This window comes from Felis catus, chromosome B2 (genome assembly GCF_018350175.1).
Source record: "Felis catus isolate Fca126 chromosome B2, F.catus_Fca126_mat1.0, whole genome shotgun sequence".
Classification (NCBI taxonomy): Eukaryota; Metazoa; Chordata; class Mammalia; order Carnivora; family Felidae; genus Felis; species Felis catus.
Window position 1 is genome coordinate 128,273,420 of NC_058372.1, and position 288,358 is coordinate 128,561,777.

The 288,358-nt window shown below is 39.6% G+C and overlaps 1 protein-coding gene and 1 long non-coding RNA gene across 2 annotated transcripts; one reads left to right on the forward strand and one right to left on the reverse strand.

The window, feature by feature from the left end:
- Positions 1 to 9,835: 9,835 nt before the first annotated feature.
- Positions 9,836 to 213,120, reverse strand: HIVEP2 (HIVEP zinc finger 2). The gene is made up of 10 exons (XM_023254458.2): positions 213,019 to 213,120; positions 100,444 to 100,554; positions 42,430 to 42,524; positions 34,869 to 34,913; positions 28,553 to 34,104; positions 27,421 to 27,575; positions 23,445 to 23,620; positions 19,357 to 19,458; positions 17,676 to 18,571; positions 9,836 to 12,323 (listed from the first exon to the last, which is right to left on the reverse strand). Exons 5-10 carry the CDS (start codon positions 33,719 to 33,721, stop codon positions 11,499 to 11,501), a joined length of 7,323 nt encoding a protein of 2,440 aa, XP_023110226.2. The 5' UTR covers positions 33,722 to 34,104; positions 34,869 to 34,913; positions 42,430 to 42,524; positions 100,444 to 100,554; positions 213,019 to 213,120; the 3' UTR covers positions 9,836 to 11,498.
- Positions 151,404 to 156,235, forward strand: LOC123385563. Its single transcript, XR_006598350.1, has 3 exons — positions 151,404 to 151,875; positions 152,419 to 152,791; positions 154,325 to 156,235. It is a non-coding gene; the product is annotated as an uncharacterized LOC123385563 (long non-coding RNA).
- Positions 213,121 to 288,358: the final 75,238 nt, after the last annotated feature.

The window sequence follows — 288,358 nt, forward strand, 5'->3', positions numbered from 1 at the left end:
CACATAGCTAGAAAGTAGCAAAGTGCAGATCTGAACCCTGGTTTTCAAGTCTCTGCTCGCTGACAGTGCACGAAGCTGTCTCTGGAGAAGGAGGGTAAATTTGATTATTAACATCCACCGAAGTGTGGGAAGGGGCTGAGGAGGCTCAGATGCTTCCTATTGCCACCCCCATTCTAAATCTTGTGTTAGAAGGAAATGCACAGAGAGCATTAAGAGTTAATTAAGAGTTTATTAAGCAGTAAGAGTTCTAGAGACAAGCAGTAAGAGTTCTTTTTTGCATAATTGTGCCTTGAAAGCCCACCAGAGGACCAATTTTAATAAAAAGAGATCTCATTCGATAGTGTCAAGGAGAAAAGGCCTGTTACTGTCCCTTCAAGGAGCAGGACTAGTATTTTTCATTTTGTAACTACCCCGAAGTGCCATTTCTTCCACCTCTCCCTACCACCTTCTCGGGTGGGTCCCCAGTTCCAGAAGCCACCCAAATCTGGAAGCATACTGCGTTTCTGCTGGAAGGAGGTAGAATGGAGAGATGTGTAGGCCCAGCTCTGAGATCATCCCGTACTTTCTAAGGTCTACCTCCCTTAGAGATTTTTGACACTTTATTTAAAATGACTAAGAAAACAGACAAAGGATCCGTTTCTGCCACTTTCCAGAAAATAAAGATGAGAGGAGGGAGTTCTGGTATAGATTACTCTGAGCATGTGCACGTCCCGGATATTGGAAGGAGCTGAAACACAGGCAGGTCTTCCTGGGGTAAATTTACAAGGAAACACATCGACATTCGAAATATCACGCCTGCTCTTTCTTGCCATCTTTCCCCACCATGCAGGATTTGTTTACATTGGTGTTTATAGTTACCGGTTGGACTCAAAATAGCTATTTTAATTCTTAGGTCTCACTCATGGAAAAAGAATGTGAAAAGAAGTTTTTTGTGATGATGTTTGCATTTTTTAATTAAGGGTGCAGCTAATTAATCTTCCCTATCCATCTCAGGAAAATGAGGATGATTAAGAGGAACACAGAGGTTGTTAGGAAAGAAAACAGTCAGTAAGTATCCATTCTGGAATTTTCTTTAGGCTTTGTTTTTTCTGGTTTTGGGTTCTGGTTCAGGAAAGTAGAGAGGTTATTTTTATTTACACCGTACCTAATGTTATGAAGACAAACAGATGAAGATCTATGTCAAATAACTTATGCTATTTGTGAATGCTCCATTATCGGCTGGTGTGGCTTGGTTCTTTGATGCCAAATTCTAGGAATACAACAAGGCACAGGAAAAGTTGTCTTACACAATGTAACCAGAACTAGTAGTTGGTTGGTTCATTTTAAAAAGTCAAGGATCATAAAAACTTGATACATACATCTTTAAATATGTTCTTTGAATTTAAAAGTCTAAAACGTCTATATATTTACCATTTTTTAGTGTAGTGTAATGCATTACCTTGCCTTGGAGCACAAGTCTGTGCTTGGAGACCTGGTCAGGTAGCTCAAATACAACCCAATCATAAAGTGTTACCTAAATTCCAACTTCATTTTATTTAAAAAAGAGTGGGAGTTTAAAGACAATCAAGAATCCATCGGAAGGTTAAATCATTATTTGTTCTTTCTGTTATTTTAAGTGTTTTATAATTGTATCACCCACGTGTAATTCAATGACAATTTTTCATGGCTCGTCTTTATCAAGTCCTTTGAAAGCACTTAACTTAGTAGTCATAAGTGTAAGCACTCTCTCTTTTTGCACTGATACTTCACAGCTTTATTGTAGATTTAAATTATGTAACCTTGATAATCCACAAAACTTGCATAAACCGGTTTGGAATTCAGTCCAACTGCATATAATTCAACTGGTGACAGCAAAAATGTGCAGATGTATAGAGAGCAGCTTTGAGCATTCAGCTTGGTTTGCAGAGAGAATGAAGAAATATAGTTAACCTTCTGAGTCCATCAGGTAGTGTTCACTTTGAAAATCTTTGAATGTGTAAAGTGATGTTTTCATGTTTGTAGGTTTTCCAAATGCTCTTTGTTACTACTAAATAAAGGTGGTAATAGGGCCACTGCACCGACTAGAAGAGTATAATAGAAACAGGAGAGATCTTGGTGTCTGGCTTAGATGGATTTGAACTCGAGCATCTTCATAATAGCAGCAAGACGCGGTAGGTAAAAAGCAGTTATTGCCATCATTATTTTTAAATTGATTGAAATAGGGGCGCCTGGGTGGCGCAGTCGGTTAAGCGTCCGACTTCAGCCAGGTCACGATCTCGCGGTCCGTGAGTTCGAGCCCCGCGTCAGGCTCTGGGCTGATGGCTCAGAGCCTGGAGCCTGTTTCCCATTCTGTGTCTCCCTCTCTCTCTGCCCCTCGCCCGTTCATGCTCTCTCTCTGTCCTAAAAATAAATAAACGTTGAAAAAAAAATTAAAAAAAAAATAAATTGATTGAAATAGTGGGAGTCTTCTTAACACACTATCAGTGTACTTATTTGTCAGCAACTGTATTCAGGATAGATTTACAGAAACTGTCAAATGCTCTGAAATATTTTCTCAGACGTAAGACCCAAAATGTTTGATTCTGAGTTATTGTGGGTGAGCTTTTTAGGATAACTAAACACATATCTGTCTGATGGATTTCTATTCCTCTTTATCTGCTTCCTTCCTTCCTTCCTTCAGACCAGTGGTTCTCAACTGGGGCAGTATAACACACACCCTTCCAGGGCATTTGGAAATTTATGGAGGCTTTTGGATCAGTGCTGCCATTGCAGTGTATGACTAGCATTTAGCAGACAGGTTCTGGGATGCCGATGCCCCCGCAATCTAACGTCTCTCCAGACACTCGTGAAAGTGGAACATCTATTTAGGTTTATACGAACATTAAACCTAACTCTGTTTTATTATAAAGACAATTTTTTTTGAGGAAGGAATAGATGTTTAGGAAGTCATTTCTGCCATATGAAGACATGTGCTCTCCTAAAAAGAATTGTGTTATGCAAAATTCTGCAGTAAAAACCACAGGATGTATGAGAAAAGTGGGGTTAGGCACGGTACTCACCAGTGACACGCAAAGAAAAGGCCAAGACCCCAGTAAAAATAGTAGCACAGTTTTACACACATTAAATGGTTAAGAAATATACAAGTACTACAATGAATACAGTACTTTACTTGGAAAAGACCTGAGATTTGCCAGTGGAAGTGAGCAACACAAGAACTGCACTTGGCGTTATCGGGAAGTGCTGTGAGGAGGGGTATCTGAAATCGGACGGTAAGCCGCAACAGCTATGTGCGCATGCGGCTCAGGATGCAGGCGATAAAATGAGACGGCTGGTAGGTATTTCAAGTGTGTTAATGTGTACACGTGTGTAATCCCACAGGGCTCGCCTAGTGTTTCTCACCAAAAAAGTCATGCATAAGCAAATGCATTATGTCCAAATTGCTCCCTAACGTATCAATTCCGCTGGAACAATTTTTAAAACAAGTGTTACAGCAGAACTAACAATCGACTCATTTTTTTCTTTCCAGAAGGGCAATGAGGGTGTAAATCAAGAAAAGATTGTATTTTGTTTTGTTGGGAACTTTGCAAGATTCGTTGACCATTTCGGAAAATCATGCCTTAGAGGCAATGTCACTTGTGGTGCGTGAGTCTCCATGCCATTTGTAATTGGCCAAATTCCTTCATTAGATCTTCTATTATAATCTTGAATTGTAATAGTTTAAGACTATTTATTGAATAAATAAGTAAGATTTTATTATAAATTACTTTGCTGCCTTTTCTCCCTTGTATACAGTTAGGATGTTATATTGAAAATTTTGAAGAAGCCCTATAAAATATGTATCAGGAAAGGAAGGCGGCATGGGTTGACAGGGCTGTGAACCACTGATACAGAGCAATTTTTTTCCAAAAAGAAAAAAAAAAGGCAAAAGGAAAAGCTACCATCATCTCCTGCCTTAATTCTGGAAATGACTTCCTCGCTGAGCTCTCTCCCCCCACCCCACCAGATTTATTATCTCCTCAGCGTCATGCAAAAGTAGGATGTGAGCCACATATATAATTTTCAATTTTCTGTACCAATACTTAGAAAGGGAAACATGGGAAATCAATCGTAATAGCATTTTACTTTACCTACTATATCCAAAATTGAATCATTTCAACATATTATCAATATGAAAAATTATAGATGAGATATTTTGGCATCCTCCTTATGCTATGTCTTCAAAATCTGGCATACAATTTACATTTATAGCACATATCAATTCAAACTAGCCACATTTCAAGTGCAGTTTGAGATAATTTTATGCTTTCCTGTGATAGTCAATACATAACTTCTGGTAAACCAGATTTGACAATGCGATGGGGCTTTCACTGAGTTGGGGAACATTCTACCATCCACCTCTTTACAAACAGGGTTCTGTCAGAATAGTAGGCGTAATGCCCTAGGGCACCCATTGTGTGTAATGAATTAACTTCTATCCTATGCATCAGGATGGTCCTAGTTATGTACTCTACTTGGGAGATTTGAGAAAATAGTTGCTCAAATCATTTCCTGATGAGCTTAATTCTCTCCAGAAAAGGCTGCATGGTCTAATTTTTTCACCTAAGATGCAGTTATTTTATTTAATGTATTTGTTTTGGTTGAATATCACTCGATTTATAATCTCACCGGTTTCAAGAGGATAGATAACATCATAGAATGTGTTTTGGGGGAGAGGGTCCTTGATGATGGTGGGTTTACTCCAAGAGGGGAAAGTTCACAATGTGGTCGTCTGTACATCTGGCTACTTGGAACAACGGGAAATAGTGGAAAGGGAAGCCTTCCCCCTCGCCCTGCCCCATCCCGCCCCAGCCTAGGTTTCTCACTTAGGAGTCAGCGTGGCATCTCAGGGAGAGAAAGGAACACCCTCCATTTCTTCCCTCCCTCTGTTCCCTTCATTTGGGAGTGAAAATGGTAGAGCTGTCCTATGACTTCAAGACAAAACCCCTATGCTGACTCTTTTTTGCCCCCCTCCTGTTTGCTTACATGTAGTAAGCAGAAAAGGAAAGTGGGATTTCCAGGGCCTAGAGGAGGACAGCTCATTCCCCTAGATCTCTACTACTTGTGTGGAAGCTGTGGCTGAGCCAGGACCCTTGTTGGAGCCTGGACACATCTCTCTTGAACCCACTGAAGGGTGGGCCTTTAGGCTAAGGCAGGAGGTGGAAGGCTCCACATCAGTCTGGAGGATATGATGTATCTGTATCCTTGCTTCTAACAGTGATTTCCAGCAGGAAAGAGAGGACTCACCTATAGCGAGCCTGTCTACCCCTTCATAAAATTATGGTTTGGCTATTACCTCTTGGGTGAGTTCCAAGGTCCAAAACTCAATAGAAAGAGGAGGAATTGATAGGACCGCATCACCAAATTCCTTAGCTAGATATTTAATAGTAAGCACTGAACACCGTTCTGTGAAGGCAGATGTCTTGTTTTGTTTTTGTTGTTTGCTGATACATATCCAATACCAAGAACAGAGCTTGGCACATGATGGGAGCTCAATATTTATAAAATGAGTGAACGCAGGTATAAGTGCAGGGTATAGCTTGTGCTGAAGATATGTGGGCAGTCTCCCATTTAGGACCGACTGGTCACACGAAGCTACTAAAGATTAAAATAAGTATAAATAGGTAAAATTTTAAATCCAGTCTCTCAATTACACTCACCACACTTCACGCGCTCAATAGCCACAGGTAGCTGGAGCTAGATGATTGCATTAGAAAGCGCAGGTATAGAACATTTTTGTCATTGCAGAAGGTTCCATGGGACAGTGCTACTCTAGAACCCAACCACTTAGTAGTTGTGTAAACTTAAGAAAATTATTTCTCTCAGTTTGGGGACTTTTAAATGAGGAAATAGATGAAAGCACTTGAAACAGGGCCAGCACATCTTACGAGCATTAACTTAAAACACTTTCGTGTAGGGATGCAGTTCCAATCCCAGGGACTGGGGCCCCAAACCACAAGCAGTTTGTGGGTACAGTTTTTCCTACATTGTACCAAAAGGACTGACTCAAGGCTAACAAGTTAGAGGCTGCAGAGTCTCAAGTCATCACCTACCCTCAATCATGACAAATGTTATTACCAGAATTGATGGTTGCTGTCTTGTAATCAGACGTAGAACTCGAGATAGATTCTCCTTAAGGTTGATGGTGCTCAAGATGAAATGATTTCCATGGTTCTTGCTGTTCCCAGCACTGGGCATATGGCTGCAAATGGGCAATACCTGTGTGGACGAAGATTTCCATCTTCGTGAGCAGATCAGGTGCTCAGAGTGAAGTACCCCAGGCTCCTGCTCCCGTGCTATATGCAAGCAGCACCAGTTATTCGGGTCATCCCACGTTTTGCCCCCATTGGAGAAGCCCTGTTGCACATTCTTCACTTTTCCTCTCTTAATTACCCACAAAACACTTTGAGCTTTTCATTGTGCTTTGGAGACATGAATCAATCACTGATATTATTATATAACTGCTTAAGCATTTCTTAATAGAAAAATTTTTATTTTAGAATATTTTACCCATTCCCTGATTTTTTTGAGAGAGTGAGCAAGGGAGGAACAGAGGGAGAGAGAGAGAGAGAATGAGAATCCCAAACAGGCTCCACGCCCAGCACAGAGCCCAATGGGGGGCTTTTGGTCCCACAACTATGAGATCATGACCTGAGTTGAAATCAACAGTCAGGCACTTAACCGACCAAACCACCCAGACACCCCCATTAACATAATTTTTGAAGAGTTAATAAAAGGTATCATTAATCATGCTACTTTTTTTTTCCTGGAATTTTATTTGCATCAGATCAGAAACTTATATTTCAACAAGATAACAAAGTTTGGAATCTACTTGAAATATAAAACATGCCAGGGACTTATACCTGAATTTGAAATACATTTTAGGTATTTGGTGAATGAAAAGAGAATCTGATGGTTTGATTCATCTTAATGACCAGCATGTATTTCTGAATGTGGTTCTAATTACTGCTAAGCAATAGATATGTACTCATAAAATGATCCATAAAGAGTTCTAGAAAATTGAGAGCTGTACCTTCTGCTTGTTAATCCTTGGCACTTTTTAATGCCAAATGAAAATTTTTCTGTCATTTTCCCTGTCACATGGCCAAACCAGGTTTATTAATGAATATAGAGTAGGGGTGAGCATAGATTTCTCTATACTCAGGAACCAATGGGAATATTTTCATGCTTTAAATGATACCAATGGTCCCTGAGGTGGCGGCGGTGGGGGGGAGGAATTATACTGTGGCAAAGTATATACAACCATATTTAGTAACATATTCCAAACTAATAATAACCTTGGTTATCCAGGGCAGAAATGGATTTGGTGCTGCTTATATTACTCCGAGGTCATCCAACTATAGCATCTTCACAGTCAACGGGTGTGATCGTAATATTGATCTAAGTGAGAGCAACGTAAGTAATCAGAAACTTCATTAAGGAAGTCTGGACAGGCTGCTGGGGATCTTGGTGTTAGCCTTCGTTCCTCAGCAAACAACCTATTTCTCCTTGGAAACTTCACCTCACTTCTTTAAGCACGGGCTTTGGAGAGGCATTTGTAAATGACAGGTTAGTTTAATGACCTCTAATTGATGATTTAATAATAAAGCTGCCATGATGCTGCTAAGGAAATACCATCACGTTATAATGCCACAACTAGAGTTGGCCTCAAAAGCGGCGCTCTTCAGGTTTTGCTTTCTAGAGGTTGTCTTGGAGAATTTATGGAAATCTGACTTTCAAAAATCAGGTTTAGGTAGAGTTCAGCACTTGAGATGTGCTGCCACCTGAGATGCATCTTCGTGGTTCACTCCAGGTTGCCTGTCCTCCCTTTGGAGGTCCTCAGACACCCTCTTCATTCCCTCTGTATGCCCTGAGTGATTTCCTCGATTTGGCACTCTCAGCTATGAATAAGTGACAAGAAGTGACAAACTAGTCTCCAGCTTAGGTCTTTCTTGAGACTGAACTCATTCTAAACTGCTTAGGGAGCTCATTTCATTACCTGCGTCGGGTACAAATCCTCTCTGGCGGCTAAGGACACCACCTTCTTTCCACTGCCCAATGAAGAACTCTGGTCGTCTTCACCTGTTCCATCTCTCTCATCCCAGACACCAAATGAGTCACTAGTTATCATCAGTTATTCATTGAACAAAACTGTCCCTTCTTTCTCCATGACCCCATCGTCTTCTTGGATCGTTGCTGCCGTTGTTTCCAAGGAAATGACACAACTTCATAAATCTCCTAACTGGTCCCCTGCCTCCACTCTTCCTGCCTCAAATCCACCATCTTCATGGCTTCCCCGGTGATTTTTTTTTTTCTAAATAAGAACAGCACTAGCAATGGCAATGCCACTTTCTTGCTTCAATCCTTCCTTGGCTCAGCTCCCCATAGCTTATAAAGCCAGATCTGATGTCCTCAGGCTGGATTAAGAAATTGGACCTCAATGTGTCTTTCTGGCTTAAGCACATGCTACCCGATCACGTACTCAGGGAGCTAGCTCCATCTTGCTTTTTACCTACTCTCTGCGTTACACATCCTTGATCATCTAACATGTCCCTCCCCAGCTTTTATTTAAATGCACCTCTACTAGAATATAAACTCCATGAAGACAAGAACTTAATTTGTTTTGTGCAGTACTGTACAACTTGCACGGAAAACAGTGTCTTAATGTAGGTGATGAGAATTTATCTGTTGAATAAGTCAATCTGTTATTTCAAGGATCTGTTCCAAGGCCACCTCTGTGATGAAGCCTGTCCTGCCCTTCCTTCCATTATTGGCAGGGTAGGTGCTCTCCCCTTTGTGACAACAAAGCACACCAAATATGCCATCTTTTTTTAGCTATAACACCATATTACACATACTCATGTGCACGTCCTGCCTTTTACTGGAGTTCCTTGATGTCAGGAATACTTTCATCCTCCTCCGAGCCCATCATAGTAGCCAGTTCATAGTAGGCACTCAAAAACCGTTTTATGAATGAGTGAATACAAGACATAAATTAGATAAAGGAGGAAACAAAGAGTGATTTCATTTGGCCTGGGTTCACACAAACACACACACACACACACACACACACACACACACACACACGCCCCAGTGAGCAGTAAGGCACACAAATCACCCTACGTAATTCAATATTTCAGGTTTTTTTTTTTTTTTTTCCTCAGTGAGAGACTGATTTTAGGCCGGCTGCTTGTGTTGACCTTTAATTCACTTTTATAAAACGTAATTTTAAAAGACGCTCTGGCTCATAAAACAACACAGGTTAAATTGCAAATCCTCTAATTTGAGATTTTTATACTGGAACTACTGATAGATTTTGACCGTTAATGAGCTTCCACTTTCGTTATTAAAAGGTTCTATTCTTTTGTAGTAAAGAACTGTGATTTGTGGACATCTTATGGTATATTTATTTCAGTTGGTTTTTGCCTTCAGTCATCTCAGCAAAAATGAGGAGAATTCCCCAGTGGAATTTCAGATATGTATGCATACTGAGAGGGAGGCAGAAGAGGAAATTATCATCTGATTTATTCATGACTATTTGCAGATGCAATGTATTCTGTCCATGCCCACACTTAGAATCCGGTGACTGCGTTTCTAGAGCTCACACCGTGGTGACCACTATCTGTCCTAATCGAATGACATATGGAAGCCAATGACTGTCTTCTCACTTGTGAAAAGCAGTCATGCTCAGCATACCTCAGAATGGGCAAAGCCTAGCAATTAAAAGCACAGATGGTATGTTGGTGGCATCCCAAAATTTCTTTAGCAACAAAATTGAGAAATTAAAATGTAAAACAACACATTAAAAACTAGACACCTCAAGCATGTAATTGTATATTTATTTCTCTTTTTAAAGAACACTCCTTAATGTAATTCAATATACAAACTTGGTTTCACAGAATTATAATCCACTATATAGCACAAAGATAACCCAGATTGTGTGTGTGTATGTGTGCATGCACACACATGTGCGTGTATGCACACGTGTTGTTGTACCCCCTCCCTTTCTTCCATTCTTCCGGACCTACAAACAAAGGCTCTGCCCACCTCCACGCTAACCAAAGCCCATACTGAATGGTGTGTACAAAAGACATCATCCTCCCACAAATTCTTTTCCCTGGAAAGCTTCTTGTCCCCATTCCCCCTGAGATAGCCAGGAGCCTGACCCTCTTCCCCTCTTCAAGAGGGTGAAGTGGCTTCCCCTAAAGCTGATGCCAACCCTGTTACCATGTGGACCGGCTGAGAGGAAAGGCTGCCGAGAGGTCTCCATGCCCCTTCCCCGGGTCCACTCCTAACCCTCAAGTCCAAACACATCCCCTCCAGAGCAGCCTTAGTTCTGGTCACCATCTTGTGCAGCAAGAACCAAGGAGATCTGTAAGCCCAGGTCTTTTCCACGGGCAGCGCACAGCACTGCCTGCCAAGCCACCGGGCCGGCCGATAACCAAGCTCTACACAGTCCCATGTGCTTTGTCACTTTAATTTTTAAAGACACCCTAGCATAGGTCTGTGGCAACCTAGTGTCCAACTGAGTTACATAAAATTGTACCAGTGATGCACTTGTACATATTTACATGGGGCGGAATGTTTTCCCATATTTTTAGATGAGTATATAGATCAACATGTTCACATAAGACCAAATACTTTTAATATTATTTATAACTGATTTATAAAGCTTTGAAAAAACTCACAATAGCACATTGTTTACTTTAATGCTTTACGGTACTATAAGTTTAAAATCACAATCAGCGCTTAAGTCATAGTCAATCCGGCAAACAAGAGACAAAAAAAATGTACAAGAGTTAAGAACTGACTGATACATCCTTTATCTTCTTTTTTTAACTAATGCATAAGTGCAGAATAAGATACTCTAGTTTAAATATCTTGTTTACAATATACATTTTTGTTCTAGTTACGCAACAGTAAATCCCATGCTTCACATAGAAAAGCAATCCACAACATTAAGAAAAAAATGTACAATTTATGAAACAAAGTAAATAAATATTAGTATTACAGAATCAGAGCTGTACATAAAAGCTGTTCAGTTTTAATCATATAAAAATATGTTTTAGTGCAACCTCACATATATATTGATGCTGTTTTGCTTTACATCATTTAGATCCAAGTGTCCAAAAAAGGAAAGAAATTACATTTATTACAAAGCAGATACACAAATTCTAAAATATGTACAAATTACTGCTAAAAAATGCTTATAAGAATATAAGCAAAGTAAAGAAAAGGCACAAACATCTGTACAGTTTTAAAAGTACCAGACCCAATAGGTTAATTTCAAATTTTGTTTTGGTCAGGCTCATGGTGACTTGTTAATTTACCTAATTCTTTTGATATAACAAAAGTATATATAATAGCAAACTACTGTAACTTAAGACAGGCATGCTATAAACTTGATTACCTCTATTTCTAGAAAAACAAAACCAAAAACAAAATGGGAAAATGTGGAAATGAAAGTCTCCATGCATCTTAGATCAATGTAGTTGACTCTTCTCTGATGAAGGCTCACTGCCTCCCTCTGTGCTTGAAGGTAGCTCTTTGCTGCTGGGAAAGCCCGGCTGTTTGTCATCCACACGACTCTTGCTGTAAAACGTGGAGTGAGCTAATGCAGTCTGTGATGTACCAAAATTGTCCTTTTCACCATCATGCAAGTCAGGGTGGGTGGCTGAGGTACAGGGCTGACCTGGCTCAGGTCCACTAAAGTGTCTAATGCTAACATGTGCACTTTCCAAGGGTTTCTGGTGGGGTTCCTGCACCCGTGCTGGCTGATCTGCCCCAAGCAGAGCGGCCTCTTCTGTGGCAATCCGGAGAGAGGCAATGGCTTTTGTACAAGTCTGTATATTTTCCTCCTGTTCCCTCTCTGTTGCATTTAGGCTGTCTTCCGAAGTGCTCTGTTTCATCAATAGCCGAGGAGAAGAGGGTGTGCTAGGTGGACCAGATGACTGCAAAACGTGAGGAGATCTTTTCTCGTACTGCTTACAAAGGACATAGGGATCCTTAGGGAAGGATTCCCCGGAAGCTCCTTTCTTCTCCTCAGAGCCCTCCATTGGCAGAGGCAATGTGGGTGGAGGATGTAAACCGGAAAGGGCCGGCGGCATGGAGTGAACCATTTGGATCCCACCAACTGGCACCATGGGGATAGGAGCTCTCACTTGCTGCTGAGAGTGGAGCGGAAGATGACTGAAGACATAGTCATTAGGACCCTCAGGGAAAAGGCTGGAGCCTGGATGTTCATAAGCACCTTCTTGGTCTCCATAGAGACTGAAGTAAGGAACCTGAGGTAACCCTCTTCTTAAATTCTGTGCGAGGAAGCAGAGAGTACGACGTTTAGGACCCAATACTCTTCATGCTTACATCAAGTTGTCTCATTCACACAGTTATTCACTCACTCACTCATTCAGAACATTTTAAAACTCCCTCATCCCTTTATTGATTTTTCACTTTTTATGACACAAGAGACCACTCAGTTGTCTTTTAGAATCCTGGAATGAAGCTGTTGGTCTGTGAAAAGTTATTTTTTTTTTAAGTTTATTTATGTACTTTGACAGAGAGAGAGAGAGAGAGAGAGAGAGAGAGAGAGAGACAGAGTACAAGCAGGGAAGGAACAGAGACAGAGGGAGAGAATCCCAAGCAGGCTCCACACCGTCCGTGCAGAGCCTGATGCGGGACTCGGACACGACCTGAGCAGAAATCAAGAGTGAGATGCTTCACCAATTGAGCCACCCAGGCACCCCAATTTATTTTTGTTTCTAAATATGATAAAACATGCAGTGTGTTTTCCACTAGGTACAGAGACACATTTCAGTTCTGGTTTTTTGTTTGTTTGTTTGTTTTGTTTTTTATAAAAAGAAAATAATGGATAATTACCAGAAAAAGTTTGCTGAGCAAAAAACACTAATAGTAGGTTTTTAAATTCAAAAGGAAGTAAAAAGATTGCCATCTGTTTATATACTGGGAAGATTTTTAATATTTTTTTAAGTGTTGATGAGTATAACTGGAATGACAAGTCTGAAAACTGCCTTTTTTTTTTTTTTTAATTTCCACAGAGCAGATGATAAGATAGTGGTGATAGACAAACTGGTTCCTACAATGTGCAAGACATTGGTTTAAAGGAATAAATTCCTTCTCAAGAGGCACCCTAGCTGGAAGGAAGACCAGCTCCTCTATCAAGTGATAAATCAGGGCCAGTTTCTGTAAGGTAACTATCCATCAAAGTAGTTAATATTAAATGTGTCAAGCATTTACAACTCATATTCGACTACACAGTTGGGAACGAAAGATTATTAGGCGTTAATATCTTCTTTTTATGTGATTATTTTTATTTCAATATCTTCTTGGCAATTAATGAATTAGGACACTGACAACTGGGGGCCAGAATTCCAGATTTCACGGTCCCAGTCCTGAAAGAGAACTTATTTTCTGTAATTGCTTCTGTAGCGAAACACCGTTTGACTACGAGATTATCAGGCTTGCAAGAGCTTATCAGGTTTCAATTTCTGAGATTCACCCTTTCAATGGACTGGCATCTTTAAAAGGTACTCAGTTTATTTTATTTTGGGGGGAACTTAAAATCAGATAAATATAAACCTGTCAAGCATGGTAGAAATCCAGGAGAGAGAGAGAAAAAAAAAAGTTCTAATTCATTTCAAGGATGTTTCTCAAGCTCAAGGTATGCTCTATACCATTAATGATTCATCCAGTTCTATTTAGACTGTGAGACCAGCCTGGGAACTATAAATTATGCATTATCTCTGTCACTCTGTGCCACGCTAGGCCCTTACCCTGTTTGGGGCTACGCCTTATTCAAGCTAGAAACAAATGAATTGTCCTGGAAGTGTAGAGGAAGAAATGAAATCATCAATCCTATAATCACAAGAACCCCACAAGTTAAAGAAGGTGAGAATTTTACAGTATGAGACTTATTTAAATGCTGCTACAACAGCAACAACAACAACAATAAATCCCTCTCACCTTTGCTCTAATCTAGAAAATGGCATATTTCCTACAACAAACACCAATTACGGTGGAAGAACTGGGATACTTAGAATAATAATCTTGGAAGATAATCAAATGAACCTCAATCCCCAAAGACTCAGATCTTTACTGACCAGCAATTAATGATTACAACCACAGAAGTCCGCCTGAAAGTAGAATTTTTACCATGTCACTACTTGCACTGCTCTAAACGTTACCAGGCCTCGCCACACAGCTTCTGTCCCTGCATTCGCCCCTGTTTCACCCTCCAAAGCTCTCAGTAAGACTTCTCCACCTTATTTGCAGCCCTATTTTGTAATCTGAACCTTATCATCGGGATATGGTGAACAAACTCTCATCTTACTTCAATCTTGGTGAGAAACACCTTGATTTGGAAATGGGAATAACGAACCCGTGTGGGTTGTATTATGCGTACGTATATGTATTCCCTGTCCCAGCTCTGTTACCCCTCATCTTTTCAAGAGTGTCAGGAGGTGCTCTGGAAGCAAACGCAAAGAAGGAGGTAGGAGTGCAAGTAGTTCAGCGCGGGGAGGAGGAGGCGGCAGGGGAGCTGACGCACGTGTGAAGGTAGAGAGGAGAGGAAGCAGGTGCTCAGCTGGGACTGATCCAGGCTCCTCACTGGCTGGGGGCTGCAGGGGAGAGTATAGCCTCAGTTTGAAAACTGAGGCCTGTCCTGATGGCAGGAACAGCAGGAGGCCGTCAGTTCACAGCATTCCGCACAGCTGAATGGCAAATTCTTTCAAGGACGGAAATCTGCTTGGCCCGCCTCCCTGCTGCCACAAGCAGATCAAGAAACTGTGGCCGAGAGGTTAAGTGACTCGATCAAGATCACGCAGATAGCAAGGGACAGGACTGAATGTCGACTCTGTGACCAGGCACAGTGTTCTTCTATACTACATACTGGAAACTAGGACACATCTTCCTTTCTCTCCGTTGCTAATTTATCTACTTACACTTTAAAAATGGAATAGGAAATTTTTTGTTTAAAAAAGATGAGGCCAGAAACCATAAAAATTTTTCATCATCATCCTTGAGCCACACGTATTCGACCTTCAAAAATATTTGCTGATGAGAAAGACTCTTACCTTCCCTCCCTTTTCACTGCTTTTCTTTTTTCTTTTCTTTTCTTTTCTTTTCTTTTCTTCCTCCCTTTCTTTCCCACTTCTTTTTTCTTTCCTTCCTCCCTCTCTCCCTTCCTTTTCTTTTCTTTTTTCCTTTCTTTTCGTTTCATTTCTTTTCTTTTCCCCTTCCTTCCTCCTTTCCTTCCTCCATTTCTTCCTTTTCTATCACCTATCTATCTATCTATCTATCTATCATCTATCTATATTAAAATTAAACTGAGAGCATAAGGGCAGAAACAGCAGGGAAGTAGGATTCCAATGAGGGAGTTTCATTGCCTACAAACCTGCTCGCTAGGTACTCCCACTCCAAACTGAACCACAGGATGAGTGTGCCGTGCTGGACTAGAAGATCCTTTCATGCCTCAGTCACTGACCTATTAGTTCTTGGCCAATGTTAAGCAACAAGACAAGGTATTTCTAAGAGAATTTCCATGAAAACCGTTTGTTTTTAGGGCTACTCTAATTTAGTATTTTCAACATTATTCAGACAAGGTGCAGCTCTCGTTCAATAGAGCAACCAGAAGATTGCTACTTCTCATACTATCATCAATTCTGTTTTGCCCTGGCAACAAAAATCTTGTTCACACAGCACTGAAAGATAAACATCTTCCTCTGCCCTTCAAAAATGGTGTGATAAAACATTAAATGGGAAGTGCTTTGGACCAACTGCCCCTTCTTCAGAGAGCATTCCCTGATCTAGTCCCTCATATCACGTGAACAAAGCAGCAGGCCATAAATGCTCTAAAGATAATTGAGCTGAGTAATAGAGGCCTTCATAAATGGTAAAGTTGAATATTTGTACTGAATATCCAGATGAATCAGTATAAAAAAACAACTGGTTGCAAACTCAATGACTAATAAAACCAATCTCCTCCTAACTTTCTGATCATATGTCCAAAATTTAGATGAACTTTCTTAGTCCACTCCCTTCAATTCCTTTGCTCGGGTTGACCGAGTTAGTTGCTATTAGTTTTTAATAACCATGGTGTGTTGACACTAAAGGCTTATATTTTTGGCACTACAGTTGACTAAGCATGCCCCAAATTTTCACAAATACCCTAGTCTCAGTCCACCTGGCCAAGGCCAGTACAGGAGAGTCTCATCGTACATGCTCTGCCAACATCGTTGCTCTATACCAGAGAAAGCATTTTATACCCCATGTGATATCCTGGCATGTGTCAGATTTGTGAATCTATGACTCTTTATGCCACAGTGGCATTGACTTTAGAAGCTCCCTCTTTTCTACTTAACACCCCACCAAGACACAAAAACCTGTGGAAATGCACCTTTTTTTCTTAGCTTGCTAATTCATTATCTTGGTAAATAAATTACGTCTTGATCGCATGTGTGTTTCTGCAGTACTTGCACCACAGAGATTAAGTTGGTATCCAGTTGTGAAAAGAGGGTGTTGGAGGAAGGGGAGTGGACTGCAGCAGGGACCTTTCCTGAAGTTTAAAAATGATAACCTAAGCTCATGACTCAAGGTGGCAAAAAGGCAACGAGAGGGAAGAACCTGGCCACCAGGGCAGTGAGAAGGCAGAGCTGGAAGGGGATAGTGCCTTTGGCTGGCAGGACAGTGCTGAGCCGCACAATAGAAACCCTTGAGCAAAGAGAGAACAGCAAAAAGTAGAGACCAGAAAACAAAAATACATTTAAAGCTTAGAAATCCAAAAGGTATCATTCATCTGTCTATGCTGAGTGTCTGCTTCATTCATTTAAAAAAAAATCCCATACAAACTGAGAAACACCAAGGTCTGCCAGGGCACGGAATGGGGCAGGACAGATGCTTTTTTATGGATTTGCATTAGACCTACTACCTAAATTTAACCCATGATTGTTACTGTTGTTATTTAAACTTATATGAGCGCATACCATAGAACTCTCTGAAACTTTCTCCCTGGGCTCTCTAAACTTTGGGCTCACCATCTCACTGAGCAAGTGCATTTTGTAGCAGAAGGTAGTAGTAATGGCAAGAAAAGCAGATAGGTTCATGCCTTTGACTTACAATACACCAAGGAGGTCACTTTCTCCTCTCCCAGTCACTCACCAGCTTCACATGTCCACTCACTGCGGGCAAGGTGATGAGTTTATTTAAGAAAAAAAAAAAGGTATCGAAAGCCAACGCTAATGGCTGACCCTTGCTCGGCAAAGTTCTATAACTGACACCCAAATGGCCCTGAGAGTATGTGTCTATGTAGCCATGTCATTCCAAAGACTTCACCTTTCCTCCTCGTGTAAAGGTTTCAACTCATGCCCGTAATCAGTTAAGCTTAGAAAGCATTTAGAAAAGCCTCACCTATTCCCAGTTGGAAACACACTACTGCTCTGATGCATTACTACACTTGGGGTAATGTCACAGCCATGTTAGCGACAACAGCATGTGAGAAAATGTCTTCCTGTTGTTTTCAGTAACCAAGTTCACCACTCCCCATGACAGACACCCATGTTATAGCAAATTTCACACTAGTGTATTATCAAGAGGCTCCAATATGCTTTGGCTTTAGACGTGAGAAAGAGAAAGCTAATCATACTTACAGGAGGCCCCAATACAATTGGTTCTGCTTGCAAATACTGCCCCATGGACAATGGTGGGTTATGGTATAAAGCCCTTCTGGGAGATGGCGCTCTTATGGTGGTCATGTATCTTCGTTCTCTTCTGGGAGAGAGGTCTCTTCTTGCCGTGATATCTTTCCCAGGTGACACCGGCCTCCTTGGGGACAGATGCCTTCTTGGTGAAACATCTCTCTGTGACATCTCTCTTCTCAACGCAGCTTCCTTTCTTGGTGAAAGGTGTCTCATGGGTGACAGATCTCTCCTAGGTGATAAATGTCTTCTGGGTGATACATCTCCTTTGGGTATCAGATACCTCTTTGGTGAATTCTCTCGACGGGGTGAAGAGTCATATCCTGGTGAGGAATGGTGGCTTGAGGGTGAGAAGTCCCTCGGAGAGGAGCTGGGCTCCGAAGACAACATGTACTCTTCATCCACACAACTAGGTATGTCTAACCTGTCTTTGTCCGGTTCTGAGTCTGTACTTTTGCTCTGGAATAACCTCTGGTATTCTGTCATCTGAGTATCTTCACATGAGTCACTTGGCGTCATCAGCTGAGTAACCTGAATACTTGGCAAAGTGACCAAATAGCTGATCAATGAAGAATGCCCCAGGGAACTCTCTGAAGGAACTCCATGTGGCACGGCGCCAACATTCACAGGCAAGGATGAGAATCTAGGAGGCTGAGGACTGGTGCTTCTTGATCTTGTTTTTGGTGTCAAATCTCCCTGATCATCGAAGTCATCATCATCTTCATCATCATCGTCATTATCATCTCCATCCTCACCATCCGATTCTTCAGCATCTGAGAACTGATGGTCAGTTGAAATGCTGGACATGCTATGCTTCTCAGCTGCTTTGTGCAAATCTTCCATAGTTTCTGAAACAATTGAACAGATAGTGAAGATCAAGGTTCAAATGTCAAGATTAGGGGTTAATTTGGATCCCATCTCTTTCCAAAAGCTTTCCTTCAACCCTGCAGCCCCAAGAGACGGTTCCATCTCCGAACTCCTTTAATACTCACTGGGGACTCATCTGGGTGGGAGACCTTACACGGGTTCTTGTCTTTTAATAACTAATCCGACTCATCCCCACCCAACAAAAGAACTCTAGAGTGACACCTTATATCTCAGATGTCACACAGCCCATAGAAAACCCTCAACAAATGGGGATGGATAATGCTGCTACTGATGAGGCTGGAAGAAAAAGAAAGTGAAGACCTGTCTCTGTGGATATAAACTTACAAAAAAGTGATATATCTCAGGAATCCTGACTGACCTCAGGTTTTCTATTCAGATTAATGATGGATTTCTTTTCCTCTTGATAGGAATAATAATACATTAAATTGCTTTTCAAGTTTCCCCAAAGTTTCATAAAATCTAAATCCCTGTCACAATGCAAGTATAATTAGATTTGCTTTACGATTCTAGATAGAAGTGTTTTTATAGTGAGGCCTTTTTATCCCTTTCAGTCAGAACTGAAATGGATTTATTTCTTCTTGGTATGTTGTAAGCAATTCAACATGTGAGATTCCTTTCTCTATTTCATATTTAATAAAATGCAATGGGATCAGTTTTTCTTAAATATCAAAACTTGTTTTGCCACCCCAGGCACAAAGCTCCAGTGTGCAGAGTGAAGAGGTCAGTCAACTAAATTTTGAAGTACCTGCTTCTTCGGTTTCTGTATCATCCACTGATGTCATTGAAACTCCCAACTCCAAGCATTTCTTCATGTGTGCTTTAGATTTCATATGCTTCGTTAGGTTTCCTAGAAAACACAGGCAAAAAAGGAGGAATTACTTGATGACAAGAAGGTGATGATTGTTCCCAAATTAGAAATGAACTAATTTGAAATAGCATAGATTTGTGTCTACCCACCACCCTTTGTCCTGAACTTAGGAGGAACAATCTGGTTCCTGAACACATCAACCACTCAGAACTTTGGCCTAATCTCAAGTCTCTCTCATTCCAGAGGACTTGTAGCATAGGGTCATACCTTTTCAAGAGTAGGCTCCCAGCCAAGACTGGGAATCCCAGACTTTCCTGACTGAGAAGAGATCTAATATCTTAGGCTCAAATGGGCCAGCCTCCTAGGCTTCTATACAAACACGGTGACATAAGCCGGGTCACACATCTTAGAGAAAGTTCAGATCAAACATTCTTATCAACACATCCTGGACCCCAGACTTTTGGCAGTGATCAGATTTGGATCAGCCTCCCAGGCTTCTCACTGGTCAGAAGAAAAAATTATGCAACCTTATCTGAAAGCCAACCTTGTAGACATATTCAAAGATCCATACAAATAACTTAGCTAACTACTTATAGGGAACATTATACTCAGTGTTTAGCATCTATCTGTCTGGTATACGTTAGCAAACTTCACGACAGCGGTTTCTAAAGTTCTACAATATTCCCTATTTATCTTGAAACTCCCATTGTTTTAAGGAAAAAGAAAGGTTTTCTGTCAACCTTTGACCTAGGTTCTATGAAATTATATGTGTATCTCTATCTTTATCTTTATATCTATCTATCTATCTACCTATCTCAGTCCATGTCATGTATATAACTTATCCAAAGACATGCAGGAACCAGTTCAATTGTAAGTGCCATATTATTATCTGTGCCCTTTCATGATGCTGTAACAATGTACCAGTAAATGCTTTATTTTTAAGAATAGGCTTACTGAATCTAAGTGGAAACTCTTAGCCTGCGAAAATAGTTTGTTCCCTTGTAGAGTTGTTTAGCCTATCAGTAATGTGATATATGAGCCACAATTCTAGCCAGGACACTGTTGTTTATTATTTTACTTATATTACTTTATTTACTTAGTATTTTACTTATTGCTTATATACCTCTGAATTTTATGCTATTTTGGTAACGCCAAACATAAAAATATTTCCAGGTCCCTACTGCTATTAATTGTCTAAAAATATTTTAAAGATCTCAAACATATTTATATATTTATTTATTTATTTTTGAGAGACAGAGACAGAACGCGAATGGGGGAGGGGCAGAGAGAGAGGGAGACAGATTCTGAAGCAGGCTCCAGGCTCTGAGCTGTCACCACAGAGCCCAACACAGGGCTCAAACCCATGAATGGCGAGATCATGACCTGAGCCAAAATCAGACGCTTAACCGACTGAGCCACCCGGGCACACTGATCGCCAACATTTTTATAGACAGATCATCAAGAATTCCTAAATCTATAAATTAATGAATATATCTGAATATATATAATTTATATATATATAATGAATATATAAATTAATGGAAATCTCCTGTTTCTGCAAGGGTACATGTAATCTGTGTATGTGGCTGGGTGTTAGGCTGTCAAGATCATTTATTTAGATCTTGATATGTGTTTCTCCTCTATTTTTCTCTCTTTTCTCCACTTCAATAGGCAGTCAGGCTTTGGGCTCTCATCTTCAGGGTAGGTTTGGAGTTATATGATGGGAAAAGATAGGATAAAATAGGCAGAGAGGGAAAGATTAGGACCTGAGGTCCTAGGGTGGGGAAAAACACATATTTTGGAACAATGTTGGGAGGGTCTGACCATAGCAAAGCCCCTCAGGCGTAAGGTCCCTCTTAAGAATGTAACAGACACCACCTACTCTCCTTCAGGTTGCCCTCAGGGATTTGACAAAAGTTTTAAGTAGACCATAAAACGATGACCCACAAGGAATGGTATGGCCAGAGACCACCCCTCATACAATGGAAAGGAGCCAATCAGGAATGGACAACCCAGCACCTAGAGTTATCCAGCCAATAACGGTAAAACTTGAGAAGGAACAAGGGGGAAGGGAAGGAGGGCCTGAACAGAACCTTATAAATGAGGACCCTTGCCTATTGTCGCGCGCATTCACTTTTGAATGCCCCCTCTCTGCAAAGAGAGCTTTCATGCTATTACTTTCTGATCACCTATATAAACTTTTGCCTGCTGCTCATTTTATTCTGTGTCTACCTCTTCATTCTTCAAACAGGCGAGACAAAGAACCCTGGATATTGAGGTAAAAAGCATCCTACAACGGTTAGAAATCTGGCTCTGAAACAACTCCACTCTGGCTTTGGTTGACCTAAGTCTTGAGCTTCTGAAGGGATTCTAGCAAGGAGGGGGAAGGGACTGGCTAGGCAGGGCCCTTGAAGGAGTGGGCAGGCATGACTTCCGTAGGTGCTGGTCCTCTGAGAGCACTGAGGGTCTGTGCTCACAGGGCTTGGGGTGGAACAGCAGTTACTTCAACTGAAAATTCGAGGGGTTCCCCAGGATATTTTGCTCATTTTAAGATTCTGAGACATTTACACATTCTTGAAGGGTGACAAGGAAACTCCAATAATGACCAAGAATAAATGATTTCCTGCTAAAACTCCATGGCAATGATGAAGAGCCAAATTTAATTTGATTTTTAAAAACCTAGAAATGTGGTGTTACGTCACCCAGCGTCTCACACAGCCATTCCCGTCACCCAGCGTCTCACACAGCAAACTCCTGTACCCCGTGAAGATAAAGCAGTTGTAATGACTGGCGGATTTGCAGGTTATAGAACCAAAGTTTATATTTTCTTCTGTCCTAGGGAGTCTCTCAGTGAAGTTCTAAATAAAAGGCTAGATTGTACAAAGGAGGATGGTATTTAAAGGACCTTAAGTTTATCTCTTTTGAAATGCAAATGAACACTCCCCACTCCTTTATCTGCCTTCAAAGAAAGCATCCCTGTATTACAGATACCTTTTTCATAAAGAAGAAACAGGTATGTTGGGAGTCTACACATTTATACTTCTGAGAAACCAACGAGACAATTTAGGATTTGGGCTATAGGAGAAAATTGGTACATATTTCCCTACCAAAGATTATTTTATTTGATTATTATTTTTCTTGATGGGGAGTGGAGCAGAGTAACTGGTATGCAAATTTAAAGTTAAAACATAGGAAATCATACGAGCTTAATGAGGGGGCAAAAATCCATGATAGCTAAAGTACTTCTGCAGCAAGCAGTAAGACGTACTTCTCCAAAAGTCAAACCCCCTCTAATTCGCTACTTCTGTAATCTGAGAACACTGGGATCAAGAACGTTTCCTTGATTTTATAAAATGAAGAAACTATAATCAAAACAACCTTCTTGTATATTTCCATATAAACCTACCTGTAAAAAAAAAAAAACAGATTTTTCTTTTAAAAGAAAGAATATCATTTTAAGGGCAAGTCCTGATATTATGAAATTCACAGTTGTGGCCTGAGAGTAAGAAATTGTCTCTGTGCTGATAAATACACGGAACACAAGCTATCAAATTTCTATGCATAATTAATGCAACTGTGGATGGAGGGGCCCACCTGGGAGTCTGTGGGTCTCTACATTATTCATAATCTTGAAACTGACCATGGGCACATGTTTTCTTCCCAGCTGCTGCCTTGCTTTTCTAATGCCACTGCATGGATTGTCTCCCTGTGGTATTTCAATACTGGTGCAAAGATTATCTAGACCGCACAACATTTCTAACATGAAGTAATAGCAATAACAATCCGGGCAATTCTTAGCCACTTCCTTCGGAAACAACTTGCCTGGCACTAAGTCTACAGCTCTTACTCAAGTCATAAAAGAAGCCTTGCTGTTTCATGTGTATCCTTTGATTACTTACATAAGGGAGAAAATACATTTCACTCACAAAACCATCTTACTGTCAATAACAGTTATAAAATGGTATTTAGAAACCAAAGAAACCATAAGAAAAGTATGTCCTCGTCTAAAAAGATGATAATTGTACCTTTCGTTTTGAAAGCAAAGTTACATAACTTGCATACATATGGCCGGACATCAGTGTGAGTGCGGATATGCTTTTTGAGCATGCTTGGCTTCTTACAGCGAATCCCACATTCTTCACAAATGTACTTTCCACGTCCACGTCCTCTGACATATACATAATCTTCATTTGACTTATACCTGTTTAGAAAAAGGGAATGCAGTGTGTTTTCAAATACTTTAGTAGTTTATGTATCAAACCAGAAGCAAATCTTTTGAGAGGCAAATTATTATGAGGGTCTTTTACAAACAATTATTCAACCCTACTTCTATGAAACCTGAGAAGTTTACGCAGTAAATTCCTGAAAGAACCAGATGACACATTTGGCACTGTAAGCAAAATGTAATTTTCTACATGGTGTTCAAAATGGAATGGGTCCCCCTATTAAGATATGTGGACTTGGGATATAGATGTTCAATTCCAATGGACTTCCATAAGCCTCAGAGAGTTTCAGAGTTGTGCCTTACTACTTTTGGATTCTAGTACAGCCTCCACACAAGAAATATCCAAAAAGTTATACCAACATATTCAAATCATCATATATCATCCGTTAACATTACATCGTCTAAGACGTGCAAGCAGAACAGACACACACACACACACATGCCTGTAAATATGCTAAAATAAGTAAAACCGATAATAGAATTCTTCATTGCAAGTTTTTGCTCTATTTTTACAATCCTGGCATGAGAGTGCCTCCCAAATTTCTAGCTTACACGGGCTGAGCTGAGCTCACCAACTGTTGTCTACAGATTTGATCCGCTCTTTCCCAAGGACCATGAATTTGCACTAAAGTGGAGTCCAAATTTCAAGTAGCTTCTGGTAGGTACTGTTATGTTACATAATAAAAACTAGAGATTCTATTTTTTAACCAAATTTGCATTTGTTTGCAGAAGAATTTAATAGAGAGGTTTGAAAGGATGTCTGAGGTCAGCTAGTTTAGTCAAATCAATTAGATGAACAAAATCTTAGGTATTCACTGTGATAATCCATGGAAGAAACCTACCCAGGACTCAACTATCATATTTTGTTCAGACTACAATGAAACAGGATCAATCATAGAGTACAGTAACATTCTACTGAATAATTCAGTGAATATCATTATCTTTTAAATCAAAGCGAGACTAGAATTATGGGTCTAATGTCATTCTTGGAAAGATATTCTTTTCAAGGGGCTCATTTTATAATTCCAAAATGTAAACTGACATATAAAATGCCCTAATTCACTGTGGATTTACTTAAAGGCACTAGATTTATAGGATTTTTTGTTTGTTTGTTTGTTTGTCTGTCTGTTTGTTTTTACATTCTAGAAGTATTGCACACTTCTGTATTTTCAGAAATGAAAATTCAACTTCATTCATCCAATCCAGTGAAGGATTTTTAAGAGAGAAAATCCACCCACATATTTAAATACTAACTCTTTTATGGATGCTATTCAGTGTTAACATTATTTACTTTTTGGTCACTACTAATCCAGGTGGGAATTAAGTAGTATCAAAAATATGAATAGTCAATTCTGTGTGTTTTTTCATTAAATCTTTCCCCTGTCACAAGGAACTTCCCACCTCAACTTGTTCTTCAAAACTTTCTTGAACTTTAAGTTTCATTTTACATTGTCTTCTGTTACAAAGTAGAAAAGATGCAAAAGATCTTTCACCGTTTAATTTCACTATTCTCTGTCCCTAAATAGATAAAATTACCAAAGAAATACAGAATAAAACAAATAAATTTTATAGAAAGCTAGTTTTCTTCACAGAAGGATACCTTAAGCTTAGTGTAGCCCATCATCATGGTTGATGGGAACTGCATTTTATCTTCAAGTAATATAATGTTATTTTATTTTTTTTAAATAAGCTTCACATCCAGTGCAGAGACCAACATGAGGGCCTGAACTCACCACCCTGAGATCAAGACCTGAGCTGAGATCAAGAGTCGGACGCTTAACTGGCTGAGCCACCCAGGGGCCTTTATCATTTTATTTTTAATATCTTAGCTGACCAAACCTGTAAACAGTCAAATTCAGTACAAAATGAAACTATATATTTGAAAAATCTGTAAAAATAAAATATCTACCATGCAACAGGTCTACAGACCTTAGATTCTACTTAATACAAGAATTAACGTATTTTGAAAAAACCCCCAAAAGGTATGTTTAAACCTAGGAATTGGGTAATATAAAGAACATATACACTTAAAAATGTGGTCAGTTATACTTCTTTTTTCAAGTTGTCACTTTGCAATCACCAAACTAAGAGGCAGTAACACACTGCTTGGAATGAACACCTGGTCACCACCAGGGAGAAGTCGGGTCACAGATTAAGAAATGACTGGGATGTAGCCCATACCACAGGGAAATGAAAGGGGGAAGAAATGATATGTGGGCACCGTCCTTGTGGATCATGAAACCACAGCAATAATATGTTCATATACGCTCTTTCACTTGTGTCCTTCATTAGTAGAGGTGGGTTCCCCAAAGCAAAGTATAAAGTATCGCTCATCTAGTGCAAGTGCACTACTAGGAAGACTACTGAGTATGAGGGTGTGGATTCATTCACAAGGACATCTCAGTTTCTGAGGAAAGATAACATCGGTTTTGTTTTCATTTGTGTTAAAAGATGAGGGATGTCAAAAAAATATCAAGACCAACTTTAAGACTCCATACAATTGTGGATTTAGTGGTGAAAATACTTGACATCCAAAGGGGCCGAAACCAAGAGGAAAACAATTTTAATAATTCATCTCCAAACTGGTAAATCTATGTGGAAAATAGATATTTCATATCACTAAACAGTCAACATTTTATAATTAAATAGATAACATTATTCGGTCTTCCAACTATAACTGGAACAAATTTGTGCTCATGGAAACATGTAAATTACAGATCTATTGCAGAGATAAGGCTAGTTACAACATAATCACCCTAATGTGATTAGTATGCTTCAAAGTTTTTAAATTTTAATAGCATAAGTCTGAGATTTTTCTCCCATGTGACCGAGGAGCCTGATACAATACAATTCTAATGAAATCTAAAACTAGACATTACACATATGAGTAATTTTTCTTTACTGTACAGATATCAAAGTCATTGAGCCTTATTACTTGTATTTCTACAACTCAGGATTCAACACTTAAAAAGAAATTCCCAGGGGCACCTGAGTGGCTCAGTCGGTTGAGCATCCCACTCTTGATTTCAGCTAAGGTCATGATCCTGCTATCGTGGGATCAAGCCCTGCATTGCTCCCCGTGCTGAGTGTGGAGGCTGCTTAATATTCTCTCTTCATCTCCTTCTGCCCTTTTCCCCTGTTCTCTCTCTCACACACACACACACTCTCTCTCTAAAATAAAATGAAAAGAAAAGGAAATTCCCAAAGAAAAAGAAACTGCCACAAATCAGAAGAGACAGAGAAAACATGACAACTCAATGCAATGTGGTACCCTGGCTTGGATCCTGGAACAGAAACAGGACACTAATGGAAATGATGAAATCACAATAATATCTGGTAAAAGCAATTAAATGAACAATCAAATTAACTAGTTCCTAGGATTATACATGAGTGTGCAAGATTGCATTTGTGTTAGCACAGAATAAAAATATCCATTAATAATACCAAAATGCCCGCAAGAATAATATTAAAGCATGAACAAACTTGACGACATCATGAGGCCACAAGTATAGTCAATTTCATACTGCATGAGAGGCGTGGAAATTTGAAGCAGAAGTTCAAACCATACATAACAGGGACATTTTCATTGAAAGTAAGCGTTGAAAGCAAGCGCATGAACTCATTAGCTGTTGCCAGCCAGATTTCAGAAATGTGAATAGAGAAGGAATCCGCCTTATACCCAACCAGAGTAGGTACTATTTTTTCCCGTGCATACATTCGTGACCATTTGCTCTGACTTATAACTGAATATTTTACACATGCACATATTTCCTTACCCTCCTTCAAAGATTTTAATTCGGATTGGCTCCGTTTGTTTGGATCCAATATCTTTATCTCCATGAATATCTCCCTTCCCTCTTTCCTTTAAGATATTTCCAACTAGTTTCCTTTCTAGTTTGCTGCCAAATAAAAAGGATGCATCAGGTTTCATCTGTAGGAAAAAAGAGAGAATCATTTCATACGCTTTCTCTAAGACACAGGAGCAGCCCACATACCCGCTCTCCTCTGGCCTCTGAAAATTAACCTAAATTCCATGTTAAAAGGCCATGGCCTGGCTACATAAAACAAGCGACACTAAGGATAAAATCAGAGAAATACAGTTTCTACAGAATTATTCAACATTTTGTTAAAAAAAAAAAAGAATATTCCTCTGTTGGCACTTAATCTATGCAACGCTAATAAAAAACAGAAAACATGTTCTATATTCTGAAGTAACAAAACATTATCAATTAAGGAAATATTTTAAAAAACTGAAGGGAAATGGTAACTGAATTAAGTAAAAACTATTTTTAAATCCTCTATTTGCTTCATTAATAATTTAGGAAAAATTCCAAAGTGCCCCTATTAGTATTTTTGCAATTTGACATATTAATTGTTCATGTAGGAACCAGATAATCACTTGGAAAAAATGAGCTTTGAGGGAAAAATAGAGACAATAAATTTTAGTAAAAAGTACTGTCACTGGAAATAAGCCCTCTGAAGTTTGCAAAGCTCAGTTCTGACACCCATCCGCCTCCTTCCTGATCTTTCCACTCAGCGTCCATTCCTACATTCACAATGTTCTATGTCCTATGTCCACATGTCACAATCCCATGAATCCTTCATATCAAAAGGGAATATGACCGGCTAGGTCACTAACACAGGCCAGAAGAGAGAAGAACCCAAAGGAATCGATTCCAGTGGTAGAATTCCATGGCAGCTGGCCGAAAGAGGGACTCCCCCAAAACATAGTGCATGCCTGGCCACTGGCTTTTTCTCTTACCGAGAAAGGGAGATGAGTGTCACAGAGGGTTCCCTCAGCTCTGACCTTCATTTCCCTTGTATGTTTTAGACCTTCTGTCCTTCACTATGTATTCTGCTCAGCAATCAAATCCACACTACGGTGCTTTTAGAAATGGTATTCATTACCTGAGCAAACTGCTTCCATGCACTTGATGATGTAAGCTTGCCAGTTCCAGGTCTGTGCATAGCAGCCAGAGTATAAATTTCTGCAGTGATTTTTTGCTTGGACCTCAGAAGAGCCAGAGTGGTCTTGGTGTTCAATCCTGATGGGTTTGGGTTACAGGAACTAATGCACCATGAAGCATAAACTGAGGATTTGAAGGTGGCCTGTTGTACGTAATTGGGTTTTGTATAATTCAAGAAGCACCAACTCACAGTAGTTGTTGTCCGCAGACTGGGGAACTGAAGAATCTGCTGGAAATCTGCCACGTCTGTGAAAAGAAGAGTTGAGTTTGCCATCTTCCTGCTTGGGCCAGAGGCCATGTGCACCAGCATGCCGACAGGCAGCTTCTGGCCCCTTCCGTGCTCTTCAAGCTGACCGTCTCCGGGGGGCAATGAGGAACTCTGAGGGCTCATGCTCATATCAGATGCCGTCTCATCAATATCTAATTCATCTGAGGACTCTCTGCTTTCAGAAGGCCCGCTGGACTTCTGGCCTAGAGGAGGTGCCCTGGAGTTGGGCGGGAACGGCTCCCTCATGGACAGGCTGGCAGACGGATGGTCTTGAGATGAGGAAGGGGGCAGTGAAGAGAAGGAAGATGACCCCGACTGCAAGCCATCCTTTGGCTCAGAAGCACAACCTTGTCGAACCAGCTGGGGTTTCTGTGGGCGGGACAGATCCTTCTTGATGTCTGAGCTGGTTAGCTCCACAGCACTGAGCTCCTCAACAATCTGTCCATACATCTTTTCTTCCTTGACCCTTTTCTGCTGCTTCGTTTCCATGAAGAGCTCCAAGCTGCTGGCTGGAGAAAGCATCCGCTTGCTACCCCCCAGGGTGGCCACGCTGTCCGAGGTGGAAGGTAAACATAAGGGGATTGAGGATTCTAAGCCAAGGGGTAAGGTCTGAGGTACTTTCCAAATGGGGTATTTTTCTAAGCCTGCGTGCTGCCCCAACACCTGGGCAATGTTGAATCCGATCCCTTGCATGGCCGCGTTGGTCACCAGTGTTCTTTGGGTAGTATTCTCGTCCACTTTGCATATGACAATTGCAGGACTGTTCTGCCCAAGTATCTGAGAAATGCTCGTGTACATGACACTCCCGTAGGACGGGACATGGGTCTGGATCCTGACAGGAACCACTGTTCCCGGTAAGGACTGTAAAGGCCCAGCGTTTGCGGAGGCAAAATCCTCTTGAAGAACCTGTTCAGAGGGAGTATCAGGTGACTTGGTGCTCTGGTCTGACGGGAACTTCGGAAGAATGTTCTTTGAGTGTAGCCCTGATGTTCCTGAATAACACGGGTAGGTTTGCTCTTTCGGGTGTGTGTGCTCAGCAGATTTCTTTCCAACGTGCTCTGCAACATGCTCTAAGGGACAGCTAGGATGGATTTCTGCCTGGAAAGAAGGCTTGCCGTAGCTCTTCTGAGGGTGTTGCACAAGGGGATGTGGGAAATGTGCCTGCCACCAGGGAGGCTGCTGAGCTGGTAAATGAACCATACAGACGGTAGGATACTGAAACTGAAACAAGGCATTCTGGATTGGAGAAAACGGAATAGTCTCTTGATGTGGAAATAAATGTGGCTGTTCAGACAAGTGCTTGCTTGCAATATAGGATGTCGGTTGTATCAGGGGATTTCTCAGGGATTCCTGACTGTCCATGTGCATGATCTGTTGCTGGGCCAGGTGGAGCGGACCTGAGCTCAGCTGGGCACAAGGACCCACAATCTGCTTCCCAGGGTCCTCTGCCTGGAGGGGAGGCAGCACGGAGGTGGGGGCAGGGTGCCACGCGGCCCTCAGGCCCGCGTGCAGGTGCTCCATGTGCTCCTGCTTTACACCCAGATCTGCACCAGCCTCCCCCTGGGCTATCTCCGGAGAGCCACTGAAGGAAGCCTGCCGCACCAGAAAGCATTTCTTCCTCTCCCGCGACGGGGATAACGTGGCGGCCGATGCCCCTGCCGCCGGAGCGTGGGACAGATTCCCGTAATCAAATGATTTGCTCCGGATTTCCGGAACTTCCGTTGGGTGAGGGCAAGGCATCTGCTCGGAGGAGCAGCGCCGCATCTCTTTTTGGTGGTGGTGGCCCGGGACGGACAAGGAGTACGACCCAGCAGGGACGGTCAGAAACTCTGAATGCTTCCCAAACTCATCTGGCTTAGGAGGTGCGGGGAGCTTAATGGCATCCTCTCTTTCGAAAGACATTGAAAAACTGGAGCTGTGGGACAAGTTGCTTTCCTGACTGGGGCTGCGGGAGAGGCCCGTGCCTGTGGATTCAAAGCTGGATTCCCCTGAAGAGTGCTCCATGTCTGCAAGTCGCAAACGCTTCTTTTTGGGTGGCAACTTCTCAGCTGGGAGCTGGGAAAGGGTCTCACTTCTCTGGGGCCACTGAAATTCCTCCACGGGCTTTTCCGGCTCTTTACTCTGGGCGTCTTTCTCCTTCTCTGGTTTATCAGGCTCCTCCGTCACTCGAATCTCAGGAACCTGAATGTTGTGCTGGCGAACCAGCCTGGGCTGCGCGTGGTAGGGCTGCTGCTGGGCCTGCTGGGAAGGGGACGGCTTCCCCCCGCTGTCAGCACCGTCCGCAGGTGGAGCCCACTCTGGACTCACTGGGGCTTCTGAAACCTCGCTGTCACAGGTCTCGGAAGGTGAAGAGGCCTTGTCCTGTGCGCTAGCCATCAGTTCAGCTGACTCAGACCTTTCAAATGAATTGGGGCGGCTCAGCGAGTTTGTGTGCTGAATAACAGAAATCACATTTCCAGGAGGTTTCCTGCCCGCCAGGTCTGAAATCTTATCTGCATCGGTGGCTGAGGGCGACTCCTCCGACCCAAGAGATGGACTTCCAGATTGGAGTTGGGGTCGACACGGGTCAAAGCGCTCCGAGTGACCATGGGAAGGGTTCTCATGTCCTGCCATGACAAATCCACCTCTGACGCCTTCCTGCATTGGCAGTTTGGGGTCGTAATCCGAAGTCATTATGCCCATGGGCGTGCTCATGATGCTGCTGCAGATCATGGGGGTGTCCTCCTCATCTCCCACGCTCTTCTCTTTCCGGCGTTTTCTATTTTCACAAGTAGTTCCAAACATGGTTGGCACTCCCTGCAATGGCACCGAGGGATCCATGAAATACTCACCCCCGTGTTTTAAGGAGCTTAAGCAGGAAATGTCCCTGTAGCTTGGCTTTGGTGTTTCGGAGTCTTCCCACTTCTTGTAGGGTTTCCGGCAGACATCGTAGTCATACCCCATGCGGTCCCCAGAAATCAATTTCTTTTCCTTCAAGGATAAGCCTGTGACACTCTTGGACATCCTGCCATGGTGTTCTGCCTCCATGTGCCCCTCCTGTACTGAGGGCAGCTCAAATGCAGCCTGTCTCCTTAACATGCGCTGAGGGGGTATCCCCACCGTCCCCGGATAGAACACATCATCGGAGCCGCTCATCCTTTCGTCAAATGAGTGACTTCCTCTCAAAGAAGGAGGAATGCTAAGATTAGTTGCTGAAGAAGTTGGCATCGAGTTGCTTCTAATAAGGGGTGAAGAGTCCACAGGAGCTTCTAAGAGAATTGGGCTGCTGCCTTGGAAATTTGCAGGAAAAAGCTTTCCTTCGTTCCTGACGGATGACGGAATAGTCTGGGATTGTCTGGATTCACTGTTGAATTTCGTGGATTTCAGCATGCTTGCTTGACTGGGGTCGATCTCTCCCTTGCTTGGGATCAGCTGTGATGCAGGATCTTCAAACATCTTGACATCTAACCTGGTGTTTACGTGAGGTAATGATTCCATCATGCCCTTCCTACCCATTGTGGCACGCTCCTGACTTGCGGTCGTAACACTGAGTGTATTTCTGGGACTAAGCCGACAGTATTTTCCAAAGATGATTTCTTCATAAGACTTTGCATTTGTGTTTGGAGGGCTTATTTGCTGCTCCGCACTTTCTGAGCGAGAGAAGTAACCGGAGTCAGTGCTTCCTTTACTGTGCGGGCTCAGAAGGTTGAGAGATGGCTCAGAATCTTGTCCTTTTTTCTCTGACAGTCTTAGTGCAAGTTTCTGTTTAACTGTGTGAGAATCATCAGGCTTAGTATTTAGTGACGGATTCGGTAGCATATCAGAGCCTATATACTGAGAGCTTTCGTTAGGTAAAGGGATCCCACTTTTGGGGATAATCAAAATCGGCACTTTCATCGGACCTCCCAGTGATTCTTCCAGTGACCCATGATAGCCACCTCGGCTGGCAATATCCAACGGGATCGGTGGGCCGGGACTCATTTTCTCAGAAGCCTCAACAAATAAAGAGCTCTCCTCGTCCGTGTCTGTACTCTGCTCACCGTCTGAATGTATTTCTGCTTCTACGTCAATAAAACCAGCCTCTAGGTCCAATTTAGATACAGCTGACTCTGTGAAAGGGACTAATCCTGCCTTAATTGCATGGGCATGTGACTTCCTGTGCTTATACAAATTGCTCTTTGTCTTGAAAGAGAAACCACAAGGTATACATGGATATGGCCGCTCCCCAGTATGGGACCTGATGTGTTTTTTCAGTACGCTTGGTTTGGCACACGCCCTGCTGCAGTAGGGGCAAATGTATTTGCCGGGCTTTTTGGGTTTGTGCTCTTTCTTGTGAGCATCTTCGGACTGTTCGATACTTTTCTGAGAGTATTGGCTATAAGCAGGGTTCAGGCTTGAAATCTTTTTTCTGGGGTAACCACCACTGTGGCCATGTATAGGAAAAGAAAATAAGTCCTCGGAGGCAACGGACGGCAAAGGGCCAGGGAAAAGCCACGGAGGGCCTTCGAGGCTCTGATGTGGCTTGCTGCTGTGCATGACCCCCTGTGGCAATGAGTGCTGAGGGAAAGAGAGTGAATGTTGGCATGAGTAAGGGCTCGGACGAGGCGGTGGGTATTGCTTCTCTGTGACATGCTGTGCCACGTCGCTAGGTGAGGCCAGTTTCCCAGAACCAAAGAGTTGTGCGGACGCTGTGTCTCCGATTTGCTCAGGATCTATTTGTGGTTGCCGCTGTCCTTCTTGACTGCCAAAAGTGCTCATCTTAATAACAGCTGATTGTTCCTGTCTCCATCTACCTGATGCTGTATCAGTTTCTCCAGACCTTGAGGTAGCTTTTTGTCCTAGAGCTGTGTCCCCAGTGTCCATTTTGTTACAAGGTCTTAAGTGCTAGTTCACTTGAAAGCCATGCAGACTCGTGGAGTGTCTTCAAAGCTGTGCTTTTCAAAGCTTGTTAGCTTCCATGGTCCAGGGTGTCTGCAAACTGGCCGAGTGCTCCTTCTCTTTGGAACCTGCCACACCCACCCCGTAGTCTTATGAGCATGAGATGGTAACGGCCTTGGACCAGGGCTATAACACAGTTCTCTCCATTGTAGAAATGTCCATCCAAAAGCTAAGTGCAAATCTGTGAAGATTTCTTATGGCATTTGAAGATTTTCAACTAGCATGAAATTGGGATGAATAGTCTGGGAGCAGTTTTGCCCATCAACTAGAGCAAAGTTCAATTGCCAGTTTCACTAAGATAAAACGATCTGAAAGAAAAAGAAACACAAAGAGATTGTCATAACAGTTATCAAGTTAGAAACCAAAACCAATCCTAAATAGCCAGCCTGACCCTGGATAAATTGAAAATGATTTTTTTATGCTCCAAGGATACTTTTTATAGCTGTTACCTTAGTTCCACAATTAAAGGATATTAATGTCAAACATGGCATTAAGTCATAAGCTAGATTTCTTCAATGCTCTAATTTTGGTCATCCTTTTAAATACTCCTTAATTTTGGTTAGAAAAGTATTTAAAAGAAAGCTTTTGATAGATATTATTTATAAAATCATAAAATTTTTAAAAGCCTTCATTAAAATAAATTTAGAGCTATTTCCGACCAAGTTGTATGACGTGCCTGCTTAAGTGTACTACAGATTTCTCTATATGGACATATTTTATAGACAAATATATATATATATAGGTATAAATATATTTTATATGCAAAATAAAACATACATATAAAACATATGTAAATATTAAATATATTTTAAATATTATATTAAATATATTACATATATATTTAATATTTAAATATAGAATATATTTTACATACATCCATATTTACATTAACATACAATACAGATATATTTTAAAGCAGTGATTAGGAGAGCTAGGCTAAAGCCATAAGAATCAAAGATTGTCCCAGAACTTCGGCAAAGGTGGTAAAGTGAATCCAAATAAACTATTATAAAGCCTTCATGATATAAAAAACAAAACATATTTTTGGACAGTTTAAAAATGTAATGACTACCTGAATGGTTTAGCATTCTCATGGACATGATTGTCTTGATGCTTCCTGGGTAGAAAATAAAGGCAGTTAGGAAAAACTGTTTCATTAAACCACAACACAGCTGTACATAGATGTCAAATTAAAGTTCATATATATAGAGCTCACAATGCTATGTACCCTAAGAAAAGATTAATAAGTGACTGCTTTGTAATGTGTCCAAAAACAGAAAAAATTATAAAAGCTTTAGAGTAATATTTTCTAATATATAAGATTATTATATCAAAACATCATTTTTTTGACACAATTAGCCTGGTTCTGATCCCTTAGATAGTAAAAAGTTGAGAATAGTAGGGTTTTTATTGAACCTATAGGTTTGCACATTTAAATTTACATCACAACACATAAAGGAGTCCTCCGGATGGCTGTGAATAGCGCAGGGAAACTTGACAACTTGGAAACAATTAGATCTTAACTGAATACTCATCTTCCATAAGCAAATGGCCAGAGGATTCTGAGTACTTCAGTGCTCAACTGTGTCACCTATGATGAAAGTTGAGATGTTTCCTTGAGAGGCAACGTGAAGGTGCTTATCAAAGTAAGAAAGCACATACCCTTTGGCCCGGAAATTCCATTGCTGCAAATTTATCGTTACGGATGTACCTGCACAAGTGCACAAAGATATGTGTACAAGGACTGCTTAAGTAAGTTATGACTCCATCATAAAACTCAGCCATTTAAAAAGATAAAGCACAGCAGTACGTGCTGATATAGAAACTCATCCAGAAGATAGTAATATTGGATGTTGAAAAGCAAAAAACAAAAAACAAAACCCTACCACCCCCCGCCAAAAAACAAAAAAAAAAACTCACTGCATTTAATAATCCCATGTGTGTAAAAGAGAAACAGGTGATAAACAGAGCATTTCTGCAGGGATGCCGAACAGCTTTTAACTCCAGTTAAATTAAATTGCAGAAGTAGAATCAGGGAGTCAAAAGAAGGGGCAGGAAAGAAATTTCTACTTTTCACCGTATGACTTTTGGTGATTTTTCTTTCTGTACCGGTCTAACTTCTATGTCCAATTTGCCCCCTAAGACAGACTGCTGCTGTGATGGTAGTGATGGCAGGTGCACTTAGGAAAGGGAAAGAACATGGCAATTCCCACGGGAATGAAAAGACTTTTGGGTGAGAAATCAGCAGCCCCCATATATTTGTAGCAAGACATCAAAAGTTCCTTCTGCTAAGAGCCACAAATTTATAATGCAGTAGCTGAAAAACTAAACAACAAGCATTAACTTCAGTTTGCTGGCAAATTTTACTATTGGATTGGATTTTCCCTGCACAGTGATCTTCCTATGCATCCCTTCATAGGTAATAAGAAAAAAACCGAGGGGCGCCTGAGTGGCTCAGTTGGTTAAGCATCCAACTTCGACTCTGGTCATGATCTCCAGGTTCGTGAGTTAGAGCTTGGTGCTGACAGCTGAGAGCCTGGAACCCGCTTCAGATTCTGTGTCTCGCTCTCTGTCTGCCCCTGCCCTGCTCGCACTCTCTTTCTCTCTCTCAAAGAAAGATAATAAACATTATGAAAAAAATTAAAAAAAAAAAAAAAAGAACAGAGAAAAACTGAGGGGCGCCTGGGTGGCTCAGTTAAGGGTCTGACTCTTAATTTTGGCTCAGGTCATGATCTCATGGTTTGTGAGATGAAACTGCCATGTAGGACTTCCTGCTGTCACCTGAGCCTGTTTGAGATTCTATCTCTCTCCCTCTCTCCCTGCCCCTCCCCCACTCAGGCACGTGCTCACTGTCTCAAAATACATAAATAAACTTAAAAAAAAGACAAAAGCTGAATGAGAAGTGAGGCCCTTATAATAGTGTAATGCAAATTAACTTTGGTCAGTTACAGCAAGCATGCTAACAAGAAGAATGTGCAGTGTCAAACCCAAATTGACTGAATTTTTGTTTAACTAACTAAATATTTAAGGTTCATGTAGACACAACTGCTGTCAGACTTGTAAAGGTGAATAGCACCCTCTAAAATGGGAGTAAAGTGTATTTTCAATTCAAGACAGGAATATTTTGCATCTTTCCTTAACTAGGAGTCAGAGCTTGAACTGAATATTTCTTTTTCTTTTTTTTTAAATCTTTTTTTAAAAGAGAGAGAGAGAGAGAGCGCACGTGCACACAAGTGGGGGGGTGGGCAGAGAGACAGGGAGACAGAATCTGAAGCAGGAACCAGGGTCCAAGCTGTCAGCACAGAGCCTGATGCGGGGCTCAAACCCACAAACCATGAGATCATGACCTGAGCCAAAGTGGACGCTTAACCGACTGAGCCCCCCAGGAGTCCCTGAACTGAATAATTTCTAAGTTGTTTTTCATATTTTGCCACGGTGTTGACCTGTGATTGCAGATCCATTGTTAGGAATAACAATGATAATGTTTGTTGTTTATTGTGTACTTACTATATTGTGCCTAGTACATAGCTTCATATATGTTAACTAATTTGATCTTCATGACTACCCTTTGCAGTATGTATTATACCTGTTTTACAGTAGAGTATGATCCTAAGGGAGGTTGATGGTTCAGAACCAGAATGAAACCCAGCTTTGGCTCACCCCAAGCCTATAAGGTCTCACTTCTCCCATCCACTTCTGTCAGTCAGTTTATCATAACTTAAAATACTGCATCTTCAACAATACTTTCTTCTAAATATTGTCACTTGACTTCAATATTTCCCATGCTTAAAGTTTTCATGGTCCTGGGAGAATATATGAGTTCTGCATGGCTGGAGTATAGAAAGTGGCCTCAAAAATGCCACTTCCTTGGGGTGCCTGGTTGGCTCAGTCAGTTGAGCTTCTGACTTCGGCTCAGGTCATGATCTTGTGGTCTGTGAGTTCAAACCCCGCGTCAGGCTCTGTGCTGACAGCTCAGAGCCTGGAGCCTGCTTCGGATTCTGTGTCCCTCTCTCTCTGCCCATCCCCCACTCATGCTCTGTCTCTCTGTCTCAGAAATAAATAAACATTAAAAAAAAATTCTTTTTAGGGGCGCCTGGGTGGCGCAGTCGGTTAAGCGTCCGACTTCAGCCAGGTCACCATCTCATGGTCCGGGAGTTCGAGCCCCGCGTCGGGCTCTGGGCTGATGGCTCAGAGCCTGGAGCCTGTTTCCGATTCTGTGTCTCCCTCTCTCTCTGCCCCTCCCCCGTTCATGCTCTGTCTCTCTCTGTCCCAAAAATAAATAAACGTTGAAAAAAAAAATTAAAAAAAAATTCTTTTTAAATGCCACTTCCTAGAAATCACACAAATCCATAATTTAAATAAGGTACACAATCTTATATTAAAGTATTAACATAAGTACTTATATTAAAGTATTAAGAACAGTATTGTAAGGACAACTCCTTGTTAGAACATGATAAACTATCATGACAAACAATTGTTTTATTTTGTTCCTTAGAAAGCATTACATTTTAAGAAAGTAAGAACCTGACAAGTGAAAATGAGGCCTATGTTCACTTCCCATTCATTGGTTTACACAGAATGTATAATTTTGCTTAAACCACGAACTTTAAGTTAAATAATTACATAAAATTTTGTGAAAAACAAGACTGGAATAATATATTTAGTAATTAAATAGATTATAATGTATTCATTTAGCAATGAGGTAATATCTTTGTAAATCAGGCAGATTTAATTTCTGCGGTTTATAATAATAAATTATAACCATTACACCCTAAACAACATATGTACAATTCTTATTCACTAAGAACATATCCTTAAAAAAAGAGATGCACCAAACTAGATTCTTACAAAGGCAATAACATTTTGCTGTTAAAGAATGGACCAGAAGAGAGGTGCCTGGGTGGCTCAGTCGGTTAAGCGTCCGACTCCAGCTCAGGTCATGATCTTGTGGTTCATGGGTTCAAGCCCCGCGCCAGTCTCTGTGCTGATAGTTCAGAGCCTGGAGCCTGATTCAGATTCTGTGTCTCCCTCTCTCTCTGCCCCTCCCCCACTCACGCTCTGTCTCTCTCTCTCTGTCTCTCTCTCTCTCTCTCAAAAATGAATAAACATTAAAAAAAAATTGTTTTTAAAAAGAATGGACCAAAAGATGAAAAAAAGTTACATACGTAAGATTTAAAAGCTGATATTTAATGGCCAGAACAAAAATCATCTAGGACATTTAGTTAACTGTGGGATTTAAATTTCAGAAAAAGATGGGGCGCCTGGGTGGCTCAGTCAGTTAAGTGTCTGACTTCGGCTCAGGTCACGATCTCGCGGTATGTGAGTTTGAGCCCCGCGTCGGGCTATGTGCTGACTGCTCAGAGCCTGGAGCCTGTTTCAGATTCTGTGTCTCCCTCTCTTTCTGACCCTCCCCCGTTCATGCTCTGTCTCTTTCTGTCTCAAAAATAAACGTTAAAAAAAAAAATTAAAATATAAAAAAAAATAAAATAAATTTCAGAAAAAGAGCCTAATCAGAAAAAGGCAAATCTACTGTTTTATTTAAAAACTCAATTTTGCTGATATTCACATAGGATCATCTTATATTCTAATAGCATTTATTATCTGGACAATTTTTTAAATTCAAAACATTGATCCCAGTAAAAAAATACATTGACTCAATTATGCAAATAGCTTCTGTCAGGAAAACTTCTTTTTAAACTTCTAAGACAAGCCTACCTAAGCTGTCCTACCATTTTATCATGAAACTGGATGATCGCTTGAGCCACGCTTTCTCCTCCTGGTCATACAGGAAAAGCTCCTCTGTCTGTGTCTGAGCTAGAAGTCCCAGGATCCCAGTACTGCGGATCGATCCCTCTGGTCTCCCTCTGGTCTCCCTTTGGTCTCTGGGCTGGACCTCTGAACTTTTTGCTTCAGTGAAAAGCTTAAGAATATTACGAGGGAATTGGAAATTATTCCTACTTCACGTGAAACTTTTACATCAGATTTTAAACATGTTTGAGAATATAGTATTTCTCTTCAACACCAGCCTTGGAGAGGCTTCAACTAACTGCTATCCATAAAATCACTTTCCTTTTGCAATTTCTGAGGCATATGGAGAAAAACAGAAGAGAGAAAACATGAGTGCTGGGTCTTTTGAGGAATATACTGATCGTATTCTTTAACCATTAAAAAAAAAAATGTGGACATTTCCCGTTAATCTCTTGTCCACACCTGCTTTATCTTGGAAATGGAAAAAAATCCGCAGTGTAAATTGGGTTCACCCTAGATCTTTTACTGGGCATAGCATGTTTGTCTCTTTAAAACCAAACAGGCTTGGGGGGTGTTCAAAAGTCTCTTTACTGCTTTCCTCAGCTTATAATCAGGGAGAAGAAATTCACTTTTAAAATCTCAAGGCTTTCAAAATTGAATCCAAGATGTGACAAAGACACTCGTCTTTTTTTGTTGGGTGATCCTTTTACGGAGCAATCTAAGTCTACCAACAACGGCAAATGCCTAAGCTTGCATTTTATTGTTTAAATGCTAAGTAATAGGGAAATAGTTTCTTTGGGCTATTTTAGTTTCGTAATTTTATTACAACCCATCAAATGCACCCTCATACAAAAATCAGCAGCTTTAGTTGCATTTTCCCAATATAGATCTACTCGGTGCTATAAAATCCACAGTAACGTGGTTAATTATACTACATTACTTCTTTATCACCGCAGAGATACATTTCATTTTTCATATTCCCTAACTATATGTTAAAAGTATAAATTTCCAGTTTTCCCAATCGATTGATATGTTTCAAAATGTAACAGTAGAGCAATCCTCCTATGGAAAACAAAAAACAAAAAAAACAAAAAAACAAACCCAGTCGGTTATTTCATTCTGTGAGATTTCTTTTTATGGTAACCAAACCCACGCAGAGTCATTTTTGGCACCCATTGCCAACAAAGGAGAGATATTCCAAACGCAATTTCACATTCACATTTAAAATTTTCCCAATGTCTTTGAGTGCTGCGAAAGGAGTGAGCTATTTTGTTGGAGGATATGACTCCGGGGTTTCCTGTGGATAGTGCCCCAGCCCGTAGGAGTCTTTGAGGCAGTCAAGACAGGCATTGTCTGGCAGCTTAAGCACATTTTTCAGAGGGGGACAGTGTTGAAAAAGATATTATCCTCCGCGTGGCTATTCCATGGAAAAGCTGCCATTTCTCCAAAAGTGTGCCCTCTCCTTTGGCTACTCTTCACAGTCCCACTCAAATAAATTTGGCACCCAGTTAAATAATTTCCTCAGACAGGCCTTGAAAGCAAAGGCACAGCAACAGCCTCCCGTATAGACCTCAACAGAGGTCTCTTCAGGATAACAGCTGGGTGGGATTGGCAGGAAGGCAAGCTTGCTCTGTAGATGAATAAAGGCTTACAGTATCCACGGTTGTCAATCTGGGATCTTTTGCTTAGGAAAACACTATCTTACAAAAAAGCTTTACCTCAGGAAATTAATCATTACTTGAGTGGTGGCAAAAGTCAAGAGAGCATTAAATAATAACATCCTAAATAATAACGGTATAACACGACTGGTAACAAACACGGCCTCTCTACTTCTAAAATTTTAATAGTAAAACATTTAGAAAAATTAAAGTGGTTATTTGGCCCTTTTTTGAGAATTGGGGGGTATTATGCTTACAAACAAACATATACATCTTCAAATAGTGATTACTGAATTACATTTTAGAGACCATTTCCATCTATTTGCTTTTAAAATGCCAGAGATCAATTACCAAATATTTTAAGAAACACACAAGTGTCTCAGAGCACAGTGATGGTCCCACAAATCGCTACCACATAGGACTGGATAAGGGAAAGAAGGATCTACAAAAAAGCCATGGCCATTGCCAGAGTCCAGCTGAATACAGACTTATTTCCACAGGATGATTAAAAAAAGGCACCATCCTGAGAGCCAAATTCATTATAAATGCTTCTTTTATTAGTAAAAATCCCCATAACAACCTTAGTTCTCCCTAAAATAAGCAAGTTGTCAATATGAGCAGGGTCCTGTATATTATATAAAACCCTGCCAAGCAATCCAGAGAGCTTTTGGAGAAAAGTAAAAATATTTTGATGATCACCCTCTAACTTGACATACATTAAAATCCAATTTGATATTTAAAACCTAATGGAAAACTGAACTAGATTTTTTCCACACTGGCTACACTGAGGGCATGATTGCAGATATTTGCATAGTTTGCATATTTAGTCAAGGTATTTATAACTTATTTTGACTGTAGCCCACTACTTTCAATATTTTGTTCTAAAGTTTTTTTGCAATTTTTTTTCACAGTCGTGATTTTGTTTTCCCCATTACACAGCCAAAGTAATTAGGGTTCCCTAAGTAGAATTTAATATGAAAATAAACTTTGCAAGGAAGAAATGCTCTTAAATGCAGCTATCTCAATTAAGAGAATTGTAATTAAAACTGGTTTGGAAAACAAGACAAAACCTTCACAACACTTTTCTCTCTAAATGGCGTGTATACACTGTTTCCTCCCAGATTTAATGACAAAGTTGGCTTACGTATGGGTACAAAGTAGGCCAAAATTGCCTTTCAAGTTCAACGCAAAAACAATGGAATAAAATAATAAGTTTTAGTTATTAACCTGTTATCCACATATCAAAAAACTGTATCACAACCATCTATGTCTTCCACGGTGCCGACTCTCCTCACAGGAACTCATGCATAACTTCTGGAAACCTAAAAGATGAACAAGAAGATTTTTTAAATGATAACACTTGTAGTCAACTTAATAGGCATGCTTATTCTTCATTCACAGAAACTGCTTTCCTTGAGGAAAGAAAATTTGGAAGTGGATCTCTCAAGAAGACATTTTTTTCCCCGAAGAAAACAATTTCCTTTCTTTTAACATAGTTTAACTCTTTTGAACAAGTACTTGTATTAAAAGAGAATTGCTGGGGTGCCTGGTGGCTCAGTCAGTTGAGCGCGTGACTTCGACTCAGGTCATGATCTCACGGTTCGTGAGTTCAAGCCCCGCGTCGGACTCTGTGTGGACTGAGCCTGGAGCCTGCTTTAGATTCTGTGTCTCCTTCTCTCTGCTCCTCCCCTGCTCATGCTCTGTCTCTCAAAATAACATTAAAAAAAAATTTAAAGAGGCACCTGGGTGGCTCCGTTGGTTAAGCGTCCGACTTTGGCTCAGGTAATGATCTCATGGCTCCTGAGTTCAAGCCCTACATCAAGCTCTGTGCTGACAGCTCACAGCCTGGAACCTGCTTCGGTTTCTGCATCTCCCTCTCTCTCTCTCTCTCTCTCTCTCTCTCTCTCTTCCCCTACCCCACTTGTGCTGTCTGTCTCTCTCTCTCAAAAATGAATAAACATTGAACAAAATTAAAAAAAAAAAGAATTGTCTATACCAACAAAAGTAGAGGCAATCAGGAAAATAATGGTAGAGTTATAACTTAACATATTGGAACTAGAAATTATGCCATGACAGTGCCTGACACAGTTCTGCCTTAAAGCTGAGATTCTCAGGAAACTTCTTTTGGTGCATCAGCTGCTAAACTCCACAGGATGAAGTCTCAGATAACCTCATAGCGAATTCTTCTCTATAGTTTATTTCAGCAATGTTATGTTCTGTGCTAAAATTAATTTCTGAAATAGGAAGCCAAAACCAACCAAAGTAAAATCCTGAGACTTAACAAGAAATAAAGAAAGGGACTTTCTCATACTTAGAATTAATATTTACCCAGCTCTGATCCAAAGAAATGCATGGAAAGTCAGTCAAACTACTTGCTCCAAATAGAGTAATCAATGAACCATCTTAAGAGGGTTTATCTCCCAGTACACAAAACCCACATAAAAATATTGTTACACTATCCTTAGATGGTTATTGTATATTTGTTCATTTTTAAAAATATTGCTTTTTCTTCCAGACAAGTTATTGTCTCATAGGAAGGACTGCAGATTCAAGACACGGCAAAATGTGCCTAAACCCAGTCCCACTTCATGGGAGCATTCAAAGTGCTTAAAGGAAGTAGTTTGCTTTAACTTCCCTGTCCCCCTTTCCACATCACTGCCGTAGCACTTTAGGACACCCTGCGCACTTTGAGACATGAATCATTATAAGCAAGCAGGCCCACTTGGTTCCTCAAAAGACACAAAAGGTACAAAAATAGCTTCTGCAATTGAAGCAAGGACGTCGTCAGCAGCCAGATGAATGTGGGTGGTCAGATAAGATTCTGTTACTGCAAAGGACAAATTATTAAGCACATGCTAGATTTATTTTCATTTTTAAACCATGTTCTTCTTGCCTCAAATCAACCATTTGCTGGTAACTTAAAATGACACCTGACAAGCTCTACTACTCTCAAAATTGAAAGCTTCATCAAAGCCAAAGAGCATGATTGATTAAGCACTGAGAAAAAAAAAAAAAAAGACATATATTCTATAAGACATACAACAAAAGACATAATCTATAAGACATGTAAATTCTATATATTTTTAACAAATCAAATAGCACCTCTGGGGGGAAAAAGTTAAACAAATCAAATAGCTAATAGTTATTAAACAATAGTTAAACAAATCAAAAAAAGTTAAACAAATCAAATAGCACCTCTGGGGGAAAAAATAACACTATACTTTGGCATCATGACCTAAGGTAAAGAAAAGCACGGCATCCCTCAGGGAAAAAAATTAATAAATCACTGAAGTATTTTGTACCCTGAGCAAAATTCACCCACGACATAAATGGGCCAAGAGTCTACAGATATAGCTATTTATAGGGAACAATAACTTGCAGCATTTGGTGACTACCTATGATTGGCAATCTGAGTCACCGAACTAAGAGGTAAGAAGGGAGAAGGAGAAAGTAACCCTCAGAAGGCCAGCACTGACACCCAGCCCTTCCAGCGGAGTTTCAACTATAGACAGGCATCCACCCGCTCCCAATCCCAGAAATCATCGTTCTTGCCAACAGCTTTCACAGGCAAAATGGAACACAAGCATATCTCTCAGACAAGCTGTGATAGGGCAATGACTCTGCTCTTCCAGTGTTACCTTCCAGAACTATGGCTACTGGAAATGGGAAACACTTATCTCATGCCATGTGCATACATCTGGAATTTTAGATTACCGAAGATCCCTCTTTTCATTCAATAAGAAGATTCAAAATTTCTCTTTGTCTCATGACTTAAAATCCATGACCCCTTAAATGTTTGGTTTTCCCTGGGAGAACCAAAAATCAATGGCAATGATATTGCGTTTATATTTTACCTTACAGAAACTTCCAGTTAATTAGTGTGATTCTAAAGCAAAGAGCTGGATGATATTAATGTGAAAGATACGAAACTAACTTCGATGATTTTACACAAATAATGTTGTTGCAAATTAGACGCAGTAATGGGGGCGCCTGGGTGGCTCAGAAGGTTAAGTGTCCAACTTTGGCTCAGGTCATGATCTCGCGGTTTGTGACTTTGAGCCCCGTGTCAGGCTCTGTGCTGACAGCTCGGAGCCGAGAGCCTTCTCAGATTCTGTGTCTTTCTCTCTCTCTGCCCCTCCCCCACTTGTGCTCTGTCTCTCTCTATCAAAAATAAATTTTTACAAATGTAAAAAATAAAATAAAATAAAATTTAGATGCAGTGATGGCCTCCACAAGGGAGGCAGTTACTACTATTAAAATAAAGACACGAAGATAACCATCTCAGGAAATTATTTTTCCATTAATTTTCAGTGAGTTTTTGTGCCTCAGTGTACTTATCAAAATATAAGAAAAATCTTTCCTCAAATAGCTCTTGAGAATGTGGTATGACACCTTATGTTTCTGTTCCCGAGAAATCAAGAGTTCACACAGTATACTCTTAAACAATGGAATAAATGAAGAGAGATTTTCATTTCTTTAACTTTACTTTTAGGTTATTCGACTCACCAGAAATCATCAAGCAGTGAAACCTTAATATTTAATAAAGTTAACAATTTTATTTCAGGAAATAGTGTTAACAGATCTTGTTAAATTTCCTCAAGTCGTTTAAAATATATTCCTAAATATGGGGTGAAAATTATCTTTCACTTTACTAACAAAGTACAGACTGATTTTTCTGACACCTGCTGGCTTATAGGAGAGTTCCTTAAAAATATTTTCCAATTCCCCTATCTCTAATTTGTAACAGACACTTGGAAAATGTGAACATTATCGTTTCTATCCCAGTGGTTTCTCAACCTTTCTACTCTTAAAAAATCACCTTAACATTAGATATTTATTCTTAGATCCCTACAAGCTATTGTCACTAAGCTAAGCAAGGAATACATTGAGTTATGATAATGGACGATAGACAGAAAGATGATAGATGACTAATAGACAGATAATGTTTTAAAATGTCCATTGTTAGATTCTTTATTATTTCAATTTTCTACTCTTCCAAATTATTCTAAGACAATTTATGGCTTAAAGGTTTAATATGACTTGTAGATGAATCTTGCAAAAGGTTTCATTGGCAAACTTCTTGTGCAAACATAAGTACCTTCCATCATTCTTGATTTTTTTCCTGAGGTTAAACAAATGCACAGGAGATCATAATTTTAGTAGATAAGCTGATAAAAGAAACCAGTTTCACTTTCGGTGAGAGTTGTCACAATTAAAAATGATTATTATTCACATCAACTCTATGAAAAAATGGCAAATAGGACTGGAAACAAGATATGATCCTTGTATTATTTCTCATTTAAAAGTAGTGTTTAAATATGACATGTGTAAAAGAATGAACACTGCTCTTCACACACTAGAGAAGAGATACTCATATTTAATAGTAGTAGAGGAAATTCCAAAGTGGTGGGTAAAGATGGGAGAAGGGTACTTAAAGAGAAACGCATGTTCAAGATAATACTTTAATTCCTCCCCAGGTTTTTGAAGAGGGGCATCTTTTCCCCACTACAAAAAAATAAGTCTCTGAATGGACGCCTGGTTCCACTTTGGAGTGCCTGGAGTGGCAAGGTAAGAGGTGTGTCTGGAAGGTGGCAGGGAAGGCAGACACAGATGTGTATTTGTGACAATACCACAAACACACACACACACACACACACACACACACACACACACACACTTTGATCGGTATGATGACTATAAGCTTAGGTCTTTGGAAAGAGTCTGGATATGAAGGTGATGCTTAGAGCTAGGTTTGGAATGTAAACAGGAAGAAAAAGGGTTTAAAGAGATTCAAATAGGAACGGGAAAAGGTAGTCCTGTTTGGAACATGGGGCAATTCATTACTGGGGCGAGGCAGAGGCTCTGAGAAGTCAAAAAGGTGTGTGTGGGAAAGGAGAGTTTCCACAAGAGGAAGTTAGGGCAAACTGAGTCAAATTCGCCGATTTTGTCCTTTCATTTAGGGTTCTGGTTCTAGAAAATGCTTGTAAAAATGAACCCAGAGCTACCTGTGGTCTATTGCTGCTTCTCAGCAGGTAGTTGGCGCTGGAGCAGCGACAAGATACAAGATAAAACATTGTGCAAATTAAAAGGACTAAAAACAACCAAAAAAGTAGGTACACATGAGTAAGTGATTGTAACTTAAGTCTTCTTTTTTTTTTTTTTTAATTTTTTTTTCAACGTTTATTTATTTTTGGGACAGAGAGAGACAGAGCATGAATGGGGGAGGGGCAGAGAGAGAGGGAGACACAGAATCGGAAACAGGCTCCAGGCTCTGAGCCATCAGCCCAGAGCCCGACGCGGGGCTCAAACTCACGGACCGCGAGATCGTGACCCGGACGCTTAACCGACTGCGCCACCCAGGCGCCCCATAACTTAAGTCTTCTTAACTAGGTGTTTTGACCATTTCCTGACACTTTGGGGTATTTATTGATGCTTACTATGTGCCAGAAAATGGGGTAAGTTTACAGAAGACGAAAAGAAAAATGGAAGCTCTCTATTTAAGACTTCAGAGCCTAGCAGGAAGACATTTGTGAACAAATAAGTTCAACAAAATGTTTGGGTGCTTTGTCATAAATATAAACACAGTATAGTGAGACCGTAGAAGAGGGGATTGTCAATCCTATCGAGAGAATTAGGAAAGGTTTAGAGAGGATATGACACTGAGTAGATCTTTAAAGAAAACTATGCATGATAATATACAAAAGCACACAGTTCTCAATGTTAGGTTGGGAGATAAAAACACTTGTCTGAAGAGATAAAAATATAAGCCTCTAGCATTTCAGTTTCTCTCTGGTTGCATATACTTGTAGTGTGGTGAAATGTTAGCTCATGGGGTTGCTTAGGGAGTAAGGTGTCCTAGTTAATACAACCTTATGGTTAGGTAAAGACCACAGAGAAAATAATTTTTGTTTTAACATCTGCTAGTGATTATTTTCCAAAGTACATTAGCCTTCTCCATGAGTTAATTACAGTCTCCTGAACATAATTTAATCTTTCTTTGATGATTCAGTATTGAATAGTGCTCTCTAGTCCGTACTCTGCATCTGGGCTGTGATCATCTGGTATTGGCCATGAAAAATTCTCCCCACATGTGTTCCTAAGCACATGTCACATTTTCCAAGATCACAGTTGCAACAGAGATTTGTTTTCTTGACGACATATTTGACATCAAATGAGACATATCTAACTAACTTGTTTTAGGAGCAAATCTATAACTCTCCACTTCTATGACCATTAAGTTTTGAGTCCATTCTAAATCATACAGGGAGTGTTAAGTACTGTGAAACGTTTTAGAAATCATCTAGTCCATCAGCCAACTAACAGAAGAAAGAGGTGAAAACTAGAGAACTCAAAAGACCTGCTTAATACAGGTCAAAATGATGGCTTTGGGCTATTGTTTAAGTCTTCAAACTTTCAAGTCAATTATTTCCCACTCTCCATACTACTTCCTCTTATTGAATGTTTACTAATCTTGCTTTATTGCAGAAACTGATTGAAAGGAATGAAAATGGAAGAATAAATAATATTGAACTTAGAATGAGTGAAGACATTTATCATCCCTAATTTCAAACTAATCAGCCAAGGAAACATAAATAACAGTAGCTAAAAACCAATGTTCCCATTGAATTATTAATTTTTACAGAAAATAAATTCAATGAAAAAATTTAACTTTTCCAAAATGAGTAAATGGTTGGCAAATTAGTTGTCAAAAGAATCAATTTCTGGGGCGCCTGGGTGGTTCAGTCGGTTAAGTAACCGACTTTGGCTCAGGTCATGATCTCGCGGTCCGTGAGTTCGAGCCCCGCGTGGGGCTCTGTGCTGACAGCTCGGAGCCTGGATCCTGTTTCAGATTCTGTGTCTCCCTCTCTCTGACCCTCCCCCATTCATGTTCTGTCTCTCTCTGTCTCAAAAATAAATATTAAAAAAAAAATTAAAAAAAAAAAGAATCAATTTCTACAAGTAGTCCATCATTTAGTATTTAAAAAAATATATATTTTGAAGTCTCAACTATTTTCCAGCATAAGCTGTTTTCATTATCAAGCTTCTTATGTTCTTATAATAAAAAAACTTTTTAAAGTAAATATTTTAAGTCAAATTATGAGATCATCTTCTCTCAAGCAAGGTTAGCTCTCTCACTGACAGCCAGTGGAGGTAAGTCCTTTGGTTCATCATACCAAAACTTCACCAAGGAGGTCCATGGTGACATGACAACCCTATGTGCACAATTATTACTTCTCTGGCAGAATGGTGTATGCTGTCTTTTTTTTAAAAAAGGGCAGGGCCAATTAGATGTTTTGTTTAATTAAAAATATTCTTTTTGGTGCAACTTTAAATGGGACTCCTTTCTTAATTTCTCTTTCTGCCTCTTATATTAGTGTACAGAAATGCAATGAATTTCTTTTCTTTTTAGAAATGCAATGAATTTCTCTATATTGATTTTGTATCCTGTGACCTTACTGAATTCATTTATCAGTTCTCATAGTTTCTTGGTAGAGTCTTTAGGGTTTTCTATATGCAGTATCATGTCATCTGAAAATTGTGAATTTTACTTCTTTCTTTCCAATTTGGATACCTTTTATTTCTTACCTGGTTTCTTGCACCAAAAAAAAAAAAAATCTTAGGAATAAATTTAACCAAAGAGGTGAAAGACCTGTACTCTGAAAACTACAAAATACGGATGAAAGAAATTGAAGACAATACAACAAATGGAACGATATTCCATGCTATGAACAGGAAGAACAAATATTGTTAAAACATCCTTACTACCCAAGTCAATTACAGATTTGATGCAATACTTATCTAAATACCAACAGCATTTTTCACAGAACAAGAATAAACAATCCTAAAATTTGTATAGTACCCCAAAAGTCCCCAAATACCCAAGGCAATCTTAAAAAAGAAGAACAAAACTGGAGCTATCACAATACCACATTTCAAGATATATTACAAAACTGTAGTAATCAAAACAGTATGGTACTGACACAAAAATAACACATAGATCAAAGGAACAGAACAAAGAGCTCAGAAATAAACCCATGATTATACGGTCAATTAATCTTCGACAAAGGAGGCAAGAATATGCAATGAGCAAAAGACAGTTTCTTCAACAAATGGTGTTGGGAAAGTGGAACAGCTACATGCAAAAGAAAGTGGACCACATTCTCACACCACACACAAAAATAAACTCAAAATGGATTAAAGACCTAAATGCGAGATGTGAAACTATAAAAATCCTAGAAGAGAGCACAGGCAGTAATTTCTCTGACATCAGCCATAGCAAAATTTTCCTAGAAATGTCTCCCAAGGCAAGGGAAACAAAAGCAAAAATAAACTATCGGGACTACATCAAAATAAAAAGCATCTGTATAGCAAAGGAAACTATGAATAAACTAAAAGACAACCTATGGAATGGGAAAAGGTATTTGCAAATGATATACCCGATAAAAAGTTAGTATCCAAAATATACAAAGAACTAATACAACTCAAAACAAAACAAAACAAAACAAAAACCACAAATAATCCAACTAAATAATAGGCAGAAGACATGAACAGATATTTCTCCAAGGAAGACATCCAGATGGCCAACAGACACCAGGAAAGATGCTCAACATCACTAATCATCAGGGAAATACAAATCAAAACCACAATGAGACATCACCTCACATCTGTCAAAATGGCTAAAATCAAAACCACAGGAAACAAGTGTTGATGAAGATGTGGGGGAAAAGGAACCTCTATGCATTGCTGGTGAAAATGCAAACTGGTGCAGCCTCTGTGGAAAACAGTATGGAAGTCTGTCACAAAATTAAAAATAGAACTACCATATGATCCAGTGACTCCACAACTAGGTATTTACCTAAAGAATATGAAAACACTAATTCGAAAAGATATATGCACCCCTATGTTTAGAACAGCATTATTTACAATAGCCATGCTATGGAAGCAACCCACATGTCCATCAATAGATGAATAGATAAAGAAGATGTGATATATATACAAAATGGACTACTACTCAGCCATAAAAAAAGAATGAAACCTTTCCCTTTGCAACCACATGAATGGATCTAGAAGGTATAATGCTACATTAAATAAGTCTGAAAAGGACATAGACCATATAATTTCATTCATATGTGGAATCTAAGAAACCAAACAAATAAACAAAGAAAAAAAGAGACAAACCAAAAAATAGACTCTTAACTATAGAGAACAAACCGATGGCTACCAGAGGGGTGGTGGGTGGGGGGATGGGTGAAATACATGAAGGCAATTAAGAATACACTTATCACAATGAGTATGGAGTAATGTATAGAACTACTGAGTTATTATATTGTATGCATGAAACTAATATAATTTTTATGTTAATTATAATTGAATTCAAAGAAATTTTTTTTATTTTCTCAGTTGTGATAAATTTTTATTTTTATATTCCAATTCTTATGTTTCTTCCCCTTCCTTTCAGTTCCCTCTATTCTATTCCTCAATGTTATTATGGTAGGTTCTTGCCAAGCTATTTTAAATATTTACTCTAACTAAATATTTGGAGAATTAAACCAAAGGAGGACTATTTGGCTACTTTACTCTAATAAGAAATATAACAACGAAGTCAAAATTCCAATGTACTGTTTCCTGAAGTTTTAGCTTTTACAGTGCTTATGTTTATTCTTTGGTTGCTACAGGTGTACATAAATAAGGTAATGATTCCTTCTCAAATTTTCCTTTTACTCAGGATGTGCCAAAATTAGCATAAAGGCCAACGTTAATTTTGGATTATGTAAATAAAAAGAATGGAGAAAATAAATCATAAAATACTTCTTTCATAAGTATGCATAAAACAGGCTAACCTTCCCTGGAGGAAAATCCATCTCTCACAGTAGAACCCCCTACCCCATGTCAATGGAGATAATACCAAAAGTAATGAATGCACAACTAAAAGCTTGAATTGCATTCCATATCTCATGCTACAACTGATTCTCAGGTGTGTGGAGAAAAAACGTCCTCAGTCTCCCTACATGCGGTCTGCATACAGTAGACCTCCCTGAAAAAGAAATTAAGGCAAGGCCTAGTACATAGCGTATAACCTAAATAGATGGGAGCTATCTGCCTCTAATAACTGAGCAGCTGAAATAATCAATTCTATCTCCTCTCTAGAAAATTTTTACAGAGTGAGGAAACTGACCCATGTGTCAATGTAGAGGTGTACAACCTCGGTAAATCCAGAGCACATCTTGACTTAGTACTGTCCCTGGATCAGTGAGGCACATAGACTTTGGAAGTGAACATAATGTTAGCACACAGTAAATATCCTGTATCTCAGTTATTGTCAGAGTTTAAGAAAACATCTGATCAAAAAGGACTTGAACAACCAAGTAAGACTCAACAGAGGTAAGTAGTTCAAATAGAAGCCATGTTTCACCCAAAGGAAGTAACCAGAAAACCTTAAAAATGACCTATGTTATGTAGTTATTCAGGCACTCCCCTGGCACTTTGATAAACTCTGAATGGCATTCATATTTTCAGCCTCATCTTGGAATATATCATTGCCCACGAAGTTTAAGGTTATAAAAATACTCAGGTTTCAAGCAGGTGTTTCTAATATCCTACTGGGCAAATTCTGTCAGACAATTCCAGAATTCCATCTACAGGCCCTTTCGCTCAATCAAGTGACATGTTTTTGAAAGCTTTTATATATTAATGAAATGAAATACAGTATCTTCAGAATGTAAATTTCATATTTATTTGAATTTGAATCCAGACATTACTGTTTTATTTACAGCACACATGTATTATTATATAAAATATGTATTTTATAATATATGAAATTTAAATCCATTTGAATGAAATTTACCAAAAAAAAATTGAATTAAGAATAATGTCCAAGTGTAGAATTCAAAGATAAGTAAGACAAGACTCCTGCCTTCAAAGAGCTTACTGTCAAGTAGGTGAGAAAACCATATAAACAAGCTATAAAAACAACAGAGGCATAAAACGCTATTATGGGAGCACAGAAAAAAAAAGATTGCTTGGGAAAGCTGCATTTAAGAAACATGATCTTAGGCCCTGAAACGCTAGGATTTGGCAAGTAGAGATGAAGAGAAAAGGCATTTAATGTGAACATACTATGCAAGAGAGAAAAGCAAGGGATGTTGAAGAAACAGGGACTGGAATATTCGCCGTATGGAGGCAGTGGGAGTCAGGGCTGAGAAGGAAAGGTGGTGGCAGACGATAAAAGAACTTTATTTGGTAGATAATGAGAGCCAACAGAGGTTGTGAGCAGATTGCCACAATCACAGAGACACTTTAGAAAGTTCACACTATAAGCTCATCTTTTTCCATCTCTTTTTAAGCAAACTTCTGCAAATGTGTAGCCTGAAAAGAATCAAGATTGAGAAGAACTTTGTTTTAAGACAAGGGAGACGAGAAACTAAGGGGGTAAAACACAGGTAATAATTAGTGGAATAAACTCTTGGAAAAGTGGAAAAGAAAAGGAAACTCAAAAGCACAGATTAAGGGATCAGTTTCAGAAGAGTGAAAGGAAACTTTTCTGTTTTAGACTGGAAGGAAGGAAGGAAGAAATAATGAAGAAGATAACTTTTTATATTGAGAGAAAAGAAATGGAGAAATTCCCTTAAGATGTTTTTAACCTGCTCAAAAAAGCAGAAGACTGGTCATCTGATGAGGGTTAGGAGAGGGAGCCAGAGTTGGTAAGGGCTTGATGAGTTTAAACATCCATTTGTCTTGAGTTTTTAAGGCATTTAACAGTCTTAGGAAGAACGCTATTTCTAATTAGGCTATTCAAAAAGAGTATTTTGCAACAGAATACACGCAAAATTTATCTAAGTTGATAATATATCCAAATAATATATTATTATTGTATACCAAAAAGTACAACAAAATGTTACATTTATTGTTTATTATTCAATAAAACTCTGAGGATGATAAACTATAAGCCACTCTTTATGAACAGTAGATTTAAGACAATTTTTAAAAAATTTATATACTGTTTTCTTTTTATTGTTTCTTTGAAAGCACAGCTGCAGATCCCTTTTATATAGTAAACATGAAAACTAACCTATATTGATTTTAGGACTCTCATTGAGTTTTAGAAGGTCAAACTATCAGTTAATATTTGGAATATGAATTCCTTATCTTATTGAAATAACATACATATATTCAACTACATTGGAAATATATTGAAAGTTTAACAGCCATTTGTCCCACGGGGCATTGGACAGTGGATGATGTGGATGACAGAGTAGGAAGTCATTAGATACTTGTCAGTTGTGTGAATGGATGAAAAGGATTATGTGAATAAATACAAACAAATGAATGCATGAACTAATAATTGAATGTGAGCATACCATGTGTGTGTGTGTGTGTGTGTGTGTGTGTGTGTGTCCAGCACAAGGTTTGCTTCATGACTGAAAAAGAGCATCATAAACTCTCAGATAAACAGCATGGAAGGGATCTTGGCAGGTCCCTACCATATCCAACAATGGAGGACACAGAAACCCATCAAAACTGACAGACTGACCTGAGTGGAATTCAAGAAAATTGAGCATCCCAAAACCTCAAAAAGGATTAGTTTTATAATTTCTGGCTCTTTTTCAGTTACCAAACACAAAGGAAAAAAAAAAATGCTGTGCAAGTATGATGTTATGTTAGAAATTTAGGTAGAAAAAAAGTTAACAGAAATGTGTGTTTTTTACCAAATAGGAAGTATAAACATCTCACTGCTTTACCTTTTCTTAAGGATCTCTTCTCAATATAGTAATTAAATTAAGTGATTAAGAGGTAGGCTTAAATGTCTTTACCTCTCTCTAGTTTTTTCAGTCTTATTTTCCTACCTCCTTATTGAATGGAGTGGTCATTTTAATCACCAAAACCTGGGAGATTTGATGCTGATTCTATGTATACATATGCCAAATATGTAAATGTGAAAATCACAGGGAAAGGAAAGATAGCTTCTGGGTTAGAACTTGAAGCCCTGAGGCAACACATTAGCAACAAACTTCTATCTTTTTTGCCCTGAGTGATGGTCAAGACAAAGAAGGCAATAATGACATCAATGGTCCTCAAGCTATAAAAAGTCACCCCTGGGGTTGTTCATGAATATTCCTAAATCTTGAAGAAGCTGATCTAAGTGCTAACTACAAGGGATTCAAATAAATCTTGAACCAAGCATTTACTAGCTCTGTGACCACAAAAATCTTAGTATAAACGTAAGTAATAATATTAAATGTCACCTACCAACCTCATTCAATTGTGAGAATTCAATGAAACATAATGAATTCAATGAACCCAAAGCACTTAGTAGACTGACACATGGCATTGTTCAAGTATTATTATTGTTATTTTTACAAACTTTATATTTTTTTTAACATTTATTTATTTTTGAGAGACAGAGAGAGACAGAGCACAAGTGGGGGAGGAGCAGAGAGAGAGAGAGAAGTCAGACACGCTGCTGTGTGCAGCGCCCCTGTTGTTATTTTTATGGGTTACAATTGTTCTCAGAGACTTAGCCTGGGCCTTGGTCATTCCAATTCCAAATGCAACCAGGGTGCAGAGCCAACCTAGAATGCCAAGTGACTGCACTGGATGACACTGGCTCACTGAAGCCTGCTCTGGTAGTAACCTAAGCCCTTGAGCCTAGACTGAGACCATCATGCAGGCCTCAGGCACAGCAGTGAGGATTTTATCTCCCCCAGCTTCATATGCTGATGCACTACCCCCCATTGGGCTATATTTAGAGATGGGGTTCTAAGGAAGTAATTAAGAGTGTAAGGGTGGGGCCCTGATTCCATAGGATTCGTGTCCTCATAAGAAGAGATATCAGAGACCATTCTCTCATTTTTCTCTGCGTGCACACCAGAAAAGGGTCCTGTGAATACAGTGAGACAATGGCCAACTATAAGACGAGAGAATAGGCCTCAGAATATGACCAACTCTGCCAGCACCTTGATCTTGGAGGTCTAGCCTCTGGAAGAGTGAGAATTAAATTTGGGCTGTGTAAGCCACTCAGTCTAAGGTATTTTGTTGTGGGAGCCTGAGCAGATGAGTGCAATAATTTAACACAGTTTTACAAAAGTACACGAAGTTTTTGAGATGAGGGAGAAAAGATGCAATGAAAAGAATACTGGATTTTGAGTCAGGAAATCATACTCCTGTGCCATTTCTAATACTTGGTAGCTGTGAAATCTTGGACAATTTATTTAGCCTTTTTGATTCTTCTTTCTTCACTCAGAAACCAAAACAAAACTTCTTCCCAATCATGGTTGTTGTAACCAGGATGTCTGTCATAGTAGGTACTCAATAAATTGATTTTTAAAAGGTAATGCGATCAAGGGGGAATTCTATGAGGAAGAGAACATAATAGTTAAAGATACTATATCTCATAATTCTATATTACTACCTAAAGCATAATAGTCTAATAGTCATGCTATGTTTCATTTTATCAACATTTAGAAAATATTATTAGTGGCCTAAATATTCACTTTTTGTGGTATCATTAGTGATTGAGGTGATTTTTCAATGTTTTAATCAGTAACTTATCAAAGAAAATTGATGATAATTCTATGCCACATTTTTTCCCCAATTCAGTGGTTACTAAAATAAGCACCGCTTGCCACTGTGGACAAAGCAAAGTGTCTCTTCTAGCTTATTTAGCAATTAAACAGAAGTGTGATTTGTAATCTTTAATTGTCTACTTAAAGTGAAGACATATGGGAGAATTTTATCTGTTGTCAGTATCAAAAAGAATTTTATTTTTATTAAAAATTGACTTTATAGACTTTACATTTTAAGCCTATTTAGTGTTCTTTTTTAGAATAGCTGCTAGAAAGCTAAGAATAAATTTGGGGCCTTCCTCTAGAAAGAACATAGGCCTTCCTGGCGCATATTTTGACAATAACATCATTTCTAGCTTCAAGTATTATTCCTACCTTTCTTTCCTATTGTCTTGTACTCACAGTTACTAATATGTAAACACACACACATATGCACACCTCAGTAATGGGAATGATTACAAAAGACATAATAAATGTAGCCGGGAACCATTTCCAAAATTAAATCTATTTGTATATTTCAATAGTGTTTGGGCAGCACAACTGTGAAAACTAATTGGTTCCAGGAACATAAAAAGTAATGTGGAAACTCCCCAAATATTTGTCTTTTCCTTCAGCTTTCACCTGTATGGATTCCAAGAAAAGACAGGATTTCATAAATACACCAGCAAAGGTACATGTAACACAACTCAAGAGAAGCATTAATTATTTTTCCTTCTCTAAGGAATTGCATATGAATAATATGGTAATAATATGCTCAAATTATATTATCTTTGAGACAGGGTCAAATTTCCAGCTACTGTCAAGGCTCAGCAGCGAACACGGTAACTGCATCTGACATATTCTTGGACACAGATGACTGACACTGGCAGATCTTACACACGGATCCTGTGCGGCACATTGAAGGGATTGGATGGATATTTTCTATTTGTTGAACATCCATGGGGTATAAAATCAGATTTGGACATGTGTACTTGAACAAGTTTAGAATCCATTTGATCAGAAAGCATTTCAAGTCTCAAATCAATCTCTACTTGTAAGCATTAACTATCCTAAATGTTACAAAAACTTTAAACAATGAATAGGAGTCTAAAAACCATTTTCAATGCCATTTTGATTAACCAATTACATATGATTTTAGCTTGATCTTTGTTTTCAAATAGATCCAAATGCTAGAAAATGTGTGGGATCCACAATTCTGGGTTTGAGTCAACACTGACCAATATCCAATATGCACATACTGACCTACTTTCTATATCCTTCACACCACGTAAATAATTTAAAGAACACAATTTAGGGGTGCCTGGGAGGTGGTTAAGCATCCGACTTTGTCTCAGGTCATGATCTTGTGGTTCATGAGTTTGAGTTCCAAGTCGGGCTCTGTGCTGACAGCTCAGAGCCTGGAGCTTGCTTCGGATTCTGTGTCTCCCTCTCTCTCTGTTCCTCCCCCGCTCACACTCTGTCTCTCTCTCAAAAATAAATAAAGATAAAAAAAAATTAAAGAACACAATTTAAACAATGCAGCCAAAAATAATTCACCTTGAAAAAAATTATAAGAAATCAAAAACGTATAAGCTTTTGTTTCAGCTTTAAGAGCTGTTTGCCAAAATCTGCAGCCTTAAGTCACTGACTCCCTTTTATTAATGTTTGGAATCTCACTTTCATGGTCTCGGATACATCACTGAAAAGTAAAAAAATTTGCTTTAAAAATCTCATTAAGAATTCTTCCTTAGCACAAATTCTCACCAAATAAGCAAAAGTGGAGAAAAACAAGCAAAAACAATTAAGCAAATAAAAACACAGAGAAGACTGCAGAATTAAGCATTTTATCATCTTGTTTAATTTATCAGGCTTGCTCTGATTTCATTAAGGGCTTTAGACAAGGAGCCAGAACTAATTTTATTGCAGCATCTGCTCTCTGGTTTTAACATGGGTGTAAATTATTTGAATAGATGGATTATAATATTTCTTTGAATTGATACACACCAATACAATATAGAAAAGAAAATGTTTTAATAATACCTTGCATATGTGCATTATGTTACATGTCAAAGCTTATCATTTCATTCTCATAAAATGCTCCTGGGGTGCCTGGGTAGCTCAGTCAGTTAAGTATCCAACTCTTGATCTCAGTTCAGGTCATGATCTTGTGGTTCATGAGTTTGAGCCCCGCATCAGGCTCTGTGCTGACAGTGTAGATCTTGCTTGAGATTCTGTATCTTCTTTTCTCTGCCCCTCCCCTGATTGTGCTCTCTCTCTTTCTCAAAATAAATAAATAAACTAAAAAAAATTTTTTTAATGATTAAAAACAATAAAATACTCCTAATGTAGAAGAGCATGAGGAAATTGAGGCTCAGAGGCTAAGCAACTCTCATAACAGTATCTTATAAGATCACACAGTCAGCAGGTAGTTCCCTGGCCTCCTGTCCTCCAACATAAGGCTCCTTTTGTGGACCAAATAGATCCTATTAGCCAGTTTCAAGAGAGCATATGTGGGATTTTCAGGCAGAAGACATAGGATTAAGATCTCCTCTGCTATGGACTGCCCTTGAGTAGTTTCCCTTACTTTCTCTGAACATGAATTTCCTCATATGTAAAATGGGAATAAAGATGCTGGCCCCAATTTTATATAGTGCTATTGGTAAGACGACAATTGAGATGACATAGGAAAGTCGGCTGTCAACTTTAAGTAAGCAAATAGTAGATATTGTTGTTGATACCAGCAAACAAAGCAGCTTTTAGCTGAAGAAGCCAAAACAAAAGGGATCAAAAGGCCCGAGCCCTAATACTTTCTACCTCCCTGAGTGCCCTGGGTAAGTTCTACCAACATAGTAACCAACCTGAAAGCTCTTTATACAACAGACTAATGTGAGTGCTCAATGGTTCATCAATGTCAGCCAAAACCTTCTTCCGTAAATATCTATCAGCAGCAAACTTATACCATTTTATTCATTAATTAGAAACCAGGGCACCTAGGTGGCTCAGTCAGTTAAGCGTCTGACTTCAGCTCAGGTCATGATCTCACAGTTGTGAGTTCAAGCCCCACATCGAGCTCTGTGCTCACAGCTCAGAGCCTGGAGCATACTTCGTATTCTGTGTCTCCTCTCTCTGCCCCTTCCCTGCTCATGCCTCTGTCTCTCTCTCTCTCTCAAAAGTTAATAAACATTAAAAAATGTTTTAAAGAAAGAAGGAAATCACATTAGCATCCACTTAACCATGAGTTTCCATGGATGAGGACCCATAAAAGCTGGGGCAGGCTCTAGACATGAAAGCCCCACAGAGGCACAGTGGAAAGATACAGCAGTGCTGGGGGGATTTACTATTCATCTGGTGCACGCATTGCATCATCTTCAACCCAGAAATTCTTATTTCAGCTGTGCCTGGTGTATTCTACATTAGACATCAATCTTTACTTTAGAAAATGGGAAGGGCCACATGAAACACACATGTGCGTGCACACGCACACACACACACACACACACACACACACGGCAGACACCTGCCCATAACTACTTTTCTTCATTGTAGGGAACCACTTACACTGTTAAAAACCCATATATATTCATATTTGCTTAGTGGTACCTAGTCCATAGAAATGACAAGGCTCTGCCCTTGAACACACATGGCACATTCACTCTAAGATTTTTTAGTATTTTGACCATGCTCCTTTTGACTATTATGATCTTTTCTCTTCAAAGGTGCTAACAGTAAAAGCATTTTTTTTTTCAGAAACTGAAGAGAAGTGAACAGTAGGGCAGTGCCATAAACAAGCTTGTGGGAAACCTTACTTCGTTACCTGCTACCGTGACTTGTTTCATACGATTGATCTTCCTTTCTTTTTTTCTCATAAAGAAAAGGGGACAGAAGGTGAAACTCCTTACTTATGAGAAAAAAAGCAAGAGAAAAAAAACAACACAGAGATAGTACTCAGAACCAAAAAATATAAGCACATCATATGGAAAACATTTATAAATAGTACCTCGTCACCAACGGTTTACTATAAGTGGAGGGTGTTCATATTCTTGTCAGCTTATTTCCTCTGACAAAAACATCCCAGAGAGAATTTCAAATGACTATATTGTTATTTGGTTTAATTTCTATGGAACACAAAATGGAGTATGAAATAGTTACATTTGAAAGGTCTGGAGAGGGAATTTTTATTTTTTATATTTTTAGGCGTGAACTGAACTTGATCTACACAAATGAATCCAAACTGAATTAAAATACTTAGCTCTCAATTGTTTCACAACTTTACCTGGAACAAAGGAAAGAGCTGTTAACTCATCAAAAGTAATGCATTTGAAATGCTTTCTTCAAAAAGACAGTAATTAGGACTTTAAGTTAAAATGGACACAAATCATTAGACAGTGAGTGAAGATGATGTCACTCAACATTGTAAACAAAGGGTTGTTGTGGAATAACAGTTCTCATGTTGTGTACATATGTGCTTGGTGTGCCCAAATAGTATGTACGCATGCCTGGAAAATCCTTCCCTTTGTTTCTAAGGTAGTGATTTTATGGCAATAAAGTATCTGAACTGGGCTTCTCAGTAACAGGAGGCAGTGCCTGTGAAACATGAGAGAAGATTTTCAACCTGAGAAGCCATGAGAAGTTTTCTCTTCCATTGATTTGGTGGTGAAGAGAGGAAGTCAGGAATCTCTTTTGTCATTGCTATTGTCAGGAGAGAGGCCAACCTAATGACAAATCTGACACACAGAGTGTACAGAGTCAAAAGAATCTCAACAAAAGAAACCAAATCCTGAAGGCTTCACAAGTGTCTGGATCAAACTTAGCCTGAACGCACACTTTCCCTGGATGATTCAAGATCATGAGTCAACAATGTCAACATTTTTTGCTGTAGACAGTTTGGGTCAGGTTCTCTGTTCTTTGCTATAAAAGGCATCATACAAATGCTATGATTAAAACATCTTGGTTGGTGTTTCCCATTTCTTTTTTTTTTTTTAATTTTTATTTATTTTTAAGAGACAGAGAGAGAGAGACAGAGAGAGAGAGAGAGAGTACAAGCAGGGGAAGAGCAGAGACAGAGGGAGACACAGAATCTGAAGTAGTCTCCAGGCGCTGAGCCATCAGCACAGAGCCCGACACGGAGCTCGAACTCACAGACTGTAAGATCATGACCTGAGCCAAAGTCGGACACTAAACCAAATGACATCCAGGCGCCCCGGTGTTTCTCACTTCCTGCATGCCCATGAAGAAGATATGACACTGAGAGACAGGAAATTTGTACAGTTTTTCACCTGGGTTGCAACTTTCTGCCTACCTTATTCTCTTAAAATGAGAAGTAATTCTGCTCCTGACTGCTTAAGTGATCAAGAGTGACCCCACAAAGAGAATGTCAGGATGATGAAGTCCCTGAACTCTGGAATTAAGATAGAACTGGGTCTCAATTCTAACACCCCATTCACCAGCAATGAACCTTGGTTAAATTACAATGCTCCTAACATCTGTTTTCTCACTATAAAATGGGGATAATAATGGCTCTTATGCCAGAGGGTTGCTGTGAATATTAAATGAGATACCACATATAAATCATTCAGGACAATACATGGTACTTATAAATGCTCATAAAGGGGTGCCTGGGTAGCTCAGTTGGTTAAGCATCTGACTCTTGATTTCAGTTCAGATCATGATCTCATAGTTCATGAGTTCGAGCCCCATGCTGACTCTGCACTGTGTCAGCATGGAGCCTGCTTGGAATTCTCTCTTCCTCTCTCTCTGCCCCTATCCCACTCATGTTCTCTGTCTCAAAATAAATAAATAAGGTTAAAATATTTTAAAAATAATAAATAAATGCTCATAAAGTATTGGCATTCTTATTTATATATTAGCGGTTAAATTTGCAGCAGCTGTAAATATGGGCAAATATTATATTTACAGAAGTAGGTATTTGACTTTTATTATTTGAGCTATCCTAATAACAAGTGTATCAAATTAGTTTAAAGTGGTTATTTGATTTTGCATGTATGCAAGCATATGTAAATGTGTGTATATGTGTCTGTAGATTTTGTCCCCAGGCATAACTTAAAGAATGAAAACTGTTCATTCTTTAAAGAATGGCAAACTGTTTTTATTGTATTTTATAGAGTAAGAATTATTAACTGGAATATCAATGTTGTAGGAATTTCTGTGTATATATATGAATAATTACTGAAGGATTAGCTATAAAATATAGCTCATTTCTTGGCTTGTCAGCCAGAAAGCCATTCAGCCCCCAGTGAAGCCCGCAAGAAAACACCTAAGTATCCGTAAAAGCACATGGGAATGTGAATCTTGTCAACTTCAGACACAGGCAATCTTCTGTGATGGACTAAAACACTGAGAGAAGGGGAGAGAAGGCATCATGCATTATTTTTTTTTGGAAACACTGGATACTCGGACTGCTATTCATTGTGTCCTCTCATCCTATAGAATAGCAAATAAAAATTAGTGAACTTCTGGTCACTAGTAGTTGGTTTCCAAATGAATGAATTAGTTGGAAAATTCACACTTGCTAAAAGCAATCCCCTCCCTTCCCCCCCCTCCACCCCTCCCCCACCAAATAAATTGCTAAAGTGCCAAACCTCAGAGCTTCTATCATGCAACCTGAAACTGTGGTTAGAGGAGCCAACTGGTGACATCTCTAAGTGGGGAAACCTCTGGGCAAAGATCAGATTCATGGGGGACAACAGTCCCCTTGCAGGCTAGCAAGGAATGATACATCAAGGCCAAGCCCGGCACTCAGCCCCTGACCCAGCGCCACAGTTAGTCTGGAATTTACCTTAGTCGCCACATTTGTACATGAAAACCCACCGGCCACTTAATGCCAATGAATAATGGCTTCTCTTCAAATGCAGGTCAAAGAGCTAAAGTCAATTTCCAACCCCGCCCCCCAGTATGTTAAAAATCTTATTGCCCAAGAACTTTCCCAGAAATCTGATTAAGCAGCAAATATTTTCCCTTTTCTTCAGAGTTAGTGCCTGAGTTGCAACACAACTGGATGGCAGCAAAAAAACTGAAAATGTCTGCATTGACTGGTGAAAAAAAAAAAAAAAAGTCTGAAGCAGTTATTTCCTCACAAATAACTGAGGCACGGAATCTAGGAGAGAGTGTCACCACATTCACCTGCTGAAGCGTGTCCCCATTACTACAACTTTTAGATACTTATCAACCTTCAATGAACATCCATGATATACCAGTCATTATAAGCACTTATTAACTAGCACCTCTACCTCTACTAGGCAAAGTGCAGAATTCAAGTTCAATGAGGCACTCAAACTGCCAGGTGGCAGCTTCATATGATTTACACTTCTCTATGAAACATTTGATTCCTTTCCAAAAGACTCACCTCAAGTCTCTAAGTATTTGGCCTTCATTTTTATATATATACCCAATATGCCAAGACAAGAAATGCATGACCGATCATAATGAGCATATTTATATATGAAAACTTATAGAACAACACATTTTCTTACTACTTAGAGTATCTATTTGATGAGAAAGATTTCAATTTGTTTCTCAATTTTGAATTGTTCATTTTTCCAATTTCAATTAAATTTAAAACCATAAGATGAAATCTTAGAAGTGGCTTCCTTTTAATGTCCTGAAAGATGATAAGCAGAAGAAAAGGGAGAATTGAAGAGATTTAGGAGGAAAAATTCCTAAAAACACATGGAAGGTATTAATAATGTCCATGGAAATAAATTAAAGAACTGGTTCTCAGGGTGCCCGGTGGCTCGGTTGGTTAAGCATCCAACTTCGGCTCAGGTCATGATCTCGGGGCTCCTGAGTTCGAGTTCCACATCAGGCTCTGTGCTATCAGTGCATCCTCTGTCTCCCTCTCTCTCTGCCCCTCCCTTGCTCTCTCTCTCTCAAAAATAAATAAAACACTAAAAACAAAAATGTGAAGAACTGGTTCTCTTTTCCCAACTGGACATGTCCTTCTGTTTTAATATTGAGTACCTCTCCCTGAACTAACTACAGGCAATCCAAATGGCAGAGAATTTGTCATCTATACCAAACAATAGCTTCAGAGGCATCATAATTTTATCTTTTGCTGCTTCATGTTAATGAGTAAAATAATAGCGTTGTTTGACAGAGACTGGTTCCGTAGCGATCATTATGTGGAAGCCTTCACATTTGGAACAGACCGAGGCTGGCCGGAGCATCCTCACTGCACGGTGTGGAGAACACCATGGCACAGAGGTGCCGGCCAGATGGCTCAAACAGCGGCCAGCCCACCCCTCCACCCTGTTCTGATGTCGTCTGCAGATCAGAAGGGAGAGGTTCTTTCCTGAGGCCTCCTCAACTGTGAGATAAAGCAGTGGTCAGTATCAAAAAAAGTGGGAGCAAGGGGGGCAGAGAGGCACAGCTATAGGTAAGAAGTAATATGACGAGAGACAAGGACACTAGATAACAGCAAGTGCCAGTACACTTTAAAATACTTTATTCATAAAATTCTCATAACACTGAAACATAACTGCTTTAGTTGAGAATGTTAGACAAGGCCAAAGGACAGACAGATAGTAAGTGTCAGGAATAGGATTCTAAGCCAATTCGCTTTCACTCTGGAATCCCAGTATTTCCACTGATCCACGGCACCTCTCGTTAGGCACACTAATTCAGCTCTCCTGTTTATGTATCCCTGGACAAAACACTTAAAACTGATTGGCCTTGGTTTCCACATGTATAAAATGGGCATCATAATTCCTGCTCTGCTACCTTCCTTAGTTATTTTACAAATTAAATGAAACTATAAATATGAAAATAATATTAAAATGAAAATCACTAGGTCATGGGAAGATCTGAATGTTATATTCATGGCCTTTTTCAGTCACTCTTTTCTAGATGTCTTTGCCACAGGCCTTCCATGTCATGACTTAAGCTCTACCTTGGGATTTTGGTCTTTCACGGATCTAGGGATATATCTGGTTTATTGTTATTCACCTGTAAGTCTAGGTATATCCCTCTTCCCTGAGGTATCTGACGTCTTCTGTGATGTCTTAGGACAGACAGCGATTAATGATTCATCACAATGTACCATAGTTTTGATGTACTTATCTCTCAGACTAGAATGGGAGGCTCTTGGAGGTAGGAATTCTATCTGTATTTGTTAATGTATTAATAACTTCTGTAACAAACAAAATCAAAATGCATTCTGCTCATTCACAATAGCAGCCTAAAAGGAGTATTCTGATGGATGGATGGCTCCCCTCAAACCAAGAACCCAAGCCCCTTACACCTATGACCCACCATCTGCAACAAAGTTTCCAAGGCCACCATGATTATCCTGTCTCAAGCCGGCAAACAGAGAAAAACATGGAGGCTCATCCATGGGCGAGTTTTTGGAGTCAGCCATTAATGTGGCACACAGCACTTCTACCCACATTCCATTCACTAAAACTCAGCCACATGGCTCACCTGACTGCAGGAGAGACTGGGAAATGCAATATAACTATGAGCCCCAGAAGAACAGGACACAAGTCCGGTGAACAGCCAGATATTCTCTGCCACACTTATACTAGAAACTTCAGAGATACTTCCTGATGTATGAAGGAACCACAGGTACACCCAAGTTTTGGCAACATAGATAAGAAGGGGGAAAAAAGTACTATATGTAAAGCGTAAAGTATTTAGATCTAACTCACTTAAAATTCACTAATTCACTGCTTTCCTTCCACTTCCTAATACATCCAAACCTATTATTAAGGATGAAAAACTACATTATCAAGAGAAGAAAGAAAAGCATCATAAACAAAAGCCTAAGTTTTCAAAAAAAAAAAAAGAATCACCCCGTAATACAGGAATATCACAGAGAAAGGAGAGTCATGAACAGAGACAAAAGGCACGAGCAACACATAAGGAAAAGATAAAGCATGACAGAGTCTACGTGCTGTGCAGCTTATTAGAGAGTTTTACATTTGTATAATATTAAGAGGTAAAGTCCTGTCATGCTCTCCAGCTAAGCTAGACTCTACGTCATTCAAACTCTGATGTTGATGCTTTCATATCTAAGTAGTTTTCATATCAGTTAAGTCTAAAAGCTGATTAAATGTATGGATAAAAAATACACCTAAAATTTTTGTTTTAAGTCAAGTCACTAAGTACACCAAGAACAAATGCATGGTCTTTTAAAGCCACCGTATGAAACGTGTGTAAAAGTATGTAAAATACTTTTAAGAAGTCCGCATTTGACCAACTCAAGATGGCTAGTATTTAATTCTTACCAAAAGAAATCTATCAAGTATAACCTTAAGCTCCAATAGGAAACTAAGCCCGTATGCCAGCATTTCCTCATCACCTGGAAATTTCTGGTGATGAAATGCTATGGTTCATACTCCACCCCACAGAATCTCTTTCCTTTAGTGAAATCTGCTTCACCACACAAGCTCTCAAAATAGGCTTATTTCTGCTCTTTTTCTGACTATATTTTAAAAGACAAATGACATAGGTTTCACAGATATTGGTGAAAAAATAGCAGTTGCACAGTCCGGGCGTATAATTAGTTGAAGAAGAGGGTAAAAAAAGACTTCACCTACACTACATGGGCACAGAGACTGAGGATGGAGTGTGAAGCATCTGCTGTCTGTATCTTGCACAGCTGTGACCAACGCCGAGGCAAAAGCACCAGCTCCACACGTGCACACACAAGCACACATGTAGTTTGGAGCACAAAGAGAAAAAATCCTTCCTAAACTCAAGAGAGTGCAGATGCCTACGCTAAAAAGAAACTCAGTAGTTACCTTCACCCCTTAGGCGGCCAATTATCGGGGGAGCAAACACAGGGGAGAGAACAATGAAAGGATTCTTCCCCTCCAAGCAAGGGGCTGCCCAAGTCACAGAGAAGGAACCTCTCTTCTTCGGCACCCAGTGCATGAAAATGGTGCACCTTTATGCACCCAAGTCCTCAGGGATGGGAGCCTGGAAGTATTGGAAAAGGAACCAAAGTCTCTCATTTTCCTGTCAGCCTTTGTTGAACTCCCAAGGCTGAAAGAGTTCTTCAGTCTGAATACCAAAAGTTATTGTTTTATCTGTTTTTACAATCTCCATTGATTATTTCATGAAGTTAGTGAGCAAGCTTACAGTGAATGCAGCGACCTCCAGTTCAAACTTTAATTGCACACGGAAGCACGATACCAGTTTATTTTTACCCAACGTGTATAAATTCCAATGGCAAGATTTGTTCACAGCTTCAACAACTATGTCTTAGTGGCTGAAGACAAGTCCAAGGACTTGAAAATAATTATAAATGAACACTATAGATGGTGGTGGCCTGGCAACTCACTTAAAAATTGTGTGAGTACTGAGCCAGATTAACTGCCCCACAAAGGCTGAGCTTGGGAAGATAGGTACAACAATAGGTTCACACTCTCCTGATTTAGCTTGATACCAGAAGAAATTTTAGAAGATCAAGGTACACAATTCTAGTCCCTCTGGGGCCGGGCAGATAATAAAAATGTGTGGAGTGGCATGGTGAAGACGTGAACGAGAGTAGTATCCAAGAACCAACTGAAGAATGAACATCTAGCTTTCATGTGATTTTAATGTGATGGGCTATCTGTGACCTCCCTACCCCCCAAAATTCACAAGTTGAAAATCTAAGCCCCAGTGGGATAGTAATGGGAGGTCAAGTCTTTGGGAGGTAATTAGGTTATAAGGATGGAGCCCTTGTGCCAGGATCAATGCCTTGTAAGACACAAGAAAGCTTGCATCCTCCCTCTCATTCTGCCATTTGAGGCTACAATGAGAAGTTGGCCATCTATAAGCCAGGAAGAAGGCCTTCACAAGAACTCAGCCATGCTGGCACTCTGATCTGGGACTTCTAGACTCCAGAACTGCGAGAAGTAAAGTTTTGTTGTCTATACCAAATTATGATACTTCTGTTATAACAGCCCAAGCTGATTAAGATAGATGGTTAATGGGATATGGGCACAGCTGACATTCTTTGAAGAAAGTAGGGCAACCTAATAAGAACATTTGCTTGAATATAAGGCCATTTCACCTCAGCATGGAGAAAGGCTGAAGGAATCACCACAGGAAAAGTGCTAGAAAATTATTTTGAGTAGACTTGAGAAAGATGAATGGGGAATAGCAATCCTTAAAAAAATTTTTTTTACATTTATTTATTTTTGAGAAATGGAGTGAGACAAAGCGTGAGCAGGGGAGGGGCAGAGAGGGAAGGAGACACAGAATCTGAAGTAGGCTCTAGGCTCTGAGCAAGCGGTCAGCACAGAGCCTGACGCGGGGTTCGAACCCACCAACTGTGAGATCATGACCTGAGCCGAAGTCGGACGCTCGACCAAGTGAGCCACCCAGGCGCCCCGCAATCCTTTAAATCTGACTACAAAATGTCAGTCCTTGTCCAAAAAATAAACAAAGAACAAAAACAAGAAACACATTCTCAGCAAAATCCCTTAGCATCACACTAATACGATGTCACTTTGTATGATGCTAGATTCTCAGGTATCTATCCTTCAAGATGAACTATATGCAAAATGTATACCAGGTAACTGAATAGGAAGATGTGCTGTAAACAGAAGAGCAATTACGTGGGTTGGCAAGGGCCAGCAGGCATCCTTAGGGAAATAAGGAGCCAGAGAAGCAAGATAAGCACGGCTCACGACCTTGTGCCACTTCTAGCCAGCCCCAGCATTGTGGGGATAGCCTGTACTCCTCATGCAGGGAAAGAGAAGCAAGTAATGCTAACATTCCTTTTCAAGGAGCCCTCCAACTCCCCTCCATCCTCAGAGATTTCAAGAGGCCTCAGAGAATATAATGGTTAAGAAGCCAGATACCCCTCCACCTAAAACAGGAACGCTTCGCACAGAACTTGCTCTTCCCTTAGTTGGAAGGGAGGAACAGAGAGGCAAAGGCAGGCATTCTGCCTTCATTCGCTCTTCACGTGCTCTCTGATCAAGTAGGGCAAAGTTTTTATGCAAAGAAATCTTCCACTTTCCTTCAAGAGGAGCTCATTCAGTACAAAGACTACACGGGAACAGTTTCCAGAGGTCTGAGAAGGCTAGGTGTCCCCTGACCTAGCTCTATTCTTTCATAAACTTTTTGAGCTCATTTATAGGCACACTAGAGCTCTTCAGACTCTCAGTATATTTTAATATGCCATCTACAAAGGATCCAAGAAGAATCTGGGAGAGATTCATGAAACACAGCTTATGTGGGATGCCAAGATCCTTACTATTCACTCATTTTTGCAACAAGTACGTTATTAAGCACACATCATATTTCAGGTGCTGTGCTTGGTGCTGATCTACTCTGGAGAAGCAAATAGACATGAGCTCTGCCTTAGAGAAATTTTGTCTGGTGGACAGACCTCCTATCATAGGTTAAAATTACTATTCTCTACTTGCATATCACTTAATATATCTACACATTAACTAATGCTTTCATTAAAAAGGCAGCTTTTAAATCATGGCCAATACCTGTAGGACCTTAACAATATAATTAAAAAGTACCATGAACAACAAAAAACTGCAAATATTTCATGAATAGGGTGCCCATAAAATTTATTATCCAAACCATTGCACTTTTCAGAGCAAAAGGCAGGGGTAGGGGCGCTAGTTAATACTGGGACTTCTCCTAGCAAACCAGAGCTTCCGGTCAGTTTTTAAATAAATCCTCTTATGGGAGATGAATTCTGAAACTTAAAAATAAAATGTAGTTCCTTATTCAAAGAAATATTAATGGAATATTTACTATATTTGAAACACTATGATAGGCTCTTTTAGAGGTAGGCTTTGGGGAGAAACTCACAAAGATGAATAAAACACAACGCTTGACCTCAGAACTCATTCCTAGAGAAGACATAAAAATTTCTCACGTGTTCTGAATACATATTATGTGACAGATAACTGAATTTGCTAAGTTTTTTGTAGACGTTATCTCATTAAATCATCAAAATAATCCTAGGAGGTAAGTGGTACGACTTCCATTTTACAGATGGGGTTTATAGTGGTTACATAACTTGTCTAGGGCTCTGCAGATTGTAGGGAGCTGGCATTGTAACCAGGTATGTCCCACTGCAATGCCTCAACTCTTAGTCTACGACAAGTACTGTAAGAATGATCCAAAGGCGGAAAAATTATATTTGTGGTTGGAGTGTTGATGGATGGCTGAATGAAAGACGGTGATATTAGACACGGACTGTGAAGAGTTAGAAGGCTTTTGGAAACAGTTATTAGAGGGGAAAACAACCCAGGGAAATGGAACAATGAGCCAATAGCCTAGAGATAGGAAAGAGTGGGTGAGCAAGAAGGAGTCAACTTGGCTAGTATTTTGCACTTTTGCATAGAGGAATTGAGAACTGGAGGCTAGGAAGGTCAGCTGAGGCCACGTTGCCTTCATGTTTAATTTAAGCAAATATGAAACTCAGTTTGCATGCCCTAGGTACATTCTGTATTTAATTTGCATTGAAGATGACCAGTGCATCCAGATCAAGATATCTTGGAAGCAGAGTGCCTCCTAAGACTGGGCTGAAGGGGGCAGCTAGAAGGAAGACCAGCAGACATGTGTATCATCCAAAGACAGGCAAAGGTGCCAACTTGGTGCTGTATGCAGTCCTGGGAAATCCCTGTAAGTTAAAATGACGGGAATCAAACTTTACTTTTCCAGAGAAACGTTATAATGAGGGTAGCATTTCATATCAGTGTTCTAATAAGAAGCACCCCAGATACCATAACAATAGTCTCATAACTTGCATTTACTAAAGAATAATACTTTCAGTGTGTACATATAATTAGAGAGTGTCACAGTCATAATCTTAATGAACTTAAACCATCCCTAAAGACAAAGCCTCTGCAGGACTGGGAGGAACTGTGGGACTAGAAGCCAAAATAATTCCCAGGAAGAAAGCTAATGCACAAGTCCACAAAGCCCACCAGTTGGAGGAAAACAGCCATGGGCAGAAGGAGTGACCAGTGGCCCCAAACCTGTGGAGTCATCTTGGGCAAACTGCCTGGGGTAATGGAAGGTAATGGAGCTACAGGAGGATCTCGCTATTTTCAGGCTCTTCCTCCACCAACTTAACCCACACACCATGGCTGCCACATGAAGCTTCCTAAAGCAATATCTCTAATCTTATTCTCTTGCTCAAAATCTTTCAGTAACTCCCCATTTCCTACCAAGTTCCAATATTCAGGACTGTCATTTATGACCCTCCAGAATCTTGTTCTTACATGTCTATCCAACCTAATCTACTACATCTATCCCAAATAATCTAGGCTGGAGAAAAGATGGCTTAATCATTATTCCTGAGCATGACCATTTCTTATCTTTATGCCTCTGTTCAAGCCATGAGTTCTGCTTGGCAAGCTTTCCTTATTATTTCCATCAAGATCTTTCAACTTACCTACACAGATGATACAACTCATGTGCCTGCTCTTCCATAAAATCTGATATGTAATAAATGCTCTGTATATATATATATCTGTTGGATGGATGGGTGAATGGTCGGATGGATGGAAGGATGAATCTTTTAGCTTGTCAGTGTGCCATAGTACACTTCTATTCCTTTTATGAAGTTCTCTGTGTGCTTCTTCTTTCATAAACATCTGAATACAGCTTTTCTCTTCCTCATTAAATGGAAGGCCTTTGAAGTTTGAACTATATTCATCTTTGTATCCCACATAACTCTCAGTACAAGGTCTTTTATAAAATACACGTTTCAAGAAATAAGAAACAAAGCAATATGGCTTACTGAGCACTAGGTGGCAAATTTGACAATGGCAAACTTAATCCACGTGAAGGGTAGATACTAACTACAAAGGGGCACTTCAGTCAGTAAATGGGACTGGGTTAGCTTTAACTACAGCAGACAAAGGTTAGGTCTCTAGTCTAAAGTTAACTTTGGCCAGATATAGTCAAGGTCATCACCTTCTACTTCTCCTTCAAGACTCCATCTCCACCTTGACATCTTCTGAGAACATTCTCCCCATCACACTCCCCCAAAGATTCCAAGTACCCCTCTCCATGCTCCCTAGGCACTATGTGCATGCACCCTTCAAAAGCCAGGTTGGCACACTACCGACTACCTGTTGCTCCCCTTGGCTCTCTAAAGTTTCTTAGTAAGTACTTTAGACGTATTTAGTTAACACTCTGGTTTTTTATCTACGACGTACATTCATCACTTTTAACAAACCTAGGATATGTTGTTAAATCTCTAAGGGTAGTAGAATTTAGTCTGACATCATCTCTGCTTCTTACTAGAGGTGGGATCTTGAACAAATCACCCATATCTCTGGGCTCATTTCCTAATGTCTCCTATGAAGATAACAGTATCCACCATGCAGGACTGGTGAGAGCAAGAAGTTATGTAAATAAGGCACCTAACACAGTTTCCAGAAATTGATTAGCGTTTCTTAATGACAGCAATTGCAAGCATTACATTAAGAGGACAGGTAAAAGTAAATAGTGATGTATAATCTTTTCAATAAATATAATATTTTTAAATTTGGGTTTTTAAAAAAAAAATCAAACATAAAAATTTGATTTAGAAACTCATAGCCTACATCTTTGGGGCTATAAATTATTTATCATGGTCCCAGTAAGAATCTCAATCCAACTGGTAAAGAAAATATAATGGAATTATAGGTGCTGTATTGAGCTGATGGAAAAAACATGCAAAACATGGCCCAAGAGGTAAGGTTTAAGGTCTGTCTTCAATCTGACTTTTGTTCCATGGTTTGCCAAGGAGAACTTTTAAAAAAATCAGTGGGGAGGAAAGAAGATGTTTTCTCAACATTAAATATTTAAAGTGGATCGATAAGAGCACTTCATATCAAGAATTCTTCATCAGTCCCCATGACTTCCAAACATTAAATATGTAAGTGGTACATATGTATGCCATATTGAGAAAAAACAATGTGGAAAATGTGTATCTGACACAATTTCCAAAGAAAAGAATCTAGTGTCTAGCTTCCTGTGTAAACAAATGTCATCACATTCAAAGAACAGTACATCAGGAAATTCTCTGGAAGAGTCTGTGTTTTCATGAGGTGTGTGTGTGTGTGTGTGTGTGTGTGTGAGAGAGAGAGAGAGAGAGAGAGAGAGAGAGAGAGATCTGATAGCATTCCACCACAGAATGACCTCAGAAGCACTATAAGACAAATCATTAAAAATGCAACACGAGCAAACTCTCTTCCATTGTAGATGCAGAGAGGTTAGTGAAAGCAAAATGATCACTTAAGATCAATTTAAGAAACCTGGCTTCTTACAAATAGGAGTAAGTAGGTGGATTTGTCCAAACCACGCTATTTACATCTTCTAAACCCTATCATTTTGTGCAATGCCTAAAATTTCATGCGTGTCACAAGTCTTTCCCCTCTTCCCCCACCACACAATGTGGCTGCTTTTAAACATGGTCAGATTGGGAGTAAGAGAATCAAGAGTCATTATTTTGAAATCTCACAAATTCACAACTGAATTTAAATCACACAACTTTTAGTTTAAGTATTTAAAAATGGATGAAAGTTTTCAAAAAAGGAAGAGCCAGCAATACTTTGCATCATGCTATGAAAACACTTCCTAACACATTCTCTCAACAAAGATTTCACAAACCTAGCTCCCTATGTCAGGTATGTACATTAGGTTAAATCCTTTATTTAGCAATTATCTAATAATGCCTTAAATTCTTGAGGCTAGTGAATATTACATAAATGAGTAAATAAATACTAAAATAGGCCTTGACTCAGCCTCAGGACCAACATGGAGTAGGAGGCACCAGAGTTATTCTCCTGCCTGCAAAGCACTATAAAGGTAAACAAGTATGAAACAACAGCTCTCAACATACTGCACCCCCAACAGCAAATGACAGTGATTCCCAAGAGAAGGGAAATCAGTGAGGTGAGCCCTAAATTACCCCAGATTCTGGAGAAAGTTTTCAATATGGTCAGGAAGGGGGAAACTTAAGAAGAAACCAGTAATCTCCTTGAGTTAAGGTAAAGGACACGGGAGTGTTGGAAACCTGAAGTGTTTGGAGATAACAGGGCTCAGCAAGGACAGGACTGCACAGAGAGAACTCCAGAGATCAAGGATGCAGCTTAATCCAGCATATGTATATGAAGAAATCACCCATAGTCAGGAGAAACACCACTAAAAGTATGAGAGGGAACAGTGCACAGTATTCACAAAGGGCCAAGAAAAGTGCCTGTTCCCAAGAGCCAGAGTGGACAGCCTCATTATTTATGAAGCATCAGTTAGAGTATTGAGAAGGGTCTTGGTTTGGGTAGGGGGTTGAGGGTAGGAATCTACCCTAGACTAAATGTTGCCCTAGTCCTACCTAACAAAGCTTTAAAAGCAAGATCTGAAAAGATCAAATTATTTGCCCAAGCTCAAGAATATTTTTTAGAAATTCCAAAATCTCTAGTACCCAACAAGGTTAAATTCCAGCATCCAATAAAAAATTACAAGTATGCAAAAAAAGCGAAAAATCTGACCCATAAAGAGAAAAATTAATGGACCAACACTGACCCAGAAATGACACTGATGACAGAATTAGTAGAAAAGGCCATCAAAAGTCATTTTAACTATATTGCATATACTCAAGAAACTAGAGTTAAGAATAAATATGTTAAGTAGTAGCAACACAGAAGACATAAGAAAGGCCCACCGTGAGGGAAACCTCAAAAACTGAGAGGCAGAATACACGGGATGGCAGATTTGACATTACTGAAGAAGACCACAAAACTCGAAGACATAGCAATAGACATTATCTAAAATGAAGCAGAGAGTCAAAATACTTGGTCCTAGTCAAAGTCCACAGCTCCAAACCTGTGTTTAAAAGTTAAATGAGGCCAATTGCCTGAAGGCTGAGATAAAATTCATATATAGTTGAAGACCCATTTAATACTATGAAAAGAAACACTATATAAGAAAAGTATATGCCTTTATAGACTGGCCTCACTTTATAACCTTTCTATTGAAGATTATACACAGTTTATAAGACCTGTCATTGCTACAGAATCCTAAATGAGAACTAACAAAACTTATAAATAACTTTACAGTTTTAAATGACTAGTTTGACTTTACCAGATAGATAGATAGATATGCATATAATGTATATATATATATATATTGCAATAATAAAACCCATGGGCAGACTATTATTTCTCAATAGTAGACATTTATATTAATGCAATCAAAATTGTTAGGAGGATTTATTTCACTTGAACGATTAATGTTCTTTGTCTACTTTTATCCAGTTTCTAACTGAACCATTATTTGGTTTATCTACACCTCCCAGTTTGTGTTACTGAGTCTTCTGGATTCTGAAAATATTATTCGCACTCAAGATTTTATTACTCTATATACATGGATGACACACATATTTAATTAATTCTCCTTAAATTTGCCCCTTTAGCATAGTAAGAAATAGTATATTGTCAAATCATTTAAATTCAATAATTTACAGACTACAAACCTACAAACCATTTAAATCTGGGGATGCCTGGGTCGCTTAGTCTATTAAGTGTCCAACTCTTGGTTTTGGCTCAGGTCATGATCTCATGGCTCATGAGTTTGAGCCCATGTCGGGGTCCACACTGACTGTGTGGGGCCTGCTTGGGATTCTTGCTCTCCTCTCTTTTTGCCACTTCCCTGCTCATCCTCTCTTTCTGTCTGTCTCTCTCTCTCAAAAATAAACTTTAGGGGTGCCTGCATGGCTCAGTTGGTTAAGCATCCGACTTTGGCTCAGGTCACGATCCCATAGTCCGTGGGTTCGAACCCCACGTCAAGCTCTGTGCTGACAGCTCGGAGCCTGGAGCCTGCTCCAGATTCTGTCTCCCTCTCTCTCTGCCCCTTCCCCACTTGTGTTGTCTCTCATTCTCACTCTCAAAAATAAATAAATATTTAAAAATTAAAAAAAAAACCTTAAAAAAGAAGACATTTAAATCTGGATGCCTCCTCATCAATTCAGATATTTTATAACAGAACATAAATTCAGCATCTCTTCACAATCTTTCCTTTATTACTTCATTGAACACCTAGCAGGCCCATGCTGGTCACTGGAAATAGAATGATGAATAAGACACAATCCTTAAAGTGTTTATGCTCTCGGGTCAGATGGGGGTGGGGGGAATAAATGTACATCATATGTGTGGTCAAGTATGGACAAAGTGCTATGGGAGCAGAAGTGAGAAGGTGACTATGTGCTGGGGTGAAGGATGAGGGAAAGGAGAAGGAAGAAAAACTCCACAATTGAGATGCCTCGAGTTTTCTGAGGAAGTTCTCCTAATAGAGAAATTGGAAACAACATTCAAGGCAGAGGAACTAGCAGCTGTAAATGCACAGAAGTTTAAGGAAAAGAGATACAGTTTAGGAATAAGTAAACTTGTGTATTATTGAAGGATAAGTTATCTGTGGCATAATAGTGAGATGAGAGAAATGATGTAGGAACTAAAAAAATGGGTCAAGATATAAAGCACCTTTTATGTTATGGCAAGAATTTTGAATTTTATCCTAAAGCAGAGAAAGCTTTCTTTCTGAGGAATATAATAGCTTAGGAAGCAGTGTGGAGAACATATTGGAGGTGGTTGAGCTTTAAGGCAAAAACACTAGTCAAGAGCCTCCTGTAATAGTTCAAAGACATATGATGAAGACCTGAATGGGGAAGAGGGCAGGGCCACTGATTAAAGGAGTGTGTAGGAAGAAGAACCAATGGAATTTGAGAAGTGTTTGTGTGTCTGTGTGACATGAAGGTAAGAAGGAGGGTTCTAGCTTGAATAACTTGCAGGGATGGTGGGGCTTTGAATGGGAAATGGGAGGAGGGAACAAGCCTTACAGGGAAAATACAGTTCTGGATGTGTGGAAACTTCTTTGGGCTACTTAAGCAGAGACATCTAGTATATAGTTGAAAGTGTGGAAGTAAGAAACCACAGCTTTCGCTACAGAATAGTAGTCAAAGAAATGAAAGAGAGCACTCAGTCCTTGTAAACATGTACAAAGGCCCTACGACAGAACACTGTCCTTCAATGCCTACTGAGCTGACAGAGGGAGGAACCAATGACAGAGATCTAGAGGAGTAATCGGAGAGGCAATGTGAGAGAGGTGTGAACACCAATGAAGGAGAATATTTCAAGGAGGAGAGAGTTCAAATGTTACAGAGAAGTCATATTAAGCAAGAAATGAAAAATGTCCACTAGAGCTGCCAAAGAAAAGATCACTGGTGACTTTAACGTGGATACTTAAAATGGAGTAGAGGTGTTGAAGCCAGAGTCCCATGAAGATACAAGGTAAAGCACCTGACATCACTAATATAGATTAATCTTTAAGAATTTCGGTGATGGAAGGCCTAGTCAATGGCTTACAAGAATATTAATAATAATGATTTTAAAAAGTAATTACAAACTGAGAACAAACTGAGGGCTGATGGGGGGTGCGAGGGAGGGGAGGGGGGGTTATGGGTATTGAGGAGGGCACCTGTTGGGATGAGCACTGGGTGTTGTATGGAAACCAATTTGACAATAAATTTCATATATTAAAAAAAATAAAATAAAATAAAATAAAAAATAAATAAATAAAAAGTAATTACAGAGTACCTACTATCTGTCTTAGTATACTAAGAATTTTACATGTATAAATTTTCATTCTAGAATACATAGATGTTTCTAAAACATTCTTTTTCTGATGCCAAATTCCCATCAAATTGCTGATCTTGTAAATTGGGCACCTGGTTGGCTCAGTCGGTTGAGCATCCAAATCTTGATTTGGGCTCAGGTCATGATCTCATGGGGTTGGCAGGATCAAGCCCCATGTTGGGCTCTGCACTGACAGCATGGAGCCTGCTTGGGATTCTTTCTCTCCCTCCCTCTCTGCCCTTCCCTTGCTTTATGTCTGTCTGTCTGTCTGTCTGTCTTTCTCTCCCTCAAAATAAATAAACATTAAAAAAAATCTTCAAAGTAAAATATCCAGCTTTGTTATCTGTACTTTAAGAATAAGGACTGTGTGAAGGGGTGCCTGAATGGCTCAGTTGGTTGAGCGTCCAACTTCAGCCCAGGTCACGATCTTGTGGTTCACGAGTTCGAGCCCCACGTCAGGCTCTGTGCTGACAGCTTAGATCCTGGAGACTGCTTCGGATTCTGTGTCTCTTTCTCCCTCTGCCCTTTTCCTGCTCATGCTCTGTCTCTCTCAAAAATAAATAAAAACATTGAAAAAAAAAAGAATAAGGACTGTGTCTTACCCTCTTTTTTGGTCCCATCCAATAAAGCTTATAGGATATAGTAAAAACTTAACATCCTTTAAAACTCAAAAAATATATTGAGTGCTTGTCATTATGCATGACTTCATATTAGGCATTAGAGAATATTTTTATTACACTATCCAATTCAACACAAGTGTGGAGGCTCATTGAAAAGACAAGACATGCAAGTGAAAATTTGAATTACAGCTTTAAACATCAATTAAGTGCCACTAGATTTATAATAGCACGATATGAGCTCAGTAAAGGAGAGACTGCTATGAGCTAGTGTTGTGAAAGAAATATTTATGCAGCTGGTAGAAGTTAAATAAGGGCTTGAAAATTCTGACAGGAAGAGACAAGGCTTTCCAGGAGGTGGAAATGCCTGGGTAAAGGAACAGTTGTGCATCTCATGAGAGCCAAGAATTCACAGCCAATGATTTATTGAGCAAAATCTTCAACAGTACTGCTCTTTGCCCTGAGTTCAGCCCATTTCCAACATGTATGTTTCCCCCTTCTATAGATACCCTACATTCATCTCTTTATCTGTATCTCACAGGCACAAGCCTCTGTTCATCTTGTTTCTACTAGGACAATCCCATCATCACTCAACTCCATGCCATTAGCACCTTGATGGATCCTCAGTGCTACTTCTGAAGTCCCTTTCATCGATCTGGTTTGCAAAACACCTCATCCCGGGGAGGAGGGATTAAAGGGAGTCGAAAAATGACAGTTCTTTGATGATAGGTTGCATATTTTGTCTACCTGGAGTTGAAAAGCATCAGCAAGGGCGTATGAGGACTTAATCCAAAGAAAGGCAAATGGGTATGTCCTTCAAGCTATCGTTAGACCCCAGATTCTAAAAAAATAAAGTATAAACTAAGGTTTTGGGGGACCAAATTTTCTTCTGAGATTCACCTAATGTATAGGCCTATATATTACAGAAATATAATAGCACCTTTTTACCCCCAACCACTTGAGGATCAACCTGACTGAAACTCTAGCCGAAGTACTGTGGCTTTGGTTTAGAATACATTCTGTTTGTAGTCAAAGCTTAGAAAAAACATACTTTCAATTCCAGACTCTGTTCTCCCACTAAATTTCACTTTAGATGTATACTGATCATTTCGCCTCTCTTCTGAGATGACTGGTAGTCCTATCAACACAATCTAGTAATAATCACAAGCCCATATCCAAATTATTTCATTTCTAGTAATCATTAGATTATTACTACTAATGTAATGAATAGGAAGTACCTGTGTGTCTGAATCACTATGCTGGATACAACATGCACAGAAATGGAGAGGACAGTACTAATAAGATACAAGATCATCAAAACTCACACCTGGAGATGTAACCAGGGAAGGGCAACACAATCTTAAAAGTACAGAAATTTACAAATAAGAGAGGATCACTGAGGGGAAACTGGGGGGGGGGGGGGGGCAGGGGGGGAGTGGGCGGGGAATGTGTCTTGAGGAGTAGCAAAAAGATGTGCAAGACAGTGACATTTAAACTAGATCAGGAGTGCCTGGCTGACTCAGTCAGTACAGCTTGGGACTCTTGATCTCAGGGTCGTGAGTTCAGGTTCCACCTTAGGTGTAGAGCTTTTTTAAAAAATTGCATTTAAAATAAATAGGGGCACCTGGGTGGCTCAGTAGGCTAAGTGACCGCTCTTGATTTCAGCTCTGGTCATGATCTCACAGTTTTGTGAGTTCAAGCCTTGCACTGGGCTCTGCACGCTGACCGCAAGAGGAACCTGCTTGGGATTCTCTCTCTCCCTCTCTCTCTGCCCCTCCACTGCTTACACTCTCTCTGTCTCTCTGAAAATAAATTTAAAAACTTAAAAAAAATGAAAAGAAACAAACTAGATCTCAAAATAGGAAGGAAAGAAGAGAAGGGAGCGTGGACTCTCTGCCAGACACAAGTGACTTACGATCACCTTGTTGCCATCATTTTAGAGAAGCTGAAACTGAGGCTGGACGGCTGAAGCCACGTGCTAAAATGCCACACAGCCAGCTTCAGATTCAGCTTTCTATGTTCTGTCTGATGTACAAGCTCCTTTCCAAGGACAAGAAAGGATTTTCACGTGGAAAAAGGAAAGAATTATTACTGCTACAGTTAAAATTTCTTAAGAAGTGCCTCTTGTAATACTTTACTCATAAAGAATTAACATTTTATGGCTGTAGCTCTTTTCTGTCTATAAAATAGAGCTTTAAAAACCCAGTCCTTTGACAAAAATGCCTGGGGCTCAAGGTCACTTAAGGGATTTGTGAAACTTTAAAAATCAGATGCAAAATGCTGGGTATATATACGTTTTTCTGGGGGAAAGAGTCAGGAACTTTCATCAGAGTCCAAAAGAGATCTATGAACACCTCCTTCCAAAACACTAAGAACCACTGAGCTACAGAGAGTTTTGCTAGGCTTTTTAATGGTTTCCAAAAAGGGAAATACATATGTACAATTTAGTTTCACATATAAAGAAATACATTTTATGTGTAATAGGGAAGAATAGTAATATATTCTATTAATAATGTAGCCACTTGATAATGAAACATTGAAGGGACCCTTTCCCATGTTCTAATAACTACTCAGGATGTTAACAGTGAAAGGGTCATTTAGAAGGCTAATTTCCTTTTCATCATGCTTGTTAAGTGTTTACTTTAATTCACATCCTGTGTGACCCTATGGGAAAATTTTTAACTAATACTGGGGAAAATCCCATAGGGTTACACAGGATGTGAACTGCGCCCATACTGAACTACCTTTGGCTCGAAAAATAAAATTAGATAGGTGAGTTTCACTTTCTGTTTGTCATAAGTTCCACTTTCTGGTTCCCAAAGTTTAGATTCATAGCATCTCTATGTTTCTGAATTTGGCAGCTCAATAAAATCCCAAAATTCTCACTCTTTTTAAGGAATGACTTCTCAGCGCTGTATAGCAAACTCCTTCCTGCTGAAAATGCAAATCTGTAGCACAAATCCAGGCGAGCCTGCTGGAGCACTCCCGCAGTGCTCCTCCATAACTGTGCTCACAGTTCAGCTGTCGTTTTCCATTTCCTGTGGAGAACACACATCATACCACTTCCCCTATAGAAAACAGAAAGCAGCCAGCTTAATTGCTGATGGAAACACTGTCATACTTTCCACTGGCCAAGCTTGAAACCATTACTGATCTAACCTTCATTAATTTTTCCACAACAATTTGCAGAAATGTCAGGAAGCAGCTGCACGAAAACTGATTAATTGCGCTTATCACCGCTACTTCACCAGGCTATATATATATATATATTTTTTTTCCAGTTTAAAAATAAAATTTGGGATTTTTCTGTTTTGATTGGTATTGGCGGTGGTATATCTTATTCTGAAAAACCCAGGTCTATTTTTGACCACTTCCAAAGGCCCAACATTTTCAAATCTGGAGTAAACCCCGTGAAGTTTGGGACAGCATCCATGAAGGAAGAGATTGCTTCCTGCTGATTACTCAGTTATATCTGTTTAAACAAACGCTAATGAATTCAAGTCTATAGCAACACTGCATTTATTAGTCAATCATAGAAGCTAAAATTCACTTCCGAAATGTGAATTAGAAAATAAAGTGCCCCTTTTCTATTTTTTTTCCACTTTCTTTCTCCCTCATCATTTTAGTTTGAGCTATACCATCTGTCTCACCCTATCAAATAATGTACTGTGCGTGGCTGGCAGAAACAAGCGGAACAGTTCACCTCATAACCCCAAGTATGCAACCAGTGAGCATCTATAATAGTGGTACCAATGGAATCTGGCCATCTGGGGATAACTGGTTTCAGCAAGCTTCACTTCTCAGCCAGCACTCAGATTTGCAGACCTTTAACTAGTTGGCAAAACATCAACTAGCGTTCAAGAAAAGAAACACTAACAAACTTTATTTTTCAAAACACAAGAATTCAGATATAGATTCTCAAAGGTGTATTTGTCAATGTTGCTGACAAGAAGGCTTCCAAAGCAACGATCAGAGCAATGTCATTATCCTTCACGTGGAGACAAAGTCAACCCAGATCTAGCGTTCTGCAGCACTACCAAACTTTTTGCGTACGAACACGTTTTTCCTTCTCCATATTGCCTGGATACATACACGCAAGGGATTAAAGCTGAACAGACTTTGAACCAAATGACACAGTGCCTTTCAGAGCCAGCTCCAAGAGACTGCAAAGAGTTCCTCCTAGGACTGCAGCAAAATAATCCAAAGGCCGCCTTCACCCCAGGTATGTAGATTCTAACCCCAAACAAAGGAAAACAGAGATTGGACAATAGTAACTGATGTAACTGCTGAGCATGTAGCATAGGAGCCCAGATCATGGACTCTGGAACCAGAATACCTCTTTTAAATCCCACTTCCAGCACTTAGTAGACATAGAAATAACTTCTGGCAAGTTACATAACCCTTCTGTGCCTTAGTCTTCCCATCTGTAATATGTGGGTAATAATAGCATTAGAATTGGTAAGAGAATCATGCAGTGCTTAGAAATGGCACTAACAAGGAAAATCTAAATATTAGTTACTAATTCTAGTATTTTCTGCTGATATTTCAGGCGTGTGTTAGTCGAAAATAAAGAGGAAACAATCTGACAAGATTTCCTAAACTAATTCAAGACAGTCTATTGGGTTGGCTAGTAAATTTCCCCTGCTAGTATGGGGCTACCGATACTGCCTAAAGTACCACCATTAAACCTAGGCCAAGCAACTAGGGTTAAATTTTCTATTCTTTCTGTTGACCCCCTCAGGTATCTTAGGGCAACATGCTTTGGGATGTTGTGGGACCTAGGGGCAAGCACTGCTGGGGATAACTACCTCTCATCACCAGCAGCAGGCCTGGAAAGGAGAGGTGGGAGGAAGGCCACCACAGGCTCGGGAAGTGCAAACAAAGGACACTGACTTGGCCTTCATCACAAAAATCAAAGGGTTTGCTGAATAAAACAAAGGAGCTAATTCCCTGGCACCGAGATCAGGATTGAGGTGCCAGGAGGCCACATGGCGCAGGAAGGATACCTCTTTTAATTCCTGTTGTGCTGTGTGACCTTAAGTAACTCACTATACTCTCCAAGTCTTGACCTTCCATAGAGAAACATGGGCTCTCATGTACATTGAAACTTCTCAACCTCCTTGCTGCCACGAGCCCCTGTGGCATTCTAATGAAGCCTGTGGATCCCTGCCTAGCCTAACGTTTGAACTACATAAAATTAAATAGACAGGATTATAAAGGAAACTAAGTATACTGACATGCAATTATCTACAAAAAAGTTAAATAAATTTGTTGCCAGTAATATATGTGATTCTTTATTAAAAATTAGGAACAGTATACAGGGCAAGATAATATCCACTCTCATGTTGAGCAGTCATAATCATAAAGATACTTTGAGATATTAGCCACAACAGTAATGTGATGTGAAAATACCTGTTATTTCTACTGGACACAAAGGCACAGATACTACTAAAACTACTGTTTTGTCTGTTGCCTACATTAAGAATGGAGGGAGTGCTGAATGAAGTTGAGCTAGAGGTTAGTGAAAATAAAATTATAATTTTTTTCTAAATCAAATTCTCAGATCCTCTGAATTCTATTTGTAGCTAAGATCCCCAATGTGGGTAAATAATAGATCCATTTACGATTTTAATGTCTAGGATCAATGATTGAATTGTGTCCCTAGCTCCCTCCACAGAGAGTATTCACAAAGAACTATCTTATCCTTTCCAAATATGTGGAGAGAAACAGATTTATAGGATAGAAGGATCTGTCCCCAACCCTATCTAAGAGGGACTTAGAAACATTTCCAGGCCCTCTCACCCTATGGGGGGGGGGGGGGCACGGATGAAGTGGCATCAATACCAATTAACCACAGATCCTATTCCAGCCCCACCTGCTCACACAGGACCTTCAGGCCTCTTGAAAAGTCCCAACCAAGTATTTCTAGAATGCCAGCAGGGGAGACTAACAGGAACCCACAGGCAGTCTGACAGCCAGTCAGTCACAACACCATTTGCCATTTCTTCCTTCCTGCACCAGCTCCCCCTAGTGTCCTCAGCATGGAACCCCTCAGACCCTCCGCCCATGGTGCCCCTCATGAGAATGCTAATGCCCACACATTCCCACAGCCAGGCCTGAGGAGCTCCTGCCTTGGGTCCCACACTTTAGAAAGCCCACACACCACAAACACACACTAAAGAAATGCATTGAAAAATACATGTGCACCTCTGTCGCGGGCATCCAAATGTCCTCCAGCCCTGAAAGACCCAGCTCCCGACTATAGCTCTTTAGGCTCCAGGGAAATGTTTTTCCACATCTTGTGAGCAATCTCTTTGCCCCAGTCAAAAAGTGACTGAGTTTGAATGCCCTGAAGGTTTGTGGGTTGTGATATTGCAATGTGGAGTTAGACACCATTTCAAAAGCAGGGGGGAAAAGGTGAGCAACACTCACGCTTAAGTAAAAGAAAAACAGAGTATATAGTCATGGCTCGTAAATGGCATGAAGGCAACAGACTCTTGTATAACAAAGTACCGCGAAGCATGCCTTTTCTTGCTTCTCTTAGTGCTCTGATCAGTAGTTCTGGAATTATCAGTGCATTAGTGCAGTATTTGGAAAAACTACACGTGGTGCCCAAAGAACAGTTTACAAGTAAACAGTTCTTATTCTTAAGTTTGTGATGATGTAAAGCTCATGAAACATGGTATTAATTCTTTACATTAGCAACTAAATGAACATTGGACACTAAACCTGTGTATAGACTACTTCCATTCAAAGAGTTAAAGAAGACAATAACATTTCCAAACAATATGTTAAAAATTTCAGCTTTATTTAAATAATTTTGGATTTAAAATGTTTTATACATTTCACGGTAATACGGATTTGCCTTTTTTATTTTAAAATTATTTTGGGTATTTAATAAAAATAGCTTTTTGAAAATATTTAGCTTGTGAATCTGTACTTACTCTAATTTACATTGCGAATGAAAATATATTGATAGTTTGTATACTTTGAATATGATTAACATTTTATATTTCAATCCTTTAAGTCACTGAGAATGAGTACAATTCAAGGAAAAAAGCAATAGGAAATCTAAAAACAGTCATTCTGCTTAAATTTTTTAAGCTAGAAACAATGAAAGTAAGCAGACTTTTATCAAGCATGACCCACATAAAATTCCCTAACAGGACATGACAAATTCTTTATTTAATGACCATTTAATTACTGTTCAAAACAACAAAAATGAGCCAGAAAATTATTCTCATCAAATCCACAACTTGAGCAGGTCAGATGAAATCCCTGCAACTTCATATTCTTTATAAAGATTTCATCACTGATCAAGTTAAGAAGAATGTCTGTGGGCCTCCAGCTGAACTGTTGCCCTCAAGGCCCCACAAATATTGGCGGCCATCGCCAAATCCCGAGTTGTGTGTTCTTAAGGTCCAAACCAAGCTTGGCTTCTAAACAATTCTCCCTCAAAACCGTCACAAAAGCAATTCCATCAAGTTTTTGGCTCCACTCTTCTTTAGAATCCCACAAAGATTCCTGTGCCTACCTTGTCGCCATATAACCTGATGGCTAAGATCCAGTCCAAGGAGCTAAAGAGGTAATAGTTATCGCCCTTCACTGCCCATGTCAGGTATCTTCTGCCCCATCTCAGCCAGATATAAAACCACGGAGTTAAATATCATGGAGCAATAACAAGTACTAGAAGTGAGAGAGGAGAGGATTCTGCAGTCTGAGTCTGATAAATTCCATGCGTTTATAGACAAAACCATTTACTTGGTGTATCTTCTTTCCTTGGTCTTCTCCTTGCCTCCGAGGCTCTTGGCTGACATGTGCTCCACCATCTCCACACCCCCTGTGCATTTCCCTCCCAGACGACTAAAATTTAGGTCCAGTAGGAGGAAGAATGGCAGTGAAGGCCAAAGTGTATGAAACAGGCCTTTCACATTTTTGCTCATTACCCAGTTCTGAAACTTAAGAGAATAAATCTTGCAGCAAGTGTTTTTTCAACAATTGACATGAGCACAATGAATGTTCTGAATACAGTTGTCCCTTTGTACTTGGAAGTTCAGAGGAAGGATATTTCCTAGACATCTACATTAAGGGACTGACTTCTAAAATAATCCATATCAACTTTTATTTAAAGATCTGTATGAAGTCTTGATTTTCATGTTTTAAACAGAGAAAGAATTTTACAGGTTTTGCAAATGCATAGAGAAATCTCACTTTATATATATACGTATATACGTGTATATATATATATATATGTATTTAAAATATATATGTATATATATACACGTACATATATATACGTATATATACGTATTATATATATTATAAGTACGTATATATATACGTATTTAAAATATACGTGTATATATACGTATCTATATACACACACATATATAGATACGTGTATCTACACACACACACACACACACACACACACACACACACACACAGAATGCATATTGTGTATATGGGATCGGGGAGGATTGAGTTACTTGCCCAAGGTCTATAAGCTATCCTATGAGATCCAGGGCGAGAAACTAGATGATTTCCTGACATTTCAATCAATGACCTTTCCAGTTAATCATCCTTCCTACCCCCACAGTTAATTACTGTGCTTATATATGGCCATGTAATATTGGTATTATTCACTTCAGAAATCACTTATTAAGGTTCTGATAATGTTAGAAAGTAAAACTGAGAAATCATTGAGTTATCAAGAGTTGTCAATCTTATAAATTATTCTACATATTATTATTAAATGTATAAATGTAAGGTCTAATTATAATAGACAATACAGAAATTACACAGAACATTGCCAAACTTAATTCTTTAAGATATCGAAAAGAGGGTTTGAGTGATAATGTTATTATGAGTAAAAAGATTTACAAATGTGTTCTTCAGAAAATGTTAACTAATTGCATCTGTTCCAAAGAATAATTCACAGTGCCAATGTTAAAATGGAATTTATTTTAATTTAAGTTTTTATCAGATTTCCAAAATGCATTGAACATGTACATGTAAAATAGGGTACATTGAAAATAATAAAGGACTATAAATCTAGCAATATTTAAAATAAAGTAATAAGTATCTTCAAATAAATGATGGCATTATCTTCATTCACTGGCTCACTTCTATATTTTAAGAAAAATCCTAAGTGGACTGATATTATACCCCACATGCTGTACAGGCCAATCATGATGCTTCCAAAAAAACAAATAAAAAATACCTGATGTAAAAACTGCTTTTCAATATCTGAAACTAACTCTTTGAAATAAAATGTCTCTTATTATAAAATCCTTACCTGATGAGAAATTTTCATTAGGTATATGTTTAAACAGCTTAAAAATAAGAGCTTATATGAGGAATCTGACTAGCTCTACTTTTACTGTAACTAGTAGAAAAGTTGTAGGTTACTAACCAAAGTATTTCAAGACTTGTTCTGTCAGTTGGCACAGGTTCACATGAAATTAAACATGTTTAATTTCACATGAAATTAAAAAGCACACATATAGTTCTAGATATTTTGAAAAGACTGTATCTCTTTGACTTATGAATAATCAAAAGGAATGTTATAATTATTTCTCAAGATGAAGCTGTTGTATATTTCCTGATCACATAGCAATTTTCCATCCACGTACAATAAACTTACATTTCCATGTTGTTTAGACCCCCCCATTAGTACTATATTTCCAGCAAAAAATAATTCGTTTATCTTGTATTTCTCAGAATCAAAAATACAGTCATTGATCAACTTCTTCCATCCCTATCCTAGATTAATGAATGAATGAATGAATCAGTAAATGAATAAATGATCTATACACATACACATCAGACTAGTTCTTGTCTTCTCCATGGTCACAGATACAAGGTGTATGCAAATATATACGGTTTACAAAATAATACAGGCACAAATTCATACCATTTAAAAATAATACCAAAGTGAAATTAATTTTTTTCTCTCTAGAATTAAAAAAGTCCTGGGGCACCTGGGTGGCTCAGTCAGTTAAGCATCTGACTTCGGCTAAGGGCATTATCTCACGTTTAGTAAGTCTGAGCCCCACATCAGGCTCTCTGCTGTCAGCGAAGAGCCCACTTCCTCTGTCCCCCTCTCTCTTTGTCCTCCCCCTGCTCATGTTTTCTCCTCTCTTTCTCTCTCTTTCAAAAATAAATAAACATTAAAAAAAAAAAAAAAAGTCCAGTGGGGCCTGGGTGGCTCAGTCGGTTAAGCATCTGACTTCGGCTCAGTCAGCTTATAAATTCGGCTCTCACAGCTTATAAATTTGAGCCCTGCATCGGGCTCTGTGCTGACAGCTCAGAGGCTGGAACCTGCTTCAGATTCTGTGTCTCTCCCTCTCTCTATCTGCCCCTTCCCCGCTCACACTCTGTCTCTCTCTCTCAAAAAATAAACATTAAAAAAAAAATTTTTTTTAAGTCCACATAAACATTTTATTTTTGTCAAATAAATACTTCCAAAGTTGGGTTACAGAATTCTTAAAATATACATAATACATTTCCATATTAACATAATTTAATTAAAATGTTTTAGAAAGTCTACAAAATATATCTTAATATGTTCATCAATTCCAAAAACTCAAAATTTATATTTTGACAGAATGAAAATTATTGCCATTTACGCATGTATGTTGCACATATTATTTTTGGCTGCCTTGGAAATAAAAGAACTCAAGATTAAGAGTTCTGTTACGAAGACCCCATAGGTTTCTTAGTTCAACTTGAATTTTTAACTATTTAAAATCGAGGTAAACATGGTGACAAGTTACACCTGACCCAAATATTCATGAATGTGTGTTGCAAAGCTAACAGAGGTAAAAATGGAAGACCTTATCCTCTCATACACTATCACCAAGCTGAAATTAAAATAAAAGAAATCTTGCAACCTATGAGCCACATTACCAGGTGGAAAAAAGAAGTAGAAAACCATAAAAAATACGCAAGGAGACATAAGAAATAAAAAAGAGTGAAGTGAGAAAGTATGAGTTGGCGAGGGACATATCCCTATATTCTCAGATTTACTGTGTCCCACGAGACTAGCCTTAGTCAGTGTGTCTTACTATTCGTCCCAAATGTGAGTCTGATTGCTGGTTGAAAAAATCTTGCTTTCCAAAGGAGAATATGTCCCTACATTCGGAGAACTCCCTAAGGATATTCAGGATATTTACACATATACACAAATAAACATACAGAGCCTACCTATCCCAAGGCTTATGATAAGACAGGGGTAGAAGGAGCCTGATAAAATATCTTGTCAATTCAATTCTTAAGGAAAAATCCCAATGCTGTAATGGGTAACATCTGACAAGAACACATGGCAATTTCAGAAGCTCTGAGGAGTCTCACTACCATTAATCTAGTAACTAGATTACCTTATTCTAGCAGAATGAACACATAAGAAGGATGTATTTTATTTAAAATGTTACTATTCTCTTCTCTACTTAGCTCTATTTCCCAGCCTCCAGCCAGGGATACAACAGGAACTCAGTAAATGTTTATTGCTTGAGTAATCAAGGGAATGATTGAATGAATGAATGAATGAATGATTATAAATGCACTCACACTTATCACGCTTAACAAGTACTATTATGCATTTGTGGGGTTAAGAAGCAATTGCTTCTCCTATTCTACTACTACTCTTAATTTCTCTCCTTCTATCCCTTTTAAATTGCAAGGTATTCTGATACAATTTAAAATTCTCTTTTGTAATAATATGGACACCTCTGTGAAAGTTCTTTTATTGTGCCCAGTTTGCTATAATACTTGGTTTAAAACACACAACAAAACTCAGCCAAATGTAACTATGATATAAATTTCACCTTTTTTTTCCCCCTTTGCATTCCATGGTAAGATGCTATTCATCTTAGCAAAGCAATTTTAAACTTTTCTTTAAGTCCTATTATTATTCCTAAATGTTAATTGTCAATAGTATCCCTCCTCCCTCCATCCCTTCCCTATGATTCCACAGGATGAATACAAAACAATATGCCTGTATATGACTGTATATTTTGTCTGTTAATTGGCACATGAATATCCTTGAGGACAGGGGTGGGGGCGCGCGCGCACACACACACACACACACACACACACACACACACACGCATGCACGCGCAGGGACGCATTTCCCTGGATTGTTCTCGATGGAAATCTCCCACATGGGAAAAGAGCCAAGGAGAGCCCGAGGACTTCCCTGACCCTGAGCCAAGGGTGTGGCAAATGTGCTCACCATAACCAGCTGGGCGCTTAAAGGGTAGGAGTGGGAAGAAGGAAGGGGGAAGCTGGTAATAAATGTTGAAATATTTTATTTGTGAGACAACGATCTAAGAATATAACATTTTTGCAATATTTTAAGCATTATGCAAAGACTTCTCAAAACTAACATCTTCGCAGTTGTGATACCTCTAAGACCAGCCAGAGCACTAAGATCTACCAAGGTATATATAAATTTGACCCATTAAAGGGGAATCATTGAACAAAGTTCAGCTTTTTTTCTCACTGATGTAGTTTCATTACATCTTCGAGATAAGTAATAACCTTTAGAATGTCTCCACCCCTACCCTACTGAAATCTCTTCAAAAGCCAGCCGTGATCCTTAAACTCCAGAAGACAGTAGCCTTTTCCTAGATCATAGCATTAGTGACTCCTTTGTAGCACTTGACCCTGTTAGACACACCTTCCTTAAATATTAAGTTCCCATCTCAAAATCAGACACACAATAGATAATAAGTAAAAGCTCTTCTTTCTGTAAAGTTCCTCCCCTCTTAGCTTCTTTGAAACTTGCCTCTCTTAGTCTCCAGTTACATTTTTGAGGGCTACAATACCTTGGAATCAATCCTCTATTTGATCTTCAGATGAAACTCTTCTACCCCATACACTTCCTCACTTTTCCAGGGTCAAAATTAATAGCTCTCTCCTTTGTGTTCTCATAACCCTTTGCTCTATTCCTGCTATCACACTGATCATGATCTGCTTTGGATTTTAGTCAACAGAGGACATATTTTATAACCACACCTATTTTCAGCTAAGTTGTTGAACTGAATGGAATCTTTAACTCCTTCCTTTTTCCCACCCCTCCAGTGCCAATCACACGCTGAACCTGAAAACAATTTAATTTCATTCGTCCCTTCCTGTGTATTTCTATTACTACCCACCCAGTTTAGAACCTACTAGCCTTTCATAGAGACTACCCCAATAGCTTCTAACTTGTCTCCCTCCATGTTTCCTACCTCTTACCTATAAAGCGAGGTGAGGTAGATTTCAAAAATGTAATCGAATCACGTTACTCCTTGGCTCAAAAATGGGTAAAGGTTCTCTAATGTCTACCATACTGATGTGCTAATTACTCATTCAAGGCCCTCTGCACTCTCTAGGTCTCCAATACCATTCTTTCCTTTTCTTCCATGTCTCCTTTTTAATTAGCAGACATACCATGATACTTTTCATTCCATGAGAACACCCACGCCATCCACCCCTTTCTTTGCCTATGTGGATATAATTCTCCCCACCTGTCAAAACGTTGCCCATCTTTAAAGCCTTCCTCAGGAAACACTTCCTGATCCCTAACCCCTTCCCCCTCACATACCCATAAGAAAGTACATATGATTTCTTCCTCTGAATTTGCAATACATTTCACTTATACATCTCTGAGGATGCTACTTAAGCTTTCTTCTATCCCAGTCAGGTAAGTAGTAGTCTTACCTCTCTCTTAGGTTTATGAGCAACTTAAAGGCTAAAATACAGACTTCCTCATCATTTTATTCTTCCAACCACCAGAACACTAAATTGCATATGGCAGAAATGTCATAAATATTCATTGAATTTAACCTAACTGAAGCTTTTACAAATAGCCAGAAAAGCTCAGGTTCCATATAAGAAGGATGGGGGCTCAAGCCAACTTAGCGCTGGCATCTGTGATGACTGGTGTTCTCAAAATTTCCACTTAAGGCTGATGACAGAATTAAGCTCTGCTACAGTCAATGAATAATTTATTTGTGCACAAAACATTCTGTTAATGGAAATCTTTTTATGGCTCAAGATCTAAAATATATTTACTGCCCTATAGTTATTAAATGTTTGCTTTAATCATTAGTACACAAGGTAATGACAAATGATAATTACAGGATCATTCTATGCTCTTAAACTGATTTAATCAAGAGTATCTCTTCTGAAATTCAAAAAACTCCTCAGTGTATGGGAATGGGGGTGGATTACCCTGGAACTACCCAACTCACTGCCACCATCAAATTTAAGAACCTACAGATTCTGTTGTTAGTAATACCACCAATTGGGAGAACAGCTTTAGGTTCAAATAGCTAATACATTTTTTATTTTAATGCTCAAGGAAAAATCCCCCTGCTTCCCTGAAGTAGACTGCTTCAAATGAATACATCATAGCAAAACAGAAGTGAATGTGTTTGTGTATTCCCTAGATTTCCCAGCCTGCCAAAAAATGTTCCTTTGCTGTGCTATTTCAGCAAGTCGTGAGATGACAATGATTATGCTCCTCAAAAGGAAAAGATAGCTATTTCCCCCCTGTTTTTATTTTTGGAGACCAAAAGGCACACTTCTGGCTGCTGTGAGTACTCTGACGAGTAGACATGTTCCTGAGGAGGAGAATTTGGGGCGAACTGTGGCAGGGGTAAGGTGGAGAAACCTAAAACCATCCTAACCTCTTGGAAAATATTTAAGGAGCCAGAAGGACAGCAGAAAGAGGAAGAAGTCTCAAGTCCTCCAATGAATTCCTGTTTCCACCTCTCAACCCTCATGGAAAAAAGAAAAGTCAAGTAGTAAGAAACATATGCTTTTTACCTACATTTATCTCAAACCCAACTAGTATACATTCAAGTTCATCACCCTGTTACGGAAACCAGTTTCTCTTTACTTCTCTTTTCCTATTAAGAGTAATATTTGAACTCCCAGGCTCAAAGCCTAGTGCCATCATTGACAACTTCCTCCTGTTTCCCTACTCCCAGAGTAGTAGGGGAGTACTGCATGCACACACACGCGCACACACACACACACCTCGTATACCCAATCAGGCAGGCAGTCCTACGTTGGCTTCCTGCATACTCTGGCTTATATTATCTGTGTTCTGTCAATCCTTATTGCTACCACTCCAGGGCAGACCGTGCGCACCTGCCTGAAATCCCAATGCAAAAGATCTGATCAGAAGGTACTCTGGGTCCAACTGGCAAATTTCGAAAGGACAGGTCTAGGCATGGTGTCCTTCGGTATGTAATCCAGGGATAATTACCAGAGGCAGTGACCTGTGGAAGTGAGGAGGGTCTTAAGAAAAACAATTTAAGCTGCAAGTAGGCACAAGGGCACCATAATCATACCTGAGAAGTCAGAAACCAAGGAAGAGATTGGAGAAGGCAGAAAGAACCCCCTGAACCTAGGCTCAAGTGTTCACTAAAGTTTTCTCAAAGTACTTTCATCTGTGGTATGAGGGAGGAGACATAAAGGGCACAACATGAGGTGATAGCTCTTGTACGAATTAATGTAAGTACCTCCTAAGTGGCTTCAATGCTTTCAGAGACTCTTACTGTTATGCACCCCACCCCCCATCTCTACCCACCACACCATCCAGCACAAGCTAGCTGGATTCATCTTCCTCATGTGCAACAACTCTGATTGTGTCTCTCTTCCACTCAAACCTGTTCAGGGCCTTCCCACCACCACAGCAATGGTGCCCCACATTCACACTATGTTTACACCTGTATCTCCCAGGAAGCCTCTATTTTAGAAGCCATGTTTTATGTTATCTCATCAGATTTTTTCAGAGGTCAGTTGTTTTTATTCCCATGGTCAAGACAAATACAATAAAATATCATTGTCAGGGGAATAAAGGGGTTTTTGTTTTATTTTATTTGTAGGAGAGAGTGTTGCCATTAACATAGAGAAGTTTTTTTTTTTTTGTATTCAGAAAGATCACTAAAATACACATAAATTTATTCTTATGGCTCTGCTCTGGATAGTTAATAAGTATCAGACTTGCTGATTCATCTCACTGATATGACTAAAGCCAGTTATAAATTTGCAGTCCCCAAAAGGAATTTGAAAAGAAAACCCACAGCCGAATATTTTATTAAATTAAACAAATATTTATTGAATATCTACTGTTTTTTTCAATCACCATTTTCAAGGCTGAACAGGAAACCAACAAAATAAAGACACAGCCTTTGCCTTCAAGCAGCTGATAGTACGGTGTGTGAGAGAAAAAAACTTCATAGAAATCACTTTAATGTAAAGCACAAAAATACATACAAAAAGTGACATGAGAGAAGTATAAAATATTAAGGGGATTGAGAGGGAAATGAAGTAAAACATGAAGATGAATAATGCTCATACACTAAATAAATAAGACTAAAATAAAAGAATTGGCCAGATTCTGATATCGGTAAAGCGTAATTAACCAATAACCAATAATGCAAGTAAGAGATGAGGCAGAAAACACAAAGTCAATTTGTCTTTGGACAATTCATGGATGAGAAGTCAATGTGATATCAGGTTCAAAACTAAAGATCTCTCAGTGAGTGGTTTTGTTCAATATCCAATTAGCAAATTTTTATGTAAACTATCCAAGAGAATCAGAATTCCAAGGGCCATTCTTGAGGTCTAAGGATGTTGCTTGGAGTTTGTGAGATTCTTAGGGCAGGGGAGTCACTGGGTGAATTTAACAGTTAGTATGATCAAAGAAAGGAAAGGTACACTGCCTCCAAGATTTTCTACAAGACCTGATTCTTCACTAAAACTTCAACATAGCTTCTATTTCTGTATTTGATTCATTCTGAACAGAACACAGTGACTGTATCAGCAAAGCTCCAATATTTGAACACTGGTAGTCAACTAAACTGGTGACCAGGCAGCAAGTGACATGCTATCTAGAGTTGCAGGACCTAGGGTTAAAGTCTGGTCGTATGGCTCACTAGTGCTGTGACTTTGAGCAAATCACTTAGTTGTAACCCCCTGAGCCTCCATTTCCTCAGACACAGAATAAAATGTGAGTAATAGCTACATAGCAGTTATTGTCTAAAGCGAGATAATGTACCATGGAAGCCATTTGTAAACTGTACAGTATTACACAAATGGTAATTCACGTCATGAGAGAAACAAGGAAACTAATTAATTACTAAATCCTATTGTGTAGGTTTTTGTGTGGAGAGTAAAAGATGAGAGATTTACCACCCATAAACATCCTTCACTGTGACCTAAAGTAAGGAGACAAGAAGACGGATAGGCAGGAGAGAATACTATGAAATGATATAGAAGCAACCCTCAGTTTTTGGATGCTTAAAAAATGTTCATGGGGAAAAAAATGTGCTTTGTTCATACTACTGACTTAATTAATGCTTGTTGATTGAACGACGAATAAATGAAGGGGTAAGGTACTGAATGTGGGAATGAGTGAAGGTAGAGCCAAGTGAGATGCCTAAAAAACAAGGGAGGAAAGGGGCACCTGGGTAGCTCAGTCAGTTAAGCGTCAGACTCTTGGTTCGGATCAGTTCATGATCTTTGGGTTTGTGAGTTCAAGCCCCACTTCGGGCTCGGTGCTGACTGTGCGGAGTCACCTTGGGATTCTCTGTCTCCCTCTCTCTCTGCTCCTCCCCCGTGTGCACTGTCTCTCTCCTTCTCAAAATAAATAAATAAACTTAAAAAAAAACAAAAAAACAAAGCAGGCAGCATCAGGCTGTGTAAACAGGGACTGAGTCTAGGCTTCATATCATTTTGGTAATACTCATTCATAAGTACCGATACCTTCTTCAGTTACCTTAAAACATAAAGGACCCAAACGGAAGAGTTGTACGTGTCCGAAAAGCTATAAAAATGACCCTACCTAAAAGGAAACATTTTGAAGGCCACAACACACTAAAGCTCAAGGGTCCACTCTGAATTCTACGTGACAGGAGGAAAAATTATACCAAACCCATAGAGAGCACAGAGTAGATCTAACGTGCAACTTCATCAGATCTTTATAAAATCTGCTAAAATGAGTCCAGAGAGAATGGATTAAAAGTTTTCCTCACTTTTATTTTCCATATTTGTGTAAGTAATGACATATATATTTTTTAAATTTATTTATTTTTATTTTTATTTTTTTAATATCATTTATTGTCAAATTGGCTTACATACAACACCCAGTGCTCATCCCAACAAGCGCCTTCCTCAATGCCCATCACCCATTTTCCCTTTCCCCCACCCCCCTTCAGTTTGTTCTCTGTATTTAAGAATCTCTTGTGGTTTGCCTCCCTCCCTCTCTGTTTCTATCTATATTCCCCTCCCTCCATCCCCCATGGTCTTCTGTTTAGTTTCTCAAGATCCACATATGAGTGAAAACACGATATCCATCCTTCTCTGACTGACTTATTTATTTTATTATTTGTAAATTAAATTTGGATTTCAACAACTTCCGACTCCCAAAATTACTAACTATAATAACTATGTAACTCTCAGCTAAGTAATTACTGCTCTGAAATGCAATTTCCTCAAGTGATTATGGTATTCTTAATTTTCACTTTAAAAAGATTAAGCACCTATAGCACAGAGCCCAACTCATGGAACACATTAATAATTTTCACCTTCCTTCTTACCTTTCCTCAGCTTAAAGAAGACATGTCACTTACATAGTTCTTCAATAATTATATCTAATGCAATGAAAAAATATCAATCTGAGCATATCATTAAAGGACCATAGGTTAGCTAATATTACTTTTAAAATGAATAATTTCAAGACCAGTCAAAAGAACTGGCTTCGCAAAAGAAACTGGCAATGAATGAAGAGCAGTATTATTGATTAAAAGACAAAACCATCTGTTTTTACTATATTTTACAAAAAGTGTCATAAAAGAATGGTCACTCTAATGGTGAGGGTTTCCCTTTCTTGTCTTAGTAACGGTTTTCTATCTACGACCAATTTGGGGTAGCAAATTTTTTAGATGTATCATTTATAAAACATATCCTCACTTGGGCTAATGGACAAGGCCAGGTTCACAGATAAAGTCATGGACAGATTGCTGGTTATATACAACACGGACATCTTAAAAGAACCACACCAATTTCATATGAAGTGTTTCCTTACCAAAGGAAGTATTTGGTTTGAGAAAACGTACTTATTTCTATGCGTTTTGTCCTCAATGACAGCCTAAAGAATCAGTCACATGGTTAATAAGACGTTACGTATTGTTATGTTTAAATAATGATTATAACTACCATTACCACTACTAATCATCATCATAATCACTACTAGTTATTGAGCCCCTATCACCTGCCAGGAGTTTAATCCTCACATAATCTTATAAATTTACTTAACTAAAAAAAAAAAAAATTATTTTAAAACACAGTGATTCCAATGAGCTGACTTTTTTTTTTTTTTTTTTTTTCAACGTTTATTTATTTTTGGGACAGAGAGAGACAGAGCATGAACGGGGGAGGGGCAGAGAGAGAGCGAGACACAGAATCGGAAACAGGCTCCAGGCTCTGAGCCATCAGCCCAGAGCCCGACGCGGGGCTCGAACTCACGGACCACGAGATCGTGACCTGGCTGAAGTCGGACGCTTAACCGACTGCGCCACCCAGGCGCCCCAATGAGCTGACTTTTAAGCAAAGGCTCCCAGAACTCACAGTGTAATAAATAAGGAGAAGGCCAACTATATTCAATGTCCACACCACGTTCATTCTCAGGTAGCACTTACGGAACATAATCGGTACAGTCTCCCTTAGGTTAGGTCCCGCCAACTGAAATTTAACTGTAACGCCATGGGGTACTTTGGGAATAACTGTAAAGGCCAACCTTGTGAGTACATAGAAAATTAAATGTGGCAGACAAAAACATTTAGGTTAGTGGTGCACAATATTAGCTTTCATTTTCTAACCTCTATCACAGCTGTTGAAGAATTAAGGTTTGGCTTTTGAAATTTTTTTAACACTTCTCTTCCTAATGAGTTTTTCATCTAACTGCCTTATGTCCCTTTAATTATCCAAAATACTTTTTCTGAATAGCATCTCACGTGCCCATAACGATGGAAATTATTGGTCGCAAATGAATCTTGGGTCATGAGCCTTACAGGCAAAATTAAAAGATGTCCCAAGGTTTCTGCGCTTGGTATTTCCATACTCGTTGAACACGCAAAAGCCACACTAAACAAATCAAGCTCCAGGGCAGTTGTCTCAAGGGAGATTATTTTAGACAACCCTAAAGCAGTTGTTGGCATCATATAAATTATGCAACAGTATCCCTGAAAAACCACGTGACCTCAGCATGTCTTAAGATGCCCATAGGTGAAGCAGACACTGTTAGTTTGGTTTTGAAGACTGCTCCCCAAATGGCTAGATGCTCTTCTCTCTTATTCATTATCATTCCTCAGGTTTTTACATAGCCTCCATTTATTCAGAGGAAAATTAAATAACAAGCCACACAATTTAGCATAAAATTTAAAATATCAGAACCTCAAATCTCGTGACCTGGACTAGAAATACAAATATTTTTCCAAATGTTCTGTTACTGTGCAAAGGGTTAATTAAAACATGAGTTTGCCTGGATTAAAAAAAATAAAATAAAATAAAATAGCCGAACCTTAAAATCAGTATCATTTAGACTCCTGATGCCAAAAATCTGTTTGACAGAGCAGGTTTTACTATGCTGACATTTTAGCAGTAGCCAAAGTCCTGTTCCCACTAAATTCTGTCTTGGCAACACCAGTAATTTGCTAAGAGCCTAAACTCCTCTTGGTGAGGACTTCTCCACCTCAAGAGTTTTCCACAGATTCACAGTGCGACGAGGACGTTGGTTTGAGTAAGACTTTAAGGTTTCTATTCTTATCACAGAAATCAAACTTTCTGTAAAATGAGAATGGCTTAACATAAGGAGAGATGCTAATTTACTCAAAATGTTCAGCAGGCTTTAGATTGGAATCTGAGGCAATATAATAAAATTATACATAAATACCTCACTAACGGTAAAATCCGATATTCTTATATGACCTCAAGATTCTTAATAAGCAAATAATTATTAAAAGAGTAAATGGGGTGCCCGGGTGGCTCAGTGTCCGACTCTGTGAGGTCATGATCTCACAGTTCATGAGATTGGGCTCTGTGTCAGCACAGAGCCCGCCTGGGATTCCCTCTCTCCCTCTCTCTCACTGCCCTCCCCTTCTCTCTCTCTCTCTCAAAATAAATAAACAAACTTTAAAAACAAAACAAAAATAAGAAAAAAAATAGTAAATAAAAGGATATGGTTCCAAGCTATAAATGACCACATTTTCTAATCTTCTCATCTTTCTAACTAGGATATTTCCAGAAATATTGTAAAAACTTGCAAACATGTTCATTTAGATAGCATCCCAGACATCTTTCACGGGTAGTAAGGGCCTCAAATCATTACTGCCTAAGTTTCACATAAAGCTTAATATTTTGCTTGAAAGATCTTTTCAAAAATTCTGAAATCAAACCATATAAAAAGAACTTGACTCCACTTACCCAGCAGCTGAATGTTACTGAATCGGTAAGAGTGTTCCAACCAAGTCAATTCACTTAATTTTTCAAGTCAATCTGATTACCATTGTCTTTTTAAAAATTCAAAGACTCCACCTAACGAGGAAAGGAGAACAAAAAGAAAAACAAATAATGTTTAAGCCAGAGTAGCATAGGATCAATACATTAAGAACACAGAAATCAGATCAAGATTATTGTTAAATCCTCTCCCAAGTTACTGTACTGCTTAAAAGTATAAAACAACAAAAGCATCTGCCAACTGAAATTTACCAGTTTTGGATAAAATGAATATTCAAGCATAGAGAAAACAATAAAATAACACCATAAATGTGAGAGCAGAGACTTTATTGTCAGTGCTGATTGACACACAGAAACAATGACTATATAACGCAAGTTAGGATATGTAAAATTAGATGGCAACCGATTGCTTTGGGATTTGGCTCATTGATTCTTATTAATTTACTGATGCAATTAAAATGCGTAGGCTGCTATTCCTTAAAACAGTTAAACTCCAGTTACACATAATCTCTATTGAGGAATATAAACTAATACCTAGATAGATCATTTGGAGAGAATGCACTGGCATGCATGAATTTCCAAATCATTCTTCGAAGGTTATACCTTGTCTCCCACAGAGAGTGTTTATTCTCCTAAAGACCCATAAACAGCTTATGGTTTATAAATAATATCATTTAATTCCATTTTCTTTACTGGTAGGCACACCTTTTCTGAAGCCCGAATATTAAACTACTATTTCAGTTCCAAGAGTAAGTTTGAGAGAAAGCAAGCTATATCTCAACTGATGAGAGCCTAAAATAAATGGGATGCTGGAAGGCTGAGCAGAAGAGTGAGATTACAAAATTGGACAGCGTCCAGCTACTCCCGAATCAAGTCTCCCCAAGATAGATTTAATATGTTTTAAAGTCCCAGAACATCAAATCCAACCATATCCACGTGAAAATTCAAAAACCTATTCCAAAGCCATAAGCACATGATTTTTTATTATGCAATGTGGAATTAGCTACATATTGCCACTCCACTAATCCCACCACACCTATTAGTGAAATTAATTTAGCTCATCTCAGTATTTAATAAAGGTTGATACAGATTTGCTATCCACTATTAGAAGATAGATGTTCAAAAATAAACCTAACCCAGAACAAACCAAAAACATTCCTAACAGTGGAGAAGACAAACAGCAATAATTATACATACTAAGTAGAAATCCACAGCAATCACTGGAAATACATTTTCACTTCCAAGACAATCCAATGTCTAGATTCTAGACTTACTGCTGTTCAAGAAATAATTATCTAGAAAATTGAGATGGATATGATCTCAAAAGACTTCTTCATTCACAGAGACAAACAGTCTTGATTATTATGCTAGGGTTCTTGCCATAAATATGACAAGATAAAAGTCAAACGGTTTGGTTATTTTAAATTATCCTGGATCAACAAATGTAAGCACCTAAAGGAGCTGCAAATGGTACAACACACACATTTCTCACACTTGAATATCTAGAGCTGTGAAAATATTTTTGTACTTTCTAGGCCTTTATGGAAGTTGCAAAGGCTGTTTCAAATAATGTTCAGAAGATGGCTTTATAGTGTCACCTCTGAATTCTTGCCATGATGGCTTTGGGCTAAGACACTGTTTAGCAACTTATAGCCTTATGTTAGTCATTTTCCAAGAAAGCGTGAGGGCACTTCCCCTCACGATGCAAAATGACTTGAAGATTCTTAGGAATCCTTTTCTCGCTGATTTGTCAACATGAGTGAAATTGACCTGTACCAAAGTTTAGATCTACCATCACCTTTCCGTGCTTGTTTATTTCTTAGCGTACTGTTTTCTTAACATGTAGTTCTTGCCCCATAAAGGGACTTAAATGACTTGAGCGTGGCCAGTCATTAAGCCAGTATCTCAAAAGGTCTTACATCTATAGTACAGCAAGTATGTTGTCGTTTTAATCTAACTATGCTTATTGGAGTGGTCTGTGATTTCAAATTACTTAGTAATATTTCAGTGTTGATATTACTAATGTATGGTACCTCATATCAAACCTCACAAGCAGTTAAGTACAAAATATATTAGTCATCTGTATGGATGATTCAGATGAATGACTGTTCCTAATTAGCACAGAAGATACAGATCTGTTGCCTGCATAACAGGTGAGCCTCATGTGTACAAACCACAATACAACATTCTTTAGAAATGTTGATTTCCTTAGAAATGAGCAATGACACCTAAGATACCACAATAAGTTCCCTACAATTTCTATACCACACAGTAGTGCAGAGCCTAAAATAATTTTATAATCTGATGAAAGCAGTTGAATCTAAACCTTCTTACCTTCAATTTGTTCTTATTGCCTGCCTCAACACATTAGGAAAAAGGAAAAAAAACAAAACAAAACACCTCAGTCTGTGGTATTTTGGCTTCATCAGAAAATCTAAATGCATCTGAAACTGTGTAGTACAGTCAGTTATGTAGTCTAAACAATTGAGTAATTTGTCATTAGCTAATAGTTGATCATGCTTGTTACCGATTGGTCTATATTTATATATAATAAATCAGATGTGGCCACAATGCTGAACCTAAGTGACTTTCTCTAGCTTAATGATTTATCCCATGTAGTATAGAGGAATCATGCTCTGTGAGTTGACCAGACCACTCCGAGAGTGCTTTCACCATCCATGCTGCTGCAACAATGGACGTAGTAAACGTGTCGTTTTAGTAGCACTTGGCACCCTGGAATAAGGTTGGGAACTTTGATGTCTTTATACCTCTGGACATATCCTTAATCCAGGTCCAGAGGAGGTCATCAAACACCCTCCTTCTATTGATGATGAGACTGAGACTCAGAAGGTCACAGTCATTTGCCCAAGGTCATGCAACTAGAAGGCAGATTTCCTGACTACTATTCCACTATTTTCCCTTTACATCATTGAGCTTCTCTGAGCACCAATGATACTAAAGATGCTTCCCAGTTTAGGATGAGAAGGAAATGCAGAAGGCCACGAGTGCAAAGTGAGTGGGAACAGGTCAGCAAATACCACAGGCTCCACACCACCCTCTGCATCACAGTTAGAAGTAACGTGCTTCTTTGTAAATCTAGTAAAAACCTGGCCATGGAGAATAAAGAAACAGAATAACTGAACTGTTAGAGACCCAAAACCTCTTGGCATATTTTGGCAGAGTTCCAAAATAACATTTGGGAAGCAGTGCCCTAACAGCCAGAGTTAGTACAGCTGCCCTACTTAGTCATTTATATTATTTTTCTTTAGAAATACATAATGACATGGAAGACATTTATAACAACAACAACAACAAAAAACAACAACAACCCTCTTAATCCCATCACCCAAACATAATTATTTTCATTTTTTAAAATTTTAATCTGGTATTTATTTGTCCCTATAAGCATATTTTCACATAGATGTTCTCATAACACACATATAACAACAATGCATTCTAACTTTTTTTCATTTATTATTTGATACACATGTTCTACATTTTCATGTAATTCATATAGTTTTCATTTTTAGTAGCCACATAATATTTCATAGTCAGCACACTTAGTCATTTCCTTAACCATTCCTATATGCAGGAACATTAAAGATGTTCTTGTTTATTTTTAACACTAGAGATACTACTCATCCTTAAAATAGTAACAGAAATAATATTATTAAATCAAAGAGTATGAGTATTTTTATGGACTTCACATTTATAGCCATGTTGATTCCAAGAGACTGAAATCACCTACAAAACTACCAACGATATCTGAACATTGCATTTCCACCAAACCTCATGTTTTTATATGACTAAATTTTCCGGTGGTTTATTTAATGTAAAATGGCACTTTCGGGTTGCCTTTTTATGTTAATGGTGACTGTAATCATTCTCTCATTTAAAAATAATTTCATTGTCTCTCATTTTTAATGTAAAAATTATCTCTATTCATATAATTTGACTACTTTTTGGTCCTATTTTTTCCTGTGAATTTAAATGACCCTTTAATATGATGCATATATTAACTTTTCTACAAACTGTTCTGTAAGTTTATTTATTTTTAGATCTTTAACCATTTAATATATCTGGCATGAATTTGGATCCACAGCAGGAAGTACATACTCAAATATTTTTGACAAACTCCAAGTTATCCACAGTACTATTTACCAAGCTTGCTATGTTATATTTTAACTCTGTATTGTCTCATAATGGATCCATGATGGGCTTCCCATTTTGTTACACTGATCTACATATTTAAATTGGAACCTTTGTTCAGACTGAGTACATATAATGTGAGTGACATTACCTTATGAACTTGCTGTTAATGTGTTGGGCGGTTTTAATTACTGTTGTTGTTTTACAGTCTATTTGAATCTACAGTAGGGCAAGATTTCTATTTTTGCTCTCTTTTTTTCAAATGCTCCTTGATATTTCCTTAAGTGCACACATATACTTGCAAAACTCTTACCCTTTTTTCCCTGATTATATTATTTGATTAAGTGTAATATTTGCCCTCCACATTCAGCCATACCCAAAAAAATCCCATTAAAAGTTTGAATAGAATTGTGTTGAATCATCTATATAGGCATCCTTTCAATATTTTGTTTTGCCATGTCAAAAACAGTGTATTATGGTGCATTTCTATGTTTATTACATTTTTCACATTCAATAATCATTTGCATTCTAAAAGACTCTTGGTTCTGTGTCTTTCCTCATTTCCATTTCACTTGCTTGGAAACACTGAATTCCTCAAGTCCAGCAACTGAATTGTGTCACCAGATCCTCTGAATAATATTCTTTACAAGTAGGCAAACGCTGATTAAACAGAAAAGTGTTGTAAGTTCTAGCTTAAATAAAACATCTTAATTGCCTCAACAAAGATGAGATTACACTGTGTATAAACGACACAACCACCCCAATCATATTCCAATCATATTATTTTCTTGGTATATCCACAAGACGCAGCCCTGAATTCATTTAAAACATAGCTGAAGGGCTGAGATACCTAGTATGTTCCTCTATCTCCGATCCCAATGTCTCTCATTTCTGCTGTGAACTAGGTTCAAAGGTAAAGCAAAACCAACAATGAACTGCACCTAACTTAAATTATATTAATCTTTTAAACTCAAATTTGACTAAGAATACTCTACATATTGTTGAACGTTTAATGATGTCCAAGTGTTATTCATCCTCTTTGATATACCAAACCTGGGGACTCTCAAGGAATCTTGTATTTTATAAAATGTATGAGTACCTGAAGAATTCTAGACACCATAGTGAAAAGGAAGGAAAGACAAATAGAAGAATGGGAGGGGAAACACCAGGAATATCTGTGCGAAGGTAGGCAAATAAGGACAGAAGCTATTTTCCATCCACACTGTGAACGTCATACTATGTGTCAGGTTGACTGAAAGCATGAGTGATGTGCTCCTCCAATTTCCTGAAGAAAGAAACACATAGAAAATGTGGCAAATATTTAATCTAAGCCTTGTTTCCTGAAAGACTGCAAGATGCCCACAAATTTTCTTTCCCAGAGTTCAAAATAGCAAGCTGAGTGGGTGTAAGCACTTCAAGTGTAAAAAGAAAAAAAAAAAAAAGGTAACTAAGGAAAAGGAAATCATATACTTTTTGCTCTTCAGTAGGAGAATTTTGAAAGAAGCCAGGTAAAGGGATTTTAATGATTTGGATCTAAAGTTGTCTTGAATCAGAATATAAATACAGTCTTAATACTCTGGTCACTTTTAAAGGTTGCAGTTTCTATAAAGAATAAATTTCCATCCTCATTGTTATTGTAAGAACAGACAGTTTCACCCTAATACAGCCAGATACTAAATGACCACAATACAACACTGACAAAAGGGAGAGTTGAAGGTTCCTGGGGTCTCTACCCCTCCCAGGAAGAGAAACCTTCCTCTACAATGCTTTTTTTTTTTTAATGTTTTATTATTTATTTTGAAAGAGAGAGAGAGAGAGGGAGAGAGAGAGACAATGAAAGCGGGGGAGGGGCAGAGAGAGAGGGAGACACAGAATCCAAAGCAGGCTTCAGGCCTCTAAGCTGTCAACACAGAGCTGATGTGGGGCTCGAACCCACAAACCCTGAGATCATGACCTGAGCCAAAGTCAGATGCTTAACCGACTCAGCCACCCAGGCGCCCCTCAACAATGCTTTTAAAATTTTAACATGCTTATGAGTCACCAGGGAAGTTTGTTAAAATGTGAATTCTGATTCTATTGGTCTGGATGGGGTCCAACTTTTGGGAGTTCTCTGGTGACGCTCATGTGCTGGTCTGAGGTCCACATTTTCAGAAGAGCGGTTCTAGTCTGTAATAACCGTTTACCAACAGCCACACAAAAGAAATAACAATCAATTAAGAACATTTACAAGGTGGAGTGCCTGGGTGGCTCAGTCGGTAAAGAGACCAACTCCTGGTTTCAGCTCAGGTCATGATCTTAGGGTTCGTGGGATCGAGCCCAACATCAGGCTCCACACTGATAGCATAGAGCCTACCTGAGATTCTCTCTCCCCCTCTCTCTCTGCCTCTCTCCCATGCTTGCTTGCATGCTCTCTCTCTTTCTCTTTCTCAAAATAAATAAACTTTAAAAAAATTAAAACTTAAAAAAAATAAAAGCACATTTGCAAGGTATCTACCATTGTTCTAGCTGTTTAAGAAATAACAAAGTACACAATAACAAAGCCCTGAGTCAACAATGAAAAATTATTTTGAAAAATTAAGTGCTGAATGTTAAAATGTGTGGTAATGATTCCAAGTATAACAGAAGTTGAGAACAGGAAGAGTTCTGTAGGGGTTAGAAGAGTGGCAAATGGCTTCCCAGATCAGGCTGGATTTGATCAAGCCCCAGGTTCAGGGTGGTGGTGACAGGGAGAGAGCAGGGGACCAGAAGAGGCAATGTTGGAAGGGACACTGAGAGTTCCAAAAAGAGAAAACTGCTTTGTAGTGCACCTGCTTTGTAGATGCAGCTATTATCATTTGAAATTTTAACCTGAATTCACTTCTAACTAGGTGAAGGGAACTTCTGACTTTGTTTAAAATTTGTAAGTTTGGGGCGCCTGGGTGGCTCAGTGGGTTGAGTGTCCAACCTTTAATTTCGGCTCAGGTCATTGCATCAGGGTCATGGGATCGAGCCTTGCACCTGGCTCCATGCTGAGTGTGAAGCCTGCTTAAGATTCTCTCTGTCTCTCTTTCTCTCCCTCTGCCCCCTCCCCCACTCACACTGTCTCTCTCTCTCTCTCTCTCTCTCTCTCTCTCTCTCAAAAAAAAAAATTTTTTTTGTAAGTTTGGGAATTAAAATGCTATTCCAGGGAATAAAGAAATGGGTACATGTGCCTTAATCTTATGCAAATTTTCTCCACTGGCAACAGCAACAGTATTATTAATGACATTTTAGGCTTAAGCCTGGTAGCACAAAATTACCATTTTTGTATATATATTTATGCATATGTATGCATATGTATGCTTTTGATTAACATATGTCTCTAATGATTAACAATTTTAAAAGCACTGGAATATAACTTTTCACTACAATAGAATTAAGAGACTTCTGTGATTTGGAGCACTGAATTTTACTTTTATTATAAAAATAAACACTTTTTTTCTTCTATAAAATACTTTTAGATGGCACATACCCACACACACCCTCAGCTCTGGCATTATTCTTCCCTTTCCTCCCACACTGGCTGACAATGGGAGAGAAAACACATCCAGAAACAGAATGAAATTATTAATGAATTATACTTTAGTTGGTTTTTAAATCTCCTTAGAAAGTGTTTTTCCTGTCAACCTACAATATGTTCGATATATTGTCCAGTGGATTTAACAGAAAAGAAAGAAAGAAAGAAAGAAAGAAACCAGAAGATTGCAAAGGTCACTATAAACTTGAAAACTCAATCTCTAAACTTTATTTACTGAAAAAGAAATTATAGGGAGAGGCGGTACCTATAACCTGCAGGAGGGAAGGGAAGTGTTTGAAGGAGAAACGGTACATTCTAGCATTCCCAGGACAGGTCAACAATCTTACTGACCTCCAGTTCCATCTTTGGAACTACCAACGTCACTTTATTGTAAGCAGTGAGAAATGACATATGGAATACTGGCAAATATTGCATTTCCTATTGATGTGAAATGCCATAACTCTGGTTTACCAGCACCCCTCTCCCTTACCGGTTCCTGCCTCCAAAACCTCCCTGTGTTTGCTGGAAGATGTAATTTAGGAATGGATTATGGCAAAAGTCTGCAATTTCAAAGTATCTAGACTTGAATGTTAAAGTGATGTTAAATGCATCACTATAGCTGTGCTAAATAAGGCTCTAGTATCAGGATGAACCAATGGACTTACCTATATGCCCACTCTAATACACACACACATACAAGCACTCTTTACCAACCAGAACAAGATATTACCACGAACACACTAAGTCATTATTCATGAATGCCTTGCAAAACACTAAACAGAATGCCAACACTCATGCCCTAAAAAGACCGTGAAGTTTGTCTTCTACAAACGTCTTCCTCTTTCTACTCTGAACGTTTTCAGGTGTCCTCCCCTAACTAGGTCATGGCATCATGCAGGCTGCATTCCCCAACTCCTGCAAAAAAGAGCTAATAATCGTTTTCATACTTGACTGCCAAAAATGTAATGTGTTCTCATTAGGGAAAACAACAAACCAACCAACCTTGCGACTTTGTAAAACTTCATATAAAGAAAAAAAAAATAAATAACGGTTGGGAAAGAGACGTATTTGGGGAATGGGTTTTACTAGAATAGAAGCAAGAAACCCCTTCTGTGGGAAATGCTGTTACTAACCCTATAAAGATACAGTGCACTAAACTAGAACAAGATATGGTCTGCTTTCAGTTTTCTGAGGCAGTTTCTATTTGAATTGAATTGGCCCTTCAGAAGACAGTTCATCAATGATAAATTCCTTCTCTCTCTCTCTCTCTCTCTCTCTCTCCCACCTGGATCTAGCCTTTTCATTAGTTTTAAGGCATAACGCCATTTTTACTTCTTTGGTATGTATCATTATAGTCTTCTGTGTTTATGTGTACACCTGCTTTTAGAATTAGCAACAGATACTACCAGAAGTCACAGGAGTTAAATTTACAACAGCACAGACCTCTAACTGCAAGCCTGGAACCATGGTGGGAAACAGGTTCAGTTAAGAAAGACTTCCTCAGCCAGAATTTACGTCCTCACTAACCAGGCTGCCAGGCCTAGATCAAATGAAGGTCGATGCAACGTCCCCAGAGGAAGCTGTTCAACTTGCCTGGTCGGTTCCCCTGAGCCCTGCCAAGGAGGCCCTGCAGTCTGACAGCCGACCTGGCAGAGCCGGTGTCTTCCCCAGGCCGAGAGTCCTCCACCCCCACCACCAACCAGGAGCACCAAAGCCAGCAAAGCAAAGCTGAGCAGCTGGAGGCAGCCACTTGTGGATGACACAAAGGCAGGCTCCCTCTGCCCTGGGAGTGACGGTGACTGTGACGGTGACGATGACGAGAGCTGTTGAAGTGTATACTGTGAGACAGGACATCCCTCCTGGCATTCTGGGTGAGTAAAGCCCAGGCCAGGGCAACAACAGCCTGGCCTGAGGACAGTCTGCTCCTCACATCAAAGCTGGAGGCCCCGGGAGGCTGGCCAGCAGCCAAAGACGCAAAGAGCAGCAGGGGAGTGTGTTGCCTTAGGACAATAGCAAACTGGGACGTGGTAGAAGTCTGTGAATTCCAAGCACTGGGGAGGTCTGCTCAGAGATTTCACCCTCTCCTGTCAGGGCTGTGATTTAATTTCCTTGAAAGAAAGAAGGAAGGAAAGAAAGAAAGAAAGAAAGAAAGAAAGAAAGAAAGAAAGAAAGAAAGAAAGGGAAAGAAGATACATTCCCAAACCTTCTGTCTCCAAAAGCAGACACCACAGTGCAAGTTAATGCACTCTGGTCCTTTTCAGCCTGCAGCCACTGTCTAAAACAATACAGCTAAGTGAGATGTGACATTCTCCCGTTCATCTTATTAGGGCATGAAGTCTAAGGGGTAATTAAGATCATTTAAATGCAAACATCACTGCTCCATTGCTAAGATCCTCCCAGATAGTTCCCATCAGTTCTGTTTAATTAGAGTGGAGACCCATGTTAATGATAACCTGACAGTTTTGTTTAGTTGACAGGACAAAGCATTATCGCCTCATTTTGGGCAACAAGAACTGAAGGTGAGAAGCATCAAACTCCCAGTCACAAAGATGACTCAGCTCTTGGACCTGAGAGGCTGTACCTGGAAAAGTTTACCACTTGCTCAACAGAAACGGAATGAATTCAAGGATCATCTTCTATCCTCACTTTGTGGTAGAGCTTTCTGCACCAAAACCTACAGGAAACCAACTTAGGAAAAAAAAAAAATCTGTGAGAGAGTAAAAGAAAAAGCAACCAATCATTCTCCCTTCCATGGTCTTAAAATGAGATTCCTAAAGCCCAGGATAAATGCTATCAATGTCCTGGAGCCCCATCAGGGAAGCAAGCATCAAAGGCAAACATGGCCACTGGAGTGACGGGCACCATCATGAGAATCCTCACTGCATAAATGCTCATTAGAACAGAGAGGACCTTGTGAGTTTTCCTTTCAGAGGAAATGAATATGAGTTGAGATCACTCAACTCTAATCCACCCTGTACCTCAGGGTTATCCTGTCAGCAGCACATGCCCCGATTAGGCAGCAGTTTGTCATGGCCCCACGTGTCATCCACAGTGGCATGCTGGGGGTGGAACAGCTTCCAGCTCCTTGCTAATCCAGTGTGGGGAAGGCCAAGGTACAGAGTTTTACTTGATTGCACAAAATGTAGAGCTAATTTCAGCTTCTGAATCATCATTCTGGCTGTTTCACCATCCTTAAACCATATCACAACCCTTTGAAAGTATCTTTTCTATTCAATTTTCACATATTTTCACATAAGCAAACACTCAAAGTAATCCTGGTAAGTTTCAAAAAGAGGAAACCATGACAAGGAAGAAAAGAAGAGTTTTACAAATATTTGCAATTTAAAATGGTCACCTTTGCCCTAGCGCCGTGGGTCAGGCCCTACATTTTCTCTTGTTATCTTCAAGCCCTTTATAAAAACCCTGGACAATTAACACTTAGCAGGACTTCAGTGCCTGAAGACACAAATCGATTTTGTTTTAGTCACACTTCTAAGAGAAGAGAAACATTAAATAATGGAAATAAAAAAGCTGCTAACTGATATAGGAAGAACCTTAGCTATTTCTGTAATAACTCCACTGGGATTTATGCTGGATATTATAAAAACAGGATGTTTTGTTTGTTGTTCCTGATAAAAGACTACCAAACCAGTATAAGACTACAAAATACATCAAAATTACAAATCTATGTGAAGTTTCTAGTGTTAAAAAAGCCACATGGAATTTTTATTCATGTATTTAAAATTTTTGCTCAATGTGGGATGACCTCTGGAAACATGCTTCTTGTTTTTATGAATGCCAAAAGGGAAACAGTTACATAATTCTGAAATGCTCCAGCATCCTCGTGCAGGGAACTTAACCTTAAATGTAAGACAGTCATAGATCAGTCTTCACTGCTAAGACTTATTTTTAAAGTTAACATGGATTTATACATAGTATCTGAGTGCCTGCTCCATTTAGTTAGAAGCTACTTCCCAACAAAATAAGGATTCCAATAATAAATTTTTTCTAATGTTGGGGCGCCTGGGTGGCTCAGCCGGTTAAGCATCCCGATTTCAGCTCAGGTCATGATCTTGCGGTCTGTGAGTTCGAGCGCCGCGTCAGGATCTGTGCTGACAGCTCGGAGCCAGGAGCCTGCCTCGGATTCTGTGTCTCTCCATCTCTTGGCCCCTCCCCTGCTCATGCTCTGTGTCTCTCTGCCTCTCAGTAATAAATAAATGTCAAAAAAAAAGTTTTGTTTAATTTTTTCTAATGTTCCTTCTGTGCAATGTGATGAAGTTACCAGTACCATTACCAAAGAATGAACTTAATATTAATGGCTTAGAGATCATTGTAAATGGGTATGACTGGCACACCCAGATATACAATCTTATCTGTGTGTAGCGGGGAGGGAGAGAAAGGTGGAGCAGGGGTTATCTCTATAAATGAAGTCATGATTTTTCACTACTTCCTACTTAAGTAAACAGAAGCCACATCATTCCCTTATCTTGACCCACATAGCCCCATTTGGGAATGTAGAATACCTGGGAGGAATGGTATATAGGACATAATTGCACCTAAATATTCTCCCAAGCAGATAGCTGAGTTCTGCTCTGTGCATTTAGATGCTTTTTGAAATAGCTGGGAAAGTCACTGGAAAAACCACTTGCTGTCGCAATTCCATGAATGAGTCTCCATTCAAACAAAGTCCAAGAACCAAGTGAACCATGAGTCTAGGAAGGAAATAGAAGCTACTTTTACCCTCTCAAGTCCCCGGGCCTACACCTAATCAACACAGCTGATGGTTTCACTTTTTATAAAACTATTAAAAATACCTTTTTAATATCTAACCACTTACAAACTTTTCTGCCTGGTGAAATAAAGATTTTGCTTCGTTTCTCAGTTATCTATAATTTACTATTTCTGCCATCTGTTGACATAGTCAACAATCTTTTTTGAAAAAAAGATTTTTATCTTTAAGTGATCTCTACCCCCCAACGTGGGGCTTGAACTTACAATGCCGAGATCAAGAGTTGCATGCTCTACCTACTGGGTCAGCCAGATGCCCCTCAACAATCATTTACTATCAGAAGGTACACATATGTGTTTTCTGACCTCAGTGAATACCTGATTTACACACAGGATGAAAAGTGCTGTAGCTTAAATTACAATAGGGCCCCAGCAAGGGGTGAGTGTCAAGAAAGGGCTGAGGGTGGATATATACTTGAAATGGATCTGGAGTAATCAGCAGAAGCTTGCCAACCTAGACAAGGAGAAAAACAAGTTTGAGAGGAAACAGAGCATATTCAGTTTTAGAACAAACTAGATTTGAGATGCCCTTAGAAACATTTAAGTAGAAATTGTCCAAGCAGACACATAGATATAGAAGCCACAGGATACCTGGGCTGAAAACCCAGTCTGGAAGGCCATTAGAAGTATCAGCATTTAGAGTGATACTTAAAACAACAGGCACACGGTTTGGGAAGCTGCCGAGAGAAGAGGCCCATGGCTGCACTTTGGGAAAAGCCACAAAGACAGGGAATGTGAGAAGGGGCTGGGAACAGGGTAACAGGGTAGGGTAACAGGTCACAGTGTCACAAGGCCAAGCAGAGAAAACATTAAATGATAAACATAGTCAAGTACAAATCAACAATAGATCCAATAAGACTAAAGGTTTCACTGAATTTCAGAATTAAGAGGTCACTGATATTCCTTTCTAAAGCAGGTGGCCAAAACTGTGATGCACTTGAGATAGGCAATGTAGAAGCTAGAAAGCCATTAGGATTATTGGTTCTAGTTTGTTTACTATAAAAATGTAAAATATGTGAGCATGTTTAATTTTCCAAGTTGAGAGACCTTTAATAGCTATGGCCCTGGGGGGGGGAAAGGGTATCCATCCTAACAATATTTGACTGGATTAAATGTTGGCCACAGTGGAGAGACATAATTAAGACTTCACTGAGTTAAAGTAAAATTTCAGGGCTAGTGGCTGGCTCAGTTGGTTAAGCGTCCGACTTCAGCTCAGGTCATGCTCTTAAGGTCGTGAATTCAAGCCCCACATGGGGCTCTGTGCTGACAGCTCAGAGCCTGGAACCTGCTTTGGGTTCTGCGTCTCCCTCTCTCTCTCTCTGCCCCTCTCCCGCTCATGCTCTGTCTCTCTTTCCTTTTTAAAAAAGGAAAATTTCAGGGGCGCCTGGGTGGCGCAGTCGGTTAAGCGACCGACTTCAGCCAGGTCACGATCTCGCGGTCCGGGAGTTCGAGCCCCGCGTCGGGCTCTGGGCTGATGGCTCAGAGCCTGGAGCCTGTTTCCGATTCTGTGTCTCCCTCTCTCTCTACCCCTCCCCCGTTCATGCTCTGTCTCTCTCTGTCCCCAAAATAAATAAACGTTGAAAAAAAAAAAAAAAGGAAAATTTCAGATTCTCAACAATTAACTAACTACTGATGCTGCTTTATTGATTTGGGGAGACAAAGAACAACCAGTAAAACCATACAACACTGGAGAAATCCTAAAACTTCTACAAGGCAAAGGTAGATTTTGATCGTAGAATTTGCCAGCTGAACAAAATTGTATAGATCATCCATTTCAATCTCTTATTTGAAAGCAAATTTTAAAGCAATGCCATAAGAACTTCCAGTGGCAAATATCAAAACCGAATTTAAATTCTGCAAGATTAAAGAAATTGCTCAACACAAAGAAGAGAAACAAACTAGCCTGTTTCAGAAACTTTTAAACGTTTGATTCAGCCATCTTGATAGGAGGCAATTCCTAAGCCTGGTAATTACACGTTATTAGTGAGTGTACTAAGAAAATTCCTGAAGAGGTACCCTAAAGATTCCACTGACCTCTCACACACTTAGCACCTAGTAACTAACTCCTTCTGCTCAGGCTGATATCATGTGCCACAGTGGCTTTCACCCCTTGTCTCCTAATAAGGAAATACCTGTATTGAAAAGAGTAAACAAGAAATTATACCGAGTAAAAAAATGGAGTTTTACAGTGTAATGGTTTGTGTTGTAGGGTTATAACTGAAAACCCAGTTTTATTTTTGTGGTGAAAAATTGAAGGAAAAGTGCTGCTTTAGAACTTAAAAAAAAAAAAAAAGATTTATCAAATTGGTTTCTGGAGAATATAAAAATGAGAGGTTCTTTCGTACTCTTTTTTAAGTTTTCCAACTCCCTTTGTCTTTATGTTTTAAGTAAGGGGGAAAAAAATCACCCAGAGGAAGTATCTTTATCAGGCCTGAAATAAGTAAGGTCTGGTAATAGGATCTGACTCCCGGCCAAGAGCGGGTCCACCTGCCCTCAGTCTGGCAAGACTTAGGATTGTGGCTCTCATATTTAGACACACACATCTACACCAAGCATTATCTCATTTCTTTATGGATGTAGCAGAGAGCTGGCAGCCTAGACTCTGTTTAGACTGCTCTGATTTCCATAAAAAGGAAGCTTAAAAGTTTGAGCTTACTACTGAAAACACGAAGAAAATGAACGACCTAGAAATAGTAATGGAGTCTGAAACAATCATCACACAGAATGATAAAAATAATCAACATTTACTGAATCCTTGTGTTCTGGCAAAGTGCTCCGTGATTTATGTGTATCTTCTCATTAAATCCTTTATGAGGCAGGCACTAACATTACCTCCCTTACAGAGGACTTAAGGCCTCAAGTTTAAGGAACTTATCCATTACCTCACACCAAGGACTGAAAATGCTTTTTTTCAATCCAGTGAGTCTGACTCAACACCAATGCTTTTGAAAACATATACAGAGTAGCAATATAAAAAGATGCTTGCTTTGAAGAAATCCAAGCTACCCAGCAATTATTTGCCCTCAATTTTCAGCTCCACTCATGATTTCAACCTGGCAAATGAACTACCAATGCCAATCCAAAGGAAGTGTAATATATTGAACAATTCCTATTACTCACTATCTATACTGGTATGACTGAGCCACATGGAATAGCTTCAGCTGAGCCAAACAGGTCTGTCTACAGCAATGATAGAGCACTTTCACACTTAGAATGAAGGTCGCGGCTCTAAATTGGGCAACAAAATAAAAGCCTTTCTTCTACAACTCAAAGAGTATTCTTTTACCCAGATCGTTGTCCTAATTTACTTTGGCACTGAGAAGTGTTTATTACTATAAAGTAAGGCCAAAATTTATGGGTTCGGAGGACTTTATATGCCTATGTTCCACTAGATTAATTTTGGAGGGCATGCCATGTTCTCCTTCTCCAGAAAATGCATTTCTTTGTTCTTAAACAAAAGCCGCAAATTTCCAAAAAAGAAACAAAACTTCACTACATGATATTCTTTTAAGTTGTGTTTTCACTTCGTTATTGGGAAATGTCTTTATTTAATTTTTCTATTAAAAAATACGCTTTTCTTATAAAATGTTCACGATGAACTCTTTTTCTTCCCATCATGTATTCAATTATTCATTCAACAAACAATAATTGGGTACTCCCAAAGCTGTGGTTTTTGTCGTCATAGAACTTAGGGGCTAGGGAAGGACAGACATTGAAAACAGACTGCTACTGTGTAGATCCTGTAACAAAAGACAAGCCATGTAATCATGGCATCCATGGAATCGTATTTGAGAAAGGCAACTCTCTTCTAAGCGTACACAATTTCAAATACGGAAGGTAAGCATCCCTCCTGTCATGATCTCAAGCCTCAAATATACAGGTGGTTAAAACAGACACATGTTAAATCCACCACTAACTATACTTTCTCTCAAAACTGGTAAATGTCCCAAAGCATCCAGAATCCAATTTGGAAATTATCAGTACAGGTGATCTAGAAACTTCCCAAAAGAAGTCGCTGGCCACCATTCTCTTATTCTAGCTTACACGGATTTATCACTGAGTCTAACATACCAATCTGTGCGATTTGACAAGTGTAGAGAGAAGGGGGGGGGGGTTGGGGAACTAGATAGGATTTGTCAGAATTGGAAGACTCTTTCAAGTCTTGGAGTAGCAGCCTTTTCCATTGGACCTTTCTAGTCTAAAGTGATAAACATCTCAATCTTTGACAAACTTGAGGTAAGAATTTATTTGATGTAGAAACAAAAAGCAAGGTTTTTCTTCTTGTCTTTTAATTAATCTAAACTTCCCTTAGTTTAATTGCATACTTGTACAACATGTATCTTTTTTTTTTTACTCTTTCTAGAACCTGCTAAGATTCCAGTTGTTTTGTTACGATTTCCTTCAGTTAGTGTCTTAGTTCATAGATTAAGGTGTTTGTCTTTTCCTCTTTTGGCAGACTCTGGCAGACTAAATCCATTTGGCAAAGATTATATACAACAGCATGTCCAAATGGAATCCCAGTAGACTGCCAGATGTCTATTTTTCCCACATCAGAGAAGCAAACCTTGTCTGCCCAGCTTGTATGCCCTACAAGTCTGGGACTTAGGGTGGGAAGTCCCAGTGGAAGGGGGAGTCTAAGCTGCCTCCTTGAGAGTCTCCTTGTGACTTTGGTGAAGAACTCACTTGGAATAGGCACAAGCTGGACAATTAAACTTCATCTTCTAGCCGGCCAAAATGGCTCCTTCTTAAGTCACGTTCCAAAAGTTCACTTTTATGCTTACTGCTTGAAATTTGGAATGCAGCCCTCTAGAACCAGTGTCACAGATAGCAACTGGCATCCAAGGCTAGCCTAAGGCTGGGATGTAATAAGAGTACTACAGAACCTGTATCGCCTTATATATCATGGCTTTTATTAGAAAAAGTCACACTGAGGACTTGAATCAATAAGATATGAAACTACTCCTCACTTTTTCCTACATGGGCCATAAAATTCTAGGTAAAACCCTGAGATGTAAATAATAATATAAGAACAGCAAGACATATTATTCAGGGGCACAGTGATGGGTCAGGGGCATCAGCAGGGAGAATCTCAGTGGCAGTCGGCTTTTGCAAAGGCAGCAATGGTGGTCCAGTTACTGGTAGCAACTGAGGTGAGAGCAGAGCGGAAGATAAGAGATGGCCCTGAGAATAGGTGAGTCAGACACAGGCTGTGTGGTGAAAAGGAAGTGTCCTAAAGCTGAGGGCAAGAGGAACAGAAAGGGAATTCCTGCCACAAGCCAGCAGGGGAAATCCCCTGGTCTGGGCTGTTTTTCACTGTATCAAAATTCGTCATTTGGTGATTTAGGATTAGGAAAATTCGTCATTTGGTGATTTAGCCCTCCCAATCCTTACTTTCCTTCTCTGGCTTCTAAAAGTCAAGCTTTATGTTGTAAATGAGAATGCTCCTCAGATTTACTGCTGGTCTACAGAGGTTCTCAACCAGGGTGATTCTGTCCCCCAAGAGACACTGGCCAATGCCTGCGGCTATTTCTGGTTATCAAATCCGGGGAGGGATGCTATGATCACCTGGTGGGTAGAGACCACCTGATGCTGGTTAATATCCTACGATGCACAGGGCAGCCCCCCACAACAAAGAATCAACCACCCCTAAATCTCAATAGACCAAGTTGAGAAACCCTCTAAGTCTATAACTGTGCTACAGTAAACTTTGTTATTTGTTTTTGTGCTCATGATGTGTCTAAGCACATGATTATAGCCCCCAAATCCCACAGATCACTCTATCACTCAAACTCCATTGTGCAAATCAGGGTCACCTACAAGAAATTCTATAAACGATCAACATCATTCTTCAGAATTAACAGAGGATGACATTTGATTTTTAACTGAAAAAATGAAATCAAGAGAGCCACACGTGGAGAGCCTTGCAGTAAGGGTATGTATGGCATAAACTTGGTATCACCGGGACCGAACTGCAGCTTTCTAGAACAGGGTGCTGTCCAGGCTCCTACTGAATGTAAACCCTGCCATTGATGCCACATCCTGCTTCTTAAGCATTTCCAGAAACAGCCGCTGGATTCCTCACTGAGCATCCAGTCACAACCCAGGAGTGTCAGCTAGCTCCAGAGATGCCTATGACACACACCAGTGTTAAAGCAATCACCTCCCCCAGGAAAGCCTTTACTGGGCTGGATGTGTGACAAAGAGCAAAAGCAGGCTCACTAAACAGGGCGCAAGTAGTTCCATGACCAGGACAAGGGACATAACCTCTCTCTGGTCCTCTCTTTCTTCAACTGAACAGAGAAAGAGTTTGACTTAGTCATCTCCAGCCTCCCTTTCGATCCCCACTGCCATGATCGTTTTCTTCCTAGATGGTAACGAGAAGGGGGCTGCTCCAAAGAAAGTTGGCAAAAGAGTTACCTTGTGAAGCCCTCTACAGTGAGGGCTCCCACCGTGGGGTGTCTGTGAACACAGCAGACCCAGGCAGTGAGCGGTCCCACAAGAGAAGCCTTTTTGAACAAAAGCGAAAATGGTCCCAAGCCTGACAGAGCAAGTCTCCGTTTGGCTCCAGGCTGTATCAGAAGTGATGACTGCAAGAAATCAGGGAACAATCTCCATGCGTGCGCAGCAGGGAAAGGACTAATCATTACACACTGGCCTCGTCAGCCACGACCTCCTGCACAGACAGCCATCACCTCCCGAGCACCGTCTTCTCATTAGGAAGGACAGAGCATGAGTACAGTGTGTTTTTAACTGTGTCTTTGTAATAAAAATCGCAGACAAGAGCAAAATGGGAAGGCAGCAACAACACCAATTTGAGGAGCCTTTACATGTAAGGGACAAATACTTTACGTATTTAGAACCAATGGGTAGAGACCCAAATTAATTCTAGTTCTAGGGAGCTGCTCTGCAGGACTGAATGGTCTGCTGAGACAGGTTTCATTCACTAAGAACGGACACGGTTTTCGTGAGTGTCCTCCCCGCTCCGCCCCCTGAGATTTCTATGCCATGCTTCTGTTCACATGCTTAGTGTGGCTATTTAAAAGTAACAGTGTCAAAGACATACTCAGGCCCTACCAAGTGTGAAAAGTACAAGATGATATTTCTTGTCCTCAAGATTTTAAAAATCTGAATATGAAAATGCATTAAAAATATGCCACTGTGGGGGCCTACGTAAGGAGAAGTAGAACTAAAAAAAAAAAAAAAATCTATTTTTCTGCCATTTCGACCTTATCACAGCTTCCCGGGGCTATGTTTTTCCAGCAGAAACACCAGCATTTTAATATGTGTTTGGAACATGAGGCCTTGTGATAAAGCATGTTTGCTTTCTGGGTTTGTGTTCTGTTTGGTCTTATTTTGTTTCAGTAAGAGCAGGTACTGTTTAGAACACCTGCCATCTGCACTTGAGAGTTCTTGACAACCACCGTCTCACTACTTTTTGCCCCATGCTGTTGAAGGGGGAAATGGCAGGTACTCTCACCCCATTTCACTGAGAAATAGACAGCAAGGGGTTAAAAATAGGAGCCCTTCTCACCTGTTCCCCTCTCTCACCTACTGCTCCCCCCTTAGCTATACCTAGGACTCTCCCCAGGCCACCCTAAGATAAAGGAGGGAAAAGAATGCTCTCAACTCCTGTTACTGCCATTGAAAGACCGAAGACTCTATGTGCAGTACTTTTCTGGTAAAATGAACAGGCAGACAGATGCCAAGAGCTGAGTTCCCTCTCACGGCAGAGAACGCTAACGTGACCAATGTGCTACAAAAATCGATAGCTGTGATGATTGCCTTTTTTGGAGCAGCCTGGGCAGTCAGCTGGACAGGGGGCACTGCTAAGCCCAGGCACACTGCCTGGATCAAGCACTGCAAACAAGCTTCACCATAGAGAAGCGTGAGTAATTACCTTATTAAAGAGATAACTGTAAAGTCTGATACAAACAGACAAGCGTAAATCCTTCAACGCACAGACCAAATGCTTGGCTGGGCGACCATAAAATGCAATAAGCAATGATATCTAGGTTGTATTACTCAACTTCCAAAAGTCTAATGCCCCTTTTTATCCTTCAAAAGATGACATCTCCACATGCACAAAGAAATGGCCTGCAAGGGAGAACTCTGGTTTAGAGGGGCTCCCCAGTTACCCTGAACCCACACAGGAAGTTGAAGGGAAACCTCTGTGAGTAGTCTGTACTAACCTAGTCTTCCGTGCATGAATGCAGGGCAGATAAAGGGAACTACTGTATCTCAACTTGGCTCTGAAGCATTTCACATTATTCAGAAGAACGCCAAAGCTAATCCACAATTGCCCAAACGATCCCTTCCGTGATCATTTCTCCTATGTTGTCCACAAATGCAGTGCGGATGGTGCATTTCTGAGATCCTGAGAATGACAGACAACATCTCTGGGATCTCACATTTACTTTTCAAATTGGCATTTCATTGCCATCAACCAGCAAATATAAGCAAAAAATAAAGAGGTCTAAAACACTGTTAGAAAGTAGAGCTTGAGTAAATGAGCAAATTAGAAAAAAAATATTATGTCACTTGCTCAAGTGTTATCTGTCAACTTAAAATAAAAATCCAAATAAAGAGAGGTTTGAAACAGTCCTTCTACAATAAGCTATTGTATGGTTCATACGTCTGGGTCATTCACAACTCCCGGAAATAGCTGCATGTTCGCCAAATGCTCTTATTCTGTGTGTTCTCACGGGCTTTCAGGACTTGTGCAAATTGTTTTCCAAGCACCATCCGGCCATAATGACCAGGTTACTGCTGATAATTACGCTTGCCTGTCTATAGGTTTGTCAGCTAAAGAAATCCACAGACAGCTGTCATAATGAGCAGAAATCTACTTCTGGCACAGCTGCGCTGACCACAATGCATTAGAAAAACAACCCTCTTTGCAATAACCAGTTCTGGGCATCACTGGTTAAAAAAGACTAGTTTCCTGTTTTTCTCAAAAACTTCAGAGTGTGGGTATTGCTATTTTTTTACCCCACCCACACCTTTTCTCTTTAATTGTTGAAGATTTGGTGCTGTAAACACCTAATCATGGGCATTTTTTTTTTTTTATATTATAACTCAGGGTTTAATTTTAGGTCAGATTTATCCTTTCCAAGCCAACACCTGCCCTGTGCCAAGGTGTGGGTGGGAGAGAGAGCTGGGGGTACTAGGTCGGGGGCTTTGGGAGGAAGGGAGCCCCTCCCTGGAAAGGGGATCTCAGCCCAGGCTTGGGGAACACCCTGCCACTCTATGGCCGGGGCCAGAAATGGCAGCAGGACAATGGCACCTTCAGGTTGGCTGAGCTTGGCTGGAGTGTGGTGGTCTTAATATGGCACACAGCATCAAGTGCCCTGCTTGACATATCACCTCAATTACTCCAAGATATTCCTCTTCCTCGCTTTGAGACGTTAATTCCTTTCTTTCCAGGAGAGATCTAGGCCCATGTATGCAGTGCACATTATTCCAAGGGTGGCAGTTCCTTCTGCCTGACCCCATAAAGTCCCTGCTCCAATGTCACCTTCTCCCAAACTTTCTCCCCGCCTAATTAGTCACATACACATAGAGCATGTGTCCTAGGAAGATGGGCATATATATCCGTTCCCCATACTGGGACAGAAGCTTCTTAGGAGAGGAAATACTGTTTTGTTTACCCCCTTATCGCTGACACCTTAAATAGTGCCTGGAAAATAGCAGGTGACTTATTAATATTTGCTCAGAATGAATGCCACCCCCCGCACACTGTTAATTCATGACCACCTTTAGCTCACCTCCTACCCACCTGCACCCAGTTCTGTGGAAACCCTCACCTACTGTACAATAGTTTGCTTGCTTCCGACTTTCTTAGAAACCCAGAGCTCCTGGAGATGGAAACTGGACTCTGCTCACTGCTCAGGACCCAGCACATAACAGGTGCTCAATAAACATCCACGGAGTATTGTTAAACGAATTACCTATGATTGCCTAGTTTGGGGCTAGGGTCCGTGTAGACATTGTAGAAATATAAAAAGGAGTAAAACACAGATTTCTGTCTCTAATTTTTTCTTTTACCTACACTCTCACTTTTGGTCACTACTAGAAAAGTCTGAGGTATTTCCTCAGCCAACAGCATCAGCTCAAAGGCAAGGCAATAAGAATTGAGCCACATAAACTTGTCAAAACAAGGACCAGAGGGAAAAAAAATGTCAAGGAAGTTGAAAACAAAATGTTTATGGCTATCTTGCTAGGCAAGAAGTTGAGGTAATATCCTCTGAAAGTCACTGACAGGGAAGGATTCTAACCAAAGTCAAATCTTCACTTTGGTTAAACTTCACAGTAGGGAAAATGCAAATATTTTTCCTCACATAAATTCTCCTTATAAAAGAAAGGCAGAAATTCATTTCCTCTATCCCTTCAGACCTTCTAAATTTTTCCTGAACTTTAAAAGGGGTAAGAAAAATGCTAAGCCACAATTATACTTAAATGTACATGTGCTGACTTTACGTGATTCCTACGATGTTAAGAAGAACCAAGAAGATAACAACTTAAATGAGCAGAAATAAATTTATAGTACTTATCATCTGTTCCAAGATTTTTAAAAATTACTTATATGCACCCTTATATTATAAAGTTCCACAAGGTATCCATTACGATACTACTACTAGCCTTGGGAGTAGGCCTTATTCCCAACAAATTTTGCAACTTGGCTAAGTCATAAACAGACTTTTTAAGATAAGGTAAATCCTCTTTGATTCCTATGTGCTTCATTTAACTGTGAAAAAAATAAAAGAGAAACAGAAGTTAAGTCAACCACCATTTCACAGAAGACTTGGATCAATTTTCAAGGAAATTAAAAATCTACTTAGTACATGCACACATCAGATGACTATAAAACACAGCCAGCCACATAACAACAGTGACACATGAAGGCAATAAAACAGCATATTCAAATGCTTAAGTGCATTCACATAGGAAAATGTTGATCAGAAAAACAAAGCCTCTTTGCTTCTGTATGTTTGGAAATAAACATAATCATTGTCATATATTTTGTTACTAGGGAGCAAAGTCTTTCCCTACTCATGGACAGATCAATTACAATGGCCTTCCCCAATATTAATACTCAACACGACTGATCTATAAAAAGCAATATACTAATAATGATGAGCTCAAGCATATACATGTATGATAGGCTTGAGACGAAGAAACCACAGTTTCTATATATGAAAAAAATTAAATGCCATGTGTCCGTAAATCAAAGATCTAATGCAATAACATTTGATGAACTACGAGCAACATCACATGCCAAACAAAATAATTCTGTTTCTTATAGGTGTCCTTGGATAAGACAGAATAGTGTCATACAAATAACACAAATTTATAAGAGACATGTACATTTTGCAGTCAGGCTGATGCAGGAAAATAACATTCTGCAACATAGATCTCTTTTGGCTTTCTTTCCAAGTCATTAATAAACGCCCTTGAAATTATCTCTCTGCCTCTGAACAATGTTAATGTTGTCTTAAGTTCTAAGCTGCCAGCTCCATATTTTCAAATTATAAATAGATAAAATTCAGTGTATGGAACTTGTTTTTAGAAAAGGATTCCGGGGCCCCTGGGTGGCTCAGTCAGTTAAGCGTCCAACTTCAGCTCAGGTCATGACCTCACGGTTCGTGAGTTCAAGCCCCACATTGGGCTCTGTGCTGACAGCTCAGAGCCTGGAGTCTGCTTCAGATTCTGTGTCTCCCTCTCTCTCTGTTCCTTCCCTGCTCATGCTCTGTCTCTCTCCCTCAAAAATAAATATTCAAAAAAAATTAAAAAAAAAAAAGAAAAGAAAAGAAAAGAAAAGAAAAGAAAAGAAAAGAAAAGAAAAGAATTCCATTTCCAAGTGGACTCCTAAGAAAGACGTGGTAAGTAAGTAAATAGACAGTGTGACAGTCTTCCTAGAATTTAGAATTTGGTCCACCTGTAGTAGCAGATGGGGACTCGGGGCAGCTGCAGGCAGATGGGGAAAAGAGCTTGAGAGCTATTGATTTCTGTAATGATTAAAACCACAACCGACAACAATAAAACAGCATTTAGATTTTTATTATGTTACTTGAAAAAACTTTTTCAGGAAATTATAGGTTTATAAAGTTAAGGGGGCACATCAGCTTGGCCATCTCTAAGATTCTGTTATCAATATTTTATATATGAATCTTTTCTCTGCCCTAATTCTCTTTCCCCACTATATAAATCTCCACAGCAGACAAGAAACACTCATAAATGAAACATGGGTTTAGCTAATATAATTACAAGGAAGAATGAAACAAATTTATTATACTAGGTTCCAGATGTGAAAGACAAGTGTCAGTTCTTCCTGAAACAATTTCACTACTTTCAACAGTTAAAATACATATATATTGTGTAATGGGTTTGCTGTTGTAGCAAATGAAATGTATAAAAATGGAAAAAAACAGGTTTGGTTATATATTTCTTATAAATGCTCTGCCCACAGCTCCAAACATAATACACCACAAAATTTAATTTGAAACCTCAAATATCAAAACTATATGCATAAAGGAACTCCTAATTATAGTAGTTTGGAGTTTAATATAAATCCTAAACACAAGCCAAAACTTTTCTCAGCTTTGTCAATGTTCCTGACATTAACATACACACTGTTTTTGTTTTCGAACCTCAAATCTTTTTGGAAATTACGAATTAACTTCTAAAGAAGCAATGGCTATTAATAGTTACTTTGCATAAAATTATTTCTAAAATACTGCTTTCTGAAGAATTAAAAAGCATACCAGATATAATATGACAAAATATTTTTAAAGGCAGTGCATGGCAAATATCAAGTTATGACTCTTTCTACAGATTTAATGGAGTTTTCAGGAAAAAATAAATAAATTTGGAAAGTCCTCCCCCAAAGGGGTCAAATTCAGTGGTAAATGTCATGCCAGATTTAAAGTAAATCAAAAGTATCAAATCAAGATTTTCACAATACTTCACATCTACCTTCTTCTAACCATGCTTTTTACCTAGTACACATTTTCAGGGTCTACTCTTTGTAACTTGGGGGCAGGTGCTAGGATCTTATAAGAAATAAGATGTATTTCCTTCTATGGAAAAGCTCACATTCCACTGAGAACTGATTCAAGGAATATTTATAGTCCACATGTCCCTAAAACACATTTATGAGCCAAACCTGTATTTAAATCTCATCCTTATTCTTTTCTGTAGCTTTTGTTCCAGGTTGGAACAATGTTTATACTGCTGTAAACAAAGATTATATTAAAAGGATATATATGTGTTAGCAGTTTTCAGATTAAACATGTGTGATTTACCTTTGCCTCTTCCATTGGAAAGACCACCCAGTAAGCAGTCAAAACAGAAAGAGGATTGTAGGGGGATCCTTTTCTTTTCTCTCTGCTACCTATGTTGAGGATTTCACTCTTTTGCCGGCCACTCCCCCTTGTTCTGTAGCCTTGAATTAGAACCATCTTCACTGGCTCTCTCCCCGACTCTCCAGCCTACAGGAATGTCAGCAGGAGCCTCCCCAGATCCCTTCAACCAAGAACTCTAGGAGTAGCCAAAACAATCAGGAGTGGGAGAGACACTGCTCCACAATAGCAGAAAGAGTCATGTTCTCCAATATCACAGCTGGTCACTCAGAACGCATTGTTCCAGAGAAACACACCCAGGTATATAACTCCTTACCTATTACTAATACTGCAAGCGCTTTACAGGTCAACTCAGTTTTTGTGACTTAGCACAGAAAAATAAATCTTATCCAATAAAACTGTTTATAAGTTGTGGGTATCCTATATGCACATAGAAGAGTAAAGAAACTGGAATCTTACACGTGAGTGACACCTGTTCATTCAATAATTTTTTGAGCACCCGGTAACTTCTAGGTATACTCATTTCTAGTGCATATCTCAGTTAAATGCTTTTATTCTACTCTCTATTGTAGTTTATTAAAAAAAAAAAAAAGATTGCCTTCTTTGGAATTTTAGTTCAATCCCCCCTCCCCTTCCCAAGGAGGGGAAAATTCACTGTCACTTGCCTGGATGATACTTTGATTATGGCCCTCAGTATTCTCCTTCCCTCAAAGGCCCAAACCCCAAAAGAACAAATTCAGCCCATTCCATTACAAACTGCAATTACCTTCCAAGAGGCTGAAATCTCTACGTTAAGTGATCGATTCTCACCTCCTACAATAAATCAATATATATACATGTGCTGGAGCTTAAAATTAAAAAATACACTCTTCAAAAGTCGTTTCCTCTAGCAAGAGTTTTATTACAGTCTATTTGGTTTTTGTTTTCATTGTTGTAGTTTTTTATTCTCTAATAAGAAAATAAGTATATTGCCAGTCACTATTGCTCTGGGGAAACCAAATCTCCTCTGAACGACACTGGGTGTCTAACACACTGCCATTCTTGTAACGCAAGATAGAGTTTGGACTGCTATACCCATGAATTCAAATTTTTTTTTCTGCTATACTTCTAACTGTTTATTCAGTTGGGATGTGGGGTGGCATGCATTAATGCTGTCACGAACATTATAAGAAAATGCTGAATGAAAGACACAAAAATCATAATTTCATTAATAATTAACCAAAAAGATATTGGGGTTATGCTACTAACTAGTGAGGGTCTCAATTTACTCAACTGAGAAGAGCAGAAATGGGAAAACTTTTAAAGACTAGTGTTACCCTTTAGTTTTCTCTGTCACTGGGTTCAAAATCCTTGCATAATGCGTACAGTAATACTTAATAAATGCACAGGAACCTATCACCTCTCTCCTTTTGTAGTTTAATTAGGTGACTGACTTCAGGCATACTATAAATTATGATGACAATATAATTACTTCTTTAATGCGCACACTTAAAAGATTTATAAACAGGAGTAACAGCCCAGTACATTGAAAAGGGGCACACCAAACGAAATGAAGCACAACCCAGGACGATGACAGAGACAGACGGCTTCTGCAAGACAGATTTGAACCAGAAGGGGTTTCACATGCTTCAGTGAACAACTGAAACTGCTACCTCACAACGAATTGGGAACAACTGATAGACTTCTTTATAACCTCAACTGTCTTTACAGGGAAGGAGCTAGAACTGCCGTATTTTGTTCTTTGTCAGCTTTGCCTCTCTGAGCCTCCCCCAGGAGGCTTCCTCTTGCAGTGAAAAAGCACAGACTTCCGAGAGGGTCAGACCTTAGTTCAAATCCTTCCTCTGCCATTGGTCACCTGTGGCTTTAACTAAGTTGACCTCTCTGAACTTCAATTTCTTCAGTTTAAAAGTGCAGAAAACCTGCCCTTGGCAGGACTGGACTGGAAATCAAATTAGACCGACGGGATGGTGAACTGCTGAAGAGGCATCCTTCTGCCTCTTACTACCTCTAATCAAGCACATTATTTATTTTCCTTGTGCCTCAGTTTCCTCTTCTAGAAAATGGAGATAATAACTGTAACTGCCTCAAACACTTGTTGGAAAGCAAAGTAAGATAACACACATAGAGCATGCCTGTCTGGCACATAATAAGTACTCAGTAAACGTTAGCTATTAATATATCACTGAGCATAACCACTGGAACACCCTTCTTTTTTCCCAACCCCCAGCCACATAGATATTTCTAGTAATAAACAGTTCCTGAAATTTCACCTCTGCAGTAAAGCTTTCTTTTGGAGTTAGGTAACAGCTTGTTGTATGTTTTTGCCCTATGTATATGTATCCATATCAAAGTGCCTATCTTTAATTTTAAGTTTCTAGAACACAAGCATTTTGTCTGGAAGCTTGTTTCTGTGAGGCACTGGCAGTCATGAATTTGGACATGCCATCGGTTAACTTAAAAAACATGTGGGCAATTCCAAAAGCAGTATGTATTTTTATGTTAATGATATTAAGGAGAACTACTGAGAGGACTAATATGTAAAGTTGTACAAAGGACTTTCTTTTTATCTTTAAGGTAAGTTTCTCCTTTAATTGATTGAACTAAATCAGATTTCATTTTACCCCAAGAGGGTTAAAAATGCAAGGAGACTCAGCCCAAATGGCCAATTATCTCTTTCTAATTGCTAAAAATAGATTCTCATTCCTTTGAACCGTCTTTATTTTAAAAAGTGAAAGAGAAGATAAAAATTGAGCTACAATTTTTATGTCTGTTTGTTGATTTTGAGAGAGAGAGAGAGAGCGAGGAGGGACAGAGAGAGAGAAAATCCCAAGCAGACTCTGTGCTGTCAGCACAGAGCCCAATGCAAGGCTCAAACTCACGAACCCATGAGATCATGACCGGAACCAAAACCAAGAGTCGGACACTTGACCAACTGAGGTTCCCAGGTGCCCCTACAATTTTTTGATGGGGATTTTTAGTTCTCTTCCCTGGCCCCACAGTAAACTGGAGACTAGAGGCATATATATGGAAGATGGCAAATGAGGAGATCCAGTGGGTTATGAGAAATCTTAGGGATATACTGATTCCGTATTTCTAACCAGCTCTGGTAAATGTGGTGTTTTTTCCTCTAATAAGCAGCTGGATATATGTTTTGCTGTAAATATTTATTTTAACCAAAATACACTTAATTAGAAAGCATCACTGCCTGCTTACATCAGAAAGAAAACACATTTTACTCTTTTGCTATTATGTATTTTCATCTGTCTTTTTTAAAACTTTGCACGCTGTCATCACGTTTGATGTGTATAACTTTACAGAAAGGCAACAGCCAAAAGTACCCATTAATGAGTATTTATTATACAAGTCAGGCACTTGTACATATTCAACCAATTTTTATTAGCTACCAGTGGTATTTATCACTATGGCATCCAATCTACCGTACATTTGGTCAAAGATAAAACAAATATCTGGCTTGAAGTGCCTTCTACAAGCCAGTTGTTATCGTCACAGATTGACTGCAACAGATACGCTTTGATACACAGAACCTGAATACACCACCCCGATTCTTCCTCCACCCACTTCTGGGACGGCTTTGGTCAGCAACAGCTGCGGCTGATACATTACTCTACTTGTTTAAGAACATGGCACTGGTACAGAGATTAGATGACATAAAGCATTGAATACTGGACATAGCTCTTATAAAGTTTTCCCGAAGTAATCGGGGGGCAAAAAAAGTGTGATGACAGAATGTGTACGTGCCATCAGTTATTTAGAAAACATGTGGACCGGTACCTGCTTCCAATAATTAAAACGTTAACCCTGAAGGGGTAGCATGCAGGAGTTGGAAAGTAGCCTAGTGTGTTTTAGATCATAAAAATTCCAACAGGATCCCATGTGAAATTCTTGAAATGTTGTGCTAGAACAGGTCACTTATTTTTGTATACGTTCTTATTTTTAAAAATAAAAAGAAATTCCCAACGGTCTCAGAGTCACCCATCTGAATAACCCAACTTCAAGCCTTGTATATTATCGTCTTATACTAGCTAATCTGGCACAGATTAGCAACAGAAAGGAAACATATGTCTATAATCTTAAAACTAGAAAGACATCACACCGCGAGACTGCTGTGTCAGAAATTTCCGTTTTTAAGAGTGACACGGCGCTTAAACAATAGTTACCCGACTGAGCTACAGTTCACTTAACCTCACAGTCCAGCTGATGATTGATGAAGGGTCAAGAGGGTAGCAGACTTTGGGTGCACAACACTTCAATCCTTTATCAAAGATGGCAAGAGGCCATGTACTACAATAACAGAACAAATACTTCCTTTTACCATACAGTAAATTCCTTTCTCTGATTGGCTAAAGCTTCGGCCCATGGTTCCCAGGATAAAAGTATCTTCTGTCGTTAGCAAAACACATTTTAGAAAGCAAGTTACTTAATAATTCCTGGGCCAAGTGAAATGTCTGTTTCTCTATGGCAGTTAATAACCCCGTGTATCTCTCTGGCTCCTTACACTAAAGCATCTACTACAAAGACCGTAAAGATACCTCTAAAACCCGACCTCATTGAGGCCGCTCTATAAAGGCAGTTAGGCCTTTCAGTGTGTGCAAGGAACATACAGAATGTTCTCATCAGAGAGAGCGTTTAATACGTGGCAAAGCATACTATTATTTCCACTTATTTGCAGTTTTTAAAAAACACTATCAAGTCATTGTTGAAAATTAATTCAGAGTCAGGGGGATCTATCTGTTTTGAAAGAAGAGAAGACGAAATGTTCAACCAAATGTTTGGAATTCTGGTTAACTGGATCTATTATGGTAACTGCTAATCAGAAAACGTTTCGAGCCATATTGTTGAAAAATCTTATTTTTTCATAATTGATAAGTACAATTTATTTCCTCTATAGTATTTTCTCCTTCTTGACGTGATTCTGAACATCTATTCAAAATTATAGAATAATACAGATTTCAGTCATGTAGAAGATTTGAATATGCACCAAAAATCCTAGATCAGTGGCTCGCAACCCAGGATTATTTTGCTCCCTCAGGGACATTTGGCAACGTCTGGAGACATTTTTGATTGTTAGGACTGGGTACAGGTATTGGCACCTATCGGGTAGCGGCCAGGAACACTACTTAATAAACTACGAGGCACAAAATAGACCCCCCACAACAAAGAACTGTCCAGACCCAAATGTCAACAGTACCAACATTGAGCAACCCTAGCCTAGATGTTGCCTCAAAAAAAAGTCACTGTTACTTCTTCTTCTGAGAAATAAAGTGCACATAGACAAAAATAAATAAATAAATAATGTGTTATGGCTAATCAAAATTTTAATGTGCAAATGTATTTATTTGCCAAAAATATACCAACAATATACAAATTCCTTATTCAGAATAGAAAATGATTTCATAAAAACCATGCCTTCAAACATAATACTAAAATTAATTTATCTTTAGTCATTAATATCATGAAACAATTCTTCCAATTATAAAATTTGTTTTCAATATTTTTAAAATGCTGAAGCACTACACTGAATTTTCTCAGATCATGTGATTTTTAATATGACAAACAGGATAACCAGAATAAGGAAAAAAAATCAAACTTTTTAAGCTGTGCTTAATCTGAGGACCCCCCCCCCAAACAAAACTCACACACAACTATATTACAAGACAACCAGCATTTTAAAATGTACACTGGAATCACAATCAGAAGACTTACTTAAATCAAAGGTTTGGATTACATATGTGAGTAGCTTTACTTAGTAACTTCAAGTTCATCAACACAGTAATCCAAAAAGTCCTGGTTAAAAGCATATTCATACTACTAATCTTGTAGCTTATGTATTCAATCACTGAACAGGTGTTCATTACCTTCCTTCCTAGGAGAAAGGAAAGACTGACGATTTCCCCCATGGAACATTGACCTGAAACAGGCCTTCAGAGAGATGAAACACAATCTTCACTCAGAGGCCAGAAGACGCTTAAAACCTCCCAGCCACGGTGGCAGCCCTGAACAGCAGTTCAGTGCCCTCAGTTCCGCAGAAGGAAGTCCCCGGGTCCCCACAACACCCCTCGGGATATCAGCAACAGCACATGACTCTGCTCCTTCGGGATTCAGCACCAAGGGGACTAGAAATACAAACATTTTTGAGGCGCCTGAGGCAGGCTCAGTTGGTTGAGCATCCGACCTCGGCTCAGGTCATGATCTCACAGTTCGTGAGTTCGAGCCCCGTGTCGGGTTCTGTGCTGACAGCTCGGAGCCTGGAGCCTGCTTCGGATTCTGTGTCTCCCTCTGTCTCTGCCCCCTCCCTGCTCACGTTCTGTCTCTCTCTCAAAAATAAATGAGCATTAAAAAATTAAAAAACAATAAATATGAACATTTTCACGTAGCAGAGAAGGACCAGAGTATTGGAAGAAGGGAAGTTGCCACCTGAGTTCAGGTCTTCTTGTCTGACCTCACTGTACCACTCGCTGGCCGCTTATCGTGAGCCAGTCACTGAGTGTCTCCGAGGCACAATTCCTCTATCTGTACAGTGGGGTTTTGTGAAGATTAAATGAAATAAACGTATATAGAAGAAGTCCGCAAACTGCCCGGCCCCATAAAGCACATGACTTTGCTTCTCTAAAGGATCACCACAGCACAGCACCCTCTTTCTCGCCTCTTCTGCATGCATTCTCCTGCCCTCTCCAACCACCTCCCGCTGCTCCCTTTCTCTTCCCCTCAAGACAAGTATCCTCAGAATCACCCAAATTCCATCACACAGAAACCTAAAACAGTGAAAGATGGTACATTCCATCACTTCAACGTAGAATTTTATTTCCTCTTTGAACCTAGAAGAGTGCTAATGGCTTCAGATCCATTTTTCTTTTAAATTTCACAACAGCCCTGCCACGTAATTAAATTACCCCTATTTTACAATATAGAAAGCAAAACAAAACAAAACTGAAGCATGCAGAGAAAAACGTGCCCAGTTTTCACCCAGCTAGGAGTAAGGGAACCAGAACAAGAAGCATGACAATTCCAGAGCCCACACTCTTAACCATGACCAAGAACCGTCTCTCACTTCAAAAATAAAGTTATCGGGGCGCCTGGGTGGCGCAGTCGGTTAAGCATCCGACTTCAGCCAGGTCACGATCTCGCGGTCCGTGAGTTCGAGCCCCGCGTCAGGCTCTGGGCTGATGGCTCGGAGCCTGGAGCCTGTTTCCGATTCTGTGTCTCCCTCTCTCTCTGCCCCTCCCCCGCTCATGCTCTGTCTCTCTCTCTGTCCCAAAAATAAATTTAAAAAAATTAAAAAAAAAAAAGTTATCTATAAGACGAAATATCAGTTTTTGTAAAGGGTGCCTTACAACGTCCAGATAGCCAAACAACGCACAGTCACTATAAATACATCGCATCTTTTCCCCCATACACCCCCCCATCACCTCCTTTTCCTGACAGCTTCTATCAGGACACAGATGGCAGGACGAGTGAAATCAACTCTCTGCCTAAGACAAGGTCCCACGGGTGGAGCAAATTTTCTTAAACTCAAGAAGAAAGTAGCTTCTCCAATGAGATCATCTCTGCCATTGTAGCAGTGAATTACTGGCAGGTGTGGTGAGATAGTACCAAACAGTCAGCACATGAAAACGAGAGTGACAAGGATAATAATACTGACACACAACACTTTCCAGCGTATTGAGTGCTTCCATATACACTATCTCGTTATATTTGGATCATCCAGCCACGAGGAAAGGACAAGATTTGCGAATACCAGAAGGAAAAAGGCAGGTCAAGTGTCAGAATATCCGAGGAGAGAACGAGTGTCTTAAATTCTCAAATTTAAATTATTGACTCCATGGCCAAAAATGCGGTTTTGGAGCTTCTGAAGGGCCAAAGAAGAACACATCTGTTGTGATTCCAAAATAATTCTGAAATTCTTATTTCTTCTAAGAAAGATAATAAAACAAAACAAAAACTTTATATAGTTCTTTATGCATTTTATATGATAAATACAACCCTAAAAATACGAATTTTACCTTATGGAAACATACTATGTGAATAGATTTGGAAGCTAAAATCATAGAAACATGTAGTTATAAAAGTATGATTGCATACATTTGCATTAACACCCTGTTTGCTCTCCTGAATTTTGATCTCCCATTTCTGCAATTACTACCACCCCTTGAAGGCAGCTACAAATGACTTACCTTTGCCTGTCTCTCCCCAGGCCTAACACAGAACTTGGTACGTAATAGGAACTCAACCATGCCATGGATTGGTTAATTAATGCAAATTAAGCTGGTAGCCCAGTACTATGAAATGCGTGGTTTTAAAATATATATTGTTGGGGCACGTGGGTGGCTCAGTTGTTTAAGCATCCAACTTCGGCTCAGGTCCTGATCTCACGGTTTGTGAGTTCGAGCCCCACGTCGGTCTTTGTGCTGACACCTCAAAGCCTGGAGCCTGCTTCAGATTCTGTGTCTCCCTCTCTCTCTGCCCCTCCCCCACTCATGCTCTGTCTCTCTCCCTCTCTCTCTCTCTCTCTCTCTCAAAATGAATAAAACATTTAAATATATATGTATATATATACACACATATATATGTATATATATACATATATATATATATATATACACATATATATATATAGTTGAAAGCTCACAGACAAGCAACCTTAAACTCAGCTGAAATGCAACTTCGAGCAAAAGTAAGCTGCAGACTTAATAGTACTGCAACAAAAATGCTCCTTTTGAATTTGACAGCTCCCAGTCATTCAGGCCCAGAGTAACACGCAGGGAGCAGTCCTCTAAAACTACTGTGGTATCTTCTGAATCACTGCCATTACCCGAGAAAACCCCAGGAAGTGGTTTGACGGAGTAGCTGGACCAGTGCGTAGGTATCAGCTGATGTCTCTCTCTCTCTCTCTCTCTCTCTCTCTCTCACACACACACACACACACACACACACACACACACACAGAAGTCGGTAACAATGGGGACATTGTGAAACCAGGAATAACCTTCCCCTATCTTCAGTAGTTTGGGAAATCATTTCTAACCCAGTGAGTATATAACTTGGGAACAAGTCAAATGGTTAATTATTCACAGAGAGTTTAGTAATTAATCTGTTTTAGACCAAGTACTGTAGGACCTGAATAACATAAGGATGTCCGATGTCTGGAACAATGAGTCTTTGGGACCACTTCCAAAACGCCGTAATCTTTCCTAAACAGTTATGACCAACCAAAACAAAGCCTAAGTGCAGGCAGCTACCGGCAAAACCTAATCAGAATGGACGGTGATTTCATGAAACCTTTCAAACTCACTTTATTTTAAAATATAAATTGGTGCTGTCTTTTTTCTTTTCAGTAAATGATTAGTGACAATCACAGTACTACTTGGTGAAACACATTTAAATAGCATTCACATCTTTACCTGAAAATGAAAGGAAAAACCCCAAGTCACCCTACGTCACCAAAACTAAGGAAATACTGTGATTTATCAAAACACATAGATTTGGATTAAATGTTTACCCTTTTCCTGCAACTGAAGTGAGCCCTTTTATGGCCAGTTTTGAGGGTTAAAGTAAGATTTCATGCGGGACTGGGGTTCTTATTTCTTCCAAGAAAGATAACAAAACAAAACAAAGGCTTTATAAAAGTAGTTCTATGTGCATTTTTACATGATAAATAAAATCCTAAAAATACAAATTTCACCTTATGGAACATACTACGTGAACAGATTCAGAAGTTCACAAATTTCCCATTTGATGTCTTTCAACGTATTGTTCCTATAGATCCCAGCCTTTTTTGACGGAGGTACCTCTAATCCACTATTTCTCTATATTTCCAGTCTCCCCAACCCTAACCTCTGTAGATACTAATTCTCCACAGGATCTAATAAGGTCACACCAGCAGCTATAGGCACAACTTTTCCACCACCCATATTGGCAATATTCCCCTAACAGAAAGAATTTGTAATGCCAATCCTATAGCATTACACAGCTTCTTTACAGACACCATGCAGCTCAGACCATGGCATGAGGCCACAGCACAGAAACACAGAACCAAGATTCACCTGCCTTCAGTCCTCAGCTGTGTACCCAACACGTGCTCTCCCGGCTCTCCCATGCAAAACTACACCATCCTTTTGGGAAATCCTTTGCATTTATTCACTAGGGAAAAAAAGAAAAAAACAATTTTTTTACCCCAAAAAAGATATTTATAGAAGCAGACTTTTTTCTCATTTCCACTTTTCAAAAAAAAATGGATGTCTTGAAAAAAGCTGTTCATGCAAAACAGCAAATTCTAGGATACACTGAGAATTAAGCCAGTCACTGGCATTCTTTAGAATGGCAACACTCTTTACAAATAATTGATGTACACAATGATTACCATGAGCTGCTATGTGCCTTTAATGTTGTTAAACATAAAAAAAAAAAAAAATACTGTATGTATATTTGATTGAATCATTTGAAAACAGATAATCCATGAATGGAATATACGGTTACTCTTCATTTTGGGCACAGATGTCCCAGCCACTCTGGATTAAGAGGAATTTACCATTTGTGTATACTGAATGAAGCATGATCGTACAGCATGAGGATCACACACTACGTGAAGAAACAAGGCTGTGATTGTCCTCAACACTAGCCCTTCCGATCGAGCCCATGACATTTTAAGAATAGCTTCTAAAAGGATGACAATAAATCAAGAATAGATGGGGTGTTCCCCAGCTCCTGATTTTTTTTAGGGTGACCAGTAATTCTTCCACTTGGGTAAGGAATGAGTAACATCCTTCTAAAACACTGACTTTTCAGGGATCTGACCAACAGCAAAAAAAAGAAAACATATTTGCACCAATCCCTGAGCAGTTAGCATGACTTTTGCTTAGAACAGGAGGACATACTGTACTTAAATTTACCCACTACAAATGGTTCCCCTCCACTCAGCCATTGCTATTAAAAGAACCAAGCTGTTCTGAAGACAAGCAGGAAGAGGATATCCACAAAGTGTAGGTGGGATATTTTCATAGAGCTTCTCTAAATTCCAAGTACCTGAACAAACCGAACCAAATTAAAACCCCAACTCAAGCTTTAACCCCAGTTAATAATAAAAACAATGTCCACCTATTTCTCTTTTCAGTTCTATGAATATATTTTTATAAAAAACTATTTTGGTAAGACTGCTTACAAACGTTTGCAAAAAAACCATGTCATCCTGAGTCTGAATTTCTTTTTCTCTTTTTTTTTCCGATTTTTTCCCCTAAAGTTCAGGCTTCATAAAGACACACCCAGTTGATTGCTTTTTAAAAATCTATTTTGTCCGTGTAAATTAGCAAAACTCTCCAAACATTTTTATTGTTCTGAAAGCAATGTTTTTTAAAGACACCATGCCCTTAGTGAGTTGTAAGGGATATACTGAGCAGGCCATATATGCTTGTACCGTAATAGCTGCCATAGGGATTCAAGACATAACTATAAATCATAGCCTCATGCTTAGGAGCTAACCACCTAGTTTAGGCAAGACGTGTATACATAAAACAAGTACATCCCTCTCTGAGCGGGATAAACAAAAGCAGAAAAACCCTTAAAGAATCTGGCTAGCATGGAAGAGAAGGAAGGACACTCAGGAGAGAATAGAATTAAGCCCTGAAGACCTGAAAAAACGGCCCATTCACAGGACATTAAGGAGGTCAGCTGGACTGATCAGAGGGCTAGAGGCGTGATAAGATATAAAGCTATCTAGGTGGGACAGGTTCAGAGGCCACCTGTCCTAACACCTTTGTTTTACAGATAAGGAAACTGGGCTCAAGGTAGTGAATGTATCAACAAATACTTTGGAGTACAATTTACTCTACCAAGCACTGAGATGCAAGGGTGAGTGACAAAATGTCATTGACCTCAGTGAGTCCATAGTGGGGACGGACAGACAGAAAAAAAATAAAACAAAACAAACAAACAAACAGAAACCCCATAAACAATTACATTGATTATTTCAGATTCTGGTAAGTTCTAGGAGGAAAATAATGTGATAAAAGGTAAACTGGGGATAGAGGGAAGAAACTGCTCAAACGTGGATCACAGCGGCCTGGCTGAGACTTGGACAAGAAGAAGCCATACCCAAGAAGATGTGGGTAAAGAGCATTCTAAACAGGAAAAACAGTAAGAGCAAAGACCAAGACAGGAACAACTTAGCAAGTTTAAGGAACAGCATGAGAGCCAATATGGTTGGAGCCTGACAGGGAAGGGGTGTGTGGAGGGGGTTATGCTGCAGGCCATGGTAAATAGCTTAGATGTTAGTCTAAGGGTAATGAAAATTTTTATCGGAAAATCTTTAGCAGGAGAATATATTATATAATTTATACTCCCTAGGCTACTCTGAGGAGGTGAGGGAAGCTAGTTAAGAGCTTTTGCAGCACATGAGGCCAGATGCTGGTGGCTTGAACTGAGGCTATGACAGAGGAAACATAAGGAGTCCCACTCAGCATTTATTTTGGAGACAGAGCCAAAGGACTTCCTGGGTGTTATGTGTGGCCAGAAGAAAAGAGACGGATTCTGGAACTTTGGCCTGACCAATGGGGAGCATGGTGGTTCTATTTATGGAAATGGGGAAAGCTAGGAGGGAGAGCAGAGTTGTAGTGGAGGGACACGGACAGTTCCCCTTTGACTATCATAACTTTGAGATCTTCATCAAACAGACAAGTGCACATACTGAGGAAGTATTGAAGTTGGCAACTCAGGAAAAAAGAATCCATTCATGGATATAAAACAGAAATTATCAGCATCTGCATGATATTTGAAACCATGTGATTATTGCTATCTTCTAGAAAGACAGTTTAGATAAAGAAGATAAAGGGATTGAGGACAGAGCCCTAGGGGACTATACCACTCAGGGGAATGCCAGCAAAGGAGACTGAAAAGAGGCAGTGAGTGACAGCAAAGCCTTACAACAAGGGTGTGCATGGAAGCTGGGAGAACCAAGCATTTCATTAAGCAAGGTGTGATGGTCAACTATTCCAAATGCTGTTAAGAGTTGAAAATATGAAGACACAGAAAGACCAGAGCCTTTGGCAAGATGTGTGGGAGGTGAGGAACTTGAGACATTAGTAGAGATTAAATGAATTTGAGGAGTGCTGATGAACAGTGATGTTTCCAGGCCAAGCAATCTGAAAGCAGGTCTCTGGATCCTAGTTCCTGTGCTGTGTTTTGACTCTAATCTCATCTGTGGACAGTAAAGACCCCTTGAAGAATTGTGAGCAGGCAGGCGGGCTGCTGAAAGAGAGTTACTATAAATGTAACCTGATAGTGGTGTAGAGATCAATTCAAGGTGGAAGATACATGGTCTACAGCTCCAGGGTGATAAGAGCCTGAATTTACTAGGCCAAGAATGGAGATGAATGGGCCACAGAGCACCTCTAAAGAACACATAGCACCAGAGCAAGTCACGATGACTTTCAACCAAGTGCCACTGGTAGCAGAAGTCATTTAACAAGGTGGGAGAAAATAATGTGGCAAAATACAAAATGGTTAAGTACTTTGGAAAAATGCCATTACGGTTTATGTTGCATGACATCTGCACTTTAAAAGATAGAGTAAAGATAACTACAAAAGTATTGACTTTCCATATTTCTGTTGATCTTTATCATATGAGTAGGCTTCTTTTATTATCGCCAATACTTTGAATAAAATATGTTAGTCTTCCTAACCATCTTTCACCTTATAGTACAGTCCAACATGTGTATTAACAAGCTCATAAAGTACATATATGCCTAATTATTTTTAATCAAGAATGTCACTTGGGTGGGGGATGGGCCAAATGGGTGATGGGCACTAAGGAGGGCACCTGTTGGGATGAACATTGGGTGTTGTATATAAGTGATGAAGCACTAAATTCTCCTGAAACCAATACTATACTATTACTATATGTCAACTAACTTGAATTTAAACAAAATCTTAGAAAAAATACATAAAGTGCCATATACTTAACTTTGTTGGCAAAAAAAAAAAAGAATGTCTCTTTAATTATTCAATTTTTATTAACAGACCACCTAATTGTAACTAGTCCCAGTGAAAAATATAAGTTCACAATATAAATCAGTATTTCCAACAAATACTCTAATAAATAAAAGTAATTAATTATGTAGAAGGTAAATAACACATTAACAGTTCAAAATTAAAATCCCACTTCAGAAGCATTTCCATTTAATGTTATTTACAATTTATATATCTTACTGCCTCCCTAAAATGCTTTACTGCCAATGTCCAAGGTGTATCTCATTCCAATATATTGTATATCATTACACCTTTGGTCCAATTAAAGAAAGTAAAGGGGAAAAATTCCAGAGCTTGGCAGCTGGATCCTTCATACTCCTCTCCCATACCTTTACTGGCCTTTTAATTCCAACACAAAAGGCACTAGAAAAATAAAAAGGTGGACCCCAGCCTAGTGAGGATCTAAGCGATTTTCCCCAGGAGAAACACACCATTACAAGTGGATGGAAAACATTGAGGATTATAAAACACTATTTTTTCTTAAAAAAAAAATTTTAACTGTTCCTCCTTAGCTTTTCTCAGGAAGAAGCACCCCTTAATCACGGAAATCCAATTTAAAGGATGCAGGGTCACAATTTCCAAACAGATGCTGGGATTTTCTGTGTGTGTGCAGGTCAAAGAGCACCCCAAAAGGCAATGCAGCACTCTCGGAATACGTAATTTAACTAACATGCATGCACATATTTCCTTCCTCAATCTTTATAGGAGTAGAGGCAATTCTTGATATCCTAGACAATTGTCAAGCATATTTTTTTATGTCACTTAAACTTCTGATGCAGTAAATTGTCTAAAATCACGCTAACAGACTAATTAATCAGCATTACTAACAAATTTTCCAGATTTTAATATGTAGTTCAAAACACAGCTCCACATCCTTCTATATACAGTATTTTCCAGAACTATTCATTTCTAAATAGTAACAAAGCTATACCTAAATTAATATAACAAGAGAATGCATTTAAAAACTTTTTCTTAAGTTTTATTTATTTATTTGCAGAGAGAGGGAGAGAGCATGAGCAGGGGAGGGACAGAGAGAGGGAGAGAGAGAATCCCAAGCAGGCACTATGCTGTTAGCATGGAACTCGACGCAGGGCTTGAACTCACAAACCGTGAGATCATGCATGACCTGGGCCCAAATCAAGAGTCAGACACTCAGTTGAGTGAGCCACCTCTGCACCCTGAGAATGCATTTGTAAACAAGTTTTCAGACCATGAGTTCCTCCAGGTGAAAATACAAAGAATGCTTCAGAAGCTACACATTATTGGAGAGGACAGTTGAAGGAAGAAGAGATGGTCCTGGCAGTGGTCCAAAGCCATCCCATAATCTAATGCAAGGTCAGTGGCAACCCTCTCCAAGTTCCGTAGGAGATGAGCAGGCACTGAGAATGACATCAGGGAAGTGCGAGAGTGTCGTCTGTACCTCCCCAGATGTCCTAGCGGGAGACAGACTTTTCCCTGTTTAAAGGAAAATCGGTCAGCAAATGTGTCTCAGTTGAGAGCTCTAGATGACAACTTTTGGGCAATGACAGGACAGTGACTATCGGGACACCAAGAGGCCTCTCTGCAATGCTAGAACTAGAGGCACAACACCTCCTCGTTCTAATTACAGAAATTAGAGGGGTAGGATGGACATGAGGTTCCACAGGCAAGGGGAAACCATGGTACGGTACAAAGCACCTTAAAGTTGAACTCAAAAGACCTGGCTTCTATTCCTGGCTGTGCCATTCATAAACTGTGTGGCCCCGGGCACGTCATTTAGTCTGTCTGATCCTTTATTATATGACTTATAAACGTAGGAAGAGAGCCGCATCTGCCCTGTCCACCCTATGGGTTTTGTAAGAATTCAGTGAGACTATGTATTTAGAAGCTCTTGGCAAATCATCAAGTCTCACGAAAATGGAGATTTCTCATTTTAGGCGGGAGCACATCCTTTAAACTGCAGGCGACGGGGAGCCAGGGGAGATTTGAGATCTTCACAGTAACTCATTAAAAATGGTATTTTAGGAAGATGAGGCTTGCAGTGGAATAAGGAATTAATTGATCACTGGTAGAGAAATCTGAGTCAGGAATACTGTCTAAAAGACTGTAGTAGACTAGGGGTGACATAGCAGAACCTTTCCAGGGTGGTTGAAACAGTCAGTAGGGGATTTTTTTTTTTTTTTTTTTTGATAAATGTGGATGTTGAGCATAAGGGATAAATATATCACAGATGAATGTTACATGAGCTACCATTAGAATCAATCCAGGCACTCAGTCCTTCAGCCCTCCACTAACACCCCAAACTTAACCCCATTGCTCTGTTGGACCTTCTCTTGCTCTTCCATCTCAAACTCAGACATCCACTTGCTAATGGCAGACCCCATTCTCAAAATGTTTTTCACTTCCTCACAGCTGCTGAGGAGGCTCTTTGCCCTCATGGTGACTTCTGGTCCCTTAATCTCAGGTCCCTTCCCAAGCCATCTGAACTTCAGCTGTTTTGGCAACCAGGGATCACAGAGTCAGACATTTCAGTAACACCCTCGCCAGCTTTCTACAATCTTTCCTCACAGCATCCCATCTGTCCTTCCCAGGCTCCCCTTCCAAACAGGGCTCACCCCACAGGCTGCTTTCACTGTTTCCCTGGGTTACATGGCAATGCCAGCAAAAAACCCTGAATTCCAATGAATTCTTTCAGGACAAGGACCATGTCTGTTCACTACTGTATCCACAGAAGCTAGCCCAGGGCCTGGCATCTAGAGCATCCTCAATGAGTGAAATTGATAATATTTGGAAATCTTATAATCCATCTGTTCTGTTTCTTCACTTTTCTTGGCTTCCACCTACCTCCTCACTGTTCCTCTTTATCAGGTTCTATTTTTCTTCCTATCCCCCCAAATAAAAGTATTTCTCAAGGTTCTAAACTCAGCTCTCTTACATTCCCCTTTTGTTCACCTTCAACAGAGACCAGTTCCCACCAACAAGCAGTAGAACATTGAGATATTTCAATTATTTTCACGAGGACCCAAATTCAACACTCCTGCTAAGGGTCCCACAACTTGAACTCTGCTCCAGGAGGGAAAGCTTCACCAAAAAAAAAAAAAAAAAAAAAAAAAAAAGACTCCAATGAGAAGGAACAAAGGTCAGAAAGGAATTGGACCCTCCCAGTGGGGACAACTGAGCCTCAAATGGGATTGACAGGCAAGCCTTTGCCACCAGACACAGTCACCAACGTGTCCTACATTAATGACAAAGAAGCCTCTTTTCTCAGGAATCATTACTTTCCTTTAAAAGTCCAGGTTCTCTGAGGCCTGAGAATGACCTTTAAAGTCATTTGGTGCCCTTCTTCTAAGACAGTCTTTCACCTAAAAGAGAAAGTCTGCTTCAGCACTTCATTACAAATGGGGAAAATGGACCCATGCCACTGAGACCCTAGTCCAAACCTGCCCCTTTAGCCTACATAGCTTTAACTCTGACTGGTTGTGCAGACAAAGTTCAGCCTGTAGTTGGGCTCCATATTGATTCCTCCTACCCATCACTGACCCGACACAACTCAAAGCCACATTCGTAACCGCAGGCTCCTCAGAGTCCTATCTGGACAGAGCAGTTACATAAAATCAACTCTGTCTTTTCCCCAATGGTTTTGCCTTTCTTTTCTCTGTTACTGGGACCCTCATTCCTTGAGCCACTGGAGCTCAAATCTCAGTAATCCTTGATGCCTCTAGTGCTCGGTTTGGATCAAGCATGGGACAGCGACCATCTTCACCCCATACTAGACTCAAGTTTCCTGTGTTTTTATCTTATCCTTTATGGTTAAAAAAGGCATAGATACTTTCTCATGGTTGGTAATATATGTTTCTGGTTTTTCTTAAACTTATTCCCTCAGGAGGAAGATAAATTATTTATTGGACTATGCTATGTGGTCTTATGAATACCTCTCAAACTCATATAAAACTAACCCAAATAACAGAAAGAAACCATTTTCAATATGATCTTACCTAGTTCACACAGGAGTCACGTTGTGATTTGACAGAAAATGAGGAACTTGTGGGCAATTAGTTATTTAAATATCTATAAATCTCCATGTCAAGAATTTTTAAATGGCCAGTAAAAAAATCTAAAAGTTTGGTAAGGGGGAATTGTTTATATAAAATTCTGCAGCCAGTGTATTTGGGAAGATGAGTGTAGATAATTCCAGCAACCTGCCTGACACATCACAAGAATTCCCCCACACATGTGCTTGGAAGATATTCCCATCCTTTAATTTTGAGGTGATGAGATAGCATCATGTAACTTTAGTAAGTCAGAAAAATGCCTTTGATGAAAATTCTTGGACTTAAGGTCCATCATTTGTATTTAAAATAAAATGGCCTCTAAGGTTCTGCTTTCAGGATAGTTAGACCCACACGAGGTTCTTTCTTTCATAGAAAATATATCTTCTTCCAGACTACGTGAAAAGAGTAGAATAAATTATTTCCACTACAAATACATTTATCTAAATCTACTGTTGTCTACACAGTGCCTTTCGTCTATCACTGAGCTCCCAGTCTCCTGTTCTATGAAAGCCCTTCCCTTTGCCCTTCCTGCCACTCAACAGGAACTTGTACCCTGCTGACTCGAATGATGACATCTTGTAGAAATCTGAGCACCTCACGGTGGATCCATGCATCAGTCGCTGAGGGACGCTGCCAACCTCTGTCACCGGAAGATTAAGACAACACATTTAAAGCTGCAAACATTGCCCTAACTAATTAGCAGTTTTGTTTCCATTATCGGGGCTGCAGGAGGACTCAGCCTAGCATCACCAAGCACTCTCCTAACATCATACATGTGAGGTTAGAGCCTTCCGGCTCCTCAGCCCCAACAAAGAATCTCCCAATGAGAGGTCTTGCCCTTTAGATGATGTAAAGACAATGTATAGTTTTGAGTATAAAGCTCATTGGTTTATGAGGCCTCAGAATCCTCCTCTGTAGATGATAACAGTAAGATATAAAACTTTTAAAAACTTGAACACTCATTGGGATGAATTCATAAAACTAAGGAATCCTTCAATGCTATTAATATACCAGTTACATAGGTAAGAAGTGGAAGAATCATTTACCAAATGAAATATTTTTACATTCTCCCCAAATGAGCTTTATAAGTGGGTCATTCAATTGTTCTGACACTATCATTTAGGTATTATCCTAATTGTAGGTGATTTTGAGGGTTTCTTTTTTCCTCCTTCTATGTTCCTACTGAAGCAACATACCTACAAGAAGGTAAAATTAAGTGTCATTATCACCTGAGTGTTTTAGATAGATTTGGTGTTTGCATCACCCTTGTAAGGCCTACAACATAATGAGAAACTTAGTTAAAGGATAACATATTAACCAGGAAACTCTATCGGCTGCACTGACCAAAGTCATACACCAATCACTCACACTGCATTGGAACGGTCTGGTTATCCATAAGCAATGAAAGTGTCTCCATAGAAACCAAGTATACAGTGGAATTCACTCGCGGTGAAGGATCTGCTTTCACAAAAAGACTTCAAGCCAAGATTTTGCTCTAAGTCAGGTTTACACATCATCATACACTGATATCATTAGACATTACACCTTTGGAATGTCACAGTCCTGAAGATTACAAAAAGCTCTGCACATGGGGAGGGAGGGGGAAAAAAAAAAAAAAAAGGTTTGGAAGAAAAGATTTGCATATGTAGTTATAAAAATACCGAAGCAGATTCCATGCTAAGCTCTGCCAAAAAGAGAATAATTACCATTGCCCATCAGCATGCAGCCTTGAAATTATATTCTCTTCTCCCGGCAGAAGCAGTCATCAGATTATCAAAATGAGGTTATCCTGACTAAACTCAAACAGTTCTTGTACGGAATAAGCACAATGCAATCAACAGACAAGCAGCGATTTCCCTCCCACATAAACTATAATCTTTTGTGAAATATATTTTTAATGAAGGATGCATAGCCCTCCTACATGTTTGGTTCTGCTCTCACACTCCTCCACATAAAAGCATACATACATTTTAAAGAGAAGGAGAAGAATTTTATAGCTTCTAATAACATCCCCTACAATGTGGGGCAAAAAAGGAACGCTTGCATCTGAACCCCCAAATGTATCTTTCTCATATAATGTTACTCTTACAAAAATAAAGCAAGTTACCAATGGCTCCTAGTATGCTGAAATAAGCACAAACAATGGGTCTCACCGAAATTTTAATGATTTCTTTCTAATTAGATGCATTATGAAGGCTTAATTCATTCAACTACTAATGACTCAAAACCCATGAAATTGAATTTTAAGCTTTCACCGATTTCATATTATAAATTGAGTCATACTGCTTATTCAAAGGGCAAGTTTTTGAAAGGTTTTTTTTTTTTTTTTTTTTTTTAGGTGAGGTTTATAGTTTTCTTTTTCCTTCAATCATCTAAATTTTAAATGTCTAACACTAAAACAATAGGACTGGAGAGTTGGATAGATTTTTACCATTAGGATAGCTAATTGGAAATGAGGCCAGAAAAGTAATTATGTATGCCCACGCCCACTCAATGGAATTGTAAGAGGCAAAAAAGATACAGATAAAAATCTCTCCACTAGAGCTTATTTACCCCACACAGCACCTGTTCCAGGGCACTAGGCTCTGGGATATATTTTTGAATTCCGTTCCTAGGAGCCAAGCCATTAAGAAATTAGTTACAGTGACAAGTAACCTTGATAATCTGTTACATCAAGGGGCTATGCCTTCATTCTGGGAGGGGGGCAGGGGGCGTTGGTTAAAGCCAAATCAATAAATGTTATTTTTCCATAAAGAATAATCTTAAAAGATCAAAAAACCAATTTTGCCTAATGCTTAAATGATGTAATTGCTTTACTCTAATAGGAGTGTTTTAATTTTGTCTAATTGTCATTTAAAAAGCAAAATCATCACTGAAAAGACAATCTGCAAAACACTGGCAAAGCAGAGTTTGTTTGACTCACAGGTGTACCTCGGCCCATCAGCATGGAACCTGGTCTGTTTTAACTTAGCCAGAGGTCAAGAACTACTCAAACAAAGCAACATCAAGGGAAGACGGAGAGGAAGAGGCAAAAAAAGAGAGAGAGAGAGAGAGAGAGAGAGAAAAGAGGAAGAAAAGGAAGAGATGAGAAGACAGGACTTGGAAAAAAAAAGTTTAGGAGATGGATTTGCACATCGGAAGCGAATGGAGCCGATGGGGCTGAAATGCTGGTTACTCAATCTCCATAGCCAGTTCGGGAGCCCCATTCTCACAGGTGTACAAAAGACATGGGGAATGAAAATCCATTTCCACACGTGTCCGCCAATGCCCGGTTCTACTCCGCAAAGCATGTGGATGTGAGGCGCAGGCTAACTTTCAGAATCACCTCCAAACATATCTAGGTGAAAGACAATACGGATTCCTGCCTATCACTACGAATGCCGGCACACCTTTCAATTCAAAGCCCCTGTTGTACACAGGATCATAATAGTCCAGTCTCCCGTGGATAAAACCTGGCTAGCTGATCTGAAAAAACAAAACCCCAACTCATTAATGGGAACTCAGTGCCTTCCCCGGCCAACCCCACAGAGTCCCTGGGTGTCTCCATGGCAAGGTTCTGACTGTCCGCTTTCTCAGGTTCCGGAAATGCACCTTTCCCCACACCCAGCCTCTCAGGGCTAAGGAACCAGCTGAGCCAGAATTGCCGCTGTTCACAAAAGGAATTCCCCCTCCCTTCCCCTCCTTCTCCCTCCCCTTTCTTCCTTGTCCCTCCTCCCATCATCCGCTGGTGAATAATATCACTCTGCTACCTGCCTGGATCAACACCGTGAGCCCCTGTCTTCAAGCATTCAGAGAATTTAACAGCCTGGAAATTCCTGTTGTCCGTTCGCTGAGGTCACAGATAAAACTAAACAACAGCCGTGGTTCCCATCAATCATAAGTCACTCACTGATAGAATGTATGGTAGGAGACCTGATGTAAGCAAGTAACCAGAGAAAATACCCACTGATGACGCATATCCAGGCATAAAAATAGTTACAGGGCCCTCAAAGGGATTATTCAACAGCCTACATTTAGACTTTCTTACAAGAGACCTGAAGTCAACGTGCAGCAGTTAAATGGCTGGGGAGAGCTGAAGCTTTCTTTAAGCTTCCTCAACAGACATAACCACAAATAGCTGGTTGAAATAAGCGCCTGCAATAACAAGCTGTTTAGTAAATTTTAACACAACTTTATAAGCATTAAACCGCACCGCCAACTATCTTATAAAATGCCACGTAATCCTCTCTTTTATTCATGTTCTCCTTCACACAACAATTCCTCTTTTTCAAAGCAAGCTCCCCAGACATTAATACTTAATTGGTCCAAAGAAAGATCATACCCACTGCCTTCCAAATAAACGTGAGAAAAATAACATAAATTGCAGTTCTGCATTTATATCCTTTTAAAACACGCTTTTAAGTAGAGCTAAGCTTAATTATAAGTTTCAGCAACGAAACTGAGGTTTTGCATACCATATTTGCAATTATATTTTTCCTGAATTGATCATTTATAGAAACACCTATTACGGTATCGTACACATAGTAGGCATTATTACTGTCTGCCAAGTAAGTGAATGAATAAATGAATCAATCAATGAAATGTTACGTACAAATATTTTAACTGCGTGACAAGTAAGATGGTAACTAAGACTGAAATCCTGGCTTTTTATTTTATGAGGAGGAAGCTAACTTTTTACATGTGCAACAATTTTAATAGTTTTCAAGTCATCTGTTCTCTTTTTCCTCCCACTCGAACATATGCACAGTTACCCCACATAGAAAGGGCTTTCACATGGCTTTCCTATTAGAAAATACTGGATTTTTACACATTTTAATATCTGAATATATAAAAATGTTCCCTTCCCAATTTCCTTTAAGCAAATGTGCTGACACAAGGAACAATCAAGGCAACTGTCAATGACAGAACCCAAAATGCTGCCTTCGACCTTGCATACCGCACTTGTTAGCCTTAATTACCGCTCCCTTCCTAAGAGTGGACAGATTTGCATTGTTACCCAGTTAACTACTAGCTGCAGAACGTTTCTCTGTGATAGAATTTATCTCAGTGCTTCATGATATTAACTCTCCTGCTCACACAATTGGCAAACACCTATTAGCAACATTGCTATCACTTTTGACAAATGTAAGGGCTTTATTCTAGAGGGTAGTTTTCCGGCAACAGTAACCAGATGACATTTTTCTTCCTATACCGGTAGGTTCTACATCACTTTCCTCAAGTATGATAACACTGCTATAAATACAAGTGAAAATTATTTTTAGTACTAAGATTTCGCAAAGCATTCACGTTTCTCTCCTGTGCATATGTGTCAACAGTATGTGGCCTAGTTTAAGGAATCGGAAATGTTCACTAGTGCCCTCTAGTTGAGCACGGCTAAGGCAATTTTCAAGGAACACATGTGCATCTACATCACCCACTGGCAAAAACTGCAAAGTTCCTAACCAGCAACAGTTCAGCAATTAATTACTCACATAAAATGTGAGATAGTAAAACAAATTCGATCTAGGGTCTATTTTCTTTCATAAGGCTTCATTATTCAACTTTTGAAAGTGAATAAAGAAAAAAATTTAAAACGGGGAAAAAGTCAAAAAGACAAGATAAGGAGGCATATTTGTATTTGCTGAAGAAGAGGGAATGTACTTAACTGATTCAGAGACCAAAAATGTTTCCTGAATTTCACAGAAGCTCATGTTTTTAAATAGCTCAAAAACTAGACAAGGCACCCAGAAATAATCAGGTTTCACCACGCATGATGCATTTGACAGCCTTCCGTCATGGTGATCTATGCTGCTCAAGTCTGAATTGAGGATCCTCAGATAATTTCAAAACAAAGCCAATCTCCAAAGCAGGCACTGTTTCAAATTGCACAGACATAACCTATCGATCCAGAGATCACAGATTGAGTTCCATAAGAAATTATTTCCATCAGCACTCTTGGTTTCAGTAATTCCACACCTATTAAAATTTATTATCAGCAGCACAACTAATATTTTTTAAAGAAAATAGAACTTCCTTACCCTAGAGTAAAAGCTATGCTATTATTATAATTAGTTAAATCTGTGACATTATTTTCTGCTGCAATGAAGAAGTTAAACAAACCACTGCTTAAGATTAAGAAATGGCAGGGGCACCTGGGTGGCTCAATAGGTTAAGTGCCGGACTCTAGATTTTGGCTCAGGTCATGATCTCACGGTTCATGAGTTCAAGCCCCGAATCAGACTCTGCGACCACAGTGTGGAGCCTACTTAGAATTCTCTCTCTCTGCCCCTCCCCAGCTTGCACATGCACACGCTCTCTCTCTCTCTCTCTCTCTCTCTCTCTCTCTCTCTCTCTCTCTCTCAAAGTACATAAACTTATCCCTGCCCCTCCCCAGCTTATGCTTTCTCTCTCTTTCTCCCCCCCTCCTCAAAGTAAATAAATAAAAAAGATTAAGAAATGTCAAAAACTATGTGAAGGAGCACTTCCTAACTTTTATCTTTTTGAAATATCCAACAACACAATCAATCACCCCGTCACTAAATTAAGACCAGATTATTTACTTATCTGGATAGAACTGGGGAAGGGGGTGGATATACTGAGGATAATATAGCAAAAATATCTGCTTTTTCAACACTAGGCTCTCTAGAAGCCATATTTATATCCACCCTCTATGTCACTAATAGAATCCCATAATAATAAATCTTCTTTACATGCTGTGACTCTGTAAAAAATGGGAAAATACATCCCTCGTTCATAGCCTGGGCAGCCTAGGACACACCCAACACATTCAGACTGTAAGGTTAGTTCTCCCTTTTAGTCTCAGCATTAAGGCACGATTCTGTTTTATTTTCAATTTATTTAATCACATACTTAAAATGTCTCAGTGTTTAACAGTGGCCTTTCCCACTTGGCAAATATGATTGCTTTCTGGACATTTTATGGACTCATGGTCAGTTAAGTCATTGTCCCCACCCTTTCCCACATCACAATGCATCTCCATGAGCGCATGTGAGCACACGCACACGCACACACACACAACATTTTCCTCACACTTAATCTCCTTTGATGAGGCCAAACATTCACCAAACATCGAAGGCAAACATGTAAGAGTCATCTTTAACTTCTTGCCCTCAGCTCTAATCATCAAAGCCTGACAATGTTACCAAGTTACCCCCCTCTCCCTTGTCTGCCTTCTAACTTTACCACCATGACTTCAGTCTTAGCCTTCAACATCCCTTCCCCTAGGGAAAATACAATAACTATCCCAGAAAATGCTCTACAGTACCAAGAGTAACTTTTATAAAACATAAATCTGACCGTGGCATTCATCAGATTAAGCCCTTCAATGACTCCTGGTTGCATCAGAGACCACCCTACCCCATCATAATTATTTGTTATGTGTCTGAACTCTATTTGGTTTGGAGCTGCTTGAGATCAGAGGCTGTGCTGTGCTGGCTGTTTCATCTCCAGCTCCCAGCAGAGCGACCGCCCGCACATCTGCCGAACTGAAGTGGACTGAATGGTAGGACAACACATTGACAATTTTAACTGCTGATGTAGTCAACTAGACCACATAGAGAGACAGCATGGCAGACCAGTGGGTTCAACCCAGAGCCAGCTCAGGCAATTACATAATCTCTTTAAACCTTAGGTTCCCAACCTATGAAACAGCCTCAGGACAAAACAGAGTAACATACATTATGTGCCTATGACAACAGCTGGCGCTTATTGAGAAGGTGCTCAATAAATGATACCTATAATTATGTATTAAGTAGAAATGTATAGCAGAATAATTTCATTTCCAATAATCAACTATACATACATACATACATACATCAGACAGCAAAATTATCTGTTTCAGTGCTATTGACTAGATACACATCCATATATCTGTGCTGTGCAGCACCATATGGGTAGCCAGTAACCATATGTGGCTGGTGTGACTGAGGAGCTGATTTTTTAATCTTAATTAATTTAAATGTAAATAGCCCCATGAGATCTGGGGACCACCTTATTGGACAGTGAAGATTTATTTCCACTCTAACATCAGTGTTTCCCCCTTTAGGTGCTGTCTCCTCTGCTTCCACTCAAATCAGTTTTTTTGCAAGGTTCAAGTGTCAGGGTCAATACTTCTCCTCCTGTTAAAAAATCAGACCTAAAATAACTAACTCTATCCAAAAAGATGTAGTCCTGAAGTATGAGAAGATCATATGGCAGAGTTCCACACAGAGTATTCAGTTGAGTGAATGTGTTAATGAAAGAAATGAATGAAGATACGGTCCAGGGAATGGAGCCCCCAACACAACGCAGCAAGGAAGATTACAGTGGCAAGTGCACAGGATCTGGACGCCCAAGACCTTGTTCCAAATCCCAGCTCTGCCATTCATGTTCCATGAGGTCTTGGAAAAAACCTCTGGCCTCCTATCTGTCAAATAAAGGTAATATTCATTGCAATTCACAAATAACTATAATAATCAAATAAGTCAGACATACAAATAGTAGTGCAAATGGTATAACTGAGAAAGCTGTAAAGATAACATTTAAATCTGTACCTTCTGTATTATCACAGTACATACTGTCCTATAAATATAAGGTGCACTATACATATGTCTTGACAATTTGGGTAAATGCCCATAGGGAGAGACTAATAATTTCAAGAATGATTACACTTCCACTTGTACTATAATAAAAGGATTCATTAATTCATTGTAATCATAGCCATAGTATATAGTCGACCGGACACCAAGATCAGACAATATTGAAGTCTGCCTTTGAATATACGACCTGTCTCCTTTATTATACCATACATGCTACATGGGCAGGGTCTGCAGCCTTATTTGGTAATAAGTGTTCACTTCTGCTCTGTACTCTCACCTTCTTAAACTCATCCTCTGGACAGCTCAAGACAGGTCAATAATTCTATTACTCCCACTATTTGGAAAAGCAAAGAAATAATACAGTTAGTAGGTAAAACTCTCAGGTTAGTAACTCTGTCTAGAGTTCTCGCCATCAATCTCCAGGCAATTTCATGGTGTTTCACATTTCCAAAAGAGAATCCATATTTGTGTTCATGTGCTCCTACAGGAAGAATTTTAACTAAATATTAGGTATCACACAAGTACCTATTATTATGTAGTGTAATAATATAGAAGGTAGAGATTTAAATGCTATCTGTATAAGTTTTGCAGTTACATTTGCACTATTACGTGTATATATATAATTTTATATTGGTTAATATTAATATATAATTTAATAGTTTAAAAAAGTGTTTCTACCTGCACTCACTTTGCAGATCCTTATAATCCCTTGCAAAGAAGGTAAGTATCAGGTGGTATGATCCTCATTTCTGGGTAAGGAAAGAAGGGCTTGGAGAGTCCCTGACTCTGGACCATGCCTCTGCAGTATACTGGACAGCAATGACGTGGGTACTTGGGCTGTGGGTCCACATGTATTGCCAACTAGCTGAGTAACTTCAGGTAAGTCACCCAACCTCTCTGGACCTCACAGAATGTGAGTCTGTCACAGATACAACCTCGCTGTTAAAACGCTATCATTCTGCAACTCGGCTCCTTCAGGAACACTGCTGAGACAAGGCTCCAGATAGTCTAAGTCCTTGCTGATTCTCTGTCCCCTCTCATACATCGTACTGCCTCTTCAGATATCTCACTGCTTTTTCACAGTTGAACAAATTGGACCTAATTAAGGAGTTCATTCCATTTGTTTGTTGGTTTATCTTTAGAGAGCATTAGGCCCTGCTTATTCTCTGATTGCCTGGCTTATGTACAGCCAGTAAAAACATTCTTCTACCAAAAAGGCTAGCAAGACAGACGTGTGTAGGTACAAGGGGTCCCGGGAAAGAGTGTGTGTCCTCCTATGACTCCCTCACATCACTGCCACGCTTTCACTTTGGGAATGGAAGATGGGTGCTTCTTTCGCTGGCCTTTAATATCTTTTTCATTTTTGTTTTTCAGAGCAACAGCACTAAACCCAAGGCTGATAGGAAGACAGGTTCCAGCATCCGGGCCCGGGGACAGGGTCACAATTACTTTAAAGCAATTTAAGTGGCCCTGCAAGAAACTTTCTACCATGGGCAGAAGGCAAGTCCAGAAGCCGTAATGGCTGAGGGGGCCTGACTAACAGTGGCTCTCGGGTACCCATGTCCACAGACCCCCTCTGCTGGCACAGATAAAGCTCTTCCTACATCTCTGCTGAGGCAGGTGCCAGAGAAATAAGCAACCTGACCCCCTGAAGAGTCTTTGGAGCCTGGCAGTAACCTGAGCTGCTCTGGGTTATTTTTGCTGAGAGCTAGTGGTTCTTAAAGGGACTGTGTTCTAAGTGCATACGTCCAGACACAGAATGCCAACCAGTGAAAAGACCAATGTGACGAACCTATCTTAATCAAACATTGTTGATCGAAAGGCTGTAACAAATCAGTGAGAAGACATGTGAGCAATATTTTAAAGGGATCAATCGTAATATGCTGTGATACAACATCATTGGTTTAAAAAAATGGTAATGCTGAATAACCCAAAACCGCATTGGTTCCAATTGTAACAAGAAAGCAGGCATTCCCCAAGGCTCTGTCCTCAGTGCTGGACTGCCACTCAAGTCTGGGAACAGAGACTGGAGAGGGAGATGGTTGCCGACACTGTGCCTTGACAGTTACCACCCTGTTTCGATGCTCGCTATGCCCTTGCAAGTATAATAATCGGAGGAAAAAGAAAGTGGAGCTCGGCGAGCCTTCATCACTCACTCAGAAGTTACATAATGGCTGATTGCGGGCCCCTTCCACCTTCTACCTGAAAGGCGAAGATTCCGAAAGCGAACACCCCATTCAAAAACAATTCTCGAGAAACAACTAGTCCTTTCATTCCTTGCCCCACATCCCCAAACTGGCCCAGGAAGAACAAGAATAATCCAGTAACTAGGAAAGTGGGATCTGGAGTCACAAGCACTCAGATTTGTAAACCTAGTCCACCGCAAATTCGCCGGGTGATCTTGGTCAAGTCAGTTACAGTTCCCGAGCCTCAGTGGCAGTAACAGCAACACCGACATCATCAGACTGTTTGGGAGATTAAATAAGATCATCGTGTGTGTATTGTACGTGGAAGGGTGCCTACACATGGAACCCTTCAGGTAAACAGTTGCTATTATTAGTTGTATTAGTATTCCTATTCGGCAAGTGTGTAATTCAAGTTGCCTTGATATTTGGCAATGTCTAATCATAAGAAAAAGAATGTATCAGCTGGTTGTTGGGCAGGTACTTTACAGACATGATCTCCAGTGCTCACAAAGTTTGCCAGGCAAGTAATTCTACTCCCCTTTGCACATGAGGGACATGAGGCTCACAGAGGTAGCGTAACTTGCCCGAGTTACAACGAGTAAGTGACAGAGCAGGGATTTTAACTCGGTTCTGACTTCAAAGCCTGTATTCCTTTCACTCAGTTGAGAAATAGTCAGGGAACAGCATGGAGAGTAGAGGGAAGAACTCTCAGGAATAAGAACCTGTTCCTCAGATCAGTCACATAACCTCTCAACCAGTTTCCCCTTCCTGATATGAATGTTTTTGTTGTTTGGTCTTATCACTGCAGCAAGGGACCCATCCAGCGTCGATCTACAGGTAATTCTACAGAGAATAATAAAGTTTTCTGTAAACCTATTAAAACTATATTAAGTGTTCATTTCTGAGCCACAAATCTTTATAAATTCGTAAGCTCCATATAATATAAATCATGGAAAAAACACACAAATGCTTAACATTTTACAGTTCACGAAGCATTTTCACAAACATTAGCTCATGTAATCAACTTACTCGGCAAGGTGGCTATGTGCCTGGTTCTCAAGTAAAGAAACTGAGGCACAGGTTAAACTAATTGCCTACAGTCATATAGTCAAGAAATAGTAGGGTCAACACGTGAATATCCAGGTTTCCTGATATCATATCTATGTTCCATCCATTATGCTATATCTGTCTCTAGAAAAATACCAGTCTCTTTTCGTGTGTGATCTGTCATGCTTAGAAATATATCAAGGTATGATCTCCTATTAGCATTCCTTTCTGTCCTTCATGCACTATATTCTACTAATGCTCAAAAATACAGTTTCAGTTAACTGCTATGCTATTTCTTAATATAGCATAATATCTACCCAAGAAAACCAACTCCAGGGGAACTTCCCAAAGCTTGAGTGTCTGGGGGACGGGTCATGTCTCACTTGTCGCTATAGAGCCTGGAGCATCTTACTGCATTTAGTAGGAGGTATTCAATGATTTAATTAAATAAGGCTCAAGAGTACTATAACTTTATAAAAGCATATATATGTCCAAATTTTGAATAACGTTTTGTTTTTAATTTGGGAACTTTTAACAGAAAACTTGGCAATACAAGTTATGTTTTGGGATAACAGCAATTATTTTTTAAATATAATTTATTGTCAGATTGGCTTCCATACAATACCCAGTGCTCATCCCAACAAGTGCCCTCCTCAATGCCCATCACCCACTTTCCCCTCTCCCCCACCCCCATAAACCCTCAGTTTGTTCTCTGTATTTACGAGTCTCTTATGGTTTGGCTCCCTCCCTCTCTGTTTGTAACCTTTTTCCCCCCTTTCCCCTCCCCCATGGTCTTCTGTTAAGTTTCTCAAGATCCACATATGAGTGAAAACATATGGTATCTGTCTTTCTCTGCCTGACTTATTTCACTTAGCATAATACCCTCCAGTTCCAGCCACATTGCTGCAAATGGCCAGATTTCATTCTTTCTCATTGCCAAGTAGTATTCCATTAGGGATAACAGTAATTAAATATCTACAATGTGCCTCATACTGTTCCAAGTGCTTAAAATTATTAACTTATCATTTTATTTATTCCTGGCAAATATTCTGTGGGTAAGCACTAGTATTATTTCTCTTTCCCAGATGAGGAAACTGAGTCACATTAACTTTTCCAAGGGTATAGAGCTGTTAGTGGCGTAGCAATAATTTGAACCCAGGCCCTCTGGCATCTAGAGTTGAGACCTCACTTAATCTTACAACACTTAATCTTTACTACTGCTGCTGGAGGCAGCAGTAGTAAATCGTCTTGAAGACTGAAGGTTGTCTTGATAATTCCCCCGCATAATCTGATATTCAGGAGAAAAACAAAATTATCCAACTTAATTGTTTATATTAACGGTCCTGTTCCATAACCAAAACGTATCACAAGTAGTATACCCATCACATCACAATTTAGAAGGTTGTTGGAAAAATGCAACTTATAGCTACATTTTAATTTTAATATGTGTAGTTTGAATGTATAGCCAATTTAGTTCTTCATGGGTTGTTGTGGGTGTTTTTTTTTTGTTTGTTTTTTTTTTGTTTTTTTTTTTTTTTGAGAGAGACAGAGACAGCACGAGTGGGGCGGGCAGAGAGAAAAGAGAGAGAAAGAATCCCAAGCAGGCTCCATGCTGCCACTGCAGAGTCCAATGCTGGGCTCGAACCCATGAAGCCGTGAGATCGTGACCTGAGCCGAAGCCAAGAGTCTGAGCTTAACCGACTGAGCCACCCAGGCGCCCTCTTTGTGGAGTTTTGATATTTTTTGCATACAATCTTACATACTTCACATGGTTTTTCCTTTGTAATCTTAAAATGGCTACGATTCTACCTAGCATCCATTGAAATTTGCCCCTTAAAACAGAGATTCGTAGAGAGATTACTTCAGAACTTAAAGTCTTATCTCTTTTCTTGACTTTACCCATCTTATTTTTTCCTTTTCTTCTTCTTTTCTATTTTCCCTTTTCTTCTTCTTTTCTATTTTCCCTTCCTTTGTGTTTATTTTATTGCTTTGTCACAATGACTGAGGCTGGTGCCCAGCAGTAATCTTCCAACGCTAGAAGTTTCTCAAGTTGAGTCCATAAACAACCCCATACATCACTCGCTCCAGGAATGAGCCCCCAAATCTACTCTCAGCAAGTTGCCCAGGTGAGTTCTATACATTCTGGGATAAATCACAGGATTTTCGATCTGCCGTTTCCCACAAGCCGTTCTTCTACTGGAGGCTTTTCTTTTTAGCAATACCTATGTGCCAGTTTTATGAAGATGTAAAGCTCACCCTCTAGATTCAGCTGAGTGTCACACAATATGCACTTTATGTACTGAATTTAAAGCAAAGATTTTAGCACACTCTATTATTTATTTCAGTGTGTAGCAATGAGGAGACAAGTGACTGTTGGATCAAATGAGGACTCCAAGTGGATCAAATGAGGGCCACAAATATAAGTGCTTGAAGGGAAATGCCCCATCTGTGTCAGCTGAGGTTGCTGATGTAACAGATGTTTATTTTCAGCAGTTTATTTTAGTGTAAAACCTGACCCTTTGGGTCTCTGTATTTATCCTATATTGTCTAAAACCAACCTTACTGAACCATCTAGGAACCAATGGTCGACCCAGAAATAAAAGGTACAGCATAGGAAATAAGAAAAACAAACAAACAGTGGCAGAGAAAAACACTCACATGAAACTTCTTCAGAAGTCTTCATTTCATGGGACATATGTATTAACTAACAACGCAGGAGATAAGCTAAAACTTAAAACGTGACCTCTTTTAAGAGGTGCTTTGCTTAAGTGTTTGATCATTTTCCACAAAACCTCACAAGGAAATCTGATCTATTTGGGTCAATACGACAGGCTGCTCCAGTCAATCTTGTCACATCCCCTAGCCTGTCTCATTCACATTCTATTGTTTTTCAGCCTCACAGAAACACCCAGTTCCTCAACAGAACCACTTCACCTTTTCCTTGCCAGCATCTCAACTCTTTTGTCACCTTGTCCTTCACGATACCCGCCCTAAAATGGATCACACCTTCAAATCACTGCCCCTTCCCCCTCCTCCCCCTGTTCAGAGCGGCTGAGGAGAATCCATCATGGAGACAGAGCTACTCCTGCCGACCCCTCTGAAGGGTAGCGTCTTCACCTCCTAACACTCTAGTCAGTTCGCTCTTCCTCCAGAGACAACTCTGAATGTTCCCCCATTTTCTTCAATATTATCCAAATTTCCTAGAGAAATAACTCTGCCTTCTCACACACAAAAACAAATAATAAAATAACCAGGGTTTCAAGGGAAAATGTCCTCAACATACAGTTTCTACCCATAAACTCAGTAGCACACCTCTGTACCCGACCCTCTTTTTGCCCCAACCAGTCCTTCCTAGAGCTCAGAGCACTTTGACAGTTCCAGGATTCTGCTCAATCAATCATCATCTTGCCTTTATACCGCTACCTTTCCCTCTCCAGTGCCTCTATACTGTCAGCACAGATAAAAAGGTTCACAGCTATATAAAAATGTTCTCTGGGTCCCACATCTGAATCTGTTTATCATCTCACTCCTCTTAAGCACAGCCAAGCCTTTTTTTTTTTTTTTACATTTTATTTATTTTTGATAGAGAGAGACAGAGCACAAGTGGGGGAAGGGCACAGAGGGAGGGAGTCAGGCAGAGAACCCAATAGCCAAAATATATAAAAAGGGACTCAGCTTCATTACTCATCAGAGAAATGAAAATTAAAACTATAAGGCTAAACCACTAAATAACCACCAGGATGGCAAAAGTGAGGAAGATAAGAATACCACAGCAGAGTGGAGCGATTGGGACCTTCAGGCATTGTAGGAGGGAACAGAAATTGGTACATCCACTTAGAAGTGCGTGGCAGTTAAATCTTCACGTCAAATATAGGCAAGCCCTAGGATCCAGCAACCCCACCGCTAGGTATACACTGGACAGATATGTACTAAAGTATTCATAGAAACATTATTTGTCATCGCCAAAAGCAAAACCCAAATCCATCAATGGTAGAATGAATAAATGTGTAGTATATTCATACCATGAAATACCACACAATAACGAGAATGATTGTTACATGCAAGAACGTGAATAAAGCTCACTAACACATCATTCAGTGAAAGAAGTCAGACACAGAAGAGAACATAGCATATGACTCCACACACATAAAGTACAGGAACAGGTGAAACCCATGTGGTGTTAACAGTTATATAGTAGCTATGCTCAGGGTCTATTGTGACTGGGAAAGGGCAGAAGTAGTCTCTTGGAATGCTGATAGTGTTGTGTTTAGTGATTTAGTCTTTCCTTTGTGGAAGTGCATTCAATTGTGTAGGTACTTTTCTGAACATATAGTATATTACACAACTTTTTAAACTGAAATATATTGATTTCCCCTGATCCTTTTCTTATTCGAACATTCTTGACTCCCTTCTCTGTGTAACCTTTATACATTCCAAGATCCTTCAGGCCAGAGACCTTGCATTCTCTAGCTCTTGTACAGAACTTAGAACCCACAGGCTCTCAACCAGTAATTCTGGACAACTGAATGAGCAGCTCCACTGATAAATTCTTTTCTATGCTCTTGAGTTTAAAGTTGGCATTTTCAGTCTCTCTCCTGGGCTCCAGGCCTCGAGATCTGCCTACAGAACACTGCAGTGATAATAATCTGCCATGTTTTGAGAACTGGCTTTGAGTCAGGAGCTTTACACAGATTATCTCTTTTACCGCTCACCAACAGCCTGCAAGCTAATAATTATTACCCCTACTTCACAGACCAAGAAACCAAGAATCCCAGAGGTTAAGTAACTTACTTAAAAATATACAGGTGATTAATTGGAGAAGCAAAGTTGAAATTCAGGTCTTTTGTTTAACCCACTGAGCCACCCAGGTGCCCCTAAGTTTATTTATTTATTTTTGAGACAGAAAGAGAGAAAGAGAGAGAGAGAGAGAGAATGTGGGAGGGGCAGAGACAGAGGGAGAGAGAGAAACCCAAGCAGGTTCTACACTGCCAGCGCAAAGCCCAACAAGGGGCTCAAACTCACAAACTGCAAGATCATGACCTGAGCCGAAATCAAGAGTTGGACACTTAACAGACTGAGCCACCCAGGCATCCCTGTGTTTTATTCTTTTAAAGACTACTGTAACTGCCTGCAAGCCATACCTCCCAATCCAAGCTTGGGTCCCTCTAATTCACTCTCACCATGCTACGTGAGAGTCTTTGTAAAATGCAAATCTGAACATGTCTCTCCTGCTTGCCTAAGTTCCAACATACTAGCATGGCATATGCTCCTTGACCTGGTCCCCGCCAAGTTTTCCAGACCCTTCCCTTGTGACCTCCACTCCTTCTGTCCCCATACCCTGTCATCCAGTCATATGAAGATTTACTGCCCACAAAACACCTTGCCATTTTCACGTCTTTAAGCTTCTGCCTGCCACTGTCTATCTTCCTGGAATGCCTTTCCTTGAGCTGTCTACCAGGCAAACTCCTACTCATCTTGCGAGATGCAACTCAAACATTTATGTCTCAGTCAAGACCCTCAAGCAGAGATGATTGTGTCCCTTTTATGTCACAGCTAAGCTTTGTGCATCCTTCTCTTACAGTCCATTTCACAACATACTGCAATATTTTGCAATCTGCACTTCACTTCTAGGATATTAGCTCTTCAGAGACAGGCACATGCCTGTTCTTTTTTGCATGCTCAGGCCGGCATACAAATAGTAAGTCAAAAATAGTCAAATAAGTTAATTAATAAATGAAATCAGTGGTACAAGCATATGATATTGTGATTTACAAGAAATACATATTTGGTCACTCAGATGATCAAAATATGTTTCTCATAAACATTGGGTCTTAGTCCAGTTCCTTGCTCACAGCCCCCAAAACCCTTGGAACTTCCTAAGTACTGAGAGTGATAAAGGTGTCTTTTGTTATGTTAATGAGGTGATTTATGGAAAGCAGCTAAGGATGGGGGATGGTTGTAAATGGAGCCATTAAATGGTTGGAACTTTCTGTCCCACTCCCTGTCCTCCAGGGAGGGGAGAGGGGCTGGAAATTGAACCAATTACCAAGGGCCAGTGGCTTAGTCAATCATGACTAGGCAATGAAGCGGCTATAAAACCACAAAAGGACTGGGTCTGGTGAGCGTCCAGGTTGGTGAACACGTACAGACTGGAAAGAGTGGCGTGCCCTTTCCCCAGACCTTGCCCTATATGTCTCTTCATCTGGCTGTTGATTTGTATCCTTTATCATAGCCTTTAATAAACAGGTAAATGAGTGCTTCCCTGATTTTGTGAGCCACTCTAGCAAATTACAAGAACCTAAGGAGGAGGTCATTGGAACCGCTGATCTGTAGTCAGTGGGTCAGAAGCACAGGTAACAAGCTGGGCTCATGACTGACATCTGAAGTGGGGGGATGGAAGGTAGTCTTATAGAAATTAAACCCTCACTCTGTGGAATCCGATGCTATCTCCAGGTAAATAGTGTCAGAATTGAGTTGGCTTCCCAGACATCAGTAGGACACCGAGAATTGCTGGGTGTTGAGTGTGAGGGACTCTCTTCCATGTTGGAAGTAACCTCAAAAGAGTGAGTATATATCATCTTAGTTGCAGAGCATTTATTTTCAGAAGTCAAGCCGAACAGACTGTTCCAAGCAGAAACAATGGAGGAAGCAGATCATCTCTGTGTAAAGAAATGATGAGTGTAGCCCAATGTGTAAGCTGAAAACAACATCTAGGTGTTGTATAAGTGTCCCCAGTGACATAAGATTTTCAGGCCACTCGTCAAGTATTTTCCTCCTACCACCACCAGAGCCATCTATGATGCTGGGCAGGGATTATGTGTGGCAGTAAAAGAAAAAGGGTAAAGATCTCTATTGAAGAAGATATTTCTTGGATCTGTAATCCCTGAACCTAGTGCAGATAACCATCCATAGTCAACCTCAAGTTTTAGGTGATACAAAAATGCTCAAAGATTTCTTAGAAATTATCCACAGACCTAACCTGGATAGAGCAGAACATTTGATTTATCCCCTGGATCAGCTAAATTGGAACACAGCCAAAAAAAAAAAAAAAAAAAACATTTTTCAGATTGATCTTTCAAAAATGCAGGACAGGAACACGGATATACAGTGAAGAGTCAAGTGGTGAGGTTATCTCTTCAACGTGAACACGCCAAGCAAAGGACTGTGGGAGTGATGGGGAGAAGCATAGCTGTGAAGTACCGATGAGAGAAGAAACTTGGAAGTTTCCGAGTTTAGCCACGTAATTGTGGGCAGGAATACTTAATTCTCCAATCACTCCACACCACCCCAGGTCCCTAAGTGAAAGGCAGGACACCAGATGACCGACAGAAAGCACTCTTTCCCACAGAGGAGGCAACTGATTACAGCTTTCCTGAGCCCCCACTCTACACGAAGGCTACAATTTTCAGGCTCTCCCTACAAGAAGACTGTGGAAAGAAGCAGCCAACACCCGTAGAGGCACACAGAAAAGCAATAACTATGTTGACATTCCAAAAAGAGAAAGGGGGAAGAGCACTTTCCTCACAGAAGCATTGTTTAATTGCCTTCCCCAGCGTCCTTTCTGGAGAGAAGGGAGGTGGGTGATGGCAGCTAGATCATGCAAAAAAGACCAGAGGGCAGCTGACATGAACTCCTATCTGGCCTCCTTGCACAAAGGCCTTATTATAACACACACATAAAAATGCGTGGGCAAGACTTGGAGGGCTGGTCCCCCGCACTGCCCCCCAAACTCACTCCCAACTCTGCACTTTGAATACACTGGTGTATACACACCCTCTGACAGAATAGGTTCGTCATGTTGCCATGGAGCTGAAACCCCTGTAGTTTAGACCGCAGGATCACACTGCTTTTGTACTTCCAACAGCAGAGGTAAGAATCACTGCGTAGTATTAATTCCACTTGGATTTCAGATTTTCAGTTGCTGGTCTTCATGTTCATGCGAACTCTTTTTTTTTTTTTTTTTTTAACTCACTCGTTGTAAGATGACCACAATGGAAGCTGCTGGCAAACTGATTCTTGTTTTTGTAAAATCAGTATGCAGAAACTCGAGCGCATGTGTGATCTGTGAGCTTCCTCTCCTGGGGCCCCTCCCATCTAACAGAGGCTGTGACCTGATCACATCTTACAGGAGTCTTTGAGAAATGCAAAACATACACTGAGCTATAGTTAGCAAATATTCCATGGAACAAACAACCAGTAGCTATCTTCTCTGCCATGATCAATCTGATATAAATCTTAACATTGTTTATACTCCGATCAGTACTTTTTCAAGTAGGCCTCAACAACCAACATTATATCTATAAGACTTTTGCAAAGATAGAAGTACTTCTGCAACTACCTCTTAGGTTTCATTTCAAAGCTCAGCTATTACCTCATCATTTAAAAATCAAATAAAAGAATCTTAAAAAGGACCTAAACAAGGAACACAACGTGATTTCCTAACACAACCTCAACATTTATTGCCACCCCGCCTTTTGCGATTTTGCTTCTCCTAAGGGAATGACGATCTGACTTAGACAAAATCAAGTGCAAAGGAGCTGAAGAAAAGGACTTTGACTTCCTGCCTGGAAACCCGCTCCCGCTCCCAGTCACACATTCGCATGACCTTGAGTCTCAATTTCTCAGGTAAATTCGCCAATCTGCCGACAAGAAGTTTTATATGACAGCTTCCCCTCCTCCGGCGCATGCGTTAAAATTCGACTATAAAAATGACCTTAAGTGCTAACCAGAGCAGCAAAACTGAATCCTGTGTCTTGAAGGATAAGAGTGTAAACACGCGGAGGACAGCAGAGGCCAAAGAGGTGGGTAAAGCATGCTATCCCCAGGCTAAGCAAAATAAAATGCAGAAACTTGAAAATTTTTATGTTTTTATGAGCAACAAAATAAAAAGTGACGGCACTGGACGGTAACGCAAAGAATAAAATAAATATCCATGCATACATCCATCCATCCATCCATACATACATACATACATTTATGTGTGGGCCGACTTCCAAAGAACAGAACATGGGAAGAGAAAAGTGATAACTTCACAGTGGAAGAACCTGGCAGACTCTCCCTTAACCAAGGGATCAAGCTTAAGACCACCAGTGATCAGTTATGTGGACAGGACATACTTGAAAATATAATGCAGTGGGAGGGGCACCTCACCTCTGCAGTTTTCCTCAGAACCCATACATCTGTCTACAAGATTCCTGGCCTACACCTTTCAAAAAGGTCCATCCCTCCCAGAAAGGGGGGAGTATGTCATGACATGCTATGTTATTACATATCATATTATATTTTGTGTTATATTAAATATTCTAAAAGCGAGTAGCCAATTAATACTAAATTAACTTTGCGGGAAAACCAGATGATTCTTCAAAACTGTTAATCAAACACTCAGGCAGAACTGCCTTTTTAGGTAATAATTTTGCTTACAGAGTAATTTTTTATTTTTTTTTAAATTTTGATGCTTCCAACACACATCAGAATGACATCTCCAAATGCTGTAGACTTTAGTTTTTTTCTTACCACAAATAGTATGCATATTTTCACCCTGACTAGCAACAATGTGCCTGTTACTGATGATTCTGGTAATTATTTAAATAGGCTCACTCTGTATCTATTTCATCGGCACAATGATGACAACAGTTCAATGTTAGCCTGTTACAGGACCTCGTGAGCACCCTAGCCAGACGCCCCATGCTGCTCCTGGATAGGCATTCCCCAGCCTCTTGGCTGAGTGACAGGAACCACAACAGCCCACAAGGCGGGTGGAGAACCGATGAATAAAATGATAAATATTTGTGATGAAACAGGATGTTGGGAGGGGGCGGGGGGGGCAGAATATTTCAACTACCGAACTACTGAAGCTACTTTGGAACATGAACAGGATTCCCTTGTTGTAAAACTGGGATCAGTAAACAGATAGAGCCAGTGTTTTCTCCTTCGTTGTAAATAATTTATAGAAGTACTACTGTACCATAAAGCACCCAGGCACAGAACTTAAGATTTGGGGCCACGGAACCATAAGCACTATAGCCCCCTGTGATCATTCATGGAAGACAAATCAAGAAATGATGGGAAAATATAATTTTTTCAGGTCAGAGAAGACAACACCTTCAACAGATCTGCCTTTGCTGCTGATTGAATGTATAATTTAAATGACTCTTTGCTGAGTTGAACCTCTTCCTTACGCCACTTCCTAACAATGACAATAATAATTTACAGGCTTAGGAGTTTTCTTGTCAAGAGTAAATTCAAGAAATTGTGAAATAAAACACAGTACTTGACTTATACACAGTATCAAGACTCAGAGACTCCTATGCAGTCTCAATACTCCAATGGCTCTCATTTATTCACATCATGATTCTGATATCTGATATCAAGTAAGGGAACAAAACAGAAGGTGAAACCACCACTATGGCGGTTCCTTTAGGATCCGTTTCTAAAGAAAGTGTTACCACCAACAATGTTTTCTTAGAATCTACAATACCTCTCTCTCCCATGTCACTTCTCCCTTGCCTTCTTGTGGATTATTATACCAAAACAAAGTAAAAGCCAAAAGTAAAGCACATCTCAGTACCATTTCCCACTTTAAACAAACCTCTGAAGATCTCTTCCACTGCAAGTGTCGTAACCCTGATCAATCCTTTAGCTACATTAAAGATGGAATGAATGGCGCGTGATGTTGGGGAACGGGGAGGAAGGCAAGAACTGAGCACGATGTAGCAAGCTCGCTCACTTTAGTGTAAATATAAATATAAAAGCTTATATCAATATGAAACTTGAACTTCTAGTAGTTTGAGACTTTCAGGCTTAATTCTCCCTGCCTAAATTTCTATTAGTAGAGTTGACAACTCCCTCCAAATGAAGGAGTAGAAAATTATATAGATGAATTTGAAGACATTTCTGCTTTTGTTTTCCGTCTGTTATGCAAATTACTCCCAAATATGATTAGAAATCCCTTTTATGCACTCTTCTTTAAAATCATTTCTTGGAACACTCAGTAATTAACATTTTGAAAGCCATGCTGGGTGTAAAGTTCACAGCATCACCGTTACTTCCCTTCCATAAAATATTAGATATGTTTCTGTAAATCTGTTGTTCAGCATGAACAACAGGACATCGAACTCAAACCTGTGAGGAAATACAGTTGGTGCAGAACCAGAGATTTCATTCCAAACACTATCAGAACTAAGGAATTTCCTATTAGTGGACTCGGGTCTAAATAGTAACCTCACTCTGGATATTAGTTCTTTTCTCTTTCTGAATGAAAATTGGGCAACTCAGTGAAACTTATCATGTGATCAAAGAAGAGCTAAATTGCTCTTTCTTACCTCTCCAAAGAAAAAGAAAGTCTCACGTACAAGAACATCTTTACCAATATTAAAAACATTTATTTTTTTAAATTATTTTAATGTTTATTTATTTTTGAGAGAGAGAGAGAGAGAGAGACAGAATGCGAGCAGGGGAGGGGCAGACAGAGAGGGAGACACAGAACCTGAAACAGGCTCCAGGCTCTGAGCTGTCAGCACAGAGCCTGACTCAGGGGCTGAACTCACAAACTGTGAGATCATGACCTGAGCTGAAGTCGGACGCTTAACCACCTGAGCCACCGAGGTGCCCCAATACTAAAAATATTTAAATGTAACATCCAAAACTATAATATTCCATAAGAATAGTTTGTTATTCATTTGTTCCTATCTGTCAATCTTAACTTCATTCTTAGCCTTTCTAATTGTGTATCAGTTCAATTTCATAATCCACATCATTATTTCTCAGTTAAGTAAACACTGGCAATCCATGGTTTTCATACCTACTGATTTGGGGTAATAGAATGCTTATATGTTATCAGCACACAACCAGCATGGCCCCTCCTTCTCTATGATTTATGAAAACCAACTTAATTATATCGTGTTAATAACTGTTCTGATGACTTTGCCCATTTATTTTATAATATTTTTGAAAAACAATCTATCTTCTAAAATTACTTAAAGGAAACAATCATCCATGAGCTTTTAAACTTCTCCCTGCATGAAACAGCCAAAGACATATTGAACTCCTGTCTCTGAATCACAGTTGAGAAATACACTGTTCAACTATCTACCAACAAACTAAATATTTCTCAGATAAGTCAGGTTATTTTCAAAGGATTATAAGATCAATTAAACCAACAAAAAGGAAATGCTGAAATACTGTATAAATTCTGAAAGTATATCCCAGTTACAAAACAGAATCTGAGCCTCAGAAGAAGAAAATCAGTAATAGGGCATAATTTCGATAATCAATAACAGGCTGTTAAAATTATTTCTGCAAATGAGTGATGATCTGAAGCTGTATTTCTGAACTTATATTTAAATATTAAAATGAAGGGGCACCTGGATGGCTCAGTCAGTTGAGCATCCAACTCTTGATCTCGGCTCAGGTCATGATCTCACGGTTTATGAGATTGAGCCCTGCGTCAGGCACTGCACTGACAGTGAGGCGTCTACTTGGGATTCTCTGTCTCCCTCTCTCTCTGCCCACCCCCTTCCACAAACACTCTCTCTCTCTCTCTCTCTCTCAAAATAAATAAATAAGCAAATAAACATTAAAATTTTTTTGAGTGAAGACACTGGTCATAGATGCCAAAAACACATGGAAAAATTGATTTCCAAATACAGAATGTTTTTATTCTATAAATATAAGATATAACTATTTTTTGCTATTAAAACTTGAAGTTTCAACAAGTCTTAATTTACCAGCCAGACTCACTGCATTCAGAAGGCCTCAAGTGTAGTTTTCATCTACATTTTAAACTCTCCATTGTAATTCTACATTTATCCATAACTATTACTTATTAGATCCTCCAAATATTAACAGAAACTGATAATTCCCCTTTAGCTTGATTATGCCATGATTCTCGAATATACACATGTGTAAGAATCCAATCCACTTGAGAGTAGACCAAGAGGCAACAGGAATAATGACAGGCAGAGAACCACACGACCTATATGACTGTAACTTTTAAATAACTTTGAAAGCATCCGTCAAAACTAATCAGAAATGGATAAACCAAGTGAGACTAAGCTAAAATTGTTAAACTTATAAAATAAAAAAACAAAAATTAAATTACATTGAGAAATGTTAGAACCAAGTAAAACTAACAAGAATTAGTATTTATAATACAAAAAGGGTTCACAGAAACTTAGTTTGCAAAAATAACTAAGAAATAAGTTAGAAAAAAATATGTCAAGCCAATTCAGAAAAAGAAATGTAATTAAGAAAGAAACCTCAGAAACTACTAGAGAAATGCAAACCGAAACAACAATGCAGTGAAGATTGTCTCTTTGGCACGACTGTGATGAAAATGGAAAGTCATCTGAAAATAGGGACCATGCATCATAAAAATATTTGTACCCTTCGACAAACAATCCTGCAGGAGAAAAACTGAATATTCAGACGGGAATTTTCAGAAGACTATGACGATTAAAATTAGAATACAGAAATTAGAAAAAGAGAAAGTGTTTATGAAAACGTAACGTTGAAAATAAGGGCTATCTCAATATCGTGATTATAACCACTCCAAATGTGTGACTACGAGTAAAGATCAGAAGAGTGGACAAGGAAAAGTTAAAAATCAAGTTGATACATATAAAAGGTGATTGGATAGTTATGTCCTTTCTTTCTTTCTTTCTTTTTTTTTTTTGTGATACAATACTGGTTGTGGGATACATTCAAAACTTGACGCAAACAAACCAATTACAGTATTCTAATCGGCTCCAAAATAAAATCTCCCAAATTTATCAGTCTGTACCTACCATGAAACAATGGCTATTCCACAGGCAAGTCCACCAAAGGCCGGATCTCTGTACACAAAGCAAGACTCAAATTTCACATGAAATGAGACTGTGAACCATCCATAGCACATCCATATCCTCTGAGCCATTAATCCATGCCCAGGCCTTTAAAAGTTTACTATCTAATATGTGGTATTAGGGATTTTTCATTGTTATCCTTTTAACTGCACCACATCCATTATTCCTACAGGAGTTCATGACACTACCAAATCACGTTGTTTGAATACAGGCAGTTCTCAACTTACAAACACCTGACTGACGAAAACCAAAAATAAAACCAGCTGCCGCAGTCCCCGGGTTGTCGCCTTCTAACACTACCAGAGGTCCTACTGATACTCCCAGAGAGACTCAGCTGTTGTGAAAAAAAAAAAATCTTTCAGAGAATCTGAAGGGAGAAAGGGTCGAAGCAATGAGAGCAGGACCAGCTAGGGAAACCACCCAAAGCTGGTGCTTACCCTTGATAATACTCAATAACCATTGATGAATGAATGAACGAATTTCCACTTTTCATTCCTGGGAATCAGACTCCAGTCTGATTACTCTGCCCTTATCCAATTCCAATAGCCCAATAACGTGCCTCTTTCTTGGGCTCCTGATTCACGAAGCTGGAGCTAAAGCCGGGAACCGAAGCCCAGAAACAGCTGTGATCAACAGGCTTCCCACTTGGCAGTTCACAGGACACAGCCCAAACCCAGACCAACCCGAAAAGATCTATTCCCAAAAGTACTGGCAGAGAGTACGCAGTCTACAGACAGACAAGACAAGATATAACTAACTCGTGAAAGAAAGTGAGTGCTAAAAGTGTAGCAAAGCTTATTAATAAGGATACCAAATGAGAGATCAGAGAAATGAAGTCTGTGGGTGATCTAGAAGTTTACTTTAAAGATGGCATCAACAGGCCAGTGGGCTGGGCCTGGTTTGGGGCTAATCTTGTGACCCCTCAGGGCATCAGCTAGATGTATCACTCCAACTTCATTTGGATGGACTTAAAGAAGCAGAACTACTTTACACACATATGAAGTCTAGTGACTTCTCAACCCATTTCACCTTACAAGTATAATCATCTTCTGAAAGTTCGAGCCACTTGATTGCTCAAAAATCTTGCTGAGCTCCTTTTTACCAAGTGAATTAGAGAAATCATGAAGTCTCAGAGTTTGAAAGAGTTTAAAGGACTTTAGTTCAATGATCCAATGAAAGCGGTAAAGCAACTTTACTCTTATATTCAAGATCAGCAAAATATGGTCCAAGCTATACCAGTTATGATTCTCTGATCACATCCCTGTACATTTCTTGGCTCCTGGCTTTCATTCATGGCTACCATGCTGCACAACTAAAGGGAGCACCATTTATATAACAGTCTATGTGAATAGCACTGTCAAAAGTTTAGCAATAGTCAATTCCTGAGAAGCCATGTGGGGTGATCAAACTTTCGCTCGTAACATTCTCTCCCCCTACAACGCCATCCCCCAACCCCATCTCTGATCTTAAAGATGCTAACTGTTCCTCAAGGCCCATGTCTTCCATAAAACCCTTCCTGGCTCCTACAGTTGTTAATAATATTTCTCTCTGAACTTTTGTTTTATTTAGTTTATGCCTCTTTTCGGCATATTCTGTCTTCAAGCATAATGAGTTATTTATGTGTGTCTTATTCCAATATCAGATTGTATGTATACTCCATGGACTCACCTTTCTTTCTACACAGTTCGAAGACTATTTCCAAAACCAGAGTAGGTGCTTAACTATAGGATGGGACTTCTGATTGGAAAAGAAAATGAGATAACTCAGACACTAGAAAAGTTTGAGGGAGTACTTTAGACTGGAATGGAATATAGTAATCAGAGACATAGGACTAAATTTTGATAATTTGGTGTTTTCAGGCCCACTGGGTTGGAGGGAGTGCTAAGTGGTAGGATGCTACTGTCAAAGACACACTTTTCCTTATTTTAAAATTTTGTCTAAGACCAAATCTGCCTGGCTGGCTCAGGTGGTAGAGCACGGGACTCTTGATCTCAGGATGGTGAGTTTAAGCCCCAAGAAAGAAAGAAAGAGGGAAAGAAAGAAAGAAAGAAAGAAAGAAAGAAAGAAAGAAAGAAAGAAAGAAAGAAAGAAAGAAAGAAAGAAAGAAAGAAAAAAACTGGCCCAAGACCAAATCTGTGCTTACGGGAAAAGAAGACTTTCTCTTCACCTCTTCCTCCCTCCAGTAAGACACAAGCCTCTGACAAAATGAACTCCAAATTCTATACAACCAATTAAAAACACAGGTTTCAGGGGCGCTGGGGTGGCTCAGTCAGTTAAGTGTCTGACTTTAGCTCAGGTCATGATCTCGCAGTTTGTGAGTTCGAGCCCTGCGTCGGGCTCTGTGCTGGCAGCTCAGAGCCTGGAGCCTGCTTTGGATTCTGTGTCTCTTCCTCTCTCTGCCCAGCTCATGCTCTGTCTCTCTGTCTCTCAATAATAAACGTTAAAAAAATTAAAAACAAAACAAAACACAGGTTTGAAACAAAATACAAAGTAATCAAGCACAATTTAACCTGTTTTATGTAACACCAAAAAAAAAAATCTTCCTTTCTTAGTTAACAAGTCTCTACTAAGAGGCAAGTTTAAAGAACACAAATCTGAAACACTTGGAGAGCAGGTATACTATTCAAAGGTATCTAAATATGATTTTCTTTACTATACAGAGCCCATGTGTCTGCCTAGCATACAATATTCATTGTCTTAATTAGTATGCATACTAAAATATCTATTTTAACAGATGTATCATGCTCCAAGGAAACCATTATGATCTATTAAAGGATAATTAACCATATAAAATATGATTCAGCATTAACTATATAGAGTCATCTTGAAATTAGTATACACAGATTTCTATCTATATACAGAAATCTGTCTATTTCTGAAGACTTTAAAATATTCTGTGTTCATGTGTCATCAGTATATGTACATTGTACATATGTACATCAGTAATGTACATTGTAGATGATTCAAAATATTTTAGTATATGGGGCACCTGGGTGGCTCAGTTAAGCATCCGACTCTTGATTTTGGCTCAGGTCATGATCTCACAGTGCATGAGCTTGAGCCTGCTTTGGGTTCCATGCTGAGGGCACAGAGCCTGCTTAGGATTCTCTCTCCCCCTCCCAGCTTGCATGTGTGTGCATGTACAGTCTCTCTCTCTCTCTCTCTCTCTCTCTCTCTCTCTCTCTCTCTCTCTCTCTCAAAATAAATAAACTTAAAAAAATTAGTATATAACTGTATATATGGGCATGGATAATCTGAAAATTTCTATCCACTTAAAGACAATGATATATATATGATATATAGCTATTTGTATATATATAACTATATATATATGTATGTGTGTGTGTATATATATACACATATATACACATATATATGTACTTGGCTTTCTTCTTCGCCAGAAAATTTTCAAGGTCAATATCACGAACACAGATTACCATAGCAAACCTATTTGTTTATATATTTGTTTATTTATCCAAGCAATTTACTAGAAAAATACTTACAGAATATTTTTCCTGTAAGATAAGCAGTACATTAGCCCTGGAGATACAGTATCACATGGGACAGGCATGGTCTCAGCCCTTGTGGAACTTAGGTTCTAAGAAGAAAGATCAACAAATAGCCACTACAAACTGGCGTCACTCAGGAATGCCTTCTGAAACTACTAAGATACATGCAGGTGTTTACCCTTCACTCTTCAGATTCCACATTGCCCTACACTTTGTTCCTTTTTAAGATATTATGTATGATGTTTATAGTTCACTTATTTCCTTCTTCACTTTCAGGCAGTCAGCTATCACTTTTGCAATTAATGTGCCATCCTTCACCAATGATTCTATTATCCTTCCATCTAGTACACAGCTCCTAAACTTATTTGCAGAACACATCACCAAACCTATTAAAATTGAACCTAGGGGCGCCTGGGTGGCTCAGTCAGTTAAGCATCCGGCTCTTGGTTTTCAGCTCAGCTCATGATTTCACAGTTCATAGGATCAAGCCCCACATTGGGCTCCTCACTGAGTGTGGAGCCTGCTTGGGATTCTCTCTCTCTCTCCTTCTCTCTGCTCCTCCCCCACTCTAAATAAACAAACAAACAAACAAACAAACATTAAAAGAAATTGAGCCTAAAATAAGGACAAACAGGCTCTGAGTGAAGGCTTAATAAGTGCTTTATGGCATTGTACCTTGATGGAATTAGCCAGGTCTCTCTGATGTGTTATTTCTATTACAATTTTCCACCTCTTCTTCCGTTTCTTTATTTTAAAAATTATGAAACAAACAAAAACCCTCCACTTCTGCTTGAACTAAATATCCCTGCTGCCAGAAAAGATTTCTTTAAGCAAAGCCCTTAGAGATGGTATCGAAATATATACACCAGCATTTCTCAAAGACTGGCCCTCAGTTTGCCTGCAACAGAATTATCAGATTTGTTTCTTAAAATTCGAGTTTCCTATGCCCCACCCTCAGGCCTCGTGAATCACGTTTATAGAGCCTAAGAACTTGAATTATTTTTAAAGCACTTCGGAGCCTGTGAAGCATGATAAGGCTGGAAAACACTCATCTGAATGATCAAAGAGTACTTACTGAAGATATCAGGCTGTGCCCTAAAGAGCCAAGCCCTCTACTTTACTACCAACCTGTAACATTTGAGTGCATCTCTCTGCAAAGTACTGGATAAAATTAAGTTTAAAAAATTAAAAAACAAAACAAAACAAAGTTTAATGGCCACCTCTGCCCAGGGAGCTTCCATTCTAACCAGGAAGACAAAACAAAGACATGAAAAAGTCATTAAAATATATACATGCAGCATTCAGGGGGGAGGAATGGGTGCACGGGAGCCCGCAGTACAGCAGGCAAAGAAACACGAGAGGAGCAGAGTCAAAGACTGAGCAGAAGATCGTTGGCATTCATAAAGGAAGGCTTCCAAAGAGTTTGGGGCAGAATTTAAAAAGAGATTTTTCAAGTGTGGGTCTCTGAAGAGGTGCGGAGATTGCCAGAGGGCATTTAAGATCAAGGAGAAAATATGTAAAATCCTATCTCTTGGTACCACAGTCAACACAGAGAAAGAGAGAAAGTGCCCCCCCAGTGCAGGATTATAAAAAAGCTGAGATATCGGTGTGGAAAAAATCTCCCTGGAAAGAAGTTTTTCCAAATATACATTATCTTTCTAGACAGACAGCAGGGTTATTTTATCCCCAGTTTATAGATGAGGAAACTAAGAATGATCCGAGACCCTTTTCCAGAGTTCTTATTGCAAGGCAGACCCAGTCCTTTCTTTCCTTCAGGGACTGTTCTTGGCCCAGTCTGACACTGCCCCCAGAAAGGTCACTCATTCACTACTTGTCCTTCAAAACAGAAAGCCATTCAAAAACACCATATTCCTTCCTCTTTCCATTTCAATAAGCCAGGAAAAAACTGTGTGCGCACACATGCATACATGAATATACATGTATGAGCCAGAGTGTGTGTGAAGGAGGTACCAGTGACTAATTTAACGAACTGCTTATTGTTTCTTAATAAATGAGTTATCTCATTTTAGTATTCTCATGAATGCTCCAGAGCTAACATTTATGGAAAATTATGTTGAAAAGTAAACATCAAAGTCTCTTTGATTTGTGATTAAATGATCATCTGAAGTCACCATACTGGGTTAAGCGATACATGTTTCCTCTGGCTGTACTATCTGATATGATAACCACATGTGGCTGTTTACATTTAAATTTGAAATCAGCATTAAATACAATGAAGAATGTAGTTCCTCAGGTGCACTACCTACACTTCAAGTGCTCCAGATCACATGCGGTTAGTAGCTACCATATGGTCAGCACAAGATACAGGGCACTTCCCGGGGCACCTGGGTGGCATCTGACTCTTGGTTTCAGCTCAGATCATGATCTCACTGTTCGCAAGATACAGCCCGCTTGGGCTCTACGCTGGCAATGGGGAACCTGATTGGGAGTCTTTCTGCCCCTCCCCCACTCGTGTGCTCCCTCTCTCCCTCTTTCAAATTAAATAAACATTAAAAAAAAAAAAAGATACAGGGAATTTCCATCATTATAGAGCTCAGTTGGACAGCACTGCTCGAGTGTCACTCTCATTGAAAATACAATGACATTAAAAGAAAAGAAAGAAAGAAAGAAAGAAAGAAAGAAAGAAAGAAAGAAAGAAAGAAAGAAAGAAAGACGGAGGGAGGGAGGGAGGGAGGGAGGGAGGAAGGAAGGAAGGAAGGAAGGAAGGAAGGAAGGAAGGAAGGAAGGAAGGAAGGAAGGAAGGAAGAAAATACAATGACAGATCCCAACATATATGACAATTGTCATTTACATCTAGTTCTAAACACAGGCTAAGAACAGAGCTCAAACTTTTGTCCTTTTCACTAAGCCTTCCCAAGTCCTGGGAGTAGAAATTCAAGCCTTCCTCCTCAGAAGTTCCTTAATCCTTTGTGCTCACCATTTGTCTCTTTCGTGGTTGTTTTCATGCTGGCTGGATAGCTATGTGTACATCCATCTGCCCTACAGTTAGCTCCTCAAGACCAGTGGGGTCACGGTCACTGGAGCACACTCTCACAACCTAACATAGTAAGAGCTCCATAAACACAGGGTATATTTTTAATTAAAAGAGTCCTAGGTAGACTATATTACTACTGGGAACATCTAGAAAATGAAAATGTACATATAAAGGGGAGGAGGAAATAAAAAAGAGTCCAAAGCATGGTACGGTTTCATAATCATTCCTAAGAGGCAACTGCTTAGCTGGAAATACTGCGGTGCTGCACATTCAGAAGGAGAAAAACCAATTGGTTTTAGCAGTGGGTCTGAAAATGTAGTTAGCTGACAAATCAGAAGAGGGTAGGTGCTGGGCTACCTAACACCTACCCTCTGACACAGTCATCAGCCGGCACACAGAGCTTGGTCCCTTGGCCCCCACTACTGTGAAGGATGACAAAGCCAGCGCTTATAGTGACCTACAGGGGTTGGAATGCACAGCTTAGGAGGAGTCTTTCTTTCTTTCTTTCTTTCTTTCTTTCTTTCTTTCTTTCTTTCTTTCTTTCTTTCTTTCTTTCTTTCTTTTTTTTAAGTTTATTTATTTTTGACAGAGAGAGAGAGTGCGAGTGTGAGCTAGGGAGGGGCAGAGAGAGAGGGAGGCACAGAATCCGAAGCAGGCTCCAGGCTCTGAGCTGTCAGCACAGAGCCCAACATGGAACTTGAACTCACGAACCGCAAGAACATGACCTGGGCCAGAGTCGGATGCTTCACCACCGCCCAGGCACCCCTAGGAGGAGTTTTTCAAAAAAAGTTTGTATCAGTTCAAGTCTTCCTTCTGCAATTACAACATTCTCAAGAATTCAAGCCTTGAGGGTCCAAGTGAAACTTCTACTCTGAGAACTACTTCTGGGCTACTCAAAACACAAACACACACAAGTTTCCTTCATGTTCTCATTTGAATAGTTTCAGCGTATCCAAAATATAAACAATATCTGATTTCTTTTAAAAACCTGTTTGAGGGGGAAAACCCACATATGAGGACACACTGGATGTGTCTATGAAGATGGAAATAATGCAAAAGGAGGAGAGAAGTGAACACATTCACCACCCAACACAACTTGAATGAAGTTTCCCACACTTAACGGAGCATCTGGACCCTTTCCCACAAGCCGTGGAAGCTAGAACTACCTACAGGGCCACCTCCAACCAGCGAGAGGTAACTTCACAGGAAAGGAAACCAAGCAAAACAGTGAGCACAGCTGATGACGGTCGGAGACATTCACAGTAATGAGGGAGGGGTGCTGAGGGTGCTCTCAGAGGAAGCGAAACCTAAAACAGGGCTTGAAATGCATCATTTTCCACCAGAAAAGTCACCCACTCTTGCCCCATTTTCACCTTCAGTCCCATCCCTTTCACCACGATGGCCTTTCTGCCTTGTGAAATTTTAGATTGATAAAAAGCAGCCCGCCAAACAACCGCCCCTGCAGCATTCTTGGTCAGTCGAAGCACCAGCAACAAGTTGTACCTCTACACATACCTCTCCCACCACGAGGTACCCAAACTCGGTCAGCCTGGAGCCCTGAAACATCATCAGGCTCTCAGTATGTGAAACAAGGCACTTAGGATGTGCTCAGATTTTGCAGTCATGCTACAGGCCATAGGGAACGCCAGCTGGTGCCTGGGCTCCGGCACTCGCCCCCTGAATTAGAATCTGGGCTCCGCTGCATATCCGTGTGCAACCCTGGGCAGGCTATGTACCTTCTCGGTGCCTCCATTTCTAACCATCTGCCCATCAAATTTAAGTTGTCCACCAATTCTAAAACATACATATTTTTTTCATATTTTAATATTTCTGAAATCCAACTATCTTACTATTGATGGTATGTTTCAATTTATTGGAAGTTTTATTGATCTTGTTAGAGGAAGATCAAAGGCCATCTTATAATCGATGGGCCCTTAGCATCTATGAAATATGGTAGAACCTACCTCACAGGGTTTGGGTAAAGATTAATTTCATTAGTATAGTCTGTAAGTATTTAGAATATCGCTGGGCCCTGAGTAAGTGCTCAATTATTGTTAAGTATTAGTATTAAATTTAGGACTCTGAAAGTGGATGCAGTCATAAAAAATGCTCCTACTATTACCCATGAACTGTGTGTTAAAATGATGGTTAACGCAGAGGTATTGGGGTGGAGGGGTGGCTAAATGCCTAAACAAAGTCCAATTTATCCCCAGCCCTTAGGACTGTGCCTGGCACATAGAAAGTTCTCAATCAGTAATTGTTAACTAAATCAACTGAACACACCACACAAACCTATTCCTGTCAAAAGCCTCCCCATAACACATAAAACATCTACTATCCCTTTACATAAAGGGACACCAGTAGGTACATGGGTCTTTAATGCTAAATCACATTTAACAGATTCCTACTTTTTAAAGTTTGGGAACATGTTCCCAGATCAAAACTTTGTGCAGCTTTTCTCCTCCTATAATGACCCCTCGACTTCAAATTTCCACAAATTTAAATTCTGAACCACATCTGTCAAGACCCAATTCAAATTTCCATTCCTCTCAGGAAAACGTTTCCCATCTCATCTTATTCCATTTGGTCCTCTTTCTATTACCACCCATCACATTCATCTCAGCTACCATACACACTTTATTTGGACCTTATTGGACAGAACAATACTACCTTGTTTTAAAATATAGTGTAAGAATAGGAACTGTGCCTTCATTGTCACTGTCTCCCCTGGAAGACCTTACAGAAAGGCAATCTGCTTGTATCCTCTTGTTATGCATTGAATTGTATCCCACCCCCACTCCCCCGCCCAAGATATGTTGAAGTCCTAACTCTAGTAGCTCATAACGGAACCTTATTTGGGATAGAGTTATTGCAAAGACAATTAGTTAAGGTGAGGTTATACTGGAGTAAGGCAGGACCCTAATCCAATATGACTTGGGTCCTTATGAAAAGACAGCCATGAGAAGACACAGAGACACAGACAGAATACCGGGAGAGATTCTTCCTCAAAGCCCTGAGAAGGAACTGACCCCAGTGATGCTTTGATTTCATACTTCAAACATCCAGAACTATGAGAAAACAAATTTCTGATGTTTTCAGCTGCCTAGTTTGTGGTACATTGTACATTGTCATAGGAGCCCTGGGAAACTAACATCTCTCCTCACTTAGATGCTGTGACACTGGACCAGTTGTTTATTGTTGTCCTTCTCCAGCCAGACTTTCTTCATCTTCTCGGTGGGCTCATTCCTCTGTTTCAGGCCTTTCAAAGCTGGAGTTTCTCCAGGGCCAGGCCCAAGTCATCTCCTCTTCTCACAGTAAATATTCTCTTTACACCCTCTCATGTACCACAATTCAATGACCACCTATATGCTGATGACTCCAAAATTTCTATCTCCAGTCCACCCTCTCCTCTAGATCCCTGTGTTCAACTGACTACTTGACATCTCCACTTAGATCATTCAAAACCACTTTAAACTCAACAAATCCAAAAACAAAAGTCACCCCTCCCTTAAACTGAGATCTTCTACAGTGAATCTGATCGCAACGAATGGCACTCTGTCCATTCAGATACACAGGCCACACACAGGATTCATTCTTGGCTATTTCCTGAACTTCACTCTCCATATCCAATCCATGATCGAATCCCATCTGTTTCTACTCCTAGAAATCGCTTGAATTTCTTATATCTTTCCACTTGTCTCCATTCTCCACCTCCACTTCTCTAGTTTAATCCACTGGAGGGGATTAATCCAGTGTAGTGAACCACTCCCTGAATTACTGCAATAGCCTCCTAACTAGGTCTAGGACTAGTCACTAGGACTCCCATTCTTGCCATGCTTCGATTTGTTCCCCATACTGCAGACCAAGTAACTTTCAAAGGCAAATATGATGCTTTTATCTTCATGCCTAAACAACTTCTATGGCTTTCCAATCCATTCATTGTACAATAAAAACCAAAATTCTAACAACATCTGGCTGTTCTAACGTAACAAGACACTCAAAAAATATTTGTTAAATAATTTAATGAAAGGTAAACAAACATCATATATGTGTTGAAAGCAGCTACTATGTCTCGTCTATCATACTGTAATACAAATTATTTTTCTGAAAGATATATGCAGTACTTTTAAATCTCCAAAAGCTTCTACTCCAGCATACAACAATACAACAAATGCAATACATACAGCAAATGGAATAGGCAATAGTTTAATTTAGGTTAGCTGACTTTAAATACATTTCTTCTAATATGGTATTGCTAAGAGTTGGCCGCCATAACCAAGTATGAACTTATATCACTAAAAATTTCAAATCTCATTAATGATAACTTCTTTCCTACTCATATTCTAATAGTCCACAGATAAGTAAGTGAAAGTTAACAGTTTTGTATGTGATCCACTGTTGGTTTTATCACCAGTGCTTCCTTCTCCATATCATTCTACTTGATATGAAAAATAAAATGTGCTAATAATAGAAAAATAAAGTACTAATGTTACATCACCAAAATGAAAGAGTCACTCACCCAGCTCTATTAAATTTTCCCCAAACCTTTCTGAGTACATGTGTTGGTACTCTGCCAAGAAAGGAACAGCAGAAGCCACATGTATGACTTCTATGAAAACTTGCACACATTACAGATAGCAACAACTATGAGTGTGTATGAACTCCAAATTAACAGATTTTATTCTCATTAAAAGTGATGATAAAAGACAATGTAACATCTTTTCTAAAAGATGGGAAGATGTATTTCCGAACTTATTTTCTTAAATAAGAATCTTATAAACAACTTCGAATGATATGTATACACAAAAGCTGTCACAACCCTGGACATGATTTAAAAAGGAGTCCAAAGTAGACAACAGTGCTATGCAATACCCCCAGAATCATCGAATCTGTACATCAGCTAAACAAATTGTTTCTCAAGGGTCTTCAAATACACTCGCAAAACCGTAAGACTTTCCCATAACTTTAACAAGAGCAGTTGTTAGTAATGAAATGAAACCACCACCATAGCCTCTCTATTCCCTGAATATCCCCTTCCGTCAACTCTCTCATTACCTACTTTCCCATTTATTTTTTCTTCTAAACAAATGCAGAGTTAAAATGGCAAAGTAGGCACAGAGAGTTTTCATGGGTGCAAAAGCTACTTCCTTCTAGCCATGTCTACCTGGGCCTCACACCCAACCTGGTCCTCTTATCTTTGGATTCAGTTTTGAATTTGGATGCTAGTAAGAAAAATCTATCAAAGCATTAACAGACTAGATGCCTCCTAACTACAGCATTTGGATATTCTGCAATGGCTTTCAACTCTGCAGGCCTGTGGCTGTTCCAGAATTGTCTCCCCAAGATCCATGCCCGTGAGGTCATGCCCAGCTGACCTCTTTGGAACCTGATACACTGAAGCACAGCTGTAAAAATAGAGCACCCTATAACGACTTCTTATTCACCAATAAACATACTGTTCTTTCAATTTTAGAGAACTGACACTTTCATATAATTACATAAATACAAGGTGAAATGAATGAATGAAAGAGCCTGAACTTACATAAATGTATTTTCCCATGACCAAGCAGTGTAAAAACAAACTCTGACACGTACAGGTCCCACTAATTCAGAAAGTGGTGAAGGCAGAAAAGCCATTTAACTGAGAGAGCCTAAAGTTGCAGATTGAATCTTTCTCACCATGATTCTTCTTTTTTAATGTAAACATCCGTAGTTAACACTTTCATGTGTTTCTTCATAGTATATAACTCCCTACATATTATTTCACTTTTAAAGCATACAATTTAGATTATTTTATTTTTAAAACATATTTTTCTGGTTTGTATTAACTGTCTTGTTAACTCCAACCCATCCACCTAGCCCATAATGCTACCTGGTTTAATGGCATTGTCATTCACTCACACTGGTTCTCTTTAATGCCAGTGTATTTTCAATGTGTTTTTATTTTAAGTCTTCTAGAAACACAAGAAAAAAAACTCTCAAAAATTATAAGGACTTTTAAAGTAAGTCACCTCAACTCCCCCTTTTTTTTATGAGACAAGATCTGAATAAAACAAAATAAAAAAGGAAAATTAGAACACAGTCACTATTAAGTGCCCTTTGTGTGACACATATAAAATATTTTCTGCCTTCTTCCTGATGAAAGTGGGTTTCTTCATCGGTTTCAGAGATTTATATTTTAATATTTGATTCATAATTGTGCTTTAAAAATTAAAAAGTGAATCCTACTCAGTTCTCATTGGTGAGGTCAAAAATGTGCCTTCCCAGCTGCAACTCAAATCAGGAACTGCCTATAAATATCTCCTAAGTAAATCTAGGTCCACAGTAATCTCACATACAGGCCTTTTTTCCAGAAACACATTGCTCTTCGTAAAACACATGTTCTAATGCAGTTCAAAGCATGGATAGGTCTATCATTCTTCTATTCAAAGACCCACTTAAAAAAAATTTTTTAACGTTTATTTATTTTTGAGAGAGACAGCACAAACGGGGAGGGTCAGAGAGAGGGACACAGAATCCGAAGCAGGCTCCAGGCTCTGAGCTTTCCGCAGAGAGCCCGATGCTGGGTTTGAACTCCTGGACCATGAGATCATGATCTGAGCCGAAGTCAGACTCTTAAAGGACTGAGCCACCCAGGTGCCCCTCAAAGACCCACTTTTATAAATATCCTCTTATTTGCTTTCTATAAATAAACTCCATGTTCAAACCTATTGAAATAAAATGAAATGTACTTTATCTATGAAAGAATAATAAAGCACATTTTTAAATACTGATAATTATATTTATTAAAAAAAGATACCTTGACACAGTTCTCATTCTTTCCCTTTCACATTTAGTATGACTATCCTCAAATAATATTAATAAATCGTAAACAAACATATGCCAACTTCACGTTGGTTACTAGTGTTAAATGGCAAAGAATCTTGGCCCCCAATAGAAATAAAAATGTCTCAAAGAATTTACTTATTCACAAGATGTAACCATAGGCCTTAAAAAACACTTTATGTATTCTTTATTCTGCGTAAACACAGAGAGCCTTTTTAAGCATGCTTTTTATGTCCTTAAACATAATGAAAAATACAAACACAGAGAAAATAACGTATTTGGACTTCATTCATAGGAAAAAAGGAGCTCTTGCTTGTGGTCCTCCTGTCCTCCTTGGGTCTTTCATGCAGGTGTGGCCCTGGACATCTCAACCTCTTGCTATCTGGACAAGAGGCCATCCTCCCTCTCCTTCCTACCTGGATCCTGTCATCAAAATTCCACTTACCTACATCTTGTGGGAAATTGACACTGGAACTATGTTCCCTTTGCAGTGGTGAACTCACCTACTGAAAAAGATGAACTAACTTCTTTGATCCTCAACATGGCCTCATATTTCAATAAAGCACAGCATTAGCCAATGCTCCAAACTGCAAGTTACAGAAACTAACTCAAGCCAGCTTGAGCAGACAAAGGAGTTAGTTTGATGGATACTGGGTTATCATAAGGAATCTAAAGGCAACTGGCCTTCTCTAAGGGCTGCAGCCAAGAAGTATGAAACTACAGAATCACAAGGACTCTCTGCTCTACTCTGCTACTTTTCTTTTCTTTTCTTTTCTTTTCTTTTCTTTTCTTTTCTTTTCTTTTCTTTTCTCTTTTGACCCCCTTAAACCTTTTTTTCCCAACCCCCACTCCTGTAAGCCTGTCTGACTTACTTCATTTAGCATAATGCCCGCAAGGTCCATCCATGTTGTCTCAAATGGCAAGACTTCATTGTTTTTATGGCTAAATAATATTCCATACATATACAAAACACATCTTTGTTCATCCATAGATGGATACTTAGGTTGTTTCCATATTTTGTCTATTGTAAATAATGCTGTAATAACCATGGGGATGCCTACATCTTTTTGAGTTAGTGTTTTCATTTTCTTTAGATAAATACCAAAAAAGTGGAATTGCTAGATGATATGGTAGTTCTATTTTTAATTTTTCGAGGAACCTCCATGCTGTTTTCCATAGTGGCTGCACCAATTTACAATTCCATCAACAGTGTACAAGAGGCCCCTTTTCTCTAAATCCTTGCCGACACTTATGTGTCTTTTTTTTTAATATGAAATTTATTGTCAAATTGGTTTCCATACAACACCCAGTGCTCATCCCAACAGGTGTCCTCCTCAATGCCCATCGCCCACCCCTCTCCCCCACTCCCCATCAACCCTCAGTTTATTCTCAGTTTTTAAGAGTCTCTTATGGTTTGGCTCTCTCCCTCTCTAACTTTTTTTTCCTCCCCCCCCCCCCCCCACGGTCTTCTGCTAAGTTTCTCAGGATCCACATAAGAGTGAAAACATATGGTATCTGTCTTTATGTGTCTTTTTGATAACACCATTCTATCACTTGTGAGGTTATATCTCATTGTAGATTTGATTTGCGTTTCCCTGATGATTAATGATATTGAGCATCTTTTCACATACCTGTTGGCCATTTGTGTGTCTTTTTTGAAGAAATGCTTACTCAGATCTTCTGTTTATTTTTTAAATCAGACTGGGTTTGGGGGGGGGTTGTGTTTTGCTTTTTTGGTTCATGGGTTTTTTGCTATTGAGTTGTAGGAGTTCTTCATATATTCTGGATATTAGCCCCTTGCCAGATACATGATGTGCAAATACTTTCTCTCATTCTGTTGCCTTTTCATTTTCTTAATGGTTTCTTCTGCTGTGTAGAAGCTTTTTAGTTTGATGTAGTCTCACTTATTATATTTGCTTTTGTTGCTTTTCCATTTGGTGTCAGATTCAAGACCTACATCAAAGAGCTTACCACCTATGTTTTCTTCTAGGAACTTTATGGTTTCAGGCCTTTCAGTCAAGTCTTTAATCCATTTTGAATTTATTTTTGTATATAGTGTAAGGTAGTGGTTGAATTTATTCATTTGCATGTGGCTGCACAGTTTTCCTAACTCCATTTATTGAAGAGACGTTCCTTTCTTCATTGTATATTCTTGGTTCCCTCATTGTAAACTAATTGAACATGTACAAATGAGTCTATTTCTGGGGTTTCTATTCTGTTCCATTGATCTATGTGTCTGTTTTTATGCCAACACCATACTATTGTATTTACTATAGCTTCATAATATAGTTTGAAATCAGGAAGTGGGATGCCTCTAGCTTTATTCTTCTTTCTCAAGATCACTTTGACTATTTGAGATTTGTTGTGGTTCCAGACAAATTTTAGGATTATTTGTGAATTTTTAAAATGTCATTGTAATTTTGATAGGGACTGCACTGAATCTGTAGATTGCTTTGAGCAATATAGACATTTTAACAATAATTATTCTACCAATCTGTGAGCATAGAACATCTTTCCATTTTTATGTGTGTCTTCTTCAGTTTCATTAATGTCTTATAGTTTTAAACATACAAGTCTTTCATCTACTTAGTTAAATTTATTCCTAGGTATTTTCTTCGTTTTGATGCAACTGTAAATAAGATTGTTTTATTTTTCTTTCTGATAATTCATTATTAATCTATAGAAACACAAAAGATTTTTGTGTATTGATTTTGTATATCCTGCAACCTTAGTGAATAACTTCATTAGTTCTAACAGTTCTGTGATGGAGTCTTGAGAGTTATCTATATATAGTATCATGCCATCTGCAAATAGTGACAGTTTTACTCCTACTTTTCCAGTTTAGATTCAGTATTTTCTTGCCTAATTGCTCTGGTTAGGACTTTCAATACTATGTTAAATAAAAGTGGTAAAAGTGGGCATATTTGTCTTATTCTGATCTTAGAGGAAAGGCTTTCAGCATTTCACCATTGAGTGGGATGTTAGCTGTGGGCTTGTCATATATGACCTTTATTATATTGAGATATGTTCCCTCTATACCCACTTTGTTGAAAGTCTTTATCATAAATGAATGTTGAATTTTGTCAAAAGATAATTCTGTATCTATAGAGACGATCATATGATTTTTGTCCTTCATCTTGCTAACGTGGTGCGTCATTGACTGATTTGCAGATGTAGAACCATCATTGCATCACTGGAATAAATCCCACTTATCATGATGTATGATCCTTTTGATTATTATTGAATTCAGTTTGCTAATATTTTGTTGAATATTTGTATACCTATGTTCATCAGAGATATTAAACTGTAATTTTATTTTCTTGTGCCATCCTTGTTTTGTTTTGGTATCAGAATGATACTGGCCTCATAAAATGAGTCTGGAAGAGTTTCTTCCTTTCAATTTTTGGAAGAGTTTGAGAAGGATTGAAATTAATTCTCCGAATGTTTGGTAGAATTCACCAGGGAGGCTATCTGGTCCTGGACTTTTGCTTGTTGGGAGGTTTTTAATTACTCATTCAATCTCCTTACTAGTAATCAGTCTGTTCAGATTTTCTATTGCATCATGATTAGGTCTTGGTAGGCTGTATGTTTTTTAGGATATATCCTCTAGGATGTCCATATCCTCTAGGATGTCCAATTCATTGACATGTGGTATTAGTTGTAACATCTCCTCTTTTCATTTATGATTTCATTTGAGTCCTCTCTCCTTTTCATTTGTTGAGTTTATCTAAAATCTTGCCAATTTTGTATATCTTTTCAAAGAAACAGCTCTTGATCTTCTCCACTGTCTTTTTTAGTCTTTTTAGTCTCTATTTCATTTATTTCTGCTCTGATCTTTGTTATTTACTTCCTTCTACTAACTTGGCCTTCATTTGCTCTCTTCTAGCTCCTGGTGGTGTAAGTTTGGGTTACTTGAGACTTTTCTTTTTTCTCGCTGTGGGCATTTATCTCTATGAGCTTCCAGCTTAGAACTGTTTTTGCTGCAACCAACAAATTTTGATACATTTCCATTTCCATTTATCTTAAGGTATTTCTTTTTGATTTCCCTTTTGAATATTTCTTTGACCCATTAATTGTGCGGTAGTATGTTGTTTAATCTCCACATATCTGTATACTCCCCACTTTTCTTTATGTAATTAATTTTTATTTTTGTGCCACTGTGGTCAGAAAAGATGCTCTTAAGTTTATTAAGGCTTGCTTTGCAGCCTGACATATGATGTCTCTCAGAAAATATTTCATATGCATGTGAGAAGAAGGCATATTCTGTTGCTTTTGGATGGAATATTCTGTATGTATCTGTTAAGTCCGTCTGGTACAACATGTCATTTGAGGCCAATGTTTCCTTATTGATCTTATATTTTATTTATAAAATCTTATAAATAAACGCTTTAGGAGTATTTCTATAGTAGGGAAGTTAGTTTCATCATACAATGTTCTTCTGTTAATTGTAAAGACACAGTAGTGCAATCTTTCTGGAAGCCCCGCAAACGTATCCCTTCACATTCATTTCATCACTAAGAATTATAGTGCCACTTTGCATAACTGTCACATAAGGTCACAGAGTTTCAGCTAAAAGGAAAGTCACAAACATAAGAATAATGCCCCTTCTACCGTATTCTGCTACTTGTCACTTAGTTCTCTTGGTATCTCCGAAATCCTGGCTTCCAAAGGTCAGGGAACGCCAAGCTGGCCTTGGTCCAACAGTTCACAGCTTTACCAGTGGTGTTTCCCTCTTGCACCATCCAGATGACACATTTGGGTTTGGATTATCACCCCCAATAAATGAAGACCTCCCATGACCCAGGCCAGAAGGAGAGCTCGTTTGGCTATTCCCCAACTACCAAGAAACAAATTCCTAAATACATCATAAACTCCCAGAATTTAGAAGCTGGATTATTGTCGGAAATAACAGAAGAATAACTTCTCTTAGAAAACTGAAAGGAACCTACCACCAAGAGGGAGGGAAAAAAATTTCAATCAGATTTATTCATCTGCATGAAGTAATTATTAATCCATCCTTTTTCACTAATTCATTCATCTCTTCACCCAGTTATCCAACAAATGTATAATGAACTACAGTACAGAAGATGGTGGTGCATTCATGATGGAAAGGAGTCTGGGGTTTGAATACAGACTGGCTTTTAATTTTTTTTTAAGTTTATTTGTTTATTTTGAGAGAAGGAGAGAGTGCATGCATGAGCAGGGGAGCGGCAGAGAGAGGGGGAGAGAGAGAATCCCAAGCAGGCTCCCATGCTGTCAGAGCAGAGCCCAACACAGGGCTCAATCTCACGAACTGGGAGAGCATGACCTGAGCCAAAATGAAGAGTCAGATGCTTAACTCACTGAGCCACCTAGCACCCCGCCCCCACCACAGACCACCTTTTAAACTCAAGATCCAAAACACACTAGCATTGTAACCTTAAACAAGATAGTTGGCTTCTCTTTCAGTTTTTTTCATCCATAAAATGAGGAAATTCATAAGAAGATAAAGATTTAAAGATGTGAGATAGTAAGATATATGGATAAAATTAATTAACACATGTAAAGTACCTAGAAAAGTGTCTAGCACTCAATATATATTATTTTTAACTACCACTATGAGCTAAAAACTTGACTGGATTCTAAAGTTACAATGATAAGTAAGGCTCTATTGCACTCTCCCTATTAAAGATTACAATCTAGCAGAGCCATGGACTAATTTCAAACCAGTGGTTTATCCTAATCTGAAAGCATAAAGAGGAAACAATGGCAATTTGGTAATTCAAGGACTTAATCCTCTTTTAAATCAAAACCTTCCAATTTAAACGTCTTCCTTATGCCAATAGTCATACCTTCACACTTAATAGCAAATGACAATTAAAAATCAATGCCAGCCATCCCCTAATTCTTAAATCATTTTTCAGTTCTTATCTTACTTTAATTCTCCATAGACCTTGGTAGCAGCACTCATTCTTTCTTTGGAGAAACACTTGACTCTTGGCTTCTAAGACATTACTTCCCTGGTTGCCCTCCTATCTCTCTGGTCTACACCTTCGTTGTCTGGCCTCAGCTTATATTTCTACACTACTTGTCACGATCTCCCAGTTGTTCTTTATTCATAAACCATACTAAACATTCAGAATTCCCCCAAACATCCCCATGCATTCTCAAACCCTCACCAAGCTATTCTGGATACCTACTGACTTTTGGAACAGCAGCTGAGGAGACATTCCATTTCACGCCTCTTCCCGGATGGCCTAGATCTCCTTATAGGCCTTCTTATCACCCTCTACTTCTTTCTACTTTTGTACTTAACCCACAAGGTCCTAATATTTGGATTTTAATTCAGCTCCCTCATTACACCATAATGTCTTTGAGAACAGCAACGTAAGCTTTCCCTTACCATTTGATAATTTATAAGTAACATAAATAATAAGTAGACTTTTTAAAATTGCCTCCTCACCTAGCATGTATTGACTGCTTACTGTGGAGCAAGTGCTTTACAGGTACTAATCCATTTAATCCTCACAACAATCTTTGAGGTCTGTTTTAGGAATTATCCCTATTGTACAGTTGGGGAAAACTGAGGCTAAGAGGAATGTTGTAAATTGCCCCAAGTCATGCAACTAGAAAGTAGTGAAGGCAACACTCAAACCCAGGTAGCTCCACTCTGAAGCCCACACTCCTCATCAGGCCCCATACTGACTCTTTTCCAGCCATAAGTTTGATTAAGCAACAGAACTGGCTCTCAGCAAGAGTTATGAAATTTACATCCCTGGAGAGCCTTAAGTAAAGATTTTTAAAAGAATGACTTGCCTCTGGAGGCAAAGGAAAGACCAGATGACCCCAGCAAATTCCTGGGGTCACTACTGTATACTTCCCCCCATTATTTTATACATTTATTCATATTTTCCAGAAAACAAATATGTTTTAATATAAATCCGACCAAATAGCTAACACACCATTATCAATAAATCGGCAGTGAATAATTATATCATTGACAACAGGGAGAAATATTTAATAGTTAAATATATAAAAGTTAATAGTTAAATAAATATGAACCAAAATATAACTGAGAATATAAAGAAGGGAGTTAATGCTACTCACTATATTTGCCATTAAGTTAGCTTCAAATCTTCGAGATTCTATCAGCATTTTTTCTTAGCCCTACCCAACCAAAAGTTTACATTGAACACCTTACAGAGGCCTTTTTCTTAAGGCCCTTCACATTCAGTTCCAATAATAGTCTAGCTGAGATACTTTATTAGACAGACTCCAAACAGTCTGTTTTTCATCTTATTATGCCTCAGAGAGACAGGGAAACGAAGGCTCATGATCAAACCAATGTTTTCTGGAGTAAAATCTAAGTCTCTAAATCATATAGTCAAGTCCCTCATTTTGTCACAAATGTTCACTGAGCACCAACATCGGCTACCTAATTTACAGATCCCAGTGCAAACCAAAATCCAGGAACCCTTGTTCAAAAATTAAGAATTTCAAGACAGTGGCAATAGAGCATTAAACCAGACTCAGGCCTTGCAAGACACACAGGTCACATGCTCACCCAGGAAGCTGACCATGTAGAGTCCCTAGACTTTATTCGGGGCACCGTTCTAGGCACGAGAAGTACAGCCATGGCCTTTTAATCCACAATCCCAATTTATAGACCGGTTCAAATGCAGCATCGAAGCTCCCATTAGGTAATGAATGGTCCAATATAAATTATGTTTAAGAGCTCAAAGCCTTTTTGGATCTCAAACTGCTACTAAACCCTTGAGTTAAGTGCTAGTAAAAATGACCCAAATTCAAGTGAGCTATTCTTCAGCTTTGTTCAATGTCTTCTTTTGTAAACCAATAGGTCGATAAGCTTTTTCAAGAACTTCTCTCCTTATATGAAAAAGGAGGGTTGCAAGTAATTAGAATAGTAAAGAAAGCCCCAGGACAGCAATATTGCTATATATCATTCTTTTTTTTTTTTCAGTATTTTTCAACTTATGACATGCGTATGGCATACCTTCTATATGCTTACATTCCACTGAAAAATCAAATAATGTCTCATGATTGCTGAATTTAAACTACTTAGCAAAAAGAGGATTCTGGAAATTATGGCCCAGGAATATGAAATAGGTTCTGAAACATGAGAGATAGTGGTATCTTAATTTCTTCATTTAGCCCCTGTCCACTGGGCATCTGCTCCTGGAGGAGCACTGTTCTAGGCACCGGGGATTCAGTGGGAACAAGACAAACTCTGCCCTGGCTTGTGTAGTTCGTCGGGACAGGCAGACAGTAGTCAACCAATTTTTTAAAAATGCTTTTTAAGACATTTCAAAGTATGATTACAAGATATAATGGAGGACTGCATTAATTCTAGGATTTTCCTTCAAGAAACACAATCTTCTTAGCTGAGAAGTAGAAGATATTCTTTTACCTCCCGTAGTCAGAGCCATAGTTTTGGTCACTATAAAGGCACAAAATTCTTCCACAGCATAAAAAATAGAATATATCCCCAAAGCAGATCTATTTCTAACTCATGTGTGAATCAAATTGCATATATTTGGACCACTATTACAGACGAGGTATTGGGTTTGGGTTAATGTTAAGGAAATTCAGATTCTATGTACAGTTTATAAGAACCCCACACACAGTGACTTTCATAAAACAGCCTGCTAATCTCCTAGTTGTTATGAGATTTAAACTAATACGCCTAAGGATGCTACTTAGTACCTCCAACAAGACGATGCATAAAAACTAAGGATTATTGTTAATACAGAGTTGGAGTAATTGATCCTTAGATTAATACTGCTAAATAAATACTTTCATAATACCACTACTATAAATGGACAAGCTGGGTTTAAAAGCTGTGAAATCTTATTATAGAGCAAATAAACATGGTGCAGAGGGTCCAACTATAATCTGGCCACAAAGGATATAAACCAACATCTACATTAACAGTTTTCCTGGTCATCAGATACACCTTCTGTATAATGTTACTATAGGGAAAGAGAAGGGGAAAAGAGAATCATAAAACAAAATTTTGAAAAATTAAAAAAAAAAAAAAAACAACAATGACCTTGCGCTCGCATGGTGCTTTCCAGTTTTGTGAAACTTTTCCACTCAAACCAGCCCATCTGCCTCTTGAATCCATGTAACCATTGAGAGGGTACTATAACGGAGTTCTGATCTCCTTGGCATAGCTCAAGGAGCCACAACTTCCCCTCTGTTCTTAACTTCTAACTTTATTTGCTTTAATAGGCCACTGAGAATATCTGTATAAATATTTTTGTGCATTTCATAACGAAATAAGAGTGCTAACAATCACAACTTGAGAGACTTGGGTAATAAAAAGAGAAAATCTTTGTGTTAAATTCTGTAAGGATAAAGTTATCTTTAAAAAGATACAGTTTTTAGGGGCGCCTGGGTGGCTCAGCCGGTTGAGCGTCCGACTTCAGCTCAGGTCATGATCTCACAGTCCGTGAGTTTGAGTCCCGCGTTGGGCTCTGTGCTGACAGTCAGAGCCTGGAGCCTGCTTTGGATTCTGTGTCTCCCTCTCTGTCTGCCCCTCCCCCGCCCATGCTCTGTCTCTCTCTCTCTGTCAAAAATAAATAAACATTAAAAAAAATTTTTTTAAGATACAGTTTTTAAATCTATAGCTCTTCCTCCAAATGTACTCAACTAATCTTTAACGTCATTGCCTAAGTCAGTTGAAAGCATCCCAAGGGAAATGATATTGTACTATACGCACACCTAACGATTCCATGGGAACTTTATTATTTTTTAAGAAAAATATTTAGGCAACAATTATAAAAGCTTAAAATCAGTGATCAGCTCTATGACTCAGTTTAACTTAAACATGTAAACAGTGTCGGTTTCGATGTAAAATGATTTTCTAGATTTACCATGAGCTACTAAGTGATATTTTCATCTTTTAAATCTCTTCACTGTCAAGTCTTTTATACAAGAAACCTTAGTAGACCTCCCCGTGAACTCTGGCATTTGGGCTGTGTGTCCAAAAGAACAATGTACCATTACAAAGCCTATTCATGAGGTCAACCGGAGAAGTAATCACAACGACGACCGCCCAGCTGATACTACTCTTTCTAGCATGCTGGCAAATATATGAAGCATGCAAGATCTATGTTACTAAATTACAGATTGTTACCACTAAACATCTTTTCTAAACTGAAAGATCATTAGTTCAAATTAAAACACCTTTTAACCTAGATTTACTCGCTTGGCTTCAATTCTGTAAGCGTATGTGTAGCAAAAAATAAAAACAAAAATGTAGGAAAATAGAAAAAATCCATCTGTAACTTGAGGACAGTGAATCCTGGGCCATAGTACCCTTCTCAAATTGACAAAATCATTACTGTGTATTTACACAAGATTCGCTACCTAAATAACAACGATTAAAATCATGAGTACGGAGATCATTTTCTTATAATGATTCTGTCTGAAGTATATAATGGCCTGATGTTTGTCCTTTACACTAAACATTCATACCTTTGTTGCCACAACAAAGTAAGAGGTGACAGTTAGAAGGAGGTTAAACAGAAGGCTTCCTGTCTGGGCTTTTTGAAAAGAAAGATTGCACATTCTATCAAGGCGATGAGAACCCGGCTCAGGCCCTCTGTGGTCTGCATTATTCAGCACTATTCGGTCCCGATTTCGGGAGCCCGCCAAGGCTTTTGGCCCACCTGACCGGGTGTTCCCTCTACTATACACGTGATGTGGACTCCCAGGGCCGGCGGTCACCCGACCTCCCCGTCTTTGCAGTGGAGTCCCCCGGCAAGCTCGGTAAAGTGAGCCTTTGCAAAGCAAGTGCATCCTCCTCCTCGAGGTCCCTGTCCCCGGCGCCAGTCCTCGCCGCCCCCCCCCGCCCCCCGACCGGGAGCAGGCGGCCCCTAAAGTAGGTCTCCGCCGGAGCAGCGGCGGCCGCCGGGAAAAAGGAGCCCCACTTTCTCCGGGCAGGAAGGGGGGGAGGCCGAGAGCATTTCCTGTTGTGCAGCTGAACCGAGCGGAGACGTCATTGCATTCACACTCCCTCGGGTGTCAGCCGACCGGGGGCCAAAGTTCAGCCCCTTCCAGGGCGGGCCGGGCGCGGCGGACGAGGGCGAGGCGGCCGGGGCTCCCCGGTCCTGGGAGGGCTCCCAGCGCCCCGGCGCCCGCCCTGCCCGGCGCGGGGGCCGGGACGCGGCGGGGCCTCGGGGAGCAGCGCCCGCCTTCGCAGCGAGGGGAGTCGCTCTTCCTCCCGGAGCGCCTCCAGCCTGGCGGCTCCGGCGCGGCGCGCAGGTCACGGCGGGCTGGCCTCCGGGTTCCCGTTCGTTTCCCAGACTGCTGGGGAAGACGCGTAGTTTCCAGGTGCTCAGAGGACGCCCTTTCCTTGCACAAGTTTCTTAGCTTTTCAACGTAATTTCCCCAAAGGGGACCCTTCCCCCCCACCCCCACTAGGGTTATTTTTAAATAATCAAAAGCGAAGATCATTTCAGGGTTGTTGCTGAGATTATGTTTTCTCTTCCTTTTCTCTCTCATAATTGCGGATTCCTTAAATAACTGTCAGAAGAGAGGAAAGAGAACATTTCTACACTGCATAGCTCCAGTGAGGTCAAAGGAGGCAAGAACACACTGCTTAGACGATTCTAAAAGCATATTCTATGTGTTTTCATTGTTAAAACACCCGCTGCACAACATATAAAGTCCTTTTATTTATTAGGTCCTTAATTTGTTATATCTCAAATGCCTAATATAAAAAAAAAAAAATCAGAGTCTCTTACAAATCTTTTAATCTTGTACTTCACTTTAATAGCATCCAAAACTTTGGGCCAGAATGTTTTAAAATTGCAATTACTCAATAAAAACAATGGTTTTTAAAGTTTCTTTTATCCTAAATTTCCAGCCTTCCATCTAGTTTGAAAACATAAACCAGATTATAAACATGTGTAATTCCAGAGGAACAGTGGCTCAATGTTAATAAAGTTTAAAAGGAAGACTATAAGGCATCTTCTCATGGTGAATCAATGTTACAAATGTTCTATTGTGCCAACATCTCTAACATTTGAAGTAAGCCATGTTTCATGTCAGGACATGGAATTAAAATATTTAGGGCTTCACCAAGTATAAACTATGGCTTTAGGTGATAATGATTTAGATCCATCAGCTGTACCACTCTGGTGCAAGATTTTTATATGTTTATAGTAGGGGGGAGACTGTGTGAATGAGGGGGGGTACAGAATGCAGGGAGATATGGGAAATCATTGTTCTGCTCAATTTTGCTGTGAACCGAAAACTGCTCCCAAAAATGAACTCTACTTTTTTTAAATATTTATTTACTTTTGAGAGATAGAGTGTGAGCAGGGGAGGAACAGAGAGAGGGGGAGACACAGAACCCGAAGCAGGCTCCAGCACAGAGCCTGTTGCCGGGCTCGAACACACAAACCAGGAGACCATGACCTGAGCCGAAGTTGACACTGAATCAACTGGGCCACCCAGACGCCTGAACTCTAAAAACTACATTTAGGCTAAGTATCACGATATTTAAAATGCACACTGCATTGTATCTTATGGATTCACAAGTAAGTAAATCTTAAAAATTACAAAAAAAAAAAAAGGGGGCGCCTGGGTGGCTCAGTAGGTTAAGCGTCTGACTTAGGCTCAGGTCATGATCTTGAGGTTCATGGGTCTGAGCCCTGCACCAGGGTCTGTGCTGACAGCTCAGAGCCTGGAGCCTGTTTCAGATTCTGTGTCTCCCTCTCTTTCTGCCCTTCCCTTGCTCATGCTCTGTCTCTCAAAAATAAATAAACATTAAAAAAATTTTTTTTAATTGCAAAGAGATCATCTTTATGCTTTCATGGAGTTCATCGTCCAGCTCTACCCTTCCTTGATAAAGAAGTTACAATTTCAAAACTTCACTTAACTTTTTAATATATTTTAAACATGCATAAAAGACTACACTTTAATAAATGTTAGTTGTCCTACCCTGCCATGTACTACCTAAGGGCAATATTACAGGTAAGCTTGGCTACCACTTCAAGTGATCCAAAGCCCCTGAGTACTTCTTATGTTGTCTTATTTTCCAAGCATTTGAATAACACAGTTAAATATTTTACACACAATATTTTAAGCTTTCATCGCTTATTAGAGTTTACCATTTATTTCCATATATTCCTATCCCCATTTTATCAAGAAATAGGCTCAAAGAACACAGGACTGGCATAAGTGTATGGAACTTAGATGGGCTCCTTTCAATCTTGTTGAAAAGGAATCACAAACCCTTCCTATTCCCATACTCCTAACTCCAAATTCAGACCACCCTTCTGTCCCTCATAGGAGGCTCTAGATTAGCTTGGTAGCCCATGCCTCAGTTCATGAGTGCTGGGGAGCCCACAAAATAACCATCTCCTCATCTCTACCTTATATTATCTACTTAATTTGAATACAGTAACATTTAAACGACTTCCCTGAGCTTCCCAAACTGTACCAAAAGATTCTTGATCATAAAAGTGATTCCTATGTGTCCGATCCTAGGACGTACTGCAGTGGTCGTCCTTCTCCTGGGTGGTCTCACATCAACATTTTTTACTTGCCTTTTCTCCCCCCTCATATCAATCACCTTTTTATCCATTAAATCTCTGCAGTGATTCTCATGTTTTTGATTAGAACATACTTTCACTTATTCCTTCAAATCATCTGTCAATAGCATATAATTAACACTACACAAGCTGTAAGTGACAACCCAAATACCATTTAAGGTCACCGAAAATTTTATTTGAAGTTCATGCTCTCTCGTTCACACTTAACTGCTGATGATGGCACTTGGAAAGAACAAAGAGAGATGACTAAAAGTTATCCTGTTTTACAGTCCTACTTACAGACTAAATGAAATCAGTATTCCCATAAATTTAGTAGAGACAGAGGATAAAAAAAACCAGTATGATAGCTTTAAAAAAATCAAATTGTGAAAAAAAATACATAATTGAAAGTATAAACCTAAATAATTAACTGTGAATTCTTCAGGTCCTGGTGCTATTTTCAAATGCATCTGTTTTATCTCATAAAACTGCAAGGCCAAAGGTTTAAAGGATAACATATTTTATATTTTCTCCTTAGAAACAAAATGGTCCAATTTTGTGCTTTAAAATATACTATAAGAGTGCATAACTCCAGCCTCACAAAATACAGTATCATTTCATTCGATGAAAAGAATTAACACTTGCATGTTTCCACATCCGTTCTTTTAAAACTCATTATTTAATTCAGGATTGTTTTCATTTAGATGCGTGGTAACAATTTGAGAGTAATTGTGAATTGTTGCAGTCCTTCTTTGGGTCTCTGTGTTTCTGAGATCCAAGTTCTCTGCCACAAGAACCTCCACATTGTCTCAGACCCCGAACAGTCTTTGACATCACTTGACTGGAAGAAGCTGACTGGTCTCACCAACTGGCACCTCTAAAAATATTCAGGGCATATCAAGTTTTTATTCTTCTCTCATAATACCCAATATTGAGGATTATTCTTCTCAAATGAGCATTCACCAATCATTTGTTGTATTTCCAGAAAACTGGCTCCCAAGAAATGCACTGACAAAATCACTGGGATGTTCTTCTCAGCTCCACATCCTTTTTTCATTATACACTGTAGGACTGCATTGTTCCTCTAGAACCACTGTCCCAAATCAAAGCCCAGCCCAACATTAAATATGTGAAGCAGAGTGAAACAAAAATTGTAGCTCACTGAAAGAACAGGAAGGTACAGGAATGAGGAGACAAGTACATTACACACACACACACACACACACACACACACACACACACACACACACACTCACAGGAATGAATGAACCTTTCGTGAAAAAGCTACATAACTACATGCTCCACAGTCTTTGGTTCCTATAAGACCTTTTCAAACTTCAGTATTTTCTAAGCCCCATGATTTTATTTTTCCTACAAACTACCCCCAAAATTACAACCTTCTTTCTATTATGTGACCCTCAGTGCAAATCATCAGTGCCTTGACCCCCTCGAGGCTGGACAACTACACAAAACACAGCACCTGTCCCTGAGAAAAGGCCAGGAACTACAGGTGGTTCAAGAACTATTCATTTCCTCTTCTAGACGATAACCAGATGAGACATCATCACCTCATCCTTTTCAGGCTTGAAGTAAAAGTCAGTGTGTTCTGCGAATAGAAACATGTTACATAGTCCTTACGTGTTTAAGAGCACACCCGCTTTTTCAGCCTCCATCTATATTTACTATTTCAGAATAGGCCCTCAATAAAGTCCAAATAGTAGTAAGTGCTCAGACAGCCTATAATCAAGTGTGTTATTGAAACACCAGTGTTCCCACATGCATTAAAGTGTAATTAAAATTTAATGAACTGTAGAAGTGACTGTATTTCACTACAGTATTCTTGTGTTCTCTCCTAGTCCCTCACACAGTCCTGTGTACTTCTCCAGAGACTAACAGTGGGACTAGAGCTAAATCTAAAATAAGCTACTTTCCACAGTGGTTAAAAGAAGAGTTCCAAAATCAAAGTGCCCACTCAGGAAACGGTAACTTTTGTTTTAGTAACATATAATTATGTTACTCGTATCTAATATATTGTCTCATATATACCTGCTGTGTATAGGACCCCTTGTTCCGTGAAATATGTACTGATCCATCACCTTCTTGACTATTCATTATGTAGATTAGTAAGCAGTCTGTGTAGGCAAATTAAAAGGAGAGCATTTTCTCATAGACATTAAAGGCAGTCCGATCTAAAGTAAAAAGTTTTTCAAAATTGTTAGTAAGATGCAACAAAACTCACTGCCTACTACCAGGTACTATACAGGTGACAGTCTTACAAGTCCTACACCTGCATAGAAGTGAGTCCCAACATTCTATATCTCCGCTTTTTATTAATAGAAAATATAAATTGAAGAGAAGACTAATTTACTTTATCATAAAATGGCAACCATTTGAGCTGAACTTACTGTCGGCTTGGCATGTCATTTATACGGCCAAAGAGTAGGAAGTAGAAAAGGTACGAATGACTGGCACCGGTGTGACTACAACAAAATGTCCCCCAACAATATACTTGCTTTACCTTTACGATTAAAGCCATCACCCTGAAGATTACTGAGCTTCTTGGACAAAATAATAATGATATGCTAGTACAAAACCAATAGATCTCACTCAAAATGCACGTGAGATAGATTTTTCTGCCAAAAAAAAAATGTTTACACATTTGTTTACGCTTCATTTCATTTCATCATGTTTTTAGTTATGAAACTGCCAAAATCAGTGACCCCACTCTCAATGTGTTGCAGTGTGCGTACGCCCACCATTACTTATCGTGACTAGGTGCAAAGTCTTTAAGCTGAAGCACAAGTCCTTGGACAATGTACCTCAGGCATTCTAACTTTTTCACCAACATTCACTTAATATGCATTTTACGTTGCCCTCAAATCAGACGCTTCTGTGAAAATACTCCTGACACTTTCCCACGCTGATGCCTATCTAAATCAAGGCCTATCTAAAGCATCCTCTTCTCCCATAAAACATTCCCAGCTCTCCTCAGCCAGGGACCTGAGCTGGGGCTCGATACCACAACCTTGGGATCACGACCTGAGCCTAAATCAAGAGTTGGGCACTCAACCGACTGAGCCCTTTAACCTGCTTCTCTTAATTACAGTTTCCTTTGCAGGCATAGTCCTTTTGCTTAGTATAGATTATAAAAGTTCTGACTATGAGGATAGTAAAACTCTTCTTTATATTTTATATTCTATGTCTATCTCTATTGTATTTTATATTCCCACGAATTTCACACATGCCGGAATCTCAATACTTTTATTTCTGAAAATAGATTTGTATTACGTTATTACACATCCCAACCCTGTTTCAGCTGGAAAAGTCTCAGCAAGCATGTTTAGCCCCATAAAATGTTTCTACCCACTTAATAAGAGGCTATATTCTGACGAACAACTGGCGATAAGCAATTTGCTTTTGAGGATTTATAACCAGCAATAGCCTAGACAGAGTACATTTCAGACATGAACGACCTGATCCCTAAAGAAATTAATAATAAAACAGAAATGAAAACGACATAATAAGAGGGCTAGGTGAATGAACTAGGAATATTTAGCCTGGATAAAAGAATACTAAAGGGAACATGATCACTATCTTTAAATAATTGTAGGAATGTCCTGCAAGTCAATGAGGAAACTTGGATAGCTGCAGAGGGCCAAACTGCTGATAAACTGAAGCGTCCAGGAGAGGAATCTGCCTCCCTAAGAAAAGAAAAGGTGTTTAGGTAGAGGTTGAATGCAAGCAGTCCTTGGTGATTTGTCCTGAGTGATTTCTGCTCGCTCAGTTAGGGATTAAATGATGCCGCCAGTGCTCTTATCTAATCTTGAAATTCTACGAAAGACTTCACATTGCAAAGTGTCCTGTCATCATTTGACAAATCAATACATCAGATCCTACTCCCGTGTGAATTAACCATCATAATTTAAATCAGACACTTTAAGAGATGCCCTAAACAAGGTGTCACGTGCAGAACCACAGAGGGACAGGAAGAAGTAAAACTTCTCACTAAATGCTAAACCGGTACTGAAGGTGCAACCTGCTCAAAATTAAGGTCTGACCCATCTGGAAAAAAGCACCAGCAAAGCTGACACTGAATGAGGAAGTTAGCCATTTGCATATTCTAAAGACCCTCAGAATCCCATTTCTACATCCCTCTCCTTCGCCCTGCCTCATATTCTTAGAAATACTTAACATGTGAAACACGAAAGCAGTAGTTTGATTTACACAACTGGGCAGTATATTGTAAAAGTTTCTTAAGAAATTCAAACCAAAACCGGTTGGTGTAAAGGAAATCACAAATGTTAGCTATGCCATTAGACATTGTTTGCTTTTCCAGCTATGAGGAGGGTTAATATAATCACAGCAGGCTATTGTTACTAATTTCAAAGTGTCTTCTGTTTGCTTCTCATTGCTCTGGTCCTACACAACCCACAAGAATATAAAAAAAGAACGACAAATTGTCAGGACGATTTCCTCACAATATAAATCCCAGATCAGCTATTGATATCCATTGTAACCCCTTTCAGACATCATTAGGTTTGCCATCAGTAATCTCTCACCAAACATAGCCAAAATCAACTAAGGACTGAACAAATCTGGAGTCTGTCCATTAAAAAAAAAAAAAATCTATCTCCACACTTAGCGTCCAATTATTTGCTATATCCTATACTGTCAGGTGATTTATTTTAAAAGGTCATTTTGAATATCTCAGCCACTTGGCCCATTTATAAAGCTACACTTGATTAAATCTGGGCACTAGGTTCAGCACGAATATTACTAAGGCCATCGGAACAAGTAAACAGATTGCGAATTCAAAAACAAACGTCTTTGGATTCCTTTTCTTCTGCTTGAAGGTGGGTATAACTATCTCAAAATTTTGTTCCACATGTGCATTAGTGACCTATGCAAAATTTAAAGGCTCCAGGGGACATTACAACAAGCTGTGGAGCTGCTAACCATTATCTTTCTGAAAACAATTACATATGCCCATAATAAATTGCATCAATAGCAGTCAATTATCTCAAGAACACTCTACTAACCCTTGTCACAAATGTATTGCTGCGTATCAGATTTTTTTCAACAATTGAATTATTCTCAAAACTTAACATTGCTTCACATCCTAAAAATAGCCACTCCAATTCTCTTGTGTTACCCTGCTCTGCTCCCAGGAGGTAGGGCAGTGCTATAAACAATGCTTCATTTTTACAGATGAAGAAACAATGAAATGTAACAGAAGTACAGCCACTTTGCCTGAATCATTCTGAAAATCAATAATGAGGCAAGCAATAAACTCATGGGGTCAGGGTTTACTATCAGCCTTTCTGGTGTCCTCTGTGGCCCTGGGATAGGCTCTAATGAGCACATCCTGACAACGAGGGCACAAAGATACTTAGAATCCTCATTTTACCAAAAAAGCTCATATTTCCCCGAACATAAACTTTGACATACGACAAATAAATTGAGTAACAAGAAAATATATTGAATATTTATAACCCTGGATTTTTCCCTCGCTTAGAGAAACAGGGATTATTCAGAATGTAAACTTCAGGAGAAGAAAGAAAAATAAAGCTTGATAATTATTCCATGGATAATTAGAAGCTGAACTCCCCATGACTCGTCCATAAAGTGTTGGGGCCAGCCATCAGGACTCTCCCACGGGGCCCTGCTGAGTTGCAAAGGCAGATTTCATCACTGGAAAAGTGGTTCTCCCCCAGCCTTCCCTCCTTCATTTTTCTTTGTTTCCAAGGGCAAGGATCTGTAATGGGGTAAAGGAATACATTCTCTTTATGCCAAACTTATCCAAGCAGACCGACCAAGAAACAACTCTTCCTTAAACTCCACACCCACAAGCAGTAACTGCCTTCAAATAGCTTCCCTTTCAAAGCACCGTAAGCAAAATATGGCCAAAGAAAACTGTCCTATAGGGAAGAATCCCAGTCAACTATAAACTTCCCAGTCCAACTGTAGGAAAAAAATTGCCTCAAAATGGCTCGATCTGAGCAATTGTTGTGAAATCAAACGGGAAGTGCAGAGACCAAGAAGACCCTGACTGTGCTACAAGAAGTGTGATTGCTGGGTGTGCTTCCCAGGGGACTTCTTATAGAGCTGAAGAAAAACTTACAGAGCAAAGACTAACGGAGACATCACCCCTCCTTTCGTTCTGATGACCACCCCCGCAACCGCCATCTTACCTCTTTTCTCACCATTTAGAGTACAAGCTTCTTGAGAATTTGGACTTTCAACATTCACCAAATCCCTACTGCCTGCCTACTATACACCGTGCCCTGTGTTTCCACGTTTTTGTGAAAATATAAACCATCCTAATCCACTAGAAATTTGACAATAAAAATAATCGGTAAAAAATAAAAATAAAAAGTTCATTTAAATAAGAATAAAAATATACATTCCAAATAAAAGCCGTGGTAATCCCTTCACCTTAACAATCTGATAAATGCAGTTTACAATAAAATGTGTCATTTAAAAACCATTTTCTTCTCTTCCTTATGAAAAAGTAAGCAGAACTAGATTCTACAAGTTAGGAAAGGCCATAATGCTGAATCATAAAGAGGGTTTTTTTTTTAAACAACTAGTGCTATATTTAGCTATGCAAAAAATAGTAATAAATAGTACGTCTTCAAAAACTACCTTACTATGAAAAATATAGATATAGATATGGGTATAATAAATGGGATTTTTTCATTAGTGATTTAGTAAGACTTGCAATGCTTCTTTAACTGTTATTTGGGTTGAGAGACACAATATGAAAGTAGAGATTTCCAAAAACACTGGAAAGTAGTACAATGACTAAATTTGCCATGAAAAGTTTCTAAAGTAGTCCACTGGAATACAAACGCCATGAGGACAGGGATTTTTTTTTTTTTTTTTTTTTTTTTTAGCTATTTTATTCACTGATGAATCCCCAGTGTCTAGAAGAGCACCTTTCCCAGAGCAGGTAGGCGCTTAATAAATTTTTGTTGAATTAATAAATGTTTGTTTAAAAGTCAGCAGTCCCGGGAACACTCCAGTTGTGTCTCCTAAGCAAGCCCAAGGCCTCATGAGTAAACACTGGTTCTCCAGCTCTTGCGATTTACGTAGAAGTTCAAGTTGGGTAATTTCAGGCCCTAGAGGCTATTTTTAGGCCACAAAACTCCAGAAGGATGATCCACAAAGAACCAGAGAATTTAGTTCACCTCACTAGTGTAGCACTGTCTGAGCTGAATGAAAAATACCCCAAACTGTAATTGATATTTTCATTTGTTAACTGCTGAGAAACATGGGCATTTTGACATCGTTTCTTAAACCACTGCCATCAAGAGTTTAATAGACCACTTGAAAATGTGAAAGTGATCATTTTACTGTCACAACAAAATTAGGTTCTCCTGTGTTTTTGTTTTCTTTTGGTGTAATTTCTTCTTTTATTTTTTTGCAAATTTTTTTTAATGTTTTTATTTATTTTTGAGAGACAGAGCAGGAGTGTAAAGGGGGAAAGAGAGAGGGAGACACAGAATATGAAACAGGCTCCAGGCTCCGAGCTGTCAACACAGCCAGACATGGGACTCGAACTCACGAACCACGATATCATGCCCTGAGCCAAAGTCGGGCATTTAACCGACTGAGCCACCCAGGCACCCTTGGTGTAATTTCTTCATAATAATAGTCATAGCTGCCAGATATTTAACGTTTTACTATGTGCTCAGTGAGACAGGTACACATATTCTCATTAAAAAACTTCACAATGACCCTTAAGCAGATATTATCATCCTCATTTTGCAACCTGCAGGAGGTTAACTGACCTTCTGAAATTCCCTAGAGCTGGTGGTGGTGCTGGAATTTACCCTGTTCTGTCAGACTTTAAATCCAAGCTCTTAGCCCCAAGGCTACCTCCTTCATACAGTGTGTATCACACTGACAGATACGCCTAAACTACTAAGATTAAACACCGTGCGAAGTGATCAAAATGGTTGGCAATTTAATTTTTTAATTTTTGCAAAACTTTTGCTGTTTAACCGTTGCTTATGCTGCTGCATGAAATGGTGAAAAGACCAATTGTTTTTGGAGCCTAACACCCTGAGTTCAAATCATACTTCTTTACTATCAGAGTTGTACCTGCAAACACCATTTAACCTTTCTGAGTCTCAATCCCCTTAAGTGTAAACATGAAGGTAATAATACCAAATCTTCTCACGGCTGTCACTGGAGAGTGCCTGGTGAGCAGCCTGGCACAAAATAAGCGCTCCTACAGCCTAAATGCCCTTCCTTCTAACGGATTTGCTAAATTGGCACTGTGCTGATTTTATAAAAGTGTTTAGTTCATCCTCGTAATACCATAATTACAGAATATAATGACACTGCATTCTCTATAACTACAAAGTAGAATTTATAAACTGATAGATGATGAGTTGGAAGAGGCTTTAGAAGCCCATCTGTTCCAATCCTTTCGTTTCCAAATGAAGTCCAGAGAGTTTAAAGGACTTGTTTCCAAGTTTTTACAGAAAGCTAATTGCAAAGACACTTCTAGACCTTATGTCCCTCCACCTCTACTTCCACGAGAGTCCCAGTTTTTGCCTCACATTACACAGGCATGGCAACACGTGTAATTTTCAGACAATTAAGCAGTATAAAATAACCTCAGTTTAATTGCATCCAATTAACAAGCCAAATTAGTGTTTCATATGTACACTATTAAACTAGTTGTCTGGCTTCCAAAAGAAATAAAACACTGTTTCAAATGAATCTAGCATTTTAGTGAACAAAGCTACTTACAATTTAAATTACCTTTGCTATAATCTTCTTTATATGGAATTAGACCTAATCTCCATTTTAAAAGAAATTCTTTCTGCAACTATCAGGATGAAAATTCATGCTTGTATTTGAAGTATCAAATTTTTCTTTCTCACTAAATACATACGATTTTCTAAGATTAGTATACATGTGCATGCATGCACACATGCATACCTGTACATATATGCATGCCTAACGCCCCCTAAGCAAATACAAACAAGGGTGTGTCTGACATTTCCCCACCACCTAGTTTGAAAAGTCCCACCTTTTTCTTGGCCTTCAGAAATCAAGTGAATCTGCCACAATGCAAATAACAAGAGCTTTGCTGATCTCCTGCTTTCTTTTTCAGAGAAAATGAAACCACCAGATAAATCTTTGTCAAAAAACACTGCCTTCCAAATACACTGCCCTACACTATCCGTCCAGTACTGTCATGATTTAGATACAACTGGGTATCAATTAAAAACCGGTATTCTAATGAGCCACAAAACAAATCATCTATCCATTCCTTAAATATTTACACCTAAAAACATAAGTGCGTTATCATTTTAAGTATAGCCATTTTTATAAGTTATCGTTTGTTTGGTGGCCAACTTTCACTATTACTATTTATGAAGACTGTTCTGAGGAAAGAGTTGTAGAGTAGGTTAAACTAAAAATGCAGTACTGTATACTGAAGACACAGCTCAGACTGACGATCTGCTGTACGTATTTGACCATGTTTATCAAAATACTTAATCACTTTTGTTATTTATTATTAAGATGTCCATGAACAAGACAAAAGAGTTCACACTGTCATGCAGTGGTGTCAACCTTCATTACGTCTTTTGGGGCCTTATACCAATTTAATGGCCACCCTGCCACCAAGCTATTCATCCCCTAGACGTTTATAATCTTTCTGAACACCCACACATCATAGCATCACTCCTCTGCTGAAAAACCTTAGGTGAAATCCAGCTTTCTCAGGAGGGCTTCATGGCCCACATGGTCTGGAACCAATGGACCTTTCCAGGTTCGCCGAACTCTTCCTCTCCCTTGGCACAACAATGTCCCACCACTCCAAATCAAATTCAATGTGCCCCGCCCTTCCCTCTTAGTAGGATTTACTGAAATTCTACTCAACTTTCAAGGCCCCCGATCAAAATTTACTTCCTCCCACAAAGACCCTCTAATCTTTGCAGATGGAAAAAAAAAATGCTTCCATTTATATTATAGTTTCGCTCGTACGTTTTAGTAAAGTTTATTTAACAAGCCATATGTCTTCTCTAGATTGTAAAAATTCAAGTCAAGGATCATCATCCTCTTATCTCTCAATTACTCATATTCTGCCCCCCCCCCAGTCTGACTCCAGAGCCTAAGCTTGGAGCTCCACTTCCATAAACTGACTGTTTTTGCCACCTAAATTGAAATTTCTATATTGTATGAATTTTAAAACAGGGAGCAAATTAATTAAGTGATAACAGTTGACAAAATGGAGTAGGAGCCCAAGATTACATAAAGGAATGTTATTTTCACTAACCTCTTTTTCCACTCTTTTGTATTACGTTGACCCTTAATCATACAGAATCATACAGAAGGTAAAAAAGAAAAAAAAAAAAAAAAGAGCTAAATTTTTCCAAAGGTTCCAGTATTTGCAGTCATGAAGAGAAATTATCTGGGGACTTGAATGTTTCACTAGCTGTTTAGAAACATATAGATCCAGCTTATGCAGGGTTCTAAAGATTAATCGGTTCTTCAAACAATGACCTTGAAAGACCTCGGAACTGGTAGTTATTCATTAAGTAAGTGAATCAACGGTGTTGACCAATTCAGTTAACTTGATCCTCAAATAAGTATTTTTTAATTTAAATCATTTATTCTTAGAAAAATTACCTGCAAATAATAATAAGCTAACCTACAATTAAACCCCTCAAACCGAAGTTAGCACATGGAGTCGTAACAAACCTCCAGGGGTCAAGGGCCACTGACGTTGAAGTACTTGTGAAGAGACACATGTTATACATAAGGCTCCTCCAACTTCTAGACCCTGCCCCCCAAAATTCTTTCTCCAATGATCTACTTCTGACATAGCCAATAGTATGTCATACGTCTTGATTTTCCAAGGACAATGCCCATTTATGCCAGGTTAGATAATCATCCATGTGGTACTGACCACGTAATCTGGCCACACCTCGCCTCATTTCTCTAGTTATGTACCCTCAGCCCCACTGGCTTGCTTTCAATTCCTCAAAGCACTGTACATCCCCCAATCTCAAGATATTTGCATTATTCCCTCTTTGTACAATACACTCTTTCTCTCCACCTCTTTCCACTTGACCATAGTTTATTCTTCAGTCTCAGCTCAAATATTACCTCTTCAGACAAGGGTGATATACTGCTTATTTTTATACACTCATTAATAGGTGTATACACTTATGATACGCTCCTTTCTGTTTCTTTGAGAGCACTCGTAACTAATGTGGCTTTATTTATATTGGCTCACCTCATGCCTCATATCTGTCAAGCCCACTAGATTAGAAGCTCCTTTTCTGGTCTGGATCATCATTATATCCTTGGTGTCTACCAAAAGCCTAATCCATAATAAATACTTGTTGAATAAACGGATGAATAAGTTGTATTGATCGATGATGACTGGGTCACTTGTCATAGTACTCTGAAGAAAGAGCTAAGATTATATGTGAGTGACAAGTCAAAAATGTTGCCTAGCCCTGAGTACTTCCTGACCTTACAGCCAATCACCATGTGACCCAGAAGTAGTAGGTCAAACCCCACCTGCTCTCTGCCCCGTGTCTTCAGGCACACAAGCATCATTTTCATCTCTTCTCTCCAAAGCACTTTCTTCAAATATGTCTACCTAGTCAGACTTCAAATGTTAAGCAGATAGGAAATCTACAGTTACGGACACTTGTAGAATAGATCAAATGCCATAATTAACACCTCAAATGACAAATAATATGAGTATGTGTTAAGATTAGCACACATTTGGCTCAGAAAAATAGTGACACAAATTATTAAGCAGTTCTGATTCTATTCTAAACTCAGTCTTGAAGATAGTATAGCCCTATGTCTCTCTTAATGCTAGTAGCCAGGATCAACATCACAGAAGCCAAAGATCGTACAGATCAAGTATGCTGTGTTATCCTCTTATACGTGAAGACTGGTTATGTCACAATGATAGATGAAGTGCTGAAATATTTGTCCAAATTACTTAGGGCCATCTCACAGCTACAAATACTGACTTACAACTTCCTTTTTGTTAGCAATGCCATAAATAGCATATAGAAAGCAGTGCTTTTGTTGTTGTTGTTGTTGTTGTTGTGATCGAGTATCAGGAACAAGTGGAAAATTGTATCACGTATATTATTTCCTTCAAATAAGCACAATCTTATTTTCACAAGGTTTTCCCATTTTCTCTCAGTCCTCATTCACAGCTTCAAGCATTGAGAAACCTCACTGGAATATTCACTGAGGTTTTACTCAAGATAAATGAAGTCTCTGCCTATGTGGTTACAGCAACCCTACACACACTAATAGTGTGAAGTTCCTTATGAAACCTGAAGTCCATTGAGTTGAGATAGCAGACTTCCTCTGTTCCTTTTTATATCACTTAGAAAGCTGCAATGCTTACATACCCTGTTTTAGCCAAAATATGGATTCATGGTGAATTCGTTTATAAATTCATTAACTAGAAGCACAGCATTGGAATTTTCAGGTGAAGGTTTAAATTGTGAACCATTTCTCCACCTACAGGACTATTACACAGACCAGTACAGAGTCCTGTTGATGCTGACTAGGAACCAAAATTTGAAAACAGTGTTTATTTTGAACAGACTTAGGTGAGTAGCAACCTGTTTGATCCCAAACTATCCATCCAGTTGATCTTAACCACCTTTCCCTTATTACAATAGTCGCTACCTCAGGAATTAAATTCTTCCACACTCTAAAGGAGTACGCTTTTCACTCATGCCAAATAACATTTTCTATAGCTCTTTAAAACTACTTTTCTATGTTGAAGCTTTCAGATTAACTTCAGCTAATTACTGATAACTGAAAAATCTAAAGCCAACACAAATAGACTATATGTTATCATTGTTACTGTGGAAATAAACCCTGCTTTAAAATTCAAAATAGGCAGATTCTTAAAAAAAAAAAAAATCCTCATTTTAAAATAGAATCAGCATAAAAAAACAAAACCTGATTTTTCTGAATAGTGACGAAGTGTCAAAAGCGCAACCAGACACACGTACCATTATTTCACGGGGAACGCCTGCATTCGTGTTCTCTCTGTTTTGTTTTCATAGTAACAAGAACATTTGAAAACACATCTTGTGTAAAAGGAGCCCGATCAATCAAAAGATTCCACTGGCTAATCTTTCAATGTAGTCAAATGACATGACTTCATTATGTGATAACACCCATAGAGTAAATTCACCTTCATATCCCATGTTTAATAGAAACATAGAAATGCCTTACCTACTTCAGTGAATTTTTTCCAAACACCTCCACAAGGATCTAACATGTTAAAAATCAGTTAAATTTTAAATTGGTACCATCATTAATATGCTACCACTCCCCCAAATTGTCCCCAAATCAATTTCACATCAATTTAATCATAAACACCGTTACATAAATATAAGCAATCTCTAAAAACGCCAACCTCATAAAACACGATCATTGTAACAGAAATATAGATGCCAGCAAATGAATTTTGTTTTATACCTGACCCATGTTCAAAGCAAGACACTCAGACAATTTTCAAAAGATTCACCATTGTCATGTAACATTTTTCTGTACATAAGAAATATACTGCATATTTCAAACCTAGTGGTCAAAAGGGATTATGACACTTGAAAAGCACACTATCATTTAGTGGATGTTGGTAAATCCTTTTCGCCTCAAAATAAAAACGCACACTTCTCATCTGGTAACATGATTTCCTAGTGTTCCACAGGAATTTCATCTTAATGAAAATGCTATCACGTAGAGGGTATTTCTGACTTGATAAACCATCTGGCCTATATCCTAAAAATCAAACCCAATCTACTCATTACACAATCTACTTGGTTAAAATCTTGTTTGGGCACTTTTATAGGGTAAAAAAGAAAAAGACATCTGCAAATTCTAATATATATGTAATAAATACATATATCCTATGTGTAACATACATGTCTGTACATACATATGCAAATATTTAAAATAACTTGGTTTGCTCAAGGACAAATATCACCAAATATTACTTTGTCACTGGAGGAAATGTTTCTAATAAAGTTAAATGGCCTTTTCCAGGAGGACAGATCATTGCAAATTTAATTAAAAAGGATCTTATTAATATTTCAAGTAATTTCTGGGCTTGATTATGCGCTACAAAAGAAACAACTGTACTGAAGAGAAAAATCAATAGCCCTTGACTAGAGCCCTGAGTATGCTAGAAAAACACAGTTCTCTTGTGAATTATCAAGGTCTAGCCTTTGGGGGTGGGAGAGAGCACCAATATTTATTTGGAGGTAGACTGAGTTATTTTTAAAATGGCAAAAAAGGAAGGAGAACAATCGGTTCAAATTTTCCATTATAATGAAAGTACCGGAAACAAGCCTTTTTATGTTCATTTTAGGCCTAAGAAACTGTGCAGAGAATAAGGCTTTTGCAATGTCAGTTGCACACACTGCTTCCTGTGCGAATTCTAAGCCATTACAGGTGTCCTAAGGCCTCCAGCGAAACCTATTATCAGGTAGTCCTCCCGTCCCCTCAAAGCCATCCCCACTGCCCCCCTACCCCACACATATTATTGCTCGGCTGCTCTGAGTGTCTATTAAGGACCCTCTGTCTTCTCTGCACTCCCGAGGCTAAAGCACCCACTTTCCCTCGGCGAAGCCTGTAAAAGCTTTCCCATTAGAGAGGACTAGTTCCTGCCGTCCTTTTTCAGTTAGATGCTTTCAAGTCAGGAGAGGAGCCACTTGAAGAAAACCCTCCTTCCCCTCCTCCCTTTTTCCACTGGAAGCCACGTCCCTGAAGGACAACACGAAGGGACACTTCATGACCTTCTACCCCCTCACCCAATTTGGGCTCGGCGAGTTGGGGGTCGCATTTTCTCGTGTCCTCTGCTGCACTGGATGTGTTATGTAAGAGGGACAGAACGCGAGAGGCACATGCGTATAAAGCGCACCGATCTGCGATAACAGCTGGGGTGTCAGAGCTAATCTGGAGTCTCCCCCACCAAATACGACAGACACCACACATACATCACCCCCACCCCCTACACACACCCCCACACTGAGCAGTGTTTTCCTGTCTCGCCCCTACCAACACCAGACGCACAGAATGCAAAGGCGGGGGAGGGGTGAAGGGAGGTGAGAGAGGAGGAGCAGCAGCACATCTGCTTTGATAGCAGCCGGCAGAGCCGCCGCGGCAGAGAGCCCCTCGTTAACCCCCTTCCTGTGGCTGCACCACGTCATGGAACATTCCCGGAACGGGCCAACGTTCCACCCACTTCAGGGAACAGACATAAAGGCGCAGACCCAGCTCCCCACAGTGCAGAACCCAAACACACATGTCCCTTCCCGGTCCCCGGGCAGACGCACAGACGAACACGCATGCAAACCGCCCCCACCCGTCTCCACGCGCCCCCGGCCAGCCCGCCGCGCCGGGAGCCGCTCTGCGGCCGGTGCACCCGCAAGGCGAGGGCGCCTCCGCCTGAACCTTCCATCGAGACAGTCCCCTCCTTCCTCGCTTCCTTCCTTCTCTCCTTCCTTCCTTCCTTCCTTCCTTCCTTCCTTCCTTCCTTCCTCGCTCGGGAGGAGAAAGGAGTCACTGAAATGCCAACAGCTAGCAGCCTTCGCCGCGCTCGCTCGGCCGCAGGCCGGCGGCCCGGCCCCCGCGCCGCCCGCCCGCCCCCGGCCCGCGCCGCGCGCCCGCCGCCCGCCCGCGGCCCCCTCCCCCGCTACCTGACGACGGGCGGCCAGCGGCCGCGGCAGCCGCAGCGGTGGCCCGGCGGTGCGCGCCGGTGCACGTCCCTCATTAGTAACCAGGCACATTCCTGCCTCCAGCGCTCCCGCGCGGCCCCCTCCCCCCAGGACATTACGCAAAGCAGCCTCCCCTCATCTGCATAGATCCTCGGCCAGGGTATTCCCCGCATTTCCCGACGCGCCGGACCACCCCCCCCCCCCGGACGAGGTCTCCCCCATCCCCGCCCCCTCCGACCCTCACCCTCGCCACACCGGGAAGGGGCTGGGGGCGCGCGCCGCGAGACGCGACCGAGTCCGGCGGAGGCGATTTCAGTATAAAGTGAAACAAGCTCCCAATGCTGAAGGAGGCAGGAAAAACACGGCGCCTAGGCCACTTACCGAGCCGAGGAACCTAGATTCCCGCCGCTCTGCGCTCCCAAATGGTCGGTCCGCCCTCCGCGCGCCCCAAGGCTGCACCCAGCACCCCAAAGTCGAGACGTGTAGAAATATCGTTAACGAGCCAGGAGACCCTCCAAGTTGCTCCGGGCTCCGGGGAGCCTCAAGGTCCAGGACTCAACTTGGCAAAGACTTGTGCCACAGTCCCCGAAGATGTTTTTGTGGAGACCCTCCTCCGGCGGGGAGAGACAGCGCTCGGCGGCGCCCCGCTCGCCTCCTCTCCACCCTCTCACCTCCAGCCCGCCTCCCGCCGGCTGCCCGCCTCCGGGCCGCGAGCCCCTCGGGCGGCTGTCAGCTCCCGGCCGCCGCCGGGTGACAGGGGCGGGAGGAGGGCGCGACGCGGTGGCCCGAGCCCGAGCGGGCAAGGGGGATCCTCGCAGCAGCGGCGGCCGCTCACCTGGAAAGTCACCGCTGAGAAGGAGGAGGAGGAGGACGGAGAGGAGAAGGAGGAAGAGGAGGGAGAGGAGGAGGAGGAGGAGGAAACCCCCCTGGTGCCCTTGTTCTCGCTGCCGCGGCGGCCGCTCCTCGCCAAGGCTGAGCGTGTCTGGTGGGGGGTGTCTGGTAGCATTTCCTTAAGGACAGAGGGAGGGCGGGCGCGGAGGGAGGGAAGAGATCCCGACCGCCAGCCCAGGCTCCTCTTTCCTTTATTTATTTTTCTGACACTATACGGAGATGGGCCCAGGGCAGGGGCCGCGGGGCTCGCGAGGGAGCGCGAGGCCCGGGCCGCAAGCAGTCTGCGTGCGGGAGCCGCAGCGGCCGCCTCCCCTCCCGGGCTGTGGACGCACCGGGTTATTCCTGGCAGCGCCTCCCCGAACAGAAGTTACTAGGAGGAGTGCGCGGCGAGGGCGGGCGGGGGGAGAGGCGGAGGGAAGGAGGGAGGAAGAGGGAGAGACTCAGCCAGCGACGTCATCGGATCCCCCAGCGCGTCCCAGGGAGGGAGGCTGAACCAGAAAAACCAGTCTGGAGTCGGCAAGCTGGAGAGGGATGTGCGGCGCGCGGGGCTGCGGGGCGGCGGGGGAGGGAGGCGGCCGGGAGGGCAGGGCCTGGCCCCGCTGCGGCCGCTCGGGGCGGGAAGACCAGGGCCGCGCTCCCGCTCGCTCGGATCGGGGAACTCCCCCGAGAACCAGTCTCTACTTGTCATGCAAAAAAAAAAAAAAAAAACAAAAAACTTGGGCGTCTCCAAGAGCCTGAGAATTTCCTTTAGGGACTTGGAAGCCCCCCCACCCATCTTCCCCATTTCTTCGTTTAATCTAATCGTTCCCTGTCTTGATCACAAAATTATATAATAATTAGTATTGTCATTATGACTTTGTCCGTGTACCTCTGATCCCCTTCCTCGCCCTCGCCCGTCCTCACGGTTGTTACAGTCAAAAAAAAAAAAGAAAGAAAAAAAAAAAAAATCAGACTAGCTCCCGGCTGCATTCTGGAGCTTTGCAAAGCGTTTTACTAGCACTTTCCGTGCCCCTGCAGAAGCACGAACTTTTCACGCGTTCGAAATGCCCCAAATGCCTTCCCTGGGGTCACTCACCGGGGCGCCCTAGGCGCACCCCGCTTGGGACACGCGGCCCGCCCTCTCGGGGGTATTCAAGCCCGCATGGGCAGCTGCGCGGGTTATTGCTACCAGTTTCCCGGTGGGCCGCGCTGGGACCCGGGGCTAGCCGCTGCCTCCACCCGCGCGCTTCCCTCGCCCAAGAGGGGACTCGAGTGAAATCGCAGCCCGCGCGGGGAGACCGGGGCCCACGGACGAGGGAATCCCAGGCGAGTGGGGACAGGGACCCTGGGCTTCCTCCCCTGCCCAGCGACACCCGGGGGATTCCGGGGCTCCCTCGAGCCGTTACCCTGCGTGTGTGGACTCGTGTGCACCCTCCGGGGAGGTTCCCCGGAGGCCGCGGCGAGTGGCGGCAGGGCCGGGCGGGCGCCGGGAGCGCCTCCTCCGGGTGGTCCCCCGCCCGGCGGGGACCGCGCGCGGCCCCTCCTGGGCGCCCGAGCACCCGCGCCGAGCTGAGCGGAGCCTAGTGCCCCGGGCACCGCGGGCCCGAGCGGCCTCCCCACCCCCCCGGCCGCGCCGCCGCCCTGCCCCGGGCGGAGTAAACAAGAGACGCGCAAGATTTGACCTGGCGCGACCCGGATTTCTGGCCGGGGTTCCCCCTGAGCAGGTGACTCCGTGGGAGGGGTGGAAATTAGTCTCTGGAATTCCGGGCCAAAGACATTCAGTGTGGTTCTGCTTTTAAGGCAGGTATTTCACCAACAACTGCGGAATGTTTTGCGTCTCAAGTTTCAGATTTCGCGGAAAGGGACCAAGTGTCAGGATATATCAAATACTCCCTTCCCTTTTCATTAAAAACGAATACATTAAAAGGGAGGACAGCCCCCTGAATGACTTCGACAACAGCACTGCCGGTTTCGGTTTTGGTTTGTTTTGTTTTTCATTTCGACCTATAATCAGTGTATTTCTGAGGTCCCCGTGCAGTGGCGACACTGCTTTGAAGGACAACTCTGCAGAATAAAGTGGCGATACCCTTTTTGATGGGGATTTTTTTTCAAAGGAGAAACATCTGAACGATTTGGAATAAATTTCACTGTGTCCTTTTAGGTTGATCTAATTTAAATTCAGGGCCTACTTCCACTAAAGCGGCTTCTCCTGTCATTGTATAAGTTCTTTAATATTCAGACTTTCTTGACTTAACTTGAAGCACTTAATAAAAACTCCCCAAATCATCATTTTCTCTTAAATGTATGCCGTTGCATTTTTAAACATCCATTTTAAACGCAAAACGTGATTTTCAAAATGTTTTTTCACTTCCAAACCCGCCTGCTACACACTCCGAGAGCCCATTTTGTTTAATTGCTTAATAGACAAGATTAAGCAGTTTCTTTAAGAACCCAATTTCCCTTCAGCACACACAGCAGCAGCTGCCCAAACTTCCAGAAACTGAGCAGGGAAAGTAGCAGGGAGCATTTTGCTTCACTAGAATGAATGTTAGTTGAAAACTTAAATGTCTCTCTAAAACATTAGATTAAGTGGCATGATGTGAATATTAGGTACTCAGCTAATTGAGCAGTTAAAATATTTTTTTTAAAAAAAGCAAATATACATCAGTTTTGATGACCTGATCCCACCACTAAAGGCTAATGTTTAGTCCAACGTGGGTTCTTGTTACCTTGTTCCAAAATCATCAGGCTCTGAAGAAGGTAGCCTGAGTTGAGTGAAGCAGAACGTGTGAATATGTGTAAAAAAAAAAAAAAAAAATCACTGTCTGTAAGTACATGCATCCCTATGTCCAGCTGCTAATGCAGCAACGTGTCTGTTCAGTTGCTTATAAGCAAGTGTGATGTGGTAACAGAAAAGCGTCTCTTCCCAGAAGACCTCCAGAGTCTAAATCAGCAATGGTCAACTGTGTACTTGGCCCTTCGAAGCTCTAAGGAAAGTGAGCCTCCGTGGCGTATAGGTGGCCCAGACTGGGCACCCATATGCAGCATCAGCAATGAGGAAGGAACTTTCTTCTCATTATTTTTCTTACCGCTTCTCGATTTCAAAGGAAAAGAAATCCTGGCAATCTGGATTAAGAAGTATTAAGAAAGTAAAATAATTAATGTCCACATGGCACTATGGCATTTTTTGAGAGTCAGAAATCACCTTGAACTGAAAGCACTTTCACTCAAAAAATATTTATTTGCTTGCCAACTGTGTGCCGAAGATACTTTGGATGCCTCAGTGAACAAATGAAAGATGCCCACTTTCCTGAAGTGGGGAGGAAGGGAGATGGGGGGGAAGGAGATAGAAAATAAACAAGAAGTAAGTGCTATAGAACTAGGGAAGGTAAAAAGAGTTACAGGGGAAAATTATAAAATAGGGTAAGGGATACGGGTGGGGTGAGGGGTGTTGCTTTGTCGTATTAAATAGGGAGATCAGAATTGGACAGGTCACTCCTCAAAAGTGACATTTCTGCCAGTAAGTGAAAGGAACGGTTTTGCCGTAGCTGTATCTGGAGTAAAGAGCTTTTCAGGTAGAAGGAACAGTGAAGATAAAGCTCTACAGCAGAGCAAGTCTGGCATGTTTGTTGACCTCAAGGGAAACAGTGTGACTGGAACAGAAGGTGACAGCCAGTGAACATAACAGCCTCCTAAGTCGCTCTAAGGACTTTTCCCACTCAGGAAAAACCTGGATAAGGGACAGGTTTATAGCCTTTGCCACCCAGTCTCACCAAACTTGAATTTTTGTGGTCCTCGGAATCTGCATTTTTAGCAGATAATGCAGTTTGTGCTTAGGCATTCTAAAACTCAACCCTTCCTTCCTGCCACAGAGCATGGAGACTGATACACCCAGGCAGGAGAAGGGAGTATCAGGACACATTGTGCATAAAGCTGCAGAACCAGGCATGTCCATGTTACAACTCAGTTACAAGTTTGAATCCTCAACTCACACTAGTTTATGAATGAAAAGGACTTCATTGACTCCCACAACTAGAAACGAAGAACCAGATTGCAATTTAGCCTGCTCCTGGGGCTTAAATGATCTCACCCTGGTCCATTCTCCGTGTTTCAGCTCTTCCTACCTCTGCTTGATTTTGCTCTTCAGACAAACATTCTGCAGGATGGTGGTAGCAGTCCCAGATTATCCTTTTCCCATTTTGCAACCCCAGTGGGAAAAGACCTTCTTCCCAGACAGTTCAAGGCAGCCTTAGTCAGGTCCTTGCCTTGGACCAATCACTGGGTTTGGGCGGTAGGGTGATCTGATTGCTCATACCTAGACCTGGAGTGGGGGGTGGTCCTCATGGAAAAAGCAGTCCCCAAAAGAAAGAAGAGGGGTCCTAGTGGGAAGGGAGAGTCCACTATATCCCTTAAGTTTCTGACCTTGGTTTCTCTATTTTTAGAGTTAGGGAATTGGTCAAGATGATGTGCCTAATTCCTTCTGGCTGTAAATTCGAAAAAGGCACTGTAGTAAATCCCTCCATAAAACTGTGTAAAATGAATTAACTAGCATGCCATTCCCTCAGATAAATTTATAGTACTATAAATAAGACTCTAAAGGGGTTACCTGCTATGGAGTTCTGATGAGTAAGTGGAATACAGCCTTGGGTCTTAGTAAAGTGCAATGATTTAGAACTACCTTTTTTTTTTTTTTTTTTTTTTAATTTTTTTTTTTCAACGTTTATTTATTTTTGGGACAGAGAGAGACAGAGCATGAACGGGGGAGGGGCAGAGAGAGAGGGAGACACAGAATCGGAAACAGGCTCCAGGCTCTGAGCCATCAGCCCAGAGCCTGACGCAGGGCTCAAACCCACGGACCGCGAGATCGTGACCTGGCTGAAGTCGGACGCTTAACCGACTGCGCCACCCAGGCGCCCCTAGAACTACCTTTTTGATGGTCCCCCTACTTTCTAGTCACCTGTTTTACTTGGTACATGGAGAAGAATTAAGCAGTTGCATGATTTGTGGTGAGAATAAAACTTAGAACTCCAAATATTAGTTGACGAAAAGAATTTTGAGGGAGAAATCTGACTGTTTGTTGAATTGTTAAAGTAGACCAGTCTCTTTATCCCATTATAACCTCCTTTGTGGGTTGGAGGGAGGGGACGGTAACTAAGGGCCAATCAGCTGGAGCCATACTTACTGAGACCAAAGTAGACATCTATTAGGATTGAAGGATAAAGCGTTCATCCTCCTGCCTCTCATAGGATAGGCAGATCTCATAGACTTGCAACCAACCATGTGTCACCCCATACTCCAGAGTTTCTCTAGGTATATTCCAAAGACCACAAGAAACATCTCTTTAAAATGCTTTTTTAAAAAGTCTGGGCTGCCCCCTAAATTTGTAAAATTAGAATCCTCACAATTCTGGGAAACTCCAGGGCCTGGAAAACTCCATAGTACATAAGGAGCATCTCCCCACCTGGGACTCCTATTCTCATTCAAGCTAGAGTGCTTTACACTTTGCAAAAGTGTTTTACGCTTTGCTCCTCAGATTGAAATGGGGCTAGCTGGCTGCCTGAGAACCTCCTCCTCCCCTCTTTATCACATTCCTCAAGTTTCATGTGATCCCTTATGACAAGCTGACCCTTTTTATTCTTCAAAGATATTCTTGTGGCTCTTACTTGAACCAGATTTCATCTGTGTAAACATATGTTAGGAACCAAAAGGCCCCACTGAATGAACCAGCCCTGGGGATGAGAAGAGTGAAGACAGGGCGAAGGTTTATTGGGCACAGAATTTGGAATGCACAGAGGAGAGAAAGGTGAGAGAGAGGTGAGATGGTGGGGATGAGCAGAATATAAATAAACTTTGATGACTTTCTGGTTTAGTTTAGGACCAGCCATGCCCACAGTTTATGGAAAGGTTCTGCACATTTCAGCTAAGTAGCTAATAAACTAGCTTCTTACCTTCTAGAGAGTGCTCAAGGGCTGCCCACATCAGATCTTTATCCTAAGGAAGATGAGTTCTGAGGTCTGTCATGGAAAACCAGAAGACTAGAGAACAAAAAGATTGGGAAACAGTCACCAGCAAGAATAAGACGGTCCAGGATAAGTAACGCCTACCCGCTTAGATATAGGGGAATGTAGGCTTATGGGGCATCATTAGCAATTTAAGAGCATCAGGCTAGCCTTCCCCCATCGTACTGTCTTCCATCACCCTCCCCCACTCCAAAATGGGCTGTAGTTGAAATTCTTCCACCTAACAGTCACCGCTTGGGTTTAAGGCTTTGCATCTATAAAAATCATCCATTACAAGCCAAATACAAGTAGCAAACTCTTAATATCCTAAGCTCTTATTAAGTCATTAGCTTCTTATGAGAGATTAATTTATTAGATTGCCTTTCCAGAGTGACAGCTAGCTTTGGACTCAAACTGATTTATCTCGACAAAGCATAGAATGGGGAGGTGGGGTTGGGGTTGAGAAAGAGAGGCCTCAAGTTTGGGCAGGGGTGCTGTAGGGCAACAAGAGAGGTCTAGGAATAGGGCACGGACTGAAGGGGAAAGCATGTGGGAGTATGAAGTGACAGAGAGGCAAAGAGGAAGCTAGGTCTTTGGTGCCCACCAAGAAAGGCTCTGCCCAGGACCTGTGGAGAGGGTGCCAAGATGACGTAGGCTTCTTAGGCAAGAGCAAAGCAGTGGCCTCTGCTTCCTCATCCAGGGGTGTCCCTTATAGTCACAGATTCTAAAATCGGAACTGCTGACAACTCAGGGTGAGAAAAAAAAGGAAGAAGAGGAAGAGAGGAGAGCAGAAAGGGGAAGAATAGGGCACGGAGCTTATTGAGGATTTTCACATTCCTCCCAAGCTCTCGTGGTGGTTTCTTAGGGCAAAACATCAATTTCTAGTTCCAAAGAAATTGATGTATATGGGAGAGTGGAAAAATAATGGGTAGGGATGAGGAGATAGAGATTTTGGCTTAAACTTATGCCATATAATATAAACTTATGTCGTATAGTATATAAATTTGATATACTATATGCTCAGAAACAAGAAGAGGTATTTCTCATTACCAGCTTTAAAACATTTTGGGGGAAAATGCATTTTTCTTGAATTTAGCCAATGATGTTTTCTCATTTTTTTAATGTTTTATTTATTTTTGAGAGAGAGAGAGAGAGAGAGACCGAGCACAAGCAGGGGAGGGACAGAGAGAGAGAGAGGCAGACACAAAATCTGAAGCAGGCTCCAGGCTCCGATCTGTCAGCACAGAGCCCAATGTGGGGCTCAAATGCGGGAACCGTGAGATCATGACCTGAGCTGAAGTCGGATGCTCAACTGACTGTGCCACCTAGGTGCCCCTGAAGTTTATGGTTGGTCCCTCAGCCCTTAAACCTTTAGGATTTCTGAGAATAGTGACTTGATCTACTCCCATTCTATCTGTTGGTGAGACCTCTGGTAGATTTGGTCCTTTTTTTATATAGCTTTGAACCTTGAGTTACGAGGAGAAAAAACAAACAAACAAAAACAAAGTCCGATAGTCGTCACAAAGCTTGTGCAACGATTCAGGCCCTTACCTAGAAATTTTACGTAAAATAAGGTAGTAAAATTAAAGCATTACATTAAATGCTACTAGAGGACATTATCCCAGACCCAGTGGAGAATGTTTTCTCCAAGGAAAGAGCTACTGAAAGTACATGGATAAGCAGCGGGGTAAGTTCATCTAGTTATTACTAGGTTAACAACACATTAACTGCTGAGATAGTCCCATGCAACCATCAACATGCATGCTGAACCCAAACCACGGAGAGAGGAGTGTTTCGCAAGAATACCTTTTGTGAGAAGGAAGAAATTCATGACTCTTGAGAAAGATTTCAACAATAGAAAATTCAAATCATTTCAAAAATACTTTTAACTCACGAGGGTTAAGATTCAGTTCCTTGAACAATCCATGTACATAAACAGGACCATTCGCATTGACTTTCATGGAGTGTAACAGTATTAGAAAGTTAATTATGTGTCTTATACCTTTTTAAAAGAAGTTTACATAAAGGAACAGCTTATTCAGTATGCCACTTCCCATTGACATCCTTGCGTATATAGAATATTGCATGGTTTTGCATCTAGAACCTTCTGTCTAGCAAACTGATAAACTCCATGTCCTTGAGTATCTTCTAGTTGTACCCATCATTGTTTTATAATCATTTCTTCTGATCTAGATTGTGGAATCCTCAACTAGCAAGGACTGGGCCAACGATAAATTGTGGTGAACAAGGACTCTAAGTTCTAAAGTTCATATTTTATTCCTGCCTTCTTATCTTTTCCTAGGCCCTGTGTAAAAGCCATGAGACACCCTTAGCTAAAAAAAGGCTTATATAATGACATAGGTAGGACAGATCCACATTTAAAGAACATGTGGTTTTGGAAAGACATCCTGTTGTGTTGTTGATCTTAGATCTGTCCTCTAAGGCGACAGTTATTTTCCAACAATCAAAGGTCTTACTCTGGACATTTATTTTTTTGATGCATTTATTTAAATTTGATATGCTAGACATTTAGAGATGCCCGACCCAGGCTCCCGTGGTACCAAGCTTACCGACTATCATGCATATAGTCTAGTCCCTGATGGATTAACACAACAGTTTATATACTTTTTTAATTTATGTATACAAAATAAGTCATAAGTGTACAGCTATATTAATTTTTGCATATGTTTGTGCATGTGTTTGTATAACCATTATCCTGACCAAGATGGAAAATATTTTTAACCTTCCAGAATGCTCCCTTGTGCCCCTTCCCAGCTAATATACCCCTGAGGTAATCAATATTATAATTTCTATCTCCATACATTAGTTTTTGAGTGAAGACGTCTATTATCTACTTATTGATCGACTGACTGATCAGTTCTATGTCTTTATTTGTTCCAAAAATAGTGTATCAAGTGCCTATGTTCTGGGCCCCATTTGGTCGCTAGAGACACAGGGGTGAACGAAACAGATGAGGCCTCTGGACTTTGTGGTGAAATCATGAAAAATAACATTAAAGATAAAACGAGGCAGTTGGGAGTAAGTCTGTAGGGTGGAATAATACTGGTTGAGGGGATACCTGCAGCATCGACATCTGGGCTGACTGAGGAAAAGCAGGGAAAGAGTGGCCCAGGAAGAGAGAACTGAAAGTGTGAAATCCCTAAGACAAGAAGCAGTTCGTGCCATAAGGAAGTGAAAGGCCAGTGTGGCTAGACAGGGGAGGTGAGGCGTGGGGGAGAAAGTCATAAGAGATGATGTAAGAGATGACACAAGGAGCCAGAGGAAAATTCCTTTATGGGGTAGGTGATTTGTAAAAAGGGGATAGACATTGGAGATTTAAAAAAAAAAAAAAAAAAAGCAACAACCATATATATATATATGTGTGTGTATATATATATATATGATATATTCCTTTAATTAATTTTAAAAACTTTTCCCAAAAAGAACCTTCAGTAAATAAGTTCGGTAAATAAGGCTGCTGGATATGGCTTGCAACTGGGTGGCAGGTCAGCAAGAAAAGAATTCCAAAGCAGAGGGCTTTCTGAAAGCATAATTATACATATTGAACATAACAAAAGGAAAATAGTTTTTAAGGTAGCAAATCCTTAAGAGAATTTGGATAATGTGGGTGCTATTCTTCACATTTTTCTATGGCTAATTAGAGAGAACTGGGAAACACACAATGCGGCCCACAGCCCTGCCAACCCATTATGGGCACTTCTAATTTCAGATAAATGAAGCCCTTAGTTACCACCCCCAGCTTGTCTCAGAACTCGCATTGTATTATCAGAGTAGATGAGTAAAAATAATAGCCTTCTGAATATCTACAAAGGGTACCTTTCTCTTATTAGCAAATACTTAACAAGTTCAAATCACATCTCCATGTGAATGAAGCCACTCCCAAATTTACTTGGCTCTTGAAAATCTAATTTTTCAGCCTTTTCCCCTTTATACAGAAAATGTGATATTTGGCTGGGCAGCTTAAAGCACACACAGTTTCACGAGTATGTAACTAGAAAAAATTAATGGTTATGTAAAATCTCAGATATATAGACATATACCTTCTGATTAGGAAATAAAGTGTGTGTATTTCTCATTTTAAAAAGCATTCATGAAAAGACATTCATAATAATATTTATTGATCCAAACATATATAAACTTAAATATATGCTAAAAAAAATCACCAGTTATCCCCTTTGTAAAACTCTTTATTAAATAAAACTATGATGTTAATTAAAAAAAAAAAGATGTACACGATGGGAAATATTAAATTTCATGATCAGTGTGAAATTTGAGGAAGGAAAAACTCAAGACCATTACATTTGAGTTTAAGGTCTCATTAAGAGATTTCATCACTAGGTTTACTGCATTTATATAAATATAATGACAACGTTTGCAAAATGCCCCCAAGAAACCTAAAGGAAAGTGAAAATGGAGAAAAGTGTGATTTTAAACATCAGACCTGAAAGCATAAAGATATATTGTTACGGTTTCCATTATCACTGACATTTGTTTTATGTCGAACAAACTTAAAGGCTCCTATTAGTTGTGATGCTTCAGAACTTAGCAAAGGAGGTGCCATTCATTTTCTCTCACTTCTTAATCACTCCAGGATTCCACGAACTGTCTCCTGCCCAGTGAGAACTACCAAGGCCAGAGATTAAAATGCAGCTGTTTATAGCCTAGGTAGGAGGCCAACCGGATCAGATGAAAGCCGGCACAGAGGAGAGAAAGGTGGTCCTATTGGAGAAGCAGCGTATTGATACTACTAAGACCTCTAGGGAGAAGGCCGGGATCCAAACCCCAGCACCGGCATTTACCGGAGGGTGATTTGCCCAAGTACCTTAACATCTCCAAGTGCCAATGTTTTTTTTGTTGTTGTTTGTTTGTTTTTTATTTTTGTGGGATTTCTTGTTGTTGTTGCAAAATTGAGACAGTAGTATTTATTTCATAGTGTTATTGTAAGGGTTAATTGGCATAGAGTAAGCACTTAATGTATGCTAGTTGTTTAAATATTTGTGGCTCAGCTACTAACTTTTTATGTAATTCTGAGCAAGACATGAACCTCTGGGCCTTTTATAAACTCATTTATAAACTGAGAGTTGAAAAAAGTGAGCCCTACGTTTCCCTCAAACTTGGATACTCTGTGATTCTTACTGAGTGACCTCAGTTTCATCATCTTTATAATGGGCATAATCGCACTAACTTCATAAAGTTTTTGAGAGGATAAAGTGAATTAAGACCAGTAGAAATTCTTAGAACAGTGCTGTTCTAAGTGCTTAATATACCTTCACCATGATGCTACTGCTGAAGAAAGATGATGAGTATTACTTCATTGGTAAATAGTGGGTAGATGTAAAACATCCAGTATCAGATTGATTATATTATCTCTCTTTTCCCAGTCAGTGCCAGAATTACCAATATTTTATCTTCTAAACATTCTTCAAGACTAAACACGTTCAAGGGGAGCCTGGGTGGTTCAGTTGGTTTAGCACCTGGCTCTTGATTTCAGCTCAGGTCTTGATCTCAGGGTCGGTCGTGGGCATGAAGCCTACTTTAAAAAAAAAAAAAAAAAAGACTAAACACATTCATTTCTCACTAAGAAATATATAGAGACTTCCCAGCATAGATACCCCAGGGTGCAAATATCTTCGTTTTCACTTTTGGTATTAATGTTTTAAGAATTATCTGACTCATTTATGGCGACCCTTTCTCTTTGAGAGCCTGGATATGAGCACTTTTGGTGAGTGATCTCATTCTTAAAAAAGTATAGCACTCAAATCCCACACGTGGCAAGCTCATTAAATTTACCTGGAGTGTCTTCTGCTTCAAATTATTTTAAATAAGACATAATTTCATCAAGTAACTCAAACATGCTAACATTTAATCGACACATGAAGAAAAATTTTGATTTATCCAGAACTGTGATTTGCATAGGTCATTTCCTACGTTTTTATAAAATGCTGCACAGAATTAAATAAGCCAGTCGAGTCAAATGAAGCGGTGAGTGTGTTATGAATAGCCACCAGAATTATACTTCAGATGTTAACTGGTTTGTCCTGATTTAATAATGAATTACATCATTTGACAAATGAGATAAGACCTTCACCTTTAGCTTTCTGATCCAAACTTCTAATAGTTGAAATGTATTATTACCATCTGGTGTCTGGCCTCTGAAATGCTCCGGTGATGTCTGCCTCATTTCAAGTAGTCAGGGCTTGTCTGCCAAAAAAGCACTCTCCTAAGCATCTTGATTGGCAGGCCCAGAGAGAAGGCTAAGAACCCACTGAACCGTGGAGATACAGCGAGAGCTCTGTAGAAGTTTCCTCTGGTTCAAGGCAGACTCATTTTCTTAGTTTGTGCTACAAAGACCTCGTCACTACCAAAGTTGTTTTTATTTTGGATCTGAATCCTGAAGGATGCAGTTCCTACCCTTTGAACGTATGTTTGAACCTCCTTTAAGCCATTTGGTCCCCTTTACAAAACGTTATCTTTAATCTTCAGGTAAAATAATTTGAGAATGAAGCCAAGAGTGCTATGTAGCCTGGACTTTTAACTCAGTGAAGCCACATGAATCTGGCAATTGTTTAGCACTATTATTCTAGGTTCTGGGGAAAGTCAAGGTGAGTCCTATGGCTTTCAAGAAACTTACCGCAAGGTAGGAAGGACGGAATCAACACACACAAAACCATAGTCAATGCCAAAGATGAAGGTGAAAGTCAGTGCCAAAGCAGAGTGGCACAGACTTTAGGTGCCATCAGTTTTCATGGTACCTATAAAAGAAAATTTCAGAGTGAAATTTAGGAAAACAATTAGAAATGAAATGCAAATAACAAGATGGAGAGTGATTTAGAGTAGAAAAATATCTGTGTCTTACTAGATTTGAATGATTTAGAAATGCCAAACCCGGGCAAAACAGGAGTTTCCAATAATAATGGCTGCACCAGGACAAGACCTATCCAAAAGATACTTAATGCTAAGTCCCCGTTTGTCTATGGGGAGGCTGAGAGGGAGAGAATTTAAATAATCTACCTATAATCACTCAGCCAGCAAGCGGTAGAGCAGAGATTCAAGTCCAGGCTTGAGGGTTCTAGAGACTCCTCACAGCTCTACTTAGTAACCATTTCCCACTTTGGTTGACTCTACAAAGGTCATCACACATTTGAGAGTGAAAGGCAAAGCTATAAATAAGTCTACTTGGGCAATGGGCAGGAACCAAGACAATCTAGAGCCACGTGGAATGTATGGTCACCCTCTCTCTACACGTCTCCATTCCCAGCCATCTACCAGATACTCAAAGCTTCCAGCCGGTTGCTTATTTCTTGGAGCAAATTGATTAACATCTTATAATTGTCAGAGGTTCTTCTGTTTTAAAAGAGCCCACAAGGAAACAGGTCCAATGAAATGAATCACCAAGAGCAGAATTTCAAGTAGTCAGGTACCTGATAATGAGAACTATTTCAAAGCAACACTATTTTCCTTACACCTGTCAGATCACACCTCTCATAGAAGACATGGCCCGCTGAGTATTGAAGCATTAGTGATCAGCTACATAGGTGTATCGATGGATTCACAGGCGAACACTGAATTAATGAGGCAGAAATAAAATGTGTTCTGCCCAAGATGTTCAACACTACCCTAGATCTCTATTAGAATATCATATCCAACTCAGAACTCAACTTAAGGAACAATATGGAAATTTAGAGGGCATTCAAAAGAGACTAAAGATTAAAACAAAATTATAAGTACTTTCAAATGTTTAAAGATAACACAATATGTTTTTCAATCAAAGTATGTATGTCTTCAACCCACCCAAGTTCACAAATGTCTAATAGATGCAGATAGGGACAGATTATCAAATCCCTTTGTACTGTTCATTTAAAATTTAAACTCAAACTCCTTTCCACCTCATGTAGGTATGAGAGGTCCACAAGCAAAATTAATGGGGAAAAAGAGACATAGAGGTGAGGGGATAGAATTAATACTAAAATAGGAAGCAGGAAGGGTGCCTGGGTAGCTCAGCCAGTTGAGCGTCTGACTTCTGATTTTAGCTCAAGTCATGATCTCATGGTTATAAGGCGGAGCCCCTCATCGGGCGTCGTGCTGAGCGTGAAGCCTGCTTAAGGTTCTCTCTCTCTCTCTCTCTCTGCCCCTCTCCCCAACTGGCACTCTCCCTCTCCGAAATAATTTTTAAAAAGTTAAAATAGGAAACAGGAACAAGGAAAAACACCAGGCCAGAAATATATGAAAGTACTGTAGCCAGGCTCAGAGGCCCAGCATCCCTGGCAGAATTGTTAGGATCCCAACGGGTTGCTAAGAAAGGTGAGGGAATCTCCCTTTCCCAGAAGCCTTTAAAAATAGGATCACATCTGTTGGGATGGGATAACGGTGGCGCTGCCTGACAAGACAGCTGCTTGAGCAAGCTTACAGCCTGCTAATGCTACCGCTTCTATTTTCGATTGTGAAAAGAGACGGATAACTTCAGTTCACCTAGCAAACTGGGACTGATGACGCCTATCATTTTCAGTTTGTTATAAAACTATTTTCATTGGGTTTTGCTATGCAGAGCTAGGTGACTGAGTTACTGAGGATATAGGTGAATTTACAGCAAAGGCTCAAACCTCACCTACCCATTTGTAATCGCTCCCCTATTATATCATATATAACGTATATATATGTGTGTGTATATATATATATATATGCTATATATGATATACTATTATAAAACCAGAAAGTACTGAGTGTATGTCCTTCCTTATAAGAAAGTTACAGATAAAGCAATGTATATAATTCTACTTCTTAATTTTAACTGAGTAGACTTGTATCCTGGGGATTGAGGTTACAGGAGAGCTGGATTGCATGAACCTTATTAAAAATTAGGCTCTGTCAGACCAGTATCCCAGTAAAAGAATATTTATCCTCTGGAGAGAATGTAGGCTTTGATTTGGTGTATCCACACTGCTCTCTCTATCACTGACATTTTGCTTTATGCTAAGCTATCAAGCTATTTGCTCCCACTCCATTTAATTGCACATATATTTGTCAAGCTCCTATTTTTTGCCAGGCACCGTGCCAGCAATACAAAGAGGAAAAGGTCACAATCTCTGACCTTGAAGAATGTGAATCTAAAAAAAGAAGCAAGCAGGTGGGTCCAGGTGTGGGGGACTTTACAATAAAGTAATTTTGGAGATGCATTGTAAGAAAAAGAATACAGAATTACGAATATGAAATTAAGAGTAGAAGTAAACATTTATTGTAGGAAGAAAAGAAATCACAACAAATTGTAAGTTTTAAAATTCTGACAAATTCCAGGGACATCGTGAAATCTAGGGGGAAAACTATTTTTTTGTTAAGTGCCTGGTTTACATCTGTAATTTTACCTGTCCTACCTTTTGATGCATATTAGTGACCCTGGCAAGAATTTGTTATATCATTCTCTGTAGAAAGAATAAAATGATAATTCAGTCATTCCTCTGTATGCTTGATCAAAATGTATTTTCTTTCTGGTTCACAACTCATTCATACTTATATAAGCAAATTTTCAGGATTGTTGTCAAGTACAGAAAAACCTCAATCAAAGTTCTTTCATATGTGAAGTGTAAGAGCTGTGAGATTTCAGGGCATTGCAAATTTCCTTGTGTGTGAATAATTTTAAATAGTCTTTCAATTAGCGATACTTATGAATCAGTTTGTCACTGGTGTGCTTTGTGAAGGTATATTGTGAACATGATTTTCATCTCGTCAGTGTCAGTATTATATATTCAATTTGAAAGCAATTTAAATATTTTCCCAATATGTTCTTGTGATTTACTCTTTGTTAATAAGATTATCAAAGAATAAATAATGTACTCAGTACTTTTATTCAAAATTTGTCTCTTCCTCTTAATGAATTATTGCTCTTTGTCTTATCTGAAAATTATTTTTTTTACAATTTACTGCTTGATGTTAAAATAACTTCTATTGATTTTGTCACTCAATTTTCTTTCATATTCCATTAATTTTTATCTGTCTTTAGCCTTGATGCTTTTTTTTTAATGTTTTATTACTTATTTTTGAGAGAAAGAGACACAGAACATGAGCGGGGGAGGGGCAGAGAGAGAGGGAGACACAGAATCCAAAGCAGGCTCCAGGCTCTGAGCTGTCAGCACAGAGCCTGACATGGGGCTCGAACCCATGAACCGTGAGATCATGACCTGAGCCAAAGTCAGAGGTTTAACCAACTGAGCCATGCAGGCGCCCCTGGTCTCAGTGCTTTAATAAATTAATCCATAGGTGTGAAAAGAAGTAATCTTTATATATGTCCATATCAGAAGTTATTGATTTCTCAGGATTTCTTTAATCTAAAATTTCTAAAGCATCTATCCAAATTGCAGTTAAAATAAAGTATTTTTGCTTTATCATCTTTTTGAATAAACTTTCCACATCTTGTTTGTGTTTATGTTTCTCTTTCACACGTTTGAAAACATATTTTAGAGTCATTATACTGCCCTTCTCCCATCACCCTGACGCTCAGAGCAACAGCTTTCTGATTTCTTTTACCGTAATGCATTTTGCCTATTCTTGGACTTCATATAAATGGGTCATACAGTGTGTGATCTGTGTCTGTCTTATTTTGCTCAACCTAATGATTTTGAGGATCAACCACGTTGTTGATCTTGGTAGTGTGTGTTCGTAGTTTGTTCTGCTTTGTTACTGAGTGTTGTTGCATTATACAAACATACCACAATTTGTTTGTTTATCCTCCCATTGATGGACAATTTGGGTTCTTTCCAGTTTGGGGCTATGATGAACATGGCTGCTTTAAACATTCTTGTACAAGTCTTTGTGTGGACATTGTATGCTTTCCTTTCTCTTGGGTAAATACCTGAAAATAGGGTTGCTGGGTCACAGGGTAAAAGCATGTTTAACTTTATGGGAGACATGGCATATGTATTTAAAATATTCCATCTGTGGGGCGCCTTGGTGGCGCAGTCGGTTAAGCGTCCGACTTCAGCCAGGTCACGATCTCGCGGTCCGTGAGTTCGAGCCCCGCGTCAGGCTCTGGGCTGATGGCTCAGAGCCTGGAGCCTGTTTCCGATTCTGTGTCTCCCTCTCTCTCTGCCCCTCCCCCGTTCATGCTCTGTCTCTCTCTGTCCCAAAAATAAATAAACGTTAAAAAAAAATGTATAAAATATTCCATCTGTAAGGAAAACACAAAAACAAGGCATGTAACTGTGGCACAGCACCAAAATGCCAATGGATTTGGGTTTTGTAAAGGCAATTCTTCCTCCACCTGTACTGTTCACCTATGGCTTCTTGTCCACCTTCATTCACTGATCCAGCCATGCACAACGACTTGCTGTTCCATGAGCATGTGACTTAGTCTCTTCCCTTATAAGTCTCCCTACAAAGTACTTCCTCTGACTGGCTGCTCTTCTACTTTCCTTTATCTGCCTCCGCTATCCTTTAAGACTCAACATAGTCACTTTTTTTTCTATTTTGGGAGGGCTTTAAAACAACTTCCTTCAACCCCTCATCACCGCGATCAAGACTGAATGAAGGCTCTCTCCTCGGTGATTCCATAGAAACTCATGTTTTGTCCTAGAAATGTTTGGTTATTTATCTGTCTTCACCACAAGACCAGAAGCTCCTTAACGGTGAAGTCCTGATCACTGTTAGAATCTAAGGCTTGCCAAAGTCTTGACCCAAAGTAGGTGCTCAACAAATATTAGTTGAATAAATGAATAAATACTTGGATAGGCTTGATGTTGCCATTGGGAGTGGAGAGGTTTTTTTTATACCTGTGTGATATTCGAGTGGAAATAAGCAGTTGGAATATAGGCCTTGAGTGTGAGTACTGGGCTTATGGTATGGGCAGGTGTGCAGATACAGGAACATTCCTTACTCCTGGTCATACTGTATATAGGTATGAGTTGAAAGTTTGAGATTGGATGAAAAAACCTCGGAAAAGTTACCATTCTTAAAAAATAATTAAAAGTTATAGAAGGGAACCAAACTGCAGTAGATTATGGGATAAGTGGGAAGAGAAGGAAGAAAAGCAAACTGTATGGACAACTAATTCAAGAAGTATGGTGCCTTGATGTCAAGTAGGCAATTAAGATGATATCTTAGGGGCGCTTGGGTGGCTTAGTCAGTTAAGTGTCCGACTCTTAATATTGCCTCATGTCATGATCTCATAGTCATGAGATGAAGCCCCCGTGTGAGGCTCCATGCTGGGCATGGAACCTGTTTAAGATCCTCTCTCTCCCTCTCCTTTTGCCCCTCCACCCCTCGCATGTGCGCTCTACACTATTTTCACTTTTATTTTTATTAATTCAAGAAAAAAAAGTTTACTGAGTCTGTTCTCAAAGTGAGGGAGCAGAGTCATTGGGGAGATGATATTATTTTGAAATATGATAGCCAAGTGAGACAGTCTTTGTTTACACAGAGTTTTTTCTGAGGTCTCACCCCATTAAATCATGATTTTTTTTTTACCACCCTTAATGACCATATTTTCATTTTCATTTCAAGGCATTGATTGGGATTGGAAGTCAGAAGTATTTAGGTGGCTCAGAGAAGAAGCCTTTATCCATAATGAGCAGAACTGAGTGAAGGCTGTCTGAGAGGCTTGGATATCCACCAGGGACTCCATGTGCTTGCTCCACTTCTTGTATTGGAGATCTAATAATACTAAGAGAGACCATCTCATAATGGATTCTAGATAATGACATTTTAGAGCTGGAAATAAGCTTAGAGACCATGTTGTTCAGTATCTCCCAGACTTTATTTCGTGGTCAGGACACAGCTTAGACATCATCACTTCTGGGAATCCTTCCTCGGGAGGTGAATAAGTACATCTTTAAAAAAAAAAAAAGTCACAGGCAAATTCTATGTCCTCCTCTTAGAGTTTCATAATATTTACTATTAAAATACACATGTTAAAACCTCTGAGAAGCTCCTCAGTAAATAAATCTATTTAATCTTGGTTCACAAAATGGTTTCCAACCTTGACTGAACAGAAAACCCTGATCCTCTTGTTTTATGAACATCTATCTCCATCTTACAGAACCTGCTTTGAGAGTCACAACTCTAATCCTTTCTTTCATTCAAAGGTCAATGTTCTTATCTCCTTGTTTGGGCTGTCCAAACTCAGTAGCTTAAAACAGCTTTACCATCTTTGTTGACTGGGATCGTCTGGGCAGTTGTTCTATTCCACCTAATGTTAGTGGAGTCTGCAGTTATCTGTAGCTTGACTTGTCCAGAATATTCAGGACGGTCTGCTCTGATGCCTCCATGGCTGAAACGCTGAGCTTAGCTCTGGATGCTGGTATTGCTGGACTTCTCTCTGTCCATGACTTCTCTGGGACTCTAGCTCTTCACATGAATTTCCCACATGATCTCCCTTTAGGGTCTCTTCATAGAGTAAGCAGATGACTTATGGACTGGTTCAGGGCTCCCAAAAGTACAAAATCAGAGGCTTCTAACACCTTTATAAGGTGCAGGTGCAGAACTGGCACAGCATCATTTTCATGAGTTCTATTGGTTGACTCAGTCACAAGACCAGCCCAGATCCAAGGAGAAGAAAACAAACTCCATCGCTCCATGGTGAGACAAAAAATTTGCAGTCATATTTAATCCATCACACTTCTTACAGGCTTTTGGCATCTTGTGAGAGAAAAGAACCTACTTACTGACACTGGAAAAGTCCCGAGATAGCTTTAAGTACCCAGGCTTCTTGGCACCACAGAGATGGCTGAGATCCCTTGATGTCCTCCTTGGGATCAGGAATCAATGGCTTCGGCAAATGGCCAATAGGACCCAGATCCAATATAGCAAGTAGAGGGAAGGTTGAAAGGCAGACACCACTTCTAACAGTCTAGACCGGAGTTTGGCAAACTACATCGTATGGACTAAATCCACCCACTGTCTGTTTTTGTAAATAAGAGTTTTGTCGGAGCAATGTCCCACCCATTTGTTTGTGTATTGTCTATGGCTGCTTTTGTCTATGGCCATATTGTTTATGGTTGCTTTTGTGCTACAAGGTCAGAATCGAGTATTTGTGACAGAGACCATGTGGCTGCTAAGCTTAAAATATTTACTATCTGACCCTTTACATAAAATGTTTACCAACTGATGCTGTAGACTTCTATAAGCATTACAAGATGGCAGTCACCTTATTCTGACATGACTCTCTCTATATATGTTAGTCGGTTCAGACTGCTGTAACAAAAATACCATTGACGGGGTGGCTTACACTATAGAAATGTATTCTCACAGTTTTGGAGGCTGGGAAGCCCAAGAAAAACACGCTGCCTGATTTGGTTCCTGGCTCATCCTCTTCCTGGTTTGCAGAAGGATGCTTTTTTACCCTCTCCTCACATGATGGAGAGAGAGAGAGATCATCTCTCTTATGTCTCTGCTTTTAAAAGTACTAATCCCATTCATGAGGGCTCTCCCTTCATAACCTAATTACCTCCCTAAGGCCCCACCTCCTAATACCATCACGTTGGGAATTAGGGCTTCAACGTTTGAATTTGGGGAGGACACAAACAGTTGGTTCATGGCGCCATACAATAGGAAATGTAGAATATTGGCAAGCTGTAAAGTACTTTCCGTAGAGACAAAGAACTGTTTTATGCTGTTGTATGCATAAAATCTTTCATTATTTGTCAGTGCTGATTATATTCCATTTTTTATCTACTCACCTGTAGATGGACATTTTAAGTTGTTTGCAGTTTTTGACCATCGCAAATAAAACTTCTGTAAACATTCATGCACAGGTCTCTGAATGGATATATGCTTTTAATTTTCTTGGGTAGAGATATAAAACAACGGCGGGTTGCCGGCATGCAATATATGTTTAACTTCTTAAGGAACTGCTAAGATGTCTTCCAAACATCTTACATTCACACCAGCAGTTTACGGGAATTCTTGCTCTGCTGTATCCTTGCCAAACCTTGGTATCATTAGTCCTTAAATTTCAACCATTGTAATAGTTGTTAGTGGTATCCGACTGTGGTTTTTACTTAAATTTCTCTAATGACTCATGATGTTGAGCGTCTTTTCACATGCTTATTAGCTCTGTATATCTTCTTTGGTAAACTGCTCCTTGAAAACCTTGGTCCATTTTCAAAAATTGAGGTGTTTATTCCATATTATTGAGTTTTGAGAGTTCTTTAAGTACTCTTGATAGAAGTTCTTTATCAGATATCTAATTTGCAAATATTTACCCCCAGCCTATGGCCTGTCTTTCATTTTCTTTAGATGAAATCTACTATATCCATTTTTTTTCTTTTATGGATAATGCTTCTGGTGTCATATCTAACAAATCTTTGCCTAATCTAAAATCACAAAGGATTTCTGCATATGTGTTCTTCTAGAAATGTAACTGTTTTAGGTTTTACATTTAGATCTATAATCCATTTTGAGTTAATTTTTTAATAAGAAGCAAGATGTGGCCCCGAGTTCATTTTCTTTTTTGGCATAAGGACGTTCAATTGTTCCAGCAATATTTATGAAAAAGATGATTCTTTCTCCACTAAAATGCATTTGCCCCTTGGTCAAAGATCAGTTGTCTGTATTTGTGCCAGTCTATTTCTGGACTCTCTGTTCTATTCCATTGATTGTGGCCTTCTCTCCTCACACTACTGTCATGCTCCAATATAGCTGATGAAACTGAGAGTTCAAAATTAAAACCCGAATATAAGCTAGTGTGAATAAATTTGGTGAGATGGAAGGGTAGAATATATTTTATTTAACAGTCTGTGAGTTCAATTAATAACTTTTAGATATTTAGACATATAGCGAATGGCCTTTTTCTCTGGGCCCACAAATGTGATAGACACATAGAATGAAGAGACCAAAGATGCAGATAACTTACTTTCAATATTCTTGAATCTGTCAGTTTAACAAAAATACCATCTTGGAAGTTCAGATACTTAAGAATTATTCACAGTAATAATTCATTGGACTATAAGAGTTGGGGGAAATGGCAAGAGTTAATCCTCAGAGGGAAACAAAAGCCAGACCATAGAGTATTGTAAGCCATACTAAGGAGTTTGGAGTATCTTAGTCATATAGAGATACTGAAGGATTTTCAGTAGGAGGCTAACACAATCAGACTGGCCTTTTCGAAAAAGATTTATCTAGGTGCAAAGTAAATTTAGGATAACGGGCAGACTGGGATAAGAACAAGTAATTTTGGTAATTACCTATCTCAGTAATCTAAGTGAAAGATGAAGATGGTTTGGACTAGATCAGTGATGATGAGAATGGAGAGAAATATGTATCAGTAAGGTCCACAGGACCTAGTAGAAGAGACATAAGAATTTAGAATTCAGTTCCTCAAGCTTCTGGCCTGGACAATTGGGTAGATTGCAATGCCATTCAGTGGCATAGGGAATCAAGGTGGAGGTTTACATGATATAAATAAAATAAATAAATAAATAAATAAATAAATAAATAAATAAATAAAGGAGCCAAACTTGCTAATTGCTTTTTTCAACTATCTTCATCCTGAAGGTGAAAAACATAAGGAGAACTTCCTCTGAGGTCTAGGGAAGCCTGAATCAATTGTTGCTCTCATTAATCCATGTACTTCTGTGTACATTTGTCTGGAAATGAAGCAACGCTATTATTAGGGAAATTTTATTTTGTTCTAGACTTGCTTATTGTATTCGACAAGTCATAATAAACAATTGAAAAATCAGAGACTCATTACAGTACAAGTTTACTCACTTCTCTACCGTTTCAACGTGGGTTTGGTGGTTCCCCTTTGCAGATTTCCTGCTAGCTCAGGGATTCAAGCTTCTAATATTAATGTCATCCAATATTATCTAACCTAATCCCATCCTTAAAGATGTGATTTCTTAAGGCATCACATTAGATAATAGGACTAAAAGATAACCCAAAATATTTTAAGGGCGGGTCCTAGAAGCAGCTTATATCATCACTGCCCACATTCAATTGAGCAGGCAAAGTCACATGGTCTTAACCCAATGTAAAGGAGCTGGCAAATCCAGACCCCACATGTGCACAGAAACAGGAACTAGGCTCGATGGCCATCTAGCCAGTCTCTACAACACTTGAAAATCAAAAAACTATTTTTCAGATAAGTATTCACATAACAAATATACATTACCAAGAGTCAAAAATTGTGTCCCCATCCAAACTTACTGTTCCAAGAATTTATCATTTGTTTTATAATGGCAAAAGAAGATCATACTATTCTCTTCTACTCACATAACACATTTTCCATTTGGATGTCAAAGGTTTAATTGCTTAATTCTCGCTTAATTCTTTTAGAGGAATTCACAGCCTTATGCTGAAGATAATACTTGGTCATGGTTTTTTTCCTTTTGCAATCAGTTCTATGGGAATTTGCTAACATAACTACAGTGAAGAATTTGATAAACTAAAATGGAAACCCCCCAAAAATGTATAACACAGATGCTCCAAGTTGCAAAATCTCTAACGTCATTACTGAAAAAAGTAAAGTCTTTTTTCAAGATATTTTAATTAGGGGCACCTGGGTGGCTCAGTGGGGTAAGCGTCCAATTCTTCATTTCAGCTCTGGTCATGATCACATGGTTTCATGAGTTCAAGCCCCACATCAGACTTTGTGCTGACAGTGCAGAGCCTGCTTGGGATTCTCTCTCTCTCCCTCTCTCTGCCTCTCCCCCACATGTGCTATCTCTGTTTCTCTCACAAATGAAAAAAAAATTTTTTAAGATATTCTAATTAAATAACACTGGGCATAATAATGAAATCCTTTGTTTTATGTACTATCTTATGTATACATACTACCTTATTTGATTATCACAACCATTCTATATATTCTCTCTATTTGTCATAACAGTACCCAGATTTTCTATGGGGAGCTCATCTACTCTCAAATTCCTACCATTCGAGTGGAGCCAACCCTATCTTCAATTTATGGGGTGGGCATTTGGACTAACGAGGCCAATCAAACTTCACAACTGCCTGATTTCAAGGAATGATTCAGAGATAAACACAACATCCAAGTCATGCTAATTGGGAGTCATTGCCAGTCAATGATTGGACTACTGTTGTAACAGTTGAGAAACAGATTTTTTGAAGTTAGCTGGGTACAGGCTGGAGTTGTTGGAGGCCATCTTCCCCAGGAGGATAGCCTGCCTAAGAGTTGGGTCTAATAGAAGAAAGCAAAGCAGAGGCACAGAAACGGACTTTTTTAGTCTGTTCAAGCTGCTATAACAAAATAGCATGAACTGGGTGGCTTGTAAACAACAGAAACTGATTTCTCTCACCTCTGGAAGCTGCAAAGTCCAAGATCAAGGTACTGGCAAATGATCAAGGTGCTGGCAGATTTGGTGTCTGGTGAGGACCCATTTCCCAATTCATAGGTGCCATTTTCTCTCTGTGTTCTTCCATGGCAGAGGGATGAAGGTGCTCTCTGGGGCCTTTTCCATAAGGGCACTAATTACATTTATGAGGTTTCTACCATCATGACCCAATCACAAAGGCTCCTCCCCCTCCAAATACCATCACATTGGAGATGAGGTTTCAACATTGCAATTCGGGGGAACACAAACATCAGTCCACAGCAGCGACTACATCCTAACAATATTGTTTGAACCAGGACCCAGTGACACTGATGCAAGGTCTACTCCTGAACTTCTTACATACAAGAGTCAATACTTTCTTTTTTGTTCCTTTTGCTATTTTGAGTTAGGTATCTCTTATTTTCAGCCAAAGGAGTTCTATGTTCTTGGTCAGGCTGTTAACAATTTCCCTGTTTTATAGGAAAACAAACTAAGGTTTAGAGTGCTTAAGCAACCCACTATAACTTAGCCCAAACTTAGTAGGGCAAACCAGAAAGAAAAACTGACGTAAAAGGCAGTCCTTTAATTATACTTTATTTAATTACTCTATGTAAGATTTTTTTTACATATTAAAACACTATTTCTTTTCTATTAAGACTGAAGAAAAGTCTTGTCAGAATAGAATAATTACTGCACTGTATCTAGAAAGTTCAGGCTTTCCAACATTTATTGGCAGTTGTTGTGTAGATTGTATTATAATGAATATGAATGCCGAGACATTCTCAAGAAACAAATAGTAAATTTAAGCACTTTAGGAGCCATATGATGGATGCCTCTGCTTCTGTTCTGTTCTGTGCTGAAAATGAAATGTGTTCTGCAGTTGAGCTGCAGGTCTGATCTAAAATCAACAGAGAAGGTTTGAAATACTCACATATGTGCCTCCTTTGAAATCTAGTGGTTTCAGGGGGGGAAAAAAACCATGTATGTACTGTATACTTCAAAATAACTAACTAACAGTATTCTTAATGGGAAAAAAATCCCATTTTTTTCCTGGAACTGAGAATGGAAAACTCAACTGCATACCATTCCAATTCAAGGATCTGTAATCTTAGACCATTGAAGAGTTCCTCTTTCCAAGGAATGTTTCTCTATGTGGTTTCTAAGCCTCCTGACTTTTTGCAAAAATTGAGCATACTCTGGGAAGCTTAAGAGAAATAACACTGTAGGAATATCATAAGCCTTCTTAGGTTTTCCTGTCTGACACATAGTTCTTCTATTTTTATCTATCATATTTAGTCACACTCCTTTCTTCATTTGATTTAATTTCATTGTCAGAACAAAACAAAGAGCTATAAGGTACTGATAAGGAGTTCCTCTTTCACAACAAACTGAGAACAATATCTGCTTGGACTCAGTTACAGATACTACAAAAACCTGTGGACAGCCAAGTTGTCAGAATTCCCATGTTCTTTTAAATGTTAATAGTTTTAGTGTTAATCAAATTCTATGGCATTCCATATGGTGTATACCTTAATAAGATTATCTACTAATTGCCTGCCTGTTCCTGATGCCCTCTGACCAACTTACGTGAGCAAATAGCTCAAATAGTGTAGAGAAGGAAGTTGTCGTCCCCTTTCTGCAGCGTTGAGAGAATAATCTTGAAGCACAACAGAAGGATGTCCTGACACTGGTGCCCAGAATTTTGGCTCAGAGGTGAGCACTGTCCTTGCATTTAGCCAGCCTAATCACTGACCCTCTCAGAGCCTCAGTTTCTTTATCTGTAAAATAGAAATACTAATGCCTTCTTCAGGGAATATGTGGAGATTGAAATGTTAAATGTTCTCTTAAACTTAACTTCAGTAAAAAAAAAAATAGTGCTGTAAATCTCTATATGAATACAAAATATTGAAGATACTTGAGGACCAGTTTTTTAACTCCTCCCTGACATACTGATTATGGCAAAATGTATTCAAAATATATTCAAAATCCAAGAACTGAAACAAATGCAGTCATCACATGTGTAAAAATAACCTCGGACAAATTAAAGTCAAGTTACCAACTGTAGAGTTCAATTGTTTCAGCTGCTATAATTATACACATATACATGCACACATATACACAGTTTCAATGTAAGTTTAGCCACATGGAGAAACCAGATCTGAGGACAAATTCCTCTCCCTTAGGTGAGGACGTTCGAAGTTATTTCCATGGCAGTAGTCTGATGATTCATCTCTCAACTACCATGGTTTCTTAATTAATTTGAGACATTTTAATTAGATTCTTCCTGCTTTTCACTTCAGCCCAGCATCTCTGGGTGGGATCAACTTCCCCCTCCCTCACCCTCAGCACCTCCCACTTCAGCCCTGGGAACTGCCAGCTAAATTGTCACCAGGAAAAGCACTTCATCGGCTAACCACAGGAGAGTCAAGGGGCAATAGGATGTAACTAAAATTTGTCTTTGTTGCCCACCATTTTAGCTCAGTTTCTTGGTTCTCGTTATCCTCTTTTTCCTAACCCTTTCCTTACCCTTACCCAGAGCCGCACCTGCCCTGCTTCCGGGAATCTGGTGTCTTCATGTTGGCACCTGGCTCAGCTTTCCTCCCTGAAGGCTCTCCAGTTCCAAAATGGTCACTACCTTTTTTCTTCAGCTTCCTCATCCTTCAAACTCACATCGTCTCAAGCCTGCTGATCTCAAAGAGGTATAAACAGAAAAACCAACTAATCAAGCCTAAAGTGTAAATAACTGCTTTTTCTTTTCTGGGATGTTGCATCTTAAGCACGTTAACGCCTATTCATCTACAATTAGTGGAATCCCAAGGAATTGAAATGAAATTGAAGTTACAGGGTGGGCATATCTACGGGCAACAGACTTCTCTTCATTCTGTTCATTTTCAACTTACAGGAAGCCTTCCTTCCCTTTTGATTAGGGTCAATCTCTAGACACTCTGCATTTATTTCCCAAGAAGAGTTACTGCTTGGGGATTAGCAGTCACTTCTGGCTGCCATCGTGAGTTTATTATCAAGAATGCAGCTTTGTTCATGAAGCATGAAAGCAGCTTGCAGAATCCTGCTGATCGGCATAAACCCATGAGGAAATAGTTTTTCATTCATGTGCAAGCACGCGCGCACACACACACACACACACACACTCACACAGTAGCACCTTTTCCTCATTCATAGACAAACACAATTCCATTGCATTGGTCACTTTTTCATCTTTCTACAAACATAGGGAAGTACAGGTATGATGGACTTGATTAAATCCTGAATTTAATGTGACATGAGTAGATGCTACAAATTTCAAGTTTGGCCTCTGATTAACTTATTTTCTGGAGGTCACAGAGAATCTTGGGAAGAATGAGTACTTTGTGCAAGTTTTATTTATTTAATCATTTTCACCAAATATGTGAATGTACAGGCATTCTTTTTAGGGCAGTGTTCACAAACTGTTGCAATGTACTATTTTTGTTAATTGCACTATATAAACCTACATATGATTTATTGGTAGAAATAAATTGCATTTATGCTTTATTTGAGTTTTTGCACCTATTTCCTGGGGTTGAACCAGGAACCAGGAAGATCAAAGTGTTCTAAGCACATGGAACTCCGTGTTCCTCAGCCTGAGCACAGAACCATGAAGATAGCAAGACGTGTACATTGGGTTCTCAAGAGCGAAAAGTAAGAAGGAACTTACCAAACCATTTATGCAAACAAACAAACAAACAAACAAATAAGAGGCAGGCCTTAATAGAATAGCCTCAACTTTCTTCAACATGTATAATCCACCTTTTGCCTATACAATACTGCTGAAACAATTCATAGACTGATTCATCAGTTAACTTCTAGTTATTTTTAAGCCTTCATATTTTAGGCCTTCATTTTACTCCTTATATTATGCAGTTGGTACATTCTCTCATTGAACCTTAAATGTTGGGGTTCCCAGTTCCATCCATTGTCTTGTGTTCTCACTCCTCTTCAAAGTTCTCCTAGTGGAAGCCCACAAACCAGTAAAGTCCACTCATGGATACAATTTGGGCTCAACAGTATTGCAGGCAAATTTAAGAAACAAACTATCTTTTTTGCTTATTAATTTGGATTTTCCAAGTTTTGAACAATGGAAAAATCTGACAATATAATAGACCAACATTTATGCACGCCAGTAATTAGTTGGAAATAAATAGAAACTGCTCCATGGAGATTGAACATTTGGTCTCCAGTGCCATAGTCCTGACTTTTCCTCACTGCCTTAAATCTCCGATCCACACCTTTAACTCATTCACATAGGTGAGCATTTGCAACTACTTCTCATATACTCACCCACCCTATGTAATTTCATCCTTTCTTATGGTTTAAACAGTCTGGTTTTTGTTTTGTTTTGTTTTGTTTTTTAACGTTTATTTATTTTTGGGACAGGGAGAGACAGAGCATGATCGGGGGAGGGGCAGAGAGAGAGAGAGAGACACAGAATCGGAAACAGGCTCCAGGCTCTGAGCCATCAGCCCAGAGCCCGACGCGGGGCTCGAACTCACGGACCGCGAGATCGTGACCTGGCTGAGGTCGGACGCTTAACCGACTGCGCCACCCAGGCGCCCTAAACAGTCTGGTTTTAAAATTAGAACCCAGGATGCATTTGTAAACACTAAACAGTATCTCAGTGCTCCCCTAGATGTACTACAGATTCTTCATTGTCAATGTCCAAAACCGAACACATTCTTTTTCTCGTAAGCCACCATATTTGCTTCTCCTGGTTCCCTGTCAGTTAATAGTATCACCATCTGTTGTGGTTAGTTTTATGTGTCAACCTGCCGAGGCTGTATTACCTAGTTATTCAAATAAACACTTTTGCCAGGAAGATATTTTGTAGATGTGATTAGCATTTGCAACCCATTGACTTTAAGTAAAAAAGATCATCTTTGATAATCTGAGTGGGCCTCGTTTGATTAATTTCAAAGCCTTCAGAGCAAAACTGAGACTTCTCTGAAGAACTTCGGCCTCAAAACAGCAGCATCAGGTCCTGCTTAAGGGTTTCCAGCCTATTGGCCTGCCTTACATAAATCAGACTTGCCAACACCCACAGTCCCCCTGCTTCTGTTTCGCTGGAGAGCACTGACCTAAGGTTCTAGGTAGTTTTGCCAAAGACACCTTTGCCTCAAGCACTTTACTGCAAAACAAATTGGTCGTAAGGCAAATCTGCCATAAAAGATAAAATCACAAAAAAATAAAGGAGGGATTTAATGCCCTTTTTAATAAAAGACATAAAACATGAAAAATTCATACATATAATTGCTAATTTCTTCCTGCACTAAAAAAAAAAAAAAAGTATCAGTTTTCCAAATACTAGGATGTATGTTCGTTACTGAGCTTTGTAATGCTCTGTGAAAGCCCTTCTACATCGTTGTTTGTTCTTGGCATGTTCTTCACATGATCGCCGATAGCCATTCCAAAGTTCCATTGGAATGTGGAAGAAATACTAACACCATAATGTCTTTGTCACTGAGCTTTATCACTGTAATTGATATGTTATCATTTTCCTGTATAGTGTGTAATCTAGCTTTACACACTTATTTCACACTTTCAGGAAGTTTCATCACCGCACTTTTTTATTAAGCTGATATATCTAGTTGTTAACTATATTTTAAGACCATCATGTCTACTTGTCACCGTCTAGGCCATTATGAGGGCTGCTAAGTTTTATATCATATGAAAAATGGGAACTTTGTCAACGGAGAAGTGAAAAACCAAACCAACAACGAGCTTCGATCCATTAAGTCTGCTGAAGATGGTTGATTCATCAATGGAGAAACGAAACCAAACTGTCAACCCATGATTTTATCTTTTATGGCAAAACTGCCTTAGGGCCAATTAGTTGTGTGGTCAAATGTTTGCAGTGAAAATGCTTGTGGCAAAGATGTCTTCTGCAAAGATACTAACAGCAAAAATGCCAGACGCACCCGACTAAGACCCTGTCCACCTAGATAAGCGTGCTAAAAATCTAAGAGTCTTCCTCAACACTTTCTTCTCCTTAAGGCTTTCATCAGTCACACCCCTTTCAAATTATTCTTTAAAATAATGATCAGATAAGATCTTATAATTCTATAACTCAAGTCTTTTCCCTATTGCTTAGAGATCAAAATCTAGTCTCCTGAGTAGGGCACACATAGCTGTTCATTTTCTGGTCCCTGCCTACTTCTCTAGACTCATCTCTTCACTGAGCTATATACTTCCCTCATCCCTACCATCTAAATGGAAATGCTTCTAGATGTTTTAAAAGTACCTTTATATTTTATTCCTCTATGCCTAAGCTGCTCCCACACCCTCAAATATCCTTCTTTATAGAGCACCTGGCAAAAATCTACTCAACTTTCAAGACTTAGCTGTAATATTTTCTCCTGTGTGAAACCTCCTCATCCCCCTTTTCCCAGCAGAATTGATCAGCTCTTCCTTTATACCCCAGCCTCCTCCTGCATACTTCACCCAAGTACAGCCCTAATATAGGAATGCATTTCATTTGTCTTTTCATATGTTTGTCTTCCTGGGTTAAACTGTAAGGCCTGGTTCATTACCTAGTTTAGGAGACCCTTGTGGCAACAATTGCTAATGACCCAACAATGTCCATTCTCTTCTTTTTCTGCAATAATAGAGCTAAGAGCTAAGCACATGGCCACCTGGAGCAAAGGCTATATTCTCAGTCTTCTCTACACCTTAGTGTGGCTATGTCACTGAGTTCTAACCAATGAAATCTGAGTGAAAGTGTCCCATGCCAACATCCAAGAACCGTAGAGGCAGTTGTCACCAACTCTTTGCCCCTTATTCCTTCCTTTTTCCAGCCTATGCTTGGAACATGGATGTGGCATCTTGGTTCTTGGGGAAAAAATAGTTTTTCTTGGCCTGGTCAAATAGAAAGCTGCAGGAGGCTGGGTCCCTGAGGACTTTGTATAGCAAAGCTACTATACCAGCCCTAGATTACTCACCTCTGCACTTTACCCAGGAGAAAAATGGATTTTCATCATATTTCAGCTGTTCTTTCAGACAAAGCAGTTCTAGCACTCACAGCCAAATATAATTCTAACTAATATATGAATAGTTACAGCAATGTCTTCCATTAACATTATTTAACTTAAGCTTTTAAATTAGCTAAGATGCATAAAGATTTGTTACTGGGTCTGAGTTAGAGAGGGGTTAATCATCTCAGAAGAGAGCTGGCTGGGTTTGCATTTTAAAGGTTGGGTCCAGGTTTGGATATGGTCTTCTTGTTGTTTGCGCAGGGTATCTTCTGTATTTCAACCTGTGGACTGGACTTAGTTTGAGCTCTGCTCCCTGGGGAACCCAACCTTTGATGTCTTCTCCTCCACTCGGCCAGTATCCACCTGACCAAGCCAGCACCGTCTCCTACAAGTAAGCAAATCAAATGAGGGAGGAGGGTGGCTAGCTGAGAGCCAAGATCGAGGTGAGTTCAGAGGCTGTAAGCTGAGTGACGTGCCAGCAGCATGGCAAAGAATTTGAGCCCAGAGTTGGTGCAGGAGGAAGGAAGACCAGGAGAAAAATACACCAGACTATTGCTAGGGTGATCTGACTTACCCTTTCAAAGACCTGTTTATGCCCAGATGAATTATGATATATCCTGACCCCATTTCCAACAAAGGTGTGGGAAATAGTCTCAAATACTCTATGGGAGTACAAATTGGAAAAAATTTGACAAGCCCCTTAAATATCTTAAATGTGCATTAACTAGGAGCCAAAAAATTTTTTTAAAGAGAGGAAGGGGCTCAGAAGAAACACAGGAAACCCGTGTCTTTATAATTTAATATGGTTCGAAATGTCTTACTTACACAGTAAGAAAAACAGACCCATATTCACATGTAGACTCTATTCCCAACAGCAGTAACAAGAACTAAATTTAGCAAGAAATAAATAAAACCCATGTGAAGAAAACTGTACAATTTAACTGGAGTTTCTATGAAGGCTAAAACTCTCTTTGGTGATGCTATTATTCTGATATATAGAAAACAAAGAGAAATAACTGAATAACCCTAGAGTTCAGTAAAATGGGTAGAAGAAAAGGAAATACATAGAATTAATTACACATCAGCAATAATAATTAAAAAATATAATACGGGAAAAGCAGAATTTAAAGCAGTGAATTACGGATTGATTAATCAATAAAGAGTTTTGGGAAATTTTAGAGCCAAAATGGGAAAATAAAATTATATCCTTTCCTCACATAACGTACAGGCAATCTAGATGATTTAAATATGCAAATAAAGAATATAAAGTATAAGATATGGGAACACTAACACAAATATAGGAGACTATTTCTGGTATGAAAGGTCTTTGAGACCCTCAGTAAAAAGTTAAAAACTAAAAAAGAAAAGCTTACAGTTGGTCAATGTGTGTTTGTTTCTTCTGCCTATAAGTATGCTCTACCTCACACCAGTGTTTCTGTTTTCTTATTTTCTGGATTTCTCTGGATACGGCAGGCAAAATCTGCCTGGCTCTTCCTGACATTTGTATGCATCTGAATTTATTGGATGAGATTACATCTGGCTTCATAGAGAAGTGGGGGGGGGGAGGCAGAAAGAGAGATAGAGGCAGAGAGATAGATGGAGAGACAGAGAGAGTGAAGGAAAGATGGCAATGATTCAAAGGGTGGTGAGGGCTGCAGGGTAGGAGCCCCTTGGGGCAGAACTCGGACGCATCTAGTCACCAGCTCTAAGTTCACCACTCTTTAAAGATCCCCAAGTGTGGCACGGAAAGGGCAGAATCATCAGACACCAAGGGGACCACGAAGCCTTGGAAATAAAGTGTCTCTATAGTTGCTCAATGGACAGAAGGCTGGAGCTTTCTGCTGCCCTGGGGTAGTTGAGTAAGTTTTAAGAAGCCCCAGGGACTTAGCAAGACCTTGCGTCTTGGCCTAGGGGACAAATTTTGGGGAGGCCCCCAATTATGGGTGTAATTTAATCCCCTCTTCTTCATCAACAGGATAGGCCTCTAAGTTTGTTTTAAATAAATAAGGAAAGGACGTTTCTTGCATACCCAGGTTTCAAGTGAGTCAGTTGCAACATTGTTAACCAGCATGGGGAGAAATGGGCAGCACCAGAAAATAAGCCTAACTGTGCAGGAGGACTGTTTGGCAACATGTGTCAACATGCAAAATGAGCATGCTTTTTCACTAGCAATCCTAATCCTAGGCCTTTCCACTGAAGAACTTTCCTTATTGAGTAAAGTAAATAGATATGCTGCAAAATTGCTTAGACGAGCAAAAAGATTTTGGAAACCTCTGCATGCCTTTTAGTAGGGAACTGCTTAAAGAAGTTATGAAACAGATCACGGTACATGCATACAAGGGAATATTCTGAAGCGTTAAAAGTGGTTCTATGCTCAAAGTCACTAGTCATATCTCTCCTGTCTTCCAGGACATCGAAACCCCTGGCTCTCAGGCCTTTAGACTCTGGGACTCACAGCAGCAGACCCAAGTTCTCAGGCATTTGGCCTCTCAGATGGGGAGATACACCACTGGTTTTCCTGGTTCTCAGATCTTCAGATTCAGATTGAATTATACCACTAGCTTCCCTAGCTCTTCAGCTCTTAGACAGAAGATTGCGGGATTCCTGGCCTCTATCATTGCACGAGCCAATGCCTATAATAAATCTGCTTTTAACGATATCTAATATATCCTATTGATTCTGTTTCTCTGGAGAAACTTGACTAATACAAGTACCGATACTGATACCTTTCTCCAAATAAGTCACAGGTTCCCAGTGGACATATCTCTTGGGGGGGGGGGGGGGGCACCGATCAGCACCCTACAGAAATACAGCAAAATATTTCAGTGGAAATTCTCGAAGGCTATGATTTCAAGAGATTATTGCATTTTTCATATCCTGCACTGTATTTTAAAATAAGTAACAGGCATTTTCCCCCAAAATCAATAGAAATAAAAAGGAATGTTTACAACTAGAGCTTGCTGGGGTGTAGACAATTGAGAGCTTCATGTACCATTGGTATAATTGAAAATTGGTGGAGCCTCTTAGAGGGCAATTTGACAATTCAATTTCTAGGAATGTATCCTGTGGGAGTATTTGTACCCTTGAGCAAAGATATATGCCCAATGACGCCCATTATAGCATTGTTTGTGAGGGCAGAAATGAAAAAAATAATCACTTTCTGTGGTTTATTTCCTCTAGGCAAAGCCTCCTTATTACACAACCATCAAAACAGGGGAGAGGGATCGTTTCCTGTAGGTTGACAAGGATAGCAAGTTATAATATATCGTTATTTTACAATAGTAAGTTAAGGAGCACCTGTGTGGCTCAATTGGTTAGGCATCCGACTCTTGACTCGGCTCAGGTCTTGATCCTACGGTTCTGGAGTTTGAGCCTGTGTGGGGCTCTACGCTGACAGTGCGGAGCCTGCTTGGGCTTCTCTCTCTCCCTCTCTCTCTCTGCCTCTCTCCCGCTAATGCTCTCTCTCTCTCAAAATAAATAAATAAACTTCAAAAAATAGTAGGTTACAAACAGTATGTATAGTGTGATCTCGTTTAACATTACTACAGGCATACCTCATTTTATTACACTTCCCTTTGTTGTGTTTTGCAGATGCTTTGTATTTTAGAAACCGATTCGTGGCAACCTTGCATCAAGCAAGTCTATCAGCACCATTTTCCCGACAGCATTTACTCCATGTGTCTGTCACAGTTTGGTAATTTTTACATTATTTCAAACCTTATTATTGTTATGATCCTTATGGTGATCTGTGATCAGTGATAACGACTCACTGAAAGTTAAGGTGGGATGGTTAGCAGTTTTTAAGAATAAAGTAGTTTTAAATTAAGGTATGTATATATTTTTTAGGCATAATGCTATTACACACTTTATAGACTACAGTATAGTGTAAACACAACTTTTAGATGCACTGGAAAAACAAAAAAGTCATTTGACTCACTTTATTGTGCTATTCCCTTTATTGCCATGGTCTGGGACCAAACCTTCAGTATCTCTGAGATAGCTCCATATTTTTATATGCTCAGGGGAAAAATCCCCAAGAATATATACCAATCGGTTAGCAACAATTACCTCTGATGAATGGGATTACAGAATATTCACTTCCCATTTTATACATTTGTACATTGTAGGAACATTTTACAGTGAGCGCCTACTATTCCTATTATAAGAGGGGGAAACAATGACTTAAAAAGAAGAAGAAGAAGAAGAAGAAGAAGAAGAAGAAGAAGAAGAAGAAGAAGAAAAGAAAAATCCCACGGGGAGCGGCACCGTTCGAGAGCTGGGTCTTGGGCCACTCTGCTGCACAGTGGTGGGACAGGACCTCACTCAGCTGGAGCTGGTGAAATAGCTTGATTGGCAGTCTCTTCCTGGCCTGCCCTTTCATTCAGCTGGCATGGCTCAGCTGGGAACCCCCTTGAAATTTCCACGAAGGGGCTCCCTCCTGCTGTGGGTGCACTTCGGCCATTTCTTAGTTTTCTGTACATCCAGAAAGCCAAGAATGCTACCAACTATGGGATCAAGCTCTACTCAGCTCATTACTAGCTGTGTAACCTTGGGTAAGTTATTTAACCTCTGATTTTGAAGATGAAGCTAAAAAGTATGTAAAATTCCTTCCCAGACATTGCAGATAGTATGTAACACACGTCAATTCACACCCCCACGATCTCTGCCAACTTCCTCTCTGTCCACATTCCATGACAGATGGGTAGTTTAGAGCAGGGGTTCTCAATGGGGGTTCTACCATTTTCTCGGTGTCCTTTTATAAATGGGGGGGGGGTTGCATTTTTTGGTTACCACCGCGATGAAGAAGCTTTGACCTGATCCAGGAATGCCAGATGCCCTACAATACAGGACAGTCCAGACAATAATAATTATCTTGCATCTAACATAACTTGTCAATGTCCCAGAAGGTATTTGTGTAAGTTAAAAACTTATTTATATTACCTGAGTCTAGAAGCTAATTCCATTTTATAGAGCAACACTACATTTCCCAGGAAGAAGACTGTGTTTTGTTTTCTTTGGACTTTATCACTGTTTCTTCAAAATTACATTCTGACAGTAGTTCCACTTCTATGCTATTTGAGTCTCCGGATAAAACACACCTCTAACTGTCTGCTTTTGTAGACAGTTATCTACAGTTGTCTTCAGTATCTCTGAAGATACAAGTTGGTTTGGTCCACAGATACAACCATCAGACTACATCTGACTATTAAGTCTTCTAGAGTGCTCATTCCTAACTAAACATTTACACAATGAAATCTGTACTAGTCTCATGAATAATTTTTCTAGGGATGCCTGGGTGGCTCAGTCGGTTAAGTGTCCGACTTCGGTTCAGGTCATGATCTCACAGCTCGTGAGTTCGAGCACCGCATCTGGCTCTGTGCTGACAGCTCGGAGCCTGGAGCCTGTTTCGGATTCTCTCTCTCTCTCTCTCTCTCTCTGCCCCTCCCCCACTTGCACTCTGTCTCTCTCTCTCTCTCTCTCTCTCTCTCTCAAAAATAAGTAAACATTAAAACATTTTTAAATAATTTTTCTATTATATCTTTTATATTAGTTTGCATATTATATTGATTTTTTGAATCTATGTGTATGTAGGTGGTATTTTTTATGACTTTTATTTTGGAATTATAAAAGTAGCATTACCAGACAGTTACTACTTTTCAAAAAGACATGACAGTGTCTAGAAGAGCACGAAGTTTTTCAATTGCATCACAAATCTTAGGGAAGAACACCTCTCCTGAAAACTGGGGTGGGTTCAGGAACTGCATGCTTTCAAGCGTAGAATAGTGACATTGACTAAAATTCAAGCATCTCACCCTTCCCATTTCCACAAGGATTACACGTTCGGGATAACAACCAGCATTGGTCTCTCTGGAGCCAGATCCAAGGAGGCAACAGGACCCAGAATAACTCTTATGTCCAGTTGGAGAAATTGAATAACCTTGCCGTCCTTTCTTGTTTGTTAACCCAGAAAGCAAGAGATATACCATGAGCCTGTAGATGAAGTGAAAGGCAAAAAGCTAGAGATGCAAGCACGTGGAGGAGGGGCAGGGATGGGACACTTGTTGGTGGAGGATGAACTAGTAAACTGGACAGGGAGTAGGACGAAGAATGTTGAGCCATTGGAGTCACAGCACGTCCTTATTATGTGGGCTAGGCTAGACTTGCATGCTTCTACTGAACATTGAATACTTGTCGCATAGTTTATCAAAGGTGTCATCCAGCATTTGAAAGATAAGGTATTAAGACATCTGACTTCCTCAAGTTTCTAGGCTAATCGGCCAGAAGATTGAAGAAAATCGCAAAACTTGCCAATAAGTATATTGTTGTTTATATTTTGGAGTACTCTGCTATTTTTATATTAGTTTATTTCTGCTGGCAACTGAATGTCTTCCTTCACAAACTCACTGAGAACCTCAACACAAGAATGACCCATGGGAACCATGGTCTAGTTTTCACACTTTTCCTAATTGTGAGGAAGAAAATGAGTTCCAGCCCTCCTCTTGGGCTTCAGGCTATGGAGAGCTTGCAGGAGTGAAATTAGTAATAATAATAATATCAACAACAAGAATAGAAGGTGGAAAAAATAGTGTAAAGATATCAGTGTGATAGAGTAGTTTACTTGAAATCATAAAACAAATGTGAAAGCGAGATTTGCTGAGGATAGTATGTAAAATGGATGTCTTAAGTCCCAAGAAAAATACACTAATTCTGTCAAAGTGAGGAACACGATTAGGAGGAGACTAGTATGAAAAATAATTCTGAAGGAGGAAGTCAGAAGGGAGTCAGGAAGGGGCAGCTGGGTGGCTCAGTTGGTTAAGCGACCAACTTCAGCTCAGGTCATGATCTCACAGTTTGTGAGTTAGAGCCCCGTGTCGGGCTCTGTGCCAACAGCTCAGAGCCTGGAGCCTGCTTCAGATTCTATGTCTCCCCCTCTCTGTACCCCTCCCCTGCTCACACTCTGTGTCTCTCTGTCTCTCAATAATAAATAAGCGTTAAAAAAAAAAAAAAGAAAGGAGTCAGGAAGACATTTTATGCAGATGAGAAGTGAAAGTTTATCAAGGATCCAATTTGTAGAGCAGGATATGCTAGGTGGCTTTTTGAAATATTCGGTCTGTGGCATATTTTGACAACCAGCCTGTCGCTCATCCTAGCCATCATCTTATTTTGTACATATTCACGTATATGTATATTCACACACATCCTGATATATTATAAAGAGAGATACAACTGGGATACAAGCCAGGCACAGCCCTGCACTTCCACAATTAATCAAGTGAGGGATTCGCCTGATAACTTGGAAATAACACAGATCAATGCTGGAGAAGCATGGTAGCTACAAGGGAACCTCTGGAGGGCACCTGTCCTAGTCCTGAAGAGTCACAGAGAGTGTCCCAGGAAAAAAATAGGTTTAAGCTGAGATCCAAGAATGAGTTGAAATTTGCTGGGAAATGAGAGAGGCTGAGGAACAGGCAGATTATGGACTACTGGTGCGTCTGGGTGCCTCAGTCAGTTAAGCGTCCAACTCTTGATTTGGGCTCAGGTAATAATCTCACAATTCATGCATACGAGCCCCACATCAAGCTCTGCACTGACAGCACGGAGCCTGTTTGGGATTCTCTCTCTCCCCCGTCGCTGCCCCTCCCCCTCTCGCATTCTCACTCTCTCTCAAAAATAAATAAACATTAAAAAAAAAAGATTATGTCCTACAGAGGCAATAGCATCTAGAAAGGCACAGAGAGAATAAAGACTCTTCAAAAAATAACATGAGGAGATGAGTGGAGTGGAGAAATGAGGCTACAAAGGTAAATTGGACCCAGAGCATGAAAAGAACTTTTAAGAATTTACACATCCTAAGAGCAAAGGCAAGACTTTAAAGGCTTAAGCAGGGAAGCAGCATCAGCAAACGAAAGATCACTCTGGCTGCAGCGTGAAGAATAGAGTAAAAGGAAATAAAACACAAGTGTATCATTTTAATGTATTTATCCATTCCATTAACATCTGTTGCTCACTTAGCATTTCCTACTTTTCTTTTTTTTAAGTTTATTTATTCATTTTTGAGAGAGAGCAAGAGAGGGGGAGAGAGACGGAGGGAGGGAGAGAGAATCTCAAGCAGGCTCCACACGGTCAGGGTGGAGCCCCACGCGGGGCTCGAACCCATGAACCATGAGAGCATGGCTTGAACCAAAACCAAGAGCTGAGCCACCTAGGCACCCCACCATTCCCTACTTTCTAACTCCCAGCTCTCAACTGGCCAACGTGAACCCAATGTACCACGGTACTTCAACCTTTTTTTTCCCCCAAAAGATATGCCTGATTAACATTTCAGGGAAGAATGAAACAAGAGCTACAGAAAATAAAATGAGAAGATTATAATTGATGGAGTCTCTCAGTGAGAGAACAATTTTAAGTGCAAGATAAAGGGTGAGCTTCGCTGGTAGATCTAGAGCCTTACAAAGTCTTGCATTTAAAACACAGATAGTAATGGGGCGCCTGGGTGGCGCAGTCGGCTAAGCATCCGACTTCAGCCAGGTCAGGATCTCGAGGTCCGGGAGTTTGAGCCCCGCATCAGGCTCTGGGCTGATGGCTCAGAGCCTGGAGCCTGTTTCCGATTCTGTGTCTCCCTCTCTCTCTGCCCCTCCCCCGTTCATGTTCTGTCTCTCTCTGTCCCAAAAATAAATAAAAAAAACGTTGAAAAAAAATAAAATAAAACACAGATAGCAAAACATTCTACTTCAGATCCACCAATAAAATACTGGGACGGCTTCACGGAGAAGGTGGAATTTTGTCTGGATTCTTTTTCAAGGATAGATAGGGGTTCAATAAACTGAGATTGGGAAGCAGGGTAGGAGGAAAGTAGTCAAATGTTTCAAGGGGAAGGACCCTCTTGAAAAAAGAGGCAAAAGACACAATAAGGATAAAGTGTAAGTTTTGCTTGGAACTGTGGGTGTTATGCTGGACCACTGCAGATCCCTGACTGTCCCCACTCGTGATATCCTGAATAGAAAAGCATTGAAGTCTTGGAGCAGTAGGTGGAAAGACTCCAAATTCTTCTCTGGGAAATCTCATCTTGCTGTGACGGGTGGATGGATTAATGTCACGCAGGACTGAGGGCAGGGAGACCAACCTGCTGAACAACTGAACCAACTGAGGAACATGGAAAGTTTCTGAACAAGAGAGCAAGAATTAAAATGGGATTTTGACGTATAATTATAGTTACTGTTATAAGGTAAACGAGGGAGGGAAAGACCAGAAAGCTCTATGGGAGCTTCCAGGAAGAAAGCCTCTGTTTTAGTCTGTTTGGCTGTTATAACAAATTACTACAAAATACCACAGTCTGAGTAGCTTATAAGCCACAGAAATTTATTGCTCACAGTTTTGGAGGCTGGAGTCCGAGGTCAGCGTGGTAGGGCGAGGGCCCTCTTCCAGGCATCAGACTTGTTGTTCCCTCATATGGCAAAAGGCGTTCATCTTTTCCTGCCTTCAGACATCCAAGCTCCTGGTTCTCCAGGACTTATACAATGACCCCCTGTTCTCAGGTCTTTGGACTCAGACTGAATTACACCACTAGAGATGGCAGATTGAGGGACTTCTTGGCCTCCATATTCACAGTAACCAGTTTCCATCATAAATCTCCTCCTCTGAATATCTCTCTATACCCTATTGGTCCCGTTTCTCTGGAGATCCTTGACTAATACAACATTATAGCATATCAAATGGAAAAAAGGTGGAGTTTCAGATTTTGTTTCTTTTTTAGTGCCAGGAAAAAAGGGGGAGAAAAAAAGTTTGCGAAAGATGTTTCTAATCAAGAGGTACTATAATTTACAGCTACACTATGTATGAGATGGGAGGCGCAAGAGATGGGAAGAAACAGGTGCCAGCACAGAACAGATGAAACAGCAAGACCAGTAATGAGTGCTAATACCAGAATGGGGCAACTAAACTTAGAGATGCCAGGCCACTGCACTTAATCAGAAGAAATCACTGTTAATTGCAAATGGAGGACAGTCCAAGGGAAAAGAGGCATTCAAGGAAAGTAAAGGAATAGTGAGGCTATGAGAGATATGAGGATAGGGAAACAAAAGAAGAAAGCAACAAAATATGGCTGGAACTTAGAAGACACTCAGATGTGGGGTTCCTGGGTGGCTCATTTGGTTAAGTGTCTGACTCTTGATCTCAGCTCAGGTCATGATCTCATGGTTTCACGGGTTCGAGCCCCACGTGGGGCTCACACGTGGTACTGCACAGAGCCTGCTTAGGATTCTCTGTTTCCATTTCTCTCTGCCCCTCCCCTGCTCATGGTCTCTCTGCCTCTCTCAAGATAAATAAATAAGCTTAAAAAAAAAAAAAGAACTATGTAGATGAAAGATAAATCAAATTTGTAAAGTATGAGAAAAGGCCGGAATCTCTTGCTGTTTTAGAACTCCTGCTACTTTCAGTGCTCTATGAAGTATGACTTGTGGAGCCTGGGGATTATTTTTGAACATAGCATAATAGACGGGGGGAGTGCATACCCTCAGCACACAGCACCTCTGTCCTGTCGTCAACCCACAAGAAGGACAAAGGCAGTGCCACGGATGCCGGGGAGGAGGAAAGCTGATGGATGAGAGACATCACAGGAAAGACGGATATAGTAATGGGAATAATGATTAAAGAAACAGAGGAAATAAGTGTGGGAGGGAATAAACGTTTGTTTCCTAATATGAACCAGATGCTCTAAATACATTATCTCATTCAACCTTCACCGGAGCCCTGAGGAGCACACATCACCATATCGCCTCTTTACAATTGAAGGAACAAGAGGTTAAGTAATTTTTCCAAGACCACAGAGCTACACTGAACCTGAGACTGTATTCAGAACCAAATATCACAACATCCATCTTCTCAGTATGAGAAAATAGCGTTTGTAGGATAGAAGAAACAAAAGGAAAAAAAAAAAAAAACTAAGGTGGAATTATGAAATAGAAGCGCTCCTGGCAATATGATGGCAAAACATATGATAAGCCACCCACGATCAAAGTCAAGGGTGTTATTGGACTGCTGTGGGAAAGGCCCCTGGACCACTAAGGAAATGGTAACTATTTAAGAAACCTTCATTTTCAAGGATGGAATGGTGAGAAGAGTCTTGTATTAATCAACTGAGACATAGTATGAAAATTGTAACTAATGAGGCAAATGGCATGTCTTCTCTGGCATAAAAATAGGGCCAGATTGTGGCAACAGTACAAGAATTGTATGAAGGAGACCCCCCCTGGAGAAGAGCTATCTCCCCCCTCCCCGTCCTTCTATCCGCCAGACTTTCCTCAGCAACTCTGGTTTGGGGGAATAAAAACGGCAGGAAATTCAGCATTTGCTCTTGGCAAAACTTCCTTTCTTTTGAGGCCACCCCCCCCCACATTTCCCATTCCATCTATCTATTGTATTATGTATCCACACCCCAGATCCTCAACAGATACGTTCAAATAAAAAACTAGTAGCTATTAGTATAAAAATATCTCCCTCACAAGTGATTTTCTTAAGCACAGTCCCCAAAGAACAAATAAATCAATAAAATGTAAAATGTGTCGTCCCTGGGCAAAACACTTCTGAAAACTGTTTATTTCATGAGAAATGCATGACAGATGGTATGAGTAGTGGTGAGGCATTCAAAACAGTACAAAGTTTCCTACTGTTCTGTCAGATGTTTCCACTCTCTGTTCCATCCATTAAATGCTGACTTATTTTTCCTCCATAAACTTCAGTTTGGCTTTTTAAAGATAACTAATGCTTTGGGTATTCATTTAAGATTTTCTTATACTATTACTGGAAATCTCAATCTGAAACGGAACTTTCACGTGACACAGAATAAGGGGTTGGAAGCATCTACTGTCACCTAAGTGACACAACACTTGAGAGTATGGTGCTCGTTGGTCAAAGAGCATTACTTAAATTACCTACGATCATTGAAATTATTAAATTCAGTGTGTCGATCGGTGCATAAGTAATAGTTAAATACATTTAGTTAAAGAAAATTACTATAAAATTCTAAATGCCCTGTTATTAACGATTTTTAAAGACAATACCCGTAGAAAATTATATTACCTCAAGGGTAATTCTATTAGGCTTATCCTATTCTACTGGGTAAACAGCGAATAGCAGTCTCACTGAGGCCCAGTCCGTTTTATGGCTACGAATTGACAAATGCATGAAATTGGGGGAGGCGCACGCTCATGTGCATTCGTGGGGACACATGCACAACGTTCAACAAGATATTGTTTCAATACGATCCTACATGACCCAGATGTGCCAAGCCCACTCCATACTGCTGGGTCATGCAGTGTGTGCTGTTTTCCCTTTTTGAATCTTTCGAAGAATAATCTCCAACAGAAGAAAACTTGTAAGCATGTGGACGGTGATGTTTTCGACGGGCACTTTAGACGGCAACTGTGTCATAGGTTTCCTCTTCCTGCTGACTCTGATCATTTACAGAATTGAGTGATGTAACATGTGCTGATCTACGATAGAAACTGAGATTTATGTCACTTTATCAAAAAGATTGTAATCTCTAATAAGACACAAGAAAAAGGCAAGATATTTAAAAGAAAGACCCCAACTAAAGGCCAACCACTTTTCAGCAAAACCATATCTGTAGAAAATTAGAACATTTTCAAGGTTATTCTGGAAGTAAATTGACTTTATTTGGCAACCTCCAACAAATGGAAGCTTTTTCTGCCAGTTTTCTTGTGTGCAACTGACCAATGCTAAATAAGAAACAAACCTCAAACTCCTTGGCTTTAATTTTTTTGTCTGACCAGCAAACCAACCTAATGAATTATTTTATTTTTATAGAAGATATTTGCAAACTAGATTGCCATCTGTAATTGTTTTTTTTTTTTTAACCCAGCACTCAGTAGTGTAATTGGCTAAAATTTTGTTGTTGATGGAATCCTAATGGTAATTACAAACGGAAGAGAAAAACTGAGAGATTGAAATCTGAGTAATTTGAAGCAGCATTTTTAAAGCGGTAGTAGAATAATTCCATGATGCAGACTTGCCTTCTAGGTTCCTTTGCTCCCAGAATTCAGATTTGTGACAAGCACAGGTTGGTACTTCAGCTTTATAGATTTAATGTTCATTATAGGATTAACGAGGAGGGAGTTTGGGAGAAGAGGGAGAGGGAGAGAGAAAGAGAGGGGGCGGGGAGCCAGCTAGCAATTTAAGCGTGCTGCATGGGGCCCCTAGTTCAGAGAAGACATCTAAGTCACGTTGTTCTGACTTCCATGGTATGCGCTAAGCTCTTAGGAGAAGAAAGATAATGTGATTTCTTTTTTTTCCTGAAACTAACTACCTACTTTCATACATCCACTTAAGAAATATGTATCAGGTATTTAATGCCAATAATTACAAAGTTATTAGCCTGAAACAGCAATTTCATTACCAGTGGTGAAGAGTGTCATTAAAGAAGGGCATTCTTAGGTTCTGACCCTTTGTTCTGATATAAGGATTAAGATAGATTTTGCTGAGACTAACTGTTGTCTTGGAGTAAGGTAGATAGGACTATCATTAATTCTATTTTACCACTTATTTTGGTCACATATGCTAGTTAGCATCAAGATTTAGCTCAGCCATTCCATTCCCATCCCAACCAGATGTTCAGCTCAAGTTGCAAAATGTTGATAAATTAAGACGGAATCCTTACGTATTTTCCATTAGATTCATCTCACTCGTTTTAACTCATACTCTACTTCCCCACTATTCTCCAACCACAATGGTCTTATTAGTTTCCCATAACATTCTAAGTTATTTTATTTTATTTTTTGTTTTTTTATGTTTAAATTTTATTTCTATACTTGCTGTTCCTTCTATCTGAAATAGTCTCAATTCAATCTTCATGGCTCGGGTCCAATGTTATTTCCTCAGAAACTTTCCCCGAGAACCTTCCCTTGAGACCTTCCCTGACCTTTTTACTTACCAGTGCCTCACCCTGCTTTATTTTCTTCATAGCACTTATCTTTATTTGAAAACTCTTGCCTTTCTGGTTTACTTACTTGTTTATTGTCTATCTTCTGTTGCTAAAATGGGAAAAACATGAAAGCACGAACCTCATTTCTCTTTCCCATTGCTATGCTTCTTGTGCTTATGACAGTGAGCAGCACCTATTCGATGAATAAGAGGATATTAATCAATCCCTGACTGAGATCTCTGTTCATGGTTATTGGAGCATCGTATCTTTTTTTTTTTTTTTCCGAGAGAAAGCAAGCATGAGCAGAGGAGGGGCAGAGAGAGAGAGAGAGAGAGAGTCCCAGGCAGGCTTTATGGCATCAGCACAGAGCCCAATGCAGGGCTCAAACTCAGGAAACCTGAGATCATGACCTGAGCTGAAACCAAGAGTCAGAAGCTTCACCGAATGAGCCCCAGGAGCCCCTGGAGCATCATATCTATTCTCTGTTTTTCATGTCCTGCCAGTTTAAGTCACTCAGTTCTTAGCTATTTCTCCAGATTTGGGGATCGATCTCGCTCCAACTTCTGGTGCTTACAGTCCTCCTACCTTCGTTCATGTACTTGGCACACGTCCTGGGGCTGACTTTAGCCCTCCCTCTCCCAGATCCTCTGAGATGGACCCAAATGTACCAACTTAATTTCTTGCCATGGCTTCTAATGCCCAAGGTAGCTATAGGATGATAGAAGAAGAAGAAGAAGAAGAAGAAGAAGAAGAAGAAGAAGAAGACTAGAGTGGAGGTAAATGCTGGAGCAGGAGGCCTTGCTGGGGGAAAGGCTGCATTTTGGAGGCGTTACTTTCAAAACGTCAATTAGCCATGCAAACCTAGAGGTCATGAAGGCAGCTGCTAAGTAAGTCCAGATATTAGGAAAGAGGTCTGGGTGAGAGGTATAATTTAGAACTTTTAATATATTGGAAGTATTTAATGCCTCAAGACTACATGAGATCTTCCTACTGTCACCTACAACATCAGAGGAAAAGAAAGGTGGCCCAAAGTCTGAGGCCTGGGCATGCAACATTTAGAAGCTGGTGCACTGAACAGCAGCCAGCAGATGAAGGGCCAATCAGGGTGAAGAAAATTGCAGAGAATGCAAAGAAATGATGCGTTTTCTCTACAATTTATTTTATATACAACAAGTTTAAAAATATTTATGAAGTATATAATCAGTTCAAGTCACTTCAGGGTAGCAAAATGAACCAGACCTGTCAGGACTCCTACCTTCAAGGTAACAGTAGTTTGGTAGATGGATAAATGTCTACAGATTATTCAAATGCAAGATAAAAAACGATAAACGAGTCACAACTAACAACGTAAGATTTCAAAGGTGTGGCTACTAAATGCAATGTAGTATCCTGGGTTGGATTCTGAAACAGAAAAGGATGTTAGTTGAAAAACCAGTGGAAACTGAATCAAGTCTGTAATTTAGTGAATAGTATTATAACTTCGTTAATTTCTTAGTTTGGACAAATATGCCACGGTTATTTAAGAGTTAATCTTCAGGGACACTGAGAGACAGGCATGCAGGCATTCTCTATAATGTCTTTGCGACTTTTCTGAAAACTTAAAATCATTTTCTTAAAAACTTGATTACAGAGTGCAGACATTTAGGAAGGAAAGACCCGGGCAGAGGATGGCTGTATAGGGAAAACCTCATGGAGCAACCATAATTTGTATTGAGTGGGTAGCATTAACACACAAAACTAAAGAGGAGGTATATTCTAAGCAGGGTGAAAACATTTACAAAGGCAAAGAGGTACAGGTCTGACTAACCGGAAAATACCAAACAGCAGTAGCTCTTCCACGAAATGGTTCTAAGTGTCGTTTAGATCCATTTCCCTGTTAGTAATTGGGGGACCAATTACTACATCTAGGTTTTGCATCATGTCCCAAATTTCTCGTCTATCACTCAACCCAGTTCCCGCAGAGACTGCCTGTCCTCATCTAGTGGATCTTGTTTTCTTCCTTGACCGACGATGGGGACACATAGCATATTGTGAACAGCCACTTTGACCCAGCTCTTTTGACATGGGACTATTTTGACATCATCTTACTCATATTACAATTTCAATTCAAATGCCACTTACAAAAACGAAGTCTTTCTTTCTTTCTCAGGGACTCTTGAGCATTTTGTTAGAGGAGTCTCTTAGTACTTGCCCTTTCTGCCTTGTAGTAAAGCAGTGCGTGAGAAAGGACGCAGTGCTGCTGTGCTGAGGCACTCAGGGTCTGGAGTCGCTATTCCATTACCTGCTGTTTGTGTAAGGTGTGACTGTAGTCCTCCTCTTTGACTTTTCTGAATGGCTTCTGCATCCTTGTCATGTTAGTAACTTAACCACTGTGTTGCTGTAAACATGTAAGGAAGTGAAGTGATGTAGTCCAGGGCCTGGAGTAAAAGAAGTGCCTAACGATAGGGGTCTTATGCTCCAGAAGTTTCTCTGAGAGGAGAGGCTGTGTCTTAGTCATCTTGGAACCTCCCCCTACATAACGCAGCGCTTTATGCCTATTGAGTTGAATACAGGCATAGATAGTTGAGATAGTTTTCAATCACACTTGAGAGTTGTACTGAATGGCTAGTCAGTGTATAGAAATTGTAACGCTTTGCATTGCAGATATCTTAGCATGAAGGGCTCTCGTCGTATAAATTTTACATAAAGAAATTAAAGATCAAAGAGGTTAAGTGATTTGCTCAAGAGTACACAAGCTGGCTCATGGTCCTGTTAGTCTTATATTTCCCATTTCAGAAAGGTAAGCCAACATATATTAAGTATCTACTCCATGTCAGTCATTATCATGAATGCTTTCAGATAAAGATTTTAAATCAGCACAGAGAATTCTTCAATAAGATCTTGGTATTTGGATGTTACTTCCTGCATTTCACTGATTTCAGCCCTGACTACTGAATCGTACATGGATTGTGAGCAGTTATAATTGAATGCCCCGACCTTAGAATGGATAATGGCCCAGTTTAGCTTGCTGACTAATCTAATTAAGTTCCTAAGGTCATGTGACAAGTTTCAGATTACCTTTCTTACCATAATTCTCTCTTTTCCTCATACCTGCATTCTCTGCTACTCATGACCAAGAAACTCAACATAAGAACACATGGTCAATAAGAGGTGCCTGGGTGGTTCAGTCGGTTAAGCATCCAACTCTTGACTTTGGCTCTGGCCATGATCTCAAGGGGTTCATGAGATCGAGCCTCAAGTGGGGCTCTGAGCTGACGGCCCAGAGCCTGTTTGGGATTCTTTCTTTCCCCCACTCCACTTTTCTCTCTGTCCCTCCCCTCCCCCATGCACTTTCTCTTTAAAAAATAAAGGAAAACAGGAAAAAAAAAAAAAAGAAATGGAAAGAACCTAAGTGTGTATCAATGGATGAATGGATTAAAAAGCTGTGAGATACACACACACACACACACACACACACACACACACACACACACAATGGAATATAAGTCCACAACAAAAAAGAAGGAAATCCTGTCATTTGTGACAACATGGATGGACCTTGAGGACATTAGGCCAAGTGAAATAAATCAGAGAAAGACAAAACCTATATGTTCTCACACATGGAATCTAAAAGTGCTGAAATAATAGAAATAGAGAGTGAAATGGCAGTTGCCATGTACTGGGGTGGGTGGAGGAAGTGGGGAGTTGGTAGTCAAGGTGTGCAAACTCCTTAGCCATAAGATGAATGAGTTTTGGGGATCCGATGCCCAGCATGGTGCCTGCAATGAACGATACTGCATTATATATTTGAAAGTTGTTGAGAGAGTAGAACTTAAATATTATCACCACACACACACAAAACAGTAGTTATGTGAGGGGATGGAGGTTTAACTAAGCTTGCTGTGGTAATCATTTTGTAATATATACAGGTATGAAATCATGACATTGTATACCTTAAACTTACATATAGTATATGTCAGTAATCGCTCCATAAACTTGGAAAGAAAAAAGAGTAGTGTCTAGGAGAATAGAATTCAGCCAGATACTAAAATATCCCAACCGTCTTGAGGACATGGGAGGATCTTAAAAGGTTTTTAAGCATGGATTGAAATAAACGCACTTAACATCATAATTACCTCTACAGGATATATATTATTTTCTTTTTTCTGATATAGAATGTTAGTGTGTTGGTTATTTAATTTGGCTACTGTTATCTTAGATATGACTTTACTGATGAGAGAAGTCTTAGTAGTCAAAAATGGTCCAGAACCATTTCTTGTTTAAAAAATTTTTTTTTCAACATTTATTTATTTTTGGGACAGAGAGAGACAGAGCATGAACGGGGGAGGGGCAGAGAGAGAGGGAGACACAGAATCGGAAACAGGCTCCAGGCTCCGAGCCATCAGCCCAGAGCCTGATGCGGGGCTTGAACTCACGGACCGCGAGATCGTGACCTGGCTGAAGTCGGACGCTTAACCGACTGCGCCACCCAGGCACCCCATTTCTTGTTTAATTAACTCTTTCCTTCCAAATGCTTAGAGAGTACTCATAAAATTCTGCATGAGAGGAAAGAATTCCCTTTTTGGACAACAGTTTGGTTATCGGGCCATCAAGATGCAGGTCATCTTTGGGGTGCCTGGGTGGCTCAGTCAGTTAAGCACCTGACTCTTGATTTGGGCTCAGATCATGATCTCTCGATTTGTGAGTTCAAACCCTGCACTGGACCCTGCACTAACAGTGCAGAGCCTGCTTGGGATTCTCTCCCTCTCTCTCTGTCCCTCCCCTGCTCTCTCTCTCTCTCTCAAAATAAATTATAAACTAAAAACATTTTTAATAAAAAAAAAAGAATGCAGCCCATCTTTATGCTTATTTAATGTCACTTTGACCTTGAGAGCACTTCAACGTTTTATTCATTATTGATTTCACAAGCTTGTTTAGGTCCTACTGTAAGAAATTGAATCATAAAAGGGAAGCAGAAAGCCCTGGGCAGCCTATAAAACACAGGTCAATCTGGTGAAAAAATGGGTTTAGGAAACAGTGAGTTTGTGAAACATAATTTATCAAGTCAAAAGAAATATAGGAGACTTTAATCTATAGCCCTAATGAAAGACCAGAACTCAGATTTATACTTCCACCATAAACAGCTGGAACAATGGACAAAATACCTGAAACAACCGCATTTCGATGTTTGACAATAGGCATTGTGTATCTGTGACCTCTGATAAATAATTTTTTGGTCATACCCAGAGAAAGCCAGCAATGGGCTTTCCCACAGGCAGGAGATTAATTCATAGCCAAGGCTGAGGGTAGCTCCTGACCCCTCTCCAGTGGGCAAGCCTATTTGGGAAATTGAGAGTAGCCTGGAGCATCTCCTCTGGCCCAGACAAGGTGGCTGAGACACAGCCCCACCTACTGTGGCTTCCAGCCCCATCTAACCACAAGGGCCAATGTAAACACCTGGAAGCTGTGCAGCCCAGTGGTCCTCCAGCCAAAACAAGGGTAGGCAGAACCAATAGTTTATACAGAGCAAAACTAGCGGCCCAGTTTGGCCAGGAAACTTGCATTGTAGGTTGGATTGAGTTAAGATAAGAAACCATGGAGCTTTACTGGTTTTAGAGCTGCTTCTTCTCCCACTGCACCTGAGCAGGGAATCTAATCTGTAAACCCGTTTACCACTGAATACAGCAATACGGCCTTTGACCTGTCCAACCAGGGAACCTAACCAGAGCATATGGGAAGCTGGATACCCATCCAACAGCCCTATACCCGGTCGCACTTGAACAGAGAGCAGCCCCCATGGCTTCCCTTGTCTGTAGATCAAAATTAGTGGCCTCACCCAACTGGGGACTTCAGCCCTGCCCTCAGGCCACCAAACAATGAGCTGTCTTAGGTCCCAGACCTGGGCCTGCTGCCCTGTCAGGGCAGGGAAGCTAACCTCTAGTCCCAGCCACTACTGATTATACTATTGATTGATTGATTGCATGAATTGTCCCATATTTGGCCATTGGGATTTCCTTCAAATTGACTCCAGTATCTTTTTGACATATTCCCATCATTTTTGAGTACCTCCTTATTTTCTGGTACCACAAAATATTCCAGATCTACCATGTACTTTTTTTTTTTTTTTTTTTTTTGGTTTCGGTCTTGGAATCAACCATTTCTCCATGGAGCTCTGGTTTCTTTTATTAGGGGTTAGTTTAATGTATAGTGAATGAAAATGAGAGCTCATATTCCACCACTTTAAGTCAATCCTAAAATATTAGTCTAGCAAACGGTATGAGTAGTAGATGGTAGTAGAAAGATGAGAAAAGACATGTGGAAGTGTGGGTTTTCATCAAGTGATCGGCTTTAAAACAAAAATTGCTGTTGGCTTTCAGTTTTACCAGCTGAAACATATCTTGGTATTTTAGACACTATTAAACTTTTACTGGAGTCAGAAAGTGATGATGGGGGGGGTGGTGTTAAACTGCCCTGTGGGATCTTGCTGGGCTGCACAGAGTTTCAGACATGGGTCATAAGCTGGACCACAGAGCTAATGTTTGAGTCATCATAAAATTCTGGGCTCGGAGCACGGTGCACAGAAAGTTAGAGTCAATGCATGAGCCACCTTATGCCCCAAATGACTTGATAGTGAGGGATTTGCTCATAACAATGCCCAGGTGAGCTCTGGCTGAAGTTCAACCACCTCTGAGAGGGAATCCAGAAGGGAACTTCAGTGTCTTTTGCACTGAGAAATGGGATTGAGAAACTACACGACGTTTTCCCTCGGAATTTCTGCAAAAAGAGGAAGTTCAGTCACAATTTTAAAGAAATGAGTATCATTTGGCCCATTTCATTTGGTAAACTCAATTCTCAGAATGACTCTCCTGAATTTTTAATCAGTCTTCAAACATCATTTCGTATCTTTTCAACTCAAGTGTGAAAATTGATATGATTAGCATGTAACTAGAATCATAATACTTGCCTAGTGCCCAAATCCTGAAGCTACTTAGGTAAAATGCCAGGATTTTTTTAAAAATGAAAAAGCCCTCAGAAAGTGTATACATTTTCCCACCCAAGTTGGCATTAACAGGGGTGGGGGTGTGCAGAGAGAATGCACAGTCCTGACATTTTTCAGGAGTACACTGTATCCATTTCTACATTTCTATATCTTTTCTCTAGTCTGTGCTTTTCTGCAACTACTTTTAAAAAAGAGAGAGAGAGACAGAACTGGAAAGAATCTCCTCTCCTTCCATCCCAGTTAGCCTTGGATGTTAAATTAGTTGGAGCTAAAGGGCGCCTGGGTAGTTCAGTCGGTTGAGGTTCTGACTCTTGATTTAGACTCAGGTCATGATCCCAGGACTGTAGGATCAAGCCTGTGTCAGGGTCTGTGAGGAGCATGGAGACTGCTTGAGATTCTCTCTTTCCCTCTGCCCTCTCCCACTCTCACATGCACACACTCTTTTGCTCGAAAGAAAGAAAGAAAGAAAGAAAGAAAGAAAGAAAAGAAAAGTTAACTGGAGTTAAGTTAGACTTGCAGTGGATAAAGAACTCACCAGGCCCAAGAATCGTGCTGATGGTGACTCCTTTTTCAGTGGGAAAGCCTAGAAATCTATCAGGTGAAGAAAAAGGTGTTAATACACGTCTCTTCTTGGGTTTTTCTCCATGTGGCATGTCATTCCTACCCTATAAAGAAGTCATGTGAGCTGCAGCCTTTCATCCCACCCTAGAAGTTGGCCTTGAATTGCCTTGAGAAGTCAGGCAGCGGAGGAGTTCCCTCTCTGGAATGTTGAGCAAGCACATTTTTACCTGATACTGTAACCCTGGATTCATCCTTGGCTCTGAAAGCTTCTCCTCCCACGTGGTCTGCAAATCCACTTACCTCATCCCAATTCCCCCCTTTCGTTCTGCCGCTTCATCTGACGGCTGTTTGTAACGGTAACATCTGTTGCTTATCTGCCTCTTAGGGAGTTGTGGAGGTGAGCAAGGTAATGTGTGTTCAAATGAAAGGAGGGCACTTCAGCTGTACCCTCTGCCAGGGGCATAGTGTCACCGAACACATCATCTTCCCAGACTGCCTCATGATTTAATAACACAGGGGGTCCTTTTACATATGGGAAAATATAATTGCCAAAGAGCGAAGAGATTTAGTGGAAATGCAATGGACGATGTAAATAATCCAGATTTAAATCCCAATGCCCGGATTCCGAGGGCTATGTTTAAAACACCACTGTCTTGGGGCACCTGCGTGGCTCAGTCGGTTGGGCCTCCGACTTCGCTCAGGTAATGATCTCACATCTCGTTCGGGCCCCTCGTGGGTCTCTGGTGCTGACAGTTCAAAGCCTGGAGCCTGCTTCGGATTCTCTCTCTCTCTCTCTCTCTCTCTCTCTCTCTTTCTCTCTGCCCCTCCCCTGCTAGCACTCTGTCTCTCTCTCTCTCTCTCAAAAATACAAAAATAAACATTAAAAAAAAAAATTTTAAACACCACTGTCTTTCTACTCCATGGAGGGTGCAAGAAAGTTGTAGTAATATGTACAAGACCCAACTTTATAGTTACACAAAACTGCAGTTTTCTAGACTCTAAAACACAAGGAAAACTAAGTCTTCCCACAGGAGAATGCATTTAACTAACAATAAGGCTATGTCAAACTACTTAAAAATAACTTTATCCCCGTTGACTTTACATTCATATTAAAGTCTAGTTCTAAGCATGGTTTAAAAATGTTTAAACAATATTAATTCTTTTCTGGCTTAAAAAGTAATATGGGATCAATGTAAACTTCTTTGGAAATGCAGAAAAATGTAATACCAAAAAACGTGAAACATAATATAAATGTAATATAAAAAATTAAGATTAAAGATTATAATTTTGGTTAATAGAACCTCCAAATTTTCTGTTCCAATTAGTATAATTATATATTTTTTTGCATTTTTATTTAGATATTAGTGACATATAACATGTTAGTTTCAAATATACAACATGATGACATATATATGTATATATTGTGAAATGATAATACAGTAAGTGAAGTCTAGTTACTATCCAACACCATGCATAGTTATACATTTTTGTATGTGATGAGCACTTTGGGATCTACTCTCTTAGCAACATTAAATACACAATACATATTGTTGACTCCAGCAGTTACTATGCTGTACAATACATTCCCATGATTTAGACATTTCACAACTAGAAGTTGGTATCTTTTGACCACTTTCACTCATCTCACCCACCCTCTGCTTCTGACATGACAACCAGCAATCTGTTCTCTGTGTATGTGAGTCCAGCTTTTTGTTTATTGATTATAGGGCTTTTTGGTTTTTTTGGGTTTTTTTAGATTCCACGTATCAGTGAGATCATATGGTATTTGCCTTTCTCTGTCTGACTTATTTCATTTAGCATAATACCCTCAAGGTCCATCCATGATATCACAAACGCCAAGATCTCATTCTTTTTTACGGCTGAATGATATTCCATTATATATGTAAACCACATCTTCTTTATGTGTTCATTCACCAACCAACACTTAGGTTGTTTCCATACTAACTATTGTAAGTAATGCAAATAATGCTGCAGTGAACATGGAGTGTAGAAATATTTTCAAGTTAGTGATTTCGTTTCCTTCAGTTAAATACCCAGTAGTGGAATCAGTGGATCATACGGTTTTTCTATTCTTTATTTTTTGAGAAACCTTTGTACTGTTTTCCATAGTAGCTGCACCAATTTACAGTCCCACCAGCAGTGCACAAGGGCTCCATTTTCTCTGCATCTTTACCAATATTTATTTCTTGTCTTGTATATTTTTAGATTACATAATTACATTTATAATTTATAATTACGTAAGTTATGTCTGTTATATAACATAATGGCATCTATTATATTAATATTTATTATGTCAATATATTTTATATGTCTATTAATATTTATTAACATTTTATATTAATAAATCCAACATTAAAATATTAAATGGTTCCTACTTCTTTGAAAAACTTCCTTCTTACACTCATTACAAAACTTCTCCTGTGAATTTACACAACCTGAGTTTTAATGACCGTTAGGTATTCTATTAGATGATTAGTCATAATTTATGTAAATATTATATAATAATTATGTAAATAACACATTGTTGGGACATGAAGGAGTCTTTTTTTTTTATGTTATTAACAGTGGTCTTGGGGCATCTGGGTGACTCAGTCAGTTTGAGTATCCAACTTTGGCTCGCATCATGATGTCGCAGTTCAAGCCCTGCATCGGGCTCTGTGCTGACAGTAAGGAGCCTGCTTGGGATATTCTCTCTCTCTCTCTCTCTCTCTTCCCTCTCTCTGCCCCTCCCCCACTCATGCTTTCTCTTTCTCTTTCAAAATAAATAAATAAAATCTTTAAAATTTTTTTAAAAATATAAAAGATTTTAAAAAGTGGTCCAATTTATATTCACATACTTGAATCTTTATGCACATCCAGAACTTTTTCCTTAGAATAAATACATATAGGTGAGATATATGTGTATGAAATTCAAAAGTTTTTATCACATATTGCTATATTGCCTTGCCCCACGTTATACTCTTCAAGCACTATCTGTTTTCCTGTCTCTTTGTTGTAATCATTAGGATTGCATCTGGCCATAGGAAACAGAAAAAATCTGATCACAGCCATTTAAAAAAGATGTCTATTTGTCTAGGCCACAAAAACAAAACAAAACAAACAAACCAACCAACCAAGGGTCAGAGCCAACCTGATATCGGTGCTCAACATCATCGGAGAGCCTGTCTTCTGATTTTCAGCTTTGCCAAGCAGCACTTGGCTTACATTCTGGGTGTTGCAAAATCACCAGGGCACTCACCCATACGGTGTTGATATTGTGGGTCCAAAGCAGGAGGAAAGCCCCCTAACTTTCTTGCTGTGAGACTTCATCATTTGTTTGGGAAGGCCCTTCCCAGGGACATATTTCACGGTCTATATTTGATGGTAGCACAGCTCTCATTACCAGGGAGCTGGGAGGGTGGTTATTTTACCCTTCCAGATTCTATAATAGGAAAAGGCAGGAAGAGGACTTTGAATGTCTTTGGCGTAGTCATCCTCAGGGCTTGCAACACAGGCCATCCCTACTTGAAGGTTTTTAAAAACATAATTCCAGAACACATGGGCCAGCTGCCCTGTGTGTGGCAGCCCTATACTTTGGTATTAATTAAAAAACTATTTTCAAATGTACCTCCTTTACCATTATTATTTTTTTTTGCCCAGTTATAGTCTTTGCTCATAGTTCTAAGTGGGTATTTGTGATACATTTGGGGTTAACATTATACATACAATTTTGTATTATCTTTTTCACTCAATATATTATTTCACATGCATTTTCCCACGCCATTACACATTTTAAAAACTGACATCAAATAGCTACCTAACACTATATCATATGATTATATGATCAGTTTATTTTTATCTTCCCCCAATTTTCCCTAACTTTGTGCTGTCTTGATTAATTCTGTTTTGAACGGCTCTGTGTTTAATTTTTAGTCTGCATCTTGGATTATCAGGGTTCTATGAATGTTGACTTCTATCTACTTTGATACCGTGATCTAATACCTTTTTAAAAGTTTTGTAAATGTTTTTAAAAACTCTTTTTCAATGCTAGTTTCATTCTGGAATCAATTCGGATTTTTAGGAATGTTGTCAAGATAGTGCAGAAGGTTCCCATAAATGCTGTACCCAATTTCTCCAATTGTTAACACCTAACATTAGTAGCATACATTTGTCACAACTAACAAGTACATACTGATATATTATTATTCCCTACAGTCTGAACTTTATTGAGACATCCTTAGATTTTACCTGTTGTCCTTTTTCTGCTCCAGATTCCCATCCGGGATGTCAGTTAATCATCATGTCTCCTTAGGAACCTGCAGAGTATAGCAGTTTCTCGGCCTTCTGTTGTTTTTGATGACCTTGACAGTTTTGAGGAATACCGGTCAAGTATTTTGTAAAATCTTAATTCATACTTGTATGTTTTCCTCATGACTGGACAGAGGTTATGAATTTGGGGGAGGTAGAATATCATTTGCTGCCAACATGACCTACCACCGATGATGTTAAGCTTGATCACTTGGCAGAGGGAGTGTTTGAAGGTTTCTGCTTCGTGAAGTTACTCTTCCCACTTCTTTCCATATTGTACTCTTTGGAACCAAGTCACTATGAGCAGCCCAGACATAAAGGGCGGAAGTTATTCTCTTTCCTTGAGGGGGCAGTATATATACAAAGTATTTGGAATTGTTCTGTATGAGTTAGTTATTTATTCAATCATTTATTGATGTCACTATGAACTCATGGATATTTGTTACATACTTTGGGTTATAATTCAACACTATGTTATATTTCTTCTTGTTCAAATTGTTTCAGCTTTGTCCACTGAGAACTCTTCCATTGATTCCTGTGTCCCTTCGGCATGCTTTCATCTTGGGTTTTGTATGGTGGTGTTTGAGGAGTTTTGTTGTTGTTATTCTGGTTTTTGTTTTGTTTTTTAGCACTTTTTTTCTTTTTTTTACTTTATGATACTACAAAGTTCTCCAGGCTTATCTTGTGTATTTCTTGCCCCAGTCCTGGAATCAGCCATTCAGCGATGGAGTCTGGTTCCTTTTACTGGAGAAGAGCATTAGAAACCAAGATGTGGACACTGGGTTTATTTAGTATTTATACCCTGTAATCATGGACATATTTTCTACAATTTTTAATTTCTACAATTTTAATCCAGTTTTCATTGCAACTATATATATATACACACACAGAATATATAATTAATATATATATATACATATATATTCACATATATTAATTATATATTCCGTGTATGATATCTTCAATTTAAACCTCTTCTTTGTGTCCTGCTCTTGATAGGAATAAAGCAAGGATGTTTTCAAGCATACATGACGTTTCTTTTAATATTAATGTGAATAAAGGTGATGCATGGGCATTTGCTTAATGGGGAGAGACCTTTCACCCTTCCTGGGGTTACCTGAAATTCGCAGCCTCGGCCATGGCCACCCTTTACAAGCTCTGTGAACTTGCACAGGAGGAACCAGAAGCCCCACGGCATCAGTTTGCATCACTTCAGCACACCCAGCCATGAGAAGAGTACTTTTTTGTAAGTTTATCTTCCTTTTTATTTCCCACTAAATAGCCCCAAGATTCTGCCTCTGAAAAATTTTACATAGCAAAGTAGTAACAGAGTAAAATATATCCTGATTTGAACCTCCATTTTATATCCTCCCATGTTAACACCATTTTTGTGAAATGAGGAAACAAAAAGAACAAATTTCAGAAATATGAAGAGACCTTTTCATTTTTTATGCAGGCACTGTAGGCATTGGACAATGACAGAGATCATTGGCATCAGAGCTAAAATAAGAACAGAGAAGTAATGTAATGGGGAATCCATCAATCACATTACCAGCAAATGGCACACTAATCATTTATCTATTATTTATCATACAAGTAAGTGTATCCTGTCTAGACTGCAGAAGTGCTTAAATACAAAGGTGTCAATAATTATAAATAGAGAATAACTTTATTAAATAATAATAAACATTAATTCTAAGTTAAAATGAATGGAATATAAGGAAAACCCCTTCTAGGCTGTATTTATCAACATAACCTATTCTAGGAAAATTGTTATAAGGATTATGGCTTATGTCGGCTACTAAATCTGATTCAGGGAACTGGGTAAAAAAAAATACACGTTCAGATTTCAAATTAAAACAAAATTCATGCTAGATAGAAAAGATCCCTAAATGAATAGAATTTTATATTTACATAACTGATGGTTTTAGTATTTCCAAATATTTTTATTTCATTTTCCAATTTTTATTAATAAATTTCATGTCCAATAAAAAAAGCTACAGCAGGTAGCTTCCCTCGACTACGTTTCCAATCATGACTTCTGTAGCCTTAAACAAGGAAAGATCACTGTCAAAGACGATCGCCATTATAATTTTGGCTAAATCACAAAATGTAGTGTGGAATTCACCACCTAGTTAGATAAAGCCTGAAAGCGTCCGTGAATGTTCCTAAATTTTGTGTCATTCCAAGACCAAATTTCCCCCCTTTCGATGAGTTGTTTATTTAAAAGAGTATTTCATTAGCAGCCTGGCCAGTGACTCACAGTGACACAGGGCAGTGAGTCAGGTGCCAGGACTGGCAGAAGGGCCAACTCTGTCCCTTGGGAAAGCTGACCCAGGTCCTAAGGCTGACAGCTGGGCTCAGGCTCACGGGCATTTACTCAGAGAAAATTGACTGAGGACACCCTCCGTGCCAGGAACCATGGGGGCCCCTGGCGATCATGATCGTCGTCTAGGGGTCCTTGGCACACACGTCAGAGGGCTGGGGTCACAGAGGAGACCCATGACACAGAGTCAGAATCTCAGTGGGTGGTGGGTCCTACCCACGGGAGTCCCAGGTGTCCCTGGGGAAGCAAGGCCTTAACTAGTGGGCCAGATTTCAGGGACAAGATTCCAATATCACAGGGATTTGCCCAGAAAATAACAAGCTGCTAGCTTCCTGAGGAGAACCAGGCAGGTTATTTAACAAATATCTTGAATTGGATTAAGGCAGAAGCCCAAATTTAGAATGACAGGCATGTAGCAAAGGGTGGGTTTGGGAACAAGACCACTTTTTGAGAATATGGCACAGAAGTGAGACTGTGATTAGGGCATGAATGCAGAAATCAAAGGTCAGCAGGAGATATTTTATTTCTAAATCAAATAAAAAGCAAAGGGATCTTGTGTCAGAAAAATCTGTTTTTGGAACAGAGCACCATGGAAAGAAAACCTGTACTTCAGGACAGATTTGCTGCCTTAGCAGGACCCTTTGATATGAGCCCAACTTAATAAAGACAGGACTCAGTCAAAGGCTTCTGCCTGTAGGACTGGAGCAGCTTAAGGCAGGGACGGGACTGTGGGGAAGGGGGCAGTACAGAGGCTCAAATCAGCAGCCCTGATAACTCACCAGAAGGTGGGGCCCTGAATGGGATCCTAGGTCAGAAGAAGGTCACTGGGTAAAAACTAAGGGTGTCTGAATAAAGTATGGACTTCAGTGAATTAGAATGTACCATTTGTGTACTCTTTGTTACAAATGTATCATACAATGTCAGGTGGTAACAATAGGAAAATCAGGGTATAGGGTATCTGGCAATCCTCTGTACTACCCTTGAAACTTTTCTATAAATCTAAGACTTCAAAAGTGAAAGCTTGGGGTTCCTGGGTGGCTCAGTCAGTTGAGCATCTGATTTCGGCTTGGGTCATGATCTCCTGGTTCATGGTACGAGCCCCACGTCGGGCTCTGTGCTGACAGCTCAGAGCCTGGAGTCTGTTTCAGATTCTGTGTCTCCCTCTCTCTCTCTGCCTCTCACCCACTCATGCTCTCTGTCTCTCTCTCAAAAATGAATAAACATGAAAAAAAATGAAAGCTTACTTAAAAAGAAATAGACTTCTTGCCAGTTCTCTCTTCTTTATCCTCTTTCTCTTGTAAACCCTTCCCCCTGTTCAATGAGAAAACAGCAATTCTAATTCATTTGATCTGGGTGTTTCTGCTATTATACAACTCAAAATGTCTTTCCAGTAATATAACATTTCTGCATATATTTTATGTATATCATATGCAAAAACTGACCCATTTGTCTACATACTGCTCCCTTTGTATTGTTTTAAGAAGGAAGAACAACGCATGCTATGACTTCAAATACAATAACTAATTTGAAAGAAATGCTTTTTATCAATTTGCAAAAGCACATTTTAAAAACAATTTCAATGATGATTAAAAAAACAGAATCAGTTTACTCTTGACAATAAAGATTAGCTTTCAGATTAAAATTTGAAGTCATGCTACATTTAGGTTACTTCCTCACTTCTTTTACTTCTTTTCTTCGTCTCTCCCTTTCCTTTTTCTCTCCCCTCATCTCCTTCTTCTGTTCTGTCTTCCCATCATTCCCATTTTCTTTATTTTACACTTTAATAGATTTGAAGTCCTTACTTAGATAGGTCTTCTTTGGATTCTTCCACATTCCAATGTCGTTTAACTCCCTGTGAATAAGTAATCTGAGCATGTATTTGTATCCAATAGTATTTTGTTGAAAATCTGCAATTGCGTTTGATAACTATAGATATCTAGCTCAATGTCGTATTTTGATAAAGACATTGAGGTTTAGGGTTTGGAAAGGCTGCCCAGGATGAGCTATGCTATTCCATGTGTTAATAAATAGCACCACTGGGCCTAAATCCAGTAGTCTACCTCAGCCAAATGCACATTTTACTGCAGTCTTGCCTTCACTCCATAAAAATTACTTTGTTTTCAGAGTTACTCTTGAAATTTCCTTTCCTATAAAAAGAAAGACAAGTTTGTGCCAATAACTATTTGCCTGAACTTTATCATCTATTGTTCCAGCAGGATGTTGTGAATCCTTTTACAGCCTGACTATATTATCTCTTTAAAAGGCGATGCTGGGGAAAAATTCACGATTCTCTTACTTACATGAAAATGCCAGCTAGTTAATAATTTATAAAATAACTTTACTACCATATGGATTTCTCTCCCATCTAATCCCATTTTGCAAGTACGTATATGCGCTAAAATTTTAATAGTGTAAACAGTGGTGTTGTTTTTTAAGATCGTCTCTCTGCAGAGTTATAAAGCCGTAAAGGAAAGGAAATTTGTTAGCCTTGAAGGAGATGCTGTAAGAATATACAGTTACTTGTAGGAACAGCCATGCTCGTTCGTGTGTTCTGGACTGTTCTTTATTTTGTGGCTGTGGTCTATTTGCTGCAATTTTCCCTAAGGGAATTTCTGCCTCTATCACAGGTGATCTGTGTTCCAAAAGAGCTACCCAAGTTAATTTCTAATGACTTTCCATTCCCTGTAAGTCAATGTCCTGCTACGTTAAACATATCTTTTCACATCCTTAGAGCATCTGTTCTGCCCAACCTGGCAGCTGCTTCAGGTGATTTTCCCTGATGGCGACTCCTATCATCTTATTTGGCTTTCAGTGATGGTTCAGGAAACAATGGAAGACTATTTAGAGATGATTGGAGATGGCTCACTAGATCAGTCTGTTGCTTTGGCAGGCATGAGTTCCTGGTTTTGTTGACTAGGGGACCCTACCCTGCAGTGTTTGGTTTGTCACTCGGTGACTCCAGCATTCTGGTCGTAGGCAGAGCCCTTTGGGCTCTCCATCAGTCAGTGCAGTAGACAATCCTAGAGAAATCAGTAGAAAAGGCAAAGCAAAAATCTCTGTGAGACCTATTCCACATATTTAAGACTAGCCTGTCATTCAAAATTTCTTCTCTTCTGGCATTTAAATATTCTTTTTTTTTTAATTTTTTGGGGGGTTTTATTTATTTTTGAGACAGGGAGAGACAGAGCATGAATGGGGGAGGGGCAGAGAGAGAGGGAGACACAGAATCTGAAACAGGCTCCAGACTCTGAGCTGTCAGCCCAGAGCCAGACGCGGGGCTCAAACTCACGGACTGCGAGATCGTGACCTGAGCTGAAGTCAGACGCTTAACCGACTGAGCCACCCAGGCGCCCCTCTTCTGGCATTTAAATCAGAGCTAGACACAAGTTTAACTTTGAATTCCCATTTATACCATACATTCTTAATTTTCATTTTTCTTTGTTTTATATTTTCTAATATAATAGCATAGGCATCATGAAAAAACCATTCAGAAGGGAATACAATAATGAAAAGATCCATCCTTTCCCTCATTTGATTGCATTTGGCGTATATCCTTCCAGTTTTTTTGCTGCGTTTATGCAAAAACGCGTGTAAACATACTACCAAAACTGCATCATGCAATGCATGTGTGTGTCTGTGTGGGTGATATGCACCTGCTCTTTTGCTTACCTTGAACGTTCGGCATCTTTCCGCATCAGTGCGTGCAGTCATGCCAGTCTCTCTAATGACCGTGTAGTAGGCCATTCCATTATATGAAGGTATCGTCACTCGTTTGACCAGTCCTTCAATCACGGACATTTGGATCATGTTTGTTTTTGCTGAAGGTAACATTATCATACATACATCTATGATTACTTGAGGCACTATTTCTGCAGGGTAAATTCCCAGAGGAAAAATTACTAGGACAAAGTATTATTTCAATTTCTATTTTCCCCAGGAATGTATGAAAAATCTCTATTTCCCTACAGTCCTACATCATGTTGTCAATTTTTTATCCCTTTCAGTCTTTACCAGTGTTAAGCAAAATTTACCTTTATTTAATTATAAGTGAGATTGAGCATATTTTTAAAATCATGCTTAATCATTATCTGTAGTTCTTTTGTAAATTTTATGTTAGTATTTTTTGTGTATTTTCTGTACTGGTGTTTCCCTTTATCTCACACATTTGTTTTAGAATTTAACACAATGACTGTTAAATCTCCCTCCTTTTGTTGTTTGTCTTTTATCTGTTTATACTGTCCCTTCTATTCATCTTTTTCTTCATGGTTTCTATCATGATACTATTTAACAAGGTGTTCCCCACATAAACTTTATTTTCTCATCATACGTTTATTATTTTTGCATTGTGTTCTAACAAATTACACGTCTAGACTTCACTAATCTTTTTAATATTTTTCTTTATTGATCTTATTTATTGATTTTCAAATGAAATTTAAAATTAATGTTCAGGGGCTACTGGGTGGCTCAGTCGGTTAAGTGTCTGACTCTTGGTTTCAGCTCAGGTCATGACCTCATGGTTTTATGAGTTCGAGCCTCGCATTGGGCTCTGTGCTGACAGTGCGGAGCCTGCTTGGGATTCTCTCTCTCTCCCTCTCTCTACCCCTCCCCTGCTCATGTTGTCTCTGTCTCTCTCAAAATAAATAAATAAACTTAAAAAAATTTTTTTTAATTTTTTTGAGAAAACCCACAGGGCCTAAAGCCATTTTGTTGGAGTTTTGATAAAATTTTCAGGATTTCTATGAATATTGATCTATTTAGGCTTACTAGATTTTAGTCAGTCTAATTCAGTGGTTTGTGTCTTCCAAGAAAAATACCTATTTTAAGCTTTTATTTATAAGAAAGTGTACAAACTTTATTTTAAAATTATTATTTTCTTTTTTGTATCCCTTTTCTCTTTGTTAATATTATGTTTATATTTTCTTCGGTTTTATTTTGGCTAGACTTACAGGGGTTGATTATTTGCTTTGTCCATTTTGTTTTGTTTTTACGGTTTTTAAAATAATAGCTCACTTTTTTATCAATAAACTCTAATATTTGGCTTTCTCATTTTTATTTATTTTTTATTTTTATTTATTTAATGTTTATTTTTGACAGAGAGAGAGAGACAGAGCATGAGCGGGGGGGGGGGGGGGGACAGGAGAGAGGGAGACACAGAATCCAAAGCAGGCTCCAGGCCCCAAGATGTCAGCACAGAGCCCCCAACGTGGAGCTCGAACTCACGGACTGCAAGATCGTGACCTGAGCTGAAGTCAGACGCTCAACCTACTGAGCCACCCAGGCGCCCCTTGGCTTTCTCATTTTTTAATCATTCTTTTCAGATTCTCCTCTTTCTTTTGATTTGGTTTACTCTTCTTAACTTTACCGAGTTACATATTGAAATTATTTTAAGTAAAATTTGTTCTAAGGTATAATTTAGCTACTTCTCATACAATAATATTATATTATCAGGTTTCTTTCATCTTTGTTACAGGAGTTATCTAGAAGATGGTATTTTTATTTTCACCTTATATTAAAAATTGACTGTTTTTGATGTTAAGGTTTACGTTTATTGCCTTGAGTCAAGACATATTTCTTACATGCATTATTAATTTTTGAATACATAAACTTTTAAATTACACAAGTAGCATAGGAATATATTATGATTGTGAAAGATTCATGTACTGTATGTAAAGCAATTTCCTCCAGTCCCGTCTCTAGTGGCAACTTTAGTTATTGGTTTGTTGTATATTCCTTCAACCTCTCTTCTCTTCATTTGTATGCTATCACTAGTGACTTGTATCCTACTACACTTATTGTATGTGAGCTTGTCTTCTATAGGAGCTACATTTTCTAGGGATCCATAACCTCCTGTAGGGACTTCTCCAGGGTTGGAGATTTTAAGTGCTTGAGGGATAGAATCAACACTCCTGGCACTAGATTTCTTGCATAAAGCAGAGAGCAGGAAACCCCTGATACATCTGTGAATAGGAACCTGAAATTCTCCACCCCTCAGCAGGAGTTTGAGAATAAATCAAGATACCTGCCCTAGGCTTAGGACAAAATACATTCACATAGCTTCAGAGACCTAGAGTCAGAAAATCAAGCAAGAATTCCTTCAAAATTATTGGATCCACAGAGCCAGGGCAGAAGCAACACAAAACTGCTCAATACTAGGGCCCAAAAGTATGTGATGAACTCTTTAAAGATATTAAGTAGCTAATCATCATGGAAGATAAACTGCAGACCAGGAAATGGAAAGTTAATTTCTGAAAAAATAAAAATATTATACTCACTGGAAAGGGATTTGAGTATTAGTATGTTTAAATCCTTCAAGTAAAGAAAGTATTTGGTCCACAAAAGGAAAGAAATGTCTGTAAATCAAGAATAAGTGAATATGGGAAAGAACCTAATTAAAATCCTAAAAACGAAAAATACGTGGTTGTTGATATAAGAAAAACAGTACAGAAGTTAATAGTAGATTAGATGCAACATAAGAATAAACAAGTAAATTGAAAGACAGATTTAAGGAGATAACTGAATTCAGCTAACAAGATAAAGAGACAGAAAATATGAAAGTGAATTTAGGGGGTTTGAAGGGTCAGTGGAGGAGTTTTCCTATAGGAGCTTCTAAAGAAGAGAATAAAGAAAATGAAGGAAATATTCAACAAGTTATATAAATAGTACGTGAACATTTTTTAGAATTTAATAAGTGCTGAAAATGCACATGTATTTAAGTATACAATCTACATCTAGATACATTCATGCAAAACATAAATTATAAAAAAGCAAAACCCAAAAAATCCTGCAAGCCACCAAAGGGAAGGTCTAGGCTGCCCATAAGGAATGAAAAGCAGACTGACTACAGATTTTTCATTGGCTTCAATTAATTCTAGAAGACAATGGTAAAATGCGTTTAAAATACTAAAGAAAGTTTACCTTCAGTTTATAATTTAATCCCAATATATATTATTCAAGATTTGTCACAAAACATATTTCCTGAGACATCTAAAAATGAAGTTTAGTCTCACCCTGTGCTCATTTAAAGAATTATTTTAAAATATAATTCAGCAGGAGCGCCTGGGTGGCTCAGTCAGTTAAGCGTCCAACTTCAGCTCAGGTCATGATCTCGCAGTCCGTGAGTTTCAGCCCCGCATCCGGCTCTGTGCTGAGCTCGGAGCCTGGAGCCTGCTTCGGATTCTGTGTCTCCCTCCCTTTCTGCCCCTCCCATGCTCATGTTCTGTCTCTCTCTCTCTCTCTCTCAAAAATAAATAAACATTTTTTTTTAAAAAAAGAAAAGGTTGGGCGCCTGGGGGGCTCAGTCGGTTGAGTGTCCGACTTTGGCTCAGGTCATGATCTCACAGTCTGTGAGTTCGAGCCCACATTGGGCTCTGTGCCAACAGCTCAGACCCTGGAGCCTGGAGCCTGTTTCAGATTCTGTGTCTCCCTCTCTCTCTGCCCCTCTCATGCTCATGCTCTGTCTCTCTCTGTCTCTCAATAATAAATAAATGTTAAAAAAAAATTTTTAAGTATAATTCAGCAAAAAGTATCAATACTGAAAGAAGGAATATGATGCAAGAAATAACAGAGTATACAAGAATCAGAAAAATAGATTAGCAAATCTAAATCATCATTCACTAAATAATAATAAAATTAGCTTTATGTTAAAAACAAAATGGAAATAAAATGCCAATTGTGTCATGAAACATGGAAGGAAGATCAAAGGGAAGCTAAAGGCTGTTAAGGTCCTTGAGCTTTTCAAAACCAAAATGGTGTTATACTTTTATGCTTTATTTTATACTTTATGAGAAAATTAAAATAATAGATATGTAGCCTATACACAGCCTAGGTGGCTCAGTTGGTTAAGTGTCCAACTCTTGATTTCAGCTCAGGTCATGATCTCACATTTCATAAGATCAAGTCCCAAGTTGGGCTCTGTGCTGATAACATGGAGCCTACTTGGGATTCTCTTTCTCCCTCTCTCTGCCCCTCCCTTGCTCATCCCCCCCACCAAATAAATAAATAAACATTAAAAAATAGGTATGTATAATTAAATTTCACATGCAAACACTCAGACATTAAAAATAAAACATACATATTTGAAAACGGTCAAGAAAATAAAGAGGGCTATCAGGAAACTAAATCAAATGGAAAACTTGATTCATTTTTATCACAAACATGCGACAATGTGTATAAGTAACAGAATAAATAGAACTACTCACATTTACAAACAGAGACACTCCTTTGATTTTTTTCAAGGTTTACGTGAACGTTGGAAAAAGCAATTAATAAGCATTATCTAATTTATTTGTATAGAATCCTTCTCTTAGATGAATAAAAAATTCTTCTCAACCATATATTGAACATTTACCAAACTTCATATGTCACCAAAGAAATGGCATCAAATCATAAGAATCATCATTACAGAAATCATGGCATCTGCCCACCATGCATGGAAATTAGAAATCTACATACCAAATCATGTAGGATATAGCTAAAAGCAAAGAAAATTTTATTTAAAAATACAAACTATTGGAAATGAATTAGGTAAATGCAAATGCTCAACTCGAACAGTTATAAAAGAAAACAATACACGTAAGTTTGCAGAACTAAGAAAATGATAAATGTAAATATACAAAAAATAGATAAAAACTATTAGATTTTGAAAATATCAGTAAGTAAGATAAACTTCCAGTAGGGCTGATCAAGAAGAAAAAGGAAGTCATAATGACATAATATTAGAAATAATATATAAGCACAGATTTGGTAGACAATAATCATAAGCTAATATATCAATAACTTTATGGTAATGATTTTGAGAAATTAAGTGAACAACTTTATTTGAAATGTAATTCATGAAATTGACCCAAATAGAAATACACAATATGAACAATTATTTAAAAAATTGAACGTCTAGTCACAATAATCTTTGATCACCCATTGTAAAAGAGGTTCTATTCCCAGTTTTGCAAGTTTTTAACAAGCCATCAAGAAATAGATAATTTTTATTTTATACCAAATATATAAAAAAAGTTAGAAAACTATCCAGCTCACTTAATAATCTTAATATTAAATTTGAACAATCACAGGATTGAAAATGCAAAGTGAGGCCAGGCACACTTATGCACATGGAAACCCAAAGTTTAAAATAAATACTAGCATATTTTGCCAGACTGTAGGTACTGTTACCAGTCTTTTTAAACTTTTCAAACAATACTATTTGGTTTTTCCTTTTTCTTTTTTTTTCTTTATTACTAGGTTGAAAGTTTATTTTAAATCTTTCTTTCCTGATACATGCATTTAAGGATAAACATCTTCTTCTGAGTACTCAGAATACTCAGAGTACCTGAGAATGGGGTTTCCATATCTAAAGCACACTGGCCCATGCAGCTGGGCGCTGCTCCCAGCTGTAGGCTGCTGCCTGCTCTGGGGGTACCTGGGGCATACAGAGGGGTTGACTCACCTGGTTGCTCTTGCTGAATTACCCCAACTAATCACCCAGTCCATTACTTGTGTTGCTTTTCTAACTACTGCCTCTACATACACAGGACATGAAGAACTCTTTTCTGTATGCATTTTGACCATATATTTCTTATTCAGTTTACTTTGTTTTCCATCTTTCAGTTATTCGATATAGCTTCTGATCCACGAGGCCCCTTTTTAAATCTTCCAGGAAGGTTCTAGATTTACTCATTAATTTTATATTTTTAGGGAACTTCTAAGGATTTGGGAGAGTAGGAAAAACTATAACATTGCTTTATATTTTGTGGTAAACTTTATTTGTATCTTGTGATAAGTTTTATAGTCTTGCATTTTACATTTAGGTAGATGTTCTATTTTGAGTTAATTTTTGTGAGGTGTAAGATCTGTGCCTAGGTTCATTTATTTTTTTTCCCCACATGGACATCAAGGATTTCCAGCATCAGTTGTTGAAAAGACTATCCTTTCTCCATTGAATTGCCTTTACTCCTTTGTCAAGATCAGTTGACTGTATTTGTTATTTTGTTTATTTTTTAATTTTTATGTTTTATTTTATATTTGGGAGAGAGAGAGAGAGAGGGACAGTGCACAAGCAGGGAGGGGCAGAGAGACAGAGACAGAATCCGAAGCAGGCTCCAAGCTCCAAGCTGTCAGCACAGAGCCTGATGCAGGGCTCAAATCCACGAGCAGTAAAATGATGACCCACACCCAAGTCAGATCCCCAACCTACTGAGCCACCCAGGCATCCCTGTCCTTGTGTGTGTGTGTGTGTGTGTGTGTGTGTGTGTGTGTTTAAGCTTATTTATTTAGTTTGAGAGGGAAATAGAATGAGCAGGGGAGGGGCAGAGAGAAAGGGAGAGAGAGAATCGCAAGCAGTTTCCCCAATGCAGGGCTTGAACTCAAGAACCTTGAAATCATGACCCGAACCTAATTTAAGAATCAACCAATTAACTGACAGCCATGCAGTCACCCCCAGTTGACTGTATTTGTTTAGGTTTATTTTGCTCCATTGCTTTACATGTCTATTCTTTTTTTTTTGAATGTTTTTATTTATTTTTGCAACAGAGAGACAGAGCATGAGCAGGGGAGGGGCAGAGAGAGAGGGAGACACAGAATTGGAAGCAGGCTCCAGGCTCTGAGCTGTCAGCACAGAGCCCGATGCGGGGTTTGAACCCACAGACTGTGAGATCATGACCTAAGCCGAAGTTGGACACTAAACTGACTGAGCCACCCAGGCGCCCCTACATATCTATTCTTCCTCCAATACCACACTGATGACTATAGCTTCATAGTAAGTCTTGAAGTCAGGTGGTATCAGTCCTCCAAATTTGTTTGGTTTATGTTGGTTATTCTGGGTCTTTGGCCTTTCCATAAAAACTTTAAATTAGCTTTCCAAAATAACTTGCTGATATTTGACTGGGATTGCATTGAATAGACATATAACATAGGGAAGAATTGACATCTTAACAATATTGAGTCTTCCTACACATAAGCATGGAATACCCGTTTATTTAGATTTTTTTTATTTCTTTCATCAGAATTTTGCAATTTTTCTCATATAGATCTTGCACATATTTTTTTAGATTTATACCTAAGTATTTCATTTTTGGTACTAATGTAAATGATATTTCTTTTTGACTTTCAAACTCCAACCTTCATTGCTGTTGTACAGAAAAATAATAAGCTTTTGCATACTAACCTTGCATTCTGAAAATTTTTTATAATCGTTTATTAGTTCCAGGAATTTTTTAATTCATTCCTTGGGATTTTCTACATAAACAATTCATATCACCTGTGAACAAAGACAGCTTCATTTCTTCTTTCCTGGTCTATGTACTTTTATTTCCTTTTCTTGTCTTATTGCATTAGCAAGGAATTTTACTACAATGTTGAATAGGATTGAAGAGAGAGAACATCCTTGTCTTGGTCTCGATCTGAAGGAGAAAGCACCTAGTTTCTTGCCATTACATATAATGCTAACTGAAGGTTGTTTTTTTTTAATGTTCTTTAGTATATGGAGGAAATTCCCCTATATTCCTAGTTTGCTAAGGTTCTTTAGCATGAATGGGTGTTAGATTTTGTCAAATGCTTTTTCTTGCATCTGTTGACATGACGATATGATTTATGTCCTTTAGCCTATCGATATGATGGATTACATTAATTGAGTTTTGAATGCTGAACAAAACTTACATACTTAGCACAAATCCCACATCGTCATGTTGTATAATTTTTTATATATTATCAAATTTGATTTGCTAATATTTTGTTGAAGATTTTTACATCTGTATTAGTGAGAGATACTAGTCTGTATTTTTCCTAACCTAACTATAAACTTTAATCAGTAATAATGATTAATTTTAACAAATGTCCATGCTAATGCAAGATATTAATAATAGGGGAAACTATGTGTGGCAGCGTGAACGGAAGTGTTCAGGGACTCTCTGTACTTTCTGTTCAATTTTTCTATACACCTAAAACTGTTTTAAAAAATAACACCTATTAATTTTTACAAAATAAAAAAAATGCTCTAAGAAAAGTTTTAGATCCAGTTCTGCCAGTAATTAACTTTAGGCAAGTCACTTAACTTTCTGAGCCTGTTTCATCATCTCTAAAATAAAGGACCTGGATTAGTTGATGTTTAAGTTTCCTCCAAATAGAAGAGTCTATCATTCTGTGGCTATCAACATAAAGATGTCTGGCCTCCAATAAATATTAAGGTCGAAGAGAAGAGAATTTTGAAAGAAAATAATTCATCAATTTAAGCAAAACTTGAACATCATTACACAATTCTGGAAAATAAATTACACTGAATATAATTATTGGATGAACCTGGTAATCACATGTAGTTTATGTGAAAGGAATAGCAAAGAAATGGAGCATAGGTAGCTATTGACAAAGCATTCATTTAAAGAAGATAGAGTTCAAGTTCTTAAAAGACCTTCAATGCCTCCAGTGCTGTGAAATTAAATGACATGGTCAAATGATTAAAAAAAAAAAAAGATTGTCAATAATGGAAGTTTCACGAAGGTTATTATAAAGTGATGTGTGGGCTTGTGGAACTCTTATCTCATATTTTCTCATCCTTATGAATCAGACAACGAAGGCTACAAGATGCTGAAATACAGATGTTGTGTCTGACTGATATGTTTCTGTCAGTATCAATGTGGGTTCAGCAGGCAGCTGCTTGTGAGGGGGTGTCAGAACTGTAAAATATGAGAAAACACAACCCAAATCATATGGCTCATCAGTAGCAGAAAGGGAATTAGAACCTGGGATGGGATATGCACGGACTGGCCTCATCAGACAGCATGATGCAATGATTAAGAACCCAAAAACCTGGTTTTATATCCCAGCTCTGCCATTTATAGGCTGTGTGATCTTGGGAAGTTTGTCTAATTTTCTCTACGTCTCCATAAGCTCTTAGGTACAATGCAGATAATAGTGACTATCCTTCATGAGGATGGAATGAGTTAATATTTATAAAGAGCTAGGATCAGAGCCTGGCCCACAGTAAGTGTTATATGAGTGTTTATTGAATTAAAAATACATAAATTTGAACGCTGGTCTTAGGACTAGCCTACTCTCCTGTGATTCAGCACATTTTAAAGCATGCCAAGAAATAACCCCAATTACCTCTCTGTGCCATGATTTGGCTGCATGTAACGTATCACCCTAGTACATTGCTTTAAACAAGTAGGGGGTTATTTTTCTCACATCACAGGAAGTCTGAAAGGAGCATGCTGCTGGCATTGGTTCAACAGGTTATGAATGTCACAGCCAATATCTCTGGTTATTTTCCTCATACAGACAAGATGACTACTAAAGCTCTAATCATTGTATACTTGGTGAAACAGGAAAAATAGGACTAGGGAAAGGCTGGGCTGGCGAAATATTTCTTAGAAGTCCTTCCAGCCGTTTCCAATTTTACTTAAAATCATGGCTTGGACTAATCAGATCATTGTACTCACAGATAACCTTCCAAACATCTTCATGGGTCTGCTATATTCTCCTGTGGGCAGAGTCCAGCGGTCAGTGATGTGAGCGATTCACCTGCTAATTCTGACACTGGAATTTTTGAGAGGAATGGAAAATGGATGCTGTGCTCCTGTGGGGGCGAGGTGTCATAGCCGGCCTTGGCTCCAGCTGGCCTGCTTGGCTACCAAGGGTTTCCCTTAGGACAAGGGAAGTGAGAGTTCTCTTGAGTTCTCTCGGCTCTCAGTTGGCCAGCTTCACAGATAATTTAATTGGCTTCTGGCACTTGGCAGGATGGCTTGATGCTACCATCTCCTGTGGCAAATCACAAGTTTTCTGAAAACAAAATGATGGTGTTTGGTTTAATTTTGTCAAACTCCTCTTTTGCATTGGATGTTTATCATACTTGTTTCTAAAATGGACTTTTAACTAGCTCTGAGGATAACTAACACAGAGGGCCAATAAATGCAGACATTTTAGCTGCCCTTAATTCTGGGGAAAGTTTGCTTTATATGGTAAGAAGTAGCAACCCATCCCACCATCCATGCATTCCCCATTCTGTAGTATTGCTTGACTGCAGAGGCTACCCGTTCCCCCAAAGTCTTGCCTTTTATGGACAAAGAGTCTGGGACCCAAGGGGATAGTTTAATTAGCTGCCTCACGTAATCTCAAATTATTGAGAAATCTGCTTTCCATCTTACAAAAGAGAGAATGTTCTCTGACAACTGCATCCCCAGTGAATTGTCTACTTCAGTGTGAAGGGCATCTCAGGGCAATCCCTTGCCAGAAGGGTGATGGTAGTTGTCCCAGCAATGCTCCTGGGCTGCCCCATCAAAAGATGCTACGGTTGCCATTTAGTATAATGTGAAAGAGCTTCCCAGTTGGCAAGTATTTGCAAGTCCGTGCATTAGAAAATTTCTGTCAGAGCTGGGCCTTGAGACACGACTAGAATTTTGACAGACGGAGAAAGTGATATGAATCATTGGTACCCGAGGGGCATAGAAGAGTAAAAATAAATGTTGAGTTTTAGGGGAAAATAAGTCTTCTTATGATAATAGAATACATCATATTTAAATTTTTTTAAGCTTTTTTTATTTGTGAGAGACAGAGCACACATAGGAGAGGGGCAGAGAGAGAGGGAGACACAGAATCCAAAGCAGACTCCAGGCTCCGAGCCATCAGCCCAGAGCCCGACGCGGGGCTCAAACTCAGGGACTGTGAGATCATGACCTGAGCTGAAGTCGGACGCTTAACTGACTGAGCCACCCAGGCTCCCCAAATATATCATATTTTAAAAGGTACAGTAATATAAATTGTAACACTGAGTTAAGGCCAGATAAACCATGAAAGACATTGAACACCATTATAAGAAAGTAGATCTCCTATAGGCTATGGGGAAATCACTATTTTTGATGAAAGGAGTGATATAATCTGACTTATGGTTTCAGGGAGATAATTCTAGTGGCAGCGATAAGGGTGGTGTGGAGATGCAAGGATAGAGGCAAAAGTTACAGAGTTTATCCACTAAGGGAACGGCAATAGAAATAGAAATGAAGGCTCAGGGCTCAGCTTTGACAAATGTTGCAGAAAAACAAACATGACCGCAATTTCACTTTTGGTTGGATGTTGTGGTAGAAACTGCTAGTGGTCTCCCAATATCTGGTTGCTTCCCTGTATTCGACTCCCAGCAATGCCAGGAGCTGTGCCACACCGGATGGCTTACACGGCAGAAATGTGTCGTCCCATATTTCTGGAGGCCAGAAATCGAGCTGCCAGCCGGGTTGGTTTCTTCTAAGGCCTGTGAGGGAGAACCTGTTCCAAGCCTTGTCTAGCTTCTGGGGACAATTTGCGATCCTTGGTATGTCTTGGCTTGTCATGACTCTAATCTCTGCCTCCATCTTCACACGGCATTCTTACTGTGTGACTCTGTCGTATTACAAGGACACTGGTTGTAATGGCTTAAGGATCTACCTTATGCCAGTATGACATCATCTTGACTAATTACATCTGCGATGATCTGATCTCC

Coding starts and splice junctions, on each gene's coding strand:
- HIVEP2 (XM_023254458.2), bottom strand. CDS start 33,721: ATGGACACTGGGGACACAGCTCTAGGACAAAAAGCTACCTCAAGGTCT. Junction 27,576..28,552: donor CATGGAAGCAGTTTGCTCAG/GTAATGAATACC, acceptor TTTTTCCTACAG/ATGAAACCTGATGCATCCTT. Junction 19,459..23,444: donor CTTTGCTTTCAAAACGAAAG/GTACAATTATCA, acceptor TGTGTTTTCTAG/GAAACCTAACGAAGCATATG.